Source organism: Pinus tabuliformis, chromosome 9 (assembly GCF_031772625.1).
Source record: "Pinus tabuliformis cultivar Carrire ecotype Pingquan chromosome 9, CPIR1, whole genome shotgun sequence".
Taxonomy (NCBI): Eukaryota; Viridiplantae; Streptophyta; class Pinopsida; order Pinales; family Pinaceae; genus Pinus; species Pinus tabuliformis.
In genome coordinates this window covers 1,095,280,036-1,095,567,901 of record NC_142307.1, presented here as the reverse complement: position 1 = coordinate 1,095,567,901, position 287,866 = coordinate 1,095,280,036, and the positions used below count along the sequence as shown (strand labels likewise).

Sequence of the window (287,866 nt, the reverse complement as noted above, 5' to 3'; positions counted from 1 at the left end):
TATTTTGCCTTAGTCCTTTTATCAAAAGTCTTCTTGATCCTTTCCTGCACAACTTGAGATCTGATGTACACTTCTTCCTTGGTCTGCTGTAAATGAATTGTTTGGTTGATTCTTCTTTGGATGTCATTTGGTTCAAACTGCAACTCTTGGAGCAGCTTCATCACTGGTGTTCCCAAGGAAGATGGGAAAATAGCTTCCATTCCATAAAGTAATTGATAAGGACTAGTACCAATGGATTTCTTTCTGGTTAGTCTATCTTCCCATAAGGCATTTACTAGCTTCTTGTTCCATTTTTTCTTGTTATCTTCTAACAATTTTTTGATGATATTTACTAGACTTTTGTTTGAGGACTCTGCTAGTCCATTTCCTTGAGGGTAATAATATATGGAATGGCCCAAATTTATATGGTACTTATTACAGAAATCAATCATTCTTCTGGATTTGAAAGCTGCTGCATTGTCAGTGATGATCTTGGTTGGGCACCCAAATCTAGATAGGATGTTGGCCTCAAGGAAGCTTATTATAATAGTGTCAGTGGCTTTCCTTGATGGTATAGCTTCTATCCATTCAGTAAAATAATATAGCAGTGAGGATCCATTTGTGTTGGGCAGAGGAAGGTGAGTGGATTTCACCAATGAAGTGAAGACCCTATTGATGAAAGGGTGCTTCAACAGAGATTGGCTTTAAGGGCAGCGTTACACAAAAATATCATCACCATGATTATTTGCAGTCAGTATGGGTCTATCATCACTTGTACTGTCCTCCTAAGAAAGTCTCAGACCTCAGCTCTTCAAGTCAAGCTTTGAAAATAAGAGAAAGACATTAAAAATCAATGAAACTCTGGTTCCACACTTTCTCTCACTGTTACCTGTGGTCCCGCACCTTCTGTTTACAAAAGCTGCGGACCTGCCTGCTTTGTCCCTAAAGGTGTGGGTGCGGACCCCTGTGAAAGTCAAAAAGGCGCAAGTTTATTCTAAAAAACTCACTTTGGGTTAATTCTAGATTATTCTAGAAGGAATTTTGACGTGGATTTGCCGCTCTTAGGTGGTTCATGCATCCCAAAAGAGAAGGAGCTAATCCCTTGATGAGAGGAGCTATCCCTTTGAAGGAGGGCTTTATCCCTTTGAAGGAGGAACTAGTAACTTCCCTCCGTTGCACTATAAATTCAGGCATTGGGCTGGTTGCTGGGGAGGTTAGAAGCTGAACATTTTTTAGGGTAAATGCTGGTGAAATTAAGACTTCCTAGTTGAGCTTAAGAGGAGAGATCACATACCTTTTTGGCTTCATTGGGAAGTGAGTGAAACTTGTCAAAGTAGAGGAGACTTCTTGCTGGACCCTGGGAGGAGCTTGTACAGCATCAAGGCACAGGTTGTAAAGTTCTTCTTCTTTTGAATTAATACAATCAAACTCATTTTTCTCAACAAGTATCTCATGTTAAATATGTTTTATGATATTGGCTTTTCAGGTGTTATTTAATTTGTTTGCTTGTTTGTGTTTGCAGATTCACGACAAAGGAGCTCATTTGGATCGAAGGAGCGAGGGCATCCACAAACTTGCGTTGGACCTAAAGTAGGTCCTAAAACACTTGTTTGCCTTTATTTATAAAAGCATATTTAGAGAAAGATAGTGTCTGGTTGGTTTGCTTGTCATTAGGTCTTCTTTAGATTCTAGGAAGGTCTATCTTGTCCGCAAGATCGACTTATTCCCTGTGACAAAATGGAAACTCCGCTGGGGACTTGATTTTTTCCTTGTTTTTACTTTGACCTAAGAAACTGTGTTTTTGTTTCTGTTTTTGGCTTGTTATGTGTAAAATTGGGTAGAGTTTGTAGATCCAGGGTTATTTTTCATTTTTCATAGCTTTGGGAGAGGACCGTACCCTAGCCTTTTGACACAGTGTGTACCTATCCACACCTTTGCTTTTAGCACGGAGCGGGACCACACCTGTGTTAACTGTGGGCCTACGGACCTTGTCAAATTTTTGAAAAACCTAAGATTTCCTCTGTTAGTCAGCTTAGTTTTTGTTTAGAAGTTATTATCTACTGCCCAGACCTGCATATAACCTGTCAGAAGCTTTCCTTAGGCTGATTTCATTAGTGTTAGGGTTTTAGGTGAAATTCCTAGGAGTTTTGCTTGTTGGGCTTGTTTTTCATTTTGGTCTTGTATTGGCTCTGAGCTTAGAAGCTGTAGGGACCTCAGATCACCTTGGTGTCTACCAGTCTTCTTATGAGTCTGACCATTTATGAAATCTCCCCTTGTTGAGGAATCCACTTTGTGTTTTCTCTTTACAAAACTTCGAAAAGCTTGTGTTTAAAAGTTCGGATTTTCATTTTTTTAAAAAGAAAACAAAATTGGTTGTTCTTGACTGATTTGTGATTCTGCATAAATTGGTCCTTAGCTTACATCTAGCTAAGTAAAAAATCCTTAAAAAATACATCTTGTAGGCTTCGACTTCAAATAGGTTTTTATAATTTATAGATCTCAAAGTTAGTCATTTTCGTAGTTTTGAGTGTTTTATAAAAATAAAAAAAATCTCTTTTGGAAAAAGTTTTCTTTTTGTAGTGGTTGAGTGCTTTGAAACGAAAAAGGGAAATTTTTTTGAAATAACTAGTTGTCTCGTTTTGAGTGCATTGGAAAGGACAAAAGCTCTTCTTTTAATTTGTTTGGTTAAGAAGGATTTGTGTTTATAAAGTATTTGCATTCTCAAACTCTTTCTTAGCTAGAAGTTCATCGAAGAGCAAAGATTGTTTAAATCATCTTAGGTGCATTTTTGGTGATTTTGAGTCGAGTTTCATACCACAAGTTTCATCTCCGCACCTTTTGACTTAAACAGAAACCAATAAAAAATAACGCTTAAAGTAAAATTCATCTAGCAACATTTTTATTTCTAGGGCTCTGATACACCAACTTAGCTTAGGCTAGTGTCTTGGAGTAGGAGAGTAATTAACTCTCCAAGGCAGTAAAAACAAACAAGTAGTTGTATCTTGTGGTAGGGAAGAAATCCAATTGTTGCATTTATGCTCTGGGAAAGCTCCTCTTAAAGGAGAAGCACGAGACCGTGTCCGAACCAGTGTGGGAATCAATCCTTCCTCATTGGGAACGACACCAGATATTCACGTATTAAAAATGGTAAACCTTGGATTAACCATTGTCGAGGAGCCTGGGGTCACTTGTTGGTAAACCTTGGATTATGTCAAGGAGCCTTCAAGGGGATTGAGCTTCCTACTCTGCCCTTGCATGCGTATCAGATCGTAGACTGTTCCCCTAGGTATATTTGTTTCAGTTGGTAACTTTAGTGGCCATATTCTTTAGGATTCTTCCTGAGGTGACAGTGGTGGGAAGATCCCACTGTACCTGGAGCAGACGTCGGCTAGACTCACTTGGATTTTCTGGGGGGTTCTCTTCACTCGAGATGGTTAAGTGGAGGAAATTGTGCCAGTCTATTCATTAAGCAGGTTGCCGGGGTAACTGTTCCAACCGCCATTTCTGTATTGAACTCTGCGACGTTGGATTTCATCACCAACTAGTGTTTTCAGTACGGAAAGTTACTGTTTTTGTGTGTTTGATCTCCTAGATTCTTTAGGCGTGTGATTCAAATTTGTTTGGTTATTTAGAGGCTTTAGGTGGTTTCCATTGAGATTTTACTTTATTTGCGTGTGAAGTAGTTAAAAAATTTTAACCGTGGCTGAATTACCGAGGAAGTCCCGTAGACTTCGGGGCCAACCTCCTGAGTTTTCACCGAGCCAGCTTGAAGGCTCGAAAGCCCTCGTAACTCCTAGAGATAGTAGAGTTGGGTCACCTAAAGAAGGAGAATCTTCTTTGGTGGTACGTCCTGATTTTCAAGCATTAGTAGCAGATTATAATCCGCAGTCAGTGTCTGTTTCTGAAGTTACTGGTAGCTTTTCATCTACTAGTGATATAGGTGAGGAACCTGAAATATCCGAACCTGAAAGTGAATTTGCTGCTACTCCGACATCGGGGTTTGCTTCTCCAGCTTCTAGTGGTCCTGGTTCACCTAGGGTAGAAAGAGTAATCACCCAAGATCTTCCTTCTGGACTTATAGCTATTGAAGAACTTGCTACTCCGGAAGAAGAAGTAGGCATCCCTATCCCTGAAAATCAACCTGTTATTGAGCTAAGGGAGCGTGAATCAATTTTTTACTGTCCGCCTAGGAGCAGTACTTGGTATCTTTCTTTGACTAATTTCTTAGAAAACCTAGGGTTAAGTTTTTCACCACCTCGCGTTCCTTATCACCCAACACCTAGAGGTTATTATCCTCCATTAAATATGTCAAGACAGTCGTCCATGTTTACTCAATCGCCTGAATCCTTATTGTACGGTGGTCCTTCTGTTCCCTCTGGGTATCAGTCACTTTCTGGTACTTTTTCGAGAGCATCTCCTCAACCCATTGAGCAAGAGTTATTAACTGGAAGCAATGGTACTAAGCCGTTGAGCGTAGAAGACATTCTCATGATGTCAGGTTCTATTCCCAATCCTCAACCTCAAGGTGGCCAATTACCGCTTGGGGGGCAGCCTCAATTATCGCCTGGGGGGCAACCTCAAGGTACCCAATTTTCATCTGGGGGACAACCTCAAGGACAGTACATACCTACGGGACAGTACATTCCTCAAGGTCAACAACCCCAGACTCAATATGTACCCCAAGGTCAACCCCAATATCAATTTATACCTCAAGGTCAACCCCAGTATCAATACGTGCCTCAAGGGTATCAACCCCAAGGTTAGTACTCGAACCAAGTTTTCCAACCACCCTCTAGTCAAGCGTATGTTCAAGGAACGGGAAATGTACCTTTAAATTATCAATCCTACCCTCAACCCAATTATGGTCCTCAATATTCTCAACCTGTTATGGGTCTGTACCCCGGAATGAATATAGTGTGGGATCCATCGCAAACTCAACAGGTGTTGCAGCCAAATGTACAGTTGTCATCTCAAACTAGACAACCCTTAGTTTCTGGTACACCCCAGCAACCAATCCAGTCTAACATTCAAACTTTTGTACCTTCGGTAGTTTCTTAGCCTGGGCCTAGTACGCTTCGTACTCCGCCTCAAATGACTGCTACAACTGCCGCAACATCTGTTCAAACTACCCCACCTTCTTCCGGAGTATCGACAGCTCCAGTTTCTACTGTTCTTGTATCTACTCCTCAGACATCTTTACCACTGTCTGGATCTACGATTCAAACTTCGGTTTAGATGCCTGTAGGACAACCAGGTTCAAGTACGGTTGTCACAAGTTAACCACAATTTACTTATCAACCGTACCAAGGACAGTACCAACTCGGTCCTGCTGTGCAGTAGCCAGTCTATCAGTATCAGCCGTACCCTGGGTACACTTATCAACAACCTCAACAACCCCAGTATAGTCCGGTTAATCCTGGTTTTCCGAGAGGATACAATATCCCAAATGTAATTCCTATTCCTAGTTATCCTGGATATCCTCCTCCTGGGGCTGGTATCATGACCCAGAGTTTTAGGGACCCTAATCGTCAGTTACCATTTATCGCAACTTTGGACTTGCCTGACTTGTCGTGCCTAACGAACGATCCCATTAATTATCTTCCGTTTTGGCCACCAATGTTGAATAAGTTGCCTAGTGACATTCCTAAGTTCGAAGGTAAATCAGGAGAGGACCTGTCGAACCATGTGATGACTTACCACCTTTGGTGTGCGTCTAACTCCATTTCAGATGATTCAATTCGTCTAAGACTTTTCCAGCACACTCTAATTGGTCTTGCGGCCAAGTGGTACATTGAGTTACCACGAGGCACTTTTTATAATTTTAGTCAGTTAGCTACCTCATTTTTAACTCATTTTCAGTTGCCAGTCCGATATGACAATGGCACGGAATTGTTAACTTCATTAAAAAAATCGACGTCCACTTACATTTCATATCATATTCATGAGTGGAGACGTCGACGACGTTTAGTGAAGGTTTTTATTCCGGATCAAATGTTGGCTGAGTGGTTTGTAAAATCTTTGTTGCCAAAGATCACTAAAGATGTAGCGAAAGCCGGAGTTGTTACTGAGGAGCAAGTAATTGCTCAGGCACAGTACCTTGACTTGGTCTATACTCATTCAGGTACGTTACACGAGAAAATCCCCGATCTTCCCAAGAAAAATCAAATCGCTGCAGCTCCTTCAGGATCTCATGCCGCCGATGGTATGATTGGTACAGTTAACACTAAAAGTAAGAAGAAGTCTTCCAAGAATTCTTCTCCTATCATAACCTTGCCTAATTCCCCGACAGGAGATTCTTCTACAGAGATTTCTGCCAATATCCACATTGTAGAGTCATCTACAGCCAAATCAAAGTCTGGTGGGAAGAAGAAAGGAAAGAAGAAGAATAAAACGGAAAAAAATTCAAACGAGAAACCTAAAAAATCGGAATCCAATGATGAAAAATGCAAACCTCGTTATCCTTGTCTCATTTGTGACGATGAACATTTTACAAGAGACTGCCCTCACCGTGCAGAGGTTGCGAAGATTGTCAAAGGTTCCCAAACGCCTGCTGTTTTAAAGGATCCTTTTCTAGCTCAAGACAGTAAGATGATAGGTTCTTCCTCAAGTGCCAATGAAGAACCCATACTGATGATGTCCCATGTCAGGATTGCGACTCGATCGCAAGATTATGGTATTAAAAGTCCTATTGATGGTAAAGAAGCAGAATCTTCTCATTCTAATCCATCAACCTCAGCTCCTAGTTTCGATCCACTACAGATTGAGAAACCTAATCCAGACTTGGTAATCAAACCGCTCGCCAAGGGTATACTTCGAAAGTCAGCTTTCAATCCACATGCGAGAGCGGCTCAGAACTATAACATTGTTGAGGATTTAGCTGTTTCACCCTCAGCAATGTCGGCTTTGGAGGTGCTGCAATCATGTCTAGCACAGCGTAAATTACTTTTGTCGGCTATAGGAGCTGTTGACGTTCAGGACTCGAACCTAATAATTTTCGATCTAGAAAATAGTACAGTGCGTTTGCCTCATCAAATGGCTTTCCAGATTCCAGTGATAGTAAAAAACAGGCCTATTCATCGAACTGTGATTGATGAGGGAGCCTCAACGTGTATTATGTCGATACAGTGTTGGAGATCGCTTGGTTCTCCTTTGCTAAATCAATCCTCGACGATTCTAAAGGCCTTTGATGGCCGTGGGTTTCATCCTTTTGGCATTCTATAGGATTTGCCTATAGGGGTTGAAGGAAAAACCGTTAATCTAGATGTGGAGGTGGTTGATGCCCCTCTAGATTACAACCTTCTCTTAGGTCGAAGTTGGTCTTACGCTATGACAGCAGTCGTTTCATCGGTCTTTCAGGTTATAAAGTTTCCTCATAATGGAAAGATCGTAACAATAGACCAGCTGGCTTACTTTTCATCCGACCCAGCCTCTTCTGAAAGTATTCAGCATGTCGGTAAAACGACTATCCCGTATAAGGATGTTGGAGTAGGACTAGTTAAAGATGCCAGTTTACTGGGAACTTTTCCTTTTCCTCCAATCAACGCATCGTCTTCATTTGCAACCATTCATATGATTACGTCAGACACCATTGTTTATGATGATCCTTGGATCATTCCTTCTGAATCTAAGATAGACTCATTTGGTGATGTCATGCCTTTGAGTCCGTATGAAATTGCGTATGAGGCCGTGCAATCGTTTACCAACCCATTTTCAACCGAAATTGACTTCGTGAATGTGGTCCGTGAAGAATCACTTTTCACATCAAGCTCAGATTTAATCACATTTTCTGAACTTGTTCACTCTGATGAGAAAATTCATGAAATCGTATGTGTAGATGATTTACAATGGGAATATCTCCATCACAGATCTTCGTTTTTACCCGAGAATGATCGTTTTGAAAATGATTTCTCATCAATTTTTACGACTGAATATGTCAAGGAACCTCGGAATCCAATGAAACATCCTAATTCAGAGTTAAATTTGGGAAACATTTCTCGAACTATTCCTATTGACATTTCGGTTAAGCCTAGAATTGTTGAGAACATTCATATAGGTGCCTCGTGTACAGATGACGAAATTCAAATATATAAGGCCCTATTTCAAGAATTCCACGACGTGTTTTCCTGGTCCTATGAGGAAATTCCAGGAATTGATCCCGCGATTGTTGTTCATGAGATCAAGACTTACCTGGATGCTAAACCCGTCTGGCAACGTTTGCGTCAGCTTCACCCAAGAAAAGTTGCTGCAATTAAAGCAGAAGTTGAAAAATTACTCAAATCAGGTTTCATTTATCCAATCCCGTTAACGGATTAGGTATTGAATATTGTTCCGGTTAACAAAAAGCAGGGAACAATAAGAATATGTATCGATTATAGAGACATCAATCGAGCCTGTCCAAAGGACAATTACCCAACTCCCTATATCGATCAAATAATTGATGATTGTGCTGGCAGCGAAATATTCTCCTTCATGGATGGTTTTTCCAGATACAATCAAATCAACATTCTACCTGCTGATCAACCAAAAACGGCTTTCGTTTTTCCATGGGGGACATTTTCTTATTGCAAGTTACCTTTTGGGCTCAAGAATGCCGGAGCAACTTTTCAAAGGGCCATGTCTTATGCGTTTCATGACATCAAGCACATTGTGCAACCCTATCTCGATGACTTGCCTGCTCATTCATTACATCAAGCTGATCACCTTGTCCATTTACGAGCAATCTTTATGAGGTGTAGGCATTATCGGATTCGGTTGAACCCACACAAATGTGTCTTTTGTATAGAAATGGGTCGATTGCTGGGGTTTATAGTTTCAAAAGTCGACAATCGCGTCGATCCCTCGAAGGTCGAAGCAATTGTCAAATTGCCTCCTCCTTCGAGTCTTCTCCAACTCCAAAGTTTGCAAGGGAAAGCAAACTTTTTACGACGATTCATTCCTAACTACGCCGAGGTTACAAAGGGTTTTACCCGGTCGTTGAAATAGAATACTCCATTCTATTGGGATAAGATAGCTCAGAAATCTTTTGATGCACTCAAACACGCGTTGATCCATGCACCGTTATTGCATCCTCCCAACTACAACCAGGATTACTTCTTGTATCTCGCCGCCTCTCATTCCACCATTGGAATGGTCTTAGTTCAGGAAGATGAATTTGGTACTGAACATGTGATATATTACCTTAGTTGAACTTTAAATCCCACTGAGATAAAATAATCACATGTGGATAAATTGGCATTGGCAGCTCTTCAAGCTGTCCAACGTTTTCATCACTACATTTTACTATGTAAAACTACAGTAATTTCGGATTGCAACCCTATGATATACATTTTTACCAAGAAATTGCTATGGGGCGAGTACTCTAAATGGATTGTTATCCTACAGGAGTTCGACTTAGAATTTGAGAAATCCAAGTCTAAGAAATCTTTTGTTTTTGCGGAGTTAATGTGTGACTTCCCGCGTGATGACACGGAAACTGTGGTGGAGCCCATTGCAGACGAATCCTTGTTTCTAATCAGCACTTTAGATCCATGGTATGGGGATATCATTGTTTATCTCCAGACCCAATCCTTTCGGCCAGAAATTTCAAGGTCAGAAAGTCGAAAAATACGATTCCAGTCCCAACAATACAGGATTATTGGAGATACTCTTTATCACCGTGGGGCAGACTCTGTTTTTCAACATTGCTTAACTCACGAGGAAGCTGAAAGGGTTCTAAATGACTGTCACTCTGGAGCGTGTGGCGGTCATATGTCTGGGTATGCCACAACCCAAAAGATATTGCGCGCTGGCTACTTCTGGCCGTCTTTGTTTAAAGATTATATTACTGCGGTCCGAAAATGCCACAACTATCAAATTTTTGATCAAAAGATGTGCGCTCCACCTGCTCCTCTCCACCCTATAATTGTCGTTGGTCCTTTTTCCAAATGGGGTATCGATTTTATTACATGTAACCCTCACTCGGCCGGGGGGCATGCGTATATCATCCTTGTAGTAGATTATTTTACCAAGTGGGCCGAGGCGATGGCTACATTTGAGGCAGACGGCAAGACAGCTGCAATTTTCGTGTTCAATCATATAATTGCTAGGTTTGGTGTCCCACAAGCGATAATCACTGATCATGGGCGTCATTTTTGAAACGTTATGATGACCGAACTTACAGGCCAGCTTGGTTTGCGTCACGATAGTTCAACCCCTTATTATCCACAAGCTAATGGTCTAGTTGAATCCATCAACAAAGTTTTAGTCATCATGATCTGATGAATCATTGGGATTCATCGGTCGAATTGGCATAACATCCTATTGTCAACGCTTTGGGCATACCGAACTTCAGTAAAAACATCAACAGGGTTCACTCCTTTCCAACTAGTCTATGGTCTGGAAGTTGTGTTACCCATTGAATGTGAAATCCCGTCACTGCAAATGGCCATTGAGTTACTTCCAGCCACTTCCAAAGAGGAAAAGATTTTCTTATACTTGGCTCAATTAGATGAGAATCGACGTGATGCTGCATTGGCGATCGAAACTCACACAAAACGTATGAAAGCTCAGTATGATCGAAATGTGACCCCTCGAAATTTTTCGGAAGGAGATCTAGTCTTAGTTTACGATCAAGCTAATGATAAATTAGGTGCTGGAAAATTCGTTCCTATGTGGCATGGTCCCTATGAATTGGTAGACTTTGACGGGGACTCTTTAGGTAAACCCAGAAATGGTCTTTACTTGAAGAGGTATTATGCTTAAAGAATGGGTATGGAGATTTTTAGTTAGGATAGCTTTTATTTCTAGCTGGTGTGTTTTAGTTTAAAAAGTGTGTTTAGCTTAGAGAGTGTTTTTTCGTTATTATTCATGCTTATCTTGGTTTTACTCTTGATATTGCAGATGTCGATGCCTCTCCAAACATACATGGTTTCGCTAATTGTGCTTGTCGTAATACACGGAACATTTCTTCCGTAGCTTGGGTTATCTATTTGCCCTTTGACAAGTTAGTATCTATGCATGGGGTAAGCCTCGGTCAAACAATGAACAACATTGCTGAGTATAGTGTAGTGATTGAGTTATTATCTGAATCTATTTCATTTGGGATTCGGAGTTTGATAGTGAGGTTAGATTCTGAACTCGTTGTATTACAGCTCAATAGAGTGTATGCCATTAGAAATCCAGTATTATTAAGATTATTTTTTAGAGTGCGTCTCTTGGAACGTGAATTTGATTATATTGAATATCAGCATATTCCAAGATCTTTAAATACATTAGCAGATGTGATTGCTTCTCGAATGTTAAGTAGACATTTGCAATAATCATGCATGTAAATTCAAAACCATTCCATAACATGATTTACAAGATAAGCCAGTAATAGTGATATATATATATATATATATATAGGAGTGTGTCAAAAAATACATCGTCCTCGATCATAGGTTGAAAAACACCTTATGATCAGTAAAAATGATAAGTACAAAAAACAAAAATGTCATATCTGCCCACAATAGGAGATCATCCTATCACTTGTGATGATCTCCATAAGAAACCACTGCACGGGCCACCTTGCAAAGGAACCTCCTAAAAGGTCTCGGGACATCAATCACATAGCGCTGAAGTCAACGAGGAATGTCATCTATAGTGGTCTCCGGAATATCTCCTATCAAGCGCTCGAGATGACCCTCCAACCAAAACCTCTGTTGATTCGTCTTGTGGGGCTGGCGCGGCTGCAACTGGTTGTTTCCTCTCGTAAGGCAGGAGAGCAGCTGGTCACTGTGGACCCACATCTGCATTTGAAACTTTTGCTATCAGTTTTGGGACGATGGAAAAATAATAAAAAAATTTAAATAGGAAAATTGTTGAAAATGATTTTACCTGAGTCATCCCACTGCTCTCCTGGTGGAAGAGCCATGTCTGGGTCACCACGAAAATCTACCCCAGCGTAAGGGAAGTCCTGAATAGAAAAGACCTGGTTTTCCAACCATTGGAAATACTCAGGTTTGAATCGAGCAACCTCTGTCCTCTCGTCCAGGTGACAGGCGATAAATGCGACCCATCGCATCAGTTTGGGTTCTCGAGGAAGCCCAGCTCCAACAGTAAGGTGTTGCGGGATCAACATGGGAACCCTCTCCAGACCAAAACACATAACCAAAGCCCCATAACCAAAAGTCTTTAGCTGTCCGTTCTTGGCCCTGGTCAGTTGGCCTTTCACATTGGCCAACACAGCATCACACCAGTTGAAGATGGTGCCTCGAAAGCAATCAACTGCCATACGCATCTGGGATCCAGTGGCAATATGTAATGCAGCACTCCCTCAAAGTCTGATGACAGTAAACGCAATCACCATGAGTTTAGGATGGGATATGGTTTTTATGTCTATCCCTTTGTCTCTAGCCTGGCTGTTGCAGAACTCTAGCCGAAGGCTATCGACAGACTGGCCACCTGGCCTAGCCCCGAATAGAGTCAAGTCTTCGCCTCTCTTAGGCAAACCAGTCAATAAATATATGTCCGTCGGCTCGATTTCAAGCTGGCGGCCACCAATGAAGAAGCACTGGTCCTGTATGCTCCATCTGTCAACTAGCCACTGTAAGAAATCCACCTGAGCCCTCATGCCAGGAATGGCCCAGAATCTGTACAGGCCGCATGCCTTCAAAGCATCAAGCGAAGGCTGATGATTCCATGCGGCAGCATCCACATCCTCATGCTCTCGTTCATGCCAATCTAGCATGATGTACTCTCTACATCAAGTAAAAAGATAAATTAAAATGCTAGAAATTATTTTGTTTGGTCCAATTTTGAGAAATTTTGGGTTAAAAACCCTTGCGGCGGGGACCACACCCTCCGTGTTAGACACAGTGTGTGGGACCGCACCTTTTCTACATGGAAGGTGCGGACCCCTAACTTTTTCCCAATGGAGAAAAAGTCGGGGTCTGCAGGCCAGCAGTGGTACACCTGCGGGCCCCTGTGCGCGGGTTTTAAGCCTAAAAACCCTCCAAAAAATGAAATGAACGCCTAAAACAAGAAATGAAATAGTTAAAAATGAAGAGTAGGATGATGTGGATTACCTGGAGAAGACGGCGTTTGATTCCGATGGTTGGATTTTCCGTAATCTTCACAGGAAGTTTTCTGAACAAAAGCACTATTTTCTCACCCAAAACTCAAACGGTAAAAATGAATTGACAAAGGCCCTGTTTATAAGTTTTTTGAGTAAATAAATTGCAAATTTGTTTATGTTTCACTTTGGAAAGGTATTTTTGCGACATTTTTTCCATTTCAAACAGGTATGAGTAATGTTTGCGTTTTTGTTCAGGATAACGGATTATTCAGGCGAGATCTATCATTTTCGACGAAAAAACATTTAGAGTCACCTTTAAGCTCTTCTCTGACTCCTAAAACATGAAAAGATCGCCAAGTTTTTCTTTTAAACTCGTTAAAACGGAATTAAAAGACGGTCCACTTACAACTCTTTTCTGACCGTAAAAACATGAAAAGATTGCCGGATTTTTGTCGTTTCAAATTTGATATTGGTTATAAAACGACGTGTTATTGATCGATTTTTTACTTTTTTCGGATCAAGGGCACTAATTATGAAAAGTACTCCTTGGTCGTAAAAGATCAAGCGGTTCTCTCAAGTATTATTTTATGTTTTTTTGCGCTTGGGAGACACAAATTTACGAAAAAGGTCAACCCTGGAGTTTTCTTAAGTTTTTTCAGACTCTCTAAAATTGAAAAACGCTGAGTTTCTCCTATACTGGACTCGTTAAAATTTCATATTAAAGGACCTGCTCAACTACAAACAGGAATGAACCACTCCTTCTTAGGGTTCGAATTTAAACTAAGTTGGACTCATCCAAAGGATGAGCTTATAATCAAGCAAATGTTATCCTCCTCAAGCTTGTCAAAAATAAAGAGGTACTTGCCAGAAATGGTGGAGGAAAAGAGAGAAAAATGAGCCTGTTTGTCATACTTTGTAACCACTCTTGAACACGACACTTTTATTCACCTTGGTTGGGAAATCCTTTGCCTAACAGTTGATCAAACCACATTGAAAGTTTTCAGCCGGTTTCTAGGTATTAACTTTGGGTTTATTGTCACCAAGCCCTCTGTCATGTTGTTATGTGTTCAAGAGGTCACTGCCAATAAGCCATTCATCTGCAAAATATTTGTCATCCATCTGGACCATCCCTGAGTCAGTCCTTGCAACTAAATTTCTTCAACTTGATCTATGATTTCGTGTTGTGGGCTTGCCTTCAACGGATCGCTTTCTATCGATTTCAGCTCATTATCTAGAAAGATGATCTAGAAATCGTCAATACCTTGAGATCTTCATGCCTTAATGGCAGGTTTCTTGCCTTTGACGATAGTTTGCATCATTGACCTTCGATCAAAGGATTCCGTGACATGTTCGACATCAACACATTTATTCACATTTCATGGACTGTACTGGGTACTTTGAGATCCATTGACATCACTGGTGGTTTTTCTCACACTTGTTAATAGTTTACATCATTGACTGGTAATCAAGTGGTTTCTACCATGTTCGACATCAACACATTCATTCGCATGGATAGAATCGTACTGTTTTGGGAAGTAGAAATGAAGACCCTGGATCTAGTTTCCACAATCCGGGCTGCAAAGAATTTTGTATTCATTATATAATGGACTATTCATAAACAGATGGCTGCGCCCATACTGTGTCCACATGAGTCTATGCTTGTGATGTATTACAAGATTATTCCTGTATCAGAGCAATAGTTAGTTTTTAAGTCAGTTTTGATCTAAGTATGGGAATGCCTACCTCAATGATGATATGATCTCATATATATATCTTGCGTTGAATGTTTTTACAAGTTCCAACCAGGCTCTCCACAAGACGATCCTCAAAACGATAAAGTACTTAACTCTTCCTAAATGATAAATGAAATCCTCATCTACTACAGACTTCACACTTTAGGGGGAAATCTGTTACACAAAAATATCGTCACCATGATTATTTGCAGTCAGTATGGGTCTATCATCACTTGTACTGTCCTCCTAAGCAAGTCTCAGACCGCGGCTCTTCAAGTCAAGCTTTGAAAATAAGAGAAAGACATTAAAAATCAATGAAACTTTGGTTCCGCACTTTCTCTCACTGTTACCTGCGGTCCCACACCTTCTATTTACAAAAGGTGCGAACCTTCCCGCTCTGTCCCTAAAGGTGTGGGTGTGGACCCCTATGAAAGTCAAAAAGGCGCAAGTTTATTCTAAAAAACTCACTTTGGGTTAATTCTAGATGATTCTAGAAGGAATCTTGACGTGGATTTGCCGCTCTTAGGTGGTTCATGCATCCCAAAAGAGAAGGAGCTAATCCCTTGATGAGAGGAGTTATCCCTTTGAAGGAGGGCTTTATCCCTTTGAAGGAGGACCTAGTAACTTCCCTCCATTGCACTATAAATTCAGGCATTGGGCTGGTTGCTGGGGAGGTTAGAAGCTGAACATTTTTTAGGGTAAATGCTGGTGAAATTAAGACTTCCTAGTTGAGCTGAAGAGGAGAGATCACATACCTTTTTGGCTTCATTGGGAAGTGAGTGAAACTTGTCAAAGTAGAGGAGACTTCTTGCTGGACCCTGGGAGGAGCTTGTACAACGTCAAGGCACAGGTTGTAAAGTTCTTCTTCTTTTGAATTAATACAATCAAACTCATTTTTCTCAACAAGTATCTCATGTTATTTGTTTCATGAACTCCTTGACTTTCATGTTAAATATGTTTTATGATATTGGCTTTTCAGGTGCTATTTAATTTGTTTGCTTGTTTTTGTTTGCATATTCGCGACAAAGGAGCTCATTTGGATCGAAGGAGCGAGGGAATCCACAAACTTGTGTTGGACCTAAGGTAGGCCCTAAAACACTTGTTTGCCTTTGTTTATAAAAGCATATTTAGAGAAAGATAGAATCTGGTTGGTTTGCTTGTCATTAGGTCTTCTTTAGATTCTAGGAAGGTCTATCTTGTCCACAAGATCAAATTATTCCGTGTGACAGGCAGGGGTAAAAGCTTTTTCTTTCCTTCAAAAATTTGACATTTTTGACATGAGGTTACAAATTTCTTTACATCAGAAAACAAGTAGGCCTATAGAAATTGGCTCTAAGAATCTTGTCAACAGTGGTTTTCCAGTAAAGATGTCCTCCACAACCACCAGCATGAAACTTTTGTAACACCTTGTCATATTCTTCTTTCAATAAACAACTAAGAAGGATACCTTCATGATTCCTCCAAAACAAAGCATTGTCAATTATGCAAAATTTTAAATATTTCATTTTTAAAAATCTGCTTTTAGTCTTGGATAATTTTGGAGGAGCTTGTAGATTTTGTAAAACATATATGATGTCAGCATACCATGGTGATTCAAAAAAGGCCTGGTTGATTGCTGGAGTCACCCTATCCTCTCCATTATCCATTTCTTCAATAAAATTTATATCTAAGGCCTAACATTTCAATTCATCAATGAGCTTGGCTAAACCTTGGCCTTTGATTAACTTTGTTGGTTTGATTTCTAGGTCATATTCTAATATAGTAGCAATCCATTTCCCTCTCTTTCCATCTGGACCATCCTGAGTTAGGATATCCTTGACTACTGAATTGGGGACATAGGCTATTATATGAGAATATAAAATGTAAACTCTAAAATCTTTGATAGCTTTGACCAAAGCAAAGGCTTGTTTTTCCATTATATTGTATTTTAAAGGGGCATCTCTCAAGGCTTTGCTAAAAAAGGAAATAGGTTGTTCATAAACCTGATCATTCTTTTGCAATAAAACTATAGCAATTGTATGTTCTGAGGCAAAGGAAAATAAAATGAAGTCACTGTCAAATTTTGGACTGATCAAAACTAGTGTTTTAGTTAAGGATAGCTTAATGTCTTCAAAGGATTTCTTAGCCTCAATATTCCATTTTATGGTCGAATATTTTTTCAGCATATTGTTTAATGACCTAATTAATTCTACTAAGTTAGTTATAAATCTCCTAAGAAATTTGATTTTCCCTAAAAGGGCTTGTAATTCCCTAATGCTCCTAGTATGTTGTATCTGTAAGATGCCTTCAATTCTTGTAGGACCTATTTGGGTACCATCTTTAGAAATTATATGGCCCAATAACTTTCCCTCTTCTAACCCAAATAAAGATTTTTTAGGATTCAAAGAAATTCCATACTTCCTACATTTGATGAAAACCTGCCTTAGATGATCTAAGTGTTGTTTATCAGATTTTGAGAATATAGTAATGTCATCTAAGTATATTACTAGGAAGTCATGAATTTCCTTATCAAAATCTATGTCCATGGATCTTTGGAAAGTGGACCTTGCATTATTTAATCCAAAAGGCATCTTCACATACATGAATGTGCTCCAAGGAGTAGTAAACACAGTTTTAGCCTGGTCATCTGGGTGAACTAAAATCTGATTGTAACCAGAAAACCCATCCAATAATGAGACTCTGGCTGACCCTACCACCCTTTGTAATATATGATCCATTTTAGGGAGAGGGTAATTATCTTTGAGTGAAACTTTATTAAGGTTCCTGAGATCAACACAGAGTCTGATCTCACCAGTTTTCTTCCTTGTTGGCACCAAATTTGAAACCCAATTAGAGAATCTAATTGGTGCTATTATCTTGGCCTCGTACATCCTTCGGATTTCTTTTTCAATATAAGGCAATAGAATGGGATTGATCCTCCTAAGCTTCTGCCTGAAAGATTTTTGATTTTCTTTTATGGGGATAGTGTGTTGTATAATGCTGGTGTCATAGGATTTGAGGTCCTCATAACTCCAAGCAAAGACATCTTGGAATTCCTTTAATAGTTCAATGTATTTCACTTTTTCGGTAGGAGGTAAGGACCTTGAAAGTTTGATCAATTTTGGATTTCCCTTAGTGCCTATATTACACTCCTCTATATCAAATTTTAAGGGTTCCATCTTTGGTTTTCTAGGGACATCATTTGAATCAAACAAGTCTTCTAAAGGGGTTAATCCTTTGGGCAAAAAGTTGTCTTTGAGATTAATGATTTCAACATCTTCGTTAATTATCTCATCAATTTCAACTTGCTTTAGGTTTTGTAAATCTAATCTTGTAAATTTAGTGGGATGGAATCTATCTATCTCTTCATCTTCTATTTTATTATTTTCTATTTCATTTTTGAAATCAGGATCTAATGTTATGTCAGTATCTATATTACTATTTACAAGTTCCTCCTCTAAGGTTAAAAAATTGTTTATCTGTTGGTCATTAGAAAATACTTGCCAATTTTTCAAGTTATCTGGGATAGTAAGTCTGTGCCTGACCTTAGCAGTGTACTGATAATTAGGTTGAAATGGTAACTTACAAGTGTTGGCAAACATTGCTAAACTATGAGCGTGCATATTATGTTTCCTAGGAATTACAACAACCTAGGTTTCTAGGAAAGTGTTTAGTATTTCTATAATGGTTCCTCTGTAACAACTTAATCTAGGGTCTTTGGTCATATATATAGCTTTAATCTAATTTATCACTAATTGAGAGTCTCCCATAATAGAAACTCTTATAGCTCCTAACTTTATAACTAATTTAAGACATAAAATAAGTGCTTCATACTCAGCCATGTTTTTGTGCATTTGAAATTCAGTCTGTAATCATGGCCCTCTGAGTGATCATTCTCCATATTATATATCCACACTCCTGCTCCTACTCCTAACCTATTCACTAATCCATCAAATTCAAGGTGCCATAATATCTCATGTTCATAATTTTCACAGTCAAGGGGAAGAAAATTTTCCTTATTTGAGGTGCTTTGATCATCTTGTTTATTGGAGATCTCTTGGGTTTAGACAAATTATTTTTTAGTTGTAACTGTAAATTCTTTTGGTTCTGAAATAATATTGTTTGAAGTGGTTTTTTGTGTTTGTTCAGCATTATACGAAATAAAAGAATCAATGTCTGAATTCAGGGAGTAGATAGGGAAGTTTTGAGGCCTATCCCGGCTACTCACCACATATTTCATTAGGGTCTCTCTATATAGCTTTTTAGGTTGTCCAAAGACTGAGATTGTGGCATATGACATGTCAAGTTGCAAAGATCCTTGGAGTTTAGCCCCCCATGATCTAGACAACAACATGCCATATTTAGGTGGAATGTCAGCCACTACTATATCCATGAGAATAGTCTTAGCAGGATATTGTACTAAGGAAACACACAGGTCCTTGATTAGCCCTAGACACTTTACTTGACTTGAATCAAATGAAAATAAGTCCTTCTAAGGTCTAGTAATGTCCAAGTTTAATTTTCCTAAATTTATTTAGGCATTAAATTGTGTGAATCTCCCGAATATAACATTTCATTATGTAAGATTTTATCATGAATGCTAAGGCTAATATAAAACGGTGGTATCCCTCCTTCTACTAGTTTGCCATTAACATCAAGACCGAATATAAGCTTAGGTTGATCATCAAACAAATTGACAGAGTCTTCATTCTCAACAAAGTTCAAGGTTTTGCTTATTTGAGACTTATAGGTTTCAATGTTAATCAACTCTGTTAAGGGAACTGAAATTTTCAGTTTAGCCACCTCTGCTCCCAAATTGAAAGGCAAAGGGGCTTTCTCTATTTGAGTGCTTGGAATTTTCATAGTAGGAATTGGAGTTGGTTACTCTTCTTTTTCTGCATTTGAAGTCTTTTTCTGTGGGTTTTCTAATATGGTGTCTGGAGATTTCTCCACTATCTCCTTGGAGGGGATTGAAGTGGATGGTTGATCATCAAGGGGTTGGTCATGGGTTATATCTACAATGGTGGGGCCAAAAGGGTTGCGATTTGGTATAGGGAGAATTTGGAGAGTTTTAATAACTGGAGCTATTTGATTTTCTTAGGTTGATTTGACACTGTTTTCTTGGCCTGGTCAGGAGTATCAGAATTATTTTTACTCCTCAAGTTGTATTGTTTGTGTACTTCAAAAATGGCAGAATCATACCCTTTCTTATAATCAAATTAATCTCCAAATTGGGTTTGCAATTGCTGCAGCATATGTAGTTCCTGATCATCTGGAGTCAAAAAGACAGTTTCCTCATCATCCAATCCCATCAAGTTAATGTGTGTGTCTTGTTCATGGTCATCTGAATGGGATGTTTTAGCATAGTTTTCTTGAAAGGGAGGCCTAATATTCTAATCAGGTCCATTATTTACAGTATTTTAATTTTGATTCTTTCTAAAGTTTGGATTTCTCACTCGAGGTGCTTGTTGATTATCCCATTAGGGCTTCCTTTCAATGTTCTCTATCCTATCCATTATCTTTTCCATATCCTTGGTTAGAACATCTATTTTAAGGTCAGAGGGTGAAGCTTCATATTTCAAGGGTCCCCTCCTTTCATTCCTAACCCTAGATCTTTTTGCTAGCAAGCTAGCTTCTACACTAACTGCTACACTCTTCATATCTTCTAAAGTTGGAGGATTTCTCTCTCTGAATTGGAAGGCCATATCAATATCAAACCCACCAGGAAACTTTATCAGATCTAAGCCAGGTGGGGGTCTAAGATTGACTGGTATTGCGTTGTATATATTGTTAAATCTGGTACAGTAATCCTATACTGTTTCATTTGGTCCTCTCTTGATGTTTTCATATTCTAAAAGGATCTGCAGAGGGTTCTTTTTCTTTTCCCATCTATTTTCCATGGCTTTAAGTTGAGCAGGGTTAAGAAGTGGGGTTGGGGTACCAGGAGATGATACAGTAGTTGATGGAGAACTAGAAGTAATTGGTGATTAATGGGTAATGATAGGTTGGTAGGGAAGTAAGGGTATAAATGGAGGAGAGGAGTGAACTTCAGAAGTGGAAGGGAATAATGGTGAACTAAGGGTAGTTGATACTGGTTCATAAAGCTCAGGGATCTTAGCAGTAATAAGGGATGACTGAGGGGAATTTAGAATATACTCATCAATTGATTGATTTGCCATTTGCACTTCGAGGTCTGAAATAAACTCTGGATCTAGAACTATGTCATCAAGTGCACTTTCAGACCTAGTTCTGAATAGGGAAAGGTTAAATGACTCATCAAAGGGGGGGTATTCTAAAAAAGACCACTCATCAGGGCATGAATATGCTTTGATTGAAGGTGTTGGACTAACTGAACTTTCTTGTTTTTTGGATCTTCTCGAAATCAGGTTGGGATTATCCACTACTGGGGCAGGGTTTCGATCTGTATTAGCCCTAGTATAGTGAGTTCTTCTTGAAGCTAGAGTTTCGAGCTTTTCTAATTAATTTCTTTTTATGAAATTTTGTAAATAACTTCTAATAAACCCTTCAAGAGGCTTGAAATAAAGATTTGAAATTTTCTCAAAGGTTTAGTAAGACTGAGGATTTGAGCCCCAAGTGGAGTCGCCACTATGTTATCACTCAGAAGTTTTCCCTAGAAGTTATTAAAATAAAGAATCATCTGAGGTAACCACAAACCAATATTTTAGACTTAGGTTCTAGCCAACCTAAATCCAGGGGGCTCTCCCTTTATAATTTAGCTATGTTTTATGAGATTTTAGGCTAGTTCTTAGTGTTCATGGGGTTTTGATTTTAGATTGAATGTTGGGTGGTGGAATTCTTTATTTCCTAGATTAAATCTCAAACTATTATGAGATATTTTGTAATTATTTTTTGTATAAATTCTTCATATTTTGAAGTATGTAGGGTGGATTCCATGACATTTCTATAGACTCTTTCTTTCAACTCAAAATTCTATTGTGTTAATGACTAGATTGGCTTGCTGGATCAAGGAATAAAGATCAGATATTTTAAAAGATTCTTGTGTAAATCGAAATACAAATAAGTATTCTCTCATGTTTATTGTTGTTTCTCTTATGTTTCTTAATAATCTTTTTTGTTTCTCTAAAATCTAAATGTATAACATGGAATGATATTTCAAAAATTGCTTGAATGCACTTTGTCTTGACTGTTTTACATTCTAAATGTTTTCTGCTAAACTATCTTAGTTAGGGAATTCTTAACTGCTCCTTAGCTTCCGTAGTTTCCCTCTTGGTCTATAGCAAAGGATTCTCAATTTCCTTTTGTTCATGATCACCCTATGTTCTCTATTCTGATCCCGGTCCAAGGATTCTTCATTGCCCTTTCACCCTGGTTAGAATCATTTCATCCATTAGACCTGAAGATTTGCCTTTTTCTTTGCTAGCCTGCCCTGTGAACATTCCCTTTAATGATCTAGTCCAGTTCTGCTATCCATTGATTGAATCCATAGCCCAATGGCTTGAAGACCTAGCTCTATCCATCTGCTCTAATAATTCCACCACCCAACCTTAAATCTAAAATCAAAACCCCATGAACACTAAGAACTAGCCTAAAATCTCATAAGACAAAGCTAAATTATAAAGGGAGAGCCCTCTCTGGATTTAGGTTGGCCAGAACCTAAGTCTAAAAGATTGGTTTGTGGTTACCTCGGATGATTCCTTCTTTTAATAACTTCTAGGGAAAGCTTCTGAGTGATAACACCGCTATCTACTTGAGTAATAAAAAAAACATTAAAATTAACACATTAATAAAATTCACTAAACTTGTATTTTATTTGACTGGTAGTACACCAACACTAGCTTAGGCTGGGGTAAGATTATGAAGAAACATAAGAGAAACAACAATAAACATGAGAGAATACTTATTTGTATTTTGCTTTACACAAGAATCCTGTAAAATATCTGATCTTTATTCCTTGATCCAGCAAGCCAATCCAGTCATTGATACAATAGAATTTTGAGTTGAGAGAAAAAGTCTATAGAAATGTCATGGAATCCACCCTACATACTTCGAAATATGAAGTATTTATACAAAAACTAATTACAAAATATCTCATAACAATTTGAGATTTAATCTAGGAAACAAAATATCTTCATGCATGAAGATAGAGACAGATGTGAAACTGCTTCTTGCTATCCCATTTATTGTGGTGTTGCTGGTTGTTTCTGTTGAGTTTTAAGCCCTTTAAGTTGGCTGATGGTTGTGGTATTTTCACGCTAGAGCCTTCTCTACTTTTTATCTTTCACTGATACTCTTTGACTCTATTACTCTTTGACCCTGCTTATCTATCTTTCACCTGTTTCACCTGGCTGCCTTCAGATTTACTGTGGTAAATTTTTGCTGTAAAACCTTTTCAAAGTAAATCTATCATTTTGTCCCACCATTCTGCTTCAGAAAATCTCACCTTTAACATTCTCCTGTAAATTTCATCTACCTCTGTGTACATTGCAAAATTGGGCTTGTTGAGAAACAGATGTTTCACCTCATGTTCTAAGAAAAAGAGGTTCTCTAATGTATCATATAGTACTTTTCTAGTAGGCAAAGCTTTAATGCCTGAAGTGCTAGCTTGTTCCTTTGCCAGCTTCCTTAGTCTATCACTATAGTCCAATTGGGTCATGAGTTTATCATTGATGACCATAGAACTGGGAAGGCTTTTGTCCCTTAAAATTTGAAATTTGGCCATAAACCTGTCAATGGCCACCTACATGTTGTGGCACTTTTCTTCCAAGTTGAGCATAAGATTTATTTTGGAAAGAACCTTTTTGATTTATAGGATGGCTTCAGTCCTATCCTCTACACCAAGATCATGGAGCTCATAACTATTCTTACTGTTTAGGAGGTGGATGAGTCGATTTTCATCCTCAACTTGGTCTCCTAATTCTTCCCTTACTTTTTGGATAGCCTCAATGGCTACCTTCACCAATTCAGTTTGCTCTAATATAACTTGAATTGATGGCCAAATATCATTGACAGAGTCAATGATATTGGCCCAAAGCATTTCTTTAGTCTGTCCTAGCGGCTTCTGCAATGTCAAATCTTTCTCTGGGACTTTGATTTTTTCACCCATCCTTAGGGCTTTCTGTGTTTCCTCTCTTTGCTAAATTTGGGAAAGTTTACAGTTAGTTTCTAAACTTGCCACTTTCTCCATGGCTTTCACCAGTTTTGCTATTTTTCATTTGAAGTGCTTGCTGTTGTATTGGATTCAGTTGTAATTGGCAGTGTTGTGGCAGGTTGGGCTATTGGTGCCAATGGTGCTACCAATGTGGAAGGAACTGTTGTTGTCACTGTGGGAATGGAGGTTGTGGAATTTGTTGCCAGGTCACTTTGCTTGGACTGAATCAAAATTTCCAACTCCTTCTATTTTTCTTTAATATGATCATTGAGATTTAGGACTAGGTCCATAAGCTCTTCCTATCCTTTTTGTGCTTTTAGGACTTCCATGGTTTCAGGGTGATGCAGCTGAGGAATTTTGAGCTACTTCTTCAGTGCAAGAATGTCATCATTCTTCTTTTTGTCCAACTGCTCTATTGCTTTTACATCCTTGGGATCATGTCCCAATCCTATCACTAAGTATTCTAACTACTTGATTCTTGTGTCTTTGGCCTGTGAAGAGGCCTTCTCCAATTGAAACTGAGCTGACATATTATTTAGAGAGTTTTGCAATTGGTGGGGTGCAATGGATTTCCCTGTCAGTGTAGAATAAATCATCTCACCAGTTTTCTTATGTAGCTCAATCTGGTCAATGGGATGAATATCCCTTGCTAGTACTTTAAAATCCACTCTTTTGAAATCTGTTGCTGCCCTTGGCTACTAAGTGGTCAGCTTAATGAAGGTCATCTGTATCTTCCCCTCTTTGACATCATAAGCTGACATGAGCCTTGTTTGATTGGTAGGGGTCATTTTTAGGTACTGTGCATATGTCTGGGCTTTTAGCCTCTCATTTCCGACCTTTATCTCTTTGTATCTTTCTTTGAACTCTTAGTCTTTGTCTATTGGCATTCTAAAAGAGGATATCTCAACAACCTGCTGCCTTTCCAACATCTGAGTGTGTGATGTGGAAGGTTCTAGGATGCCTCCAGATGGAGTGGCCTACCTGCTCCTATCTCTTTCTGTGTTGGTAACCTCAACTGTCTCCTCTGTATATTCCTGTTCAGAGACAGGATTCATTCTTTGTCTCTTTACCTAGCTTGTCTCTGCATAGGCTTGAGATGTTGTTCTTCCTTGAAGGAGTGGCCCCTTCCCTATTTCTCTTGAGGTTTTTCTCCTCATTTAGAGGATTCTGTAAGACTGGGGGGTACCCATAGTGGCCTCTGGCCTGTATGTTTCTCTAATTGTTCTAGTGCTTCTTATTCTTCTTGTGCCTGTAACTCCTCTTGTACCAGTGACTCTTCCTGTACCTGTGACTCTTCCTGTATCTGGGATTCTCCTGGCACCTACAGGAAAGAACCCTCATCAAGCCATTTATCTAGATCAATTAAAGTGTTTTCCATAGCAACTTCAGTGCTATCCCTGTCTTCTAAAGTGTTTTCCACCCATTCTAGTTGGTTGGCATACTTTTCTATTTCAGGGATTCGGTGATGAATGTAGGGAGACATCTTGTTTTTCTATATTCTGTTGCAAATGAAGTCCAAGGGATCATACCTCCATATGAAGCTCTGTTTTAGTTTTAACCTTTGAAGGATTTCATCTGCCTCCTTTCCAGCTTCTCGGTTGTTACAAATAAAGGGACCTAATTGGTCTTTGATCCTGAGCTGGGCCTTCTTTTTGGCTTTGAAAAAATGTACCTCATCTGAATTGATTATCTGCCTGTAGTACTCCAGAGAAAATAAACTCATTGGGAGGTATTTGAGCAGTTTATAAGGGGCCAACTCACAGCCATAAATTCTAATCTCTATGTGGTTTTGGTACAAGTACCAATCCCCCACATTGAATTGTTTTGAGAGTTGTAGGATCCTCCTTATAACTGAATTGATTCTTGGAGGAGAGCTACCTATCAACATTGTCACAATGGGATGCACAAATAGGTCTATGAAATCTGTTTATGAATATGGAGAGTCATATTTGTGGATCAACGGGGTCCAGAAGATTACTGACCTAGGGTGACCTTTTGTGTCAAGCTTCTAAAGAGTAAATGGAAACTTATCAGCTTGGTAGAATAAAAAGAGGTGGTACAAAATAGAGGAGTACTTGAAGACTCTCTCATTGCTCATTCTAAGAAACTGGTCATGCATCCTATCATCTATAAACTTGGCATAATCATAAATAATAGGAGGAGGTTGTCCTAGAGTGTATATGGACATGAAAGCCAAAATGATCTCATATATATACTCACTGGTGGTATAACCTAGGACACTGGATATCGTTGCCACAATGTCTTGGCCAAATGGGGAAAATATGGTAGACACATATGGAGGAGGTTCTTTGGGGTGTACCTCTCTTCTACGATGTAGGTTTGGATTATTTGGGCCAATATTACAGGGCTAAGCTTGGAAAGCAAGTCCAAAAGATCTCCAATGGAGAGGGGAGTCAAGTTTTGGACAGGTTGAAGTTGCAGCATCTCATTTATTGATTCAGTAGTGATGGTGAAAAGTACAGTCTGATTGGGGGACATCACTATTCTTTAGCTAGGGATATAGTTTGCATCGCAGTAATGGAAAATTTCTGGGAAAATGTGAACTTCAAGGAATTGGTACTTGGGCAAATTAGACTCCCAAAAACCAATTTTATCAGCATGGTTCAAGTATTGGTCTCTGTATTGATAGTATAGTTTGAGAGACGATTCAAGAATAGAGGTGTCCTTTATCTGGAAATCCTTGTCTTCCAGGGGGAGATGGTCTAAGTCTAGATAAGGAGTGGAAATAGGTCTCACATGCATGGAAGTTGGGGTAGCCATTCTTAGTTCTTGTGGATTTGAGAATGGGGGAGGTGATTTTCAACTTTTTTTGGCAATGGTGGTTCAATTCAGTGTAAGCTTATGTTACTTGAGTTTATTTAATTAATTTTTTTCTTTAACTAACAAACTCAGTAACCGGTCCTAAAATTGAGAGGTTTTCCAGTGAATTTTGGTTTAAATACCTGGAATTAGGGAGAACTAGCTCTGAATAGGTCAATTGGCAACTGTGAACAATTGAAAATGTTCTGAGTAGGCTGGAGAGCAAACTAGGTGCTTTGTGGTGTCTTTATGGTGCAATTGGATGTAGGTTGACAACTTCAATGTTCGCAGGTGCGTGCATGGAGCTTTTTCAGTTGAAAAAATGATAAAACAAATGATTTGGGGCTTTTTTTGATTTATGTGCAAAAATTCAATTTTGGCAGGTACGGGTGAATAGTGGTTGTTTGTCATGTAGCGGGGTGAACAGTGCCTTTTTGCCATGTAGCATGCAAGCAGTAAGTGCTTTCCATCACACCGCTTTTGGGCGCTTGGTGGTATTGGGGGGAGGTCGCCCAATTCCATTCATTGAGTGACACATAACCTCAAGGGCCCAGCGGAAAACAACCCATTTCAGGTGGGTAATGTTCAAACGTCGGGGCCTGGGCGAAATGGATGTGGTCGTCTGATGTGAAGGGGAGCAATCGTGCGGTGATCAGGCAGTGAATTTGCACAGAGGGTAGTGGAGGGGCCCAACGGGTAATTAAGTGTGGCAATTTAGGTTAATGAGAGATTAAGGCGGGGTTAAGGCATCAGAGTTATTAGGGGAGGGTTTAATTGGGTTTTGACAAACTTAATCACGGATCGATTAGTTAGTGGGTATGGGTAGAAAATCATAGTTTATATAATTAAACTATGGTAGGGCTAATTAATATTTGCGGGAGTTAAATATATATGGAAAATAGGTTTTTGTTTGGGATTTAATAAATAAATTAGTAATTAGTCAAATGAGTGGAAAGGGGCACAATACTCTAAGTATATGATATTTCATGTTTTAATGCTTTTCCGATAATAACACAAAAACTTAGGATATACTGTTTTGGTGAGTTTTTGATATGAAAATGAGTTATGTGGGTGGCATAAACACTTTTCCTAGGTAAAAGTAATTTAACCTTAGGAAAAGAGAATTATTAGGAAAATGAATGGTATGAAGTGGGGGATGAATTTTTATGATGGGGTTTTAGTACTTATTGCTTATAAGTCATTGAGTTGAGGGTCCGGTCCCTCCAAAAGTCAGAGAAATGCTCTGAGCCTCTTTGTCTTAGGTTTTTTAAGTACTTTGATCTTTATTGTGGGAAATTAGTTAAGTGAAAGGTGAAATGAATGAGGGAGGTCAATTAATTGACTTTGATATCCATCTGCATGCTTGAGTGCTCATTCACATTTGGAGCTTTTATGATGAAAATAATAAATATGTTTTTGTCTCATTAGTCATCACATTTCTGCAACCTTTCTACTACTTACCCATCTACTCCTCCTACCATTTTCACTTATCTTTATTAAGATGCATTTGAGCTAGCAAACCCTTATCAAACATTTTTCTTTCTTTTTACAATAGTAAACTAACTAAATCTAACCTTATTACATCCAAGGGCTCAGATTAAATAGTTGAGCTCCTTTTATTTACTGTACCTATCTAATTATCTGCCAAGGTTACACTATTTGGCTAGATTTTTATTCTCTATCTATAGAAATGAAATTGAAACATGAAATAGCCAAGTTTAAACATTTTGACTATCATGGATTGTGGCCAAGATTACAAATTGCACACAATCATTTATTATGCACAAAAAGTAAATAGGAGTAGCATTTTGGCTTGCTCACTTTCATGGTCTTTTTTCTTTTCATGGGTTTCATATTTTTCATCTTTTTTGACCTTTTTGTTCTTGTTGTCCTTTGATTATTCTTTTAGGACATGCCCTCTTTACATTTTTTAATTTCTTAAATATGGAAAATATTTTCAGAAAGCAAAGGTATGTACATATTACATGTTTAATCTCAGTGGCATGAAACAAAATGGTGTGATGGACTCTTGTTAGTAACACCTTAAAGCAGCTATATGCAAATTTATCTTTTCAATTCAATGAATGTTAACTATAGTAGGGTAAGATTGTTTTCACTTTCCAAAAATCACATTAAATGTATACCAAATTCACCTCTCACTAATATTGAAACAAAATCCCCAAATTTCTAAAAATTAAGACACCAAAATCTAAAAAACCGAAAAGAGGCCAAAAAAGTCCCCAATCTAGATGCAAAGCACTTAAAAAATTTCAAATCAAGGAATCAAACCTAAAAAATACTCTCAAGAAATCAACAAGAAATCCAAAAATGAAAAGAGGAGGGTAATGTCAACAAGCTAGGGATGTAGTACAATGTCTCAATGAGAGGAAATGTTGTACACGGTCAAGACCAAACCGTAACTCAAGTACAAGCTAGTAAGGTACGAGAGAATTTCAAATGTAAAGCCAAGAGCATATCAAAAACATTCTAACAGAACTTTTCAATAGTCATTTGCACATCCACAACAAATTTAGAACAAAAACATCACCAAATGCAAGCAAAAGAAGGAAAAACAATCACTTGAATTGGATGAAAACTCAAAGATGAGAAAGCAACCAAAAAAATCAAAATACACCAATAAAGTACAAATTTGAAATAGGATCTGAACCATAGACCAAGCAACAATGATAGATATGAAAAGAGAGATCCAAAACTTGAGGAAAAAATCCCCAAATACAAGCATAAGAAGGCGTCAAAAAGACCCTATAATTTGGCTAATAAATGGACCAAACTCACAAATGAGAGATCAAAGTCAAATATGATGTAATCAACAACTACTAATGACCATGAAAAACATATCCAAAATTCTCAAGTGAAATCAAAGTGATCAAAGTTCAAATTCAAGCACAAACAACTCTATTAGGAACCCTAGAATTCAATCAAAGCCAAATCCAAACCAAAAACAAGATATGAATCAAACCAACTATAGATATGGACTCTGAAAAATAGATGAAAAATAGATCTGAAATATCAAATCAAAATCAAATGAATAAAAACTAAAAATAGAAGGAAACAAAGTAAAATTTGTGCTTTGTCAGTTGTTACAAGCACGTGAAGATGGAGGAAAAACAAACTAGTTGATCTTCAATTGGCCATAAATTCCTTATCCAGAGTCTATTTTCAATGTTTTTGCTTTAGTTTTTGGGAAAAATTTTAAGAGGAATTCAGATTTGTGGTTAATTCAATCAAATTATGTATATAAAAATCCAAAATTTCATTTTAGTACCCATATTTGTTATTCTCTCGTATAAAAGACAAAAACAAAAAAATTAGACTTAAAATCTCTTTAGATCTGAACAAAATAGAACTAATAGAGATCCAAATGAATCCATACATCCATAGAGAAATCAACGGTAGCAAGAAAAAACCAAATCCAAAGCGAAAGAGAATAGATCTAAAGACAAATAAGGCAAACTCTCATTGAAAGCACTAGTTTTGTTGTGGCTATTTTGGCACAGCCACTAGGAGCTATTGCTCTGTAGTTGTATGGCCCTGATCAAGACTACCAGATCAAAAAAAATGACAAAAATAAATCAAAGATATGAATCCCAAACCATGAAATCAACAACTAATTATGCATGCAATCCCTAAACTAGGGTTTGAGCTAGAACCTAAAGCCCTTGAAGATCGGTGATAGATCTTGAGTCTAATGCAGAGTTTCCTTGCTCTAACTAAGAGATCTTGTCCTCCACAATAGACCTAGAACCTGCACACAAGAACCACCAAACAAGGACCATTAATAGTCTTCTACATAATACTTCCAGCTTAAACAAATAAAACAGACATGAATAATTGATTATAAACTCAGACCTACAAGAAAGAGAACATTCATTTTTATTGATCATAAATAAAATGATACAAATATACCTTCACAAGTGAGAGCCTCTCCTCAAACTTTTAGTATGTTATCCTCCTCCCAATACAACACAGCTCTCATGCTATATGGATACTCTCCCTTACCCCTTTCCTGTTGGTGATATTATATAGGCTCATTCTATCCTCCGAGAGAATGTATCTAGACACCTAGGGGATTTAGAAGTTAGGAAACTTCTATAATAATGGACCCCTAGCCAACTCACCCACAAGTGGGTCAAGTTGATCTACTTGGGAATGTGAAACTCTAGAAACCTTTTTCACAATTATGAGCTTTTTCTCAATTATCTCAATAATGAAATAATTATTATCTCATAATTATAATATTTTGGAAAAAATATAATGAGAAATTGATCAATTATGTAATTTCACCCTTTTAACATGGAATAAATCTCACATAAGTAAAAGAAAAGGTGAAAAGGTTTGCATTCTAACCAGCAACTAAGGTAAGATGAACTTGGGTCTCTCTTACTACAATGGAGTGGCAAATAGGGTTTTAACAATTTGTACATCCCTTTCAGAGATCAAGTGACAATTTAGCATTTTCACAATTGGATCTCATAGCTAATTTATGTAATGGTGCATTGGATATTTCAACTTAATTTTGAGAAGATTTGTTGGGTTAAGGAAAGAAATTCACTCATGTGTTGTTGATCATTGAAATACTATTCTTGTGGTGATTTAATGGTATGTGATTGTTTTTTATGTGTTCGGAATTAATGAACTACTTCATTAATTTAAAACTTACATCTTATTAGAATTCATTTGTTGATTTATGTTGTCATGTTCTTTATTAGTTGCTAACTAATTCATAATTGATAACGAATATATTCCTTTACCCATGCATCTTAATTGAAGTTTGCTAACAATATTTCTTTAAGATTCATGTCCATTTATTTAGATACTGGTATATTATTTGTATTCTACACTTAAAGTATTGCATAAAGTTGTTTTAACTTGTAGCCTGTCAAAAGTCTCATAAGGGTTTTCTTTTTATTGCTCACTCCATCCAAAACCAATTCTCAAACAAACATTGAGGAAGTCAGGCCCACATACCGAATCAGTCTCCCATATCAAATGGTGTAAATTCTAATTGAAAAATTATATTTAGGATACCCCCTACTGTTGTTAGTGCATTTTTGATCCATCAACAATTTTTGGTGCTAGAAGGAGAGCAACCATTGTATCGTTGGTAGGTTCTCTTAAGCTCATCATCCAAAAATATTTGAGCAATGTAGAAATCAACCTAGTTACCCTCAACCAACCCCTAAATTGCTTAAAAATATTGATTTTTAACATCATCCCTCTCCCAAGATTCTTGACCATTTGTACAAGGTAACTCAAGAGGATTTGAGAGCTCTTAAACCATTCACTCGAGAATACGTGAAGAAAATTGGAATATTTTTTTGCTTCTGGTATGTTGCCTCATAAGCATGTGAATAGGAGACAAACAACTAATAGTGGGGTATTATTTGATTCTGTTGAATATTGGGTTGATGCTTCATTGGTTAATTTGGCATAATTTCTGGAAGGACCTCATTTGTTTGGACCTTCTGACAAAGAGGACGAAGGGCCACCAACTGGTGAAATTCCTAAAGTTGAGGAATAACATACTAATACCAAAAGTGAAGAGGAGTAGTTAAAAAAAATTTATTTTCATGGATGGTCCAAGGGGAATTAAACATTCTAGGTCCTATACATGACCTACCCCACCATCCAGAGAAGTTTATTCAAAAATTCAACCCAGAAAATTACATCCGTAGAAGATCATATTCAAGATTTCTATATGGTTATAAGGCTAATGAATGTTCAATACAAGGATGTGGCATGTAGAATTTTCCATTACACCTTTTAGAATAAATTCACCACTTGGTACTACAATCTCCAACCTAATTCTGTCATGAATTGGAAACAATTTCAAAAGGAATTTATGGATAAATTTGGAGAAGAGAAAATGCATACAACCCTATTAAGAGAACTTGGTGCCTTAAATATGAGGAAGAAAGATAATTTGAAAGATTTCTACCAATGCTTTATTAGAATTTTTAATAAATTTCCTATTGATGTACCTCCTCATGATTTGGTAACAATTGATTATTATACACCAACCCTGCATTCCAACATAGCATTGTTTGTGGAAAGGGCCAAGAAAGATACATTGGCAAAAAGATTCACTTAAGCCTTGGAAGTTGAGAAAAATGTGATTTATATCGGTGTACAACACTCAATATGATTCAAAGGATAGTGGAAAAGTTCCTTGAGAAACCTAAAGTAAACCTTTATAGAAAGAGGCATTTGATCCGAAGAGTGTGGTAAATATAATGAATAAACTAACCACTAAGGTTACTAATTTGAAGATGAGTATCGAAGAGAGCTCTTCAAGTAATTAGTCTCACAAGCCATTCTTCAAATGCAACAACAATCCCCTAGCCAAATCAGTACAAAGATCTAGTTTGAATTAGACTGTTGAGGAATTGAGCATGGAAAACTTATGTTCATATCATCAATCAAATAATTCATAAAAGACCTTCCCATAGTGTATTAACACTATGAATCTTATGATTAACCAACTTTCAAACCAATGATCTATTGAAGATTAATCTGAAGAGTCGAAAGAAAAATAACCCCCTCTAGAAAATGATGAGTCCCCTACGGGGTCATCAATGTTATTGTTAGATATAGTGGTTGACAAAGATACCCAACCAAGTGGAGAAGTGTCTATTAGAGAAATGCAACCAACTAAGGCCACCAAATATTCTAATTTATGACAAAAGGGCCACTAGTTGAGTCAAGTCCTCGAGATAAAGGTAAAGCTTTGTTGAGACAGATACTTTCCCCAAGTGTCAATAATCAAAGTTAAAATTCTCCAGCCAAGAATAATAAACCAACAAAAGACACATCAGGGAATGTTATAACCAAAGAAAACATTGTCAAAGAAAACAATAAGCCTTCATCAGCCACTCCTTCAAACCATCCAACTAAGGGTAAACATGAAGGTGGATCAATGGAATATAATATTTTTGATGACATGACGAAGATAAAGGTTTATGTGTCAATGTATGATATGTGTCAACCTCCTCAATAGGGAGAGCTTATACTCCAAAAATTTGAGTATCCTGCTACTCAGAGTCATTCTAGTCCTACCCCTTCTAGTTTTGAGAATATTACATCACTAGCTTAGGTAAAGGCCATAGTAAGTGAGAAGGATATAAACAACTTTTCTACTAATGTAATATTGCAAACTCCACACTCTCTACTTACCTTTGAAATTTTTAATTACAATGTGCATAATTGTTTGGTAGATTCTAGTGCATCGACTAACATCATTCCTTTGTCAATTTTCAAAAATCTCAATAACGTTCTAGAGAAAACTAATTATAAGATCATACAACTAGATACAAGCAAAGTACAAGTATTTGGTGAGCTCAACAATGTGCTCATTATATTATCATCAAACCTAAGAGTTCATCAATTCATTGACATATTGGTAGTTGATATTCCGGAAGCTTGTGGATTGTTGTTGAGTAGATATTGGTCTTAAAAACTTCAAGGATACTTCACTATCAATTGGTCTCATCTGTGGCTACCCTATAAAGGTAAGAACAATTATATATGGGTAAACAATGAGCCATATGCGAAATATATTGTGATGGAATTGGAAGGGCACAATGAGCCCATTAGTTTCACTCAAGATATACTTGGAAATTGCTTTTTAAAATCAGATTATGGTTACTATATCACACAACCATATTTGATACCGTTAGATAGATAATCAGAACTCCTTCCCTATGATATTACTAGTATGGAAATTGTATTATAGATTAAGTAGTCTTAGCTTAATTAATAATATTGTAAATACTAACATTTGAATTCTTTATTACGATGGATCTAAAACTCAAGATGGAGTTGGTGCAGGTTGCATCCTGGTGGACCAAAATAGGAATAAAATTCTCATATCTTGTCACTTGGAGTTTGAAAGTAAAAATAAATCAGAAAAATATGAGGCATTGATATTTGGTCTAAATTAAGCCATTGACTTGCAGGTAGAGTGCATCAAAGTTACTGATGATTCATAAATAATCACCAGGAAGGTACGAAATACAATCCATTATTATCACCTCATCTAAATAATTACCATCAATAGGTATGGTGCCTCATTTCATCTTTCAAAGTTTTTAATATTACATCAATGCCTATAATTAATAATGTTGTAGCCAACACCTTAGTAAATGCAGCAAAAACATTGCACACCTTTGAGAGATGCTTTTTCTATTGAGATAGTTTATAAGCCTACAATCCTTGACAATGTCACTAATTTCCATGTTTTCAATTATGATCAATAGATACTAGAATTTTTAACCAACTCATGTATGTTCAAGGATGGGCGATCGAAGAAGAAGAACATAAGTACCTAGAGGAAAGAGCTAAGATACTAGAAGTAAATCCCATGCCTATTTAAGGTGTTGTGTTGTTGGAAAAATTGTATGATCTACATAATCATTTCAAAGGCCCTTTGAATACCAATACATAGGGCTTGATGTTGATGCATGAAAAAATAAACCTAAGTATTGAAAAAGATCCCAAGTTCATAAATTCGGGTACTTATTGTACTCCATATGAACGTCAATCATTTATACAACTATTTAAGCAGTATGGATATGTGTTTGCCTGGATGTATGATGATATCAAGACCTACAACACCATAATAATCCAAAAAATGATCCCTATAAAAGAGAGTGTCAAGCCATTTCCACAAAAGCTATGAAAGGTGCATCCAACATTGGAACCACTAATACAAAAATAATTAAAGAAGTTGTTGGATGCAAGGATCATTTTTAAAGTCTAGCATTCTACTTTGGTTTTGAATTTGGTCCCTATTAGGAATAAGTTGGGTGAAATATGAATATGTGTAGACTTTCATAACCAAAATCATGCATCAAATAAAGACAACTAACCCATCCTAGCCATGGAATGAATGTTTTAAACAGTATCGGGTTCTGAAATGTTTTCTTTACTTGACAGATTTTCTGATTATAACCAAGTTTTAGTAGTTGAATCAGACTCAATAAAAACAACATTTATAACCAAGTAGGGTACTTTTGCATTCAAACAGATGCCTTTTGGGTTCATCAAAACTGAGGATTTTGAACCTTTGAACGAGCCATGGATATCGCATTCAAGAGATTAATTGGATAAAGTGTGGTTGTATACCTAGATTATGTAACATTTTGTTTTAAAAGACAATCAGATCATTTTTGTTATCTCAAACAAATTTTTGAATGTTGTATAAAGTATGAGATCTCACTTAATCCCAATAAGAGTATTTTTGTCGTATCTATCTTAGGAAAAAAGATAGCTAAAAGTGGGACAATTGTTGATACAGAGTGATTCAAAGAATTCATACAAACCCCATTCCTAAATGGAAAGAAGGAAATGAATCTCTCTTAGGTAAGATCGATTTTGTCTTAAAATTCATATATCATTTTTCCCGAATTGTAAACCCATTGCAAGATATGATTAAGAAAGATGCTACCTTCAAATGGAATCAAAAGGAAAATAAGGTCGTTGCTAAAATTAAAGAAGTTATCATTGAGGCCCCTGCCCTATTTAGTCTTAATTGCGATAAGGAATTCATGCTTTACACATTCAAATCAGACTCTTATCTTGCAGTCATTCTTATGAAAAATGATGATCAAGGAGATGAGTAGTCCATATCATTCAAGAGTATAGGTATGCAAGGGTATGAGCTTAATTACCCTAATATTAATAAACAAGATTATGTAGTATATAAAGTTGTGAAGCACTTCAGGCCTTACATCCTAAAGATCCATGTAAAGGTGATTGTTCCCGACCCTGCAGCCAGATATTTGTCCATACTAAAGGAGTTAGGGGAATGAAGAGGTCATTGGATGACATATTTACAAGAGTATGAGCTCGATTTTAAGAAAAATCACACTATCAAATGTCATGGATTGTGCAAATTAGCTACAATAGTTGAGGATCCTCAAATAGAAGAAACGATATGTTGAGAAGAAGAAATAGAAATATATAATTATGATTATCTATACACACCCACTTCAAAACCATCTTGTAAAAGTGAATTGAGACAATATTTAGAACATGGTACCTTGCCTTCAGAATTGAAAACTAAACAAAACAAGCAATCAGGCTCAAGTCTGCTCAATGTCAGTTTATCCATGAATTTATGTTTAGAAAACATAATAACGAGGTTGTACTACGGTGCTTAGAGTCTTCTAAGGTGTATAAATTCCTTAAGTAACTTCTTGATGGGAAGTTTGGGGGCCACTATGTTAGTGAGACTAAAAAGACAAAATTATTCGAGGAAGATACTATTGGCCCACATTATTTAGAGATACTCAAGCAATTATGCCAGAAAGTGCCTTGTTTTCCAAACGTGTGCTTTAAGGAGGGGCAAAAGGTCAGCATCCCCACTATAACCAATTGAAGTAGGAGAACCAATCCAATAGTGGGGATTTGATATCATCCTTGAAATACTTCCACACTCATCTAAGTAGGATCACTATATTCATACAGCGACAAGTTGAGGTCATTCCTTTGAAGCAAGGAAATGATCAAATGGTGATGCAGTTCATTAAACAAAATATTATCACAAAGTTTGACATTTTCAATTCTCTTGTCTGTGACAATACCACATAGTTTTCATCATTGAAGTTACATGATTTTACTTTGGATAAATGAATTGAACTTAAGCATTCTTCTAACTCTTATCCACAAGGAAATAGATTAGAAGAATAAAGCAATAAAAATATGATCTGCATTATTGAGAAAATCATGTTTGCCCTATATTGAAATCAACATAACACCTTATCAAGTGATATGGGATGATCGAGTAATGCAAAAATCCTCCCTTAGTACCTCATCTTATTTCCTAGTATACGAGAAGGGATCCATCCCGACTCCTCACCTTTACCTACCTTCCTTACAACTCTCCCAAGAATATCATGGTAGGTTATTTCTGATCATGAAAAGTAGGATCAATACCCTCCTAAAGCTCAAAGAAGAAAGGAAAAAATATCTTGCCAAATTTTTTCCTCATTAACAAAGAATCAATTGATTGTTTGAAAAAAGGTATGCAGGTGACAAAAGGTTTGGTGTGGGTGACTTTGTCTTAAAATGTGATAAATCTCATGAGGACAATAGAAAACATACTAAAGTATAGTCCTTTTGGCTCATTTTGTTCCATATCTATTAAAAACTTGGTCTGCACACATATCAGTTACAAGCCTTAAGTGGGGAGATAGAGTCCTTTCATGTGAATCGCCAATATCTCAAATTATATTCCCAATAACAACTCTTTAAGATATTTACCCTTCTATACATATTTTACTTATGTCCCTTTCCCTATGTTGTATTTGTTTTATTTTGTTTTTCACATTTGTTTCTTCATTTTATTTATTCGCTTTACATTTCAATTTCATTGTTTGGTCTTTCCATATAAATAAAAATCCTTGTCTATGAATAACTTGCCACTCCAAGGACCCATGGTTTTAATGTTAGATGTTATAAATGGGATTGTGGTCTCCAGTTGGCTAACGTTAGATCTCCCTCATCTAATTCAGTCCTAAATATCTTATGAGTCAGTATAATCCAAACAAAAAATAAGAATTGGATCTTGTGGGGAACAGTCCCAAGATGTGAATCTTTAATAGGATGTCCATGATTTAATTAGACTCAAAATAAAAATATGTTTTTGAATGTGTTGACCCATTTGTTAGAGAAGGGATGGAGAGAAAACTACATAGCGAGCATACCCATTTTAGAAAATATTAAAGTATTTGAAATATAAGGAATAACCTATATGGTCTTCAAACAACTTGGGATACCTCATCCACCATGGCTCAATGAACACATAACAATGAAAAATTGCATGAAAAATAAAATAAATAAAAGGGTGAAGGCATGATAAAGTCTTCTTGCACAGAGAGGTGATGCAAGCAACTTCATCGAGGCTATGAATGCTCCCTGGCAGCAAAGCAATGGTTTTGATTTCTTAAGTGACTTCATCAGGGTTATGAACAATCATTGGTAGTCGAGAAAATCTAGAGACTCGTATCTCATTCTGAAAATTTCAAACTCACGTACTTAATATCTTCATCCCTTCTCAAAATTTTTGGCATTTGACTCATATCTTGATTGATGTGTCATGAACCAAGACCAAAGAAAGACACTAGAGGGACTAAAATACTAATCAAGGCTAAATAATTGAACTAGTGGTACCCACAAATTCAGATCAAAAGTTCCAAATGATTAGAATCCACCATTAAAAGGGGCTAAACTAGAGATGTTAAGGTCCTACATGTGAATCACCAATTGTTGTAGCAGCTACAATAGCCCAAATTTTGGCATATTTCTAAATTTAGAGTCCCCCCTCTTATTGTGTTTCAATCAATAAACATATTCTAAAGTCCCCAAGTCAATAAACGAAGGAATTTAAATTACTATCACCCATAGCACATTTTTCTGCAACTTGGTGCATTGTACTTCTCCTTATTGCATGGTAGAGTTATTGAGCAGTGTCGTGTGGTCCTAATACTTAGTGATGTGTTACACAAATATTTTCTCACCTAACACAACATTTCCAACACATCACAACGTCCTATCGCATTGCCTTTAGACTTCCTTCTAGTATTCCAGCATCACTACATTTATTGCACACAATGACCCTCGCACCTGCAACAATATTATATAAGGGCAAGCTTCACAACCCCCCCCCCCCCCCCCCATTTGTATCCTACTCTTTTATCACCAAGACCTTCTGCTCTTTCTCCACTTCTCATTCAAGCAAAAATAGATATGAGAACTATGCTATCTGATTCTTTTGAATGTAAAAGCATATTTGAAAGGCTAGTTTCCAACAAAGTTAGATCCATTGTGGTCGATTACAAGGCATGGCATGCCCACCTGACTCAAGAGATACAAGTTGAAGCATCTCCCTTTTCTATTATGAGATTGGTACCATGAAGGGATATTACTTTTATTACTTTTAATTCTCATGTAATTTGTAAATAAAATTTGAAGTAATATTAAAAATGAAATATAAATTAGAATATGGAGAGAAAATGGAATTCATATGGACAATCAAAAGTCATGAGGGAAGTTGAAAAGTCATGTGACGTGAAGAGTCACCCCACTTTGTATAAATCTACTCTAATGGCTATTTCTAAAGGACTTTTAGTTATGGACTCCGTTGAGCACCTTAGAAGAGGAAATCTTGTACATCTCTTTTGGAGATCAAGTGACAGTTTAGAATTTCCACTATTGGATCTCATGGATGCTTTATGTAATGGTGCATTCAATATTTCAACTCAATTTTGAGAAGCTCTATTGGGCTAAGGAAAGTAATTCACTCACTTGATGTTGAGCATCGTAAGACTATTCTTGTGGTGATTTAATGATATGTGATTGTTGTTTATGTGTTGAGAATTAATGAACTATTTCGTTGATTTGAAACTTACATTTTATTTGAATTTTTCTATTGATTTATGTTTTCTGGATTGTTATTAATTGAGAAATAATTCATAATTGATAACAAATATATTCATTTATCCATGCATCTTAATTGAATTTTGTTAACAATATTTCTTTAAGACACATGTCCATTTCTTTATTTGTTGGTATATTATTTCTATTTTTCACTTAAAGTATTTCATAAAGCTATTCTAACTTGTAGTATGTTGGAAGTCTCATTAGGGATTTTATTTTCTCGCTCAAACCGTCCTAAACCAATTCTTAAACAAACATGGTGGAAGTTAGTCCTATTAGGGTCCTATAATTTATAGGATCAATGATCATTGAGTATTTTCTTTCAGTATTTTAGATCGTAAATAATATAGCTTTCTGCAAATGATTTCCAAAAAAAAGATAGAAAAATGAAAATAAAAAATGAAAAGAGGGTATAAATACAAAAAATAGAAGAAAAATAAAAGGAAAAGAAATAATAAGTGAACCCCACAAAAAAATGAATGAAAATGAAAGTGATGCTAGCTTAAGTGCCACTATTAGCCTTTTGGCTTTGTAAAATAATAAATTTGTGAAATTGTGTGCAGCTTGTTTAAGATGCTATAATCCATGTCGGCTTGAGACATACAGTTTAATCATGCTCAAGATGTTTTCAATTTTTGTTAAGTTAGGTTAGAGTGAATAACTTAACCAAACAACTTAATCTTGTTTAAGATTAGATAGGTATAAATAAGTGAATAATTTTAATCCAACTATTTAATCTGGATTAATTTAGTTTATTAGATTAGTCTAGTGTTTGAAATAAATAGTTTTTATCTCTTAGAATAAAAATTGAAGGGGTTTTCATACTCAAATGCACCCACATTTACTTTCAGATAACATTAGAATAGGTAAATGAAGATTTTTATATAATAAGTCTGCAGTATTCCCATATCCAAATTTTTGGACCTTGGGTTATGTTTTATGCACCCGCAACATTTGTTGGGTCCCTCTGGTGTTAACATCCCCACATTTCATGACCACCTAATCATGCACCACATAGATCCGACAGTACACGATTTTTTTCAGACCACCCCCCCCCCCCGACTCCATAAACTGAATACCACTATACCCCCCTCCAAAAGTAGTTTCACCAACCTACCTTCCCACCATTATTGGACACACAATGATTTCCTGCTGTTACAGTCTTCAATTCTCCATTCTGCAACCACCATGGCACCTAAAACTGCCCTCGTAATCAATCCAATGCTTACTCCCCCTATCGATTTAGACCATACCCCACTTGCAGACTGAGATTACAAAATCGCCGAAACACAGTGTGAATTTGACTTGTTTGAATTGTGTTGTTGGTTTCGGGATAATTTCCTTGACCAATCTAATGAGATACACCTCTGGCAATCCAGACTCCCTCTATTTGTTGTTCCCCAATCCTATCATTTTCTTGAATTATTTCTAAGATGCCAAGCCTCTTACCTTGCAATAAAGAGGGAAATTATCTCCCCAAATGGTGAAATTATCTTCACCATCACAACTGACAGCATTAATCAAATGTTACAAGTTCCCCACAATGATTCACTCTCCCCTTTATCCATTGAAACTCTCAGAGAAATTTACTAGAAGTTAACTTTCCTCCAGAGAGTTTTCATCCTTGAAATCTTCTTCCTTGAAGACTCTCAACTCCCTAAGAAAAATACCCCATATCCCTCTTCTATGTTCCCTCAAAGGACAAGACAGATTATTTATGTTTTATCTTCCATCTTGGTTACTATTCAAATGACTGGGTCAATAAGCCTATTATAGGTTTTTTTTCCACCCTTTCTTCAGAAGAAGGACCATCAATCACTTTTGACTATGGTCACTTCTTATCAAATGTAATTCATGAACAATTCCTTCAGTTTTTAATTGAAGGAATGTTCAGATATTCATCAATTCTTATGTATATGTTTATGTTTTTCCAAATAGATAAGTTTCCATTCTCAGTGCAGAAACTTGATCAGCAAGGAGAGCCACAGTCAATTGTTTTCTGGACTTCCTTAGTCAGAAAAAAATCACAGGAATATAGCTTCTCAGAGTTCATAGACCAATTTGTATATCCAGCCACTTGTTTGTTAAGTGGCCAACAGGTTCCAAGGATCAATGAAGAAATTCATAAGGTTCTACAGCTCAGTGAACAGGTCAAAATATGGGATTGGTACCTTTACCAATCATTCACAAAGATTAGAGTGTATGGTTTAGAGCTGCCACCATACAAACTGCCCAAATATTTTCCAATGAGAATATTTGACTTGGAATACATCAGGAAAATAATTCATTCAGATAACATCCATTTTGTGGTAGCCAAGAAGAAATCGCAATTCCAGATCAAGACACAAGTAGGACCCTTCATCTACAATAGTAGAGCAGCAGGAGAGGAAGCAGACCTCCTGCTGAAATAAATGAATTTCCCTCTCAATTTTACTTGGTCTTATGACCATTTTGGGGTAATTTCCAAGTTCAGAGTGGAACAAAAGGCTACACCATATGTGCACACTCAAAGGCCTGAAATAGAAAAGTATATGAACCAGCACACTTGGGTGGAAAATACATTGCAGGAGGCTGAGGAGTAGGTACTTTCTAGGACAGCTTCAGAGACTCCCATACCCAAAGAGAAAACAGATAAGAGAGCAAGAGAGGATGATTCTCCAGTCACCGAAGTCTCAGCCAAGGAATTTAAAATATATACTAAGAAGCTTAAAGCAGGCTCCGGTTCTAAAATAGAATTTCCATCATTGGAGGACACACAAGGCACTATTGTGCTCTCAGGTTTGAAGACTTTCAAGTTGGACAGTGGTACTACAGAATCTCCATCATCTTCCTCAATTACAAAAGATATTCCAACTACTGTCCCTCAGACACCAGAAACATCTACAGAGTAGAGACAGTTGGACATTTTCAGAGATACAAGGAAATTAAGTAGACGAACGAGGCCATTCATGATAAAATATCAGCTCAGTTTAGAAATAAATCCTCCTCCTTTTAGCACAAACTCATCTCAGCATATGATACAGAGAAAGGAAGAATACATATGGCATTCTTGCAGGGCCAAGTCACTCACCCAAAGTTAGCAGAATATTTCAAACAAACCACTTTTGAATTTGAGGCAAAGCATGTCCATCCTTTGAATCAAATAGATATGCATAGGAAGGCAGGAGAGATGGTGTATTGTACTTTCACATAGGCTGCTATCACTGCCTCAAAAATACAACTTACTCTAAATATTATGCAGTCTCAACTCAAATTGGACAAAATATCCTCACTTTCCAAAGATACCGGAATTAAATACTTGGAGGAAATGGTGGTCAAAGTTAGCCTTGATCTAGACAATTCCAAATCTATAGAAGAGATAATTAGAAAGAAGAATGATGACATTGCAACATCAATAAGAAATTGAAGAAACCAGCTACAAAAGATCCCCATGCCAAAGAACTTGGAGAGACAAAGCTACAAAAGGAAGAGATGCTCAAGCTTCTAATAGAACAAGGTGCCCGGATCAAAGAAATGGAAGCAGAAATGTACAAGCTAATAAAGGAAAAGGAACAGAATTCACAACTTACAGTTTTTCCCCTTGATTCAGTTCTTATTGCGTCTCTACTACATACAGGTGTCCCTACAGCAACCAATACGGCAGGAACATCATCTTCAACAATGCTTCCTACATCAGTTGTGGATGACTCAGTTAAGTTAGCTCAATCTATGGAAAATATGTCAATACAGGAAGAAGAGCTAAAGAAACTGAAGCTGGAGATAAAGGTTTTACAGGAGCAGAGTACAAGGTTTGAAAATTCCTACTTAACAAAAACACAGAAGTCCCAGACATTGTCCCAAAGATTACAGAAAATGGAAAAAGACTGTGCCATGGGCAATACATTGGCACAGGTGAAGGAAAATATCTGGAAAAGGATTAATGAAGACATGGGAGAAATTTGGACTTCAATCCAAATAATTTTTGAACAGCGGGAGCTTATTGAAATATCAAAAGAAGCCATTGAGTAGGTCAAAAAGAAACTAGGAGATAAACCAAATGAATCCACTGAGCTTATTAAATTTCTAAATTCCAAGAACAATCAAGAGTTGGAAGAATTAGAAATTGAAGGTAGGACTAAAACAATTTTAGAAGTCAGGAAAGTGCTAACTAAAAAGAACTTGATGAGATGGCTTGAAGAGAAGGATCAAAACATGAACACAGGAATACAAAGATTCTTTGCCAAGCTGGAGCCTCTCTACAAGAAAGGACTTCCAAACCTGTTAGTAATTAATGACAAGCTCAGCACGTGGCCAGATTACAATGAGAAGATTATGAAAAGGGCAAGAGACAGTTCAAAGGTTATAGTTGGAAGACTCAGCATGACTGAAAAGGCATTCCTGGAAGCGCTATCATATGATCTTGAAATTTAGTATGCAATTCCGAATTTGTTAATAACCCGGCCAACATTTTCCAAGTATATTGAAGTTGACGAAGTATATAGGAAGTTAATGAAGATGAATATCCCAAGTGAACATTGTTGGGATAAACTTTGTGAATTACTAGAGTAAAAGGTGATTTCAATGGCATAGCTTAGCGTTACAACACATACAGTATTTTAGCGCCAGACAACTAGTTGTTGCCCCATTCCAGTTCCACCACTTCAGACAGTTTGATTTTCCTAATTTTATTATAATAGGTTAGCTTAATTCAGTCCTATTATTTTGTAGATACATCCTTGTCATCCTGACATGATATTTTTTGTAAATTAGTTATAAATACTTCAATTGTTAATGTAGTACATGATGGTTTTTGTACGAAGAAACATTATTGTATATATTTTTTCTGAAGCATTAGCAAATTTTCCAAAGTAATAGAGAAGCTCTTTCACAGGATTCATGTGTCAAGTTGTTGGTGAAGTGCATCTATCGTCTTATGTGTTAATATTTACTTGTTTATAGCACATATTGTTTTCCAAATCTAAATTATTGAATAGATAAATAAAGGGCAGAATTTGTTTAAATCTACACTATGCACCCAGATACAAAGAATTTCAATGTTTTCTTTTGATCTTTAAATATAGAATTCAGGTAATAATGCTCTATATTTGAAGTGAACCTTAAATCTGTTCTTCTCCTCCATTTCACAGAACTTAAAGAGTCAAGTTAGTTTGGCTACCCTGCCCTATGAGATCTATCTGTAGATATTGTTGTCAATATGTATTTTATGTAACAGACTCCATAGCCCAATGGAAATCTAAGTTATCAACCATCCATTCAAATACAAATCAAACCCCAAACTTCATAACTAGCCTAATGTTGGCTAGTTGAATTGTTTATTGATTAACAATCAAGTACCACATTAAATTGTCAACCTGGGAAAGTCTTTTATTTCAAAGGCTACCGCATACTGTATGTACTTAACTCTAAAAGCATCAAAAAGCTATAGTATACATAATTCTCACACTATGTTATAACAATGCTTTGCAAAGTTAAAATGAAAGCAGTTAATTAAGATTATAAATATGAAAAGAAAAGTGATGGATGCTCTATTAGCAGAGGATCAGGACCCTATCCTCTAAGCAAGGACGTTCAACACCTACCCCTGTAACCAGATTGCTAATACACACTGCAATTCTAATTCACCGGTGAAGTACAGTTTCAAACGATTAACAAAACAGAGTGCCAGCAAAAAGGAAATTATCAGAGGTAATGCTACAGAATCCAAAACAGAGTATCAGCAGAAAGAAATTACCAAACACACTTACACACTTGACAGAAAAGTAAATGGGTGAATCTTGTGAGGAAGGTGGGCCCGGTCCCTCTCACGAGATTCCCCAGAACACAATTGCTAGATTAGGTACTCAGAACAATCTTCTATTCATCTGCCAAAAGATCCAGTTACAATAAAAGTTCAGACTTTGCTGTTGTCTTTCAGAATTCCCCTTACAAAACTATTTTTCTCCCCCCTTCTCTAATGTAGATGTCTCCTCTTTATAGAGGAGACATCTATTACAATAGATTATCACAGTTCATTCAGTTAGACCTTTCTGTCAAAAATAAGAGTTACAGGATGCTGTTACAACAGTGTGACAATGTATTCTTTCTTGGGTTTCTTGCTGTTACACAGCTGGTAACCGCACTTCGACCGTCTTCTTGGGATCCTCGCACTATCCTTTGTCGTTTCCCCATGGTTGCTGATTTAGTAAACCCGTGCTGTTCCTGATATTTTAGCAACTGTAACTGTGTTTTGCCCTTTTTGGACAGTTGCTGATCATGCCGCGTCAGCGTGGAATTCTGGCGATCTCCAGATAGTTGTCGTTTGTTATTTCCAGTTGTTGCAAAAATAGCATTCCCTTGCTTTAGATGGTTGTCGTTGCTGGCTGTAGCAACTGCGTAGTTGCTGCTTCCGGTGTTGCAGCAACTGTGTAGTTGTTGTTTCTGGTGTTACAGCAACTATGAATTATAATTCCTGCAGACTTTAGACAGTCCAGCGATTACTTGGCAACTTAATTAGCTTTTCCAAAGATAAATATAAAGATATTCATGAATATGCAATGAACAATTAAACATATAGATATGCGGAGAGTTACTTCGTACCTTGGGGTGATTAAGTCATTATGTAATCAAAGCTTTCAACCTATGACTGAAAAAGGATAATATTATGGCAAAAATATAAGGTCAAAATTGGTCAATTCTGAGTCCTAACATCCCCCCCAACTGAAGAGATTGCATGTCCTCATGCAATGCTTACTCTGAGTCTGAGTCGGAGTACTGGGATGAACAGTGTAGATTACTGAGACAATAGTTATAGGAAGTGGCATCAAACTTCTTTCTAAACCCACAGACAGTCTGTATTTGCCTCCATGATGCTGCTTCTTCCTTGTTGGATAATCCAAACTGGCCCTTGTATTGTTCACCAGATAACCACAGAAGTGGAAATTTAAATCTGTAGCCAATCCAATTTTCAGCACAGTGTTGCATGCATCTAACATAGTAAGGTACCCTTGAGAGTGCTACTTGTAAATTAGGTGGATTATAAGGGTGATATTCCTGCCTCTCCTTGGGGCAGTTTTCCCAAAACAAGTTATTTTCCTTGACAGCCAAGGGTGCCTTAGTTCTCACATAGTGTTGACAGTCTCTCAGGACCACTGCTTGTAGTTGCCTGACGTGGTCCTTCATTTCAGGATCACTTATCATTCTTTGATGTTGTGCGATGAAGGTGGCTGCATTCTGAGGTTCAGCCCTAATCCACAGAAGGAAATTTTGTTCATTATGTTGAGCTGAGGTAAAGGCGTTCTGCCATGTAAGTTGGTTAGCTAAAAAGGAGATGAAAGCTCTCAGCTGTATGTCGCCAACAACAGGTATCATATTCATGTTTCTTTCTTCGGACATGGCTTCATTATGGAGATAAAGCTCGCATAACAAATTTTGATCATTTTTAGGTGCCTCTGCAAAGGTTTGCATAAATTGCTCTGATGTAACCACCTGATGAGGTCTACCTTCTCTAACAGCCTTTATCTGTAAGAATGTGAGTCTTTCCCTCAAAAATGTTGCATAATTGAAAGATGGTTTCCTTGTGGCAAGTATTCTTTGGAATAACTCAAACATCTGGGACAATCTGGCTTTTAGTTCCTTAATTTCTTTGTACTGAGCTCTGCACTGCTCAAGTGCTTCCCATTTCTTATATGCATAATTGAACCAGGTTCCCTTTTGCTGTTGGAATGCTTTGCCTTGTGACAGCTCATATTCTCTCCACCATTTTCCTTTTAATTCTTGAAAACTATCTGTTTCTATGCATGCATCACTAACAGAAGGAAGTTCTGTTTGTGTAAAGGCATCAACAAGGATAATCTGCTCTGTGATAATTGGAGTAGGCCGGAATGATCCAATATCTTCCTTTTCATTTCCAGCTATTGTTTCTTCTTCATGTTCTATATTCTGTACTGATTCCTGTGTATCTGCTTCCTTTTCTTGTTCCATGGCGATTTGGGTAGGCCGGGGTGAGTCTATGCCTTTTTCCTCATTTCCTCTTATTTCCTATGTAACTGCTTCCTCTTCTCGTTCCATGGCAATTTGAGTAGGCCTGGGTGAGTCTATGTCTTCTTCTTCATTTCCTTCTTTTTCTTCTCGTTCCATGGCAATTTGAATAGGCCTGGGTGAGTCTATATTTTCTTCATTTCCTCCTGTAACTATTTCTTCCTCTCGTTCCATAGCAATTTGGGTAGGTCGGGGTGACTTTATATCTTCCTCTTCTTCATTCCCTGTTACTTTCTGCATAGTTTCTGGAGAACTTGTTGGTTCTTGTGTTTCAGCGAGTTCTTCTGTTTGCTCCTGTGCAGTTTCTGGAGAACTTACTGGTTCTTGTGTGTCAGCAAGTTCTTCTGTTTTCTCTTGTGCAGTTTCCAGAGAACTTACTGGTTCTTGTGTGTCAGCAAGTTCTTCTGTTTGCTCCTGAACCGTTTCTGGAGAGCCTGTTGGTTCTTGTGTGACAACAAGTTCTTCTGTCTGTTCTTGCACCATTTCTGCAGAGCCTATTGGTTCTTGTGTGACAACAGGTTCTTCCGTCTGTTCCTGCACCTTTTCTGGAGAGCCTACTGGTTCTTGTCTGTCAGCAAGTTCTTCTGTATGCTCATGCACCTTTTCTGGAGAGCCTACTGGTTCTTGTGTGTCAGCAGGTTCTTCTGTCTGAGCAGAGGGTTGTGGTGTTTCCGTCTGTGTAACAACAGGTTCTTTTGTTTCAACCACAACAGCAGGGACTTCATTCATTGGTTCTCCCACTACCTTGTATCCTGTTTGAGTATATATCTCACCACAATTGGCACACACATATTCATTGTCCTTACTCTTCTCTGCTGCAGATGCTACTTGTGCTAGAATATGCAGGCTAAATTCATTTTGAGAGGCTTCCTTGACCCTTATTATTTCCTCCTGGTAGTCCTGAATCTGGGACTTCAGAAATTCAATTTATTCCTGCAGAGCAGATATGGTAGGCTAAGCTTGTGGAGTAGCAGGTTCCAGTGGAGGCAAAGGTTGTGCTTCATCATTGATTTGATCCCTTATACCCTCGACACGTGGTTCTTGTGTGTCACCTGGGGTAGTGGCTGTTTCTTATGTTGCAGCTTCTTGGCCAATATTACCTTGGGTGTCGGCAGCTGGTTCTTGTGTGTCAGCTGCGTTAAAATATGATGTCACGAAACTGTGAACACTCTGCATCTCAGCCTCCAAGGGTGAGGGAGAGGAGTTTCCAGGGCTGGTGGGAATGCGGGTTTTTAAGGTGATGGGTGGTGAGCTAGGGAGGGTATGGCTAGGAATTTCAGCTATTACAGACGATCGAGTCCTTTGCTTTGGTAGAGAAGTAGGGAATTCAGACATTTTTATTTTCCGGCTGGCTTTCTTTAAGATAGGGATGGTGGCAGAAATAGCAGCTGCTTTAGCCGAAGCCCTAGTTCTTCTTCTTTTTGGTGGGGTTCCCTTTTTCTGCTGTATTTTCCATTTGAGGAGAGTAATAGGGATGTTATCCTCAGAGTCCTCGGTAGAAATACCAAGTATGGGAATGGAAGGATTGGTTCTATTGGGGGATGGGATTGTTTCCGTGGGTATTTCTACTGCTGATTGTTCATTTTCAGCAACTTGTGGGGGTGTTTGCTGGAGGACTTCTTTGGACATTTGTTCTGGAATGTCGTCTGCTTGCTGAGGGATTTCTACGGGTATTTGCTCAGGAATGTCCTCTGTTTGCTGAGGGATTTCTTCATCTTGCTGAGGTGTGTCTTCAGCTTGGTGAAGAATTTCCTCTTCTTGATGAGGAATTTCATGTTCCGGCTGTGGAATTTCTGCCTCTTGATGGGGATTAATGGGGGGTGGAGGGTTATTTAAGGCGAGGCCTCTATTTATCAGCAATTAGGCTAAACGGTGGTGTTTCAGGGAAAGAAGCGGACTCTTTGCGTTGACAGTATAACATGACATATTTTTGAGACATCCCAATAAATAATATGGCATATTTATCAACTGACCATTCCTCAAATGATTCAACAAGACAAAATAGTGCTGGTAAATTACCTGGTACCGGCCTTTGCACATCAGGTATTGCTTCACGAATTCAGCAACTTTTGGCCATGGTTGAGGTAATGACTGAAGTGCTATGCCTCTGCCCTTGGGTTCTACCTGCTCGCCTGGTTGAAGAAAATCCTGCTGCGCATTAAGGATCAAGTGCTTCCTACTGAACCACCGTATGCCATTAGCTGGTAGCCCAGTAACTTGGGCTATGACTTCCTCTGTGACTGGAATTTGAACTCCTTGAATGACAGAAAATCCCTCTGTTAAATTGCATGCAAACTCGAGGACTTGTTGCGCGTCGAAGTCTGGAAGTCTCCTGAAATAATCTAGCCATCCCGCTTGCAAAAAGATTTGATAAACTTCGGGATAGAGCTCAAGAAGTGCTGTTGTGCCAGGTTCATATGTAATGAGGTTTCCTCCCATAGCTGTTGTTTCAGTGAATTTCACAGTTCAGAGCCGAGCTTCCGAATTCAGTTCAGTATAAACCGTTGCAAATGGTAACATGCCGTGATAAGGTGACTTTTACATATTACCGGGAGAGTTAAGGGCGGCGACAGTTGGCGTAGTATGTAATTATGAGAGGGCTTTGGTAATCCCCCCCCCTACGCGTAAGTGATATGATTGGAAGTACAATTATTTGGTAGTCCTATCAGCTTCTCCGCATTAACTATTATTTAATGTCCATACATAATCATGCGTACCTTTATGTTTTACCTTTTTGGTTGCTGCGTCGAAAAGTCTTGGCTTATCTTTTGCTGGATCATAATGATTACAGCGGGTCTAAGAGCATGGGAATACCGGCGATTTTTAATAATAATGACGGGAAGTGATAGTGGAGTATTGTAATCATCACAAGAAGTGGTGTATTTTATAAAAATTCGTTTCTTGGGGGCTGAAGTGGTAAGACTGGTGTTCTTGTAAATGAGAGAATTGCTAAAAAGGTATTACGGGATCGGGAAGTGGTGTTGCAGCAACGAGATTGGTGTTGCAGCCACTGGAAGTGATGTTACATCATCGGGAAAAGATGTTGTAGTAACGTGAAAAGGTGTTCCAGCAACGGGGATTGGTGTTGCAGCAACGTGAAATGGTGTTGCAGCAACAGGAAGTGGTGTTGCAGCAACGGGAATTGGTGTTGCAGTAACGGGAATTCCAAGTCCGCAAAGTGATTCCTTTGAAGCTTTCGTTCTCAGCTATTTTCCACATCTCAAATCTGCAAAATACTGAAATATAATATGGTAGCCCTTGGCAGGGATTATTAGTAGTTAAAAAAAAGAATATCTACTCTAAAAAAATGCATAAATAAATAGAAATTTAAGTGCTTTGAGGGACAGCAAGTTCCCCTGGAAAAGAATATTGTTTAATTGCCATGCAAGTGGCTTTAAAATATTCTTTAGAAACAGGCCTCTGATATAAACAGAGTCGATAGCCATTCACTAGTAGTGGTGTTCTGCTTCCATCAATTGTTAAAAGTCTAACTGTCCCATTTGGAAAAACAACATCCACTTCATAAGGCCCTAACCACCTTGTTCTTAACTTACCTTGGAAATTCTCGAAACGGGAATCATAAAGTAGAGCCCAGTTACCTTTCTGGAACTGCTTTTGCTTGATGGTTCTATCATGCCACCTACTTCTTTGTTGCTGTATCATGGTTGTTTGATGGATGGCATCCAATATTTTCTCGTCCAATTCTTGAAGTTGCTGTAACCTGGCTATCTGTGCATCAGTCAAATCAAGGTTAACAGCTAAAGCAGTTCTTAAATTTTTGATCTCAAACTCTACAGGGAAAATAGCATTCTTTCCAAAAACTAATTCATAGGGTGAAAAACCTGTGGTATTCCTCCAAGTAGCTCTATAGGCCCATAATGCCTCGGGCAACCTTTGAAACCAGTCCCTTCTATTCTCCTTTATTGTTTTTGTTAGAATGGCTTCTATGACTTTATTGGTGCTTTCTACCTGCCCATTTGCTTGGGGGTGGTAAGGTGTAGTCATTTTGTGCTTAATATGATATTTCTGAAGCGTATTTTTGAAGCCATGAGAGTTGAAAGGAGGTCCTCCATCTGTGACTAATTCTCTAGGCAATCCAAATCTAACAAAGATTTCTTCAAAATAAAAATGTTAGTACTGCTTCTTCATTAGCTTTCAGGAGTGCCTTAGCTTCTACCCATTTAGTCATGTAATCTGTGCATACTAATATGTACACTTTTTGATTGGATGGAGGATTAATGGGACCTATAAAATCTAATGCCCATTTCTCAAAAGTTTCAAGAATTACCTGGGGATTGAGTGGCATTTCATCCCTGTGATTAGGCTGGCCCATTCTTTGACAGCTATCACAGGCCTTGACATATTTTCTAGCATCTTTGAAGAGTGATGACCAATAATAACCCATTCTGAGTACCTTGTGTGCTGTTCTTTTATCTGCAAAATGTCCTCCACAAGGGCCATCATGACAAGCTTTTAGTACATCATAAATTTCATCTTCACTAATGCACCTTCGGATTTGTTGATCGATTCCTGTATGAAAAAGACACCCTCTTATCCAGCTGTACCTAGCACTTTGCTGGATGATCTTTCTTCTTTCCTTGTGTGATAGGTGTGATGGTAATTTTCCTGCAACTAGATAATTGGCAATGTCTGCATACCAAGGTGAGTGAGCAGATACTGCAAATAAATACTCATCAGGAAAAGAATCATCTACTGGAGCATTTTCATCAGTTTTTAATCGAGAAAGGAAATCAGCAACTACATTTTCTTTTCCTGGCCTATCTACAATTGTGATGTCAAATTCTTGCAATAATAACAACCATCTGGTGACTCGGGCATTTGTAACTGATTTATTCATCAAATATTTAATGGCCGAGTGATCAGTATGCACAAAAGTAGTGTAGCCAGTAATATAATGTCGAAATTTATTTATTGCATAAATAACTGCTAGGAATTCCTTCTCAGTGACTGTATAATTCAATTCAGCTGGTGTCATATTCTTACTGATAAAATAAATGGCATAGGGAAGGCTATTTTCTTCCTGACCCAAGACAGCTCCAATTGCAATGTCTGAGGCATCAGAGGATATATGAAAGGGTAGTGCCCAATCAGGTCCTCTCAAAATGGGAGCTGCAGACAACTGATGTTTAAGTTCATTAAATGTTTTTTCACAATCATCAGTCCACTTAAATTCAGCATTCTTTGTTAATAACACAAATAAAGGAGAAGCTATTTTGGAAAAATTCTTAATAAATCTTCTATAATATCCAGCATGTCCTAAAAAGCTTCTTACATCAGTTTGTGTTTTGGGGATAGGGAGGGTCTGAATTACCTGTATTTTAGCTGGATCGACTTGAATTCCTAGGAATGAGACAAAGTGACCCAACACAATACCTTGATTCATCATCATATGGCACTTTTCAGTGCTTAAGGCAAGGTGTGCTTCTATACACCGCTTAAGTACTTTTTCAAGATTCTGCAGTGCATCCTCAAAAGTCACTCCATAAGGAGTAAAGTCATCCATAAATATTTCTAATGAATCATTTAGCATATCAGAAAAAATCCCTATCACTGCTCTTTGAAATGTTGCTGGAGTATTACATGGCCCAAATGGAAGTACCCTGTAAGCCAAGGTCCCCCATGGGCTGGTAAACGTGGTCTTGTCCTGGTCTTGGGGTGCAATCTTAATCTGATTATATCCACTAAACCCGTCCAAGAATGAAAAGAATTTCTTACCTGCCAAATTATCCAATACCTGATCAATGAATGGTAAAGGGAAATGGTCTTTCTGGGTGGCTTTATTCAGTGCTCTGTAATCCACACATACTCTCCATTTGCCATTTTTCTTGGGTACAATTACAAGTGGGGAAACCCACTCACTATCAGATATAGGATATATAAATCCTGCATTCAAGAGTTTTTGAAGTTCCTCCTTCACAATTTCCCTTAGGTTGGGATTCATTCACCGCTGGGGTTGACAGACTGGCCGGGATCCCTCTTTAATATAAATCCGGTGAGTGCATAGCTCAGGGGAGATCCCTTTCATGTCTGTATAGTCCCATGCAAATGCTTCTTTATTTTCCTAGAGTAACTTTATTAATTGTTGTTTTTCATTGTCAGTTAAATTAGGATTTATATTTAATGTTTTGCCCGGCTCAATTTCTATTGTTGTACTTTTGGAGGGGCTGCCTACTGTTGTCTGAAATAAATTTTTATCTTCCAAGTTCTGCTGAGATTCAAATTCCAAGATTGCAGTAAAGTGACTGTACATTTCTGGGTTGACTGAAGAAGGTTCAGAAATGAAGCTGCTGATTAATTCATCTTCGGTAGAGTCTTTGAAAGTTAAGGCTTGTCCGATAGTCAATATAGGTTGGGTTTCTTCATCCTCATAATCTACCCATACAGAGCTGTCATTATTAATCATGGGTGTAGCATGAGGATAAAGGGTAAGCTGTTTTGTTTCCTGTCCATTAAAGATGGTCATTGATCCCGATCTACAGGTAATGAAAGCATCTGCTGTAGCCAGCCAAGGTCTTCCTAGAATCAGCGGATGACCCCCCAACTTTTTTTTAGTTTGTAACACAAAAAAGTCAGCTAGGTAATTCTAGGATTCTATAGAAATTATTAAATCTTCAATGACCCCTTCAGGTTTAATTGTAGAGTGATCAGCCAATTCTAGGATAGTTGGTGTTTCCCTAATAAAGTTTTTTAACTGAAGCAATTGTGTTGTTTCAAGTGTCATAATATTTATTGCAGCTCCTAAATCTACTAGAACTTTAGAGACAAAGGTTTTTCCAACCTGAACTGTTACTGTAGGGTGACCAGGGTCACCATATTTCACAGGAGGATCTTTTTCTGTCATTAAAGCAGTCATTTCTCCCATCACATGAACTGTGAGGGGGTCCTTAGCTTTTCTTCCAAGTTTTTTTATGCAGATATCTCTAACAGTCTTAGCATAAATGGGAACATCTATTAGCACTTGCAACAATGGGATTTTAACATATAAATTCTGTAGTTCAACTAAAAGGTTAAAAGCAGGTTGCTCCAGTGTTTTAGTGAGAGCCAGATGTTCAGGGAATGGCGGATATGTTGTTTGATCATTGTTGTTAGATGTTGATTCAATTGTTTCAGCATTATTGTTAGCTGGTTTTTCCTTTCTAACTTCCTCTTTATCAGACTCAGTGATGTCATCCATGATGGGTTCAACAATTCTCCCTGAACGAAGATGGATATCGTTACATTGCATGGGGGAGACAGGCTGATTTTGAATATCAATTACTTGCAAGGCTTTATTATTATTTGGGTTAGGATTGGGTTGCACAGGTAGCTGCGGTCTAATTGCCTGGTTATTTGGAGGAGTATTGGATGGTAAGGAAAGAGACTGTTGATGTTGAGGAAATGGCATCTGTTGGGCTGCCCAGCCTGGGTTCCATTGATTGAAATACGGTTGTTGGGGAGCCCAAGGATTCCATATCGTAGGATCATGAAAAGGAAGATTTGGTTGTTGCATAGGTGGAAAATTCATTGTGTTAAAGGGTGGGTACTGCATTTGGTTCATGGGTGGGTAATTTGTTTGAAAAGGAGAATGATTATTCCAACAATTAAATGCTGTGTTAGAATTCATGCCTTGTCTTTATGGCCATTGCCTCCTCTGTGTCATCAGGTACACTGCTTCAGCCTCTTCTTCAGTTGACTGCAATGCTGCTTTAATTACAGGCAGAGAGGGGCATTGTTGGGTCTCATGGTCCTTTTCGCAGATCGTGCAGATTAGTACCTTATCTAGTGGGCATTCCCTGAGTGGGTGTTTTTCTCTGCATTTGGAACAAAAAATGGCTAGGACAACTTCTGCTTCTGCCTGTTTCTTCTTTACCTGCAAAGCATCAATTTGTGAAGCAAAAGAGCTTAACATCTCAGTTTTAAATTCTTCTAACAAATTACCTATTTCAGCCCTTGTTGCTCCTCCACTTGCTGACTTCTGAACTCTTGAATATACATTGTCCCTACTTTTTGATCTACTCACTGCTCCTCTTGAACATCTCATGCAGAGATTGATAATTTCATCAAATGGTTCCTTGGAAATGTCCCCTTTTCCCAACATGTTTAACATGTCCAAGCAGTCATCTTGTACCCCTTTCAGCAATATAGTTTTCAGAATATCTTTACTCATATTAGGGTGGTCAGACCGCTGCAGATTATACTGCAATCTTTCCACAAAATCTTCCAGATTCTCGTCCTCCTTCTGAACCATTTTAAACAATTATTCCTTCCTTTCTCTTGTCTGGCAGTAATCTTGATACTTGGCTAGAAAGCTTTCTTTCATCTGATCCCAGGTAGTGATTGCCTGAGCTCCTAAGCTCATAAACCACCTTAACGCATTCCCTTTCAGTGTTGCTGGAAACAGTTTTAGTTTCTGATTAGGGCTCACATAATCATAACTCCTACATAGTATGTCGAATTCAAAGAGGAATTGATCCGGGTCTTCAGAGGATAACCCATGAAAGTTGGGTAATGCTGAGAGTGGAATGTTTTTCATGGGGGTTGCCCCTCTCGGGAGCTCCCCAATAGGGAATTCCAGGGTAGAGAGCGAATTTTCCCCTCTTCCTTCTGTTCTGTTATCCTCCATTGGTCTTTTTCCTGAATCACTTTCTTTATCTTCTGTATCTTCTGTTTCTTCAAGTTCTTCTACCGGTTCCTCAGTGTATTCTGGTACTTCCAGCTTCCTTTCAGGTCCCAGTACTTCCTCCGTCTGTCGATCTGTTTGTGAGGAATACTGGATCTGAGGTCTCCGGGAACTTGTCCTCTGTGATGTTTCGGCCTTTGAGATGATTTCGTCAATAAAGGTTTTTCTTCCTCCTCTGCCTTTGCCGCCTGTAAAATTAGGTTTCCTGCGTCCTCTCATGCACCTGTTATTCTCAAAAAGAAATCATTAATGCTTTTAGAAATCTTTAGTCGCCTTCCCCGGCAACGGCGCCAAAATGTTGGCTAGTTGAATTGTTTATTGATTAACAATCAAGTACCACATTAAATTGTCAACCTGGGAAAGTCTTTTATTTCAAAGGCTACCGCGTACTGTATGTACTTAACTCTAAAAGCATCAAAAAGTTGTAGTATACATAATTCTCACGCTATGTTATAACAGTGCTTTGCAAAGTTAAAATGAAAGCAGTTAATTAAGATTATAAATCTGAAAAGAAAAGTGATGGATGCTCTGTTAGCAGAGGATAAGGACCCTATCCTCTAAGCAAGGACGTTCAACACCAGCCCCTGTAACCAGATTGCTAATACACACTAAAATTCTAATTCACCGGTGAAGTACAGTTTCAAACGATTAACAAAACAGAGTGCCAGCAAAAAGGAAATTATCAGAGGTAATGCTACAGAATCCAAAACAGAGTATCAGCAGAAAGAAATTACCAAACACACTTACACACTTGACAGAAAAGTAAATGGGTGAATCTTGTGAGGAAGGTGGGCCCGGTCCCTCTCACAAGATTCCCCAGAACACAATTGCTAGATTAGGTACTCAGAACAATCTTCTATTCATCTGCCAAAAGATCCAGTTACAATAAAAGTTCAGACTTTGTTGTTGTCTTTCAGAATTCCCCTTACAAAACTATTTTTCTCCCCCCTTCTCTAATGTAGATGTCTCCTCTTTATAGAGGAGACATCTATTACAATAGATTATCACAGTTCATTCAGTTAGACCTTTCTATCAAAAATAAGAGTTACAGGATGTTGTTACAACAGTGTGACAATGTATTCTTTCTTGGGTTTCTTGCTGTTTCACAACTGGTAACCGCACTTCGACCATCTTCTTGGGATCCTCGCACTATCCTTTGCCGTTTCCTCATGGTTCCTGATTTAGTAAACCCGTATTGTTCCTGATATTTTAGCAACTGTAACTGTGTTTTTCCCTTTTTGGACAGTTGTTGATCATGCCGCGTCAACGTGGAATTCTGGCGATCTCCAGATAGTTGTCGTTTGTTATTTCCAGTTGTTGCAAAAATAGCATTCCCCTGCTTTAGATGGTTGCCGTTGCTGGCTGTAGCAACTGCGTAGTTGCTGCTTCCGGTGTTGCAGCAACTGCATAGTTGCTGTTTCTGGTGTTACAACAACTATGAATTATAATTCCTGCAGACTTTAGACAGTCCAGCGATTACTTGGCAACTTAATTAGCTTTTCCAAAGATAAATATAAAGATATTCATGAATATGCAATGAACAATTAAACATATAGATATGCGGAGAGTTACTTCGTACCTTGGGGTGATTAAGTCATTATGTAATCAAAGCTTTCAACCTATGACTGAAAAAGGATAATATTATGGCAAAAATATAAGGTCAAAATTGGTCAATTCTGAGTCCTAACACCTAATATTCAATCAAACAAAGTTAAATATTATAGAGAGAGCCCTCTCTAAAGCTGGAAGGGCTAGATCCCAGCTTCCAAAGTTGGTTTGTGGTTACCTTGGTGATTTTCTTCTACAACCTCAGAAAATCACTGAGTGCTAACATTTTGGCGACCATACTAGGGAACTTAAAAATAATCCTTTATTCATCATCATAAGATTATTTGCCTAGTTTTTGTATCCTTATTTCAAGAAATTTAATGATTAAGACATTCGAAATAAAGGATTAAAGGTTGTTTTTCTTTACTTTTAAAAAAATTGACTCCAAAAAGAGTTTATATTCGAGCCAATCCTCAACTAGACCCACCTGAAATTCTAGATAATCCTAAAAGAATACTCAGAATTATAAGTTTATTTGAAAGCTGGGGAAGGAATAGCCCCATTTCAAGGACCAATTCTCTTCTTGAGAACCTTGATACCATTCAAGATATTTAGTTCGACCTACCTTTCTAACAAAGTCTTTTTAGGACTAAGTCTAAATCTTTTGTTGATCAGACAGTGGTTGATGAAGACATTCTTCAACCATATAAACCAATAATACCATCTATTGAAGTTGATTTAGATTAGCAAGCCCTTCAGAAGTTTAAAAAACTGCAAGATCTTGTTTCAACCCTTGATTAGGTTGTACATCAAGCTTACATACAACAGTCTGTTGAGCTCTCTGCTCTTACTATTGCAACATCTACTTCATCTTCCCAACTGGTTCATCCAACATTAGTTGTCCCTTCCTCTTCGGTAATTTCAACTACTCATCCAGTAGTATCACAAGTAGTCACTCAATCAGTTTCCATAAATCCTATATCTACTCCTCCCTTAATACTAAGTATCATGCTTCTCTTTATGCAACCCTAGTTTTACCTGCACAGTTGCAAAATATGCCCCAAGACTATCAAACTAGGATACCCCAGTTTGATGGTACTATTCCTATTACTGTACAACATCACATTGATAAGATGAATGACTTCTTTGATCTTCACAAAGTAGATTAGAATGATGTAAAACTGAGGATTTTTGCCCAGAGCTTAGGTGTAGAAGTTAGAAAGTGTTTCAAAGACCTAGCAGCATGTGGTATAACTAACCTTGCTACTTTTCACCAATATTTCCTAACTAGGTGGGAAATCAAAAATATTCCTCTTCGGATCCTTAATGATTATAAAAACCTTAAGAGAGGCCCAAATGAAACTATAGAAGAGTACTGTGATAGATTCAATAGGGTTTACAATGAAATTCCCATTGCCATTAAACCACCCCCGAGCTTGGCCTTCATACATTTCCCAGAAGGATTCGATGTTGATATGGCCTATCAACTGAGAGAAAGAGATCCCTCAACCTTAGAGGAGATGCAAGAAAACACACTTAAAGTAGAGGCTAATTTATTAGCCAAGAAAGCTAAGTTAAAGGCTGAAAAAAGAGTAACGATAAAAGAGGAACCTTCATCTTCTATTTATGCTGATTATAAATTAGCTAGTCTACTGAGAAAAACAAAGAAAATGATGAATAGAATCAATATAGTTGATAGGACTCCTCAGAGAGAAAATCAAACTGGGAAAATAAGAAATCCAGACTATTGAAGAAATCAACCCTTGAATAATCAAAGAGATCAGAAAGGTCCAGACCAACAGGTAATACCTCCATTCCAAGAAAATAATAGATATGAGGAGGTAGAACTAGTTGATGATATAGAGAATACTCAAATAAATTTATTAGGAGTAAATGATAATGACTATATTTTTCATACTAAGGAAGATCAAGACCTTTTCCTGTTATCCTAAAATGAAATAGAACACGAACAAATAGAGGATTACAAGAAAGGATTTGAGAATGCCATTATGGAAGTTCATAAACAATACAACCTCAGGAGTAGAAAAACACCTGATACTCCTCCAAAGAAACCAACTGAAACACCTGCCAAAAAGAATGTTGAGATTCTTACTAGAAAGAATCCTGATGTTATAATCCAGAAAAAACCTGACACTACATCCAAAACAATTCAAACAAATGATCCTTCTACCATCCAACCAAGAGATATACCCAAAATAGATGTGGTTGATAAACTAGAAGCTATCATTTCAAACAAAACACAGATATCATTTAATATCGAAAACGAATTGGAAAAGCTCAAAATCCATATTCCTTTGACAGAATTGATGAATAAAACTCCTTACAGATACTAGGTAATGAAAGCATTGAGCATAGGAGAAACCAATGATACAGTTAATGTATCATATGTTCAACTATAATTACTATTTGGCCCAGAAATTGATGGCAAACTTCAAGAGGGAGATGTCCCTCCCTTTTATTTTAGCCTAACTATTCATGATAAAATATTACACAACATTATGCTTGACTCAAGGGCCTCCCACAATCTTATGCTGAAAGTAATTATGGAGAGGTTGGGATTAGATATTACCATAAGGTATAAAGACCTGTATTCATTTGATTCTATTCAAGTTAAGTGCCTTGGACTTATAAAATATTTATGTGTAAATTTAGCCCAAATCCTTGCCAAAAGTGTACTTATGGATATAGTTGTTGCCGATATCCCACCCAAATATGGAATGTTGCTTTCTCGTTCATGGGGAGTCAAACTCCAAGGAACTTTACATATGGGTATGTCCTACACAACAATCCCTACCTTTGGTTAGAACAGAAGACTCTATAGATAGAAACTCATGAAATTCATTATCACCACTCAGGATAGGCCTAACAATTATCCTATTTGTTATGTTCATTCTTATTTGGACTCATTTATCCTTTACAATGATGTTAGCACAAAAGAAAAAATTCAAACCATAATACTACCTTATGTCTCAATGTTGATGGTCAAACATTAATCACTAAGAAGGATAATTCAGATGAAGTTTTGTGGAATTTGGGTTTTGATGGATCAGTGAGTAAAGAAGGAGATGGTACTGGTGTATGGGTGTCTAATTCATATACTCATCACTCAGGGGTCACTCCTGCAAATTGAATTTTCAGTGTATTAATAATGTTTTAGAGTATGAAGCCTTACTCTTACATTTAGAACTCTTGAAGAAACTTGGTGCCAAACAAATTGTCATTCATGGAGATTTTAAGTTAGTTATAAAACAAATCAAAGGAGAAAACTATGCAAAGAATCCTAGGATGAGAGCCTATAGAAATATTGTGTTAGACTTTCTAGATTCTTTTACTGAATATAGTTTTTCTACAGTTTCAAGAGATCAAAATATATTGTCTGATGGTCTTGCTACTTCGGCAAGTACTTGTAAATTACCGTTTCGTCCTACTCGTCCATATACAGTCGAAGTGAAGAATAGACCTACTGTACCTAATAACATTACATACTAGTAGGTTTTGGAGATGATGCTCAGATTGAAAACTTTTTGCAATCTAAAGATGAATTTGAAGATACTAATATAGATGTAGAATTTGATATAGAATATAATGTACATACTAGTGTAAATAAATTAGAATTGCATGAAATAAATGAAGAAAAACAAGAAACATATATTTTACAACTGAAAGACAACATCATGCCTAGAGGGCTTGTTCCATTAGAAGATTTATTTGATTTCAATGATGTAGGGAAGAAACCCAAAATTTAACCCACTGGAGCTGGCATTGAGGAACATAACATTGGGACTGAACTTCAACCCAAAATGATCGAACTGTCTAAATCCTTACCCGCAACTGAAAGTTGAAGTACATTAAATGTTCAAAGAATACATTGATTTTTTTCCTGAAGTTATGAGGACCTAAAATCCTATGAAACTAGTATCATACAACATAAAATTCCATTGAAAGAAGATCATAAGCCCTTTAAACAAAAATTGAGGATTAATCTAATGCTTATGCCTCTAGTTGAAAAAGAGGTAAAGATAATGTATGATGAAAAAATCAAAGTACCTCTGAGATATTCAAAATGGGTGTCCAATTTGGTTCCCACTCGGAAAAATACTGGTGAAATCAGACTCTGTATTGATTTCTGGAATTTAAATAAAGCCTCTCTAAAAGACAATTACCCTCTACCTAAGATGGACCACATCCTACAGAAGGTAGTTGGATCCAACAATATTTCCTTGTTGGATGGATTTTTTTTTATAACCAGGACTTAGTTCACCTAGACGATCAAGAGAAAACAACATTTACTACACCTTGGGGCACTTTCATGTATGTGAAAATGCCTTTTGGTCTAATGAATGTTGGAGCAATGTTTCAGAGAGCCATGGATTTCACTTTTGCTGATGAAATGGGTCATTTCATAGTTATATATCTGGATGACATCACCATTTTTTTGGAAACAAATGAGGAACACTTAAATCACCTGAGAAGAGTTTTTTTAAATGTCAAAAATTTGGCATTTCCCTCAATCCCAAGATAACATTATTCAGTTTGCAAGAAGGAAAATTGTTGGGAAACATAATTTCAAAAGGAGGAATCAAGATAGATCCAAGTAGAATCGAAGCTATACTCAAAATTATTATCCCTAGGAATATAAAGGAAGTTCAATCTTTTATTGGACAGATAAATTTTCTAAGATTCATTTTGAATTTAGATGAACTATTAAAGAATATTACCAATATTCTAAAGAAGGATACTGAGGTGAAATGGAACATGGAAGAAAGACAATTGTTTAACAGTGTAAATCAAGCTTTAACTTAGGAACCTGTGTTGATTAGTCCAGATTTTACTAAAGATTTTCTACTTTTTTCAATTTCTTCATAACACACCATTGCTACAATTCTCCTACAAAAGAACGATGAGGTCCATGAATTTGCTTTCTTTAGAAAAGCTTTGAGAGATTCAGTGTTGAAGTATGACATTATGGAAAAACAAGATTTTTCCCTGGTAAAGGCTATAAAAGACTTTAGAGTGTATATTCTCCATTCACACATCATTTCTTTTGTTCCAAGTGCAGTAGTTAAAGATATACTGACTCAAAATGACCCAAATTGGAAAAGGGGTAAGTGGATTGTTGTTATATTAGAATATGATATTGAGATCCGACCCACTAAACTCATCAAAGGTAAAGGGTTAGCAAAATTTATGGCAGAATCTAACTTACGTGCTTTAAATATAAATTTTTTGGCAATATTGAATGAACTAGATGTGCTGACGACTCCAATGGTAGTAGAAGATTTTGCTACCTCTCCCTGGTATGCAAGCATTATTTATGTCCTACATAATTTACAAGCTCCTCCTGGTTTAACTAAAACAAAGGCTAGATTTATCAAACTTAAAGCTATTAAGTTTTGTATTTTGAATGAAAATATGTACTAGAAAGATTCTCGTGTTGTTTTACTAAACTATTCCATGAAGGAGACTATGGTGAACACTTGTATTGGAAGACTACTGCAAATAAGATTATGAGGGCATACTTTTACTGGCCCACCTGATTTTTTGATATCCAAAAGAAGGTTACTTCATGCCATGAGTCGCCAATATTCAAAGGTAAAAAGAAGCTTTTTCCTTTACCCTTGAGGCCTATATCTGTTGAAACCCCTTTACAACAATGGGGCCTTGACTTCATAGGATAAATCCACCCCACCTCATCTCCCCAACATAAGTGGATTCTGACGGCCATTGATTACTTTACAAAATGGATAGAAGCCATACATACTAGACAAGATTCTGATGCAATCATCTAAAGTTCCTAGAAAACAATATCCTTGCTAGATTTGGTTGCCCTAGGAAGATTATTATTGACAATGCTGCAGCTTTCAGGTCAAAAAGGATGATAGGTTTCTGCAACAAATATCAGATAAAATTGGGACATTCTACAGCCTATTACCCTCAGGGAAATGGACTGGCAGAATCCTCCAATAAAATCTTGGTTAACATTATTAAAAAGTTGTTGCAGGACAATAAAAAATCATGGCACATCAAGCTGGTTAATGCATTATGGGTAGACAGGCTTACTACCAAAAAGTCAATACGCATGTCTCCATATCAGCTAGTTTATGCGATAGATGTTGTTTTTTCAACCCTGTTGGGAATTCCTATTTTAAAGGTGATGCAAGAGTTGGAGGTGGAACCAAATGATTTACAGAGGCAAATAAGCCATACCATCCATTTGCATCAGACCAGAGAAGTAGTTCATAACAAAACTCAATTGATCTAAGATAGCATCAAGAAAACATTTGACCGAAGGACAAAAGCTGATTGCTTTCAGATTGGTAATCATGTTATGAAATGGGATTCCAAAAGGGAAGAAAAATGAAAGCATGGTAAGTTTGACAACTTGTGGATGGGACTTTAAATTATCGATTATTACCAAGGTAACAGTGCATTTTTTCTTAAGAACACAGATGGAACAGGAATACCTGGAGAACCTGTCAATGGCAGGATGGTCAAACATTATGTTTTTTAGGACTAAAAAAGTGTTTTTTTTCACAATCATTGTTGATACCATTTAATTTTGTACTACCATGAGTGGGTAGCTTATATCTCAAAGTTGAAGCCCGTGGAGAATGCCCTAAACTTTGAGATATTTTGCCACCATAACTATAGAAAACAGAGAAGAATCATATGCAGCAAATATTGAAGATAATGATTCAAGGCTACTGGTCTATGGTGTTATTGACACTTCATCAGGAAGTTCCATCTCCAGCTGGAGCCACTATTAGGGTCCTATAATTTATAAGATCAATTATCATTGAGTATTTGCTTTCAGTATTTCAAATTGTAAATAATATTTCTTTCTGCAAATGATTTTCAAAAAAAAGATATAGAAATGAAAATACAAAATGAAAAGAGGGTATAAACACAAAAATAGAAGAAAAAGAAAATAAATAATAAATGAACCCTGAAAAAAATGAATAAACATGAAAGTGATGCTAAATTAAGTGCCACTAATAGCCTTCTAGCTTTGTAAAAGAATAAATTTGTGAAATTGTGTGCAGCTTGTTTAAAATGCCACGATCTCCATCAGCTTGAGACATATAGTTTAACCATGCTCAAGTTGTTTTTAATTTATGTTAATTAGCTTAGAGTGAATAACTTAACCAAACAATTTATTCTTGGTTAAGATTAGATAGGTAAAAATAGGTGAATAATGTTAATCCAACTGTTTAACCTGGATTAATTTAGTTGATTATATTAGTCTAGTTTTTTAAATAAATAGTTTTTATCTCTTAGAATAAAAATTGAAGGGGTTTTCATACTCAAATGCACCCACATTTGCTTTCAGATAGCATTAGAATAGGTAAATGAATATTTTTATGTAATAAGTCTGAAGTATTCCCTTATCCAAAGTTTTGGACCTTGGGTTATGTTTTATGCGCCTGAAACATTTGGCAGGGCCCTCTAGTGTTAACATCCCCACATTTCACGACCACCCAATCATGAACCACATAGATCTGATGACACACGATTGTTTTCGCCCCCCCCCCCCCCCCCCCCCCTGAAGTGACAATGCTTAATGACAGGGGGGTCCTAAAATTGATTTACCACCCCCCGAGTGTCACCACCAGGTGATTTTGGACCCCCTTGCCACTCCATAAATTGAATACCATCGCCCCCCCCCCCCCCCCCACCCCGAAAGAAATATCACTAACCTATCTTCCAATCATTACTGAACACACAGTGATTTCCTACTATTACAATCTTTGATTCTCCATTCTGCAACCACCATGGCACCTAAAATTGCCCCCATAATCAATCCAATGCTTACTCCCCCTATCAATTTAAAACATACCGCACTTGCAGACTAAGATTACAAAATCGTCGAAACATGGTGTGAATTTGACTTGTTCGAATTGCATTGTTGGTTTCAGGATAATTTCTTGGACCAATCAGATGAGATACACCTCTGGTGATCCAGACTCCCTCTGTTTGTTGTTCCCCAATCCTATCATTTTTCCTGAATTATTTCTAAGATGCTAAGCCTCTTACCTTGCAATAAATATGGCAATTATCTCCCCAAATGGTGAAATTCTCTTCACCATCATAGCTGACAACATTAATCAAATGATGCAGGTTCCCCACTATGATTCCTGTTATCACTCAAAACTTTTCCTTAGAATTTTTGGAAGAAGGGAAGGCTTCGAGGTAACCACAAACCAACTTTTAAGCATAGTATCTAGCCAACCTATGGCTCAAAGAGGGCTCCCTCTATATACTTTAGCTATGCTTGGTTAGATATTAGGCTAGTTCTAGAGTTCATGGGGGTTTTTGATTTGTATGAATATTTGGTGGTGGAAACCTTAAAACGGGCTGATAGGTTGATGCCTTTAGGCCATTGGGCAATGGAGTCAAAGAAGGGGTAGCCAAGCTAGAGTTAAATCACTAAAGGGAATGTTCAAGGGGCAAGATAGCAGAGTGAAGTACAAATCCTTAGACTAAATGGTGAGATGAGTCTTAATGGAGGTGAGAGGGAAATCAAGAATCCTCAGACCGAGGCTAAGATGGGGGAACAACAATGAATCATGAGTAAAAGGCAACTAAGAATCCTTTACTATAGACCAGAGGAGAAACTACAGAAGCTAAGGAGCAGTTAAGAATTCCCTAGCTAAGATAGTTTAAGAGAAAAAATTAAGAATGTATAACAATAAGACAGAGTGCAGTCAAGCAAATTCTGAAATAATATTCAAGTTCGACATTCAAACTTTTGAAACATTTAAGATTTTGAAACAACTTTAAGAGAGGTAAAACAACACATGAGAATTACTCATTTGTACTCCGCTTTACACATGAATCCCTTGAAATATCTGATCTTTATTCATCAATCTAGTAGGCTGGCCCAGTGAGTGATACAAATGCTTTTACAGTCTTTGAACAAAATTCTATTGAAAGTATAAGAATCCACCCTACATAATTTGATTTATGAAGTATTTATACAAAATGCTTTTACAAAATATCCCAAACTAACTTGGGAACTAATCTAGGAAATTCAACATATCTTCTCGCAAGAAGATAGTGACAGCTATTGAACTATTTTCTTGCTGTCCCTTTTATTGTGGTTTAGCTGGAAGTTTATGGTTGCTATGCTCCATGCTGGCCAAAGGCTGCTGTCTTTTATACTGATACTCTTTGACACAGATACTCTTTGACCCGGTAACTGTTATGCTCTTAACCTGCAAAAAGATACCCAATTACAGAATATGCGAAGAAAGATACCCAGAACATAGAATAGTGAGAGACAACAACAAATATTTTATTATTCAGAAAGCAATGTTCACTAGCCTCTTCAAGGGGGCAACCTCCAATAGAGAAGAGTTCGATACAAAAATAAGACACGATGCTCCTCGCAGGGAGTCTCTATCCTTTATATATGACTCATACATGCAATACCATGGATCAATACCATGGGTTTTATTAATACCATCTATCTAATACCATGGCCCATTTGCAACTAACTGTGGTCCCTTCATTAATTATGGGTTAACCACTTACAATTATTAATATGGGCTTTATTGACTCTTTACTATGACTTGATCCCACTACATAAATAAGGGGGTTAGGGTGGGACCCTAACATGCCCTCCCCCTTAAGAATAGCCTTGTCCTCAAGGCTGAAGCTATGGAAACTGCTGAAGGATAGTGGCTGGTTCCCAAGTTGCATCTTCCGGAGAGGTGTCTTTCCACTTGACGAGAACTTCCCTAATCATGCGGCCACGCAGGTGCCTTTCTCGTGTGTTTAGGACTTGTTCAGGTTGGAGGCAGATTGACCCTTCCTCGTCCAATTCAAGTATACTGGTTTGAATTTTGCAATTGTTCCCAATCACTTTCTTGAGGCATGAGACATGGAAAACTGGATGGATTTTTGCAGTAGGTGGCAAAGCCAGCTTGTAGGCTACTTCTCCAATGCGTTAAAGTACTTGATATGGTCCGTAGAATTTTGGAGATAGTTTCTGACAACCCTTGTCTTTGAGTGATGTTTTCTTATATGGTTGCAGCCTCAAAAAGACTTGATCCCCTTCTTGAAATTGGCGCTCTAAGCGATGTTGGTCTACCTATTGCTTCATGCGGGGTTGCGCGGTTTTGTAGGAGTTGACCCACTGCTTGTACCTTTGAGCACCCCTTGATATAAGAAGTAGGAGAAGGAGGGACTTGACCATATACTGCTTCATAGGGAGTCATTTTGGTGGTGGCATGATAGTTGGTGTTATACCACCATTCAGCCAGAGGTAACCACTGTACCCAAAGATGTTTCTTTTCTGAAGTGAAACACCTAAGGTAGGTTTCCAGACATTTTTTGATGGCTTCAGTTTGACCATCTGTTTGTGGATGATAAGAAGTACTGAGTTTTAGTTGGGTGCCTTGTATCCTAAAGAGTTCCTGCCAAAAATTACTAGTGAAGATCGGGTCGCGATCGGACACAATAGAAGTGGGCATGCCATGCAATTTGAAGATCTGATCCATGAAAGATTGAGCGACCAAAGTCGGTGTAAAAGGGTGGGGTAGGGCGCAGAAATGAGAATACTTCGAAAGTCTGTCCATAACCACTATGATGACTAACTTGTTTCCTGACTTTGGAAGACCTGTAATGAAATCCATAGAAACCTCCGTCCATATTGCTGCCTGGATAGGCAATGGTTGTAATGTGCCTGGTGCTTTGACGGTCTCCCCTTTGTGGCGTTGATAGACATCACATTCTGCTACAAAAGTAAGGATGTCCTTTTTCATGCCTGTCCAAAAAAATGATCTTCTGGTGCAAGCATACGTCTTCTGAAAGCCTGAATGTCTTGCAATGGTGGATGAGTGCAATTCTGCCAAAATGCGACTTTTGAGGGTGGATGTTGGTGATATTATGACTCTGTCCCTGTAGCGAAGAATCTCATCCTACCACGAGTAGCCCTTGGTGGAATTTGGATCTGCCTACAATTGAGAAATGAGTTGGGAGAGCCCGGGATGTGAAAACCATTCTCTGCGAGCCTCTTCAATCCATTCTAGAATGGGAAGGGAAATTTCTAACAGGGTACTTCCCTCCTCAAATTGGCGAGATAATGCATCTGCTACACTATTTTCTTGTCCTTTCTTGTAAATGATCTCATAATCATATCCCAGCATTTTGGCGAGCCATTTATTTTGTTGTGGGGAGGATAGGTGTTGCTCCAAAAAATATTTAAGACTGTGATGGTCTGTGCGGATTTGGAAATGTCACCCCAATAAGTAAGGTCGCCAGGTCTCTACTGCATATAAAATGGCCATCATTTCTTTCTCATAGGTAGATTGGCCCAGATTTTTCCCACTTAGTTGTTGGCTTGTGAAGGCCAAAGGTCGCCCTTCCTATATTAAGACCACCCCAATACCCGTACCCGAAGCATCACATTCAATGACAAACAATTTGGTGAAGTCAGGGAGTGCTAAGACTGGAGTGGAACACATGGCATTTTTTAGAGCTGTAATGCCTGTTGTGCATCCTCATTCCAGAAGAATGAATTTTTCTTCAGGAATTGAATGAGGAGCTTCACTATGCAACCATAATTAAGGACAAATTTGCGATAATAGCCTGTGAGACCCAAAAATCCTCTCAGGCTCTTCAAGGTCTTAGGTTGAGGCCAATCTTGCATTGCCTGGATCTTTTTGGGGTCCACCTTGACACCTTCACGCCCCACAATGTGGCCCAAATACTCAACTTCTTCCATTCCAAATGAAAACTTGGACATCTTAACAAATAATTTATGCTTGCAGAGCAGTTGCAAGAGTAGATCTACATGCTGAAGATGTGCGGCCCAAGTGCAACTATAGATGAGGATGTCATCGAAGAAGACAAGGACAAATTTCCTGAGATATGGTTTGATAAGGTGGTTCATAAGGCTCTGAAAGGTATATGGGGCATTACAAAGACCGAATGGCATGACCAGGAACTCATAATGGCCTTCATGAGTCTGGAAAGCAGTCTTTGGAATGTCGACTTCCTTCATGCGAAATTGGTGGTAGCCTGAGCGAAGATTCAGCTTAGTGAATAATTGAGCTCCATTGAGTTCATCCAGCAAATCATCAACCACCGGGATGGGAACTTTATCTTTGACTGTCAACTTATTGAGGGCCCTGAAGTCTGGACACATCCGCCACTCCCCATCTTTCTTGAGCACCATGACCATCGGTGATGAATAAGGACTAATGCTGGGACAAATGACACTGGCTTCCAAAAGTTCCTTGATTATTTTTTCTATTTCATTCTTTTGGGTGAACGGATATCTGTATGGGTGCACATTTGGGGTTTGGGCCCCTGGAACCAAGGTGATGCTATGATCATGTTCCCCTCTCGAGGGTGGAAGCTCAGGAGACTTGTCAAAGACCAACAGATGGTTATTTAAAATCTGTTGCATCTCAGGATGAATCAACAGAGACTTGGTTTCGACTGCCTGGATGGCATTAAATTGAGTTATAACTCCATGATGGCCCTTTTTTAGCGATTTTTCCATCCTATGCAAGCTGATGATAGAGGGGGCTCCTGCCTGGAGTCCACGGAGGGTATGTGTGGAGTTGTTCTGCTTAAAACTCATATATAACTCCTGGAAATCCATTGTGATTGGCCCAAGGGTGCGAAGCCATTCAGCACCGAGGACAATGTCGCACCCTCCCATGTGGGTCTTCAACTGATAATCCCCCATTTGAAGTTTGACATTTTCACAACGGCCTTCACATTTCATTGTGCCCCCATCCACAATTTGGACTTGGAAGTTAGAAACTGCTCATACAAAACAATGGACTACTTCTGTGACTTTTTGATGGATGAAATTATGTGTACTTCCACTAGCAATCAGGACTACTACTGGGCGATGTTTAATAAAACCTCTGATTTTGAGAGTTTGAGGTGAAGAAATCCCGACCAAAGCATGCAGTGAAATAATGGGTTCGTCAGGGACATTTCCCTTTTGGTTGTCCTCTTCTACCACCTCCTGTTCCTCCAGTGGTGGATCTTCCTCTGATGAGCTATAATCAGTGGCATCAATTTGAAAAAATTTGGGCTCCTTGCATTTATGACCTGGGGAGTATTTTTCATCACAGTAGTAACATAATCCTTGCTTTCTTCTTTCGGCCATTTCTGCAGGTGACACCTTTTGAACCTTAAGTGTTTGAGTCGTGCTGTGAGCCTGTGGGGGGTGACCCTTAGCTGTGAAATTCGGGTGACTGTACTGGGCTGCTAATGCACGTTCCACATTACGAGCTACCTTGCAAGCCTCCGTCCATGTGGGAGGGTGGTGCAGTAGGATGTGGGCTTTTATGGCTTCTTTAAGACCACTGATAAAAAATTCCGTGTAGAACACATCTGAGAGACCCCTAGTGCGGAAGGCTAAGGCTTCAAAGGTTGTAACTTATTCATCCACTGTGCCAGTCTATCAGAGCTTAGTAAGATGACCCAGAAAAAAAGATTCCTAGTCAAAGCGGTCTGTAAGAGCTTTTTTGAAGGTGGTCCAAGTCACAAAAGGTCCATTGCAACGTTGATGCCATTCCCACCATTGCCACCTTTTAGTGTCCAAGTACATGCTCCCCACCATAAGCTGAGTCTCATTATCTAAGATGTTATTCAGATTGAAATACTGCTCCATTTGTGCTATCCATGCTGCCAGGTGAGAACCATCAAATTTATGCATATCCAACTTGGGAGGTCGCGGACGGGATTGTTGGTGGGGGCCCTAGAGGTGAAGAGAGTGGCTAGACTCACCCTCACTGTGTCCATTGCCAATATACACCTCCTCGTGGGCTTCCTCCTTGCCTGCGGAATTATGCTAGTTAGTCTGTCAGGTTGAAGTTGGAGGGATTGCAAGGTTTGTTCTAGTTTGTCCATCCTCTCATTGGCCATAGCTTGAGCTCTAGTTTCTACCATGCACCGACCTGATGTTCTTGAAATTTGGGACCGCCTAAAAAAAAATTTCACTAAGAATTGAATGGTACCACCGTGCTCAGCTCGTCGTCCTGTGATTCTGATGGGCTAGATCACCAATAAGCGCCCTGGAAGATCTCAGACTCTTTTTTGCTCAACTCATCGTCCTATGATTCTGATGGGCTGGATCACCAATAAGCGCCCCGGAATATCTCAGACTCTTTTTTTTTTTTTCTGAAAACTCCTAACGGAGTTTTACTCCTTCCTTAAGAATACTGCAGTAACTGAATCCTCAAAATGTCAATGCTGCCAAAAGTCCTGCGAAAATCATGCCCCGGTATAGGAACCCCACACAACTACTCAAATTCGGTGGAGCTGAGAGATCTGAATGGCGGATCGGATAGCTTCTATGGATCTGCTGGATCTAATAGATTGGAATGGCTGGTCGGAACTACGGGACTGATGTCTATTGCTGCTGCACCCCTTTGCGTGAGCGAATCTAGCAGAGATGATGCGTGAACCCAAGATAGAAAAGGGAACTATGGTCTCGAGGAGTGTCAAGTGCTACAGATCGCAATATACATAAGGGTCTGACAGTAGTACTCGACCCAATGTTTTAGGGCTCTAACTAAGGAGGATCAACCATACCCTTAGCCATATAACCCAACTACCCTATCGTACGAGCGAGTAATCTCTCTGAGTGCTGTTCTTGGTGTACTGTAGCAGCAAGATGGCCGACGGTTTATCTATGTCGAGGTTGCAGAGGAGCTAAGGGGCTTTCGATATACCTAGAAGGTACTTGGAAGACAGTCCATACGCGGTCCTATCTAATGTGCTACTACTTGAAGGGGTACCCACAGGGGTTACAAGGGAGTCCAGCAAGCGTGACCACCTCTTGTATTTCCTGCGTGCATGCCTCCCCAAATCCGCAGGTTTATGCGCTTAACAACAGATCCCATGGTTTAAAGACGCCGAAACACGTCTCTAGCCAAAAAACAAATTGCTAAGAAATGGAGATCCCACTGGCCCTAGAAAGTGCTCTGATACCACTTGTTATGCTCTTAACCTGCAAAAAGATACCCAATTACAGAATATGCGAAGAAAGATACCCAGAACATAGAATAGTGAGAGACAACAACAAATATTTTATTATTCAAAAAGCAATGTTCACTGGCCTCTTTGAGGGGGCAACCTCCAATAGAGCAGAGCTCAATACAAAAATAAGACACGATGCTCCTCGCAGGAAGTCTCTATCCTTTATATATGACTCATACATGCAATACCATGGATCAATACCATGGGTTTTATTAATACCATCTATCTAATACCATGGCCCATTTGCAACTAACTGTGGTCCCATCATTAATTGCAGGTTAACCACTTACAATTATTAATATGGGCTTTATTGACTCTTTACTATGACTCGATCCCACTACATAAATAAGGGGGTTAGGGTGGGACCCTAACAGTAACCACTTGACTCTGATGATCTTTTACCTAGTTGACTGTGTGCTTGACATTTAAGTGTGTTCTGCTATAGAAATTCAGTCAACTTTTCCCATTCTTGATATGTTGGTAACCGGATACTCAGCATTCTCCAGTAAGTTTCATCTGCCTCAGTGTATTTTGCAAATGAAGGCTTATTTACAAACAAATGTTTTACCTCATTTTGGAGGTAAAATATATTTTCAAAGGCACTGTACAGTACCTTTCCTATTGGCATTCCTGAAACCTGTGAAGTAGCCACTTGTTGTCTTGCTACATCCATGAGTTTGTCATTGTAATCTCCTTGTTCCATAAGTTTATCATGAATGACTAAGGGATTAGCTAATCCCTTTTATTTTAGCTTATCAAACTTAACCATGAACCTGTCAACGGCTACTTGCATTTCTTTGTTGTTTTCCTTTAACTTTTGCATAAGGTCCCTCTTGGTGAGGACTCTCCTTACCTCCAGAATAGTAGCAGTCCTGCATTCAATTTCCAGTTCTTGTAATTGGTACCTTTTCTTTGAATTCAAGAACTGGATGAGCCTGGTAGCCTCTCTAGGCCTATTGCCTAATTATATATTCACTTTCTCAATAGCCTCTGTTATTAATGCTATGAGATCAATCTGCTCAAATATGACCTGTATGGATGGCCAAATATCATTGACAGAGTCAATTGATATTGGCCCACAGTTTTCTCTTGTCTTCTCCAAGAGGCTCCTTTAGTGTCAAGTCTCTTTCCATTGACTTGAGCTTTTCCTTTATCCTTGCAGCCTTCTGTTCCTCCTCTTCCTGCATCATCTTGGCAAGCTTACAACCTGTTTCTAAGCTTGCCACCTATTCCTTTAGCTTGTTTATCTCATTTTTCTGAATAGACATTTCTTCCATGGCATGAGCAAGCTTGCCTACTTCATCTGTTGTTGTCCTTGCTGCTATTGTCGAAGTTGTTGATGTAGATGATGCAGTGGTGATTGGCAAGGCAATGCCTAAATGAGTTTTTGGAGCCAATGTAGCTGCTAATGTAGATGGTATTGCAGTAGTCACTGTAGGGATTATAGTCACTGTTGTGGTCCCTACTTCACCTTGCTTCAATTGGATTAAGGCATCCATTTCCTTCTATGCGCTCCTCAACTGATCATTCAGCTTGAGGACTAAATTCATTAAGTCCTCATGTTGATTTTGAGACTATAACACCTCCTGTGTTTGTGGATGATGCAAGGAGGGTATCTTTAGTTGCTTCTTCAGTGAAGCAATTTCCTTGTCTTTTGTTTTATTAACTCATCTGTTGCTTTGATATCTTTGGGATCATGTCCCATCTCTATGATCAAGTCTTCCAAAGACTTGATTTTGTTGTCCTTGGCTTGTGATGAAGCCTGTTCAAGCTGATATTGAGCTGAGATGTTGTTTAGGGAACCTTGCAGTTGATGAATACCTATAGACTTCCCTGTCAAGGTGGAGTAGATCATTTCTCCAGCTTGCTTGTGAAACTCTATTTGCTCCACAGGGCGAATATCCCTGGACAACACCTCAAAATCAAATTTATTATATTCAATGGGTGCCCTAGGTTGCTGTACAGTTGGTTGAATGAAGGACACCTACATCTTCCCCTCTTTGATGTCAAAAGTTGTCATCAATCTATTCTGACCTAGAGTAGAAAGTTTGAAAAGCTAAGCATATGTCTCAACTTTCAACCTTTCATTCCTCATTTTTATCTCTTTGAACCTGTCTTTGACACTTTTATCCTGGTCTGTTGGCTTGCTAAAAGACGAGGCCTCTACACTCATCTGTCTCTATATCATCTGGGTCCCTAAGGATGATGGGGGCTGGTACCTTTACTCCTTTTTGGCTTAGAATCAGTGATTTCAACTTAGCCATTGGTGTCTTCCTATTCTCATACAGGATTGATTCTAGGCCTTTTACTTTGGCCTCTTTCATATTGAACATTGAAGGCATGTATCCCTAAACTTGATCCTTCCTCCCTACCCCTTTTGAGATTTTTCTCCTCATTCAAAGGAGTCTGCATGATAGGGGGAGTGCTCATTGTCCCTTCCTGAGGTGGTACCTGCAAAAATGAATTTTCATCAAGTTGATTTTCCATATCTAATAATGTGTTTTCCACAACAACTTCAGTATTATCCTTGTCCTCTAAAGTGTTTTCCACCCATCGCAATTGGTTGGCATACTTTTCTATCTCAGGAATGTAGTGATGGATATAGGGATCCATCCTGTTTTTCTGCCTTCTTTTGCAGATGAAATCCAATGGATCATGTCTCCATATAAATCTTTATTTTAATTTTAATCTTTGAAGGATCAGGTCTGCCTCCTTTCCAGCTTCTCTGCTATTACAAATAAAAGGACCCAATTGGTCTTTGATCTTGAGATGGGCTTTCTTTTTGGCTTTAAAAAAGTTTACCTCATCTGAATTTATTATCTACCTATAGTACTCCAAGGAAAATAACCTCATTAAGAGATATGTAGGTAGTTTGTATGGGGTAAGTTGGTAGCCATAAATCTTGATTTCAGTGTTGTTTTGGTACAAGTAGCAATCTCCTGCCTGATGATTGATGTTTAAATGAAGGACTCTCCTAATCTCAAGACTGATTCTTGGTGTAGGGGTTCCACTAAGCATGGTCATCACAGGGTGGACAAAGGAATCTATGAATTCATTGTATGAAAAGGGGGAGGAATATTGATGAATCAATGGGGCCCAGAAGATGGCTGATCTTGGTTGGCCCTTGGTGTCCAACTTTTGCAAGGTAAGTGGGAATTTATCTACTTGGAAGTAGAGGAACATGTGGTATAGTACTGAGGAGTACTTGAAAACCCTTTCATTTCCCATCCTTATGAACTTCTCATGCATTCTATCAGCTATGAATGTGGAAACTTCATAAATGGTTGCAGGAGGTTGTCATGGGGTACAAATGGACATGAAAGCTAAGATGATTTCATCAATGTATTCACTTGTGGAGTAACCCAAAACACAAGATATCATGGATTAAATATTTCTGCCCCAAGGGTAAAATATATTTGCTACATATGGAGGGGGGTATTTTGGGTATACTTCTCTTCTATGATGAAGGTTTGAATCAATTAGGCTAATCTTGTAGAGCTGAGTTTGGCATATAAGTCCAACAAGTCTCCAATTGAGAGGGGAGTCAGGTTTGGCCCTGGTTGGAGCTGTAACATCTCATTGATGGACTCAGGAGTGATGACAAGAAGGACTTTCTGGTCATGGGACGTGATGTTTCTATCACTGGGGACGTAGCAAGCATAGCACATATGTACAATTTTAGGAAAAATGTGGACTTGGGGGAACTAGTACTTGGGCAAATTTGACTCCCAAAGGCCAATTTCATCAGCATGGTTCAAGAACTTGTCCCTACTTTGGCAGCGTATTTTCAGCAGGAGCTCTATGATAAAGGTATCTTTTATCTGTAAATCTCTATCAGCTAAGGGAAGGTGGTCTAGGTCCAAATGGGGAGTGGAGATGGGTCTCACATTCAATGCAGTAGGGGCAGCGATAATTTGGTTCTTGTGGATTCGAATTAGTCTTGCTCAAAGTTGAATTGGGGTTTTCAAGGGTAGCTAGGCAGTTTTGGGGTTTGAGTATTCAACAAGGTGCAGTATGGAGTCTTTTAGAGTAATTTTAATTAAGTTTTATGTTTAAAAAAATACTCAATGACTGGTCTAACTTGAAATTGACAGGGCACTTGGTGAATTCAAGTTTAAATACCTGAAACTGAGGCAAATTGACTCTGAGCAGGGTAATTGGTAGCTGCAATTGGTCGAAGGGTGCTCATGGAAGCTGTATAGTTGACTGGGTGGTTTGTGGCATTCTCTGGAGCGAAATTTTCACGTAGGTTGATGGCTTCAATGTTTTGCAGGTGTTGTGCATGCGTATAGAAGCTTGCAAGCGAAAATTCAACGAAAAAGACATTTTGGGGCTTTTTGGTTTTTTTATATGCAAAAATGTTTTTTGGCAATTACGGGTGAATAACGACTGATTTTCGTGTAGCAGGGAGGTGGTAAGCGATTAATTTCGCACCGCTTATGGGTGTCGGGTGGTTTTTAGGAGGGGCCACCCAATTCCACTCAGCGACTGACATGTCACCAAGGTAGTCTCATGGAAAACAACTTTTTTGGGTGTGTATCGTCTGGCGGAGGATCCTGCCCGAAATGGTTTCAGGGCATTGGATCTGGGCCTTTAGATCAGATGGTGGTCAGGGCACAATTGCGCGCAGAGGTTAATGGTGGATTAAGGCGGGATTAGCAGAGGGCCTAATCATGTTTTTGCCTAACTTAATCGCAGATCGATTAGTTAGTGGGTTTTTGTCAAGTTTGATGTATCTTATAGTTTATATTTAAACTAGGGTATAAGGATAGGTTTATATAGGAAATTAATATATATGGGAAAAGGGTTATTAATGGGAATTAATATATATTAGTTAGAAGTTAATATGAAAAACATTGGAAATAAATAGCACCAAACATAATGTATTTTCTGTGATTTGTTTGTTTTTCGCATATATGCATTATAACTTAGGCTAAAGTGTTTTTGTGGGTTTTTTATATGAAAGGGGAATTTACATGGGGGTGATTACTTTCCCTAGGAAAATAATTTTTTAACCTTAGGAAAAGGGGTTTTATTAGGGAAAATGAGGGGAATTTGGCACTTGGTATCTATAATTCATTGAGCTGAGGGTCCGGTCACTCCAAAAGTTAGAGAAATGCTCTGAGCCCCTTTGACTTAGAGTTTTTTAGTACTTAGAACTTTATTATGGGAAATTAGTTAAGTAAATAGGTAAAATGAATGGGGTAAGTTAATCAATTGACCTTGAAATATGTCTTCACATTTGATTGACCATTTACAATTGAAACCTATGATGAGAGATGATAAATATGCTTTTTTCCCTATCATCATATTTCTACAACCTTTCTTCTACTTACCCATCTACATGTACTACAATTTTTTCTCCACTTTATTAAGGTGCATTTTGTCTAGAAAACCCTTATTAAAACATTTTCTTTTCTTTTCACAAAGCAAACTATCTAATTCTATCACTATATCATCCAAGGGCTCAGATTAAACTGATGAGCTCCTTTTATTTTACTCTACCTAATCTAATGATCTGCCAAGATTAAACAGTTTGGTCATATTTTATTCTCTAACTATCAACATGAAATTTAAAGCATGGTATAATCAAGATTAAATAGTTTGATTACCCTGGATTGTGGCATGAATCACAATCTGCACAAAATCATCATTTTGCATAAAGCAAATAGTAGTGGCATTTAGACTTGCACACTTTCATGGTCTCTTTTTGTCTTTTGGGGTTCATATTTTTCACTTTTTTGGACCTTTTTCTTTATTTTTTTGTCCTTTAATTTTCTTTTAGGACATACCCTCTTTTCATCTTTTATTTTTCAATATGGAAAACATTTCCAGGAAGCAAAGGTATGTACATATTACAAGGCTTAACCTTAGCCATTCAAAATTATGACTCCTATTGGTATAGGAACCTAACAGTGGCTCCACTTGGGGATGGCATTTCCTTGTGATATGTCAAGAACTTTGAGATCAGTAGCGTTGGAATTTTGACTTCAGTTACCCTGTGATTTGTCACCTTTCAACCTGATTTATTCATACTTATGATAATAAACCCTTAAAAGATTAGGGCCTTCTCTCCGGGCTTCAATTCTAAAGGTTTAACATCCAATCCAAACTAGACTTTTTCAAAATAAAATATACACACATGGGAAATAAAAATCAGTAACTAGGTTCTATGTTATGTTTGGGCATTCAACCATTCACTGGTCCTCCTCCTTCTTCAATACCATCTAGTCCTTTAAGGAAGAAAGCGTTGTTCCCTCTATAAGCATAGATGATATAGGGGCCCTTCCATAGGAAATCAAATTTACCATGCTTACCCTTATCTACCCTTCTCGAGTCCCACTTGAGTACTTTATCACCTAAGTAGAAATCATCTGCCTTGGTCCTTCTATCAAAAATCTTTTTGATCTTTTCCTGCACAACTTGAGATCTGATGTAGACCTCTTCTCTGGTTTTCTAGAGATGAATAGTCTGGTTTATTCTCCTCTGGATATCATTTGGTTCATATTGCAGTTCTTGGAGCATCTTCATCACTGGTACTCCCAAAGAGGATGGAAAAACAGCTTCCATGCCATACACTAGCTGATAGGGGGATGTACCAATTGACTTCTTGGTGGTCAGTCTGTCAGCCCATAAGGCTTTGACTAACTTCTTGTTCCATGTTTTCTTATTATCTTCTAGTAACTTCTTAATAATGTTCACCAGGGTCTTATTTGAAGATTCAGCCAGCCCATTTCCTTGAGGGTAATAGGTTGTAGAATGATCAAGGGTAATCAAACCTTCTTCCAATCCAAATAAAGATTTCTTGGGGTTCAAGGAGATGCCATAATTTCTACATTTTATAAAGACCTGCCTTATCTAGATGTTGATTGTCTGATTTTGAGAAAACAGTAATATCATTAATATATATCACAAGGAAATCATGGATTTCTTTAGAAAAGGCCATATCCTGAGCCCTCTGGAAAGTGGCTCCTGCATGCATTAGCCTGAAAGGAATTTTGACATACATAAAGGTGCCCCAAGGAGTGGTGAAAGTAGTCTTGGGTTGGTCGTAAGGGTGAGCCAAAATTTGATTGTAACTAGAAAACCCATCCAGTAATAAGATTCTGGTTGACCCAACTACCCTTTGTAATATGTCGTCCATTTTGGGAAGAGGGTAATTGTCTTTAAGTGATGCTTTATTCAGGTTTCTGAGATCTACACAGAGTCTTATCTCAGTATTTTTCTTCCTGGTTGGGACCAAGTTTGAGACCCATTCAAAAAACCTTATTGTTGCAATTATCTTGGCATCATACATTTTCCTAATTTCTTTTTCTATTGAAGGTAATAAGACAGGATTAATCTCCTAAGATTTTGTTTGAAAGGGTTTTTATTCTCTTTGACAGGAATTGTGTGTTGGATGATGCTGGTGTCATAAGATTTAAGGTCCTCATAGCTCCAAGTAAAGACATCCTGAAATTCTTTCAATAACTCAATGTATTTCACCTTTTCTGTTAAAGGGAGTGACTTTGACAGTTTGATTAGCTTGGGATTGTCTTAAGTGCCTATGTTACACTCTTCAATATCATATTTTAATGGTTCCATTTTAGGCTTCCTAGGAACATCGTTTGAATCAATAAGTCTTCTAGAGGGGTTAAACCTTTTGGTAAGAAATTATCCTTGAGATTAATTACTTCGTTTTCATCATTAATTGTTTCATCAATCTCAACCTATTCTAGTTTATCTATATCTGACCTTGTGAATTTAGTGGGATTAAAACTATCTACTTCATTACCTTCTAGCTCATCTATTATTACTTCATCCCTAGAGTTAAGATATATGGATGTATCAATGTCTATGTTACTATTTGAAAATTCTTCTACTAAAGTTAAGAAGTTGTTTATCTGCCTATCATTTGAGAATACTTGTCAGTTCTGCACATTATCTGGGATTTAAGGTTTGTGTCTGACCTCAGCAATGTACTGATGGTTAAGTTGGAAGGGTAACCTACAGGTACTGGCAAACATTGCTAAAATATGGGCTTGCATTTTGTGCTTCCTAGGAACTACTGCAAGTTGTATTTCTAGGAAGGTATTGAGTATTTCTACAATGGTTCCTCTATAATAACCTAATCTAGTGTCTTTGGTCATATATACACCCTTAATCTGATTTACAACTAGCTCTGAGTCTCCTATGACTGAAACTCTTTAAGCACCTAAATTCCTAACTACCTTGAGACCTCGAATCAAAGCCTCATACTCAGCCATATTATTGGTACATCTGAAATTTAACCTATAGGAATGGCCCTCTGAGTGATTGTTTTCTAAATTATAAATCCATACTCCTGCTCCTGCTCCTAACTTATTTACAGAGCCATCGAATTCTAAATGCCATAAGATTTCATGTACATAGTTCTCATCATCAGTATCCCATTTATTTTTATTTATAGCAACCTGATTACTTTCTTTATTGCACAATTATGAAGTTTCTTTAGATTCATTAGCAGTGGAAACAACAATTTTTTTTGGTTCTGCAACAACACTGTTAGGAGTTTCGTTTGGTGTTTTATTAGTGTTGAACATGATAAAAGAGTCTACATCTGAATGCATGGAGTAGATGGGATAGTTTTGAGGTCGATCTTTGCTTCATACCATGTATTTCATGAAATTTTCTTTGTACAGTTTCTTGGGTTGTCCAAAAACAGAAATTGTGGCATATGACATATCCAGTTGGAGGGATCCTTGAAGCTTGGCTCCCCAATATCTAGAGAATAGCATGCCATATTTTGGTGGGATATCAGCCACTACAATGTCCATGAGGATGCTCTTGGCAGGATATTGGACTAAAGTAATACACAAATATTTGATTAACCCTAGACATTCTACTTGACTTGAATCAAAGGAGAACAAGTCTTTGTAAGGTCTAGTAATGTCTAGTTTCAATTTTTCCATTACTGATTTTGGCATTAGGTTCTGAGAATCACCAGAATCTAACATGGCGTTGTGTAGTATTTTGTCTTGAATATTAAGGCTAATGTAAAAAGGTGGAATTCCTCCTTCTTGCGGTTTTCCATTAACATCTGGTCCAAATATTAATTCTGGTTTATCATCAAACAAGTTAACTGAGTCTTCATTTTCAGTAATGTTCAGGGTCTGATTTACCTGTGATTTGTAAGTTTTGTTTTTAACTAGTTCATTCAAAGGGACTACAATTTTCAGCTTGGATATCTCTGCTCCCAAATTGAATGATGAGGAAGGGTTGTAGACCTTTGAAACAGGGTTTTGAGTGGAATTGTCCTCCTTTTGTTTACCTTGGATTTCCTTATGAGGAATTTCAGATCTGGCATTATAGGTGTTTTTCTATGGTTCTTTAAGTGGGACTGATGTGGATGGTGGCTCAAGAGAGGGTTGGTTGGCAGTTATTTCTTCAATGATGGGACTAGGGGGATTTTGGTTTAGTGTAGGGAGGATTTGAAGTACCTCCAAAACAGGAACTTTATTTGTTATTTTGGGTTGATTTTCCATTGCTTTCTTAGTTTGGTCAGGAGGACCAACATTATTTTTACTTCTCAAATTATATTGTTTATGCACTTCAATTATGGCAGAGTCATATCCCTATTATAGTCAAATGACTCTCTAGACTGGGTTTGAAGTTGTTGTAACATATGCAATTCTTCCTCATCCTCAGAGAGGAATACAGGGTTTTTATCATCTAATCCCATTAGATCGATTTGGGTATCTTATTCTGGATCATCGGGATTAGATGATTCTACATAGTTTGCTTGAAAAGGGGGTCTAATGTTTTGATCAAGTCCATTCTTTCCTGTGTTTTGGTTTTGATTTTGGTTTTTTCTGAAATTAGCATTCCTAACTGGGGGTACTTGTTGATTATCCCATGTTTTTCTATCTAGGTTGTCAAGTCTATCCATGATTCTTTCTACAGTTTTGGCCAAAAGATCTACTTTACCATCAGACATTGAAGCTTTATCAACAAATCCTACTCTACTTTCTATCTTTGCTCGAGATTTTTTGCCTAAAATATTAGCCTCTACTTTTACTACATTGGTTTGGCTTTAATCTAGGGTTGCAGACTCTCTTTCCCTAAGTTGGTAGGCCATATCTAGATCAAAACCATCAGGGAACTTCATCATTGCGAGATCAGGAGGAGGCTTAAGGTTGGAAGGAATGGAATTGTAAGTGCTATTAAACCTAGTGTAGTAGTCTTGAACTAATTCTTTAGGACATCTCCTAATGTTATCATACTCATAAAGTATATGCAATGGGTTTTTCTTCCTCTCCCATCTCTCGATGAACATCCTATGAAAGTTTGTCATATCTGCAATACTACCAGCAACTAAGTTTCTAATCCAGGTTCTAATTCCCCAGCTAATGTTTGGGCAAAAAGCCTCATTCTTACATCTACATCATCTATCTCATGTAACTCAAAATAATCGTTCGTTCTGTTAACATGTCGTTGAGTAGTGTATAGGCCTGTAGCATCAAATAATTGAATTTTTCTTTGATACTCTTGAGGTAGGTCATGTAACTGACCAGGCAACACTAAAGGAGCATATCTATTGGCCATGGCTAAAGCCTTGGCTTGGCTCAAAGATAAGGGAAGATTAGTTTGCGTTGATGTGGAGATTGATGAGCTAGCAGTGCTTACAGTTGAAAATTAAAGATTGCCAATTCAAATTGGAGTGTTAATAGTGGAATTTGGAATATTAACAGCTGAAGTTGGAATATCTACAAATGAAGCTGAAACAATAACAGTGGATGAAGGGGTTTCTATAATGGAAATTGGGATAAAAGGGACAGTTGTGTGTATAGGGGAGATGGAAGTATCTATAAGTGAACTTGAAGGGCTAATAGGTGAAGTGGGAGTGTCTATAGGTGGAAACGAGATTCTAGGTTGTATAGGGAGCGGTGGAATGAATGGGCCAGTGGAATGAACTATAGTAGAAATAATGGATGGTGTGGTAGTGATGGAAGAGTTATTAATAACGTTGGAGGATTGAGAAGAAAGTTCAGTAGTTAGAGCAGTGTTAATGGATGATAGTGGATTAATCAAAATATATTCGCCAATTGATCTATTAGCTCTTTGAACTTCAAGGTCTGCAATAAAATTAGGATCTAGAATAGTTTCATTAGCATACTTTTAGATTTTATTCTAAACAATGAGACATCAAATTGCACATCAAAATGTAAATCTTCTAAAACCAAGCACTCATCGGGACAAGAATTACCTTTAATTAATGGTGTTTTATCAGTTGAACTCTCTTCTTTTTTGGATTTTCTTATAATTCTGTCTGGATCATCCACAATAACTGCAGGGTTTGGATCCAGGTTGGCCCTGGTCTAATGAGTTTTCCTAGTAGCAAGAATTATAACTTTTTAAATTTTTTTTAGTGTAAATTTTAAAACTTCTGTAAAAGTTGACTTTAAGGGGCTCAAGATGATGATTAAGATTTCCTTAAAGTTTTAGGAGACTGAGGTTTGCGTTCCCCAGAGGAGTCGCCTCTATGTTATCACTGAAAACTTGTCCTTAGAAGTTTTGGAAGAAGGGAAGGCTTCGAGGTAAACAAAAACCAAATTTTAAGCATAGGCTCTAGCCAACCTATGGCTTAGAGAGGGCTCTCTATATAATTTAGCTATGTTTGTTTAGATATTAGGCTAGTTCTAGAGTTGAGGGAGGTTTTTGATTTGTATGAATATTTGGTGGTGGAATCCTTAAAACGGGCTGATAGGTTGATGCCTTTAGGCCATTGGGCAATGGAGTCAAAGAAGGGGTAGCCAAGCTGGAGTTAAATCACTAAAGGGAATCTTCAAGGGGCAAGATAGCAGAGTGAAGTACAAATCCTTGGACTAAATGGTGAGATGAATCTTAACAGAGGTGAGAGGGAAATCAAGAATCCTCAGACCGAGGCTAAGATGGGGGAACAACAATGAATCATGAGTAAATGGTAACTACGAATCCTTTACTATAGACCAGAGGAGAAACTATGGAAGCTAAGGAGCAGTTAAGAATTCCCTAGCTAAGATAGTTTAAGAGAAAACAGTAAGAATGTATAACAGTAAGACAAAGTGCAGTCAAGCAAATTCTGAAATAATATTCAAGTTAGACATTCAGACTTCTGAAAAATTTAAGATTTTTAAACAACCTTAGGAGAGGTAAAATAGCACAAGAGAATTACTCAATTGTACTCCACTTTACACATGAATCCCTTAAAATATCTGATCTTTGTTCATCAATCTAGCATGCTGGCCTAGTCAGTAATACAAAAGCTTTTACAATCTTTGAAAAAAATTCTATTGAAAGTATAAGAATCCACCCTACATACTTTGATTTGTGAAGTATTTATACAAAATGTTTTTACAAAATATCCCAAACTAACTTGGGAATTAATATAGGAAATTCAACATATCTTCTCTCAGGAAGATAGTGACAGCTATTGAATTGTTTTCTTGTTGTCCCTTTTATTGTGGTTTAGCTAGAAGTTTATGGTTGCTATGCTCTATGCTGGCCAAAGGTTGTTGTCTTTTATGCTGATACTCTTTGACACAGATACTCTTTGACCCTGTAACCACTTGACTCTGATGCTCTTTTACCTTGTTGACTGTGTGTTTGACCTTTAACTGTGTTCTACTATAGTAAGTCAGTCAACTTTTCCCATTCTTCATCTATTGGTAACTGGATACTCAACATTCTCCAGTAAGTTTCATCTACCTCAGCATATTTGGAAAATGAAGGCTTATTTACAAACAAATGTTTTACCTCATGCTCAAGGTAAAATAGATTTTTAAAGGCATTGTACAATACCTTTCCTGTTGGCATTCTTGAAACCTGTGAAGTAGCCACTTGTTGTCTTGCTACATCCCTGAGTTTGTCATTGTAATCTCCTTGTTCCATAAGTTTATCACGAATGAATAAGGGATTAGGTAATCCATTTTCTTTTAGCTTATCAAACTTTGCCATGAACCTGTAAACGGCTACTTGCATTTCTTTGCTCTTTTCCTTTAACTTTTGAATAAGGTCCCTCTTGGTGAGGAATTTCTTTACCTCCAGAATAGTAGCAGTCTTGTATTCAATTTCCAGTTCCTGTAATTGGTACTTGTTTTTTGAATTTAAAAATTGGATGAGCCTACTAGCCTCTCTAGGCCTGTTGCCTAATTCTATCTTCACTTTCTCAATATCCTCTGTTATTAATGCCATGAGATCAATCTACTTGAATATGACCTCTATGGATGGCCACATATCATTGACAGAGTCAATGATATTGGCCCACAGTTTTTCCTTGGCTTCTCTAAGAGGCTCCTTTAGTTTCAAGTCCCTTTCCATTGACTTGAGCTTTTCCTCTATCCTAGCAGCCTTTTGTCCCTCCTCTTTCTACATAATCTTGGCGAGATTAGAGTCTGTTTCTAAGCTTGCCACCTGTTCCTTTAGCCTGTTTATCTCGTCTGTCTGAATAGACATTTCTTCCATGGAATGAACAAGCTTGGCTGCTTCATTTTTTGCTATACCTACTGCTGTTGTAGAAGTTGCTGATGTAGATGTTGCAATGGTGATGGGCAAGGCAGTGCCTACAGGATTTTTTGGAGCCAATGTAGCTGCTAATGTAGATGGTACTATAGTATTCACTGTAGGGATTATAGTTTCTTGTGTGGTCCCTACTTCACCTTTCTTCAATTGGATTAAGGTATCCAATTCCTTCTTTGTGCTCCTCAACTGATCATTCAGCTTGAGGACTAAATCCATTAAGTCCACATGTTGAGTTTGAGACTGTAACACCTCTTGTGTTTGTGGATGATACAAGGAGGGTATCTTTAGTTGCTTCTTCAGTGAAGCAATGTCCTTGTTCTTCTGTTTTATTAACTCCTCTATTGCTTTGATATATTTGGGATCATGCCCCATCTCTATGATCAAGTCTTCCAAAGACTTGATTCTGTTGTCCTTGGCTTGTGATGAATCTTGTTCAAGCTGATATTGAGCTGAGATGTTGTTTAGGGAACTTTGCAGTTGGTGAACAACTATGGACATCCCTGTTAGGGTGGAGTAGATCATTTCTCCAGCCTGCTTGTGAAACTCTATTTGGTCCACAAGGTGAATATCCCTGGCCAACACCTCATAATCAAATTTCTTATAGTCATTGGGTGCCCTAGGTTGTTGCACAGTTGGTTGAATGAAGGACACCTGCATCTTCCCCTCTTTGATGTCAAAAGCTGACATCAATCAATTCTAACCTGGAGTAGAAATTTTGAAAAGCTGAGCATATGTCTCAGGTTTCAACCTTTCATTCCTCATTTTTATCTCTTTGAACCTGTCTTTGACACTTTTATCCTATTCTGGTGGCCTACTAAAAGACGAGGCCTCTACACTCATCTGTCTCTATATCATCTGGGTCACTGAGGATGATGGGTTTTTGTTTCCTCTGAAGGAGCAGTACCTTTCCTCCTTTCTGGCTTAGAATTAGTTATTTCAACTGAGCCAATGGTGTCTTCCTGTTATGACATAGGATTGAGTCTAGGCCTTTTGCTTTGGCCTCTTTCATATTGAACATTGAAGGAATGTGTCCCTGAACTTGATCCTTCTGCCCTACCCTTTTGGGATTTTTCTCCTCATTCAAAGGAGTCTGCATGATAGGGGGAGTGCTCATTGTCCCTTCTTGAGGTGGTACTTGCAGAAATGAATTTTCATCAAGTTGATTTTCCAGATCTAATAATGTATTTTCCACAATAACTTTAGTATTATCCCTATCCTTTAAAGTGTTTTCCACCCATTGCAATTGGTTGGCATACTTTTCTATCTCAGGGATGCGGTGATGGATATAGGGAGCCATCTTGTTTTTTTTTCCTTCTTTTGCAGATGAAATCCAAGGGATCATATCTCCATATGAAGCTCTGTTTTAATTTTAATCTTTGAAAGATCAGGTCTGCCTCCTCTCCAGCTTCTCTGCTATTACAAATAAAAGGACCCAATTGGTCTTTGATCTTGAGTTGGGCTTTCTTTTTGGCTTTAACAAAGTTTACCTCATCTAAATTTATTATCTCCTTGTAGTACTCTAGGAAAAATAACCTCATTGGGAGGTATTTAGGTAGTTTGTATGGGGCAAGCTGGAAACCATAAATCCTGATTTCAGTGTGGTTTTGGTACAAGTAGCAATCCCCACCTGATGATTGATGTTTAAATGAAGGACTCTCCTAATCTTAGGACTGATTCTTGGTGGAGGGGTTCCACTGAGCATGGTCATCACAAGGTGGACAAAGGAATCTATGAATTCATTGTATGAATAGGGGAAGGAATGTTGTTGAATCAATGGGGTCCAGAAGATGACTGACTTGGTTTGCCCTTGGTGTCCAACTTTTGAAAGGTAAGTGGGAATTTATCTGCTTGGAAGTAGAGGAACATGTGGTATAGTACTTAGGAGTACCTGAAAACCCTTTCATTTCCCATCCTTATGAAATGCTCATCCATTCTATCAGCTATGAATGTGGCAAAGTCATAAATGGTTGCAGGAGGTTGTCCTAGGGCATAGATGGACATGAAAGCTAGGATGATTTCATCAATGTATTCACTTGTGGAGTAACCTAAAACACAAGATATCATGGATACAATATTTTTGCCCCAAGGAGAAAATATAGTTGCTACATATGAAGGGGGTGTCTTTGGGGGTATACTTCTCTTCTATGATGAAGGTTTGAATCAATTGCGCCAATCTTGCAGAGCTGAGTTTGGGATATAAGTCCAACAGATCTCCAATTGAGAGGGGAGTTAGGTTTGGCCCTGGTTGGAGCTGTAACATATCATTGATGGACTTAGGAGTATTGGTGAAAAGGACTTTCTGGTCATGGGACATGATGGTTTTTTGACTGGGGATGTAGCAAGCATAGCACATATGTACAATTTCAAGAGAAATTTGGACTTGGGGGAACTAGTACTTGGGCAAATTTGACTCCCAAAGGCCAATTTCATCAACATGGTTCAGGAACTTGTCCCTACTTTGGTAGTGTATTTTCAGCAGGAGCTCTATGACAGAGGTATCGGGAAATCTGGAAATCTCTACCAACGAAGGGAAGGTGGTTCAGGTCCAAATGGGGCATGGAGATAGGTCTCACGTTCATTGCAGTAGGGGCAACCATAATTCAGTTCTTGTGGATTTGAATTCGGCTTGCTCAAAGTTGAATTGGGGTTTTTAAGGGGTAGCTAGGCAATTTCAGGGTTTGAATATTCAGCAAGGTGTAGTATGGAGTCTATTAGAGTAATTTTAATTAAGTTTTATGTTTAACAAAATAATAAATTATTGTTCTAACTTGAAATTGATAGGGCACTTTGTGAATTCAGGTTTAAATACCTGAAACTGAGTCAAAATGACTCTGAGCAGGGTAATTGGTAGCTACAATTGGTCGAAGGGTGCTCGTGGAAGCTATACAATTGACTGGGTGGTCTGTGGCATTCTCTGGAGCGAAATTTTCACATAGGTTGATGGATTCAATGTTTTGCAGGTGTCGTGAATGTGTACAGAAGCTCGCAGGTGAAAATTCAGCGAAAAGGACATTCTGAGGCTTTTTGGTTTTTTATGTGGAAAAATGTTTTTTGGTGGGTACGGGTGAATAGCGACTGATTTGTCACGTAGCGGGGAGGTGGTAAGCGGTTAATTTCACACTGCTTATGGGCGTTGGGTGGTTTTTAGGAGGGGCCACCCGATTCCACTCAGCAACTGACACATCGCTAGGGTAGTCTTGTGGAAAACAACATTTTCAGGTGTGTATCGTCCAGTGGAGGATCCCGCCCAAAATGGTTTCGGGGCATTGGATCTGGGCCTTCAGATCGGACGGTGGTTGGGGCGCAATTTCGTGTGGAGGTTAATGGTGGATTTAGGCGGGATTAGTGGAGGGCTTAATCATGGTTTTTCCTAACTTAATCGCAGATCAATTAGTTAGTGGGTTTTTGTAGGGTTTGATGTATCGTATAGTTTATATTTAAACTAGGGTATAAGGATAGGTTTATATAGGAAATTAATATATACGGGAAAAGGGTTAATAATGGGAATTAATATATATTAGTTAGAAGTTAATATGAAAAACATTGGAAATAAATAGCGCCAAGCATAATGTATTTTCTGTGATTTGTTTTTTTTTTCATATATGCATTATAACTTAGGCTAAAGTGTTTTTGTGGGTTTTTTATATGAAAGGGGAATTTACATGGGGGTGATTACTTTCCCTAGGTAAATAATGTTTTAACCTTAGGAAAAGGGGTTTTATTAGGGAAAATGAGGGGAATTTAGCACTTGGTATCTTTAAGTCATTGAGCCGAGGGTCCGGTCCCTCCAGAAGTCAGAGAAATGATCTAAGCCCCTTTGACTTAGAGTTTTTTAGTACTTAGAACTTTATTATGGGAAATTAGTTAAGTAAATACGTAAAATGAATGGGGGAAGTTAATCAAATGACCTTGAAATCTGTCTTCACACTTGATTGACCATTTACATTTCAAACCTATGATGGGAGATGATAAATATGCTTTTTGCCCTATCATCATATTTCTGCAACATTTCTTCTACTTACCCATCTACTTGTCCTACCTTTTTTTCTCCACTTTATTAGGGTGCATTTACACTAGCAAACCCTTATTAAAAAATTTTCTTTTCTTTTCACAAAGTAAACTATCTAATTCTATCACTATATCATCCAAGGGCTCAGATTAAATTGATGAGCTCCTTTTATTTTACTCTACCTAATCTAATGATATGCCAAGATTAAATAGTTTGGTCAGATTTTATTTTCTAACTATCAACATGAAATTTAAAGCATAGTATAATCAAGATTAAATAGTTTGATTACCCTGCATTGTGGCATGAATCACAAGTTGCACACAATCATCATTTTGCATAAAGTAAATAGTAGTGGCATTTAGACTTGCACACTTTCATGGTCTCTTTTTGTTTTTTGGGGTTCATATTTTTCACTTTTTTTGGACCTTTTTCTTTATTCTTTTTTTCCTTTAATTTTTTTTAGGACATACCCTCTTTTCATTTTTTATTTTTCGATATGGAAAACATTTGCAGGAAGCAAAGGTATGTACATATTACAAGGCTTAATCTTAGCCATTCAAAATTATGACTCCTATTGGTATAGGAAGCTAACAATTCCCTCTCCCCTTTCTCCATTGAATCTCTCAAAGAAATTTACTAGAAGTGAACTTTCCCCCAAAGAGTTGCCATATTTGAAATCTTCCTCCCTGAAGACTCTCAACTCCCTAAGAAAAATCCCCTATATCCCTCTTCTATTTTCACTCAAAGGACAAGATAGATTATTTTTGTTTTGTCTTCCGTTCTTGGTTACTATTTAGATGAGTGGGTCAATGAGCCTATTCTAGGTTTTTTGTCAACCCTTTCCTTAGAAGAAGGACCATGAGTCACTTAGACTATGGTAACTTCTTATCAAATATAATTCATGAATATTTCCTTCAATTTTTAACTTAAGGATTGTTCAAATATTCATCAATTCTTATATATATGTTTATGTTTTTCCAAACAGATAAGTTTCCATTCTCAGTGAAGAAACTTGATCAGCAAGGAGAGCCACAGTCAATTGTTTTATGGACTTCCTTAGTCAGAAAAAAATCACAGGAATATAGCTTCTTAGAGTTCATAGACCAATTTTTATATCCATCCACTTGTTTGTTAAGTGGCCAGCAGGTTCCAAGGATCTGTCAAGAAATTCAAAAGGTTATGTAGCTCAGTTAACATGTCAAAATAGGGGATTGGTACCATACCAATCATTCACATAGATTAGAGTGTATGGTTCAGAGCTGCCACCATACAAACTGCCCAAATATTTTCCAATGAGAATATTTTCCTTGGAATACATTAGGCAAATAATACATTTAGATAACATCCATTTTGTAACAGCGAAGAAGAAATCACAGTTCCAGATCAGGACACAAGTAGGACCCTTCATCTGCAATAGTAGAGCAACAGGAGAGGAGGTAGACCTCCTGCTAAAACAAATGAACTTCCCTCTCAATTTCACTTGGTATTATGACCCCTTTGGGGTAATTTCCAAGTTGAGAGTGGAACAAAAGGCTACACCATATGTTCACACTCAAAGGCCTAAAATAGAAAAGTATATGAACCAACAAACTTGGGTGGAAAATACATTGTAGGAGGCCGAGGAGCAAGTACTTTCGAGGACATCATCAGAAACTCCCATACTCGAAGAGAAAACATATAAGAGAGAAAGAGAGGATGATTCTCCAGTCACCAAAGTCTCAGCCAAGGAATTTAAAATATATACTAAGAAGCTTAAAGCAAGCTCTGGTTCTATAATAGAATTTCCATTATTGGAGGACACACAGGGCACTATTGTTCTCTCAGGGTTGAATACTTTCAACTTGGACAGTGGTACTACAGAATCTTCATCATCTTCCTTAGTTACAAAAGATATTCTAGCTATTGTCCCTTAGACACCATAAACATCTACAGAGAAGAGACAGTTGGATATTTTTCATAGATACAAGGAAATTAAGAAGAGGAACGAGGTCATTCATGATAACATATTAGCTCAGTTCATAAATAAATCCTCCTCCATTTAGCACAAACTCATCTCACCATATGATACATAGAAAGGAAGAATTCATATGGCATTCTTGCAAGCCCATGTCTCTCACCCTGTTGGGATTGGGGTCCCTAGGGGTAGAGTTGAATTAACTTAGTCAATTTTTGTAAAGAATTTTGTAAAGATGTAAAGTCTCCACAAAATGTGGATGTGAAGCGCATGGATAGATAGGAGTCAAAGGGGTCTTAACCCCACATTTTGGTCAGTTTTGAAGACTCTCCCATGAGCGGGGGGCCATGGTATTGTATTAGAAAAGCTATAAATAGTTGATTCATAATGAGTCTTAGAGATAACTTTTGGATAGATAAGAATTGAGAGGTGAATGAATGATATGGTAAGGGGTTAGTAGACAGGAAGGTATGTTCCTATCAGTAGCGAAGGAAAGGCCCTATAGCTGAGTGCGTGGACCCCTGTAGCTGAGTGTGCAAGGTAGTTTGAAGTCTGTACTGAAAGATTCTGATTAATAAAGACTGATTTTGGGTTGGAAATACTTGCATCTATGATTTATCTTTTTATCTGTTTATCTCATTCTGAATACTATTTTCTTGAATCAATGTATCTTATCTATGCAAATTGTGTTAATTGAATATGATTATGCCTAATAAGATGAGTGAATGATGTACTTGAAGTTATAGATCTAAACTAAGTTAGTTGTTAATAGAAAGATCTGCGCGACGGTAGACCTAGGCCATAGAAACCCTAGAAATCATGCTTATGTGCATGAAAGTAGAAGGGTTATATTATTAATATTTAAATAACAATATTGAATGGTTTCCTGAGGAATCGAGGGTCTTTAAGGCCGGTTCCAGAGTTAAGATCTATCGAAGGAGTAGATCTATGAAAAGGCATATATGGGCTACAAAAACTCATCACATCATCTCTAGATGCGGAGACTTGGTTCTTGCATCCCCCAATACTGCTTCAGGTGAGACTGCAACCTGCATTATGCAGGTTGTTCTTAAAAGGGCAAGAAATGTAGGGTTTTATTGGTTCACACAACTAACTCCAAACCTAGGTTAGGACCCCCTAAGCCAACAAATGGTTCTGTTGCCACGACCGACATATGCTTAAGGATATGTGTGATGTCTCATCATTGGAATCTGACTAAGAAAGAGATTGAAAAGTTATTAGATCAGAAGATTCATGAGTTTGCGGCTCAAGAAAATAAGAATCTGTGCCACTCAAGGGAGGATTAGTTGAATAGGTATCTGTATACAGAGTTACACGAAATCTTCTTTTGCACTTTCCCAATTGAACTATATGAGTGGTTAGCTAAATTGACAGATAGTCAAGTATGGTGGAAACTCAATAGTCCTATATTGTGGACTCTAGAATTGGTACGACGACTAGAGGCATCTGAAAACAAGATCACATGGGTTGTCGATCATTGGCTTGATCAAATTCGAGGAGGATTTGTTAGATAATTTGCAGTTGATACCTCAGTTAGCTATAGCGAGGCAGAGCGAATATTCTTCAAAGGACCACAAGGTAAGTATTTAAGGTCATTGAATACTTGGATTAAAACTCTATTATTTGAAAAGAGGGTAATTCCATTACCTTAATGTTCGAAGCTATGCAAAGTGGTAGACTCTTTAGAAATCATGGATCAGGTCCAAAGTATAGTGCATTGATTGAACCTCCTTCAAGCAACGACGAAGGGGTGGTGCTGACTACACCATGAAGTGTTGTTCAGTTAATAACTCAGGGTATTCCAAGAATATCTCATCCATCCACCCCACCTCCAAGGGAATATGAAGTGAAGATCCAAAGAAATTATGGTTTGCTGCAAATGTTGTATGGACAGTGCAACAAATCACTGATGATAATATAAATAAGGCATAGTTAGTTACTGCCTTACAGGATCGCATGCTAACCTGGTACATTAAGTATTGCATTGATAATCCTCAAGCATCATTAGCAGAAACTCAGACATCTTTGAACAAATAATTTAGCAAGCCTAAATCTAAGACACAGTCGGTAATTGAATTTAAGGATATCCTAATGAGAATCGATGAGACACCTTGGGACTTTGATAAGAGGTTGAAGTGCTAGATCAGATAGGCTAACATGAAAATCTAATATACCCAACATCACAACTGGTTTATCGTATGGCTTTTGCCACATTTAAGAATCCCTCTTGTTAGCACTTGAAATTTCACCTCAGGCTGAGAGGCAAACCTCAAAGCTACATCAAACCATTCAGCCTCGTAGCTAGCCCTACGGGGCAGGAGAAGGCTCTCTCCGGTCAATCTCGGTAGATCTTCAATGGGATGAGATGACCAACACGGTAACACTGATATTATGCTAGTAAACTGATTTGAAGGTTGATTTGGGGGTTTTTGGGGTTTTTGGTGGCAAATTGAGGAATTGCAATTTTGGGTGCGGGGATTGGACACAGTTTCTGCAGGGGGTTCCTTGGGGCGAGGTAGGAGACAGCGTTGATGCCTTTAACTGAAATGAATGGTCAAGAATGAAAGATGAGGAGCTAAAGAGAGCAAACAATCACTTTGAATTCTCTTTAGACAGAAGAAAACATTGAAATTAAACAAATTTAAAAGCAGAGCATGGCTAGCATGAATTCATACTTTAACACTTCATTTGTTTAATATGCAGCAGTAAAGAAAGGAAATGAATCACATAACAAAGCTTAAAAGAACATTGAGAAACACACCATAAACACATGAGTCCACAAGAATCCCAAAGATTACTGCAAAACCCTGGTCTTCCTTAGCCAAAAATTGCAGAGATACAGTGAAAATATACAATGATAGCTTCTCCCTCAAGAGTCCAACCATGAAAATGAGCAAGAAAGTACATAATATAGATGATCTAACCTCTTTCCCTGCCTCCATGGGTCGAGCTCACTATCCTAGGAGCTGTTTGAACCACTTCTAAACTAAGCACTAGAAAATAGGCAGTCAAAACAACTTGCCTCTATAAACTTGGAAACCAGTTCATACATTCAATTTTTACCCTTTACATGCAAGAATCTTCTAGAAGAGTTAAACAAGAGTAAAAATATCCAAAAACTATCACAATTACATCCAAGAGGACCACCATCCACCTCAAAAAGTCAAACTGGAGCCAAACTGCGTTTTCTGGGCTGAACTGGTCAAACCTGGCAAAGTTTCCTCAACGGGTCGCGCACATTTCCTCAACGGATTGCGCACTTTGGAGCTCTGTTTGGAGGCCTTCCCAGTGTCAGAATTAGGTGCAGGATAGCTCATTGGAAAGGTCTCTGAGTCTACTTTCCAACCCAACTTGAACTTTTGGATTTAGAGGTCATTTTCCCAGTCAAAAGTCAATTCTCCCAAGACTTCTTCTGCAACTCAAAAAAGGGGCAGAAAGTCAAATTTTGCATGTATTTTGACCTTTTGGAGGCCCAAAACTCCATAAAAACTCAAGTCCATCCATAGGCATATGTAAATTTGCATGAAAAATCTAGAAATGTTGAGTTTTTGCAAAACGGAGCTACGATGACAAAGGGTCTCACCGGGGGTGAGACCCGTTGAGAAGCCAAAACCTGTAAATTTCCCAAAAATACCAAAATTACCCAAAATTCTTAAAATTTTTTGGGATTTGTGCTGTAGCTGATGCTAGTGAGTGCCATGATCTTTGAGGGATGCCTCAGCCAAGATACGGAGTGGATTGGTCTTCTTCCTTCGCCTAAGAGCCTCGGACAACCTCCTTTGGAACATTTTCATCTTGGCTTTGCATACATGCATTCTTGCCCAATAGTGATTCTTCATGTTTCTTAAGAGCTTTTTCTCTTGGTTGGCCTTAGCCAACAGCCTCTCCAAGTGAGCATTCTTTTGAATGAGCAGTGACTCTCGGTCAGCAGGCAATGGATCACCGGGCCTCCTACGGTTCAAGACTCGGTCGCTACGAATCCTCCATAGCTCATCAAGTGCCTTCTCCTCCTCTAGCTATGTGTTCCGCTGCTCCAGGTAGGTGATGGTCCATTGGGCACCCTCAAGTCTCCTCTGTAAAACATCATTTTCAGCCATAAGATGCTGAATGATCTCCTTCGCCTCTTGGCTAGGAGAACTGGCCTCGAGATCAATCACCGGATCCTCATGAATCATGGGCTCTTTGCCCCTCTGCAGTACCTGTGCTGGTGAAGAAAGCGAGGCCCCTTCCACCTGATGTGGAGATAACACTCGCTGAGCTGAAGATGAAGGCGAGACCCCTTCCACCTGCTGTGGAGATAGTACTCGCCTAGCTGCTGCAAATAAGGCCCTTGGGCCTTTCTGATAAGTGACCAAAGGAGTGGAGCTGACATGTCAGGTGACGGGAGCATCAGGCTGCTGAGATGGTCCTCCCTCCTCATGAATGACCTCCTGATGTGGCTGAGGTGGCACTGTGAAAAAATCACGGGAGATGAACTCCTCCCATGAGATGCCCTGCTGTGTCAACTGATGCAATACTACTAGCTGAATCAAACCATAATGGCAAAGGCTCCTGTACTGCTGGGCTGGGGTCTTCCTCTGCAACATGGGCACCATCCTCTGAATGTTATGAAACAAGAAGACCGGGATGTTCATCATCCTCACTCGGGTGAAATGCATCAAAAGGCGAATGTGATATGAATACACCTGTGAAAATCTACCCTCACAGGTAAAATAATGCATAATAAGCCTCATGAGGGGAGCATACTCGCTCCGGAGAAATCTGAATGGGAAAACACCCGTCAAAAGTCTCACAAATGATGGCCGGACATAGGGCTCAAAGTGAACAAAATCAAGCAACCTGCGCTTAGGCCACACCTCACCCACATTTGGTATCCCTGTAGCCTGTGAGATCACCTCAGGTGTCAATGTGAAGTTCACCCCTGCCAGAGTGACATGTCCATCATGGAGGTGTAAGAAAAACAAGCGGGCCAACTCTCTATGATGTTGAATCCGAGAGATCCTCTCACAAAACTGATAGCAAGACATGTACTGGAAGCAATTCACTACCAAAGGACAGGCCTGTAATTCTGCCAAAGAAGTAGGCTCCTCCCGCTTATGATGTCCTCCCTTACCCCCTCTACGAGGCCTCCTCTGTTCCTCAACCTCTGTAGATGATGAATGGTCATCACTTTGCTCATAATTTTCGGTTTCTGACATGGTTTTGGAGCAAAGTGGACAAACTAAACTGCTGTCTCTGCCTGCAAAAAGTGTTGAAATCTATGTTGTTTCAAGGGGAACCAAACATGAGGGAAATGTTAGGGGAGGGAACTTTTAACCAGGAATGGGAATATATAAAAATAACAGGGAGTTTTTAAGGGAAATTTTGCAAATCATATTCATATAGGAACACATATTTGTAATAGGGAAATCATTTGCAAAGAGTATTGCATATGGGAAAAACATGCATAAAAGTGAACATGGGAACATATGCATACATGTTTAATAGGGAAAAACAAAAGGGAAACCATACACCACACATGTTGACATTTTACCAACAGTTTTTGTTATCTTGCATATGTATATGGTAGAGGGTAATTAGGGTTTTCACTTTGTTTTGTTTTTTGATGCTTTGGGAGAGGGGTAGGGTTTTCAGTTTTAGTGATTTAGGTATGGGAAGGGGATTTTTATTTCGTTTATAAAATAATCATGGGGAAAAGAAATGTGCATATGAGGGTGGGCAAAAGGGAAGAGAAGGAAACCAATCAAAGGGAAAAACAGCTTGAAACACCATAAACCCTAGCACAATTTGCACATGAATATTGCAGCCATATAAGTCTTTTCATTTGCATGATTTGAGGTTAAAATCATAGCATGAGGGCTTACATCCATCATTAACCTCCAAGAGAATGTGTAAAGAGCCTACCTCGAACAATTTGGATGATTTGAAGGGAGATTGAGGAATTTTGTTGAAGTCTGCAGGCAAACGATTCAACGGGTCGCGCAGGCCTCCCAACGGGTCGCGCACCTCTCAACGGGTCGCGCCCGTAGTATTTCTGCACTGCTGAGGGGTTCTGGACGGGTCGCGCACCGCCCAACAGGTCGCGCACCTCCTTCAACGAGTCGCGCACCACTCAGCTGCCCGAAATCACTGCAATTTCGCTCCTCTCTCCAATCACTCTCTCAAACTTCTCTTCCAAGCGTTGGGATGCATAATGAGAGTAAAAGGAGGGAAGTAGAACCTTTATAGACTCCATTTGAAAAGATTTCATCCATAAACCCACTTTATAAAGTTTATTTTTGACACTTTTTAAAACACTGATTTTTTGGTTTCCTTTATCCTGAATTTGACTTTTTGAGTGCTTTGACTTGATTCTTTTTGTAGGTAGATCATCTGAGGGACTTTGGCAAGGGGACCAGGGTTATTTCTGCCTTTTTGAAGACTTTTTGGAATTTCATTCTTTTTACAAAAATTTAACATGACCTTGGCTTTAAAAACAGAGTTTTTAAATCCAAGGTTAAAAATGAACTGTACATGATGAAAATATCAAAGAAACATGTTTACAATCCTCCCTCCGGCTTGCTGGGCACTCAAGGACTTTCAAATACATGACCTTGCTGAGATAAATGACCAAAACCCTAGACCTAGGACCTTTGACCTTAAGACAAAACAAGACAAGCTTGAAAAACTCAATGACTGATATGACCTGATCCAGCAAAGCCAAGAGGGGTATAAATAGACTAGCTCCTCCATCAGGGTTATGGCATGCCTAACGGGATGAAAAATTTGACACTAATGAGACACCTACTAATGCAAATGCAAAGAGCTTTGATCACTGATGGAGGGCTTTCAAGACCGACACTAACACCTCTGTCACATCAGAAGATAGTAACACAAGTAGAAGCATTGGAGATGGCGATGAGGCTGCATGCATCACCTATTCAGGATACGAACCTAGGGGTACAACATATTCACTCACAGTTAGCGAGCTTGCACCTAGAATTACAGAGTCTAAAGAAAGAAAAGGAGACTAAGCTAGATGTATGCCCAGAGGTTTGGTGCTTGAAGTGCAAGGACCATGGACATGATAAAGATCATTATATAGTATATGTGAATTATCTTATGGGGGGGCGGTGCCAGCCCCCCTAAAGCCAGAAGCCACAGCCGGGCCAAGCACAGGAGTTGTGTTATGGTGCACCATTTGTCAAGTTACTGGAAAACATGTGATGGATAACTACCACTTACTTCAAAAGTTCATTCAGACACCCCAACAATTGTTCTGTAATTTTTGTAAATCTATGGGCCATGATGAGCGACATTGTCAAATTTATGAGATGATGATGGAAAGAACCCCTACACCGTATGAAAGCAAAAACTTGACCTCCAGATCAAGGAATAGGAGGAGTGCATGGGGGTTTTCAAGGTCGAGGACGAGGATGAGGACGAGGACCTGGTAGAGGTTGTGGTTAGAATGCCTAAATCCTACACACCCTTCATGTCGATACTGTAGATAATTTGACTATGCAATAAAAGAATGTCCGATGCTAATAGATAAAATGCAAGAGAAGAAAAAAACCTCAGTAACCTACACAAAATTTACAAATGATGAGGGTTGAGCCCCGCGAGGAGGATCAAAGCATTAATATTGTACTACGAAGTGATATGACGACTAGTACAGATAAGGGTAAGCAATGTGAAGAAGACAGATGGGTCTGCAAAGCTCCTAAGAAAGAAGTTTCCTTTGACCTTAATCACGCTAAGGAAACATTAATGGAAGCAAAGAATAGCTTCGCTGAGGCCTCCACCTCAGGAATCCAGGAAAAGACACCAAAAACCATTGTGACATAAGAGGTTGATCCTTCCGTACTCACTACATTTTTGGAGACCTGCATGAAGTTACTGTGCGATAGAAAGGTTGTGGAAGGATTGCAGGACTTAATAGAAGAGTGCACCAAAAAGGAAAAGACTCCTACAGAGTAGCACACGGTTAGAAAGATCGGTAAGCATAAGGCATGAACAGGACGTGAGATGCGGTTAACAATGCAAATAGGTGAATATGAAATGGACCAGGTCATTTTGGATCTGGGGTCCAATGCGAATGTTCTACCGAAACAAACATGGGAAAGGATGGGGAGACCTACAAAGTTTTGGTCTCCGATTCAGATCCGAATGGTGAACCAGCAGAAAATCATCCCCATGGGATGATTATATGGAGTAATGGTTGATATTGAAGGTGTGAGTGCACTAGCGGACTTTGAAGTTATAGAAATTTTCAATGACAGTAATCCCTACCAAGCACTCCTAGGAAACGACTGGCTATTAACATGAATGGGGTCATTAATTTGAAGAATAAGACAATGTCGTTTGAAAGAAAATCACTAAATGTTATAGTGCCATTGGATCCTACAGAACGTGCACGCTATAATGAACCAGTCCACGATTAGGTAGAAAGTGATGATGAGCTAGATCAAATCTACAAGATAACAACGCGATATCAGGATTGGATCAATCCAATGATGGATGGATGGATCACATGGGACCGGGAGAGTTCTTTCACTTCTGACTGAGATGAGGAATTAGAGCATTGGAAAAATTGCTTACATGAAGTATTTACATTGCGATGCAATATGATGACGAAGTCACTATGCTCTGTTTCGTCAAAGGTAAGAAATCTACCTTATTATGATGTTTTGATTGACTTAGATATGTTTTTAGATGAATTTGAGCGTGAAGTCCCTGAAGACCACTGTTTTCAAGCATTGGAGTTGGCGTTGTGTGCTACACCTGCACGATGGTGGGGTACGCATAAGGATAATTTCGCTAGATGGCAAGATTACAGGTGAATGATGAAGTTACCATTTGGGCATGCTAATACAAGAATGACTCAGAAGTATAATGGGATGGATGATTTGCGTGATCACCTTGTGAAGTGGACTAAGGCGTGGGGGATGAAATCGTGGCCAGAATGGGTACATATATTTTTTCATACCTTCGATACAATCCCCATGAACTGGTACCTCGAAATAGAGCTTTGCCATGACATTGCAGAATGGAATGTATTGATGGAAGGGTTCTTATTGACTTTCAGCTTCAAGGATGGGTTTGAAATCATCGATGAAGTGCTTCAAGAAATTAAAGCAGTTATCTTCAGGACGCCGTAGGAACCGATGAAATGGACCCAACCAGATTGGAGCACCCAACTACGCCACATTTTGGAATGCTATAATGTGACCGATAAAGAGGAGGAAGAAGACATGAGGAATATCAATATTCTGGAGATAGAAGGGCATCGTGAAGTACAAGGACTACAAATAGAGAACCCAGACATCTCTGCACCTTTGAAAACAAGACAAGTAAACATTGTCACTGAAGAATAACCGAAGTTCGCGAATATTGGAGACTATTGGAATGACGTTGTAGTAGACAAAGTTGTTGAATTACTTTGCAAATACCAAGATCTCTTCCCCACTAAGTTTTTAGATTTAAAGGGCATACTTGGTGATTTGGGCATTATGAGGATCACATTGAAGTCGTACACAAATCCTATCAAGTAGAGGCCTTATCGCCTTAATCCTAAGTATAAGTGTTGTGGAGGTAAATCCCCTCTACGGACAGAGGCGATCCCTACTAGTCCAAATAGGGTCTAGCAACAATCAAACAACGCTAACACGCAGGTTCCTAATTGCAAATTAAAGACCAATGATGAAGGCCTACCTGGATTCCAACGCTAGTACTTGTAGAAGAGTCGATGCTCCCGTTCCTTTGCCCCGGCTGGTCACAATCCTCATGATCCTCGTGCACGGACACCTGCACATGTAAAGAACGATACAAACACAAGCATAAAATCCAATAGATGAAACTATATATCAGTCAGAAAGGATATAACTCAAACACCATCATAAAGACAATAAGAGTGGAACCATAATGATAGTCGTCTATTATTGATAAACAAAGAAGAATACAACCATAGTTCTGACATCAAATCCTTCTCAAGAGGGTCCAGCCAGCAAGTTCCTCAAGCATTCACCCTTGAAGGTAGATCTCCCAAGACAAAACTCTCTCTCACACAAGTTTACACAAGATCAAAACACTTCACAACCTTCCTTAAGCTCTCTAACAATCCCACACTTGTCACACCAGCTACCTATCAAGCTCACACACTATCAGCAACACTCCAAACACTATGAATTCCAAACTAGCAGCTCATAGCAATGGTGGAGGCTTAAATAGGAGAAGGAGTCTCCATGAATGGTGGGAGGATGAGCTTATCTCCAAGGAAGGTGGCCCAAATGACGAAACAGACATGCCAGAGAAGGGAGGGTGACATATACAAGGCCAACAACCAGGTCTGGAGTCATCTGGAAGGCCGGCTATTAGAGCAAACTCACCCAGACTGGATCATCGCAGGTGCATAACTGCACTGGAGCGCTGACATCACAACTGCATAACGAAGAAAGTCATGTCAGCGCGATCAAATACAAGCAACAGTCGCGGTGTCTCATGAAATTCGGCCATCGCGGGAATCACGTGTACTTCCGCACTGGCAGTGCGTTCGGTCTGTTTTGGAGTGCTCATCAGCACGTTTATTTTTACAACAGTCGCGATGATGGAAAAAATTTGGAAAAGTGGGTCCTTTGGCAACATTAGAGAGCATGAGCATGGATGATTTGGACTCATGACACAGTAGGAAGACTGGTAGGAAGGCAGTGACAAATTACTGTGTAACAGATGCCCCATAAAGCATGAAACCCGAGAGAGTGGGAGGGGTGAAATGCTTTACGAAACTGCCTGAAATGGAACACCACTGTGAAGAACCTGCACGCAAGTACAACTAATATCTGATAATCAATTACATGTAGTCTAGGCATGGGCGCAGCCATCCAAAAGATATACGAAAGAGGTCTGTGGTATGGACGCAGCCACCCAGCTAATGAGACTGTGATGATAATAAAGGTATGGTCACAGCCATCCATGAAGACTCAGGTATGGGCGCAGCCATCCATCAATGAGTCATGTAATGATCATAAAAAGCCACAAAATAGAAACCTGGATCTCAATAGACAAAATCCAGGGTCTTGCGCTCCGTCTCGACCTCAACAAAGTACAAGTCCAAGCATGCAAATATAGGAGTTACGGTCGAACATGCAAGAACATTATCTGATTACCAATCAATGATGAAAACTGTTAACAGACGCGAGAGGTACCACCAATAATGACAATGGTCCTCAAGGTACTATAGGTACAATCTACGACGTGTGAATCAGTGAGCTGGCGTCGAACACCCGCAGAATTATTCGATCGGAGGTGAATGATGAAAACCTCGCGTCGAACACGAAGAACCTGCCATTGAGGCATGTAGGCTCCAAGGCACCTGAAGGGAGTCTCTAGGTCAACTTCCCGGCTAATGAGATGAAGTCGACAGGAAGTAACCTTGATCGAAGGTGGGCCATAATGTTTCCCACATCATCGACATGAGACAGAGAAGGATAAGATATTTTGCGTGAGGTATCAGAGGGAGGTTGAGTATTCTTGCAGAGGTCAACTTCTCTTGAACATATTGGCGGTACAATAGTGGACTTGGCAGTATTTGACATTAAATGATCAGGGGTCATGGCGACAAGGCAATGAGCAGATGAGAGGTCAAACAGGATAACCCAAACCCACGGAGGCAAGCGTAAAAACAAGATGACACGTTCCCACCCAGACACGAATGCAGAAAAGTGCCATGTTCAAGAGCGACATACTGCCGACACGACAATGATTGTGGTTCCATTTTCCCCACCATTACTGGCGAGTAACCCAGTTATTTTTTGATGACAAGCTTTACGGGGATAGCATATGCTTGAAAGGCGTCATTTCAACAGAATCCGATGTCATTAAGTTTTAGCGAGTCTGAAAAAGGAAGAACTCGGCATCTTTTCCTATTTAGAGAGTCTGAAAAGACAGCAGAAAAGTGAACTCCAAGGGGGTCCTTTTTCGTAAAGTTGTGTCTCTCGAGCTCGAAAAAGTATAAAACAATGCCCGAAAGAACCGCCTGACCAGTATGATCGAGGAGTACTTTTCACAAGTAGTGACTTCGACCTGAAAAAGTAAAAAAGCAGTCAGAAGTACGTCATTTTGTAACCAATAACGAGTTCGAAACGACAAAAACCCGGCGATCTTTTTTTTTTTAAGTTTAAACGGTCGAAAAAAGATCTTAAAGGCGACCATCTCTCGCTTCTTTTAATGATTTGAGAGGGAGACTCGGCTATCTTTTCTTATTTTACGTCGAAAAAGAGCTTAAAGACGACGTTTTGGGACCAAGTGCGTATAGAACTGTCGTAATTCCACCAGCTGAGATCCTGCAAAAGGAACACTACACACGTAAACCCATTTGAGATAATATAGACAATGTGCATAAAAACATAGTAAAACTATATTGGAACCAAGCATATGGTAAAAACCATCAGAAAAACCCATATTTATGAAAAATAATATTTAATTTTTTAAAAATTACCATAAATAGGGGGGGTAAACAAATTTTTTTACCATTGTTACCATTGGAGCTTTGCGGAGCGACTTGGAGCTTTGAGGTTGATGAGCGAAATTCCACCTCGTACGTGCATCATCCATTCTAAAGTCAATTCCAGGTAGATACATCTTGCCTTACGCTCCATTTTGAAGTCTTTCTTCTGCATTTTAACGGTGGGAAGTGGTTGTTTGAGCGGATTTTTTGAAACGCATTCCGCTCTCGGTCAGCGCGGATTTCCCTATCGGGTCCGCGATGACCGAGAAAAACTTCCACAGGCCACTCCAGGATCAGCGCGGAAGAGTGATGTACTTCCGCGCTGACCTGGAAAAAATATCAAAGGCGCCCATTATCAGTGCGACTGTTTTAAAAACAGTCGCGCTGACGTCTCACAACAAGTTTTTTGATAAAATTAACGTGTGAAACTTTGTAAGCAGGGCCCTAATGAAATTTTTTGATTATGCAGGGTATAATGGCATTCGTTTGGCAGGAACGCGCTCACGATAACGAGGACATAGCGGCTTTTGCTGATGTCGGGTGCCGAAATGCATTGCGGGGGTGCGGGTTGCTTAAATTTTTCTTAACTCCACGCCTGCGAGCACAGCCTGACCTTCTGGAACTCTTGATCAGGGCCTGGAATCCCACTGATGGGAAGTTCGTTATCCGAGGCTGAGACATTGAGTTTGATTACACAGACATCTATTTTTTGACCGGGTTGTCACGTCGAGGTGAGAGGCCTATTCTGGAGGGGCAGCGACCCGATGGTGATACTTTAGACATGCTGATGGCTCAGGTGTGCCCACGAGCACACAAGTCGCGGAGCAGAAAGATAGCAATTCCTATGGTGGAGGACATCATCCTTTGAACTATGCTCTTCATGGTGACACGGGCAGTGGGCTCTTAGGCCCAACATGAGGCCTCGAAGACCCATCTCAGACTAGCTCTCGAATGCTTGAATCCTACCATATTTAACTGGGCAGAGGTAGTAGCGGCAAACATGAAGAGACAACTGACCAACTGCCGTCGTGGTGAGTCGAAGCAGTTTGGTTATGGATCGATCTTACTCCCACTCATGCTGGAGCGGGTGCCGGCATTGCAACTGCAGGATATGGTCTTGGACCCACCTAGGCCTCACGAGACGAGGGCCACACGATGGGGCCATGTCATGCCACGAGGAGGTGGCGGTCGACCAGTGGCATGGGGGGTATACTTCCGAGAGTGGTTGGAGCGGCAGACTATCTTTGTGGAGGACTGGCCGTATGCCGGCCTAGACTTCCGTGGAGACCCAGACATGCCGCTGCCTGCTGGAGAGCAGTGGGATGACGGTGGTAAGACACTTGATCTCATTTTTTGATTTTTTAATTTTATGATGTTTTTTATTTTTTCATGTACATGTCCTAATGACGAATGCTATGGTATGCAGATGTAGGACCGGCGAGACCCCTCAGCCTGGCCCCAGAGGCGCGGAGGGATGCGCAGGGCATTGGAGCTCTAGCCCTGGCTCCTCCAGGAGATGACGCGATGGAGACCGTGATACGAAACCTCGAGGGCTTGCTGATAGGGATTCCAGATTACCTGGGGATAGAGGAGGTCCCCATAGCATCCCAGATTCATATAGTGGGAGTAGAACCTAGGATGCACTGCCTTTTGAGGCGGGTGGCACGAGCGGCTGTGCAGTATAGGGAGCACAACCCGCCACAGTAGATATCTAGGTCTTTATTTCCTACTTATGACTTTTTGAGAGACATGTGTCTCAGATGTACAGAGAACATAGGCCCTATTTAGACATGTACACTTATTTTTGAGCTTCCTTGCTGCGCCACATGATATATATATATACATATTCCTAACGCCGTTCAGTCCACCACTTTGGATAAATCCTCGAAAGGAAAGAAGAAGGGGAAAGCTAAGAATAAATCTGAGCAGCCCAGACAGGACTCCCCTAAACCTCCACCCGAGGAAGGAGCCAAACGTAAACCCAAGTATCCTTGTCTTATCTGTGACGAGGATCACTATACTAAAGACTACCCCAGGCGGTCTGAAGTTAGTCGATTGTTGGAAGGTGCTCCCGAGACTCCTGTTGTGCTCAAAGAACCTTTCCCCTCACAGCAAACTCAGATGGTGGCTGACCCATCACAACCCTCTTCTTCATTTGGCTCTCAAGTATTTATGGCTGGGACGATTCCCGTCCACATCAGTACTCAGGCAAAAGAATATCCGTCGCATGCCAGGAAAGAGCCTTAGGTCCCCTCCAGTGCTCCTCCATCCAGTTCTGGTCCACTCCATATCGAGATACCTAGCACTGAGATGCCCATCCGACCCCCTCCAAAAGGTGTACTCCGGAAGTCTTCTTACAACCGGGCCTAATGATCGTGTTGCCCAGCACTATAGCATCATTGAGGACTTAGCTCAGGCTCCGTCTGCTATGTCTGCCTTAGAAGTGCTCCAGAGCTACCCCTCCCAGAGGAAGTCCTTGCTATCGGCCATCAGTGGCATAGACCCGGCTGACTCGGATCTGATTTCTTTTGACCTCGAAGGCCATACGCTGAGACTGCCTCACCAAATCGCCTTCCTCATACAGGTCATTATCAACACTAAAACGATTCATTGTACAGTCATTGATGAAGGTGCTTCGACTTGCATCATGTCTGTTTCCTGTTGGAAAGCTATTGGTTCCCCGACGCTGAGCCAGTCTCCTACAACATTGGAAGCCTTTGACGGAAGAGAGTCTCATCCTTATGGTATAATCCAACGGTTGCCCATCTCTTTGGAAGGGAAGACGGTTGAAGTGGAGGTCAAAGTTTTCGATGCTAATCTTACCTACAACCTCCTCCTCGAACGTAGCTGGACATACGCCATGTAAGCCATGGCTTTGTCTCTTTTCCATGTCATTCATTTCCCTCATTCAGGGAAGATTGTCACCGTGGACCAGCTCTCCTTCTTCGCCTCCTCTTCCGAAGGCAACGTGCCTTTCGTGGAGCATACCTCCAAATCATGTGAGAGTGTGGGAGCCGAACTTTTTAAAGATCCTGCCCTGATGGGTGTCTTTTCCCTCCCGCCTCCTAATCTCACTCCTATTAATATGATTTCCATGCGCTCTGATCTGTGGGTCCTTCCTCCCGCTAATCAAATAGAATCTTGGGGCAATATGATGCCGTTGAGTCCTGTCGAGCTCAACTACGTTGAAATCGTTGCTGCATCAGCTCCCCCTCTCGAACCTGCTCCTCTGAGCAGGGTTCCCGACTCGTATGTTCATTCCCCTTGGCTTGGAGATGACACTACTTCGGATCTGTTAAAGGAAATATTTCCTTCCGATGAACCATTATCGAGACCATGTCTCTCGAGGAACCTCCTTGGTCTGATCATCACCACCGTTCCTCATTTCTCCCTGCCCATCAGGAAATGATCACCTGTCTCTAGCGGTTTGCTTCTTGTCTCCCATCTCAGCCCCTTCAAACACCTATCCAAGTTTATCAAGTGTCCTCTGAAGGAAATATGGGAAACATCACACAGACCCAACCCATCGACATCTCTGCGTAACCAGCGACTGTCGAGCACATTCACATTGGAGTCACTTGTACTCCGGAGGAAATTCAGCTCTACATCGATCTTTTTTGCGAATTTCGTGATGTCTTCGCTTGGTCCTACAAAGAAATTCCTGACATTGACCCTAGCATAGTGGTGCATGAGATACTTACGTATCCGGGTGCTAAGCCTGTTCGCCAACGTCTGCGCCCCGTGCACCCCTGAAAGGTTGTAGCCATTAAAGCAGAAGTTGAAAAGCTTCTCAAGGCTGGTTTCATTTACCCCATTCCACTTACGGATTGGGTTTCTAATATCGTCCCTGTGAAAAAAAAACAGGGTACCATTCGAGTCTGTGTTAATTACCGTGACATCAACCGGGCCTGTCCTAAGGATAACTTCCCCACACCCTTCATCGATCAGCTCATTGATGAGTGTGCAGGGAGCGAAATCTATTCATTTATCGATGTTTTTTTTGGGTATAACCAGATCAATATTGCACCCGCTGATCAGCATAAGACTGCCTTTATCTGTCCTTGGGGCACTTTTGCTTACAAAAAGCTCCCTTTCGGTTTGAAGAACGCCGGTGCTACCTTCCAACGTGCAATTTCCTATGCTTTTCATGACATCCGTCACATTGTACAACTGTACCTGGATGATCTACCAGCTCATTTAGTCAAACGCCAAGACCACCCTTCCCATCTTCGTGAAATCTTTCTCCACTGTCGACACTACCGCATCAGGCTTAATCCTCATAAATGTGTCTTCTGCGTTGAATCAGGCAGACTGCTTGGGTTTATCGTCTCCCGAGAGGGCATCCATCTGGATCCCCTCAAAGTCGAAGCTATTCTAAATCTTCCTCCCCCTGCTTCTTTGCAGCAGTTGCAGAGCTTGCAGGGCAAAGCAAATTTCTTAAGACGATTCATTCCGAACTATGCTGAAGTGGCTAAAGGCTTCACACGGTTATTGAAGCGAGATACCCTTTTTCATTGGGATTCTATCGCTTAGGAGTCTTTCGAGCGTCTCAAGGGTCTCCTTGTTTATGCTCCATTATTGCGTCCTCCGAATTACCATCGCGATTATACTCTGTATTTGGCCGCCGCCGATACCACTATCGGCATGGTTCTCGTGCAAGACGACGATGATGACACTGAGCATGTCATATATTACCTCAGCCGCAACCTTTTAGACACGGAAACTCGATACGCTTACATCGAGAAGTTGGCATTGGCCGCCGTTTGTGCCGTCCAACGTTTCCGGCATTATATCTTGTTGCGTACCACAACCGTGATTTCTGATTGCAACTCGATGATGTACATTTTGTCACGTCAGTTGCTGGGGGGAAAATACTCAAAGTGGATCGTCATCCTCCAAGAGTTTGACTTGGAATTCACTGCTGCCAAGTCTAAGAAGTCCCTGGTCTTTGCTGAGTTACTTTGCTCTTTGCCATCTCCTTCCGCACCCTCTCACTCAGAGGACCATATCCCAGACGAAACTCTATTCCTAATCAACACCCTCGATCCCTGGTATGGGGATATCATTGTATATCTGCAGACGTCCTCTTTCCATCCCGCTGTGTCCAAGGATGCTCGGCGACGGATCCGTCATCAGTCTCAACCCTACCATATTATCGGGGACACCCTGTACCGTCTCGGCGTTGACTCCGTCCTCTGCCGATGTCTAACTCTCGAGGAAGCTGAGCGAGTCCTGAATGACTGCCACTCTGGCGCCTGTGGTGGTCACATGTCCGGATATGCCACAGCTCAAAAAATCCTTCGCGCCAGTTATTTCTGGCCCTCCATTTTTAAGGATTGCATTCTTGCCATCCGTTCGTGTCATGCATGCCAGATATACCAGCGGAAGCTACGTGCGCCACCAGCTCCGCTGCACCCTGTTGTCACCGTTGGCCCTTTTGCAAAATGGGGCATTGATTATACGACCTGTAACCCTCGCTCGGCCAGGGGGCATGGGTATATTATCGTTGCCGTCGTTTACTTTACAAAATGGGCCGAGCCGATGCCCACATTAACTGAAGACGGTCACACAGCGGCGCAGTTTTTGTTCAACCATGTTATTTTATGGTTCGGAGTTCCCTAGCGGAGTCGCCAAATTGTTGTGGAGGTAAATCCCCTCTACGGACAGAGGCGATCCCTACTAGTCCAAATAGGGTCTAGCAACAATCAAACAACGCTAACACGCAGGTTCCTAATTGCAAATTAAAGACCAATGATGAAGGCCTACCTGGATTCCAATGCTAGTACTTGTAGAAGAGTCGATGCTCCCGTTCCTTTGCCCCGGCTGGTCACAATCCTCATGATCCTCGTGCACGGACACCTGCACATGCAAAGAATGATACAAACACAAGCATAAAATCTAATAGATGCAACTATATATCAGTCAGAAAGGATATAACTCAAACACCATCATAAAGACAATAAGAGTGGAACCATAATGATAGTCGTCTATTATTGATAAACAAAGAAGAATACAACCATAGTTCTAACGTCAAATCCTTCTCAAGGGGGTCCAGCTAGAAAGTTCCTCAAGCATTCACCCTTGAAGGTAGATCTCCCAAGATAAAACTCTCTCTCACACAAGTTTACACAAGATCAAAACACTTCACAACCTTCCTTAAGCTCTCTAACAACCCCACACTTGTCACACCAACTACTTATCAAGCTCACACACTATCAGCAACACTCCAAACACTATGAATTCCAAACTAGCAGCTCATAGCAATGGTGGAGGCTTAAATAGGAGAAGGAGTCTCCATGAATGGTGGGAGGATGAGCTTATCTCCAAGGAAGGTGGCCCAAATGACGAAACAGACATGCCAGAGAAGGGAGGGCGACATATACAAGGCCAAAAACCAGGTCTGGAGTCATCTGGAAGGCCGGCTGTTAGAGCAAACTCGCCCAGACTGGATCATCGTGGGTGCATAACTGCACTAGAGCGCTGACATCGCAACTGCATAACGAAGAAAGTCATGTCAGCGCAATCAAATACAAGCAACAGTCGCGTTGTCTCATGAAATTCGGCCATCGCAGGAATCACATGTACTTCCACGCTGGCAGCGCGTTCAGTCTGTTTTGGAGTGCTCATCAGTGCGTTTATTTTTACAATAGTCGCGATGATGGAAAAACTTTGGCAAAGTGGGTCATTTGGAAACATTAGAGAGCATGAGCATGGATGATTTGGACTCATGACACAGTAGGAAGACTGGTAGGAAGGCAATGACAAATTAATGTGTAACAATAAGCAGAAGGTTTTCCAAGAGATAGATAAAATTTTGGATGTCGGCATTATAGAACCTGTTGAAAAATCCGATTGGGTGAGCCCGATGGTAGTCCAAGAAAAGAGACAAAAGGGTGAAATAAGGATCTGCATAGATCTGCTTGAGTTGAATGATGTGTGTGTTCATGATCCATTTCCAACGTCATTTATAGATGAAGTGTTAGACAATGTCGAAGGGCAAGAGGCCTATTCCTTTACTGATGGGTTTTCCAGTTATCATCAAATTAAGATTGCACCAGAGGATAGAAGCAAAACCACCTTTGCAACATAATGGGGGTGCTTTTAGTACACTGTTATGCCTTTCGAATTAAAGAATGTGCCTACAATATTTTCTCGTGTAGTCATAGCAGTGTTCAAAGAATTCATTCATAAGTTTCTGGAAGTATACTTCGATGAATGAACTGTGTTTGGATTGGTAAAACACCATGTAGCAAGTTTGTGCCTTATGTTTGATACATGTCAAAGATACCAAATCGCGTTGAATTTGAAAAAATGTATATTATGTGTTCCTTTTGGGATCTTGTTGGGTCATGTCATGTGTAAGAAAGTATTGATGGTGGACCCTGCAAATATAGTGGTGATTGTGATCATGGAGGCCCCTAGGAACATCAAGCAGTTGCGCGCGACATTGGGACACATGGGATACTATAGAAAATTCATTAAAGATTATGCTCAAATTACCGCACCCATGGCAAAATTGCTAAAGAAGGATGGGACATTCTATTGGGATGAGGAATGACAATGCAACTTGGATGTGTTAAAGGAAAAGATGGTGACTGCACCAATCCCGGTATTTCTCGATTGGAAAAAGGAGTTTCATGTACATGTGGATAATTCTTGCATTGTGTTTGGTGCAGTACTAACATAGGTAGGCCAAGGAGAATTGGACCATCATATAGCCTTTGCAAGTAGGAAGTTATCAAAGGCCGAGAAAAATTATTCAACGATAGAGCATGAAGGGTTGGCTATGGTCTACGTGCTGCAAAAATTCAGGAATTCTCTGTTAGGAGGACATTTCAAGAAGTTTACAGATCATTTTTCCTTAAAGTACCTGGTCAACAAGCCAGTGTTGGTAGGAAATATTTTCAAGTGGTTGTTATTACTTCAGGAGTATGATTTTGAAGTGATTGTGAAGTCAGGGAAGTTAAATGTTGGACCTGACCATCTATCATGAATTGAAATAGGTGAAGAACCTAGAAATTCAGAGGAAGGGTTTCCAGATGCATAGCTCTTTGCGGTGCATGTGGTTGATGACCATTTTGCTGAAATTATTCACTTCTTAACTATAGGGATGGCACCTAAAGGATATACAAATCAGTAGAAGAAAGAACCAGTAGTTTGCGCAGTCAATTTTTTGTTCATTGCAGGACATTTGTATAAAATGGGGGTAGATGAAATATTGCAAAGATATGTGCCAGATTTTGAGCATGATAATATTCTCACTTAAGCTCATGGGGGAGTTACAATAGGCCATTATGCATGGAAAGAATCTGCACAAAATATTTTGCGTGCAGGATTATGGTGGCCAACATTGCACAAGGATTCCAAATTATACTGTAAGGCATGTGATGCATGTCAAAGGACTGGTAGACTATCGTGAAGGGACGAACTACCACTCCATCCTTAGGTCTATTTACATGAATTTGAGAAGTGGGTGATCAATTTTACTGGGCCAATTCATCCATCTGGAAAGAAGACGGGCGTGCGCTACATTATCACTGTGACAAAATATTTAACCAAATGGGTGGAAGCACATCTGGTAAAGTATTATACAAGGGCTACAACAGAAAAATTCTTGTTTGAACATGTCTTAACACCATTCAGATACCTGAAAGTATTAATAAGTGATAGGGGAACACACTTTCTAAATTAAACTATTAGTGCGTTGACAGATGAATTCTAGGTCTACCATCAGAAGAGTACACCATATCACCCACAGGAAAATGGGACAGTCGAAGCTTTTAACAAAATTTTGGAGAATGCGTTGAAAAATATCTGTAATGCACAACGAAATGATTGGGATGTGCATGTACCTATAGTACTATGGACCGATATGACATCCTGTAAGAAGTTAATAGGGCAAACATCATTCAGATTAGTCTATGGGGTCGAAGCAGTGATGCCTATGGAGTACATTGTGCCTAGTTTGTGCATAGCAGCTTTGACGGATATGGTGGATCGCAAGGCCTTAGAGGAATGACTTGCACAACTAATGGAATTAGAGGAGGACTGATTTCTAGCGGGATTCCACCAACAAGTGCAGAAGGAACACGAAAAATCATGGCATGACATTGATCGCCATATCAAGCTTTCCACCTTTAAGATAAATGATCTTATGTTGTTATATGATAGTTGTTGTAGTGTTTTCTTCTCAAATATGTATGAAAAGAACCCACTTAAGATTGTGGATGAAAAACAATCTCAACAATATAAATGGCTGCTAAACATTGTAGATCTACAGCAACTGATAGAAACAAAACCTGCCAAAGTCCATATCTATGCCATAATCATAGTTAAACAACAAAAGGAAAGAGTAATAAATCCAATCATCCGATGGAAACCAAATATAAAAAGAATAGTTTTATTATAACACTTGTGAAGGGAACAAATAAATGTTACCAGTCCCCCTATATGGGATGGGTTCTTGGCTATTCTCAAATGTCTTCAGCTTATGTATAGTATCTCTCCTCTATAATGTGTAAACCTAGCAAAAATATGGTGTGCGACAATGAAAATAATCAGAGTTACAACAGTGAGTGCAACAATGAAAATAATCGAAAGTAAATAATGAATGGAAAACCCTTCTATTTATAACAAAATATTGAGTTATCCTCGACTAATGAGCAATAATAAAATATTATTGATCCCATTCTTGGAATAACCACCTGGAATATTTTATTATATTTGTTTAGGAGGGAAAAAATATTTAAACTTTTATTTAGAAATAATAAATAAATAAATGATTTATTTATCATCTCAAGGAATTAGTTAAGGAATAATAAATAAATAAGGATTTATTTAATTATTCCTAAAGGATTTAGTCAAATTTGACAAAGAATAATAATTAATTAGTGATTAATTAATTATTCTTGGAGAAAAATAAGATAATTATTTGTTTATTTGTTTATTTTTCATGATTGGGCCAAATATGACAAGGAATAATAATTAAACAATGGTTTAATTAATTATTCCTAGAAAAAAATCAAAGAAATAGTGATTTATTTAATTATTCTTCATGGGTTTAACTATAAATTACTTAACAAAGGTGGTTTATTAAGTAATTTCTCACAGTTAAAGAAATTTTACTATGGTAAAATTGGCTTTACATTGTGTACTTCGATCCATCTATTAAATTAGGCTAGATGATCAATGTTTTGGTGATAACATATTGCCCCCCAATGTACAAGTGTTATGAGAAAAACGTATGACCGAAGTACGTTGTAAAGACACAATCACTAGACAACACAGGGGAGTTAGAGAGAGAGAGAGAGACCAATGAAGCTGAATTTGAAAGAGGATAGGGACAAAGGGGGAAAGACTAATGCAAGTCTCCCTTTATGTTGTGGTACCGGACCTCAATGAGGCGGGGGAGTCATAACCATACCTATCAAGATAACTTAGTACAAAAATAATGGTTCGCCCAGAAATATAAAATTGAGCAATGAAGTACATGCTAAATGGTACATGACATGCTAGCATAACAAAGCCAGAAAATAATACAATGTGTCCCATATACATAATGCACATGGAAAAAACATGAGCCAGGACTGAATACAATAATATCTGAGTACATGAGATATAAAGGCCCTTCCCTCAAAAAATGGGTGGGAGGGAGGGTAGAAAACCTGGAGAAGAGATACTAAACAAGGAAGGGCTCTGAAAAACTAAATGGATCATTTGGAGGAGACATGCATGCTATGAACATTGTGATCAGGAGGAACCGAAGCCATCAAATCTATGGATCTGCATCTGAGGCTGTAGCATAGTATGTGTGAATCTGGGCATGTGGGGGGCTACCTGAAGGGCCACCCCCTCATGAGGTCTGAAAAATCTCACATACATCCAGGAATCATGGGTACAATCTACTACAACACTAGACCATCAAGTGTATGGATCATGAACATGAAATGACCAAGTCAAAGGGAACTTATGAGACTCTCTGCTCGATCCAAGGCGCCAAACAAGAATGGAAGTTGGAACCTAGATACACTGCCCTCTAGGCCATTCTTCTAGAATAAATGAGTTGATGTTGACAGAATAAGGCTCATGATAGATGAGGCAATAAGGATCCTCAAATAAAGCATGAGGGAAAATAGTAATGTGATTGATGGACTAACACCAGGGATAATGGGGAAATGTGGGACTAAGGGACAAAAAGACAACTACCCTTGTCAGAGTATAAAGTGCATGGTTTGACTGGCAATAACTGACTCAACTCCGGAGGGGATGTTGACAGTATGACTAGAGGCCAAAATGGGCAATACAAGATGAACGATATGCAAATATGGATGGAATACTGTGACATGATATGATGGGACATGAAATAGACTCAAAGAATGCAAGCGTTACTCATCACAGATGCTGTGAACAAGGGTGACTCGATGACGCTGCCACATAGACTAGGCCCAGTGGGGACCATCAAAACATGAGTAAATGAGGGTTACTCATGACGAAAATTGACATATGGTACAACACATGTTAAGAGGAGGTGGACCTCAAAGTACATGTGTCGCTTTATGATGAAATTCAATTTTTAGAGGCAATGAAGTGACCTTTCATGGAAAAGTGGTTTCCTAGTGAAGTTTCAAATCGTCAAAAACTGAGGAAGACCTATTTTAGAGCTTGGTGAGAGCTTTCCAATGGTGCTGACCGTCAAACTAAGCTATGGTCTAGTTGCAATGGGTGATAGAAAAATTGGGAATTTTTCTATGAAAGGACCTTTTCCCTCCAACTTGGATTCATTTTCTAAGTGAGTTGTGGTGAATTTGGAGAGGAGGAAAAGGCCCTAAATCTTATGGAGATCCTAGCAGACAAACAGAATGTCAAAATCAGGATCTGTGACTTTCAGGTATGTGGTCTTACTCATCTCTTCAATTTCATTGGTTTATTTCCTGATTTTTGGCACCTCACAGCTCCCTGAGAGACCCCTGCTCATGCTCACAATTGCATCACACTTTCTGGGTCCAGAAATGTGATTTGGATTGCAGGAAACAACTGGAAACCTGCGAGCTCCCACTTTCTGGGCTGAAAACCACGATTTGCTATTGGAGAGAGGATTGGTCTGCTAGACTAGTGGGGATTGTAGGTGTGTCAGTGTATCCCATTGTTTTCTTCTCTGAACTGACAATACGTGTGGTGTTTTACATGCATGGCAGAGCTGAAAATCAACTGGTGTGAATGAAACTTGGATACTCTTTGATTCAATATCCAAGGGATCAGGTGGTTTGAGGAGCATTGGCTCATTATGGGGTTCTCAAGTTGCTAGAGAACCCACTAATGACGGCAGGTGAGCCCTTGCTATCAAGAATTGTGAGCTATTGGGATCCAAACTAGGAGGTCTTTATCATGCAGGGGCACAAGCTTGAGCTCACATTATAGGATATTTACTTCTTGACCAGACTGCCTCCCCTTGGAGTGGTGGGGGATATTCATCCGATGTTACCTCATGGGAGGAACATTACTGAGTTATGGAGTGCCATTGTCGATGGGGTGTTCATGTGAAGGGCACGACCATCTCGCTTGTTCATCTAGAGACACTAAAGACACAAGTTGTTGTCGCAGTTATGCTACAATTCTTTGGCAGTCGGTGTTCCACCACATCACTAGTGGGAATATGATGTTGGTTGAGAGTGTTTTGGTCGGGACCTACTATGGGTGGGCCCAGATGATGTTATCGGTGATGAAATGACATTTGATTCTTTTCAAGAGGTAGGTGAACCGTGACTGCACTTTTGGTAAAGTACTATGTGTGTTCTTCTTTGAGAATATACACACTATCTGTCCTCATGTGTAGATCCGGGATGGGGGCCCACAGGAGCCTAGGATGTGTCGTTGGCGGCAGCTACTACAGAGAGGAGGAGGAGGGGGAATCGGATGGGTGTTCTAACCTGAGTTTTTCACACATTGGGATCAAATTCCCCTTTACATTGATGATTACCCTTATAGTGGGATGAACTATCAGGGAGATCCTGACTTGCCACTTCCACCTGAGCGAGCATGGGGACCAGAAGGTAAGTATTAAGTTGTTATTTTTTATGGTGCATTTTATATTTCTATCGCATGTATATGGTAATGAGTGTGAAGCATGTTGTATGTAGACATAGCACCAATAAAGCCGCAGGATATGCAAGTTTTGAGCCGCAACGCCTGGGACTGCAGATCGGGGGACATCATCATCACAACAGGGTCCTGAGGATAGTACGCTACTTGCTGATTTGCATCGTAGGTTTGATGCACTCTTCACTAGAGCATTAGAGTGCAGATGCCATGACTTAGATGATCAACACCTAGATGAGTGCACCTGTCTTCCCTCAGAGTGGCGAGGTAGCGTGCGACACGTGGTGATGGCTGGTCAGGCAGTATGTGATCTATGTGCAGGTGGAGCAGAGCCTTTGGCACGAGATCCGTCGAACAATGACTAGATGCAGGGACATGTGGGTCCCATTGATTGTGACTTTTGTAACATGTTGTGGGCATGTCATATGTATTTAGAGCTATGGCTCCAAACACTTTTATGAGACATAATATGATTATTCATTTTATATGATGATGATGGTTCACCATTTGTTTTTCTTATGGTTATCTTCTATGGTATACATGTGATAAATTCCAATCTATAATGTTGTTTGTGATGGTATCTACATAGTGATTTTCGGCTCTATGCACATGACTGGATGTAATGGTTTCAAATTCATGTACCAATAGCTTAACTCATAGATATTTTCTAAATACAACTTGGTTATGCACATGATACACACCATTCAATTGCATGACAAGTAGCAAGGAATCTAAATGAACATGAAGATGAAGGATGCGATGAGCGAGGGATTCAACTAACAAACCTATCACTGCATCATATTTGGCCTAATTATTGGTGGCAGATCCAATTCATGTTAGAAAATTATATATTACGGAGCAATGGAACACATAAAATATTGCAGAAATATAAACATAGAAAACACATAAAACAAGAGAGACACAAATATACGTGGTTCACCTCGTTTGGGCTATGTCCATGGAGAAACAACCAGTCCTTCCTTTTATATTATCCAGCAAACTGAAGAGATACAGCCTACCGTAGATCCATTGTAACACCCTCTTTGCTCTCAATCTCCTCTCTCTTTCTCACTCAGAACACAGATCTACATAGATGCAATACAATTCCATCATATATAGTGAGGGGTTGCCTTCTAGGGCCAAAAAACCCTAAATTAAACATAACTTCTACCGTCAGATCTCTGCCTAATGAATGGCCTAGATTGACTAGAAATTACTATACTTTTACAAGGCAATTTTACATCTATTCTTAGCTTCAGGGGCGCTGCCCCTGAAACCCCCCGCCAAGGGGGGGGGGGCTCCCCATAGGTCGCAGCCACCCCCACCCTGGACCCCCCCTACAACGAATATTTTATGGGCGGGGTTGCTGCCCCATTTCGAACTGGGGTCCAATGCGGCGATACCTTTGAATACAGAAGATAATCAAGCTTCACACCCAACAATCTCCCACTTGGAGATTGATTATAGCAACTCCACTGCTGCTTCATTTGCTAGACAATGACTCCTCTTTGGACATGGTTGTTTCTCATCTTCTTCATCATACTTGAAGACCAATTGAAACTGAGCATATTCTTAGTTCTCCCTGGTTACAACTTTTGTTAGCATATCTACAGGATTCTGGCTAGTGTGTATCTTTTCCAGCTTCAACTCTCCATCTTCCAACACTGATTGTATGAAATGGTTCTTGAGCTATATGTGTTTAGTCCTGGAATGAAATGTTGAGTTCTTTGCAAGATGAATGGAACTTTGGCTATCACTGTATAATGTGCCCATATCATGCTTCTTACCCAATTCACCCATAAACCTTTGTAACCAAATCATTTCTTTACTAGCCTCTGTTATGAAACCAGCTCAAGAAAAGATAGAAAAGATAGATCAACGCCTTAGAATTCAGCCTCTTTGAGGGGGAAACCTCATTTACATTACATAAATGAACAATTCTTGGATGAAAAAACCTCCTTTCTATATATAGGAGTCCAAGGGGTCATAACATAATCACAACCGACATAACAATGATAATGTAAGGGCACAATAATAACAATAGTGGGCTTCTATGGGGCACAATAGTAACAATATGGGCACTACATGGGTACATCAATATAATAAGTGGGTTGTACTAATAACAATAAGGGGTTACACTAGTAGTATATGGGCCTAACATGCCCCTCTCCTTCAAAAAGTGTTGTCCTCAACGCTTGAGTAGTTCTTGATGCTTCTGTATAAAATTCTTGTCCTCCCATGTGGAATCTTCAGCGGGTAAGTTCTTCCACTTGATGAGATACTCTGAAATTGATTGATTTCGTAGCTATCGGGTTCTTGTTTCTGTGACTTCTCCAGGTTCCAATATGATTTTTCCTTCCTCTTAAATTTCTAGCAATATTGTTTGAATTGGGATCTTTTGCAACTTTTGAATAAGTGGCCATACTTCTTCGCCCTTCTTCCATTCATCCATTGCTTCATTTATCCAATCTGGTTGGATAATAGAAATAGCACAAAACAATGCTTCCACATCCTCATCCTTGAAGAGTCTTCCCATTTGGTAAGGTCGCATTTTTTAAGTGCATGTAGTATTGCCAACATTTCCTTCTCATAAATAGCTTGCTTCAGTTGTAGCAATAAAAATACCCAATCACCTACATCAAAACATTTTTCACTACGATGTTGATCTACCTGTTGTTTCGTTTGATTTTGCACCGAAGTGGCGTTATCCTTTAAAATTTGGAGAACTTGTTGTTGATGCTCAATGTGATCTTTCTTTGCTTGAACCTTTTTCTTCTTGATATGTCCTTCTATCTCTGGAGTTTGAGGAGTGGTAATTTCTTCCAATCCTTTACAAGATATGGTCAAATTCATTTCTTGATGCTCGATGTGATCTTTCACTTCTTGAACATTTTTCTTCTTGATATGTCCTTCTATCTTGAAAGTTTGAGGAGTGGTAATTTCGACCAATGAATTACAAGATATGGTTGGATTCATTTCTTCTTTCTCGATTTGATATTTCACTTCTTTCACATTTTTCTTCTTGATGTGTCCTTCTATCTTGAGAGTTTGAGGAGTGGTAGTTCTTGCTAATGCTTTACAAGATATGGTCTGATTCATTTCTTCTTTCTCTGGGGTGGGGTCCCGGCGTATATCTTCTTCCTTTGATGTTTCTTGATCCTTTTCTTCCTCCTCTTCATATTCTATATAAAATAATTTCTTATCAGCACACTTATGACCTTTATTGCATTTGCTATCACAATTGTAACAAAGCCCTTTTTCTCTTTTTTCTTCCAATTGTTGTGGTGTAACCCTTGTAGGTTGTGGAAGGCTAGGAGAAACAACACTTCCATCTTTATAGTTGTGAGGGGTATGCTTCCTGGTTTCCATAATTTTTCTTTCCAATATGTCACAAATCCATTTTACTCTTTCCAATTTTTGTGGAGTTTCTCTAAAGAAGGCGCTGCTCTTTGTATCCTCATAATGTGTTATCATTTCCTCTGTGAAAATTGACCACGTAACAAGTTGTTTACGAGAACAAAGCCCTTCATACCATAAAAATTGATCTGGTTCTAAATATGAAGATGAAATGCATACCTTTTGTAACAGTGGTACACCATGTAGATCAAAATATTGCTCCATCTGAAGTATCCAATTTACCGGATCCTTGCCATCAAACTTCCTCATCTTACGTTTTCTTGATTTTAGGAGCTCGATCTTGAAACGACTGTAACTCTGTACTTTTGGATCTTTAAGTTCTAAAATTGCGACCTGTGGTAGCCCTCTTTGTTCTCTTTCTAATGCCACCAGTCTGATCCAAATTGGATTCTCCAAGAAAGAGTTATGCACAATCTCCCAAGATGACCTAATTATAGACCTTTCTAGAAGAGATAACTTGTATGAAGTGCCACATGTCACTGTTTCAACCTTTGGCTCTAAAATATATCCACAAGAAACTATAGTCTGTCCTCTTTCTGTACCTTCTTACGAAATTTCAATCTGATCCCCAGAGAGAAAGTTATGACTATTTTTCCCAGGTCACCTGTTTGGAATGTAATTCAGGAGTCTGAAAAAAGACCAACTTCCTCAGATCATATCTCCGCAAATATAGAGCTAAAAGCTCTGAAATTCAGATATGAGGTTCAGCGCAATTTCTTCTCAAATGGGTTTTTTTTGCAACTTCTGAAACGTCGCAGAAAAAACGTTATAGCGAAAATGCCACGATGACCTATTTGGAGCAGCGAAACCCTAGAATCCAAAGCTCTGATACCAAATGTTATGAAACCAGCTCAAGAAAAGATAGAAAAGATAGATCAACGCCTTAGAATTCAACCTCTTCGAGGGGGAAACCTCCTTTACATTACATAAATGAACAATTCTTGGATGATACAAATGAAAAGACCTCCTTTCTATATATAGGAGTCCAAGGGGTCATAACATAATCAGAGCCGACATAACAATAATAATGTAAGGGCACAATAATAACAATAGTGGGCTTTTATGGGGCACAATAGTAACAATATGGGCACTACATGGGTACATCAATATAATAAGTAGGTTGTACTAATAACAATAAGGGGTTACACTAGTAGTATAGGGGCCTAACAACCTCTGTAGCAGCAACATACTATGCTTCTATTGTTGAAAGTGTAACAACACTTTGGATTTTTGAAACCCAACTGACAATTGTTCCACCTACAGTAAATACATATCCTATAGTGCTCCTCCTGTTATCTTTGTCATCTGCCATATCTGCATCAACATATCCCTGTAGAGAAATGTTTGAACCACCAAAGTGTAATGCTTGAATTGTGGTACCTTTCAAATATCTAAGAATCCATTTCACTGCCATCCAATGTTCTTTTCCTGGATTGTTCATGTACCTGCTTACAACTCCCACTGCATGTGCAATATCAGGCCTTGTGCAGACCATTGCATACATTAAGCTTCAAACATTTGATGCATATGGAACTTTAGACATATAATCCATGTCTTCTTGGGTCTTTGGGCACATTTCCTTACTAAGTTTAAAATGGCTAGCAAAAGGTGTACTGATCGGTTTTGTATTGTGCATATTAAATCTTTTCAACACCTTTTGTATGTACTCATTTTGAGACAATGTTAATTTTTGATTTTTTCTGTCTCTAGTTATTCTCATACCAAGGATTTGTTTTGCAGCTCCCAAATCCTTCATTGCAAATGAATTTGCCAATTTTCTTTTGAGCACATTTATTTCCTGCATGTTAGACCCTGCAACAAGCATGTCATTCACATGCAATAACAATATAATATAGCTACCATCATTTTTCTTTTTTAGATAAACACAATGATCAGAGTGACATCTAGTATAACCTTGTTTAGACATAAACTTGTCAAATTTTAGATACCACTACCTTGGAGCCTGTTTTAATCCATACAAGCTCTTCTTCAACATGTACACTAGTTTCTCCTTCCCTTTTACCTCATATCCTTGTGGTTTCTGCATATATATCTCTTCCTCCAAATCCCCATGGAGAAAGGCTATCTTTACATCTAATTGCTCAAGATGCAAATCTTCAGCTGCTACTAGACTTAGAATAGTTCTGATTGAAGTCATTTTAACAACAAGAGAAAATATTTCATCAAAATCAATACCTTTCTTCTGTACAAAACCCTTCACCACAAGTCTAGCTTTGTACCTCTGTTTTCATCCATCTTCTTCCTTCAGCGTATAAACCCATTTATTCTGCAATGTAGTTTTACTTGTAGGAAACTTGACTAAGTCCCAAGTCTGGTTATGCATTAAGGAGTCCATCTCTTCTTCCATGGCTAGCTCCCACTTCTTCCTGCTTTCAACTTGCATTGCTTCTTCATAACATTCGGGTTCACCAGAATCAGTCAACAATAAACAATATAATGAAGGAGAGTATCGTTCAGGGAGTCTACTTATCCTGGTAGATATTCTAACATCACTTTCAGGTGTTTGGGGTGCCAGTTGTTGTTGTGGTGGTTGTTGTTGTTGTGGTTGTTGATTATTATTGTTTTCAGGCACCTTTACTTTTTCAGTGATTTCATCAAGAACTGTGTATTCCTTGTTTTCGTTTTCTTGTTTCTTTTCCTACAACTGATTCTTATACAAGACCTTTTCATTGAATATTACATCTCTGCTCCCAATGATTTTGTGATTTTCATAATCATATAAGCAATAACCAAAATCATTAACACCATATCCAGTAAAGGTACATTTATTTGATTTTGCCTCAAGCTTTGTTCTATTTTCTTTATTAATATGGACAAAGACCTCACAACCAAAAGGCTTTAAAAATGAGCAGTTTACCTTTTACCTGTCCATGCTTCCTCTGGAACACCACCATCCAAGGAACTTGAAGGCCCTCTGTTTATTAGATAAAAAATAGTATATACAGCATTTGTCCAAAATTGTAAAGGCAATCCTTCATGCAATCTCATGCACCTTGCACGCTCCATGATTGTTCTGTTTATCCTTTCTGACACACCATTTTCTTGTGGTGTTCCTAGAACTGTCTTCTCTCTATGGATTCCATGCTCTGAATAGTACCTATCAAACTCATTGCTGCAATATTCACCTACATTTTCTAATCTAAGACACTTCAATTTCTTTCTTGTCTCAATCTCAACCAAAGCTTTCCATTTCTTGAAAGTATAAAATACATCAGATTTATTCTTAATACAATAAATCCAAGTTTTTCTAGTTGCATCATCAATAAAAGTAACATAATAATGAGAGCCACCAAGAGATGATACCCGAGCAGGTCTCCATACATCTGTATGTGCAAGCTCTAATTTTTTGCTCTTCTTTTCTTTCCCAACTCTGAGAAATCTGACTCTCTTCTATTTTCCATAAATGCAATTCTCACAGAAGTCCAAATCAACATTCTTCAAACCCGGAAACAAATTCCTTGAGTGAAGGATCTTCATCCCCTTCTCACTCATGTGTCCGAGCCTATGATGCCATAATGCTACATCTTCTCCTTTAAAAGTTAAAGCATTAACAGAGTTAGAAATACCATTGCATAAATACAATGTACCAACCTTTTCGCCTTTTGCTATTACCAAGGCTCCTTTGGCGACCTTCCAAGCTTTATCTGTGAAAGTTGTCACACAACATTCACCACCTAACTGCCCTATTGAAATCAGATTTTTCTTCAGATTTGGAACATGCCTTACCTCCTTTAGTAGCCATTGGTTTCCATTCTGCTGTTTTACAAGAACCTTACCCATTCCAACAATTTTACAGGGTTTATCATCACCCAAATGAACTTGTCCAAAATCTCCTTGAACATAGTCATGAAAGTATTTCTTATCAGGTGTGGCATGGAATAAGGCCCCTGAATCTATCACCCAGGAATCAGTAATAGTTTCGAAAAAAAGAATCAAATCATCTTGTAACACCTCACCTGTCACATTTTCTTCATGATTTTTTCTTGTTGTGCATCTCCTTATTTTCCCTTTCGAGATCTACAATCCTTCTTTAGGTGTCTTTTCTTTCCACATTTCCAGTAGACTATCCCCAATCTAGACTTGGATCTGCCTTTCCTTGATTTACTATGATATCCTAAGCTCTTTCCTCTTTCCATTTTCTTCCCCTAGACTCTACACTCAAAGCATTACCCGATGTCTCACCGGAGCTTTTCTGTTGCATCTCCTCGCTAAGGATAGCACCGACAACATCATCAAACTTTAAAGTACTAGATCTAGAAATAGAGTTACTAATGGCCATTACTAAACCATTCCAACTTTTTGGGAATGAGCACAAGAATAACAGAGCTCTAACTTCATCATCAAAGTTTACCCTGGTGGGCTCCAGTATTGTAGCAATAATGCTACAACTCCTGGAACTCCCTTCTTTAATTTTATCAACCCGGCAGTTCGTAACAAACTTGGAAGCGACGGTGCTGTATGCACAAGTACTAGCTCTTGCCGCAACTGTCACTTGGTCAGCTGGCACAAGTCCACTAGGAGCTTAAGCCAACTTCTATGAGCTCTTAGAAGAAGCTTTTTAATTGATGGATGAAAGCTAACTCGAAGGAAGCTAATCTAATTGCAAAAAGAAACTGAAAGCCAAAAAGAAACGCAAACCCTAGCAAACCCTAATTCTACCAGCTAGTCCTATTGACGTAAAGGAGAGCATGCAAACTACTAAAAGAGATGCCATTACTTCTATGAAGGTAAAATACATGTGTCTAGACTACCTCTATCTGAAGAAAACATCTTTTTGTATTTTTGTTTAAGTTGTTGGAATTATCATGCATGTGCTTCTAACTATTTTTGACTGTGCAGAGGTGGATCAAGGAGGAGAAATGCTTGGGAAAGGTTGGGAAGGTTCAGAGAGGGTCTAAGGGGTCCCTAACACCCTTCCAGAGAGTCTCACAAATTTTGGCTGCCAAGAAACCGTGTTTATGAGCTTATACAGGAAATCTGCAGGGGTTCTACAGGATGTTCAGGATTTCTACAGGATGTTCTGTAATTCTTCTACAAGATGTTTCGAAATGGGATTTTGGAGCATGGATGGAGGGAAAAAGATGGAGGAATGAGTATGGAGGTGAAATAGGGGTGTGAAGAGGTCTAGGACTTGGTGGATGAGGCTAAGGAGCGATTGGATTTGTTCAAGGATGGAGGAAGCGATGATGCACAAGAATGTAGGAATTAGGGCAAGGTGGGGAAAGTATGGCAAATGAAGGGTACAAATCATGGACTAAGGGTTGGAGCAGATTATCTGATGGATTATGGGTAGATAGAGAAGGATAATAGGTGCTCTGCAAGTTATTTTTTGAATTTAACAAATGAAGACTTGGAAAATCAAGAACCTAATTAGCTTAACCTAATCTGACCTAGCTAATAGCAAAAGAAATGGAACAGAAGTTTATGTGCACAAAATCAGATGAACTAACTATGCAACTAAGCAATCATAACCCTAAGCATGCAGTCAAAACTGATATCAAGTTTGATAACTAAGAATCCAACACTAATACTTGCATGGTGAAGCAAAACAGCGTTTTTGTGGGCAGCAAGGTCACCTTTGTCCCAACTCACGATCCCACTGAGGGAGAGGTAAGATAAGAGGTGCTTGAGACCCTTTTTCCAAGGATCCTTTATGTTATTAATCTATCCAAATCAATATGAACATGAAAATCTACTTTAATCATCAAAAGCAACCTAAATAACACAACAAGTTTTAAATCTAAATGGCAGATTTTACTCTAAGAATGCAGCAAAGACACATGAAAGTAAACAAAAGAGGTATTGGGCGCTTGAGATGGGCCCAACCCCAAGAGCTACAGCCTCCTAAGAGAGATTTAGAGCTGGTGCAAAGCTGGATTCATCTTTATTGATCAAGAAATGAAGAGTTACATCAAAACTGTCCACAAGGGGAACTTGAAAATGAGCTGACAGCAAAACTAATCTATTGCCTAAAAATCGAACTACAAAATGACTACAACAAGACTATGAAATGACTAACTACTAGCTACAGAAGTGACTAACCACTAGCTAACCAAAATGAGGCCCTAAGCCTTCTTATTTATACAAATTGAGGACCCCAACAGTCCTCCTAAACTTTAGGGACTCGGCTGCCCAAGACTTGTAGTTAACAACAGTCCTACTTGACTTGCTTGGCTGCCCTTGTGCTGATTGATTTGGTGGCCCTTGAACTCCGAGCTTATGGTGGAGAATTCGAGGTAAGGGCCCATAAATGAAGGGAATACCTTCCTAAAAATTCTCTCCACGAATTTGGCTGCCAAGTGCTCATTTCAACCATTGACTTTGTCTCCAAATTGACCAAAAAGGCTACACAAAGCACACATTAGACTTGTTGGCATAATGACTAACCCAATTCACTCTATTAGCATAAATATAATCAAAAACATGCAATAAACTAATGAGAATGGTGGATTAAGTCGAATTAGGAGGTTGAATGAGCCCAAATAATTATCCATTTTTGGGGCTCATCATCACCCCCCTACTGAAAGTCTTGCTCATCCTCTGAGCAACCAATCTATCTCCTCATCTTTGATGGCCCTGGTGGCCTCCCTGTCATGCCAAGCTTCTGAAGTGATTTCCTCTTCTCTGTCATGAAACCATGCTTCTTTGCTTCTTCCCACTACTTGCTCCTTTTCCTAAAGAATTCTCAGCTTTGGTATGATTGTGCAAGTATATTCAATTTGATGGCAGCAATGGTGGCGAAAGGAGATGAAACCAGTGGAGGATGGAAGAAAAGAGTGGTTGCATGTCTCCTCAACAGTCTTCAAGCTTCAAATCCCTCTCCATAATTGATTCTAGCCTACCCAAAGGCTTCTACAGGATGTTTCTGGTAAAAATACAGAACTTCCTGTAGAAAGTCCTGTAGCTGAGTTCTGGCTTCCTGTAGAAACAGACAGCACCACTGTATCCTGCTTGGTTGTGGGTGATTTTCCTTTCAGCTTGCCTGTGGCTACCTTAGAGGTGCCCTCACTGACGTGGACTTTTTCAGTCCTTTCCATTCTACTCTGTAGTCTTTTCTCCCTGGGTGTTAGTGTGGTTTTGTCCCCCTCTGTTTTGGCAGCTTGGTTTAATGCCAATGTTCCAATCACTGATGTTGTTGGATACATCTGCAGGGTTGTGCTTTCTGGGCTTGTCACCAACTTGTCATCATTTGCCTTGCCCCATAGTACAATATACAGTCCTGTTATTACTAGAATAGCTCCCAGCAGACTTCCCAGATAATATTTCACATGAAGGATTAGCTGTTCCAACACTGCAACAATTATGGTTGAAGTTGGATTGAACATTGCAGCAAAGACAGGTCCCTTCAGACGGATACAGTAAGTCTTTAAAAAGAAGGCAAATGCAAAGCATAATACTCCCTGCATATTATGGGCCAATATGATCAATGACGATGTTAAGAATTCTGCACATTATTAAAACGAAGATGCGGTGCTCACAGAGTATATGATGCTGAGAAGTTGAATGTCCCACTTTAGCCTCCAAGCAGAGGCCTTTGGCTCAAAAATTAAAGCCACCACAGTGCACTGTAGAGTTCCTTGCAGCATCGTGAGAGCTGTTAATGAAATTTCTGCTGGATATTTCTTAACAACTGGAGCCTGAAAGGTAAGCCATCCAGACAAAAATAAACAGCCGATAAACAGCATCAGTGCTCCAAGCAGCCATGTGTTATGAAGAACCCTATTGAGCCTAATGAGAACAGGCCCTTGTAGAAGGTCATAATCATTACACCACCCACACATATAATGGTTCCTACATCTTTTGCTTGGCCATATTTACTCCTGATATCAACTTTCTCCAGTCTGAAAGCTGTGGCCATCCCAAATGTGACAACAGGAACCAGGTTTGACATTGCAGAAGCAAATGTAGCGGAGGTGTAATCTAGGCCAGCAAAGTAGAAATTCTGAAATAGAGTGGTCTTACCCAGCCAGTGCAAGCACAAAGATCTGCCAGAAGATGGCACAGGTCTTTGCAGGGCGTTGGTTTCTTTCAAAAAAAAAACAAAAGGAGAAATAACTACTGTAGCAACAGCCAGGGTGTAAGCTACGAAAACAAAATGACTCGTTCCTTCATCCAGAGCAATTCTGGTAATGATATTCATGCCAGCCAAGCAGACTTGAACTGCAATCTCAGCTAAGAATTTTGCAAATGCAAATTAATCAGCGAATGGTGAGAGCATTTCAAGGATGAGTTCGATTGGCTGTTTATGGAGGCTTCAACTGATGGAGGGTGAGCTGGCTAAGTGCACGTTGGCCCCATGCAAACCATTGGTCCCCACTGTAGTGTAATTATGAACTGTAGTTCTCTACCTGTATTCACTTCCATCAATTACATTGGATTTTAAACAACCACCACTACCTGTTTTCAAATTTCTTCTTGAGATGGCTGAGCACACATGTTGATTTCCCCCACCGAGCGTTGTTCGAACTGGACGAGGGTGGCCAGTTAGCTGGCCACCGATTTTTTTAATCCCAACCATCTCATTGCTCATGCTGTTTACGAGTTACATTCATGCAAATAGAGGAACGAGTTTAGTCACGTACCTGCAAGTCGTGTGTGGTTGTTGTGAAGTGCTGAGATCCTTCATTTGCTGCATGCATTTGTTTTTGTGATTGCATGTGGCTTGGCTGCTGATTTTTTGGTTGTTTTTTTCTTGTGCAGGTGTCCTCTGGCCAGATCTAAGCTCCAGGCATTTGTTTCCACGTTCAAATCTGCACGTTCAAGCTGCTGTTGCTGAATTTTCACAAGATCAGAACTTGTTTTCGCCATTGCTCCAAAACGGTAAACCGGATCAGTCTGAAACTTGCTGAGCACGTTCCTATCATCATTATGCATCTCCCATAGTAAAATCGTGATCAATGGATGCACAGATTTCGAGAAAATTAGAAAATGGCTGAAGATTTCAGAGATCAATTTCTCGGAAATCGTGCATCGGAATTCGCTGAAACTGCTTCGGTAGGTTACCATCACTCATATGCATATCCCCATGAAACAGGTTTTGAAACGGATGCACGGATATGGAGAAAATGCAAAAATGGCTGATGGTGATGGAGGCTGATTTCTTGGAAACCGTGCACCGGAATTGGCTGAAACTGCTCGAGCATGTTGCCATCATCCCTATACAACTCTCTGTAAAACGGTTTTTCAAATGGATGCATGGTTTTCAAGTTATGGCAAAAACAAATTTTGTTCTATGTATTTTCTCTTCAAAGCATTTTGCAAGTTTTTGCATGGAAAGAAAAACTGAGCTTGGGTTGTGATGCAGGTATGGAAATGATGGAGGAGGAGTTTGAAGATTGCAGGAGGACTTCTGAACCCTTGAGGAAGCTACCATGTTCGCCAAACCACCTTTTTGAAATCCATTTCTAGCTTCCTACAATTTCTACAGGAACTTCCTGTAGAAGCACAATGAAGAAGCACAAGGAGGTGGAAAAGATGATGGAAAAGGGTGAGGAATGGGAACATGGATGCTCGCAGGCATAACCAATGGATTCCAAGCTTTAGATCCCCTTCCAAAATTGAACTTGGCTCGCTTGAAGGTTCTACAGGATGTTTCCTGTAGAAATATAGAACCTCCTCTAGAAAGCACAAAAACTCCTTTGTCTTTGTTTTGAGTGATCCTCCTGACCTGCAATGTCATTGCTGCAACCTGAAATTATTCAATGGGAATTAGATTTCTTTTTCTTTTTCTTTTTCTCTTTTTTTTGAAAAACAACTAGGGCGCCTCATGGAGGTTTTCACCCTAATTGCCTGCCCTGGGCGCCTCCAAGGGAGGTTTTCACCCAGAGATCTTATTCTCTTTTCTCTTTTTTCCCAACCCATTGACCGCCTCATGGAGGTTTTCAATCAATGAGCTAATTTAAGGCGCCTCCGAGGAGGTTTTCAGCTTAGATTTTTATTTTTTCTTCTTATTTTCATTTTTTCTTTTTTCTTTTTTTTTCTACCCTACCCTACTTGAAAAACAAAATCATTTTCAAGTGTAAGAATACTTCCAATGGAGCCATGTGCACATCAAGATGAGAGACAAGATGATGTGGAGGCTTGAAATGCATGCTTGGACAGCTATCAGGATTTCAGAGACCAAATGATCTGACTTTGAAGGGATCAAACATAGCTGAGGAAGAGAGTACCGCTGCAACTTAGTGACCGTCTGAAACCATATCTCAATATAGCTCTGATATCCTTGGTTCTTTTGCTGATCTGGGTCATGTTTCATGTCACTTTCTACTATGACTTCCTCATCTTCCTATTTTTGCTGATCTTTCTCTTGAATACATGGAAGATTTGATGGTAACCATGAGGGAACTCTCTCGATCTCTGATTTTGATGCCTTCTCTTCCTCAAGTGCGGCCCATGGTTCCCTGATCTTTTCTTTTGAATCTTCTTCTGTTGGATGTGGTCCTTCAATGCTTGCAATATAGTCTCTTTTTTGCAATACTCTTCCTGAGCTATGGTGAAGATCATTGAGCTCAAGAGGAGTTGTTTGGACATGTTGTGCCTCAGCTTTGCAATTACGTTGAGCTATTCCAATGTACGGGTTTGGAAATGGTGGTATGGGTAGCTGAGTGGGGGTGTATAGTTGAGATGGATGTGGATGGGGTTGTGGTTGGGCAGGCATTTGGGGTTGCCTTGGTGGAGGAGGAGGTGATGGTTGCGGTTGAGCAGGTGGTGGAGGAAAAGAAGTGGGAGGAGTGTTGTACTGGGGCCTCCACCCCTGATGAGGTGCATTCCACTGAGGTTGTGGCTGAGCATAAGAGTGAAACAAATGAGCAGCTGGTTGGGCATAATATGGATCTATGAAGGAACAAGGAGGAGGTGTGAACCAGGAAGGATGAGCAGGGGGACCCCAAGAAGGCATGAAAGTGGCTTGATAGGGGTCATAATAGGTCTCGGATGTCCCTTGCAGTTCCTGCTGGTAAGATCTAGGTTCATGTGGCCTCCTTTGGTTCATATAATAGAGTGATTCAGTGGCTCCTTTGGCTCTCTGATATGCAGCTTTGATTCTGGGTAAGGAAGGGCACTGATCTGTAGGATGGTATTCTTCACAGATGAAACACACTTCTAGGGAGTGCATTGGACATTCATTCCTAGGATGATTTCTAGTGCACCTGGGACAAAAGATGACCAAAGCCCTCTTGGCTTCCTCTTGCTTCTTTTGGATCCACAAGGTATCCAATTGCATGGCAAGAAACTGCCTCATATCACTCTTGAAATCTTCCAGCTGATTTACAAATTCGTGTTGGGACAAGGTACTGCTCCCAACATTCCTGCTTGTAGCCATTTGCTCCAGAGGAATGTTTTCTTCTTCTTCTCCCCTAGAGGTTCTTTAAATATGTCTTTTTGGCCACTTAGGGGTTCTTCTCTCACAGCCATCGAAGAAGAAATAAGGTTGGCTGTGTGAAGCAGTGGGGGTGTTGTCCAATCATTTGTCTAACTTATCTCTACTCCTACAAGGCATGAAAAGAAATCTTTTTGGTTGATTTTTGTATTTTTCTTCTTGTACGTGCAAAACTAAAATAGATTGAACTGCAACTAACTATCTTGCTGAAATGAAAATGCGGAATTGAAATGAAAGCAGGAAAGGACTAATCTATTTTGCTCAAATGAAATTGCAAGAATGAAATGCTAGGCTACGCTTGCGGAATTGAATTGCTAATCTACGTTTGCAGAAATGAAATTGTGGAATTGAAATGCTAATCTATGAAAGCGGGAAATGCTAATCTACTTTTGCATAAACGAAATTGCATAATGGAAATGAAATAAACTACTTAGCAGAAGATTGTAGTGGAAAATAGAAGAAAAGCGGCAATCACCAATACTCTGACGCTTCCCCGGCAACGGCGCCAAAAATATGGTGGGCTCCAGTATTGTAGCAATAATGCTACAACTCCTGGAACTCCCTTCTTTAATTTTATCAACCCGGCAGTTCGTAACAAACTTGGAAGCGACGGTGCTATATGCACAAGTACTAGCTCTTGCCGCAGCTATCACTTGGTCAGCTGGCACAAGTCCACTAGGAGCTTAAGCCAACTTCTATGAGCTCTTAGAAGAAGCTTTTTAATTGATGGATGAAAGCTAACTCGAAGGAAGCTAATCTAATTGCAAAAAGAAACTTAAAGCCAAAAAGAAACGCAAACCCTAGCAAACCCTAATTCTACCAGCTAGTCCTACTGACGCAAAGGAGAGCATGCAAACTACTAAAAGAGATGCCATTACTTCTATGAAGGTAAAATACATGTGTCTAGACTACCTCTATCTAAAGAAAACATCTTTTTGTATTTTTTTTTAAGTTGTTGGAATTATCATGCATGTGATTCTAACTATTTTTTACTGTGCAGAGGTGGATCAAGGAGGAGAAATGCTTGGGAAAGGTTGGGAAGGTTCAGAGAGGGTCTAAGGGGTCCCTAACACTCTTCCAGAGAGTCTCACAAAGTTTGGCTGCCAAGAAACCGTGTTTATGAGCTTCTACAGGAAGTCTGCAGGGGTTCTACAGGATGTTCAGGATTTCTACAGGATGTTTCGTAATTCTTCTACAAGATGTTTCGAAATGGGATTTTGGAGCATGGATGGAGGGAAAAAGATGGAGGAATGAGTATGGAGCTGAAATAGGGGTGTGAAGAGGTCTAGGACTTGGTGTATGAGGCTAAGGAGCGATTGGATTTGTTCAAGGATGGAGGAAGCGATGATGCACAAGAATGTAGGAATTAGGGCAAGGTGGGGAAAGTATGGCAAATGAAGGGTACGAATCATGGACTAAGGGTTGGAGCAGATTATTTGATGGATTATGGGTAGATAGAGAAGGATAACAGGTGCTCTGCAAGTTATTTTTCGAATTTAACAAATGAAGACTTGGAAAATCAAGAACCTAATTACCTTTGACCTAATCTGACCTAGCTAATAGCAAAAGAAATGGAACATAAGTTTATGTGCACAAAATCAGATGAACTAACTATGCAACTAAGCAATCATAACCCTAAGCATGCAGTCAAAACTGATATCAAGTTTGACAACTAAGAATCCAACACTAATACTTGCATGGTGAAGCAAAACAACGTTTTTGTGGGCAGCAAGGTCACCTTTGTCCCAACTCACGATCCCACTGAGGGAGAGGTAAGATCAGAGGTGCTTGAGCCCCTTTTTCCAAGGATCCTTTATGTTATTAATCTATCCAAATCAATCTGAACATGAAAATCTACTTTAATCATCAAAAGCAACCTAAATAACACAACAAGTTTTAAATCTAAATAGCAGATTTTACTCTAAGAATGCAGCAAAGACACATGAAAGTAAACAAAGTAGGTACTGGGCACTTGAGATGGGCCCAACCCCAAGAGCTACAGCCTCCTAAGAGAGATTTAGAGCTGGTGCAAAACTGGATTCATCTTTATTGATCAAGAAATGAAGAGTTACATCAAAACTATCCACAAGGGGAACTTGAAAATGAGCTGACAGCAAAACTAATCTATTGCCTAAAAATCGAACTACAAAATGACTACAACAAGACTATGAAATGACTAACTGCCAGCTACAAAAGTGACTAGCCACTAGCTAACCAAAATGAGGCCCTAAGCCTTCTTATTTATACAAAATTGAGGACCCCAACAGTCCTCCTAAACTTTAGGGACTCGGCTGCCCAAGACTTGTAGTTAACAACAGTCCTACTTGACTTGCTTGGCTGCCCTTGTGCTGATTGATTTGCTGGCCCTTGAACTCCGAGATGATGGTGGAGAATTCGAGGTAAGGGCCCATAAATGAAGGGAATACCTTCCTAAAAATTCTCTCCACGAATTTGGCTGCCAAGTGCTCATTTCAACCATTGACTTTGTCTCCAAATTGACCAAAAAGGCTACACAAAGCACACATTAGACTTGTTGGCATAATGACTAACCCAATTCACTCTATTAGCATAAATATAATCAAAAACATGCAATAAACTAATGAGAATGGTGGATTAAGTCAAATTAGGAGGTTGAATGAGCCCAAATAATTATCCATTTTTGGGGCTCATCATACCCCTACAGAACTTAACTGACTTGTAACAATATTAAAATCATTTAAATGGTCTGCAACAGATCCACCTTCCGACATCTTCATATTAAATAAACGCTTCATAAGAAATACCTTATTTGAGGCTGAGAGTTTTTCATATAGTTTCGCCAACGCCTTAATCAAACCCTCTGTTGTTGTTTCCTTCGAAATTTTGAAGGTGAGCGATGCTGTGAGGCACAACTGTACTATTCTAAGTGCCTTTCTATCGAGAAGGTTCCATTTTTCATCTGTCATACCCATCGGCATCTTTGTTTTTCCCCCCAATGGTAGGTACAGATCTTTCTGATACAAATAATCTTCCATCTGCATCTTCCATAGCGAGAAGTTTTGGCCGTTAAATTTCTCGACCCTAAACTTACCATCTTCCACCATTGCGAGTTTATCATCCAAATAGACCTTCGGCTCTGATACCAATTGTTAGAAAATTATATATTACGGAGAAACGGAACACATAAAATATTGCAGAAATATAAACATAGAAAATGCATAAAACAAGAGAGACACAGATATACATGGTTCACCCAGTTTGGGCTACATCCACAGAGAAACAACCAGTCCTTCCTTTTATATTATCCAGCAAACTGAAGAGATACAACCTACAGCAGATCTGTTGTAATACCCTCTTCACTCTCAATCTCCTCTCTCTTTCTCACTCAGAACACAAATCTACATAGACACAATACAATTCCTTCATATATAGTGAGGGGTTTCCTTCTAGGGAAAAAAAACCTAAATTAAACATAACTTCTACTGTCAGATCTCCGCCTAATGAACGGCCCAGATTGACTAGAAATTACTATACTTTTACAAGGCAATTTTACATCTATTCTTAGCTTCAAGGGCGCTGCCCCCGAAACCCCCTGCCAAGGGGGGGCTCCCTAAAATTCGCAGCCGCCCCCCCAGGCCCCCCCTGCAGCGAATATTTTATGGGCAGCAACTGAGGGGTTGCCTTCTAGGGCAAAAAACCCTAAATTAAACATAACTTCTACCGTCAGATCTCCGTCTAATGAACGGCCTAGATTGACTAGGAATTATTATACTTTTACAAGGAAATTTTACATCTATTCTTAGCTTCAAGGGCGCTGCCCCCAAAACCCCCCACCGGGGGGGGGCTCCCTAAAGGTCGTAGCTGCCCCCCCAGACCCCCCTGTAGCGAATATTTTACGGGCGTCGTTGCCGCCCCATTTCGAACAGGGGTCCAATGCGGCGATACCTTTGAATACATAAGATAATCAGGCTTCACACCCAACAATTCACACGCCGTTTGAAAGGACTAACATATGCAAGGGGGTAAAAATGGCCGAGGCTGCCAAGGCTAAATTCCAGGAGAAGTGACTCACACCATCGGCATGGCTGATATACGGTGTGGATGATGGATCCATTTGAAAGGCACAAAAGACAACGAATGAGATGATGCAATCTACCTAACTCCATGGTAGAAATAAAGACACACAAATCAAAGGGATGTGCTATGAGAAAAATTTCTTGAGGTAGAGCACATTGGGAGAATTAGGAAGGAAATGGCCTTCAAAATCCTTTGAAGAAATTCCCCCTTGCTTAAGTGCAGGATTAAGTAAGGGTAGACATAGCTTCCATGGTGTCCTTATGAGGGTGGGAGAAGGTGTATGGGAGGAAGACTAACTACATGATGTAGTGACATTACCTCGTGCATAAACCTAAGAAAGAAGGTTCACGTACGCATCATTTGGAATGGTAGATGACGAGCTAGTAGATGGAGGATATACAGATGTTGAGACCTGGGATTCTATCGAAAGAGGTTCGATAGAAGTGTGCACAGAAACCTCAGAAAGATTTTCCTGCGAGGAACTCAAGGATGATAACAGGTAAAGGATGTGGCCTGTGGTGTCCGTCATCTCAACATAGGGGGGAGGGATCACAATAGTGGGGCCAGAGTCTTCCTGTTCTGGTTGACTAGTGGTACCAGAATCCATAGGTAAAGGAGTAGATGATCCACTATGAGTGGCCTCATATTCGCAAATCAGCCCAAGGAAATCGTTTTTCAACGAGATGAGGGCAACTATGGGAATAGTGACCATGATGATCACGTAGGGCACAAGGGTGGTTTTTGCGCAACATTTTGAGTTTCTTAGTTGGGACCAGTAAGTTAACATGGACATCTGGGATATTTGACTCAGGGAACGCTTCATGAACCAAAGGTTTAAGTTGAGGAAGCTCAAGACAATTATTGGTGGCGTCCCCAACAACTTTACACAAAGCGCACAGAGGTGACAGATTTGGGGCCTTAGGGGCTGGAGGAGCTTGGGGAGCCTTGTCTTTTGATTCTTTCCTTTTAGCTTTTCCCCCTTGGCTAGATGCTTTCGCAACCAGAGCTGGTTCCTGTTGAGGTTGTGATGGAACTTAAGAAATGGTAGGGGTCATGGGGACCGGCTGTACCGGGGTCAAAGCATCATAAGATCTTGGTTGACTAGGTGAAATGTTCGCAGGGGGATCGATGTACCATACTGGGATCCCCATAGTCATGCTAGGAAGGACCAGCAAAGGCATGACAGGGATAGGAAAAACTTCCGGAGGAGGGAATAAGAAAGGATTCTGCCCTGCAGGGTGATTTCTGGGAGGAATAGTTCCTAGATGGTTGAGACCAGGAGGAACAGTTTCTCGTGGAAACATAGGAGAGGAACCCACAAACGGAGGAGGTTCTGGGGGGCTAGGTCCATAGGGCTCAGCTGGAAGAGCAACACTAGGGCGTTGAGGAGCTGGTTGTTGATCAAGTGTATCAGACTACTTAAGGGCAACTCGTCATGCTTGTAACATGCAAACACCCATAGAGTTAGGATCTGAGATGGGAGGGGGAGGACCATGGAAAGCACCTAATAATGAGGAATCTTTGTATACTCCAGGTGAAACACTGGTGGGAGGAGTAAGAGACTGTTTTTCATAAATTTACGAGATAATGGACTTGAGGGAGGTCACGGATGCTGTTAAATCAAGTTATAACATTATTATTTGATTAAACATAAATCATCAACTCGAGCAAGTAAGCTTGTGAGATGCATGCAAAGTATATGTAGGCCTAATAATGTAAGTGGTGATTAATCTAATTAACCAGTCATACAAAACCAATGACTCTTTCCTACATCAATCACTTAGCAGCAAAGACGATAGAGTGGATCGAACTTCCCTCTACAGCTCTTAAGATTGCTGATGATGATTAGGAAAAGATATAAAAATCACTTACATCAAATTAAGAAATTCAATCAACATGAGAAATCAAATCTTCATTACTTGAATCCCACACATAAACAAAAACTAATTCATTTCATCCAGTGTTACTGATATATTAGAAAGAGTACATTAGTTGTAAAAATGAATTATTACTACATAACAGAAATAAAATGCATGAAAACTAAACTATGGGAGTTGTGAGCAAAGGGGGCCCTCCCTTACTCACAACCCCTTCAAATTAGACGAGCTTTCTCACTGCAATGGACAGAACATATATCTTTATGTTAATCTAAAAATACAGCCGAGTATAATCTGATAAAAAGTTAGTGCTGAAACCAACCCAACACTCTAACAAACCCCTATCATTGAAACTAGGACAAAATTTATACATTGACAAAGCCCATATATGGCTTGAAATAAAGGAGACTACTAATCTAAGCCTTAGGCTAACAGATCTGTTATAATTTATCATTTTTAGCCATACTGGGTCTAATCCATGACTGAAAGCATGGATTAGACGAAAACTCATTACATGGCTGTAGTTGTTCCTCCAAAAGGCCAACGAGATAAGACTTCTAAATCTAGGTGATGTTGTTTGCATATCTGAGAAGGCCAATAGCATAGCACCCATATGTGATATATTCCTTGCAAAACCCATGTTCCCATTGGACTAGATATCCATGGAATATGGCTAACCATCGATGTTGCTGTAGGAAATCTGCACGGTTACAGGAAATCCATGACTATAGTAAATCTGGAGTGTATGTAGGAAATAAGATGGCACATTTGTTCTGCAAGAATCATGGGTTTGTTTCTGAATCAAAGAAAATCTACACAGGAACTCGAGATTAGTTGGCATGGTAATAAAATAATGAACAACTAGCTAAGGAATACTCAAAGTTAAGGTAAAAGACACTTTTTAATATTAATTTTCATACCTTCAGCCTATGACACCCTTTTGGAAAAAACACAAGTATTATAACCGAGATATGCATAGTAGGGGTTAAATATAGTCAAAATGTGAGAGGGAAAGTATAGAAAAAGGTGTCAAAATTGGGAAAAACCAAGCCCCAACATCTCTCCCACACCCCTAAGTCCTTGCATGCCCCTTAAGCAAGAAAAACTGTTGCATCTCCCCAAAAGGAAAAAAGGAAAATAATTCCTTATCCTAAGTTGCATCTACTGTAGCTAACTGATCTGCTACCTCCACCAACTGGTTCAACTGGTTACCACTCGGTTCTGTAGGAATTTGACCCTTGTACATTTCGTTCTTTTTTTCAGATGAACAATATTAGCCTGCTTCTTTTTCATAATTCAATCCATTTTCTAGATCCACTCTTCATATTGCTTCTAGATACGCATGTTGTTCCCCTTTGGGGTGTTGTTTTCCTTTCTCAAATCTCTCTCCGAAATCGTGAGCTCTCTGATGATTTCTTCCAATTCCTACAAAGACCATCTCTTCTTAGGGGTTACTTCCCCTCCTTGATGTCCTTGGAGATATTTAAAGGACCTGAGGTCCTCCTCTGCTTGTTGTTCCTCTTCTGTGTTATTCCCACTTCCATGCAGTGGGGAGTCCTGAACGGACATCGCTTCCTCACCAATAAACTCAGCTGACTCAATCTTCTCTTTATCTTTGGGTGGGTCGTGGTCTTTCTCTTTCTTCTTATCCGGTGTCTTGAGCAATACTTTTGCATCCACGGTATCTTTTATTGCTGGCCGAACAGCCTGGCTTCTGGTAAATCATTTTTCCGAAGTGGAAGTACCATTCTTCGACTTGGGCTTTTGGCCCAAAATCTCCCCTGTCACCACCACCTCCTCATCTTTTTCTGCTTCCTTCGTCTGTATCCTGAGGGTATGATGCTTCTTATTCTTCTTCTTTTTCTTCGAGTTTCTTCTCAGTGGGCTTTGAAGATCTGAGGTCATCCTTCTTTTCCTTCTTTACCAGTGGCTTCTGAGTCTATGACTTTTTCTTTGCTTTTTCTACTCGTTTTTCTGCTGTAGACTCTGAAGGGTCATAGTTTTTCTCCTCTTATTTCCCTTTTATTTGTAGCCCATGTGTCCGCGGATTTTTCTTTGGTTTATCTACTGGTGCTTCCTCTATATAATTTGAGGAATCATAATTCTCATTCTCTGCAAAATAGTTTTTGGCCAAGAACTCCTCCAATGTCTGCTTTTTATCTTTCAAAACCTCCACCAAGATTATTTTCACCAACTCATGGTGGTAGAGGTTTTCCTTTAAGTTGACCCCCCTTTCCTTGGCAGTTGTCGACATCTTCATCAACGACATCCTCAAGTAATAGGGAAACGTTAATGACTTGTCATGGAAATGGGCGAGGAGCTAAACATGAAAGAGGAATGCAAGCCCGAAGTAACCTTCACACGTGATTTATTTCTACAGGAAAAATAACAAGTTCTGGTACTTACTCTTCAATAAATCCTACGATATTCCCTTAGTCCAGTCAGGATTCGAATGCTCTTTTCCGAGGAAGGGTGTGCATAAATTCTTGTTGAAACATTGGTTCTTGAACCAACATTCTCCCAATTGGGAAATATCGCATTCTCGTGCTACCAAACCCTCGGTCAACCTGAATTGAACATCCCCAACTTGAGCCTTATCACCATTCAAGTTCACGGAAAAATATTTTGTCACCTTGGAGTTGTGGCCACTGAATCACTGGAAAAATGGCAGCCACCTTACTCTTTCCAATCTTGCCTTGTTGCAGGGGTCAACCTCTAGCAATTCAGGCCCTTGTGGCTCAAAGCAGACAGGGGCATGTAGTTTCGACATGGTGAAAGACTGGTGGATAGGGCGTATGCAATTCTTTGGAAACATTGGCTTAAACTTGTAACAAACTCGCACAACAAGGGAGGGCTTATTATAGAAGGTGATCACAAACCACGAGAATTTCAAAAGACGGGTCGTGATCATGATTGTCATCATGATCTGACCTGCAGGAAGATATGGGGAGTACGTATAATGGTCATGTCGAAAACATGGTGATCATGCGAGGAGATGGACTCATAATATATCGAATTACTGTTGCATTTTCTGCAAGGGCGACCATAGCCAAAAAACCATACAAATAATTAAAAATAAAAGTGTTAATTACCCTTTACCTCAAGTGTCTCGTCGTTAGCTATACTTTACGTTATACCTTCCAATGGTCTCGTACTTCGAATGATGTGTGCATTTCCTTGAGATGATAACCCACCTAATAATTAAATCAAATATATGATTTTACAATTCATGACCTCAACTAGTATTAAAAATATGTCAGTACTTTTAAATAATTTTAAATTAATGCTTTGTCTATGCTTTTTCTTTTGTGTTTTAGGAAACCAGGGTGCCACTACAAGAAATGGAACCGGGACTGCTAGACCTTTTCTATAGGAAATGGAACCACACTGTTGAATCTTCCAGAAAATCAAGCCACGACTTTCGAAACTTCTGCAAGAATTCAGACCATGACTTGTGGAGCTTCTGTAGGAAATCAGACCATGACTTGTGGAGCTTCTGTAGGAAATCGGACCATGACTTGCGGAGCTTCTGCAGGAAATTGAACCACCAACTAACACTTCTCCCTCGCTTGTGTATAGTCCACTGCACATGAATAAAAGGTGTTAATGTCGAATGTGCAATGAGCTCATTGGATTACCAGCCATTGAGGTCAACTGTTAACCAATGCGAGGCCCTTCACCTTTAATGAGAGCAAGGACCAAGGTACCCTGTTGCATCCCATTGGGTGTTAATTAATGTGTTGATGTTGAACCCCACTGTAGGATCCAGCAGTCAGGGAGCCATAGTGATTCCCCATTGCTGCTAGCGAGATAGCCTGTCATTGGGGCATAAAAGCTTCAAGGCATCATAAGGCTCCGATCTTGCACCCAGATAACTTGCTGATGTCGATGGGCCAAGATTGTTGGAAGGAGGGCCTTAAGAAATCCCACATCATTCCAACACGAGAAATCCAGATTTATCTAAAAACAAACTTTTATTAAGAGGATCTACTGACCTATAATTTTAATGAGCCTAGGGTAGTCCATGCTCACCAGATTTCATTTTTAGAGAGTCTGAAATACTTGGAAAAGAAGACTCCAGGGGGGTTCCTTTTCTGTAATTAGTCCATTGGGCCCAGAAAAAGGGATAAACCTATACCCAATAGATATTCCTCTCATATTTTACCGATCATGAGGAGGAACAAAGTGAGCTCATTGTGTTAGTAGGAAATCAAGAAGATATAGTGGAAGGAATGATCCCTTATCTCACCATCTCCAACTCTCTTTTCTTCACAATTTCTTCCACAAATTACTCCTTGGATTGGGGTTTCTAATATAACTTGAGTTTGTGCCCATTCACCAAGAAGGTAACATTCCCATCATCAATGGTTTTAACCTGAACAGATCCATTATCAAAGACTTTCTCAATTTCATAGGGGCCCAGCCAATGTGTGTTAAATTTTCCTTTAAAGTTCTTAAATTTAGAATCATACAACAATGCCCAGTCTCCCTCTTTGAACTTCTTATTTTTAATGTATCTGTCATGCCATTTAGCCCATTGTTGTTGAATCAAGTCAGTATGTTGAAAAGCATCCTGCCTAATTTCATCCAACTCATTGAGCTGCAGGATTCTTTGTTGTTAAGCTTCATCAAGGTTTATTCCCAAATCTGTTGCCATTTTAAAAGTTTTGATCTGAAATTCAATGGGCAATAAAAATTTCTTTCCATACACCAATTCATACAGAGAAAATCTAGTGGTATTTCTCCATGTAATCCGGTAGGCCCACAATGCTTCAAGAAGTCGATCAGACCAATCCTTCTTATGTAATTGCACTGTCTTGGTAAGGATTGTCTCCAACACTTTATTTGTTGATTGCACCTGCCCATTAGCCTGTGGATGATAAGGGGTGGGCTTCCAGTGAGTAATATGATATTTTTGTACAATTCCATGCATAAGCTTTGATACAAACTGAGTACCTTGATTAGTCGCTATTTCTCTAGGTACGCCAAATCTTACAAAAATATCAAAAAAAAATCTACCATTGTTTTCTCTGTTGCTCTAGACAATTCTCTTTCCTCCACCCACTTCGTAACATAATCAGTACAAACTAAAATATACCTTTGGACATAGGGTTGATGGCACCTACAAAATCAAGAGCCCACCTCTCAAAAGGTTCTATAAGAACCTGTGGCTACTATTATCACTCTGATAATTCCTTTGAAGTAATAAGAAGGAAAAACCAAAGGTAACCACAATCCGCTTTTTGAGATCAGGACGTAGCCTTCCTGATGCTTAGAGAGGGCTCTCTCTTTAAAATTTAACTTTGTTTTAGTTAAAATGTTTTTAGGCTAGCTATGATTGTTCAAGGGGTTTTGATTTGTATTTGAGATTGGGTGGTGGGATCTGCTTAGATAGATGGATAAATTCATGTGTTTTAGAGCATTGGGCTATGGAGTCAACTAATACGGAAGCAAAACTAGATTAACTCACTAAAGGGGATGTTCCAGGGGAAAGATAGTAGAGTGTGTTTCAAATGTTTGAGAGATAGGGGTGAAAGGGTTTCACTCGGGGTGAGAAAGCAGTTAAGGGTTCTCAGAAAACGGATAATCAATGAGGAAGGAAGGGGTAATCGAAATCAAATCACAGTTAAGAATCCTTTAACCTGGATTATTCATGAAATCAATCTAAACCAAAGAGAAATTAAGAATTCTTTAATTTAAATATCAGAAGAAAACATTCAAATGCTTAACTATTAAGACAAAGTGTGATTTAAACAAGTTCTGAAATATTATTCCAGTTATAACATTTAGATTGAAACACATATAAGATTATGAATAAATTTGAGAAAAATGGCAATAACACATGAAAGTACTTGTCTGAAATTCACTCAACACATGAATCCTTGGAAAATTCTAATATTTATTAATCAATCCAACTTTCTGGCTCATCAACTGATACAATAACCTTTTGGGTCTTCTTGATCAAAAATTCTATAGAAATGTCTAATAGAATCCACCCCACATACTTCGAATTGTGAAGTATTTATACAAAAGTTTATTACAAAATATCTCAAACGGATTTGAGATTTAATCTAGGAAATAAAATATCTTCTTGCAAGAAGATAGAGACAACTATTGAACTGCTTCATGCTGTCCCTATTATTTTGGTACTGCTGGCTTTTACGGTTTGATTTTTAGCCCTTTATGTTGCTTTGTTGTTTGATCTTTCATGTTGGAAGCTTCATTTACTTTAGCCTTTCATCTGATACACTTTGACATCAATACACTTTGATTCTACTAATTTGACTTCATCCTTTTACCATGTTGTTTTACTTTCACTATACATTAACCTTTTTACTGCATATTTCTACAGTAAATCAGTTAATTTCTCCCACGTTTCAGCATCATGTAATTGGATTTTTAGCATCCTCCTATATATTTCATCTGCCTTGGTTTATTTGGAAAAAGTAGGCTTATTGATAAACAATCATTTTACCTCATGCTGCAGGTAAAACAAGTTTTCAAATGTCTGGTTGAGTGCTTTGCCTATTGGCAATGCCTTCACTGATGATGTATTCACCTGATCTTTTGCTACCTCTCTGATTTTCTTGTTGTAGTCCTCCTGTGTCATGAGCTTGTCATTTATCACTAAGGGATTGGGTAATCACTTCTCTATCAAAATTTGGAACTTAGCCATAAATATGTCGATGGCTATCTGCATATTCTGACACTTGTTAAGTTTCTCTTGGAGAGGACCTTTCTGACCTCCAAAATTGTCTCTGTTCTGCCCTCTATTTCCAATTCCTGAAGCTCATACTTATTCTTTCTGTTAAGGAACTAGATAATTCTGGTAGCCTCTTCTGGCATTTCTCCTAATTCTTCTTTTACTCTTTGGATGGCCTCTATAGCAATTTTTATTAAATCTATCTTCTCAAAAATCACCTGAATAGATGGCCAAATATCATTGACAGAGTCAATGATATTGGCCCATAGTAGTTCCTTAGCCTTCCCAAGGGGTTATTTTAGTGTTAGGTCCTTTTCCATGGCTTTCAATCTCTAACTCATCCTGGTGGCCTTCTGAACTTCTTCTTTGTGCATGATTTTGGCAAGCTTTTAATCAGTTTCCAAGCTTGTCACCTTCTCTTTGAGCTTATTCATCTCTATTGTTTGTATGGACATTTCTTCCATAGCTTTAACCAACTTTTCTACTTCTTCATCTGGTGTACTTGTTGTTGATGTAGATTCTTGGAAAATGGTTGTGTTGTGGCCATTGGATCTATGGGAGCCAATGAGGCTGCCAATGTGGAAGGAATAGTTGTGGTAACTACTGGGATGACATTCACTGTGCTAGTGCCAATATTAGTTTGCTTTAATTGGATTAGGTTGTCCAATTCCTTTTCTGTCTCCCTTAACTAATCATTTATTTTAAGGGCTAAGTCCATCAACTCTTCATGCCTTGTTTGGTTTTCCAAGACTTCCTATGTCTGGGGGTGTTATAGTTGAAGTATCTTCAACTGCTTTTTGAGCGCTGCAATGTCATCATTATTCCTTTTGATTAATTGTTCAGTGGCCTTGATGTCTTTGGGATCATGTCCCAACTCAATCACCAAGTCTTCCAAAGACTTGATTCTGGTGTCTTTGGCTTGTGAGGAATCCTTTTCCAACTGACACTGGGTTGAGATGTTGTTTAATGAATTCTGCAACTAATGGGCAGCTATGGATTTTCCTGTAAGGGTGGAGTAAATCATTTCTCCAGCCTATTTGTGAAATTCAATTTGGTTAATGGGATGAATATCCCTTGCCAATACCTCAAAATCGATCTTTTTGAAATCTGGTGATGTCCTTAGTTGTTGTACAGCTGGCTTTATGAAGGACATTTGCATATTTCCTTCCTTGATGTCAAAAGCTGGCATTAACCTAGTCTGATTGGTGGGTGTAAGTTTGAGACACTTTGCATAAGAATGCGCCTTCAGTTTCTCATTTCTCATTTTGATTTCTTTGAACCTATCCTTAATGTCTCTGTCTCTATTAGCAAGTTTATTAAATGAGGAGACTTCTACACTGAGCTACCTTTATAGCCTTTGAGTCTGTGATGTAGATGGCTCCTATGTTTATCCAAATGGAGTTGTGCCCTTGCTCATGTCTAACTCAATATTAGTTATTTCTATTGAGCCTTCTGTGTCTTCCTGTTCTGAAACAGGATTGAAACTTGGCCTTTTGCTCTAGTTGGCTTCATACTGCACATTCGAAGTGTCCATACCTGAACTAGAGGCTCCCTCTCTATTCCTCTTGGGATTCTTTTCCCCATTCTGAGGACTCTGCAAAACAGCAGGGGTACTCATGGTTCCTTCTTGCTCTGGTACCTGAAAGAATGAGCTTTCATCAAGCTATCTCTCTAGATCAAACAAGCTATTTTCAACATCTACCTTTGTACTATCCCTATCTATGAGAGTTTTTTTCAACCACTCAGATTGATTGGCATATCTCTCTATTTCTGGTATGAGGTGATGAATGTAAGGTCCAAATTTGACCTTTTGTCCTAGTTTGGTCATAAACCATTGAGGGTCATAAATCCACATGAAACTTTTCTGAAACCTCATTTGTTGTAGAATTTGATTTGCTTCCTCTCCTGATTCTTTAGAATTACAAATGAAAGGGCCTAACTAATTTTTGACCTTGAACTGAGTTATTTTCTTGGCTGAGACAAAAGTTGACATTATCAGAGTTCATTATCTGCCTATAATACTCTAGAGCAAATAACCTCAAGGGGAGGTATTTGGGCAGTTTTTATGGGGCAAGCTGGCAAACATAGATTCTTATTTCAGTGTGATTTTGGTAAAGGTACCAATCTCCCACCTTACTTTGTGTGGACAATTTGAGCACTCTTTTGATTTCTTGGCTTATCCTGGGTGGAGGGCTTCCTGTCAGCATGGTCATGACTTGATGGAGAAAAGATTCAATGAAGTCTGTATAGGTGTATGGTGATGAGTACTTGTGGAATAATGGTGTCCAAAATATGACAGACCTGGGCTAGCCTCTAGTATCCAGCTTCTGGTTGGTGAAGGGAAATCTATCTTACTCATAATACAAAAACATGTGGTAAAGTATAGATGAGTACTTGAATACTCTCTCTTTGTTCATTCTGGTAAATCGTTCATGCATCCTTTTAGCTATGAACTCAACATAATTGTACAAAGTAGTAGGAGGCTTTCTTGGGTTAAAAATGGACATGAATGCGAGCATGAGCTCATCAACAAATTCATATGTGGTATTGCCTAGAATACATTATATCATAGTTACAATTTTCTTGCCCCTTTCAGAGAAAATGGCAGAAACATATGGATGGGCATCTTTAGGAATGTGTTGCTCTTCTACATTGAAAGTTTGGAATATTTGGGCCAGTCTAGATGGACTCAATTTGGTGTACTGGTCTAACAAATCCCCAATGGAGAGTGGGGTCAGGTTTGGACCTAGTTGGACTTGCAACATTTCATTGATTGATTCAGCTGTGATAGTAAACAAGACTTTTTGGTCAGGGGACATTATAGCTCTCTAGCTGGGAATGTAACAGGCATGGCACATATGGACAATCTCAGGAAAGATATGTACTTGTGGAAACTGGTATTTGGGCAAATTGGAGTCCCAAAGGCCATTGTCACGAGTGTGTTTTAGATATATATCCTTACTCAAACAATAAATATTGAGCAAGACTTCATAGGCACTTGTGTCTTTGATTTGAAAATCCATGTCCGCTAGGGGAAGGTGGTCAAGGTCCAAATGGGGGGTAGTGACAGGTCTGACACCCATGGTGACAGGGGTAGCCATAATTTAGTTCTTGTGGATTTGAATTTGACCTTATAGGTCTAATCAGAGTTTTTGAAGGAAACTCAGAAGCTTTCAGAAGGGTTTGGGTATGTGATTTAAATTTAAAGTAATTTCAATTAATTTTACTTAATTAAAACACTTTAAAGACTGAACGTTTTCAAATTTGAAAGGGTGTCTGGTAATTTCTCTTCAAATACCTAGAATTCGGGTGAATTAGCTTCAAATTGGTGTTCTCGGTAACTGCAGAAGTTTGAATGGCTCTGGTACAGACTGAGAGGTTGATTGGGGTCTCTGCAACTTCTTCAGGAGTGAAATTTGAGGTCAATTGGTGAGTTCAGCGTTTGCATGTGTCGTAATGGTTTGCAGAGGTTTACAAATAAAATGAGTGAAAAAGGTCAAATAGGGCTTCTTGGCCTTTTTATTAAACAACAGTCACTTTTTGGTGGGCAAATTACAAATGAATAGTAGGTGGTTTTTTGGGTTGGGCGGGGAGGTGGTTTCTCAAGCCACTGCACCGTTTTTATGGAGGAAGTGGTATTTTGGAGGGGCCACCCAATTTATCTTAGCGATTGACACATGGCAGATGGGAGGCTGGGCAAAACCACTTTATTGGGAGGGTAAAGGTCAGACATTAGGTGAACCCGATATGGTTGTGGACCATTAGATGTGGGGCTGACGATCAGATGGCAATTGGGTGATAGATGTGCGTGGATGAAATGGGCATAGGTTTTGGGGGGGACCAGGGCTTTAATCCTTGGCGGTTTGGGATTATTTAGGATTTAATCATGGAATTAAATGATCAGGCGGGGTTTAATGACTGGATTATATTAACTTTACCAAAAATTGGTGAGTTAAGAGGGTTTTGTCAAGAATATGGGGTAAAAGTATAGTTTATAGCTAAACTAAGAGTTGGGGTATTATATACGGGAAAAGGTATGTCGGGAGCTATAGTATTATGTTAAAAATTAATATGAAATGAAATGAGCGGAGTGACCATACCACCAAACATAATGTAATATTTGAGCATTTTATTCACATACACTTTATACTTAGGATAAAAAAAAATTGTGGGTATTTTGAATGAAATGGAATTTTAATTTGGGGTTGTTTACTTTTCATAGGCAAATTGAGTTTAACCTTAGAAAAAGGGGTTTTATTAGGGTTATGAGGGGAAATGAATTTTATGATGGGAATTCTAACAGTTGATGTCCATAAGTCATTAAGCCGAGGGTCTGGTCCCACCAAAAGTTAGAGAAATGCTCTGAGCCTTTATGACTTGAAGGATTTCTAGTACTAGAAATTACTTGTGGATGGGGAAATTAGTAAGTAAAAGGATGAAATGAATGAGGGGGAGTTAATTAAATCAACTCATAAACCATTTTTTTGCTTTCTTAATTGCTCATGCACATTGAAAGATATGATTAAGCATGATAAATGTGCTTTTATCCAATCAAGTTTATACTTCAGCAACCTTTCTTCTACTTACCCATTACTTACCCTAACATTTTTTTCTTCATTTATTTGGGTGCATTTAGACTAGCAGACCCTTATCATTCATTTTTCTTTTGAAAAGTAAACTATCTAATTCTAACTTTATATCTTCCAAGGGCTCAGATTAAACTGATGAGCTCCTTTTATTTTCTCTACCTATCTAATGATCTACCAAGATTAAGCTGTTTGGTCAGATTTTATTCTCTAACTATAAACATAAAATTCAAAGCATGAAATAGTCAAGATTAAGCAGTTTGACTACCATGGGTTGTGGCATGTATGACAAGCTGCACACAACCATTATTTAAGACAGTAAAGCAGTAAAATAGTAGTGGCATTTAGACTTTCACACTTTCATGATCTGTTTTTGTTTTTGGGGTTCATATATTTTCATTTTTTTATCTTTTCTTATTATTTTTGTCCTTTGATATTTCTTTTAGGACATACCCTCTTTACATTTTTTAATTTTTAATATGGAAAACATTTGCAGAAAGCAAAGGTATGTACAATATTACAAGGCTTAACCTTAGCCAATTCAAAATTATGAATCCTATCACTATAGGACTCTAACAGTGGCTCCACATGGGGATGGCATTTCCTAGTGAAATGTCAAGAACTCTAAAGATCAGTAGCCTTTGAATTGTGGCTGAAGTTACCTTGCAAAGTGTCCTTTTGTGAATCTGCATTATTGATACTTATGACAGTAAATATTTCAAAGCCTAGGGTCTTCTCTCTGGGCTTCAACTTCAAAGGATTACCATCCAATCCAATCTACACTCAGCAATGTTTTGTACAATGATGCAAAGTAAAATTAACTATTGTAAGTTAGTGGAAAATTAGTGCTTCAACATCCTACCATTAACAGGTCCTCCTAGTAGATCTGATCCATCTATGTTTCTCAAGAAAAACGCATTATTGCCTCTGTAGCCACAAAAGACATAAGGTCCCTGCCATAGAAGATCAAATTTTCCATGCTTGCCTTTATCTTCTCTCCTTGAATCCCACTTAAGGACTTTGTCTCCTATGTGAAAATCATCTACTTTAGTCTTTTTATCAAAGATTTTCTTGATTTTTTCCTGGATTACCTGTGATTTTACATATACCTCTTCTCTGGTCTGCTGCAGGTGTATAGTTTGGTTTATTCTTATTTGAATGTCATTCGGTTCCACCTGTAATTCCTGAAGGATCTTCATGACTGGCACTCCCAGGGATGATGGGAAAATTGCATCCATCCCATAAACCAGCTGATGGGGTGATGTTCCAATGGACTTCCTAGTAGTCAATCTATCTGCCCATAAGGCATTGACCAACTTCTTGTTCCATGTCTTTTTATTATAATCCAGCAACTTTTTGATAATATTGATCGGGCTTTTGTTGGATAACTCTGCTATTCCATTACCTTGAGGTTAATAGGACGTGGAATGGCCAAGGGTGATATGGTATTTGTTACAAAAATCTATCATTCTTTTAGACTTAAATGTTGCTGCATTATCAGTAATGAGCTTCTAGGGAAATCCAAATCTTGAAAGGATATTACTCTCTAGGAAGGTGATTATGATAGTGTCTGTGGCTTTCCTAGAAGGTATGGCCTCTATCCATTTGGTAAAATAGTTTGTGGCTGTTAGAATCCACTAATGCTGAGCTGAGGATGGGGGGTGTATTTCTCCAATTAATTCTAACCCCCATTGTTGAAATGGCATCTTAGTGGAAATTGGTTTAAGAGGCAAGGGTAACAGTTTCCTCTTTCTCTAAAAAATCTGGCATTTATGATAGGAGGCCACATGTTTTTTGACATCTGCAAACGAAGAAGGCCAGTAGAAACCAGCCCTTAGAATCTTGTCAGGAGTACTCTTCCAGTACAAGTGTCCCCCACAGTCCCCTGCATGAAACTCTTGCAAAATCTTGTCAACTTCATGTTTTAATAAACATGTTAAGAGAATACCACTACTGTCCTTCCAAAACAATGCATTATCTATAACACAATATCTTAATTTAAGAATCTAGCTTTAGTTCTTGTCAATCCGGGAGGAGCTTGTAAGTTAAGTAATACAAATGTAATATCTATATACCATGGTGAATCGGTAAAAGGTTCACTGATGTGTGGAGTCGCCATCTCCTCTTGATCATTAAGAGCACTAATGAAGTTGATATCAAGGGCTTGATAGTTCGATTCAGCCATGAGTTTGGCTAAACCTTGGCCTTTGATGAGCTTAGTGGGTTTTATCTCTATGTCATATTCCAATATTGTGGCAATCCATTTTCCTCCTTTTCCTTCAGGCCCATTTTGAGTCAAAATGTCCTTAACTACAGATTTTGGAACATAAGTAATAATGTGAGAGTACATAATGTATACTCTGAAATCTTTGATATCCTTAACCAAAGCTAAAGCCTGTTTTTCCATGATATTGTATTTAAGTGTGGCATCTCTTAAGGATTTACTAAAGAATGCTATTAGTTGTTCATATCCTTGATTGTTCTTTTGCAGAAAGAATGTTGCAATGGTGTGTTCTGAAGCAAAAGAAAAAATAATAAAATCTTTGCTAAATTTAGGACTAATCAGGACTGGAGTCTTGGTTAATGATTCCTTAATAGATTAAAGGATTGTTTGGCCTCCAATGTCCATTTGTGAGTACTTTCTTAGCATGTTATTTAACTCCCTAATTAATTCTACTAGATTTGAGATGAATCTCCTAAGAAAATTAATTTTACCTAGAAATGATTGTAGCTCTTTAATGTTTCGGGGATGGGAAATGGTCAAAATGGCTTATATTCTAGCAGGGTCTATACTAATCCCATCTTTAGATATGATGTGTCTTAACAGCTTTCCCTCTTCTAGCTCGAAAAGTGTCTTTTTAGGATTTAAAGAAATCCCAAATTTCCTGCATTTGATAAATACTCTTCTAAGGTGGTCTAAGTGTTCATTATCAAATTTAGAGAAGACTGTGATGTCATCCTGGTATACTACTAAGAAATCGTGGATTTCTTTGGCAAAAGTTATATCCATATCTCTTTGAAATGTGACACTTGCATTCATTAATCCAAAGGGAATCTTCAAATACATAAAGGTACCCCAAGGAGTACTAAACGCAGTTTTGGCTTGGTCCTCAGGTTGGACTAATATCTAGTTATAGCCAAAGAATCCATCTAATAGTGAAATCCTAGATGAGCCCACTACCCTTTACAATATATGGTCCATTTTTGGTAAAGGGTAGTTGTCTATTAAAGAGACCTTGTTTAAGTTTCTAAAATCTACAAAAAGTCTAATTTCACCTGTCTTTTCCTAGTTGTAACTAAGTTTGAAATCCAGTCTGAGTATCTAATGGGTGCTATTATTTGGGCATCAAACATTATTTTAACCTCTTTTCTATGGACGGCATAAGAACTGGGTTTATCCTTCTAATTTTCTGTTTGAAAGGTTTATGATCTTCTTTTAGAGGTATTTTGTGTTGGATTACGTGTTGGCATTATGAGACAAGTGTTGTCCTTGATGGCAAATCATCTCAAATGATAAATTATAGTGCAACAAAGTTCACGCACTTTCATGAAGATAAAAGTTTCTTTCATGTAGAGAAAATTTCACGCACTTTCATGAAGATAAAAGTTTCTTTCATGTAGAGAAAAGTTCACGCACTTTCATGAAGATAAAAGTTTCTTTCATGTAGAGAAAAGTCCACGCACTTTCATGCAGAGAAAACTTTCTTTCATGTAGAGAAAATTTCACGCATTTTCATGCAGAGAAAAGTTTCTTTCATGTAGAGAAAAGTTCACGCACTTTCATGCAGAGAAAAGTTCCCTTCATGCAAGAGAAAAGTTCACGCACTTTCATGATTGGTTCATGGTATTAGTCTGACAGCTTTTGATCCTATGGTTTTGGTCTGTGGTATTAGTGTTGATCTCACGCACTTTCATGGTTGGTTCATGGTATTAGTCCGACATTTTTTGATCCTATGGTTTTGGTCCGTGGTATAGCATCCAAAATTGTTGATCCCAAGTATTGGGTCCGTGGTATTGTGTTATTATGGTTTTGGACCATGGTATTGTGAAAGGCCTAAGACTATAAAAGAGGAAGGAGATCATTTGGCAAAGCATCATCTGAATTATTGAATATTTGATAAAGTGCTAGATATGGAATACTGTGATTGGGTTATGGTGCATATCTGGATCTGAGCTAAAGAGGGATCTCACCGGTTGATGGAGAACAAGATCTAAGGATAGATCAGGATCAAATGGTTTGAAATGAACTATCTCTATATAGTTGATTATGCTTATTCTAGATTTGTATACTGACGCTTGTAATGATTTGAACTGGGTATAACATAAGTTTTAAATCGCTGCAAGTCATGATTGAATATTTATAGATCACATGGGTTGGCTTTGGTGAAAGCGTGTATGTATGCAGGTTTGGTTCATTGTAGTAGCATATACCATTTGAGTTATGATGTTTAAAGTTACAGGTGGTTCAGGTTGTTGATGTGTTCTGATGACTGTTTAATGGTGTCAGTATTCTACATATTCAGTTTGATTGATTGTGTTGATGGATGAGATCTAATAATGGATTAGGATCATAATGACTCATATTTATGTGATCTAATGGACTAGATCGGGTTGCTAACTCACATATTATCCTTGTATATGTATTGATCTGGTGATTGGGTGATTCAGAAGATTGATTGATTATGTGCTTCAATGATATTAATGGGTCCAATATGAAAATTGGATGAAACGTGGTCTTTCAAATTATGTGTTGTGCTTCAGAAGTATCCAGTATGAAAATGTATGAAACGTGGTACCTGGAGGAGAGAAGATTGTAGACCGGCGCCTACGTACTAGTATCTTAGCTAGTGTTGAGCCTCGAACCTGCACCTTCCCATACACCCTCTCAGCCTTCTTTTTCCACTCATTTCATCCACCAAGTTGATTAAATCATTGTATTTTAGTTTAAAAAAGAGCTTTTGACATGGTTTTCTAACTACGCTGATGACTGTTGTTTGGTTTAGAATTTTGTTCAGACAGTTGCGGAAGCTTCTCAGTTTCCGCAGCCGACACAGGTTTCCGCAGCCGACCCAGGTTTCTGTGGCCAGCACAGGATTCCGCAGCCGTTTTTTCAAACACCATGCTACAAGTGTCCTCTGAAGAAACGAGGCACAGGGGCAAGTTACAGGAGTCAAGGACATGGAACGTGTCCCTCCAGATCATCCAGCACGCCCATAAAAGCCCGCGGTCAAACAAGGGGCAAAGGATAGTCAACGGAAGTGTTCAATGGTGGCACGGCTCTGCGTAGCTCTGTTTTTGAGCACGTGAAGCTACGTGCGTGGCACAGTGCTTAGCCACGAAGACATCCTGGTAGTGTGAATCCAACAGCCATACCTCTCAGATTTAATAAACATGATGACAGTTACCTAGATCTGGGTTGAAGAGGATTTACGTGTCTCTGGAAGCGTGGTTAATAGCATAGATTTAGTTAATTTGTTTAGCTTTCTTTCCTTATAAATAACGCATCCATGAACGCTGTAAAATTTAATCTCTTGTAATGTAATTCGAAGTTGTTGTATTTCCCCACTGCACTTTTACGTTACTATTTAATATATGAGAAGACTAGTTTAAACTTAAGCTTGTAGCTGTTCATTGAATCGGCTGAAGTGGTAGAGGGCCCCTGCTCACTAAAGCCTTGTACAGTTGTCCTTTAACTCTTGCATTACTTTTTTCCTGTTCATGTATATTAGTTGTACAGTTGTCATTTAAATGCTGCATTTTATTTCATCATGTATATTAGCTGTACATAACAAAGCTTTTTGGTTTCTGTTGATTTACATTTTCATTGCTGCTCTTTTATGGTTACAACTGATCAGTGTTTTCTGCAGGTTTTCTTAGGCAGCCCAGGGCAATTTTTCACCTTTTCTTTTTATAACTATTGGCATACGAGATCATCTTGTCTTTGTCGCTGACTCTTGTTTTCTGAAGTTTGGTTTCCAGTACTGTCATTTCCTTAAGTTGTACATTTATTTTCTGCTCTTAGATATCATGTTATTCATCTGTTAACGGTTTCTTTCTATAATCAAATAACTTTATTAGGAACCAGAATATCACTCGTTATAGCTTGATTTAGTTTGCTTTAGATCTCACATTGCTTGACTTGTTCATGATTGTTTCTCACAGGGTAAATTAAGCTGAAAGGCAAAAGGTCAAGAGAGTTAAAGTAGTGTGATTAGTTTCTTTTATGCAGTTTAACTTCTTTTAGATTTCACATTGCTTAACATTTCATGATATATTTTCACAAGGAAGATTGATTTGAAGAGTTGAAATAGTGTGGATTAGTTGTTCTTACTTTTAATTGAATTTAGTGTAGATTTCACTTTCATTTTCATTCAGCAACAAAGATACTGGGCCGATGTCATTAGTTCATTGTTTGATGTCTTTATTTCTTTTTAAGAATTGATTTCATTGCAGTTATTTTAAAGCTTTCTTTCTTTTAAGTTTTGAAAAACCACTTAGAGATCACCATAATCATCCATATTTCACTTGCTTTATCACCTTTTCATCATCTCACATTAGGGAAAAATAAATCTAAAAACAAACTTAAAAAAACTAAAAACGACAAAAGACTAAGGAAATGGTTATCTAGTACATATAATACACTTCACTTCGTCAGTTTACGAACCCCGGGTTGACATTTTAAATAGCAATTTAGATCACACTAAATTGACCAAACATTTTGGCGCCGTTGCCGGGGAAGTGAAATTAGGTAGCCAATTTCTAAAAAAAAAACAAGAAAATTTCAAGGAAGGAAAATTAATAACCTCTCAAAGTATGCTCTCCTCTTGCACCTAGAGTGATCTGGAGGATCAGAAAAGAGAAAGTTATTGGTTTAATAGTTTCTTGAGTATGCTCTCTTCTTGCACCTAGAGTGACCTGGAAGATCAGAAAAGGAATTATTACCCCGACTTGAAGGAAAAATAAAAATGATATGCATAGAGCAAGAGATTCTAGGGGAAGGTTTTTAGCTAGAGCCAAGAGTTCGATTTTTACAACTCCATCTACTTCAAGGAATAGACAAGAGACACCTCCATCATCTCCAACTTACACTCCTAGCCCTAGGATTCCTGGAATTCAAGAGGCAGGAGTCGACTCTCCCACACCTTCCATCGAATCTGAATTAGAAAGAGATCCTTTCCTTCCTTCTATAGAGAGACAAATTGTAATTGAAGAAGTAGAATCATCTGAAGAAGAAGAGGGAGAAATTCCTTCTCGTTCACCCTTAGTAGAAGAACCAGAAGACTCAGAAGTCTCCAGGGAAACTACCATGACAAAGGAAGGAGCAACTGGATTTGGTAGGGGTAGAGGTAGAGGAGGAGGAGGAAACAATGGAGGAGGTAGAGGTAACATTAGCGGAAATAGGGATGGAGATAACTCATTCGGATTTCCTATAGTCGATGAGGACTCCCGAGCCACAATGAAAAACATCTCACCATCTGTCCTCCCAAACTTCCATGGGTTAAGGAATGAGGACCCTGAAACATTTCTATTTGAGTTTGAAGTCGTGTGTCGAACTTATGATTATCTGGAAGACTCTCAAAAACTCAAACTGTTTCCTTCAACATTGAAAGGAGCAGCCTTGAAATGGTTCATGGGATTACTCACTCAATCCATTAGGACTTGGAATGATATGAAACAAACATTTTTGGATAAGTACCTGGACTATTGTATGCCCACCAATCACAAGGATGAGGTATTCAAAATGGTGCAAAGAGAAGATGAAAACTTGGAGGATTTACTTGAAAGATTTCAATACAACCTGAAAAGAGCAAAAATGAGTAACTTAGATGAGGAGACCTTGAAAGCCCTTCTATTAAAATCCATTAGAGATGAATGGATAGATATTTTGAACATGATGGGAAAAGGAGACATATCTCAACTTCCACTTCATGATATAGCAGAGCTATGTGTCCATCTCTCAAGGGGGAAATCTAAAACTCAAAAAGGGCCTAGAGATCCTTCTCTCATCAGAGCAAACAAATCTGCAACTGGATCAGTAAGTAGGGCTGAGATTGGAAACATGCTTGATGAATTCAAAACTGACATCTTAGGGAGTCTTAGTGAGCAACTAGACACCCTTAAGATTCACAATAAGCAGAAAGCAGAAGCTGAGGCTTTGGCCATATTTTGCCCAAAGTGTAGGAAGAAACATGCTCTAAGGGAATGTCCCTTGGATGCAAAAGTTGTAGAAACATGTGTAATTTGTTCAGAGAATCATGAGACCAAGGATTGTCCTTCAATTCCTGGGCTCAAAGCTGTCTTTCAAGAAGATCCAAATACAATCGAATATCTCTGTTTTGTTGCAAGGAGACCTTGGCAGGGGCAACAAAATCAAGGGTTTAGCAACTCTATGAACTTTCAACCCCCACCAAATTGGAATCCTTGGCAACAACCTTGGTCCCAACCTCAAAATCCTTTTCAATCATGGGTACAAAGTATGAAAAATCCTTATGGGATATTTGCTCAATTTTATCAATATCCCCCATCTTTTCAAAACCAAAAAGCTCCACAATTTCCAAATCAAAATCCACAACTATCATTGCCATTTCCACAACAACAACAACCTTCTCAACAGAATCCAAATTCTCAACTCTTGCTTCCATTCCAACAAAAGTCAAATCAACTTCCTTCTCAGCCATTGCCAAACCCCAATAACAAAAACCCTCAAAATGCTTATATGATGGAAGGTCAACAATTTCCTGCCTATATGATTGTTCCTCTCAATGATGTACAACTCAGATCAGGTAGAGTCCTAGATAAGCCTTCTATAAATGCTCAAAAGCAAAGAATTTTTGAGGAAGATTCTCTTGAAGCCAATAAGGGTTCTGAAGCATCTCTTCAAAACCCAAGTACTCAAAAAGAAAAAGAAAAAGAGTTAACCCCCACAACTCCCATAGTTGAGCAACCTGCATCTTTATCCACACCTCCTTTTCCTGAAAGATTACAAATTGACAAAGGAGTGGAAAAACAAATTTGGTTGCCTGACTATAATTTTCTAGATGAATTGAAGAATGTCTGTATCAAGATTCCCTTGTTACAAGCCATTAAAGAGATTCCTATTCTAGCAAAAACAATAAAGGAGTTGAGTCTTAAAAGACCAGGAAGGAAACCAAGAGATACAAGAAGAATCCACCTGGTAGGGAAAATTGCAGATATCATGATGGGAAAAATTACTCTGCAGAAATATGTAGATCCCGGTAGTCCAATTGTCAAAACACATATCAATGGGGTAGAAATACCAAATACTTTGATTGATTTAGGGGCTGCTATCAACATTATGAGTAGACAGACTATGGAACAGCTAAAACTTCCTAATCTTCTCTTTACACCTACTTTACTGCAACTTGCAGATCGATCAATTATTAAACCAGATGGTGTATTAGAAGACATTCCAGTCTCCTTAGACTCTTGGGAATATCCAGCCGATTTCATGATTTTAACTCCCAAGAGTAATCTAGGAGGACATCCTCTTATTTTAGGAAGACCTTGGCTAGCGACAGCTGATGCTTTCATCAGTTGTAGGTCTGGGGATATGTATATTTCTGATGGTAATTCAACAAAGAAGTTCAATCTGTATCCTCCAGCAAAAGCAATTACAGAAATAGGAGATAATGAGTGGGTTGATGATGAAGATACTATACAACCTGTCTTTACCATTTCTGAGATCAGTGAAGATAGTCAAATTCTGAACACATTAGAAGACTTTGAACCATCTTCAGAATATGACCACACACAATTTTAGTTGGATTCTGACATTGAGTGTCTATCATCTAGACAAATGTCTCTTTTCTCTATGGAAGAGTTTGGTAGTTCTGCCATTGAGATTTTTCCAGGAAAAACATTGAATATCAACAAAAACTTGGAAAAATCACAACAGGAAGAGCTAACCAAAATCTTGCAAAAACATTCTACTGCATTTGCATGGGAGTATACCGATATGAAAGGTATTGACCCTAAGACTTGCATTCATCACATCTACATTGAGGAAAACAGTAGACCAATCAGACAACCTCAAAGAAGGATGAATCCAAAACTTAGGGAGATAGTGAAAGAAGAGCTCCAAAAGTTACTTAATGTAAACTTCATTTACCCCATTTCAGATAGCCGATGGGTTTCTCCTTTGGTTATAGTACCTAAAAAGAATGGTAAATGGAGGGTTTGCATTGATTACAGAGAATTAAACAAAGCAACTTTGAAGGATCACTTTTCTTTACCCTTTATTGATCAGGTATTAGATACTTTAGCAGGAAAAAAGTATTTCTCATTTTTGGATGGTTTTAGTGGTTACAATCAGATTCAGGTAGCACCTGAAGATCAGGACAAGACCACATTTACTTGTCCATGGGGAACTTTTGCCTACCGAGTACTTCCTTTTGGAATGCACCTGCCACATTTCAAAGGGCAGTACCAGGAATTTTTTCCGATCTAATCCATGATTGTGTAGAGGTCTATATGGATGATTTTACAGTTTATGGTAATTCATTTGAAGAGGCATTAGAAAATTTGGAAAAAGTCCTTATAAGATGTAAAGAAACAAACCTTTGATTAAGTCATGAGAAATGCTTTATGATGTTTACTGAAGGGATTGTTTTAGGACATCATATTTCGGGAGATGGGATTAAAGTTGATAGATCAAAAGTTGAAGTCATCTCCAAGTTACCTATTCCAAATTGTCAAAGAGATGTTAGAAGCTCTTCAAATTACTTACAAAAGACTGTGAATTCAAGTGGGATCCTGATTGTCAATCTGCATTTGAAACTTTGAAAACAAGAATATCTGAAGCACCCATTTTGAGAGGGCCAAATTGGAAACTTCCTTTCCATATTTCTACAGATGCTTCAGATACAGCTCTAGGAGTTGTGTTGGGTCAAAAGGATTTAGTTCCTTATGCCATTTACTACACCAGTAAAAATTTGACTCCTACTGAGTTAAATTATACTGTGACTGAAAAAGAGTTCTTAGTTGTTGTTCATGCAATCAACAAGTTTAGACATTATATAACAGGCTATGAAACTTTTGTCCATACTGATCATTCTGCAATTAGATATCTCATGAACAAACCTATTACTAATGGAAGAGTTACAAGATGGCTTTTACTTTTACAAGAATTCAATATTACTGTGTTATATAGACTAGGGAAACAAAATACAGTAGTTGATTTCTTGTCTAGAATCCAAAATACTAACGAAGATTCTCTTGTAGAGGATAAGTTTCCAGATGAATATGTGTTTGCAGTAACTACTAAAACTCCTTGGTATGCAGATATTGCTAACTATTTGGTTATAGGGAAGCTACCTCCACACTTATTTCCTAATGAGAAAAGGAAAATTATTCAGGAGAGTTCAAATTATTCATGGATTTCTAATGAATTGTTTAAAACAGGGCTAGATTGTGTGATCAGAAGATGTGTTCGGGAAGATGAAATTCCTGACATCCTCAAGGCATGTCATGATGAACCATGCGATGGACACTTCGCTGACAAGAGGACAGCTTATAAAATCCTTTCCTTAGGATATTATTGGCCTTCTCTCTTCAAAGATGCAAAACAATATGTTAGAAGATGTGACAGCTGCCAGAGAGTTGGGAGACCGACTCTTTCAAATGAAATGTCATTACAGCCACAGGTACTCATCGAACCCTTTGAAAAATGGGCTTTAGATTTCATTGGACCTGTTAATCCACCATCTAAACAAAAGAAGTATATATTGGTTTGCACTGATTATGTCACTAAATGGGTAGAAGCCAAGGCATTGCCTTCTGCCACTGAAAATTCAGTTGTTCAATTTCTTTTTGAGGATATTTTTACTCGTTTTGGTGTCCCAAGAGAAATTGTGACAGATCAGGGAAGTCAATTTACATCTAACTTGATGGAGAAGCTGATGGAAGAATATAAAATCAAGCATAGAAAATCTACTCCGTACCATCCGCAAGCAAATGGCCAAGTGGAGTCTACAAACAAAGTCCTTGAGAACATCATCACCAAAACTGTTCATCTACAACGAAGAGATTGGGCAGAAAGGCTTCCTGAAGCCTTATGGGCCTATAGAACTACATGGAGGAATACAACAGGACATTCTCCCTATGAACTTGTTTATGGGAAAGAAGTCCTGCTCCGCATTGAGTTTCAAGTCAAGACTTTCAAGATGGCAGTTCAGTTGGGGATGAATCTATCAGAAGCCCAAAAGCACAGAATGGAGCAGCTGAATGAGCTAGATGAAATAATACAAGATGCAATTTTAAGGACCGATCTAGTTCAGCACCAAAGAACTAAGTGGCATGACAGATATATCAAAGAGAAAAAGTTTCAAAAGGGAGATTGGGCGTTACTGTTTGATTCCAAGTTTAAAGACTTCAAAGGAAAATTTCAGACTCATTGGCTTGGACCATATGAGATTGACGAAGTCTTTAGCAATGGAGCAGTTCGAGTCAAGACCATTGATGAGTTTCAAACTCCTCTCATTGTGAATGGCCACCGATTGAAAATTTATCATAAGCCACTCTCAAAAGAGGAATTTGTCAAAATGTTTCAAGAAAATTCTGCAATGAGGCTGGTGGAGAGGAATCCTTCTCCTCCATCAGCCTAGTCTTTGTTTCTTTCAGTTGAAAAATAAATAAAAAATCTTTTGTATAAGCCTGAAAACCAATCATAGATTGGCAGTCTTATACAGAAAATGTAGAGTGAAAATCAGGGGCACCTGACACTCTATATTTTCCAAAAAAAAAATCTCTCTCTTTCCATCTTCACTCCACCTCATTTGCCATTTCAGTTCATCCATCTCATTTTCATCTCCATCTTCACTCCACTTCATTTCCATCTCATTCCACTCATTTCATTTCATTCCATCAATAAAAGTCCCTCTCAGGACTATTTTATTTAGTTAGTTCTTCTCTAACTATCTTTGTGCAGTTAAAGGGGTGTTGTTTTAGTTTCCGCAGCTGGAAACCGTTTCTGCAGCCAGAAACGATTTCCGCAGCCAGCATCACTCTGTCTTTACAACCGGCATCACTCTATTTTCAAAAAAAAAAAATCACAGTCAAAGGTTAGTGTCATCATTACCAAGTGCAGCAAAGACATGGGGCATCTTCAAGATCAAAGAACAACAATGGGACAGAAGCCTTAATCAAGAAATGATAAACTTCCAAAGGTATGATCAAAAATCTCTACCAAATAACAATTCAATGTCATTATTATGCATAGTTATTAAACCATGGTAAGTTCCACTAAATGCAATGATTTGATACGGCAAGCCCCATACCACTCCTCTTCTACGACGTCATTCCACACACACCTTATTCATTTCTAATGGTCCCATGATCATTCTCAATTTAAACTCGAGATGGACTGCTCTCCCATTTATTGGCTGTACTTTTGAGACATGACCTACTGTACTACGGCTCTCCTTCACCATAATTTCCGCAGCCGTCTGCTGAGACGTGTGCGCAAGTCATCCGATCCAAAAGGACTCAGCCGTTATTCTGCCCATTTATCACTTCACTCCCGCATGCATTCGATGTTGAACTCGTTACTGTTGCTTACCCTTTACTCCCTCGGTACTCATACCATTCCCTATTCTCCATTTCCGCTGCATCCACTACAGCTTGCTCCAAACCCTGGCTACAGTCACCACATACATCCTGAACTTTGATTACGGCCACTCCAGTTACCCTAAGAATCCCGTAATCAGCCCATTTTTTTTCCTGAACCTTCATACGCAGTAGAATTTTCAGTCAGAATTTAAAGCCAAGAATCGGAAAACTACTAAGAGCTGAACTGGAAGGACCAAAATACCTGGAGGGTTATCCTCAAACGAAGGAGTCGTTGAAGAAAGCAAGGTGGCTGAGATTCATTCAAAAGTTCAGGGGCTATAACAAAGAAGTGACTAAAGCCTTTGCACGGTCCTTTAATGGACACGCAGTGGAGATAGGAGACTTAAAATTTACATTGACCGAGGCCACAATAGCAGCTGCAACAAGTCTCCCACAAGAAGGTCAAAGGTGGTTCAAAAACAGAAGTGTGGACGATCAAGGATGGAGAATCATGCTCCAAAACCCAGGTATGGATACCTCTGTATTTACAAAAGGAATCCCTATGCATGCAATAAAAGAAGAATGGTCCACTCTGTTATTACTTATCCAGAAATTTATCACATGCGAGGGTTGTTTTGGTTCCATGTACATGTATCATGCCAGGCTAATGATGAATTTTATGGAAGGTTATACCCTTAATTTGCCTTATTTTCTGTTATCAAGCTTGAAGAAAATGAGCTCTACTGTTCAAAAACACGTAGGCAATATTGAACCCCATCTTTACCATCACGGGTTCATAAAAATCCTTACTGAAGATCAGTTGAAAAACACTAAGGATACTTGGGAAAAGTTTTTGACAAGAAACCACTTCCAAGAACTGACTGAACCCTCTGGAAGCAGTTCCCCAAAAATTCCAAAGAGAAGTAGGAGGAAAGAAAAGAATATTACAGCCCAAGACTCTCCTACAATAGACATTCAGGAAACTATTCAGAAAGAAGAAGAGGAGGGAGCTAAAAACAAGAAACAGAAGAAGGACAAAGGCAAAATAACCATTCAAGAAACCTATCCATCCCCTGAACCATCCATAGAGGAAGATTCTCAAACTTTGGTAGAAAGATTAGTACATCTTCAAGCTGCTGCCATAACAAAGAAACGAAAAGGAAAACAGAGTGCACAGGAAAAGAGCACTAGTCCACACGTGAGGAGGAGCAGTAGGCTAAAAGGAAAGAAGAGTGTAACCCAATAAAAACAGTCTCACTTTATTGATTTAGATAAAGAGACACTTGAGAAATCTCCAACTCAGCCAAGCATTGAGCCAAGTCCTCCACGTGAGGAAAGCCCTTTTCGGCCGGAAAGAGAAAGCAGTCCTCCTTCACCAGAATTTGAGTTCAGGCCGAGAAAGACACCTGAGGTAGATTCTAATCAGCAAGAAGCATATAACTACCTAGAGTCCTTGGAAAAATCAGCTGCAGGACCAAACACCACCTTGCCACTTGATGCACAAGTACAGTCTTTAAAACAGGAAGTGTTTGAATTGGAAGTCCTAAATAGGCACATCAAACAGGAAAACGAAGCACTCAAAGAGCAGAGTAAGGTAGACAAGATTGTCCATGATAACACTATGCTCCATTTAGGACTATGGCAAAAGAAGAACAGGAAGCTAAAGAAAAAGTTTAAAAAGTTGAGCAGGGCATTGATTAATCTTAAGTTCAAATGTCTAGTCAGGAAACCAAGGACCATTTTAGCATCAAAGAGAAAGAGAAGAGGGCTAGATGTCCTTGTAGAAGCCTCAGAGCATATGGATTAAGGGAAAATAACTAAGTTTTGGTTGCATGAGGACATGCAACACCTTCATAGTGGGGGTATGTTGAGCCTCGAACCTGCACCTTCCCATACACCCTCTCAGCCTTCTTTTTCCACTCATTTCATCCACCAAGTTGATTAAATCATTGTATTTTAGTTTTAAAAAGAGCTTTTGACATGGTTTTATAACTACACTGATGACTGTTGTTTGGTTTAGAATTTTGTTCAGACAACTGCGGAAGCTTCTCAGTTTCCGCAGCCGACACAGGTTTCTGCAGCCGACCCAAGTTTTTGCAGCCAGCACAGGATTTCGCAGTCGTTTTGTCAAACACCATGCTACAGGTGTCCTCTAAAGAAACGAGCCACATGGGCAAGTTACAGGAGTCAAAGACATGGAACGTGTCCCTCCAGATCATCCAGCACGCCCATAAAAGCCCGCGGTCAAACAAGGGGAAAAGGATAGTCAACAGAAGTGTTCAGCGGTGGCACGGCTCTGCGTAGCTCTGTTTTTGAGCACGTGAAGCTACGTGGCACAGTCCTTAGCCACGAAGACATCCTGGTAGCGTGAATCCAACAGCCATACCTCTCAGATTTAATAAACATGATGACAGTTACCTAGATCCGGGCTGAAGAGGATTTACGTGTCTCTCGAAGCGTGGTTAATAGCGTAGATTTAGTTAATTTGTTTAGCTTTCTTTCCTTATAAATAACGCGTCCATGAACGCTGTAAAAGTTAATCTCTTGTAATGTAATTCGAAGTTGTTGTATTTCCCCACTGCACTTTTACGTTGTTGTTTAATATATGAGAAGACTGGTTTAAACTTAAGCTTGTAGCTGTTCGTTGAATCGGCTGAAGTGGTAGAGGGCCCCTGCTCACTAAAGCCTTGTACAGTTGTCCTTTAACTCTTGCATTACTTTTTTCCTATTCATGTATATTAGCTGTACAGTTGTCATTTAAATGCTGTGTTTTATTTCATCATGTATATTAGCTGTACATAACAAAGCTTTTTGGTTTCTGTTGATTTACATTTTCATTGCTGCTCTTTTATGGTTACAACTGATCAGTGTTTTCTGCAGGTTTTCTTAGGCAACCCGGGGCAATTTTTCACCTTTTCTTTTTATAACTATTGGCATACGAGACCATCTTGTCTTTGTCGCTGACTCTTGTTTTCTGAAGTTTGGTTTCCAGCACCGTCATTTCCTTCAGTTGTACATTTATTTTCTGCTCTTAGATATCATGCTATTCATCTGTTAACGGTTTCTTTCTATAATCAAATAATTATTAGGAACCAGAATATCACTCGTTATAGCTTGATTTAGTTTGCTTTAGATCTCACATTGCTTGACTTGTTCATGATTGTTTCTCACAGGGTAAATTAAGCTGAAAGGCAAAAGGTCAAGAGAGTTAAAGTAGTGTGATTAGTTTCTTTTATGCAGTTTAACTTCTTTTAGATTTCATATTGCTTAACATTTCATGATATCTTTTCACAAGGAAGATTGAGTTGAAGAGTTGAAATAGTGTGGATTAGTTGTTCTTACTTTTAATTGAATTTAGTGTAGATTTCACTTTCATTTTCATTCAGCAACAAAGATACTGGGCCGATGTCATTAGTTCATTGTTTGATGTCTTTATTTCTTTTTAAGAATTGATTTCATTGCAGTTATTTTAAAGCTTTCTTTCTTTTAAGTTTTGAAAAACCACTTAGATATCACCATAATCATCCATATTTCACTTGCTTTATCACCTTTTCATCATCTCACATTAGGGAAAGATAAATCCAAAAACAAACTTAAAAAAACTAAAAACGACAAAAGACTAAGGAAATGGTTATCTAGTACATATAGTACACTTCACTTCGTCAATTTACGAACCCCGGGTTGACATTTTAAATAGAAATTTAGATCACACTAAATTGACCAAACAGCTAGTACAAGAGCTAAGGGGTGATAGCTCCCTTCCAGTAGCAGTTGAAAACTTTGGAGCATTGTAGCAAGTAGCAGCTTGCATACTAGTAAATGGATCGGCTAGTACAAGAAATATGGGGGTTGTAGCTCCCTTCCAGGAGAGACTGGAGAACGAGAGAGGGTTGTAGCTCTCTGCAGGTAGTAGCCTGCGTACTGGTAAAGGACTGCACTAGTACAGAACTTTTGTAAAAGGATTTTCTTATTAAGAAGAAGATTTAGATGACTTGTAGCAAGTGGTTTTCTCCCACATTGGGTTTCCACCTTATATCATGGTGTTCATGTGTGTGGCTTATGTGTGATGATCTGTTATATTTTACTGCACCTGTTTACTGTTAATATGGTTAATAATGTTCTAATGCACTCATTGAAGATCAATTAACTGAATCATAAGTTTACTGAATATACGCGGGTATTCTTACCTGAGGCACATATATGAATTAGAGTATGGAAATGAAAACGTTTTATTGACTTAATAATACTGATTCACCCCCCCTCTCAATATTATTTCCAACAATTAGTATCAGAGCAAGTCCTTTGGTAGAAGCTTGATCGCTTGAAGGAGATCCGTGGAATAATGGGAAAGAAGCTTAAGAAGAAAGTGCCTAAGCAGAAGAAGACATCTCAGAAGAACTATGACAGTGGGAGAATCAATTGGGGATTATGTGGAAGAATCACTTCAGATTCAAAATCATTTTAGAATGAAGATGAACTATCAGGTATGAATTTGTTATCCTCTGATGTTCCAACTATCTATCCATTTGGAAAAGATGAAAGTGATAGCGAAACAACTGAATTTTCTTTTATGGGTGAGCAAGAAAGATATCAAATAGAGGCAGAATTTAAAAGGCTTACAGACAAAATTAGAGATCAACAAGATCTATTGAACAAAAGGGAATGTGTCTTCAAAGAAGAAGCTGCCAAACTAAAAGCTCAACTAGAGGAAGGAAACAAGGTATGGAAGTTATTCAAGGACAAATATCAAAAGTTGCAGGATGAAGTAACATCACTAAGAGATGAAGTCAATGAAAGAAGCACAACCATCAAGAAACTCAGAGATAGATCCAGTTACTATGAAAGTCTTGAAGCCACGATCTGCTCGCTAAAAGAAGATCTTGAAGAATTAAAGAAGCAGAATAAAGAACTACTCCAAGCTCATGAAAATGAAGTTCTTGAACTAAGACGTCAGTTGGAAGAAGAAAGAAATGCTGAAGAAAACGTGAAGAAGCAGTATCTTGAAAAGGAAGAGCAACATCAAGGTGAGGTAAATATTCTAAAAGATAAATTAGAAGAAAAGGATAAACTGTTACGATTTCAAGATAGTACTAAAGTCTTGGATGATATTCTTAATAGTCAAAGGTCTCCTGCTATCAAAACTGGTCTTGGTTTTCATGAATCTATTGAAGGTGAATCTAGTTCACAAAGTAAGACAAGGGACTCTACTGCAAAATCTGAAATGCTCAATAAGGAGATGAAAGGTCAATCTCATCATCAACCAAGGAAAGAAATTCTTCAAAGAAAATCTTTTACTCCTCCTATGAATAATGTTGAATGTTATGTATGTCATAATCTTGGACATGTTTCAGCCAGATGTAGAAGAAGAAGGGTTCAAGACCATCATGCAGAAAGATCATCACATTCAAGCTAAGGAATGCAGGAAAAAAGTATGGGCACCATACCAAAATGAGAAAACATCATCATCACACTTGAAGATGTGGAAGAAGAAAGAAGTACAGTCAGAAAGAGGCGGCACAACACAACATACAGACATAACAAAATCAGAGGGAGCTGGAAGTGTAAAACTTCAGTGTCCTAAATCTCACACGCAAGTTTCTTAAAGAGAAGTCACGTATATACGCGAGTTGGTTATGGCATAGTCGCGTATATGATTGTTTGAGGAAAGGCAGTAGGGACAGGTTCAAGAAAAGGATCAGTTATGATTCGGTTTATTATTTGCATTGTTTGATAATGGTTACAATTTGCTGATGATGTGTGGAAGTGACTTGATGGTTAGAAGTGTTTTGTTTCTAACTTGATAATGATGATGTCTTGATACTTCTTGCTGATATGCATGATCAAATCTGACAGTAACCAAGATGGCACAGGTTTAGGGGGAGCATATGCTTTTAATGCATTGTTGGCATTATGGTTAATAGTCCTTGGTGATGATGCTTATATGGATAAATGATTCATCTTGTTATGATATGGTTATGAGTTGTCCAGATGATTCTTGGGGTTACATAGTTGATATTTAGATCAGATTTGTGGTTGATTCTCTAATGGTGCTTACATGGTGATCTTCATAAGGATAAGGAGAAGTACATAGCTTTAATTCACATCCTCTTTACTTGATGATGAGTCACTCATATGCTGTTGTCGTCATATGCATAAAGATCAGATATTACAGTTATGATGCAGGATTCCTATTGTTCTTGGCACATATATGGATGAGGATTGTTGGCTGGATACATGGATGATTATTCAAAGTTGCATTGTTGGAGACATGATGATGATGAGTTCTTACCTATATGATGATAGGTTGTTTCGTACATTTGTTGATTGATGCAGATATTCCCAATTGATGATACTTGGTTCATGCAGATCTGGATGGCTATGGTGTTTCTCACATATGATATAATGTGAATGATTCTATATATACAGAATTATGTTCAAAAGGATTAGTTGATATGGACATACCTTGATGATTCATTCACTAATACAAGTCGCTGGTCTAGTTGCTATTGACAGATGCTATGGAGCAGATCATACAGTGTTGTTGTTGATGTTTATCATGATCTTATTTAGGTGTTTGGTCTCTGTTATAAATGTCATGTAAAGGTCATATCAAGACTCATGATGTAATAGTGTGTCTCTATCTATTGTAGTCATTTGATGAGATCTCTTCAGGTCATGTAACGACCTATGTTGGTTTCCCCACTATGCCTGGGATGAATGATATTATTCTCTTATGTTATCATATGTAAACTTTTGGTATATCACCATTGTGATGGGAGATAGATGTATGTATGAGTCTTTGGTGATAGGAAGGTCATTTATGATGTATAGAGTCATGTTCTTCTTGTAGAACATCTTTTTGCAGACCTTGCTTACAGTCAGGGGGAGCATGAACAAGCATATTTCAGCAGAGCAGAGATTTCAGCATGTTCTCAGAAAGCGCATGGACAGATTGGTGCACCATGGCATATACAAAGGGGGAGCTCATGCAGAGATTTCAGCAAGTACTCAGGGGGAGTATGGACAACAAAGGAAGAGATTATCTTGGTCCGCCCTTTGCCCTTGATGTCAAAGGGGGAGAGTGATATGGTATTGTTGCCATCAAGTCCAAAGGGGGAGATTTTTGACATTATGATGCATGTGTTGTACTTGATGGCAACCAACTCGTAGAAGATCAACTCACTTATATATATCTAGATGAATCTACGGAAGAGATATCAGATGTGACAGAGTGCATGGGATGTCGAACAACTCAAAGGAATCAGATGACAGTTCTCAGGTTAGCTTTGCCATCAAGTCCAAAGGGGGACATTGTTGGCATTATGAGACAAGTGTTGTCCTTGATGGCAAATCATCTCAGATGATAAATTATAGTGCAACAAAGTTCATGCACTTTCATGAAGATAAAAGTTTCTTTTATGTAGAGAAAAGTTCATGCACTTTCATGAAGATAAAAGTTTCTTTCATGTAGAGAAAATTTCACGCACTTTCATGAAGATAAAAGTTTCTTTCATGTAGAGAAAAGTTCATGCACTTTCATGAAGATAAAATTTTCTTTCATGTAGAGAAAAGTTCACGCACTTTCATGCAGAGAAAAGTTTCTTTCATGTAGAGAAAAGTTCACGCACTTTCATATAGATAAAATTTTCTTTCATGTAGAGAAAAGTTCACGCACTTTCATGCAGAGAAAAGTTCCCTTCATGCAAGAGAAAATTTCACACACTTTCATGATTGGTTCATGGTATTAGTCTGACAGTTTTTGATCCTATGGTTTTGGTCTGTGGTATTAGTGTTGATCTCACGCACTTTCATGGTTGGTTCATGGTATTAGTCCGATAGTTTTTGATCCTATGGTTTTGGTCCGTGGTATTGCATCCAAAAGTGTTGATCCCAGGTATTGGGTCCGTGGTATTGTGAAAGGCCTAAGACTATAAAAGAGGAAGGAGATCATTTGGAAAAGCATCATTTGAATTATTGAATATCTGATAAAGTGCTAGATCTAGAATATATATATATATATATATATATATATATATATATATATATATATATATATATATATATATATATATATATATATATATAGATGAATCTACGGAAGAGATATCAGATGTGACAGAGTGCATGAGATGCCGAACAACTCGAAGGAATCAGATGACAGTTCTCAGGTTAGCTTTGCCATCAAGTCCAAAGGGGGAGATTGTTGGCATTATGAGACAATTGTTTTCCTTGATGACAAATCATCTCAGATGATAAATTATAGTGCAACAAAGTTCACGCACTTTCATGAAGATAAAAGTTTCTTTCATGTAAAGAAAAGTTCACACACTTTCTTGAAGATAAAAGTTTCTTTCATGTAGAGAAAATTTCACGCACTTTCATGAAGATAAAAATTTCTTTCATGTAGAGAAAACTTCACGCACTTTCATGCAGAGAAAAGTTTCTTTCTTGTAGAGAAAAGTTCACGCACTTTCATGCAGAGAAAAGTTTCTTTCATGTAGAGAAAAGTTCATGCACTTTCATGCAGAGAAAAGTTCCCTTCATGCAAGAGAAAAGTTCACGCACTTTCATGATCGGTTCATGGTATTAGTCCAACAGTTTTTGATCCTATGGTTTTGGTCCGTGGTATTAGTGTTGATCTCACGCACTTTCATGGTTGGTTCATGGTATTAGTCTGACAGTTTTTGATCATATGGTTTTGGTCCGTGGTATTGCATCCAAAAGTGTTGATCCCAAGTATTGGGTCTGTGGTATTGTGTTATTATGGTTTTGGACCGTGGTATTGTGAAAGGCCTAAGACTATAAAAGAGGAAGGAGATCATTTGGCAAAGCATCATCTGAATTATTGAATATCTGATAAAGTTCTAGATCTGGAATACTGTGATTGGGTTATGGTGCAGATTTGGATCTGAGCTAAAGAGGGATCTCACCGGTTGATGGAGAACAAGATCTAAGGATAGATCGAGATCAAATGGTTTGAAATGAACTATCTCTATATAGTTGATTATGCTTATTCTAGATCTGTATACTGACGCTTGTAATGATCTGACATGGGTATAACTTAAGTTTGAAATCGCTGCAAGTCATGATTGAATATTTATAGATCTGTACACGGGTTGGCTTTGGTTAAAGCGCGTATGTACGCAGGTTTGGTTCATTGTAGTAGCGTATACCATTTGAGCTATGATGTTTAAAGTTACAGGTGGTTCAGGTTGTTGATGTGTTCTGATGACTGTTTAATGGTGTCAGTATTCTACATATTCAGTTTGATTGATTGTGTTGATGGATGAGATCTAATAATGGATCAAAATCATCATGACTCATATTTATGTGATCTAATGGACTAGATCAGGTTGCTAACTCATATATTATCCTTATATATGTATTGATCTGGTGATTGGGTGATTCAGAAGATTGATTGATTATGTGCTTCAATGATATTAATGGGTCCAGTATGAAAATTGGATGAAACGTGGTCTTTCAGATTATGTGTTGTGCTTCAGGAGTATCCAGTATGAAAATGTATGAAACGTGGTACCTGGAGGAGAGAAGATTGTAGGTCGGAACCTACGTACTAGTATCTTATCTAGTACAAGAGCTAAGGGGGTGATAACTCCCTTCCAATAGCAGTTGAAAACTTTGGATCATTGTAGCAGGTAGCAGCCTACGTACTAGTAAATGGATCGGCTAGTACAAGAACTATGGGGGTTGTAGCTCCCTTCCAGGAGAGACTGCAGAACGAGAGAGGGTTGTATCTCTCTGCAGGTAGTAGCCTGCGTACTGGTAAAGGACTGCACTAGTACAGAACTTTTGTAAAACGATTTTCTTATTAAGAAGAAGATTCAGATGACTTGCAGCAGGTGGTTTTCTCCCACATTAGGTTTCCACCTTATATCATGGTGTTCATGTGTGTGACTTATGTGTGATGATCTGTTCTATTTTACTGCACCTGTTTACTATTAATATGGTTAATAATGTTCTAATGCACTCATTGAAGATCAATTAACTGAATCATAAATTTACTGAATATACGCGGGTATTCTTACCTGAGGCACATATATGAATCAGAGTAGGGAAATGAAAACGTTTTATTGACTTAATAATACTGATTCAGCCCCCCCCTCTCAGTGTTATTTCCAACATTACGTTGGTGTCTAATATTTAAGTCTTCATAGCTCGAGGCAAATACATCCTGGAACTCTTTAAACAGATTTATATATTTGACCTTTTCCTTTGGGGGTAAGGCTTTAGATATTTTGATGACTTTTGGTTTATCCTCAATTCCTATATTAACTTCTTCTATGTTAGCTCTTAGAGGTTCCATCTTAATTTTAGTAGCTACATCATTAGAGTCAAACAAATCCTCTAAAGGTACTAATCCTTTAGGCAAAAAATTATTTTTCAAATTAAGAACCTCTAGATCATCATCCATTATTTCATCTAGCTCTACATTCTCTAAACTATCTATTTCTATGTTAGTAAATTTAGTTGGTCCATGTACATCAAAAATATTTACATCTAAGGTACTTTCTATATTATTATCTATTGTACAGTCAATATCTATCTTGCAATTCTAAAATTCTCCTTCACTATTCATGAAATCGTAGATCTGAGAGTCTTGGGAGAAAATCTACCAATACTTAAGGTTGTATGGTATAACAGGCCTATATCTGACTTCTGCAGTGTACTAGTGGTTTGGTTGAAAAATAAATTTACAAGTACGAGCAAAGGTAGCCAAACTGTGGGCCTGCATGTTTTGTTTTCTAGGAATGGCAGCAAAGTTTGATTCCAAGAGGTCCTTGACCAAGTCTAAAACAGTGTCCCTATATCTACCAAGCCTAGGGTTGTTTACAGAATATTCACCACTGATCTGTTTCATAATCAGCTCTGAGTCTCCCATGACAGAAACTCTTTTGGCTCCCAAATTCCTAACCAATTGTAACCCTAGAATCAGGTTTTCATATTCGGCCATGTTATTGGTACATTTGAAGTTCAATTTGAAAGCATGTCCCTCAATACGGTTATTTTCCATATTATGGATCCACACTCCCGCACCAACCCCTAACCTATTTACAGACCCATCAAAGTCTAAATGCCAAAGTGATTCATGGAATATGTTCTCACTATCAGATGTCTTGTACTTAAGGTCTTTGGCTGTGATTTCCTTTTTATCAGTTTCTGCATTGTATAAGATGAAGGAGTCCATATATGAGTGCATGGAGTATGTGGGAAAGTTTTGGGGCTTTTCCTCACTACTAACCATGTACTTCATCAAGGTCTCCCTATATAATTTTCTTGGTTGGCCAAAAACATATATGGTGGCATAAGACATATCCAACTGAAAAGACCCCTGCAGTTTTGATCCCCATGAGCGAGATAGTAGCATTCCATATTTTGGTGGGATATCTGCAACTACAATGTCCATTAGAACGCTCTTTGCAAGGCACTAGACAACAGTCACACATAAGTATTTGATTAAACCAAAGAATTTAACTTGGCTGGAGTTAAAATAAAATAAATCCTTATAAGTCCTGGTAATGTCTATGTTCAGTCTTTCCATTATTGCTTTTGGTATGAGATTGTGGGATGCTCCTGAGTCCAACATAGCATTATGCAAAATTTTATCATGAATGTTTAGGCTGATGTAAAAAGGAGGAACTCCCCCTTGCTGATGAATTCCATTGGCCTTAGGGCCAAACAACAATTCAGGCTGGTCATCATTCAAATTAACAGAATCCTCTCCCTCTCCTATGTTCAAAGTCTCAGTTATCTATGACCTATAAGTTTCATTCTTTACTAGTTCGGTCAAAGGAACTAATAGCTTTAATTTATCTATTTCATTTTTAATATTGAAAGGGAGCTGAGGTTTTTTTGTTTGATTCAGATCTTCGTTATTGTGTGTAGTTTGAGTGTCTTTATCTTGTTTCTCAATGGTAGGTAGGTATTTCAGCTTGTGTTTCTACTGTTTTGCATTGATTTATTTTATACTGATTATTTTCAGTAATTTGCTCTGTTTGGGTTTGAGTGGAGGTTATATCTACAATCCTGGGGGTTGAAGTTTCAGGTGTTCCCCTAGGGAGAATTTTCAATACTTTTTTAACTGGAGCTTCTTTTATTATCTTAGTCTGGGTTTGGATGGATCTTTTAATGGGAGTCTCGTTATTCTTCTCACTTATCAAGCTATATTGTTTATGTACCTCATATATAGCTTATTCATATCCTTGCTTAAAATCAAAAGATTTACCAAATTCTAACGGTAACCGTTGAAGCATATATAACTCCTATTCTTCTTGAGTAAGAAAAACGGTGTCTTCCTTTGTGGTTTTCAGTAAGTTAATCTACGTATCATCCTTTGCTTCTTGGTTTTTCAATTCCTCAACATAGTTTTCTTGGAATGCAAGCCTAATCTGTTGGTTTGGTGTAGCACCTTTTGCAGTATTAGGGTTCTTCCTAAAATTTGGGTTTCTTATTGGGGATTGTTGTTGTTGATTCTCCTATTGGTTTTTCCTATCCATAATATCTAACATATCCATAATTCTTTCTAAAGTTTTAGCTAAAACATCTACTTTTCCATATGAAGTTGAAGCTTCTTCTTTAAATAAAACTTTCTTTTCATTCCTCATTCGTGCTTTCTTAGCTAACAGGTTGGCCTCTACACTGACAGCATTACTCTGCATTTTTTCAAGTGTTTCAGGATTTCTCTCCCTTATCTGGTATGACATGTCAGCATCAAAACCATCACGGAACCTAATTAATGCTAGGTCAGGTGGAGGCTTAATGTTTGTTGGAATTGCATTATAGATATTATTAAACCTAGTGCAATAGTCCTAAACTGACTCATTGGGAGCTCTCCTAATATTGTCATATTCAGACAGTATTTGCAATGGGTTCTTCTTTCTTTCCCACTTATCAATGAATAACCTTTGAAAATTTGCTAAGTCTGCAATATGGTTGGGAGGAAAGGTTTTGAACCATTTCTTGACATCACCAATTAAAGTTTGGGCAAACAGTCTCATTTTGACATCTACCTCATCTATTTCATGCAATTCAAAAAAGTCAGACATCTTGTTTACATGTTGTTGGGCAGTGTAATGACCAGTAGCATCAAACAAGAAAATCTCTCTGATAATCTGCAAGCATGGGATGGAGTTGGGCAGGTAAAACAAGAGGAGCATATATGTTTGCCATTGCTTTGATTCTGGTTTGAATTGGGGGTAAAGTTGTGGTGGTTGAAGAAGGGCTTGAAACCGATGGAGGTGAAGTAGATGATGATGAAGATGACTGATTAATAAGTGATTTAGGTGATTGAATTGTGGTAGATACAATTGATGAAGTTGTGGTAAAGGAAGGTGGATTTACAATGAATGAAGACTATGAAGAAATTTAATAGGCAGCAGTAGTAAGGGTAGCTAGCTCTACAGATTGCTGAAGATAAGAACCATCTATATTACTAATCAATGTAGAGGTCAAGGCTTCTAACTTATCAAAAGCATCTAAGACAAATTTATCCAAATTTTGATGAATAACCCTTTTTGATTCAATGAGTTGAGTAAACTCAGGGTCTAAAACTGTTTCATGGATATCATTCTCAGATTTTTTTCTAAATAGTGAGAGATCAAATGACAAATCAAAAGGGACTTCTTCTAAAGTTGAAAACTCCTTAGGAAGTGAATTGGCTTTGTCTAGCTGGCTACTACTTGCTTGAGTTTCTTGGTTTTTTGGCTTCCTTAGAATTATGTCTAGGTCATCCACTATAGTTGCAGGGTTTGGATCTGGGTTGGCCCTAGTGTAGTGAATCTTTTGAGGAGCTAGAATTTTAAATTTCTTAAATTGTTTTTATGAATTTTTTTGAAAACTTACTTCAAGTAATGACCTTAAGGGGCTCAACATTTGATTGAAGGTTTCCTTAAAGTTTTATCAGACTGAGGATCGAAGTCCCTAGTATGGTCGCCAAAAATGTTATCACTCTGATAATTCCTTTGAAGTAATAAGAAGGAAAAACCAAAGGTAACCACAATCCGATTTTGGAGATCAGGACCTAGCCTTCCTAATGCTCAGAGAGGGATCTCTCTTTAAAATTTAACTTTTTTTTAGTTAAAATGTTTTTAGGCTAGCTATGATTGTTCAAGGGGTTTTGATTTGTATTTGAGATTGGGTGGTGGGATTTGCTTAGACAGATGGATAAATTGATGTCTTTTAGACCATTGGGCTATGGAGTCAACTAATAAGGAAGAAAAACTGGATTAACTCACTAAATGGGATGTTCCAAGGGAAAGATAGCAGAGTGTATTTTATATGTTTGAGACAGAAGGGTGAAAGGGTTTCACTTGAGGTGAGAGAGCAGTTAAGGGTTCTCAGACCCGGATAATGAATGAGAAAGGAAGGGGTAATCGAAATCAAAGGGCAGTTTAGAATACTTTAACCTAGATTATTCATGAAATCAATCTAAACCAAAGAGAAATTAATAATTCTTTAATTTAAATATCAAAATAAAACATTCAAATGCTTAACTATTAATACAGAGTGTGATTTAAACAAGTTCTGAAATATTATCCCACTTATAACATTTAGATTGAAACACATATAAGATTATGAATATTTGATAAAAATGACAATAACACATGAAAATACTTGTCTGAAATTCACTCAACACATGAATCCTTGGAAAATTCTAATCTTTATTAATCAATCCATCTTGTTGGCTCATCAACTGATACAATAACCTTCTGGGTCTTCTTGATAAAAAAGTATATAGAAATTTCTAATAGAATCCACCCCACATACTTTGAATTGTGAAGTATTTATATAAAAGTTTATTCCAAAATATCTCAAACTGATTTGAGATTTAATCTAGGAAATAAAAATATCTTCTTGCAAGAAGATAGAGACAACTATTGAACTGCTTCATGGTGTCCCTTTTATTTTGGTATTTTTGGCTTATGGTTTGATTTTTAGCCCTTTATGTTGCTTTGTTGTTTGATCTTTCACGCTGGAAGCTTCATTTACTTTAGGATTTCAACTGATACACTTCGACTCTGTTGATCTGTCTTCGTCCTTTTACCATGATGTTTTACTTTCATTGTACATTAACCTTTTTATTGCATATTTCTACAATAATTTAGTTAATTTCTCCCAGGTTTCAGCATCAGGTAATTGGATTTTTAGCATCCTCCTATATATTTCATCTGCCTTGGTGTATTTGGCAAAAGTAGGCTTATTGATAAACAAGTTCTTTACCTCATGCTGGAGGTAAAACAAGTTTTCAAATGTCTGGTAGAGTACTTTGCCTATTCACAATGCCTTCATTGATGATGTATTCACCTGATCTTTTGCTACCTCTCTGATTTTCTTGTTGTAATCCTCCTGTGTCATGAGCTTGTCATTTATCACTAAGGGATTGGGTAATCCCTTCTCTCTCAAAATTTGGAACTTAGCCATAAATCTGTTGATGGCTATCTGCATATTCTAACACTTGTCCTCCAAGTTTTGCATTAAGTTTCTCTCGGAGAGGACCTTTATGACCTCCAAAATTGTCTTTGTTCTGTCCTCTATTTCCAATTCCTAAATCTCATACTTATTCTTGTTGTTAAGGAACTGGATAATTCTGGTAGCCTCTTCTGGCATTTCTCCTAATTCTTCTTTTACTCTTTGGATGGCCTTTGTAGCCATTTTTATTAAATCTATCTCCTCAAAAATCACCTGAATAGATGGCCAAATATCATTGACAGAGTCAATGATATTGGCCCATAGTAGTTCCTTAGCTTGCCCAAGGGGTTCTTTTAGTGTTAGGTCCTTTTCCATGGCTTTCATTCTCTCACTCATCCTGGTGGCCTTCTGCACTTCTTCTTTGTGAATGATTTTGGCAAGCTTGTAATCAATTTCCAAGCTTGTCACTTTCTCTTTGAGCTTATTCATCTTTGTTGTTTGTATGGACATTTCTTCCATAGCTTTACCCAACTTTGCTGCTTCTTCATCTGATATACCTACTGCTGATGTAGATCTGTGGAAACTAGTTGTGTTGTGGCCATTGTGTTGTTGGGAAAAGTATCCATTCGAAATGCCCCTATCCCACTCTAAGGTGTGATAGTGCCTTAGCAACAAACAAGGAAAACTAATTGAGTATTTCTTCTTTATGAAATGTAAATGAGGAGAAAGGATGTAACTAACCTGTGTCTTCCGCTAGTTTGTTGATCCAATCACTCCTCTCTTCAGTGGCTCTCAGCTCCTTGCTCCTTCACCGGCCCAGCTCCACCGAATTCCTGCAAGATCACAAGAGAGAGAAACTACACGAAAATATAGATATACATTCATAAAAAGCTCAAGATCAGATTAAACTAAACATGTAAGCATAACAAAACATCATTGGTACACAGCATGTAGGAGAAACTCAAATAGTTTATTGACAGAATAAGAAAGTCCAAGAGGAGATACAACCAAGTGAGTTCTGATCCAACATCTACCTCCCAGCAAAGGAATCCCTTCCTCTCCTCCAACAAAGCATAAATCACCCAATGTGCTAATCTCAATCTCAAACCAACAACAATTCTCTGCAAAGTACAAAATTCCAGCCTCCTGAACCTATGGGTGAGAGATCCATATATAGATGTAAGCAGAGAGGATGAGTCATCTTATGTTTTGACTTGTGGCTTCTCTCTATCAGTTCTTGCTTCCACTTGGAGGTTGAGAACCTCTTACTCATCACTAGTCGAATTCATTGAGGCAAGTGTCATTGGAGAAGATTCTGGAAGCTTCCATGGTCTTTCCACCTCATTGAATGAACTTGCCATTTGTCATTTCCCGCTCAGCGCACCCTGGTAGTGCTTCCACCTGCGTTGCAACGCACCTAGCCAGTGTAGCCTCTGCATTTCAACGCAGGCAGCTAGTGGAGCCTCTGAATTGATCCTGATTTGACTAGTTTTGGGCAGTTTCTGGTGGAGAACTTCTGGGAGAAGTTGTCATTTGTTGACCTTGTTCCTTTAGGGGTAGGAACAACTCTTTTAGGGACTTTGGATCCCTTGGATTATGGACATTTCATGCTCAATGCTGTAAGGCACAAAAATGTCTATAACAGTTGCCCCCTAAAGTATGAGGTCGTTTATCGGGTGAAATGCTTTATTAGGAGGATTCGAAGTTCTTTCAATGCCAGGAGGAGACCTGTAATAAGATACAATACAATACATTATTTTTCATATTGTTTTCATGATCTAGCTGAGGCGGGCATTCCCATGCTCAGCTTTATAAATTCATTTTCCTGTACATAGAACAGACAATCGTCTGATGGTAGACTGATGATTTTGATGAAATCATCATCCTTTTGGTAGGATGATTATCTGCTGTAATGCTATACATGTCAATGTCTTTATTTTTCCTGAATATATATCGCAACCCGGATGGATGAAACTAGATCCGGGGTCTTCAATCTCGTCCGATCTTCACTCTAAGTACAAGTCGATCCATGTGAGAATTGTTCTGAAGTCGATCATGGAAAGACATCGCTTGATTACCAGTCAATGATGTAAACCGTTAACAAGCGCGAGAGGAATCACCGATAATGATAATGACCCTCAAGGTACTGCAGTACAATTTACGTGGTGTGAATAAAGGACTTGGCGTCGAACACCACGCAAAATCTTTCGGTCGAAGGTCATTGATGTATACCTGTCGCCGGAAGTGAGAAACTTTCCATTGAGGCATGCAAGCTTCAAAGTACTGAAGGGGGTGTTCCTAGATCAACTTCCTGGATAACGAGCTGATGTCGACAAGAAGCGATCTATCAAAGGAGGGCATGGATGTATCCCACATCAGTGACATGGAACGGAGCAAATGATTTTGATGGAGGTGAAAACGATCTGATGATATATGGTTCAGGGTGGCGGTCATGAAAGAATGAAGGATAATGTATGGTAGTGGATGGGACACGGCTGACTTCTCTGGATGACTTCTCTTGAACATATCGGCGACACTTATGTGATGGATTGGTAGCATTTACCCCAAAGGTGGATGGTATGGCGAGACCATGGTGATGTGACCGGTGAATGAAACAACCCAACCCGACTCAGGCACGGAGCGGAAGTGTCATGTTCAAGAGCGACTTGCTACCAATAAAGTTCTTTGAGTTTCTTCCCAATTTTCCCCAGTCATTGCTGACCAGTACCTCTTTATTTTTCTCAAGCTTGAGGAGGATAACATATGCTTGTTCTATAATTTGCCCTTCGGGCAAACCATCGCTATGTTTTAACGAGCCTAGCGATAGTGAAACTCGTTCTCGTCTAGAGACAAGTTTGTCGCTATTAATGTATTTTAACGAGTTTAACGAGAAAGATAACTCAGTCCCTTTTCATTTTTAGAGAGTCTAAAAAGGTACGTAAAGATAACTCCAAAGTTCCTTTTTCATCATCTAATCCCTTAAGTCCGAAAAAGTATAAAACAATACAGAAGGGATGAGTTTTCGATAGTTTTAACGAGCCGAACAAAACAAGCGCTCGATCTTTTTGTGCAATAATCCCTCAGGTCCAAAAAGATTAAAATCTAGAGGAGGGATAACACTTCCGGTCGCTTTAACGAGCTGGAAGGCCAAAACTCGGCAATCTTTTCATATTTTATGAGTCAGATGAAAAGAGCTTAAAGAAGACTCGTCTTTTGAGGAACGAGTGATAAAACAGGTTAGCAGCTGATTCCAGGTAAGGGTTGGAATTTTCCAATCACGGCAGTGTCACAAGGATGGCTAGTGAAATCACTCTTCGCAGCTGTTCCTCAAAATGGGTAAACAATCATATGGAGGTGAATGATCGGCCAATGGAAAAGTGGAGGTGACGGTGCAAACACGACCAAGGCTTTAATGGCTGATAATGTTACATTCACGGTGGTTATTTACTGGAGGATAGTTCATTTTTTAACAAGCTTAAACGCGGGTTGAAACACTTGCTCGATCTTATGTTTATTTTTTAACGAGCATGAACTATGTGCTAAAACTGCTCGATGCGGGTTTATTTTTTAACGAGCTTGAACCCTGCAGTAACACTGCTCGTAATAAGTTTGTATGCCCCTAGCATAATAATGCAAATCGAGGTGCATGCCCCCCAAGCTTTATTGCATTCAACTTGGTGGTTGGAATGAAGGTTTACCTTTGAGATTTGGAAAGGGGATTGTTTCATTTTTTAATGAGGTTGACACAGTAAAAGAACTATCCTCATGACTCCTTGTTTCATTTTTTAATAAGGTTGACACGAGATAAGAACCGTCCTCGAAGCCCACTGTATTTACAGTATTTGATAGAAAATCGAAAACTGAAGGATGATAAAGGTCATCTTTAGTATCTTCTCCACAATCCGGGAGAAGGGAACGATAGTGGGAATCATTCCATGGCGCCCCGTCAATTACCATTGATTGAATGATTCCTTCGTTTGTAGAATGTACAAGTGATGAAGGATTTGAAGAGGTGCCATATTCCTTAGACCTATCTATCCAAACACTCGATGAGTGTTGATTTTGGTTTGCCCCCCAGGCCAAGAAAATTGATTGCTACAATATTTCTATTAGGGCGATGATCCATGCTGACAAAATGTTTAGGAATCTTCTGAATCCATTAGATATAGAATATTTCATATTGTAGGTTTCCACTGTGGCCACTTCTGCCAGATTACTTGGAGGCGGTAGGGCAAAAGTACCCATTAAGGCAGGGCCTTTTAGGAGGCCTACTCCAATATTTTGAAGCGAATGATCGCTTCCATGGATCATTGGAATGCTTCCCGTAACTTGTGAATTGTTGGGGAGAAATGTTTGTTGGTCGACGATTGTAATTCTTCCTTGAAAGGGAAATGCAATCTTCCTGAAGTAGGTCGACACAACTGCGGCCATGGCATATATCCATAGTCTTCCCAATAGGATGTTGTAATCGAGGTTTCCGTCGATTACTTCAACATCAACTTCTACTGTTTTGCCCCCTAGTTCAACTTGCAAGTTACTTAAAATCCCGTATGGAGTGTATGGTTGTCCATCAAATGCTTTTAACGTCGTTGACGATCTCGACAAGGGTGGTGAGCCTAAATTTTTCCAGCAACTCATCGACATAATACATGTAGATGCCCCCTCATCAATAATTGTTCGATGAACAGTTTTGTTGAGGGCTTTCACTTGAATAAGGAAAGCTAGTTGAGCTGGTAACTGAGGGTCATATCCTTTATGATCAAAGGCCACAAGATTGGAATCCATTGGGCCAATCCCACCTATTGCTGATAATAAAGCTTTCTCTTGGGAGGGGCAATTTTGCGGTACCTCAAGTGTCGACATAGCGGACGACGATTGGGCCAGGTCCTCTATTATATTATAATTCTGTGCTATCTTTGCACGAGGATTAAATGTCGATTTGTGTACTACTCCCTTTGGCGACTTTATCATTTGTTCAAGAATGATGGGTGGCACAACTTCGGTCAAAGTTGTCGTCGAACTACTAGGTTGTTCACTAGCCTTGTTATTCGACAGCTGTGGATTCCCGTAATCTTTATTCCTTGTCAAAGCATCATTTTGCTGCTTTGAGATAGACAACATAAGCACTTGGGATTGGGAAGCATTTTGATTAGCAACCAGTTTGGTTCCCGGGTTTGGAAACGGATCAGTAAATACTGCTAAGGTTTTCGAACTCTTAAAGAATTTCTTAACTTCAGCTTTATGTGGACAATCTCTCGTCTGATGATCCTCATCGCATATATGACACCCCGTAGGGGGTTTCCTTTGCCCATAAGGGTTTGCAGAAGGTTTTCCAGGAGATGACTCATCCTGCTTCCTTTTTCTCCCTTTCTTTTTCTTCTTGCCCCCTGGTTGCTTCAGTCGTTTGCCCTTGTCAGTCAAAACGGCATTTACTTCCGAGGCAAGAAGTTCCTCTTTTGCATTTTGATCTGAAATCTTACGGGCTTTCTTGGACGTAGCCTTTGTCGATTTCACGTTTTTCGTGCCAATCACGCCATCGCCGGCGTGAGAATCATTGTTTGATTTAGGAGGAGGAGGAATTGAGAATTCCGGTCTAGGGGCGTCAGGGATTTTGTCGTAGAGCGTGCCAGACTGAGTATAGACCAAGTCTAGATATTGTGCACGAGCGATAACTTGCTCTTCCGTTACGACTCCCCCCTTTGCCACATCTTCCGTTATAGCAGGAAGTAACGACTTGATAAACCATTCAGCTAATAGCTGATCGGGAACGTACGTTTTTACCATCCTACGACGACGTCGCCACTCATGTATATGATCAGATATGTGAGTGGCCGTTGTCTGTTTGAAGTTGGTTAAGATTTCCGTTCCCGTTTCATACCTTATCGGTAATTGAAAATGGGTTAAGAAAGTCGTGGCTAAGGTGCTGAAATTGTCGAACGAAGCTCTAGGCAATTCAATATACCATTTTGCCGCTGGACCCGTTAATGTCCTCTGAAAAAGGCGAAGCCTTATCGAATCATCGTTTAGGGTGTTTGATGAACACCATAGATGAAATTTCATCACGTGATTCGATGGGTCCTCACCTGGATTTCCATTAAATTTAGGAATATCTGAAGGAAGTTTGTGAGGAATCGCTGGCCACCAAGGGGCGTAAGCAATTGGATCGTTTGTTAACCGGTGTAAATCGGGTAACTCTAAAGTTGCCACGAATGGTAACTATTGATTCAGGTTGGGTGAAGCATACCCAGGATACGATGGAATTTCCTGAGCAGTCGGCCTTTTCAAACCAGCATAATGTAATTGATGCTGGTATGACTGATACGGTTGGTGGACATGACCACCGTAAAGCGGTTGATTTTGATTGTTTTCAATGTACGGTTGTCCACTGTTCGCAAAGATCTGCTGCTCAGAACCTTGGTATACTTGTTGGAATTGTGGTTGTTGATATTGCACCAGCCACGGTTGCGAAGCCATGTTCTGTTGCGCTATACTAACCGTTGGACCAAGGTGTGGGGTAATTGTACCCGTTTGGGCCTATGTCGCCCCACCAGTCGGCGATTGTGGTTGAGTCACAGGGTCAAGGGGCTGTTGCATTACAACCTGAGAAATCTGAGGTTGACATACAACAGGCAACATTTGAACTTGCGACACTGTCACAATAGCTGGTGTAGTCGGGATGTTCGACATAGGTACACATTGTTGCATAGAATACACAACCCTTGGTTGTTGGGGTAGTATAGGTACCCAACCACTTGATGTAACTCCAGTATAACCTGAATACTGTTGTGAACTCCCGTATGGATATCCTCCCGGAGGGGGTAATGAAAGGGCATACTGCCCCCCATACGGTGGCAATCCAGAACTCAAGGGGATTGTCTGCCCTTGGGGACTGGATTTCCCAAATTGACCTCCAAATGGATCAATTTGGCGAGTCTCAACATAAGAGTTACCGGATATTATTCCGGACGAACAAACAGGAACGGACCATACTGTCGAAATAGTCCCTGGATGGACTCCTTCTAGCGGTTGTGAGCTAGTCGGGACAGATGGTATGCCGGCAAACATTGTCGGAGTGACGGCAGGGAGTTCTGCTATCGCTGTATCAGTCGACACAGTCCTAGATGTTGACGGTTGTTCAGACATTTTGAGTCTATCCAAAATATTACCTAGCGATTCTACAGGAACTTCCACTGGTGGTAGACTAACTTCTGATGTCGAAGGAAATAGAGTGACCCCGACTCCAAAATGTGTCGGAGTACTTGCTTGCGGATCTTCTACAATTTCCTCTATCGCAATCAAACCAGGTGGAAGGGGAAGACCGTCAGGTCCGTAAAATATTTATGGTGCCGAAGAAGGGGTTGAATCAACAGCGACAGATGTTTGAGGAACAAGAATCTCTGAACCGATTACAGATGGAACTGGTTCAGTAACACAAGTGTTTGCTCTCAGACTAGGATCAGTATCACTGTCCCTCTGTGGCTGTTGAACTTCTTCTGTAGAGGCAGGGTTTCCAGAAATGTTTGGAGTAACCGGAATCTCAGATGTTGTTGGAACACTTGTTCTAACTTTGATAGGAGATTTCGAACCGGTTAAACGAGTCCGCTTTGTCCGTACTATTTTCGATTCCGGAGACAAAGACGGTTGACTCGTAAGCCTCCGCGAACGACGGGGTTTCAATTGACTTTCTTCCACGATTGCAGATTACTCGATCAACCAAAATACAAAAAGGGGAAAAATGTTTCCGAATTAAATGAATTTTAGACGCTTTAGACACAACTTGCTTTTTCAGTTTTAAAGAGTCGAGAAAAAGCAAAAGATGACTCTAGTCGCCTTCGATGTTTTAACGAGCCCGAAGTGACAAATGCTCGGATGGACTTTTTCCGTTATAGAGTCTGAAAAAGGCCAAAAGGAACAGCTCTGGAATTCTAGGTAGAGGGTGTGCCAAACTTTTCGCAAAACCGCAGAATACTTTTTAAGGTACGAGCGGTCAATCTTCCCGAATTCTCTGCTCAGTGCATTGCGATCAGTAGGGCGGCCGACATGGCTTCCTAAGGATAAAGGTTTTATGCCTATAGGGGTCTCCCAATATATACTCGACAGTACGTGGGAGCACAATCCGTACTGGCGCTTATCATCTCTCAGGAGGAATCACCCAACCATCAGTGAGATCGACAGTCACCAGGTTTTACGACGCCGGAACACGTCTCTAGCCTAGACCTCTATGTTGTGCGTTAAGTTACAAAGCGTTGTTAAGCTCATTCAAATTATTTTAGGTTGATCTTTCTTAGAAGTTTGCCTTTTTGGATCACCACGGGATGTATGATACAATTCCTAAATGCAGTCTAAAGATGATAAGCAAGCTTTTATATCTTTTCAACAATGAAAATCCTAGCTACAAGGGGAAAAGAAAGACACAATCTTTTCTCAAAGAGCATAGAGCACACTGTAAATGCACTTTTCCTAAATCAACATATAAACTGTCAGAATGCAAATGCACATATGCATGTATTTGTTTTCACTTTCTTAATATTGATGCCTAAAAAGAAAGCTGTTGTGCAAATTTGAATTCGATTTCAAGTGAAAACATAAACAAGTTCCTTTTTCGAAATCAAAAAGACGATTACGACACTTTATGATTTACTTGTTTCGACACTAGAAATGCATAAATTCAAACCAAACGACAAAAGTAAAAGCTTAATCAACTGTGAACAACAAACAAACTCACTCTTAAGATCAAAATGACACTTACGACAGGTCTAGATCTAAGGGCGACAGTATGACTAGTTTACTTTTGTAATGGGAAACTGCAAATGATGTAAAAAATACACAAAGAACAAAAACAGTTTCTTTATATAACTGAGGCGGAATTGAGGCAAAGAAAATGGGTTTCAGATAGGTACACACACTGATAGCAGGCTGCAAAAACAGAGACAAAACTGAGCAAAAGGAAGCGGGGAACCACAACTGCATAAGGCAAAGGCTGATCAACGCACCCTCAGCACAGAGAAACTGAACTTCAGCGCAGGTATCCTTTACGGGACCTGCGTTGAAATGCAGAACCTCTTCACAGAGTCTGCGCTGAAGCAGAAATGAGAATTGTTTCTGGGTTCTGGGTCACGGTTTGCAGTTCAATCTACAGTTTTTGGCCGGATAAAAGCTATCAATTAGGTACAATTAGGAGGATGATTTAAAGGAGGACTAAGATCTATCACAAAGGGCTGTTAGAGCACTTGTGAATCAGCTGTTCAGATCATAAAAACAGGCCCAGTGAGTGGACTAGAGTGGCAGATCTCTACTTTGCATTTGAAAATGGCAAATGCATTTCGATTCGGCACTCCTGAGTTTATGAGAAGAACAACAATAGAAACACAAATAAACTAACAAGATACGATCCCCAGTGGAGTCGCCAATTTGTTGTTGGGAAAAGTATCCATTCGGAATGCCCCTATCCCACTCTAAGGTGTGATAGTGCCTTAGCAACAAACAAGGAAAACTAATTGAGTATTTCTTCTTTATGAAATGTAAATGAGGAGAAAGGATGTAACTAACTTGTGTCTTCCGCTAGTTTGTTGATCCAATCACTCCTCTCTTCAGTGGCTCTCAGCTCCTTGCTCCTTCACCGGCCCAGCTCCACCGAATTCCTACAAGATCACAAGAGAGAGAAACTACACGAAGATATAGATATACATTCATAAAAAGCTCAAGATCAGATTAAACTAAACATGTAAGCATAACAAAACATCATTGGTACACAGCATGTAGGAGAAACTCAAATAGTTTATTGACAGAATAAGAAAGTCCAAGAGGAGATACAACCAAGTGAGTTCTGATCGAGCATCTACCTCCCAGCAAAGGAATCCCTTCCTCTCCTCCATCAAAGCATAAATCACCCAATGTGCTAATCTCAATCTCAAACCAACAACAATTCTCTGCAAAGTACAAAATTCCAGCCTCCTGAACCTCTGGGTGAGAGATCCATATATAGATGTAAGCAGAGAGGATGAGTCAGCTTATATTTTGACTTGTGGCTTCTCTCTGTCAGTTCTTGCTTCCACTTGGAGGTTGAGAACCTCTTACTCATCACTAGTCGAATTCATTGAGGCAAGTGTCATTGGAGAAGATTCTGGAAGCTTCCATGGTCTTTCCACCTCGTTGAATGAACTTGCCATTTGTCATTTCCCGCTCAGCGCACCCTGGTAGTGCTTCCACCTGCATTGCAACGCACCTAGCCAGTGTAGCCTCTGCATTTCAACGCAGGCAGCTAGTGGAGCCTCTGAATTGATCCTGATTTGACTAGTTTTGGGCAGTTTCTGGTGGAGAACTTCTGGGAGAAGCTGTCATTTGTTGACCTTGTTCCTTTAGGGGTAGGAACAACTTTTTTAGGGACTTTGGATCCCTTGGATTATGGACATTTCATGCTCAATGCTGTAAGGCACAAAAATGTCTATAACACATTGGAGCTATGGGAGCCAATGAGGCTGCCAATGTGGAAGGAATAGTTGTAGTAATTGCTAGGATGATATTCACCGTGCTAGTGCCAATATCAGTTTGCTTTAATTGGATTAGGTTGTCCAATTCCTTTTCTATCTCCCTCAACTAATCATTTAGTTTAAGGACTAAGTCCATCAACTCTTCATGCCTTGTTTGGTTTTCCAAGACTTCCTGTGTCTGGGGGTGTTGTAGTTGAGGTACCTTCAACTGCTTTTTGAGTGTTGCAATGTCATCATTCTTCCTTTTGATTAATTGTTTAGTGGCCTTGATGTCTTTGGGATCATGTACCAACTCAATCACCAAGTTTTCCAAAGACTTGATCCTGGTGTCTTGGGCCTATGAGGAGGCATTTTCCAACTGATATTAGGTTGAGGTGTTGTTCAATGAATTCTGCAACTGATGGGTAGCTATGGCTTTTCCTGTAAGAATGGAGTAAATCATTTCTCCAACCTGTTTGTGAAATGCAATTTGGTCAATGCGATGACTATCCCTTGCCAATACCTCAAAATCAATCTTTTTGAAATATGGTGATGTCCTTGGTTGTTGTACAGCTGAATTTATGGACATTTGCATCTTTCCTTCCTTGATGTCAAAAGCTAACATCAACCTATTTTGATTGCTGGCTGTAACTTTGAGATACTGTGCATAAGACTATGCCTTCAGTTTCTCATTTCTCATTTTGATTTCTTTGAACCTGTCCTTAATGTCTCTATCTCTATCAGTAGGTTTATTAAATGAGGAGACTTCTACACTAAGCTACATTTTAACATTTGAGTCTGTGATGTAGATGGCTCTTGTGTTTCTCTAGACGGAGTTGTGCCCTTGCTCATGTATAACTCAGTATTAGTTATTTCTACTGAGCCTTCTGTGTCTTCCCGTTCTGAAACAGGATTGAGCCTTGTCCTTTTGCTCTAGCTGGCTTCATACTGCACATTTGAATTGCCCATACCTGAACTGGAGGCTCCCTCTCTGTTCCTCTTGGGATTTGTTTCCTCATTCTAAGGAGTTTGCAAAACATAAGGGGTACTCATGGTTCCTTCTTTCTTTGGTACCTACAGGAATGAGCTTTCATCAAGTTGTCTCTCTAGATCAAGCACGATATTTTCAACATCTACCTTTGTACTATCCCTCTCTATGAGAGTGTTTTCCAACAACTTAGATTGATTGGCATATCTCTTTATTTCTAGTATGGGGTGATGAACGTAAGGTCCCAATTTGACCTTTTGTCTTAGTTTGGTCATAAATCCTTGAGGGTCATACCTCCACATGAAATTGTTTTGAAACTTCATTTCTTGCAGAATTTGATTTGCTTCCACTCCTACTTCTCTATAATTGCAAATGAAAGGGCCTAACTAATTTTTGACCTTGAACTGAGTTCTTTTCTTGGCTGAGACAAAGTTGACATTATTAGAGTTCAATATCTTCCTATAATACTCTAGAGAAAATAACCTCATGGGGAGGTATTTGGGCAGTTTGTATGGGGCAAGCTGGCAACCATAGATTCTTATTTCAGTGTGATTTTGGTAAAGTTACCAATCTCCCACCTTACGTTGCTTGGACAATTGGAGCACTATTTTGACTTCTTGGCTTATCCTGGGTGGAGGGCTTCCTTTCAGCATGGTCATGACTTGATGGATAAAAGAGTCAATGAAGTCTGTATAGGTGTACGGTGATGAATACTTGTGGAATAATGGTGTCCAAAATATGATAGACCTAGGTTGGCCTCTAGTATCCAACTTCTAGATGGTGAAGGGAAATCTATCTGACTCATAATACAAAAACATGTGGTAAAGTATAGATGAGTACTTGAATACTCTCTCATTGTGCATTCTAGTAAATTTTTTGTGCATCCTTTCAGCTATGAATTGGGAATAATTGTACAAAGTAGTAGGAGGCTTTCTTGGGGAAAAAATGGACATGAATGCGAGGATGAGCTCATCAAAAAATTCATCTATGGTATAGCCCAGAATACATGATATCATAGTTACAATTTGCTTGCCCCTTTCAGAGAAAATGGCAGAAACACATGGAGGGGCATCTTTAGGAATGTGTTGCTCTTCTACAATGAAAGTTTGGAATATTTGGGCTAGTCTAGATGGACTTAATTTGGTAACTGGTTTAACAAATCCCCAATGGAGATTCGGGTCATGTTTGGACCTGGTTGAACTTGCAACATTTCATTGATTGATTCAACTGTGATAGTAAACAAGACTTTTTGGTCAGGGGACATTATAGTTCTCTAGCTGGGAATGTAACAAGCATGGCACATATAGACAATCTCAGCAAAGATATGTACTTGTGGAAACTGGTATTTGGGAAAATTGGAGTCCCAAAGGCCAATGTCATCAGTGTGGTTTAGATATCTGTGCTTACTCAAACAATGAATTTTTATTAGGACTTCATAGGCACTTGTGTCTTTGATTTGAAAATCCCTGTCTGCCAGGGGAAGGTGGTCAATGTCCAAATGGGGGCTGGTGACAGGTCTGACATCCATGGTGATAGGGGTAGCTATAATTCAATTCTTGTGGATTTGAATTAGACCTTACATGTTTATTAAGAGGTTTTGAAGGAAACTCGAAAGCTTTCAGAAGGGTTTGGGTATGCGCTTTTGACATAAAGTAATTTCAATTAATTTTACTTAATTAAAACACTTTAAAGACTGAACATTTTCAAATTTGAAAGGGTTTTTGGTAATTTCTCTTCAAATACCTAGAATTTGGGTGAATTAGCTTCAAATTGGTGTTCTCAGAAACTGCAAAAGTTTGAATGGCTCTAGTACAGACTGAGAGGTTGATTGGGGTCTCTACAACTTCTTTAGGAGTGAAATTTGAGTTCAATTGGTGAGTTTATCGTTTGCAGGTGTCGCAGTGGTTTGTAGAGGTTTACAAAAGAAAATGAGTGAAAAAGGCGAAATAGGGCTTCTTGGCCTTTTTATTGAGCAACGTCACTTTTTTGTGGGTAAATTACAAATGAACAGTAGGCGTTTTATTGGGTTGGGCGGGGAGGTGGTTTCCAATCCATCACACCGCTTTTATGGAGGAATTGGTATTTTGGAGGGGCCACCCGATCTATCTTACCGATTGACACATAGCAGATGGGAGGTTGGGAAAAACCACTTTATCGGGCGGGTAAAGGTCGGACATCGGGTGAACTCGGTATGGTTGTGGACCATTGGATGTGGGTGTTTATGATCAAATGGCAATTGGGTGACAGATGTGCGTGCATGAAATGGGCATAGGTTTCAGGGGGGCTCGGGGATTTAATCCTTGGCGGTTTGGGATTATTTAGGATTTAATCATGGGATTAAATGATTGGGTGGGGTTTAATGACTGGATTATCTTAACTTTACCAAAAATTGGTCAATTAAGAGGGTTTTGTCAATAATATGGGGTAAAAGTATAGTCAATAGCTAAACTAAGGGTTGGGGTATTATATACGGGATTTAATTATATACAAGAAAAGGTATATCGGGAGCTATAGTGTTATGTTAAAAATTAATATGAAATGGAATGAGCGGAGTGACCATACCACTAAGCATAATGTAATATTTGTGCATTTTATTCACATACACTTTATACTTAGGCTAAAATATTTTTTTGGGTATTTTGAATGAAATGGAATTTCAACTTGGGGTTGTATACTTTTCATAGGAAAATTGAGTTTAACCTTAGGAAAAGGGGTTTTCTTAGGGTAATGAGGGGGAATTAATTTTATGATGGGAATTCTAACACTTGATGTCCATAAGTCATTAAGCCAAGGGTCTAGTCCCACCAAAAGTCAGAGAAATGCTCTGAGCCTTTATGACTTGAAGGATTTCTAGTACTAGAACTTACTTGTGGATGGGGAAATTAGTAAGTAAAAGGATGAAATGAATGAGGGGGAGTTAATTAAATCAACTTGTAAACCATTGTTTTTGCTTTCTTAATTGCTCATGCACATTGAAAGATATGATTAAGCATGATAAATGTGCTTTTATCCAATCAACTTTATACTTCAGCAACCTTTATTCTACTTACCCATTACTTAGCCTGACATTTTTTTCTTCATTTATTTGGGTGCATTTAGACTCGTAGACCCTTATCATTTATTTTTATTTTGAAAAGTAAACTATCTACTTCTAGCCTTATATCTTCCAAGGGCTCAGATTAAACTGATGAGCTCCTTTTATTTTCTCTACCTATCTAATGATCTGCCAAGATTAAGCTGTTTGTTCAGATTTTATTCTCTAACTATAAACATAAAATTCAAAGCATGAAATGGTCAAGATTAAGCAGTTTGACTACCATGGGTTGTGGCATGTATGACAAGCTACACACAACCATTATTTAAGATAGTAAAGCAGTAAAATAGTAGTGGCATTTAGTCTTGCACACTTTCATGATCTGTTTTTGTTTCTGGGGTTCATATATTTCCATTTTTTGGTCTTTTCTTATTTTATTTTATTTTTGTCCTTTGATATTTCTTTTAGGACTTACTCTCTTTACATTTTTTAATTTTTAATATGGAAAACATTTGCAGAAAGCAAAGGTATGTACAATATTACAAGGCTTAACCTTAGCCAATTCAAAATTATGAATCCTATCACTATAGGACTCTAACAGCTACAAAGGCATCTCATCTGATTGTACAAGCCGCCCCATTCTCTGGCAGCTGTCACACTTCCAGACATATTCCCTTGCATCTTTGGAAAGACGACCAATAATAACCTGAGCGAAAGATTCTATAAGTTGTTCGCTTGTCTACAAAATGTCCTCCACATGGTTCATTGTGACAAGCTCTCAAAATTTCATAGATCTCATCTTCCGGGTCACACCTGCGGATAATAAAATCAGGTCCAGTAAAAAAAATATCACCCCTAATCCAACAGTAATCAACACATTTTTCTAATAATTCTCTTTTTCTGATTAGATAAAAAATAAGGAGGCAACTTTCCTGCAGCAAGGTAATTGGCCATGTCTACATACCAAGGTCTTTTAACAGAAATAGCAAACAATTTTTTGTCAGGAAAGCTATCATTAACAGGAAAATCCTCACCTACATGCTTGAGTCTAGATGATAAATTAGCTACCTAATTTTCCTTCCCAGGCCTATCCAATATCGTGATGTCAAATTCCGGAAGCAACAAAAGCTACCTAGTAATCCTACCATTAGTAACTGGTTTATTCATGAGATGTCGAATGGCAGAGTGATTAGTGTGTACAAAAACTTCATAGCTCATGATGTAATGTCTAAACTTATTAATAGCATAAATCATAGCAAGGAATTCTTTTTCAGTTACTGTATAATTCAGTTCTACAGGAGTTAAGTTTTTACTAACATAATAAATAGTATGGGTTACAGTATCTTCCTTTTGTCCCAATACTGCTCCTATGGTTGAACCAAGGGAATCAGTGGAAATATGAAAAGGAAATTTCCAATCTAGGCCTCTTAGTACTAGTGCTAAAGAAATTTTTCCTTGAGTGTATCAAATGCAACTTGACACTTATCATCCCAATGAAATTCAACTTCTTTAGTCAACAATTTAAATAATGGAGAGGCTGCTTTTGTAAAATTTTCAATAAATCTTCTATAGTAGCCTGCATTCCCAAGAAAACTTCAAACTTCCTTCTAATTGGTTGGTGGGAATAGCTTTGCAATGACTTCAATCTTTGCCAGATCAACTTTAATTCTTGCAGCAGAAACATGATGACCCAAAACAATACCTTCATTCATAATCATAAAACATTTTTCATTACATAATGAGAGCTTAGTTTCTCCACATCTCTACAAAACTTTTTCAATATTATGTAAAGCTTCTTCAAAATTATCACCCATGACTATAAATTCATCCATATAAACTTCTACGCAATCATGCAAAAGATCAGAAAAAATACCAAGGACTGCCCGCTGGAATGTGGCTAGTGCATTGCATAGACCAAATGGTAGTACCCTATATGCATAGGTGCCCTGGGGACATGTGAATGTAGTCATTTTGTATTCTTCGGGAGCTATCCTAATCTGATTATAACCGCTAAACCCATCTAGGAAGGAAAAATATTTTTTTCCTCCCAAAGTGTCCAACACTTGGTCTATAAAAGGCAAGGGAAAGTGATCTTTCAATGTGGCCTTATTTAGTTACCTGTAATCTACACACACTCACCATTTACCATTCTTTTTGGGGTCAATAACCAATGGAGATACCCACTGGCTATCTGAGATAGGATATATTAACCCTACATTTAACAATTCATCTTTCATAATTTCCCTTAAAGCGAGGTTCATCCTCCTTTGTGGCTGTCTCACCGGCCTGGATTTCTCTTCTATATAAATATGATGAATGAATGTGTCTGGGTGAATGCCTCTCATATCTGTGTCTTCCTAATAAAAAGTGTCTGAAAATTTTTTCAATGCTTGAATTAACTTTTTTTCCTGTTCAAGGGTTAAGGCAGAGTTAATATTCAAAGGTTTTTTATAAAAAGTTTCAACCACCTTACTCCCCCATTCAGTCATGGAATATTGTGGTGAAGTAAAATTATAAGTGCAGACACGAACGAATTCCTCTAGCCCGATAATGAGTCTAGCCACAACAAATACATTATATGGAAGATTTCCTTGGGTTAGAATCAATCAAGAGGGCCTACCTCTTGGTTGTTTATCTTGCTTGATGATGTCCTCGCTTGCTTGCTCTAGCAATCTCTCACTTCCTTCTTCAAGCTCTTGAAACAAGTAAACAACAACAGCACACAAACATAATAATAGACAAATTGAAATTCAACCTACTTAATGAGTCAAGAAGCATCAAGACATGAATATGTAACATTAAAAAACATGTAGGAAATCAATTGATAGTTGCATATATTAATATCAAAGAGAGATTACAACCACTCATCTTGATGTCGCAGCCTTCCTCTGACAAGACCAGGTTCCCACACACTTCTGCTAGCACTTCATGATGGCTTCAAACAACAATAGTATAAAGACTCTTCCCTTTAGGCTTCACTCCAAACCAAACACACTTCTCCCTCACACAACTAGATGGCTACAACTAGTAATAGCTTGCTTTTCAAATCAAAATAGTATACTCACACTCAACCAACACTTTAACTAGCTTGTGCTTGGGAAGAAGGGAGGTTCATATAGGAAATATGAATGGGAGATGGATCCTCTTCTCATGGGAGAAGGATTTATCCCTTGAGGTAGTTCCATCACTATAGGGGAAAGGAGCCCAAACTATCATCCTCGACCCCATCCGGCCAAACCATTTACCAGACTTCCATTACAGAGCTTCTAGAGATGGAAGCTTCAGCTCTAATTTAAAAAACTGTCCATAATAGGACCGACACGACTAGAACATAGCTGAGTCGCACCGATCGACGTGGGGAATAGTGCTAATCTCTGCACATCAGCGTAGGGGAGACAAAGGCCATTAGCGTTGGTCTTGTAAATTGGGTAAAACAGAAGTTTTAGGGGAAATGGTGCAAAAGGGAAATGGTTTGGTCATGAAGAGGGACATAATGGGAGTTTCTCCATGAAGGCAAAGCATGCGGGGTTCACTGTAGAGGTCCTCCAGGATCAAGGAATTGGGAGTATAGGGACAGTGACAAAATTTGTGTAAAATATGCCCCCTAAAGTGTGAAGGCTGAACCGGAGTGAGGGATGAAATGATTTATAAATCAATGCGGGGAACTGGTCTGTCGTTGGAAAACCTACAAGCAAGTGTAGATACATATACATAGCCTTAGATATCTGTCAAATGATACATGAATCATGGCATGGACTCAGCCATCCATAGAATGATCATGTAAATGGATCCAGGTATGGGCGCAGCCATCCTTCAAAGAGGATCATAACAAAACCAAGGTATGGTCGCAGCCATCCAATAATGAGAAGGATCACATATGATAACTCATGGTCTGGTCGTAGCCAGCCATCTAAAAGAGACATGCATATCATCATAACCATGTCACACCACTTCGCAACTTGGACTTTTTGTAATCTGAGTCCAAGGTCTTGCACTCCAACACAACCTGATAAAAGTACAGATTCTAACATGCGAATAGATGTGTTGACATCAAACATGCCAAAAAGTCACTTGATTACCAGTCAATGATGTAAGTTGTTAACAAGTGCGAGAGAAACCACCAATAATGACAATGGCCCTCAAGGTACTATCAACACAATTCATGGAATGTGAATACAGGAATTGAAGTTGAACATCTGCGAAATCACTCAATTGAAAGCCAATGATGTGAACTTGTCGTTGAGTGCGAAGAACTTGCCATTAAGGCATGCAAGCTCTAAGGTACTGGAAGGTAGTCTCTCGGTCAACTTCTTGGAAAATGATTTGATATCGATGGAAAGTGATCGTGTCGAAGGAGGGCCATAATGAATCCCACATCATCGACACGAGATGAGAGGATGCAAAATGATTTTGGATGATACAAAGAATCAGAGGTAAGTGTAACCGCGGAAGGATAGCTCTTGAACATATCGGTGAGACAACTAGAAGTTTGGCAGCTTTTGGATCCATAGGATCGGTGGTCATGGCAACATAGCAGAGATCAGATGGAAGGCAAAAAATAAATGGCCCAAACCCAGGAAGGTCAATGATGTAAAGGAGGATGTCCCAACCCGACATGAAGTAGGGAGTCTCATGTTCAAGAGTGAGCTGCTGACACGACTCGATAGATTTCCAAATTTTTCCCCCACCATTTCTAGCGAGTACCCCAATTATTTTTTATCGCAAGATTGAAGGAGATAACATGTGCTTGCACTGTAAGTTCATCCTTCAGATGAATTCGACCTAGTAAGTTTAACGAGCCCTAGGAAGAAGAAGCCCGTGTACATCATGGTGATGAATATGATGTTGTTTAATAGTTTAATGAGTCCGACAAAGGTGTAACTCAGTATCTTTTTCATCTTTAGAGAGCTTGAAAAAGACGTAAAAGAAAACTCCACATGGTCCCTTTTTGTAAATTTATCTCTCTTGAGCCCGAAAAGGTAAAAATAAATACTTGAGAAAACCACTTGACCATTTCAGTCAAGGAGTACCTTTTTCGTAGATAGTGCCTCCCCGCCTGAAAAAGGGGTAAATGTATACTGGGTGCATGACATTTCACATCTGTTAACGAGTTCGAAACGACAAGGGCTCGGCCATCTTTTTATTTTTAAAGGGTTGGAAAAGAGCTAAAAGCAGACCCCCATTTTTATTCGCTTTAACAAGTCAAAAAGGGAAAAAATACTCGGCGATATTTTCATATGATTTTAACGAGTCGAGAAAAGATCTAAAATATGACTCATCGCCATCTTCGAACGTCCATCACATGTCGCTGCACAAGCAAGGCAAAGCTTATTATCAAGTCCTTGAGGCAAAATAGGTCAAAAATATTTACAAAACCTGATATTTTCACAAAAAAATGAATAAATAGGGTAAAACTAAATATATTTTTACCATTTACCTTTGCAGCGAAGACTTTTACCCACTTTTGCCCTAGTTTTTTCCAGAGCGGATTGCAGGAGACGCGAGTGGCCAATCGACGAGACGTCAGTTCCAGGTAACAACTAAAGCCCTGAGCTCCATTTTCATGCTATTCATTTAATCTTTTAACCACTTTTTTGGATTTTTAGGGAGGTTTTTGAGAAAAAATTTCACCCCCAGTCGGCACGATTTTTGGGCATGGGATCACGCTGGCCGAGCGTTATTTTCACAGCCATCCACACTGACTAGTGTGACTATTTCTAAAACAGGCGTGCTAGTACTGTGGATAGGGAAAAAAACAAGTTTTCTCAAGAACTAACCGTTGAAATTTGATTTTTATGTACCAAAATTGATGATTGACTCAAATAAATGGCTTTCGTAGGAGAGAAATCGCCGAAAATGGTGGATTGGAAGGAAAGAGAACATGAAGATGTGAAAACCCAGGAAATGAATGATCCAAATTTCCTGGAGGCTTTGAGGGCTTGCAGGCTCCTCAAATTTTTCCTTACACCAGGGATGCGGGCCCAGCCCGAATTGCTTCAGTATTTGATAAGCCTTTAGGACATCAATCATGAGATTTTTGTCATTGGGGACCAAGAGCTGGAGCTGAAAACTTCAGACATTTACTTCATCACTGGGCTGTCATGCAGAGGTGAGCCAGTGAATTTGTATGGGTCACATCCAGTCAGGCCAAGCATATCTTCCCTGCTTGTCGCGCATTGTCCTGAGGCCTTGAAATCAAAAAGCGGGAAGATTAAGATTTCCAGTGTACGGGATTTAACACTGTGGGTGCTTCTGTTGACCATAAATAGATTGGTAGGGTCCCAGGTAGAACATGAGACTAATAAGTCAAAGTTCCTTTATGCTATAGACTTCATAGCTCCCATGATCTTCAACTGGGCAGAGGCCATGAAGATGAATATCAAGCACCAGTTGTCTAAGGCGAAGGTGGGAAATCTAAAGCAATTTGGCTTCAGATCAGTACTTGTGACCTTCTTCCTAGAACGAGTGCCACTGTTTCAGTATCAATTGACTAAGGTTGATCCTCTTGCGCCACACAATCCGCGAATGGCTTGCTGGAGTCAGTTGATGCCCAAGATCATTGGGGGTCAGTAGATGTCCTACCGACCAACATTCTTTTCATGGTTACGAATAGAAAATCGTAGTGGAGGACTGGCCGTACAGCGGCACTGATTTCTGTGGAGACCCAGATATGCCTTTGCCAGATGGGGAGGACTTCAATGACGAAGGTAAAAAACCAAACCAAATTTTGATTTTGATGTTTTTAATTTTTTTTAGCATATGCATGCTTATAACATTTTTCTTGTGTATGCAAATGTTGGACCAGAGCGGCTAGCCAGGATGTCCCCGATAGCCAGGCGCTATCCCTGTCCTATTGATGTTGTTGGCCCTTATCAGGAAGGGAGCGATAACGAGGAACCTCAAGGGGTTGACTCATGGTATCCCTGAGTATGCTCGGATAGGAGACATGCCTCGCGGTACCAGAGGCACACAATGGGAGTCTTAGATTGGATCCACCGATTACTAAGTTGCATAGTATGAGCTATCTCGTGCTATCATGACCACCATGCTAAGTAGTTCCTAGGTCCAGTACTTACATATTTTTTGAGGTCTACGTGCCACAGATGTACGAGGCCTGCGAGCCGCTGATGTTATTGTGGACATATATATTATTTTTTTGGGGTTTTGATGTATCAAACATTCTCACATATGTATATATGTTATATTTTCCTGTCAATTATGGTATGAATGGTTTGTCTTATCTTTTACATGTTTCGCAAATGTCTACCCAACACGTAATTAGCTAATGCATCTATTAATGTATTCATGTGACTAGGAATATGATGATATGCAATATAATCAAAATGTCTTTCCAACAGATGGATACAGAGATACATTCATAATATTTGAGGGTTCCTGACAGAATATTTCCCGTTGAGTTGAAGGACGACAAGCTGTGAATTCGGGTAGACAACTAATTCTCTGATGCCCAGAGCGATGGCTTCTAATAACAGTTCGATGACCACACTGTATTCAACAATGTTGTTGGTTGTACGACCTAGGCAGATACCTTGAATATCAATCAACTCACCGTTAGTGTTGTAGATAGCCCATGCCGTGGATGATAGGTTCCAGTTACTTTGGCAATCACCATCGGTGAAACTGACGTGAGGAGTTGCAGTCATCTTCAAAGCAAGAAAAACATAGTAAACAAGAAATTTGTTTGAAAACTTCCACACTAAACCACACTGTACATAAATGAATCACACACTAATGTACATAAGTAACCATGCAAGAAGACCTAAGCATAGTACTTTTTTAGGCAAAGCCTGTTTCGGGGCTTATCAAGAGGATTTCCTTCATAACCAATAATTTAATAGGCTCCTTTCTGCAAAACATGTTTTACAATATAGGGCCCGTGCCACATAGGTTAGAACTTGCCTGCCCCTAGCTTATCATTAGCTTGGTCATATAGCAGGACCAAATCACCCTTAGAGAAAGTGCGAGGGGAGACCGACTGGTCGAAATGGGATTTGACCCGTTTCTTTTGTGCTTCAATGACCAAGGAAGCGAGACGACGAGTCTCGTCCAGTCGTTCCAAATATAAGAGGTGTTCCTCTTGAGGTGATGTTTTAGGGAGGAGTTCAACAGCTAACTTAAGTGAAGGAATCTCACATTTGATCGGCAATGTTGCTTCCAGACCATAGACTAGCTAGAATGGTGTGAAACCATTGGCGTCTTTGGTTGAAGTTCGGTAGGCCCACAGAGCTAAAAAAAGCATGAGATGCCAATTTGACTTGTGCATCCCAATAGTACATTGAAGCATGGTGACCAAAACTTTGTTCACGGCTTCAACTTGGCTGTTGGCCTAAGGGTAATATGGGGTCGAGCCATTGTGGTGCAAGCCCAATGCAGATGTCAGTTCTGCCATCATGTAATCTCTAAAATGGGAGCCATGATCTGTGACAATGGCTTGGGGTACGTCGAACCTGGAAATAACATGGTTAAAAAGGAATTGAGTTGTCGTCTTACCATCTGCCAAATATGTAGGCATCGCTTTGGCCCATTTGGTGAAGTAATCCACAACAACGATAATGTAGCCATGCCCCCTAGCCGAACGAGGGTTACATGTCATATAATCGATGCCCCATTTGGCAAAGGGACCAACGGTAATTATGGGGTGTAGGTGAGCGGGTGGGGTGCGCATCTTGCGTTGGTATATTTGGCACTTGTGGCACTTGAAAATAGCAAGAATGCAGTCTTTAAAGATGGATGGCTAGAAATAACTAGCAAAAAGGATTTTTTGATCTGTAGCATAACCATACATATGACCACCACATGCCCCATAGTGGCAATCATTGAGAACTCTTTCTGATTCCTCAATTGTGAGGCATCGGTGAAGAACAAATTCGACACCAACACGGTATAAAGTATCACCGATAATGCAGTAGGGTTGAGAATGATGCCGAATCCTTCAACGATCATCTTTGGTCAACGCAGACCAAAACGTGGAGGTTTGGAGATACATTATGATATCACCGTACCATGGATCAAGGGTGCTAATCAGGAAAAGGGTCTCATCTGGGAGCACCAGTAGGGAGAGCTTTGGAGGGGAGGGAACAAATCAATTCTACAAAAACAAATTACTTCTTAGATTTGGTCGTAGTGAAGACCAAATAAATTATTGCAGGATAACGATCCATCTAGAATACTTTTCCCCAAGCAATTGACGAGTTAGGATGTAGGTCATAGGGTTGCATTCAGAAATCACTGGAGTCATTCGTAAGAGAACATAATGCTGAAAATGTTGAACAACCTAGACAATGGCAAAAGCCAACTTCTCGACATGTGCATAACAAGTTTCAGTGTCGAGGAGATTTCGACTCAGGTAGTAGATCACGTGTTCAGCGATTTCGTCGTCATCTTGAACCAACACCATAGCTATGGTGCTAGAGGTTGTGGCTAGGTAAAGGAAGTAATCTCGATAGTAATCTAGCAGATGCAACAGAGGGGCATTTATAAGGACAACCTTAAGATCATTGAAAGATTTTTGGGCTATCTCATCCCATGCAAAGGGTGTTCCTTATTTGAGAAACCGGGTAAATCCCGTAGCTAGCCCGACATAGTTGGGTATAAAACGACAAAGAAAGTTGGCCTTTCCCTGGAGGCTCTAGAGTTGGTGCAGTGAATATGGAGGGTTAAGTTTACAATGGCCTCGACTTTTAGTGAATCCAGGCGAATCCCGTCCTTTGAAACAATGAAGCCGAGGAGTCACAGAAAACACATTTGTGTGGATTTAACCAGAGGTTGTAGTGCCTGCAATGTAGAAAACTCTGTCGAAGGTGGTTTGGGTGATATTTTCGCTTACAAGAATGGGCAGGAAGGTCAGCCAAGTAACGCTGGATAATGTCGCGAATGTCATGAAATGCATAGGACATTTCCCGCTGAAATGTGGCCCCAACATTTTTTAGGCCAAAAGGGAGCTTCATGCATGCGAACGTACCGCATGGGAAAATAAAGGCTATCTTCTCTTAGTCAGCCAGTGAGATATTGATCTGGTTGTAACCAAAAAAACCATCCATAAAGGAAAAGATCTTGCTCCCATCACATTCATCAATGATTTGATCAATGAAGGGAGTAAGATAGTTGTCTTTAGGACAGGCACAATTAAGATCTCGATAATCTACACAAACGTAGATCATGCCTTGTTTTTTATTCACTGGGGCAATGTTGGATACCCAGTCTGTAAGGGGAATGGGATAAATGAATCCAACTTTTAGAAGCTTTTCAACTTCACCCTTAATAGCAGCGGCCTTGCTAGGGTGCACCGGACGAAGCCATTAGCGAACAGGTTTCACATCCGGATACGTTGGTATTTCATGCACCACGATGCTCGGATCAATGCTAGGCATTTCTTCATAAGAGGACGCAAACACATCATAGAATTCCTGAAAAAGACGAGTATATGTCTTGACCTCATCTGGAGAACAAGATACCCCGATATGAACGTGTTTAACGACAGTGGGTTTGGTAGAAATGTCAATCGGAATCATTTGGGTAATATGACCCATATTTCCTTTCGACCATACTTCATGACTAATAGTCAGTGGTGGAAATGGAGAAGAGGAATCTTCGAAAGAAGTAGACATGACCATCGGGCGAGGCAGGAATGAGGAGCAACGGTGGGTATCGATCCATGGTGGTTCCTCGAGAGACATGATTTCCATGATACCTTCATCGGTGAGGATTCAAGAAGGTTTCGACTAAGGGATCGGATGATTCCAAAGTGCCAAGCCAAGGGGATTGAGAATACATATTGAGAGAGGTCTTTGAGATTTTAGAATCAAAGGATGCAAAGTTTGCAGCCGAAACAATTTCCACGTAATTGACTTCAGGGGGACTAAGTGGCATGACATCGCCCCAAGCATCAACTAGATCTGGCGCAGGTATGACCTAGGGATCATATTTGATCGAGATCATGTTGATGAAAGCAACATGAGGAGGTGGGAGTGGAAAAATCCCCATTAAGGCAGAATCTTTGAAGAGACCTGCCCCTACACTCTCAAAGGGAGAACCAGAGTGCTTGACATATGAAATGTTTCCATCATAGGAGGAAGAGGCAAAGAAAGACAGCTGATCAATGGTAACAATCCTCCCTTGATGGGGAAAACGAATCAAACAAAACAAAGAGGAGGCCACGACATGCATGGCATGAGTCCAACGCCGGTCGAGTAGAAGATTATAATTGAGATTAGTGTCAACAATATCTACTTCGACTTGCACTATATTGCCTTCCAGAGTGATGGCAAGGTTGGGTAAGACACCAAAGGGTCACGAATTGTGTCCATCGAAAGCTTCCAATGTGTTCAGAGACTGGTTTAGTGCAGGGGAACCAATAGCCTTCCAACACAAAGTTGACATGATGTAGGTAGAAGCGCTTTCATCGATGACAGTGCAGTGGATGGTCTTTTCATTAATGATTACCTGAATAAGAAAGGAAATCTAATGTGGAAGTCTCAGAACATGGTTCTCTAGATCGAAACAGATCAAATTAAAATCGGTGGGATCAATGCCACCAATAGCTGACAGCAAATACTTTCACTATGATGGGTAGCTTTGGAGTACCTCGAGAGCCAACATAGCTGATGGATCCTGAGCCAAATATTCAACAATATTGTAATGTTGAGTGGCTTAGGTGTTGGGATTATACGAGGATTTCCTTAGCACACCTCAAGAGGGTGGCCATGGAGCAGAATCAAGGTTAGGTCGCTCGATTAGCAGAGGGCCAAAACTTGGGGTAGAAGAAGAAGGTGGAATTTTTTTTTTTTCCCTGCCATGGGAGCCAGAGTTTGAAAATCCTTCGATCGGGTAGCCACATTAATGGGCGTGCTCATCATGAACACTTGAGATCCAAAGGAAGCAGATTGGGGTTGGTCTACCATTTGAGTCTACTGAGATGGAAAGGGCTCTTTGAGGACACCAGGGGTCCCCTTGAGAAATCGAATAACTTCAGATCATCGTGGACAATCCTTAGTATAGTAATCCTCCTCACAAATGAGGCAAGGATACTTAGGTTTTCGTTACAATGATTCACCGGCAGAAAATTTTGGAGGACCCTATTTCGGGGCATCAGCTTTAGCCTTTCCTTTGCCTTTCTTTTTCCTTTTGAGGATTTGTCCACTGTGGTACACTGAACAGCGTGGACCTCTAAGGTTTTACCAGGGCCTGGAGGGTTTTGAGATGAACTGTTGGGAGCAATATTCGAGACCAATTTCTGTTTGGAAGAAGTTTTGACAAGGGCCTAGGATACTAAACCAATAACTCCATCAACAAGAGGGACAACGGGTGACTTCGATGTCGTGGGATCGGATGATGGCCATAGAGCATTGGGTAATAATTCGTATAAGGTGTCGGTCTGAGAGTAGACTAGGTCCAAGTATTGGGCATGAGCAATGGCTTTCTCTTCAGTGACGCATCCACCCATGGCTATATCACGAGAAATTGGGGCTACGAATGATTTGGTAAACCATTTGGTGAGCAACTAATTAGCTATTTTGAACTTGATCAGTCGACGTCTACGTCTCCATTCATGGATATGATTAGAGATGTGTGTCACAGTGTCTTGCTTGAGAGATGTGAGCAGATAGGTTCCCATTTCATAACGAACCGGCAATTGAAAATGCGTGAGAAAGGCCATGGCTAATGAATTGGAGTCATGAAAAGTACTTCGAGGTAGCTCGATGTACCATTTTTCTACGGCATCCGTAAGGGTTCATTGGAAAATATGAAGATAAATGGAATCGTCCACGTATGAGTTTGATGAGCACCATAGGTGATATGTCATCACATGGGCCTGAGGATCTTCTTTAGGTTTCCCATCAAACTTAGGGCAATCACTTGGTATCTTAAATGGCACTAGAGGCTAGTACGACGAATGAAGAATCAGATCATTCGTGAGACGTGATACATCCGACAACTCAAGTGTAGCCAAGAAAGGTAATTGAGTGTTAAAAGGCATGGGAGGCTGATAAGTGGGCCCATAAGGAGGAGCCCATCCCCACTGGTAAGGATTTTGACCCCATAGTGGGAGATTTTGGCCATATGGCATCCTAAGATGCCCACATTGCGGGTTACCTTGACCAAAGGGAGGATTCGGACCAGGAATACCTTGAAATTGTCCATGCATAGGTTGCTGATATGCAATGTATGGATTAAAAGGCTATTGATCCTATTGACCTTGGACTTGTGGGTATGAGACCTGTTGTCTTAGAACATAAGGTTGTTGGGCTTGTTGTCCCTGAACAAGAGGGTTCTAGACCTATATTCCTTGGGCATAAGGTTGATACGCTTGTTGCCCTTGGATGTAGGGGTTTTGTACCTGGTGCCCCTGGCTCATAGGATTCTAAACCTGTTGGCCTCGTACAAGAGGATTCTGCACCTACTATTGCAGGACTTGACCTTGAACATGTCCCTACAAGGGTTGCCCTTGCTTATAGGTATACGAGGGTTACTGCTGCCTAGGTTTGTTTTGCTAACCTTGCAGTTGAAAATTTGTCCTTGGGTTTCAAGAGGTTGGCCCTGCGAGGGTATGGGTTGAGAGGTATGCAGAACATATTGCATCTGCTGCTGCGCGGTTTGCTACAACTATTGGAAGGACGGACCTTGCTGTTGTTGCAGGTGACCTTGCTGCGGGATAATCTTCCCTTTCTATTGTGCAGAAAACCCTTGTTGCAACAAAGGTTTCCCTTGCAGTAAACCTTGGTTGTTGCAAAATCTGTCCTTGTTGTTGCAAGGGTACTTGAACAGTGCCCGAGAAATTACCAAACTAAATCTGGCCGTAGCCAAGCTGGATGTACTGCCCAAACGGGATGGTGTAAGGCTGATTAACCAATCCTTGAGAACCGTATGGAATGTAATGATTTTGGTATTGGAACTAAACCCCATAAAGTTGTTAATACTGAACATTTTTCGATCCAGATGGACCACCAGGATTCTAAACCTGTTGTTACTGGACATTGCTTGATCCAGTAGGGTCAGCAGGGTTGTAAATAATACCAGAAGAGGGGTGGTTTATACCAAGGATGTGATCTTGTGAGCCACTCACATTAGTGGCACCTGACACCATAGAGACATTCAGATTATGCCCCCCAGGTAGTGGCACAATCTGGCCACTGACTAACGGGACAAAATAACTAGAAGAGACGATCTTTGAATCTACTGGTTTTGATTGACGCGTAACTGGGATTGATGGTACAAGAGTGTTCAGAACGGTGGACTTGACGTAGGTCTGACACCTGATGGAAAAACAAAGTTATGGTAGAGTGATGAGGCACTCGGTGTGCCCGAAACTAAGTGCCCTAAAGACACATAGCCAGGTGGCAAGCTGGTGGGAATACCTTTTAAATAAGGGAAACCCTTGTGATGGAACTGTAACTGTAATTCTTCCCCCTCCATAGTATGTGGAGTCAAGACTTTGGACTCATCCGGAGAAGTGACTGGAGCATCACCCTTAGGTTCCATGTCTGGAAACAAACGATGACGAACGACCAAACGTGTACTAGGGGATAGTTCCAAAGGAACACCTGGTTGATTGTACATACTGTAAGGGTGTTGTGGTAATATCTCAATAGCTTCAAATAGAGGGTTTGGAGGATAGATAACCAGTCCAAGCTGACCGTCAATGGTCAGCAAGTTCTTTGGAGTTCGAACAGGATTATCCGGAGATTCCGGATCAAGACCAGCAGATGATCTTGAATCGAAAGTAGGTGGAGGACAAGATGATAATGGTTGAACACTCAAAACAATTGCAAGTTCAACATTTTGGTCCTCAAATGGCTCTAATAACTCAAGAAGTGGCTACTTAAACAATCTTTCAGACGGAGGAGAGGAAGAGGAAATGGGTGAACCAGATTGTTCAACCACGATGACCTTGTCTTAGCCAACATAATAAATAACTTCAAGGCTTTAAAATTTCCTTTTAAGGGAACTCACAATTTGGTCAAAAATCTAACAGGATGTTTTGGATCGTGGGCAATCAATTATTTAAGATGCATAAAATACTTATGTTCTTTCATTTTTAAAGAGTCGAGAAAGAAACAAATATGACTCTATCATTTTCGATTGGAAACGAGCTCGAAAGGACAAGTGCTTGGATGATCTTTTAAGTTTAATGAGTCAAAAATATCAAATGACTACTCTGGATGATCTAGGTAAACAAGATTACCAAGCAACCGTGAACTACAGAATACCTCCTGGCGAACCAAGAAGTACGAGGACGCAATCTCCCCGAATGTTGTGTTCGGTGTATCGCGTTTGCAAGGTGGCTGGCTTGGCTTCCTAAGGATAAAAGGATTGTATCCTAGCAGGGTCTCCCGTTATATATGCGATCGTACGGGGAGCACAAATCCGTGCTAGCATAATCTAATGCCTAAGCTAACGATAGTTGCTAGGTTTACAGACACTGGAACACGTCTCTAGCCTAGACCTTCTAGATGTGATCGTTAATGTCAAATGTGCCTTAGGTAAATTGAATTAAGTTGATCTTGAGTTAAGTTTCAGTTTTCAGGTCTTAGTGATGCTACTTGAAAAACCTAAAATGCAACTAAATGGGATAAGACCCTTTCAATTTGATGAAATGCCTACACTAGAGAGGGTAGAAACTACTCAATCAAATGCAAACAATCAAGCAACTGAAAACGAAATGCTTTTTCACTACTTCACTTTTTGAATACATTAATGAAAAATGCATTCCAATTCCTAATTTACTGACAAGCACTTATCTATTAGTCCTTTCAAAATGAAAAAATTTCTCTTCCTTTTCAAATGCTGATGCAATTCTAGTTTCTAAGAAATGTGAATCATAATGAAATGACAAGCTAAAATTTCATATTTTCTAATGAAACAACGAGACAAACTTTCACATACAATCTTTCAATGAGAAAATTTTCGAGGCTATGAGCTCTTCAAGCAAATGAAAACATGAAAAGAGAATTTCATTCAGATTGTCGAAGCACCGAATTTGCCAAACACAAGACCAACAATGTAATCTATGCAGAAAAAAGACGTTCAAACTAGTAAACAAAACTTTTTCAAACTTGTGCGAAAAGAGGTCAAAGTCGTAAGAGGGACCAAAACCAAATGCAAGGAGCAAACACACCCACAACTAGACTCGATGATTCCATAAGCTGCTGAATGGACGACTAACTAGATATCCTAGTGTCGCTAGCCATTCAATGACTTGATCAATCAAACAACAAGATGACAAGCCTACAAGCAAGCAAAACCAAATGAAAAGTAGCTTTCTAATCAGGGAAAAACAGTGAAAAGGCTCATAGGGTGAAAAACAGAAGAGCAGAACACACTGGCCAAGATTGGGGTCTAGCCCTAATCTTCACTTACAGGAATCAGCGTGACTGCCTAACTGACAACAAGCACCAGAGGCGGGTCAGCGCAACTGTTCCTCTGCAATTCACACTAATCAGCGCGACTGTCGGCCGATTAAACACGTTGTCCAAGGAAACTAAGAAAAAATAAATAAAAAATTGAAAACAGGGACTAGATCTGCTACTATGATTTTTAGACTTAAGCCAGTAAACAGGAGAAAAGCAACAAAACAAAAGGGAAAACGCAAAACTAGCAAAGTTCTCATGAAATCATGAAATCCAAAACAAACAAAAAGTTGGGATCTCCCCAGTGGAGTTGCCAATTTGTGGTGAAGTAAAATTATAAGTGCAAACACAAATGAATTCGTCTAAGCCAATAATGGGTCTAGCCACAACAGATACATTCTATGGAAGATTTCCTTAGGTTAGAATCAATCAAGAGGGCCTACCTCTTGGTCACTTATCCTACTAGATGATGTCCTCGCTTGCTTGCTGCAACAATCTCTCGCTTCCTTCTTCAATCTCTTGAAACAAGTAAAAAACAATAGCACACAAACATAATAATAAACAAATTGTAGTTCAACCTACTTAGTGAGTCAAGAAGCATCAAGACATGAATATGTAATGTTACAAAACATGTAGGAAATCGATCGATAGTTGCATATATTAATATCAAAGAGAGATTACAATAATTCATCTTGACATCGCAGCCTTCCTTTGACAAGACCAGGTTCCCACACACTTCTTCTAGCACTTCATGATGGCTTCAAACAACAATAGTTTAAAGACTCTTCCCTTTAGGTTTCACTCCAAACCAATCACACTTCTCCCTCACACAACTAGATGGATACAACTAGTAACAGCTTGCTTGTCAAATCAAAATAGTATACTCACACTCAGCCAACACTCCAACTAGCTATTGCTTGGGAAGAAGGGAGGTTAATATAGGAAAGATGGATGGGAGATGGATCCTCTTCTCATGGGAGAAGGACTTATCCCTTGAGGTAGTTCCATCATTATAGGGGAAAGGAGCCCAAAATTTCATCCTCGACCCCATCCGGCCAAACCATTTACCAGACTTCTGTTACGGAGCTTCTAGAGATGGAAGCTTCAGCTATAATTTAAAAAAAAATCCATAACAGGACCGATGCAACTGGAACATAGCTTAGTCACACTGACTGGTACAGGGAATAGTGCTAATCTCTGCACATCGACGCAGGAGAGACAAAGGCCATTAGAATTGGTCTTGTAAATTGGGCAAAACAGAAGTTTCAGGGGAAATGGTGCAAAAGGGAAATGATTTTCTCATGAAGAGGGACATAATGGGAGTTTCTCCATGAAGGCAAAGCATGTTGGGTTCACTGTAGAGGTCCTCCAGGATCAAGGAACGAGGAGTACAGGGATAGTGACAAAATGTTGTGAAACAAATATGTAGGAAATGTAGATAATAAGGCTGAATGTAATTTGGTTATTGTACTCTTGAAAATTATTCAAATTAGTAATGAGATCTAAATTATGACTAGACTGCCTTCCTTCTTGTTGTAGAAAATCGGGATTGGAAATACAACAATTTATCAAATTTTCTTCTGAATTTTCTTTAAGGCTCATGGCTTGGGAAATTGTCAAAACTGGTTGGTCACATTCTGAATCATGCTCTTCTTCTACAACCCAATGTGTATTTTCTGATCTTAAGAGAGGTTGAGTGGGGGGATACACAAAAATGTGCTTTGTTTTAGTCCCATGAGTGATGGTCATATTTCCAGACCTACACCCTATAGAAGCATCTGTCGTGGCTAACCACGGTCTCCCCAAGATCAAAGGATGCCCTCCTAAGTTATTTTTGGGTTTAAGAACATAAAAATCTGCAGGGTACTTCCAGGAATCTAATGAGATGACAATGTCTTCTAATACCCCCTTTGGCTTTACCTTAGACCTGTCTACTAATTCTAGCATGGTAGGAGTAGGAAATAAGTCAAAGGTTCCTATTCTAGATAAGGTCTCCATAGTCATCACATTAATGGCTTCACCTAAATCAATTAAAATATTTTTTATAGGTTGTCCATTGATAAAGGTGGTAACCACAGGGATTCTAGAGTTTGCATATTTTTCAGTAACAAATCTCGTAGACATTAAACTTGCAAGATTTCCACCTACTTGAATTGTAGAGAGTTCTTTCTTTTGTCTTCTTGGTCTCTTGGTACATAGATCCCTTATTGTTTTAGCATAGATTGGTATATCTTTTATTGCTTGCAGCAAAGGGATCTTAATGCATACATTTCTCAATTCAGACATAAGAGCAAACTCGGGCTGCTTTAGTCTCATTTCCAACCTCTTTGGAAAAGGAGACTAGATTGTATGGGATGAGGAAGGTTCTTGCGGCCTTGAAGTAGGTTTTTCTAGTGGTTCAGGTGTGATTTCAACTTCAGGAATTTCTAGAAATTCTTCCTCCACAATCTCTTCAATTCTTCTGGGTTGATTCACCACTTTTTCTAACCTCAACTAGATTTCCTGCAATGACACAGGAAATTCCTATAAAGCAAGAACAGAAATTTCCTTCAACGACTGTGGTGCAATACAGTAGGTAGGAAAAGTGGGATAGGTGACCAATCCGATGTTTTGAGTGGATTGGATGGTTTTATTATTGGGGTTAGACTGGGCAGGAATTTGTGTAGGACGAGGTTTATTTGCTGGGGCAGGCAACTGAAGTTGTTGTTGTTGAGGTTGAATCATTTGTTGTTGTGTAGGCTGTAGAGGATAAAAGTTTTGAGAAGGAAAATTCTGAGTGGTAGGGTAAGAAAAGTTCCCCTGCCAAGGCTATTGTGGAGGCCAGGTCTACCAGGGCATTGGAATATTCCACATCTGATTTTGATTATAAGGAACTTGAAAATGTGACTGAGCCATACCTATAGCACATGGTTTCCATGGTCTTTGAGGTGCCATTGCATAAAGTGCGTTGACAGCTCCTTGATCAACTAGATATGCTGCTTTGATTTCAGGAAGTGACGGGCATTGATCAGTAGAGTGTTCTGCTTCACAGATTTGGCATATCTCTATGCTATCTGCAGGACATTCCCTCAAGGCATGCTTCTTGCATTTCGAACAGAACACGGCCAGGGCTTTTTCTAGTTCCTCTTGTTTTTCTTGTTTCTTCTTAACCTGCAAAACATCCAATTGAGAAGATAATGTGCTAAGAATATTAGTCTTAAAATTTTCAAATAAATTACCCATTTCATCTCTGGTTACTCCAGCTCAAACAACTGACTTGACAAGCCTGGAAGCAGTATCTCTTGCTCCTCCTCCAACTTTCGAATTTCCTCTTGAGTATCGACGACATATCTCAAATACTTCATCATGGCCCAACTTTGATATGTCACCTCCTCCCATCAGATTCAAAATCTCCAGATATTCTGGTCTGATCGCTCTAAGCAAAAAAATTTCTGTTAGTATCCTTGCTCAGTTGATTCATTTTAGACCTCTACAAATTGTACTGAAATCTCTCCACCAAGTCATCAAGGCTCTCACCCTCCTTCTAAGTCATGCCACATATTTTTTCTCTGAGGTCTCTAGTCTTGCAATAATCTTGATACTTTCTCAAGAATACCTTTTTCATTTCCTCCCAAGTTGTAATGGAGTTTGAAGTCAACCCCATGAACCACTTAAGAGACACATCCTTCAATGTTGCAGGAAACAACTTCAGCTTCTGAGCATTGGAAGAATAGTCATAGCTTTTGCATAACACATCGAATTCGAATAGAAAGGCATCTGTATCTTCACTGGGAAACCCACAAAAATTAGGAAAGACTGAAGGAGGAATATTCTTCATCTGAGTAGCTCCACCAGCCTCCCTGATAGGGCATTCAAATGTGACCAGTTCTTCTTCCTTCTCATCATATCCATCTGTGTGACTAGTCCCCTCTTCATGGGCCATTCTAGACCAAAAGAAAGTGGGGGCTTTGTAGATTACAGATCCTGCAGAATCGATGGTTTGGATTTCTGATTCTCGAACAAGATTGCCAAGGAATTCATTTTCAGGCTAACCACTAAGAAAAGATGTCGTTTTCCTTGTGACAGGAGATTTAAAATGGGCAGAAATAGAAGATTTTCCTACAGAAGTTGCTACATTATAAGCAGGAATATGTTCTGGGCTCTTTTTAGGACCACAGACCTCTTGACCGAATTCTTTTTCTCTTGTTGCCTTATTTGTTGCAGACTTCTTTTTCCTTGCCAGTGTACTAGTAAATGAATTGGTGCTCACACCACCACCAAATACATTTGTAGATGTTGGACCCAATCATCTACTATGAAAACAAATTCGAAAGAAACTACTTACCAAACAATCAGGACACGGCTTTGGCAAATTTTTGACCTCCTCCGATGCGTGGGCTTTGTCCTTCCTCTTACCACTTCGACTCCCCCAGTCCTAAAATTTCCAAACAATGCATGTAATAAAAACACTTCAGTATTATCCTTTTAGCACCTCCCAGAAATTGATCAAACATAAATCATCAACTCGGGCAGGTAAGCTTGTGAGATGCATGCAAATTATATGCAGGCCTAATACTATAAGTGGTGGTTAATCTAATTAACCAATCATACAAAACCAATGACTCTTTCCTGCATTAATCACTTAGCAGCAAAGACTATAGAGTGGATCAAACTAACCTCTATAGCTCTTAAGATTGCTTATGATGATTAGGAAAAGATATAAAAATCACTTACAACAAATTAAGAAATTCAATCAACATGAGACATCAAATCTTCATTACTTGAATCCCACAAATAAACATAAACTAATTCATTTCATCCAGTGCTGCTAATATATTAGAAAGAGTACATTAGCTGTAAAAATAAATTATTACTACATAACATAAATAAAATGCATGAAAACTAAACTATGGGAGTTGTGAGCAAAGGTGGCCCTCCCTTACTCACAACCCCTTCAAATTAGAGGAGCTTGCTCACTGCAATGGATAGAACATATATCTTTATATTAATCTGAAAATACAATTGAGTACAATCTGATACAAAGTTAGTGTTGAAACCAACCCAAGACTCTAACAGACCCCTATCATCGAAACTAGGACAGAATTTATACGTTGACAAAGCCCATATATGGCTCAAAATAAAGGAGACTGTTAATCTAAGCCTTAGGCTAACAGATCTATTACAATATATCATTTTTAACCATACTAGATCTAATCCATGACTAAAAGCATGGATTAGACGAAACTCGTTACATGGTTGTAGCTATTTCTCCAAACGACCAACAAGAGAAGACCTCTGAATTTGGGTGTTGTTGTTGGCATATCTGAGGAGGCAAATAGGATAGAAGCCATATGTGATATATTCCCCGCAAAACCCATGTTCCCATTGGACTTAGATATCCATGGAATATGGCTAACCACCGATGTTGCTGCAGGAAATCCACGTTGTTACCGGAAATCCACAACTGTAGGAAATCCGAAGTATCTGTAGGAAATAAGATCACACAGCTGTTTTGCAGGAATTATGCACCTAGTTCTGAATCAAAGCAAATCTACACAGGAACTCGAGATTAGTTAGCATGGTAATAAAATAACGAACAACCAGTTAACGAATACTCAAAGTTAAGGTAAAAGGCACTTTTTAATATTAATTTTCATACCTTCAGCCTACGACACCCTTTTGGAAAAAACACAAGTATTATAATCGAGATAGGCATAGTAGGGGTTAAAGATAGTCAAAATGTGAGAGGGAAAGTATAGAAAAAGGTGTCAAAATTGGTCAAAACCAAGCCCCAACAGATTTTGGCTCATATTAAGTCAATTGATCGATGGTAACAATCTTCCCTTCATAGGGGAAGCACGTCTTGTGGAATACCGCAGACACGACAGCTGACATGAAATATGTGTAACTACGACCTAAGAGAATGTTGTAATCCAAAGGGGCATCAATGACTTCAATGTCGACATGGACAATCTTGCCTGTAAGGGTCACTAGACAGTTGCGGTACATGCCAAGGGGTTGGGAGGAGTGTCCATCCCAAGCACGCAAAGTGATGGTGGAGGGGGACAACTCAAGTGACTTAAGTTGTTTCCAAACAACAGCAGACATCACACAGGTGGATGCACCTTCGTCAATAATGCATCAGGAGATGATGGCATTATGGACTCTAACTGGTATATGGAAAGCAATAGATGAAGGCAATGGGGGATGCTCTGATGTATCAATCGGGAAGACAATCAAGTGATCGTCAGAAGGATCCACTGCACCCAAGGCAATTAGTAGAGCTTTCTTTTGAGATGGGCATGACTAGAGGACTTCTAGCATCGACATGGTAGCAGGTGATTGTGCCAAGTCGTCTACTATACTATATGTATGAGCAGCTTTGTTAGAAGCCACATTACGACGTAATGGTCCCTTTGGGATATTAGGAATGGCATAAAATTTAGGTTGAGGTATCCGTAAAGGACCATTTGGTGTTGTAAGAGGCTTAGCAGACACTTTGGTTTTGGACTCAGTTGCAGACAAAGTCCAGGGTTTGTCATATTGACGTGACTGAGTTTGCAGGTTGATATTGGAGGGATTAACCACATCAGAGTTCATCATAAGGATCTAATAGTCACCAGGACCAGAAGGTTGGAGGGGATGGGCTACTTGACCTGGCTAAGGTTGAGTAGCAAAACATCCTTTCTGAGGGAAAGGATTTGTGAGCACTACCGTTTGAGATGGCTCAAGATGCTAAGGCAATTGTTGAACTCTAGAAGCTGCTTGAGCTTCCCACATTTGGCGCATCTAGGGTAAGAGAGGACACTCATGTGTATAATGGCCATGTACACCACAACATGCACAAGGCTTGTTCATACGAATAGCCTTGTTCTGCTTGGGTTGGTCACCCTGTTGCTGGTTGTTGGTGTTAGGCTAGTTCCCTTAGGGTTCACTAGGATGGTTACCTTGGTTACCCTGGCTACCCCTGTTACCCTTCCCTTTATTCTTTTTCTTCAAATTTTGGGGATTGGTCGCACTCTGCTGCACAAACACTTGACACTGAGGGGGTAGTGGTTTTTGGGGCTGAGGATGCATGGGAGGCTACGACGCTAATGCTTTATAGGCTGGAGCGCTAGGCTATGCATAAGGAGGAGCAACAATTTGGTTGACGAGTTGGGGCCCTAGAAACATGTTGCTAGCAGGAGGGGAATAAGTGTTGGAGGAACTGGTGCCCCCATGCGGGTAGCCATAACTTTGTTGAGTATATGTCGAAGAGTGTGAAAGAGATCCAATGATACATTGGCGATGTGAGATGCCCCCTGTGCACTGGCACTTCCAGGACGAGGGAGGTATGTAATGATGGTATAGACATAACCAAATTATGCATAAATTAGATGATATCTCAGAGCGGTTTGGAGAGCTTCTTCCTCGGTCTGAGGAAAATGGGATGTAACATCTTTTTCGATGGGAGATAAAAGGATCCTAAGGAACCAATCTAGATATAAATGGTCTTCGAAAGGCGGGGCACGACATGTGCTCCTCCTTCGATGCCACTCTTGAACATGGTCAGAAAGGCGAATGATGGAGGACTGACAGAATGTGGTCAATAGCTCCGTACCAGTGTCGTACCAGAGAGGTAACTAGAAATATGAGAGGAATTCTTTAGCAAGCGTCGTGAAAATGGAATGAGATGCAGAGGGTTGTTCTACATACCATTTTGCAGCGTATCTAGTGAGCATGCGTTGGAATAGCCAAAGGCGAATGGAGTCATCGGTTATGGAGTTGGACAAACACCACATGTGGAAGGATCAGACATGGTTGGTAGGATCCTCTCCAGCATTACCATCAAACTTTGGGATGTCTGAGGAAAGCTTAGTCAGTATAAAGGGCCAACCAACATCATGGTGTATCGGGTTGTATATCAACTGGTTAAAATCCAGTAGACTTAACCCAGCCATAAAGTGTAGCATGGGGCCTACCGGAACGGTTCCTGAGACTGTTCCACTTGATGTGACCACCGGGATAGAACCAGATCCAACACCAGGTTGAGTTCCTGCACCAGCTGTGGGTCCAGACATGGTGACGATATGTGGTGAAGGAGGCTCGAAATCAGAAGATCCAGGAGAAGAGTTGGTATGGGGACTCGAAGGGCTCTGAACTCAAACCTGATGGGAGGGGTAATATTCCCAAGCAGAAACTAGGGGTGAATGCCTAATAGTCTTCGCAAAAAATGCCTTGGTGGCACAATGGTGGTAGGACACATGCGACACGAAAATGGTGAAGGGAGATCAACAATATGCATTTGTCTCAATGAGGGAAGATAAATTTATTATGTTAAGTCTTGGCTTGGCGGTTTAAACCAAGCACCCTTCGCTTAAGGTGTGTTTGTGTGTGCAAGTGTATTAATTGATTAAGCCTAGATCGTGTTTGTAAAAAAGAAAAAATATTGATGAAAATAAAATGAAATTAATAATAGAAAATGAACAGCAAAATAATTAACTAAACCCCACCCAAACTAGGTTTGCAAACACTGTGTTGGTTGGTGGCTAAACTGATGGAAAATACACTAAAACAGTCAAGAGATCTAAATGTCAGTGTGACTAGGATCAAGTGACACTAAACTACTGGAAACTGGTGCAGCAAAAGCAAAAAACCAGAGAGGAAGATCGCTGCAAAAGATAGGGAGATGGGTGAAACACCTAGGGAAACTGATGGGACCCTAAGGCAAATGACCAAACAAGTTTAAATGTGAAACTATGGATGGTAACAACCTATCTTAATAGATATAAAACAAAAGGGTACAGATCTGGAAAATGTGGTTGAAAGCGTTGCAGAAACTCAAACTACTCACTCAGTTAAACTCCTCCTAGAAAGGTGGAAGCGTACTAGAAGCCCTAAGAAAGCTGAATTTGACTTCGATGAGTAAATTAGAGTGGATCAAAGCCTAAGCATGATGAGATAGAGGTCTGACAACCCAGCAGACAACTCTCTACAAAACCCAAAAACAGATATGAGAAAAACCTTAAAACCCAGAAATCGCAGTTACTGACCTGTTTCTCTGTAGGGATCGCACTTTTGCGCTGATAAGTGCGTTATGACCTCCAGATCACACTTTTTGGGCCAAAAAGTGTGATTTCTGCTCTATGGATCTCGGTCAACAAATCTCAGAAAAAAAGTGTCGCCTTTGTCGCAATTGGTTCTTGTGACCTGCGGAAATGGCCAAAAATCTTGCAAAAGTCAGAAATTTAACAGATCTAGGGTTAAAAAACTAGGAAACATTAAGAGAATTGAAAAAAAATAAACCCTAAGTTGAAAACTAAAGGTCACACAGGTTTCTGGATCTGAAGTATAAACCGAGTGGAGTTGCCAATTTTGTTGTAGTGTTTTCTTCTCAAAGATGTATAAAAAGAACCCACTTAAGATTGTGGATGACAAACAATCTCAACAATATAAATGACTTCTAAACATTGTAGATCTGCAACAACTGATAGAAAAAAAAAAATCTTCCAAAGTCCGGACCTATGCACAATCATAGTTAAATAGAAAAAAGAAAGAGTAATAACTCCAATCATCTAATGGAAACCAGATATACAAAGAATAGTTTTATTATAACACCTTTGAAGGGAATAAATAAATGTTACTAGTCCTCCATTATGGGATGGGCTCTTGGCTATCCTCAAACATCTTCAACTTGTGTATAGTCTCTCTCCTCTATAATGTGTAAACCCAGTGAAAATATGGTGTGCGACAATGAAAATAATCAGAGTTACAACAGTGAGTGCAGCAACGAAAATAATCAAAAGTACATAATTAATGGAAAACCCTTTTATTTATAACAAAATATTGAGTTATCCTCGAACAATGAGCAATAATAAAATATTATTAGTCCCATCCTTGGAATAACCACCTAGAATATTTTATTATATTTGTTTAGGAGGGAAAAATTATTTAAACTTTTATTTAGAAATAATAAATAAATAAATGATTTATTTATCATCTCAAGGAATTAGTTAAGGAATAATAAATAAGGATTTATTTAATTATTCCTAAAGGATTTAGTCAAATTTGACAAAGAATAATAATTAATTAGTGATTAATTAATTATTCTTGGAGAAAAATAAGACAATTAATTATTTATTTGTTTATTTTTCATGATTGGGTCAAATATGACAAGGAATAATAATTAAACAATGGCTTAATTAATTATTCCTAGAAGAAAATCAAATAAATAGTGATTTATTTAATTATTCTTCATGGGTTTAACTATAAATTACTTAACAAAGGTGGTTTATTAAGTAATTTCTCACAGTGAAAGCAATTTTACTATGGTAAAATTGGCTCTACATGGTGTACTTCGATCCATCTAGTAAATTAGGCTAGATGATCAATTTTTTGGTGATAACAATAGAAAGTTTACCAAATTTCTGGGTAAATTCCAGTTGCATTGGTTATAGGACACTATATTGTCAAGGAAATTATAAAGAGTGGCGCATTTCATCTCACAAAGCTGAATGGTGAACCATTCCCAGGAAAAGTGAATGGGAGTTGGTTGAAGCTATATATGGGGGATCCTACCCATGTGCAATGACTATATGACCGCATGACAGTATTAGTGCTCCAGGCAGTTGCAAGGGAGCGCAGGACTATAAACTACACTGCCCAACTGGGAGGACAAGGCAGTGAGCAGGCTGCACGAAGATTGATGAAGGTACACCCGATAGAGATGCGCTCAGGATTTTACACCATGAAGGAGGGTGTCACGCAACCTAGTCCAAAAATAGTTGATGGCGCTACTGTAGCTGATTTCACTGAGAAAATCCTGTTAGGAGGAGCGGGTAGGTGGTAATTAAGGTGAAAATCTTTGAAAATCTGTCACCAAAGGAGCATTTATGAAAAATTTATGGAGGGAATGGTCAGATTTGAATCCAAAAATAGCTAGTATGCCCTGTTGGTCTACAAAGAAACACTTTGTTTCCTACCGAGAAGAGTGGGAAGTTTATTCAAGCATCCTGGGCTAGTTCAGCATTATGATATGTTGTGCCAAGTTTTTGGGGAGAAGAGATCTGAGCCTATGAGTTCTGAGGCCGCGGTATCTTAGGCCCCAGCTCCGAAAGCTGCAGGCATAGAAGCTACACTAGTAGCACCTACGGTGCCAAGGTCGCCTAGGCCTAAACAGTCTGCTTCTAAGGCAAAGAAAAAGAAGTCAGTCGCTGAACCAGTGCGCCACTCACCAGGAAAACATCTGCAGGAGGTGCGACAGAAGGGAAAAATGGATAAGAAAAAGCAATTGTTTGTGCCCCTAGATCTAGATGAAGAGGAACTCCAACAAGGGATTGAGGAGTTGGATGTCAAGGATGCGGAACCAATTGTTATTCTTCCGGCATATGTGCCTCCATGAAGAGGACAGAAGAAGGTTACCAAAGACCCTGATTCCAACAAATTTTCAATTGCTACACCATTGCTCCCAGCTGAAGTTCAATTTGAGGGTACGATCTTAGTGCACATACCAACATTAAAGATGGAAGACTGGGACCTCGCTGACCAGGAGAAATTTCCACATTTAGCCCAAATCAGTATATGACCCGTAAATACTATGAAGATATAGGGGTCACGAAGTTGGAACCAATGAAATGGGTTCGCGAAGTTCAGCTAGATGTAGGGCTTTTCCACATGTTTTTCGTACCTCATTTTCACCACTCCAATATCAGTACGGTGTGTATGCGTTAGTTGTTGACTTTAGTGCATGATGGGTGTCTACGGCTAGGTGAGCCTATCCCCATCGTGGATATATCCACAAGATTACTAAGCTTCCCTATAAAGGAGCAGACCCAACAAAAGAGTTTGTTGGAAAATCCCTAGAAAAATAGCTTGCAGACTGCATAAAGACCAAGTACGGGGTGGTAAAGGGAAAGCGCAGATATCTATCCACTCCATAATAGACCAGGCAGTACAGTTTTCCATAGAGATCCTCACAGGCAAGATAATATCGAAGTGTCACATGGATGAAGTGCCTGCGCCGGTCATATCGTTAGTCACGTAGTGAGTGAACAGGGTCTAGTATAACTGGGCCCAATATCTCTGTAATGAATGCTTGGCCAACTGCCACGAGGCGCAAGAGAAGAGCCAGTTGTTACACTATGCTTGGCTCTTATTGCTAATTGTTTTGGTGGCATGGAAGCTTCCAGAGGATAGTCAGTTCCCTCCGCTGAATGAGACCCTCTTAGAGGCACCGAAGTTTCCTTCGCTGTGGTAGACAAAACATGTGGCAAGAAGTACAAAATCCAAGGTTTTTTGGGTTTTCATGGAGATGGACATCTGCATGGCTGTAAACCAAAGGCCAAGGTTATCTCCCACCTTATTCGAGCAGCTAAGGGCCTTCGCAGGCTTTAAAGCATACTTTCACAATGTCTGGATCCACGCGAGGAAATACCCTCAAAGTACAACTCATCCTGATCTCCTTTAATCAAGGGATAACTTCCTCAATCAATGGAGAAACTGTTGCATGTCTTCACATAGACTTCATGTTTTATTTATACAACTAATTAACTCAAGATGAATTAATTAATTATTTTACAAACAGTTGCTAAGATCAAATTCGAATTTTAATTCATAATTTTAGTTTAGGGACTAACTAAAATTGGAATGTATCCCGAAATGCTATTTATAGCAGTGCTAATTTTAGCACTTCTATTTTTAGCATTTCTTGTTGCTATTTTCAACACTCCCTCTCAACAACAAAGGGATTATCAGTAAGCCCAATCCTGTCTCTGTGGAACTCGAACTTGCATTTTGACAATGCCTTAGTCAAAATATCTGCATCATGTTCCTCGGTCGAAACATACAACAACAACATGATCCTCTTGACCACACAGTCTCGAATATGGTGATACCAGATATCAATGTGCTTGGACCTGTCATGAGAAACTGGATTCTCAGAGAGTTTTATACAACTCTGATTATCTCAGTAGATCACGGTTGGATCCATCCTCTGACCAAACAATCCCACTAGAATCTTCCGCATCCAAATGGCCTCGCATGCTGCCTGACTGGCAGCCATGTATTCGGCCTCTGCTAAGCTAAGTGCAACTGACCTCTGTTTCCTGCTGTACCAGGAAACTGCAGTTGAACCAAGGTTGACGATTCCTCCGGAAGTGCTCTTCCGATCTGATGGACTCCCTACCCAATCCGCATTTGTGAAGCCCTGAAGCTTCACTCCCTTTGTCCATCTGTACCACAATCCATACTGAGATGTGCCTCTGAGTTATCTCAGCACATGCTTCGCTGCCTTCCAAAACAGCTTGGTAGGTTGAACCATAGCTTGACTCAGTTGGTTCACCGCAAAGCATAAGTCTGGTCATGTGTCCACTAGATACATAAGTGAACCCACAAGCTGTCGATAAAAAGTAGTAGCTACTACCTCACCTGAAGTGGCATCCTCCTTCCTCTAGTTCCCAGCTAGAGGAGTCTGCATGGGCTCAATGCACTTTTCCATGTGGAAGCGCCTGAGTATTTCATTGGCATACTTGCCTTAAGACATAAATACTTCCCCATCTTTATGTCACACTTCCACGCCTAGAAAGTACTGCATAAGACCCATGTATTTTATCTTGAACTCTCTTACAATGTCCTCCTTACAAGACTTGATCAACTGATCATCACTTGTCAAAATTAGATCATCCACATAAAGAACACTAATCAATGGCTTACCTTCTACCATGATGTGGTAAATGTTTGCATCTGCTTCACTCTTGGTGAAGCCCAACTCGGTGAAATAGCTGTGGATCTTGGTGTACCAATCATAGGGTGCTTGCTTCAACCCATACAAAGCCCTCTTGAGTCGGCACACATGCAACTCACAATCGAAGGTCTCAAAACCTTCCGACTGCTCAATGTACACCTCTTCCTCAATCTTCTCATTGAGGAACGTTGTCTTCACACCCATCTGATGGATCTTCCAACCCATTTGAGCTGATAGTGCCAACATCGATCTGATAGATGAGTACCTTGCTACAGGAGGAAAGGTCTCATCATAGTTGATCCCCTCGATCTATGAGAAACCATGGGCAACAAACCTTGCCTTATGTTTCTCAACGCTGCCATCAGCTGCCTACTTTACCTTGTAAAGCCATTTGGAACTCACCATTGACTTGTCCTAAGGTATTGGGACAACATCCCACACACTGTTCCGAATGATAGAGTCATACTTCTCTACCATAGCATCAACCCAGACTGGTTGCTGCACTTCCTCCTCGAATGAAGAAGGTTCAAACTCTACACACTCCCCAACCAAGGCCATGTAACCAGTGTACCGCTCGGGTGACCTCCTCTGTCTGCGTTGAGAAGATGATTGTCTCACATTGTCTCGCACATCCAGCATCAACCTATCAGCTTCCCTTGAGCGTTTCCGCCCATCTCTGGAAAGCTCAGCATGAGTGGATGTCTCAAAATTTATTATTGTTTTTCTTATTTTTTATCTTCTTTATTACTCCAAACAAAGTTGTTTCCCATAAATTTATTATATGTAACATGTTTTTTTATTAAATATTTATTTATATCATTTTCTTATCTCTATTTGTATTTCCTAAAAATCATATTTTATATATATATATATAGATATATATAAATAATTCATATCACTTAAGGTTAGGATTATCATCTCCATTCAAAACAAATTCATACAATTCCTTCACCATTCTATTTATCTTTGAAATGGTTGATTATGAATTTTATTATCACATTGAAAGAATATGCAGAATTGTTTTCTACTTTCAATAAAAATGCTAATATAAAATATTGTTAAAGGTCTTGACATCTCATTGCATATTTTTTTCTTCTTTAACATCATCATACTATTTATTCTATATTTTGAACAACATTTACTAAAACATGTGAGGACATGCATATACACACTTTTCACTCAGAAATCTACATTTAATTTCACGTGTTCCATTATTTCTAATACAATCCTCACCAATTTTAAATATCGTTGTCAAGTTTCTATTGATCTACTTTGACTAGAATTTTTTATCCAAGTATATCGTTGTCAAGTTTCTAATGATCTACTCTGACTATAATTTTTTATCCAAGTAAAATGTTTTATGATAGATTTGTAATTATAGGGTATGTCTAATTATTTATTCAATTAAATGTTTCATTCCATCTCGTAATTAAAATAATTTATATTTCTATATTAAGAATTTTATTATTTTCTTGGCAAATATCGTATTTCTTTCGCAATTAAGATTTACAAAGATATTCTAGAAATATTAAGTCAATATTTTATTAGGGAGACTGGACCATAGTTAAAAGTTCACTCTTCACAGAGAGGCGTGGGATATCATGCTTTACAAAAATTAAGTATAATGTGTATATATTAAAAAATTGGATATACTAGCATGGAGGGAGAACTAGATAATCAGAAAACAAAATAGACTTAGGCATAATAGAGCTAAGCCTAAGGTTCAGGGTTAGTAGAGGCAACCTAAATAGGATCTTCAATGTTTTTGGAGGTGTTTCTTGTCGGTGGAGGAATGCCCAGATACTCCTCAATACAACCCATGCATTGATATATGTCCCTTGGATAACATTGAAGGTGCTCCAAAGAGTGTAAGATATCAACCTTATGCTCAAAATGATCCATCAGAATTCTGCCTAAGAGGAACTTCAAATTGCAATGCATATCAAAGGTGTACATGTATTGATTGAACTAGCTCAAGTGTGCCTAACATTTAGCACCCAGTTATCCAATTTCATAATGACTTCTGAATCTAGAATCTATTGTTGTTCCCCTTCCGTTACATGTGAGCTAGATCCTCCTGTATGGGTCTCGGAGTGAGGTCCCAAAACCTAGTGATGGATTCCTAAAGCCTGTGATGTGCATGTGTATGTCCTCAAAAACCTCTCTCCTGATAATAGGTAGCCCATTAATGGACTCGTGCTCATTGTCAGGGCATGACAAGGGACCCAGCGTGGATGCTGAGAGGGATGGTTGAGAAGATAGACAGTTGGGAATTGGTCTTGGGAAAGAGATCCACATAAGGAGAGGGGAAGACGATAGCAAGGATTCAGAGGGAAACAAAATTCGATAATACAATAAGTCACCAGCCAGTCATGAGAATACAAGGAGGGTGTGGGGATGGATTTGGAATGATGGAGAGCCTGCAAGGAAGGTTGGACATAAGAGGTGACAACACATTGGCTAAGGATGAGGCGAGGGATATGGAGTTATCGGTAAAGATAGAGGGGGGAATAAATCTTCAGGAGTGGATAGAGATAGATACTCATAACATCATAGAAGGAGCTAGCCAAAAAGGACTGAGCTTCAATTCTAAAATTAGAAGCAATAACTAAATAAGGAAACATACACAGACTATAAACCTTCAGACCAGAAGATGTTTCAGGAGTCCAACTACCATAAGAGTGGTGAAAAATGTGCAACTTATACCAATGAGAGACCTGGTGTTCTCACCTGCATGAAATTTTGATATGCTAAGAAAAGGAAAAAGCAAGTCCTATCCTGTAAACCAAGGAGTTAAATGGAAAGCTTCCATGTAATACCAAGAATGAAGGAGAATTTAAATAGGAATAAATATGTCGAGAGTGACATGGGTAAATGTGACAAGGCCTTGCCAAAGTTCATTAAGGTGGACTAGATAAAGACCCAATTGTTTATTTACCTAAGTTGAGGAAGGAGCTATAGGCCAAAGGAGAGTTTTCTTGTATCAACATCTAAATAGGCTTGCAGCAGAAGGAGGAATAGAATTATAAGAATGCTAACTACATTCACCTCACACACAAGGACAAGACAATCCTAACAAGGCAACGACTATTTAAAGCTTTTGTGGTGCATGGTCTTAGGATCAAGGATATGACATACAACTTGCCTCGAGTTAAGATTTATGAGCATGACTAACATTCATTTTGTTGTGGGGATGTACCACCACATCCCCCAACCACTTGGTCAAGAGGGGCAGTGGTAGCCCATCGCACTCACCCCCACCCCCCTCTTTTGCATTAAAATCACCCCATCGGAGAATTAAGAATCTTATTGTTTCCACCAATGTTGGTAAATTTTTTTGTATAAGTTAGCAATATTGTTATATAATACATGGAATCATTCAAATGGAAAAAAGTTATTTTTTAAAATTTCTTTTAAGATAGTTTGGATTGTTTTTTTTCCAAGGAAAAAAACGGTAACCTTTTATTAATGAATTAATGAAAAGTTACACTAGCAGATGCATTGAAGCATTCCGTAAGCTGCCACATGGGCTCGAGTGCTTTCGCACCCCACGCAACGTTAGAAAACTAACGTGCACAAAGAATAAGAAAAGAGAAGAGAGAAGAGAGAAGGAAAGAGGCAAAAAAACTGAATTCCGGCAGTGAGTAAAACTCACGCTTCGATAGTTTGGATTGTTTAAGAGACTCTTGATGTTAATTCATGGTTTTTTATTTTTCAAGTTTACAAGTGGCAATATTAAGAATTAACATCCTGTAATCATTTATATATATTTTTACTTTACACATAACCTCATACTTATCTTTTTTCTTGATGCTCAAAACAATAATTTTGGCATAAAGTAAGTTTCTATTGCATTTTAGTATTTAATTTAGAAATATGAGTAACATTAGGAAAAATATGTCTTTTGTATTTGTTTATGAATAATGGCTTATTTGTGGATATGTTGTGATAGGATATCAATTCAAGATATTATGTTAGTTCGGTGTCAAGTGTTTTATATGGAGAATTGGGTTCCCACTTTCGATATGTCGTGAGTTTCTCAGTTTTATGGGATGGGGTATTGTTGAATGGTACATTTGTGATGAACTTCTTGTCTTTAGATCTGGTCATTAGTGCCTCCCTCCTTGTCCTTCAGTTTCCTTCATTGGGTGTTGTTCCTTCTTTGGTTGTTCCTTCTGTCGAGCGTCCCAAGTTTTTATGGATCCTCACTAATGTATGCACATCTATCAAGGTGGTAGCTCTTTTGTTGGATTCAAGAGATCTCACCCCTTATGACCCTTCTCTTATCACTAATTTTCCTCTATTTTTGATTCGTTCCCTTTGGAGGTTCGTCATGAAATCTTATACTTGGAGGATTTGGAAAATGGTGATCGCCCATATACTTCGGATTCTGAACTGTTTGGTGCGATTGTTAAGTGGTTCCAAAATATGGGTCACTTTCGTAATAGGATACTGCATTTTCTAAGTTCTCTAGCTCTGAATAATCAAACCTCCACCTTCTTGTGTTTTCTATTCATGGAGAAGCAAATAGAGAATTATAATGTTTTCTCTTCCATGGAGGACCTCAAGCGTATGGCTCGAAATTTGTGTTTCCATCTCAACAATGTAGACTCTCATCTAGCAAAGGTTGAGTCTTGTTTGGTTTCAGATTCTAGTTTTGGTGACCTCGCTGATCCCCCTGCTCATAGTGCGCACACACATGTTCTATTTCCGTCGGATCATGACTCATCTGAAGTGAAAAATGAAGGTTGTAGCTTTCTGGTTCAGTTTTTGGTGAATGCAATTACAAGTCTGGTGGCCATTTTGGTTTCTTCATCATTTGGTTTTGGTCCATGCAACTAATTATGGTGTTTGCATTATCGCTCTTGTTGGGGAGTTTTTTTTTTTTGGAAATTCGTCTTTAATTCTCTTTGGATATCAGGTGCATGTTGGTTGGACGCTCTAGCTACTTCTGGTCTCAGCATTATCGTTATGCAAATGTGTAAGGTACTGGCAGAATTTCTCATGGTTTTGGGTTCTTTTGCCGCTAATATGATTTTATGACTCTCAAGAATTTCTTTGTTCAAGCTTAGCATGGGTATTGTGGGCTTCTATGTTGGCGAATGTATGTAGTTCATGTTTTGTTTTATGTTCTAGCAATAAATGCATGTGGTTTGTTGTTGTTTCTCCTAGCATAGTGTTTCTTTGATGTTCATGGTTAGCTTTCCTGGGACAATGTTTTTCTCATTGATTTTGGTCGAGTTGGGCCTGTCTCTTTGATGTAATCAACAATATAGTCCTCTTTTCATTAATGAAAATCATTGATACTTATTTACAAAAAAAAAGGATCTTATGTTAAGGGTCTGCAAGCTACAAATTAGAGAAAAAATGAGTTAATAGTGCATTATGCTTGTAGATCTATGTGTTGCAGATTTAACATGTTATTATTGAGGAAATAGACCATAACCAATCATGCAATGATTTAGAGAAGAGAATAAAACATACATTTTGTGGTTTTAATTATTAGGGGTAAATTTTTATGTGACCACATGTGCATATCCATTTTTATTATGTATTTTAAGATATATCATGAATATGCCATCAATCTAAATATCTCAATACCAATAAAAAAATATTTTATGCATATTTGGGGCAAATTGTAGCTAGTTTATTTCAAATTTAACAATAAAATATATTTAAAAAATCATTTTGAATTAGCATAAATGTTGGAAATCATTTTCCATATTTTATAGCTTAAATGGTTGTAACCACTTCAGATTTATTGATTCTCAAGTGAATCTATACTTAGGAATTTCTTTTTTTTAAAGATCAAGATTGAGATGCTTAGGAAGAGAGAAACATTAAGTGTGGATTGTAATCATTATTCTTATATATATATATATATATATATATATATATATATATATATATATATATATATATATATATATGTCTTAGTTTCATTTTTATTTATTTTGTATGTTGTAGAAGTAATGATAATATAAGCATTATGTTTTATGAAGTCAGTCCAATAGAACACTTAGTTTAAGTAATTTTGCATTTCTTTTTGTGTAATTTTAGTTATTTATGCAATTATTCATTTAGGAGTTGTCTAACGAGGCGGAGGAATTTCCCAGATGGTTAAAAGTGGCCGAAATCCGTGTAAAAAAGTTTCAAAAAATCTTGTAGATGCAGTGTTTGAATCATGTTTTTGATTGTGGAAATAGATTCATCACCATCAAAAACATCTAAGACACTTAAAATTTTGAAGTTTAACAACTATAACTTGGATTTACAAAAATCCTTGCTAGATTTTCTCTAAATATAACCAGAATTTCCATAACTTTTCGGGCAACTCCTTTGCCTCGTTAGACTACGTGATTTATTTATATAGGATTTCATTTATTTACTAGATTATATTTATTTTTTATTATATTTTGTAGGATTATATTTAAGATTGTTTTCATTTTTATTTTTATTTTTTTGCAAATTTTAATTATTCTATTAGTTATATTTAATTTAGTAAAATTGTATTTCATTTATAAATTTTATTACAATTGTACTTTGGATTTATCATATTTATTTCATTAGAATATATAGATTATATTTACAAATTATTGAAGTATTGTATTTATATTATCAATTACATTTATTCATGTGCATTGGGGACAATGATCACAATTGAGAACTGTTAATTTTTGCACTCTGCTTTCTTAGAATTTAATTTTTTTTGTTAATTTACTTTCATGCAATTTAGTTTCTTACCATGTGATTTACTTTCCTTGCAATTGTTTTTCTCTTGTGTGATTTACTTTCCTACAATTTAATTCTCTTCATGAAATTTACTTTCCTACAATTTAATTCTCTTCATGTAATTTACTTTCCTACAATTTACTTTTTTCAATGTTTGGTGTGATTTACTTTCTTGCCCATGTGTGGTGTGACTTACTTTCTTGCAATTTATTTTCTAGCACTTTACTTTCTAACACTGTGAAATTTATATTCATTGTTTGTAAACGTGATTGCTAAAATCGTAGAAAGTGTAGCTTGCACATATTCATTGTTTGTAAACGTGATTGCTAAAATCGTAGAAAGTGTAGCTTGCACATAGAGTACATGTTAGCTCACATATTTTGTACAAACCTTAGATTGATAATTGAATCTATAGATCCTTTAATTACCTCTCTGACTAATTAGAAAGGAAAATAAAATTCTCATCAACAAATTTTAATATGACCCTTGGGTAATGTACATGGGACTTATTAACTATATTCTTTATTCATATCATTTTTATATTATGTACTTGTATCTTGAGTTAGATTATAAAACTTCATTGATTTTTTATCTTCCATTTAAATATTTAGTTGATTCAAAACAAGGTTGTAATTACGTTAGAACCAAATGTTATTCCAAATATTTTGAACTTAGATTATAATTTCTTGATGACATCATTTGTCCCCATTGTCCATTGAGAATCAATCTTATTAGGGACAATATTTAATTGTAATTTGGTAATGACAATGGATTTCAATTGAAAGAATCCATCAACTTTCAAATATATTTGTATGTCAAAACATATCCTCGCATCTTGATTTTAGTCAATTTCCAATCATTTTTGCATTTATATCATTAGTTTTGCTTGCATGAGATTCATAATGGAGATCTAAATTTTGTAAAGGCTACAAAAAAAAACTTTGAAAATCTAGGTGAGGATATTAATTTTCTTTAAAATATTGATCAATTGTTCATTGAAGATTATGAAGTATCGTAACATTTTTATTAAGGCCATCATGGTGTGGTGATTCCTTCCCATTTAATTTTGATAACAATAACTCAAACTCATTATTTTAAGTGGAGGTGACATCAATACCAATTCATGTGTCATTGTAGGTGATAATATGTATGGAACCTAATTGTTTCACAATAAAATTATGTATAACTTGAAGCGTATTGTTTTTATTGTTTCTTACACATTCTATAGTAAAATGGGAATTCCTCCATAAATGGATTTCTAATGCCACATGTGCTCCACACGCCTTAACTTGGTATGGTCTTGATGAAATTCTTTCACTACACTTGGATTCTAGGTTGTAACCCTTCCTTTTAATATTTTTGAATCCCATCAATTTGTATAAAAAAATGAATTTTTGAGTTTCTTCAAAACTTATACCTTTATTTTAATGCTTTAAAAGTATTTGTCTCTAAGTTGTTTCATTAAACATGGAATTTCAACACTTAGGAAAATCAATGTTGGCTAGTAAAATGTTAACCTCACATGACTTTCTAAAAATGATAGGTGAAAGATATGCATCACAAACATTACGTAGATATTTCTCCCTTATTGTATGTATGTATGCTAATCATTCCTTGTACCTACTCCTTTGCAAACTCCTCTCAACCCCACCATTTTGCCAAATAGTTGCAGCAACAAATCTACAAGATCCACCAACTCCACTTTACTTATCAGCCCAGGGATAATGCAAACCCTTTCATTATGAGGTGTTGTGTGATGTTTGTGTAACCACAAGGTATTAACTTTCTTAGATATCCTATGAATGATCTAATCTACATTAACAAAGCAAATGCTTAGCTTTGAAAATACATCTCCTTTACCATTCATCTTATTGAGTTCATGTTCTTCACTCTTAACTCCCTTGAAAATGTGCAAGATAGAGAGAAGTATCAAATCATTATTCTTGGGTGAAGGGTTTAGGTGAATGCATAAGTGAAACTAGGATCCTAACTTTGCTACCATACCATTCCATCCTTACAACCATTGGAAATCATAATGCTTATGTTAAGTGTACTTTAAAGTACTTAAAATCATAAAATGAAAGTAGTAAAATAAATGCATGAGAGCAAATAAATGTTGAAAATGAAATTACCAAACTATAGGAAATAAATAGAAAGTAAAAGGATGGGAATGTAAAAGGAAACTCACAAATATTAAAAGAAATTGATACAGAATATTACCCATATAATCCATATGTAGAGGGTACTTCAAATAGGATTTGCTTTATACTAAGGGACATTATCCATGAACTTCCCTTTGATCTATAGTAAGAGGCCCAATGAATATGGAGCTCTAATGGACCAATGAATTTGTCATTAAATTTGAATCCTGTAGATCAAAAAACATCAAATATCTTGAGGTTTTTATTATTTCTTCTAAGTTATTGGAAGCCTTGAAGGTGATGAAGAGACATCCCTTAAAGATCTAAGATGTCTTCAATTTTGTCTAGAGCCATGAATGAGGGGTATCATTGCATAGGTATATCAAATTCATGTACTTAGTCTTTGGGGATCACATTTGTCTATATATTAAACATGTAAAAAAAAATCGTCAAAATCACTCTAAGATCAAAGATATGTAACATTTTAACCTTTTTTTCCCCGTGGAGAAAATTCGTAATTTTCATTAAAGAAGATTACATATTGTAGATGCTTGAAGCATATGCAGAAATGTGGACATAGCCACTTACAAAACAATACTCCAAATGAAGTATCCAGAAAAGCCCTCAGACAGGGCAGCAAACAAAAGGGTATGTAAACCCCAGCAAATCTGCATCAACAGTGCCCAAAAAATAACCCCAAAAGGCCAATATTGTGCCCCTAAAAACAGACCTGTAGAGGATACCCATGCCTATTACAAAAAAATAGCAAAATAGAGCAGAGGTGCAGCACCCAGAAAGAAAGATCCGGCACTGAGGCTCCACATGTAGATAAAGCTCCTGTGGAGGGACAAAGAGAACAAAAGGCTCTAGATCAGGTTGCCTAGACAAGAAGGAGAGGCACGAAATGAGGAAGAGAGCAGCTAGGGTAGCCACTCCTTCCCCGCCCCCTCAAAAACTCTCCTCCAGAAGCAGACGAAACCAAAGGTAGAACAACTGCCCCATACATCCACAGCAGCCAGCAGAAACTCCATGAAACCAGCCATTTGATGCGGCATGAAACAATGCAGATTCAGAACTTCCACACCCCTATTCCCTGAATGCTCCAAATGGATAAGCCCACGAGCAATCAAAAAAACACCAACTGCTACTGCAAAGGAACTGGAGCATAGGCGAGACTGGGGGTAGAGGCGGTAAGGGCGGCCACCTCACCCCCGCGCAGAGTAAAACCTAAAAACTAGAACCAAAAAATTTCAGCACCTACACCGCAGCCTAGCTAGTCCGTTGCCTGTGAGTTGTGGAAAATGGAAGCTCTGCGGCTGACGGTGGAAGCCCTAGCCTCTGCGGTGAGCTCAGCGGTCGACGATCTGTAACATTTTAACTTGATTGAAGTAAATAATAATTAATTAGACAAGCATAAGCCATAATATCTACATTTATTCATAAAGAGGACTAATATTAGTTAGGAAGGTCTTGTTTTAAGAGGAAATATGTACACAATTTAGATATAATGTGGGTCATGAAATAGAAAATTGGATCCCCATCATTACCTACCAATTGGACATTTTTCATGTCCTTGTGCAACAAACAATTTCCCCCAAAATATTGATCTTTCATCATGCTTAATACAACTATTATAAATGCTACTCTCTACAACAGTTTATAATTAAATTAATAAAGGTATTAAAACTCAATATTATTAGATGAAATTATTAGGAGAGATAGAGTTTGTCCTTTATACCATAGAACATACTCTAATTCCAAGGAATGTGTGGGAAATAATCGAAAAATTGGACTAGTCAATTTTGTTGACTATTATGGGCTACTCTTGTAGTGTCTTGTAATTAAATTATATTTGACCTACTTAAAATAAATATTATCTACTTAAACATTGAAGGATACATAGGAATATGTCATGTACACCTTATAAAAATTTTAGACTTGGACTATAAGGCAGGCATGGGTGAGTGTTGGTAAAAAGATCATATCATTATGAACTTGGTTCCCCAAGTTTCCTAGATTGATTTATTATGGTATGTAGTTGATTTTTCTAATCAACTTAAACCCAATATCTCTTAATCACATCTTGAGGGGATCTGGATAAATATGTCCTTTACTCCCTATAAAAAATTTAGAAATTGATTTAAAGGCATTCATGAGTACTAATAATACTAAGCTTAGAATTTTTTCTTAGGTGTGCCTGACAGTAGTCTTATAGTAGCATATTTCCTTTAACCTCATCCTGCACTCTTATTAGATTTTTTATCTTCATTCTTCAGTTACAAATTTGTCAAATTTAAGTGTTTGATATCTTTTTTGGTGGAGGATCATCTCTTCTTTCCTCTATCTTGAGTAGTAGTGACCTTGATACTCAATTTTTTTTAAAAGCATATTTTTTTTTCTAAAGATAATATTACAATTACTAGGATATTAATTATGTGCACCTATGTCCATTTCTTCACATAAACTAAAATAGTTCTTGGGTATATGCATTTAGGTAATTTTCTTCAAGATTGAGGCCTTTTGTATTCTTGAAACCTGCAAAAGGTATCTAGTAGCCTTATGACCTCAACTTATTTGCAAGAAAAAAAAATAGATGATTTCTAAATTCGACCTTTAATGTTAGAGCTTTATGATGGTGCTTCAATAGTGATCCACTTTGTTAAGTTCTTTGAAAAGTATAGGATGGTATATTTGTAATATCCCAAACGTGATATTTTGTAGAAATCTACCGAACCAAAATTACTCCATAAAAAATTCCATTTAATTTAATCTGACATTTCCATGTAAAAATATAACCAATAGCATACGGAAAAATATCAACTTTTATTATAAGAGAAACTGGGGTTTTCATGTTGATGCAACAAAATAGTTGAGAAATTGGCCTCAAGAATCTGCTCCAATGCTATGTTGGTCATCCAAACTGAACTGAACTGCACTACTAAGCTCCTCTGTGAATTCTGGATGAATTCACCAAAGGAAGGTGGGTACTCGCCCAACCTCACTGAATCACCTGAGGGTTTTTGTCCTGGGGTTACTGCTGAAGTAAAGAACTGGGTTCTCAACCTTTCATACAAGAAGAAATATCAAATCCAAGATGTCCCCTAATGGCCTCTTGCTCCTCTTTTTATAAATCTGATGGAGCCCTCTAGAACCTCCTATTTTATTATTATTTTAATCATGGAGCACTTTTCCCTCTTTTTATTTCAATTAAAATATTCTTTTTAATGTGGGAAAATGATCAATTGGCCACCATACTCTCTCCAACCACTGGAATCCACTTCTCAACATCCCGTATTGTAGATCTTATCGTTCTGTTTCCAACGAGCTATTACTCTAAGGTGTTCCATCAATTAATCGTCTTGGAATTCCACCTCAAGCATAATCAATTAAGTAGGCCCCAAAATAATGCAATCTTTTTAAAGTTGTCGGAATGCAATAGAATGAAAGGAAAATTGTGCGGGTTATGGAATTTATCAATTTAATGCCATCAAATCCCATAAAACAATTCAAAACTCCCTCGAAACCCCTGATGACGTAAACCTACTCTCATGAGCTGGCCACCCTGTGCCCTATAAATCCACCCTAGTTGTAGTATGGACGAAAATAAAAATGGGGATATGATAAATCATCCCACCCCAAGATTGCTTGCCCTCAAAAAATTTGCATCTGTTCACTGTAGAGGCATCTGCAAACTGATACCAAGATCCCATATGAACCACTAACCCCACGTCATGCCTTCAAGCAATCCAAACATGACTATATCCCTCAATACCTGGATCTCATTCCCATCTCTGCCTCAACCTGCTACCAGTAGACCCACCTGGATCCTAATACCACCATGGCCAATCATCACCCAAGTTCCATGGCTTGGACTATGCTATATCTCTGATTATCGTTGTTGCTCCATCAAGCAAATACCAACTCATCACCTCTCTCTAATCCAACCTTTGTCATAGGTTGAGTCCAACCCCACTCTATTGATGTTGTGTTGAAATACTGATGAATGGCCAACCTACATCCTGTTGCCAATTGGAGCATGTAGTATCCCTCACATCTAATGGCTCCTACGGTATAATTTTCCTGACTAAAAATGATACTCCATTAATAGGGTACCAACTCATGATCTCTCGCTAATCCATCCTATGGGAGGGATAGGATGCATAGGAACTTGTATCTAGGATAAGTCTCCTACGCTACACCATGCCCAACTCACGCAACTATGCCTAGTCAATCAACAATATCCATCGAGAAAATTTTACTTATCTCCCTGTAATGGGTACAAGTGGCCAAACTATGTTGCATGCCCTATCTATGTACTCCTGGAGAGGGTTGCTACCTAGAAATACTGCATCTTTTCTAGCTTCCACTGCATCTACCTACACCTTGTCAATGGGTAGACCCAAATATGGATGCACCACTATCTTCAAAAGAGCCTCCCTCATATGAACAGAAATTCCATGCTCCATTGGTCCGCTTGTCACCTGCAAGACTGTCCTGTCAAGTCCCAATGCCTCTTGATGACTAATATCTACAAATATTACCTCCCTGGTAGATGTCTGCACATATTCTTTCTCCTCACTAATGGTTGGCCCCAAGGGTGTTTGTTCATCCTCCATCATGGGCTCAACATGAGCCACTAGCTAACCCTCCAAAAATGGTCCATCCAACACATTGTGTGTATCATCTAACTCGTGGTCCTCTATCTTCTCTTGATGTTGAAACATCAATTGTTCATCTTCTCCCTGATCTTCCCTCATGGGAACAATAGTTTGCTCATCATACTCCTCTAGCACATATGGATGCATAACTGGGCTATTGTTATCAAATTCACATGACTGGTCATGCTCCTTAGAGGCATCACCATAATAACTTACGGACTCAACTAAAAAGGAGGAATCCTCAACCAAAAAGTGAGAGGGAACCTCCTCCTGATCTACCTCAATCATATCCTTTGTGTTAATCCTGCATGAGTGGTCAATGCCCCAAGGTTCATTTCAAGTGAAGAAAAGACCCTTCCTCCTTAACTCATTCTTGCTACATGGTCCATCAATCATGAGCAGTTCCTTCCTGGTCAACTGTCTCCAAAAGAATATAATATTCTACTCAACCATCCTTTAAACTAGCTCATAAACAGTGGGTGATACCATATGTTCCTCTCTCCAAATGGCCAACAACTTAGACTGTAACTTCTTGCAGATGGCATCATGATTTTCCATAACTGAAGATAAGATGGATTGTATGTGTTCTTTGACCATATCTAGATGATGTTTCTTAATGTTGAAAAAGGATTGGAACATTTGAAGAATGAGGTCATCACACTCTAGATCAAACATGATGTCATAGGTTCGTAGTTTGGCCATATCTTTCAAAATCTGGAGCTTTTTCCCAAAGGTGAGACCCACATTGTTATCCAAGTCCTGAAAGGTATCTACTATCAATCTGAAAACTCTCCTCATAACATCATCATTGTAAGGAGGTATAGGTGTAGTCAACCTTATAATGTTACTGTTGACAATAGCAACAAGAAATGCTAAAAATAGAAGTGTTAAAATTAGCACTGCTATAAATAGCATTTCAGGATACAATCCAATTTTAGTTGGTCCATAAACTAAAATTGTGAATTAAAATTCGAATTTGATCTTAGCAGCTGTTTGTAAAATAATTAATTAATTCATCTTGAGTTAATTAGTTGTATAAAATAAAACATGAAGTCTATGTGAAGACATACGATAGTTTCTCCATTGATTGAGGAAGTTATCCCTTGATTAAAGGAGATCAGGATGAGTTGTACTTTGAGTTGTAATTAGTTAACTCAGTTAATTGAGTTAAGTGCAGTTAGTTAATGCATGTATGCATGTCACTGCTGCACTTCAGATAACTGAATACTCTCTCATAAATAACTCATGCATGTCAGTTCAGACAGAGACCCAGTTGAGATAAGATGATGGGACAATGTACTATCAGTTGCAGGAATATTCCATGGAAGATATCTCTTGCATGCAGAAGGAATTCATTCCTTGGAGATTGCGCAGTTACTTTTGGGTTTGGTGAGTGTGTGATGAGGCCAATTCACATAGGTGGCAACATTGGACCCCAAGGAAAACTGCGCAAGGAAATAGGAGGCTTGTAGGGCTGAGGGAAGACATATCTTGTGTCTATTTAGTCGGTGAGCTGTATTGTTGGACTGTACTAAGAGCATGACAGCTTGTGAGCTAATGCTTTGTGTAATCTGAACATATTTCCACTTGTATGATAATACAGAGATCGGGGTTTTTAGTTGTGGCTTTCCTCAAAGTATTCTTCCGTGTCCATGTGTGATTGCTTTTTCATTCTCAATTATATGTGTTCTATTTGATCTTGCTCAAATTCGATTAAGCTTCCGCAAGTTTGTTGTAGAAGTAGATCTGGTATTTTTCTTTAGTATATTGCATAATCTGTTGATCTATACTCGGAAATTCTATAGTTACTAAAAGAGGATTCAACTGGAAATTTGCTCTTTTACAAAGTTTCTTAAATAACTTGTGTTGTATGAGAGCAAGCATCGTTGGTTTTAGAGCCCAAATTAGTTTATTCCCCTCTAATCGGTTCACTTCAGAAAGGAGTGCATCTAGATCATCTAATTTGAAAAATATTTTCCATGTGATTCAAATCTGTCCCAATTTTAAATTTTTTATGTCCCAACTCATGTTCTTTGCCTGCTCTTGTTGTACCAAAGTAAGTATCCATTTGAAAAATAATCGGTTGGTTGTTGTTGTTAGCGTATGAAGGGCTTTTGTGAATTTTTCATCCGTGTTTTAGTTGAAGAATGACATGTGCATCAAGTGGTTTTATAGATGATGTTGGCGGACAGACTCTCCCCATATTATGATGATGGATTTTCTACTGTGTAAGCTTTGGCAATATTTAGACCACCAATAACTCAGCACTTTGACTCAATGGCACCAGGCTTATGACTCAACTCTTTCTGACCGAAACCTAAAATAGTGCCTAGCAGAAATAAATCTTTGTTTACAAGGTCAGCATATAGAATTATACAAAGTTTTAGCATCAATATACAGCAACATATAGAATCTTGTACTCTGACCCGTAGGAAAGACTCTAATTTTACCACTTACTTTGACACCAAGGCGTCTTGCAATATAAGGTACTGTGTAATAAAGCCTTGCTCCATTTTCTGCAATAGGTGAATTCACTGACAATAGGATAATTGCCCAGAAATACTTTTAATAAACAGCATATGGTTCTGGATTTAATATAACATTGGGAAGTGATTATAAAGTTGAAATGAATGAGTTTTCCCCACAGTTTCATAACCCAGAAATATAGCTCAGCACATTAACTCATGGATTTGTAATTCTCATCTAGCAACAATGACAACAGGACAATCTATTCAACCATAAAAAATTATACCCTGCATAACATAACTTTGATTCATGAAACAATAACATCAACTCGATCATATGGTACCTTCGTCACTAATTTTTAGCCCTCTGCCATCGTAGCTACAGTTATGGCCACACGTCATTTCACACAGGTCACTGCAGCAACGGCTCTGTTCTTGGTCAGTTATGCATGCTTAACTGTCCATAGGATATGACTTCATTAAACCTTGCCACCCTTCAGAATTAACATGCTCAGGTTCCCTATGCAAGGTTTGAGGCTCCAAACTGATCGCACCACAGCACCATTACTCCAGCGCTCTGTTCACAACCTTTTGCTACAGGGATACCCATCAAAGAATTCTCGTTTACTTGGTCGGTGCAATAATGTGTCAACTTGTTTTCTGATCCATCTTCTGCACAAAATTTCTTGCGTTAGATATGGTTCGTGACTTCCTATTGTTTCGGCCTTACATGCCTCTTCTATGGATCACATCACTCCCACCAAATTCCATTGCGACAACAACTGGTGGTCAATTTGTCAAACCGCACTACAGGGATTACTTTATCTGCACAGGGGTTTCTTCGTCATCTATGCACTCCAAACTCACACAGGATTTCCATAGTTACACTAATTCTTCTTCTTCTTTTTTGAATTGTGTCGCTCTCCTTCCTTGACGAACTGGGCCAACCAATGCGGTTGGCTCTAATCAACCCAACCTCCCGTCGATTGGTGTAAATTTGGTTGCACGATAATAATGAAGCTCAGCGACACACACGCCATCAGCAAATTTAGCTTCGCACGATAATAATGAAGCACAATGACACACGCCGTCAACAAACTCAGCTTCTTGACAGTTTAGAGATGTCACGGAATCTAGAGAAATTTTCCCTGAGTGGTAGGGTCGCCCTGAATTTGACCTTGCATTGTGGCCCTTTTTTCAGCTTCCAACTTTGGCAAGTCGTCCAACGCAATTGACTCGGATTAATTCAGATATTTAAGGGTCAATCAATGTGCAGGAGCACTCCAATGATAGTGGTGTGCCAAAGGTATATTTGGCCCTTTACATGGTTGATTGCTCTGTCAATTCGGCATGCTAGACGCTACGACCCCTCCTTGTTCGGGTATCATGCTATGAATTAAAATTAAATAAGAGCTCAAAAACAACGATCCACTTCTAGCAATAACACTGCCACCAGTTAGGGAGACAATGTGGCTCCTACGGAAAACACGACCCCTCATGTTCTTTGTTCACGTTGAATCGGCTTTAGGGTCAAATTTCCAATCATTTGCTTGGCGTCTATGCCTCGTAAGAAATTGGATGCGGCTTTGTGCATGACCCAACTTGACCAATGTGGCCCACGATTTTGGCTTGAAAATTTTATATGTGGCCCTTCAAATATTTCACGGCTCCACTCTATTTGTCATAAATAAACATTGGCCCAAAAATAATTTATTTGTTATATGTCCACTTTAATAATCTTACCCTATTTAATAATTTGATGGACATGGCCAATTTTTCGAGCTCTTTTTAACTAAATTTCATTTTACTACAGTAACAGAGTTTTTGACTTCTCCAGCAAAACCTTCCAATAATAACTACAACTGGAAACTGAAAAACCCGCAAGTTAAGCCAAGACCAAGGTTTTGATACCACTGTAATACCCCAAACTGGATATTTTGCAGAAATCTACTGAACCAAAATTACTCCATAAAAATTTCCATTTAATTTAATAGAACATTTCCATGTAAAATATAACCAATAGCATACAGTAAAATAACAACCAAATGAACAGAAACAATCTCAGCTTTTATAATAATAGAAATTGGGGTTTATAGGTTGATGCAACAAAATAGTTGAGATGAGAAATTGGCCTCAAGAATATGCTCCAATGTTATGCTAGCCCTCCAAACTGAACTAAATTGGATTGTTAAGATCCCCTATGAATTCTGGATGAATTCACCAAGGGAAGGTGGGTACTCGCCCAACCTCACTTAATCACCCGAGGGTTTCTGTAAGAACCTCCGATTGCGGACGCGTTCGGGCGCCGGCCGAAGTCATCGTGCACGGGTGCACGGGCGAGCGCGGGCTGCACGACCGGCGGGCGGGTCTTCACGACGAGTGCGTGAGCGGGCAAACTTATGTGACAATAAGGAGCGTGTGCGAAAATGGCTAAGTGTTAGTACACTTGAGCGTATATGTTATGTGGACATATGGAGGTTCATGTGCGTGGACTAATAATCAATAAAATATAATATAATACATATACGTACATGTTATAAGGAAATATGAAGGCTTATACATGTTAAACATAAAATATAATATAATAATATAAGAGAGAGCCGACATGTAAAAGGAGCATACGACAAAGATTATGGGGTGTCGGCCATGGGTTAACACCCCATATAATCATCACATGTATACGTATAAAAACATGAGCATGAGAGCTCATTTCACCATCACTCATTCGCTCAAAAACCTTCGCATAAGGGGTAAAAGAAGGCGTAGTTCTCAGGGAGGTAAATGCGCATACCTCATGCGCATTAGGCTTGAAGGAAGTGCGTAGTTTACCTTAGTTGGAGGTTGGCAAAGAGTGCCATTGCGAGTGGAGTTTGTACACGGTTTTATGCAGGTTTTTGTAAGGAGGTTGAGTGGCTCGGGTGAGCACTCTCTCTTGGACAAGGATGCATGAAATATTGTAAAACGCAGGTGGCGTGTCTTTTGTAAGGATATTGGTTAAGTGTGAGGCTTGGCACACTTGTTGTAAAATCTAATATTCTTGATATAATATTATTGTTGGGCAGACTGTTCGGGGAGTTGCCCCTTATACTTGTATTGTTCTCGGTTTATTGTTGATGGATAATGAATGAGAATGTTCTTTGTTGAAGTATAAAGGATAACATTTTATTCGGTTATAAGAACACAAGTTAAGTAAGTTTATGTTGAAAGAGGCGTAGCCCATAAACGTTAGTATTGTTAAAAAGAAAGCGTTCGGTGGTGCCGCACCTCGCCGACACGGTTGGAAGACTACCGTAGGCTTGGGGGCGTGACAGTTGGTATCAGAGCTCGGTCGGAGCTGGTGAGCAAAGGTTGTTCATGACATGGCAGATATGGAACTCAGGGAACTTGATGATCTTCAAGAGCTCTTTGATGAAAGAGCCCGGTTGAAAGCTAAAATCAAGCAAGTTGAGGAAGAGATAAAGAAGAAGCTTCTTGGTAAGAAGGTTGAGCTTCTTCAACCCGGTTGGACAATGGAGCAAGGTGAAGTTGCAGATTGTGCCATCAAGGAAGAGGAAGCCGTGATGATTGAGGATGTTGCAGACATGACTACGATGAAGGATGAGCTTGAGGCTGATCAAGTTGAACCAGGATCGTGCAGTTTGTCAACATGTATGGATGAGGTCACTCACATGGAGGAACCTCATGATGATGAAGTGAGTGGTGATACTTATGTTTCATTTGGGCATTTGGGAGATGGACTATGTGCAGGAAAGGGCAAAGCCAGTTTGCCAAGGCAAGAGGACATCTTACAATGGATGACTATGATGGAACCTTGTATGGAGAAGCAAGGATTGTCAGCTATTGCAGGGCTTGTTGGGGCTACTTGTGACCTTATGGTTGAAGGTGCAAAGGCCCTTGACAAGGGTGGGACTTGATGATCGTTGCGGAGGATTGAGTCATGCTTTAGTCATATGGAGAATTGGCTAAGTGCCCGGCATGACTCATGGACAGATTAAGGAGGGCACACACTTGTGATGTTTTGGGTGGACTTCTCATGGCCGAGACCAAGAGCAAGTCTTGGTGGACACTTTGGTGGAGGAGCTATGGTGAAGGGACTCATGACATGATGATGAGATGGTTGAGTGACCGAGTTCACTAAACCGAAGATTGGAAGACTTGGATGGACTTGTGAGCAGCTATGAAGTATTCCTACTACATGGGGAGCTGAGGCATTTTGTATGCTTGTTGAGGTGTTGGTTGGGGATGGTTTATGGAGCTCATGATGACACGAGATTGTTGTGACTTTTAGGGACTTCATATGGTGGACTTGGAGGATCTAATGCATTAAGGAGCTGAGGTCAGGAGACTTTGATGCAGTATGGGATGCATACTTTCAAGGTACATGTATGGACATGGCTTGGAAGAGTGACTTGATGTAAAAGATCGGTATGAGGCACTTTGGGGTGATGAAGTTACAACGATGATGATGATGATGCTTTGGTGAGACAAGTGCATACTTGTTTCTATGGAGACTTGAGGGATGGCACATTGTAGATGACGAAGAGGTTTCATGAACCTGAATGGGGCACATCAAGAGTCGGTTTGATATGGACAACATGTTGCAGATGAGATGGATGGAGTTTCCATGGACCTGAGCATGGATTATGGATGGTGAGCTTGGTGGCAGTGGTCACTAGGCCGAGACATAGTGGAGAAAGAGTCTCTACATATGTTGCAAGGATGTTTGCCTTGTGTAGAAAGGTCGACATCCTGAATGGTGATGATCTTGGTGGAGAGCTACCGAGATGGTATGTTGTCGAGGACGACAACGATTTCAGGTGGAGGAGAATGTAAGAACCTCCGGCTGCGGACGCGTTCGGGCTGCGGACGTTCGCCCCGGCCGAAGTCATCGTGCACGGGTCCACGGGCGGGCACGGGTGCACGGGCGAGCGCGGGTGCACGGGCGGGCGCGGGCTGCACGACCGGCGGGCGGGTCTGCACGACGGGTGCGTGAGCGGGCAAACTTATGTGACAATAAGGAGCGTGTGCGAAAATGGCTAAGTGTTAGTACACTTAGCGTATATGTTATGTGGACATATGGAGGTTCATGTGCGTGGACTAATAATCAATAAAATATAATATAATACATATACGTACATGTTATAAGGAAATATGAAGGCTTATACATGTTAAACATAAAATATAATATAATAATATAAGAGAGAGCCGACATGTAAAAGGAGCATACGACAAAGATTATGGGGTGTCGGCCATGGGTTAACACCCCATATAATCATCACATGTATACGTATAAAAACATGAGCATGAGAGCTCATTTCACCATCACTCATTCGCTCAAAAACCTTTGCATAAGGGGTAAAAGAAGGCGTAGTTCTCAAGGAGGTAAATGCGCATACCTCATGCGCATTAGGCTTGAAGGAAGTGCGTAGTTTACCTTAGTTGGAGGTTGGCAAAGAGTGCCATTGCGAATGGAGTTTGTACACGGTTTTATGCAGGTTTTTGTAAGGAGGTTGAGTGGCTCGGGTGAGCACTCTCTCTTGGACAAGGATGCATGAAATATTGTAAAAGGCAGGTGGCCTGTCTTTTGTAAGGATATTGGTTAAGTGTGAGGCTTGGCACACTTGTTGTAAAATCTGATATTCTTGATATAATATTATTGTTGGGCAGACTGTTCGGGGAGTTGCCCCTCCCTTTATACTTGTATTGTTCTCGGTTTATTGTTGATGGATAATGAATGAGAATGTTCTTTGTTGAAGTATAAAGGATAACATTTTATTCGGTTATAAGAACACAAGTTAAGTAAGTTTATGTTGAAAGAGGCGTAGCGCATAAACGTTAGTATTGTTAAAAAGAAAGCGTTCGGTGGTGCCGCACCTCGCCGGCACGGTTGGAAGACTACCGTAGGTTTGGGGGCGTGACAATTTCTGTCTCGGGGACTCTACTGAAGTAGAGAATCAGGTTCTCAACCTCTCATACAAGAAGAAATATCAAATCGAATATGTCTCCTAATGGCCTCCTCCTCCTTTTTTTATAAATCTGATGGACCCCTCTAGAACCTCCTATTTTATTATTATTTTAATCATGGAGCACTTTCCCTTTTTTATTTCTATTAAAATATTCGTTTTAATGTGGGAAAATGGTAAATTGGTCAGCATACTCTCTCTGACCATTGAAATCCACTTCTCAGCATCTCATCTTAATATCTTCTCATTCTAGTTCCAATGAGCTATTACACTAACGTGTTCCATCAATTAATCCTCCTGGAATGCCACCTCAAGCATAATCGATTAAGTTAGGACCCAAAATAATGCAAGTTTTTGAAAGTTGTCGGAATGAAATAGAAAGAAAGGCAAATTGTGCGGGCGATGAAATAAGCCAAGCGATTTCCATCAGATCCCATAAAAACTCCTCAAAACTCCCTCAGAACCCCTAAAGACATAAACTTGTTTCCATGATTTGGCCACCCTGTGCCCTAGAAATCCTCCCTGGTTGTACTATGGAGGAAAATAAAAATGGGGATATGACAATATTCTTGAATTTTGAAAACATAAGTTCAATACTGCTCTCATGATCTGGCCACCCCGTGCCCTAGAAATGCACCCTCGCTATACTATGGAGGAAAATAAAAATGGTGATATGACAATATTCTTGAATTTTGAAAACATAAGTTAAATACTTTACTCTGGTGAAAATTTAGTTAACTCTACATAAAGATGAATATCCTTAACTTCATCATCACATGTGTGATATTAAGAAAGAGAGGAAACATGCATGGATGTTTGTAACCCAACATCTTAGATTTCAAAGAAATTAGTCTATCTTTAGGGATGCCTTATGGTGATTGAAATGAGAGGAACTAAGGATAATCGGGCTTTCTAAATATAGGGATGGTTGTTAATTTTTCTTAGTGCTTTATTATTCTTTGCTTTAGATAATTGCATTTCATCATTTACATATTGAATTCACCCCACAACATCATAACATCATTAATATTTACAACATTATTCAACAACATATACAATTATATAGAAATAACAATATCATTATCAATGCAGCGGAACATAAAGGAACAATAGAAGAAAAGCATTCACACATAGAGACACAAAGACTAGGGCAAAACCCACTATGGGGGAAACCCTTTCAAATTATTTTTCATATTAAATTGTCATGAAATGTTCAGCAAAGAGAGAGTACAATGATCCATATCTTCAACCACAAAACTATCCAGCAAAATCAACTAATGAACATCCAAGTGATGAGCCCAACAATACTAATAATCAAAACCCTGATTCAGAAGCCTACGTCAATTGCCAATATCTACGGTCAACTACCAAACTCTGCAGTCAACTATAAAACTCAAACCCTAGGTTCCAACTGCACAAACAAAGTGTGCATGCATGCAGCTAAAATCCTCCTACCGCATGCATGAGCCTATATGCATGTGATTGCAATCGAAATTTGTTTGTGTCAAGCATGCAGTTGGAAAACAAAACCCTAAACACACATGTGAGCTTAAGACCCTGCAATTTTGGACCTGTACGAACCAAAATCCGCGATGCAACCTCAGACCTATGTGAACCAATCAATGAAGAAGAGAAGAAGAAGATGCTTGGTGATGTGCAAATGAGCTTAAGGTCACTTGTACTTATAGGCTTCCAAGGGTGTCCATTTTCCTATTAGGGCCAACCTATCCTTTTGTGCACCTGTGGGCTTTTCTTGAAAAATACACTTTCCATTGTCCAAATTGAGCGCTTCAATAATCAAAATTGGTCCTCTCAAAAAGAGGAATCTAGTCCCATGGTTGGAATTTATCAATGAGTTGCAAAAAATTAACACTCTCTCTCAACTATGAAGAAATTCCAATCTTGTCATCATATCATGTCCCATCAGAAGTATCTCGTCATCAAATGTCATCACTACTCATCTTGGTTTATCTCTGCTTATCCCTTCTCATCTCTTGCTTGACTCCGCTAAGATGTTGAACACTCTTGAATCTAAAAGAAGAAGAATTTTACATCTGAGGGGAGCTCAATCTACCACCCTCTATCCATTGGGGAGCCACTTCTACCACCCGAAATCACTGTCAGCGAGAAGCCAATGTTGCTACCAAGGAATCTTTGCCAGCAAGGAGCCAATGTTATGACCCCGGGAACAATGCTAGCAGGGAGCCAATGCTATGACCCAAGAAACTCTTCTAACACTACGACCTGGGAAACTCTGTGAGCGGGGAGCCAATTCTATGACCCGGGAAACTAAAGACAATAGGAGGGATTTCACTTACTTTATGAGGTAAGGATTGCATCTATCCTACTGCCTGGCGATAATAGTACGGATACCATAAGTTACCATAAATGGTAAGGATTGCACCTATCCTATTATCTATTGATATTCCCAATAGGACCCTAAAGATTCAAGTGTTAGAACACTTACATCTCCAGCTTGAGCAGGGTTCCACTTACCATAAGTAATAAGGACCACGCATAACTCAAGCAGCCAGTGCCTATTGGCCAGATGGGTGGGAAAGACATATGTCAACTGGGGTATACTATGCATAGACCAAGATAGGAGAGCTCCATCTTCCACCTTGTGAGTAACAGATAAGGGTGATACGATATTGTCTTGAGATCCCTCAACCCCAGAAGTCCTACATCTCAATTCCTCACCCTAAGAGCTCAAACAAGGGTGAAGTGTCGTCTTAGTGTTCTTGATCAGCTTAGACCCTTACTCTGGAGGGTCACACCTATCAATCCATATTTCTCTCTGTTAATTAGAAACATATCAAATGTGCTAATATTTGGTATTAGCTTAAACAACTCACTAAATAGCTCAATCTCACAACCTCATATATTAGCAGTCCTCTGATTTCTTGTTCATGCAGGACATTACATCAGAATATTATGTTAGAATAAATACATGTCATAGAAAGATACCTTATTCATCCTCCCTCTCACGGAGGCAACAACTTATTATGGAAAAACAACAACCCCCATTTTTACTTTATTATCCTCCTAATAATAATGGGGACCCTCTATGTAAATGTTGGTTATTTCACTTCTTCAAATCTTTTAATCTTGTGCATTTTGTGGGATTTTCATTTTTCTTGGATTTACATTTTGATTGCTTCATTGAGTGTGGTTTCTTGCAGCGTCCCAATGAATCTGATTTTGCTAAATTTAGACTTATGGTTTGCAAATGGATTTTTTTCAAAATTTCAATAATTTTCACGAGCTAAATTATAAAATGTACAAAATGTATATTGCTTTTGTTTTTGTAAATTTAGTTAATTTCAATAGGTAAATAATACCATTATATTAATTTTTTAATTAATTAATTTAATTAATCCAAATTAATTAGATTAATTATAATTAATCTAAAAAACCACAAAATTGGAAAACTCATGTATATATACCATATAATAAAAACCAAATATATAATAAAATTATTTATAAATTATATACACTAAAAAACTATTTAAATAACACCAAAAAAAACCACGACGTTGAAAAACTCATGTATATATACCATATAATAAAAACCAAATATATAATAAAATTATTTAAAATATATACAATAAAAAACTATTTAAACAACACCAAAAACCCTCGTACCCGAAACAAAAAAAATTCAATTCAATTTTTATACCTTTGGGCCATTTATCCTAATATATATATCTCCTCTCCTCTCCTCACCTCACTATACTACCAGGCTCACATTTTAATTCCCCTGGGCTCCCTCCTCCCTTCACTCCCGTCCTTATCTCTCCCCTTATGGACTGGCCTACTCATTTCCTACCCCCTCCTCTCCATCCTTATAACTCCTCTCCTTTATTTGCTTCACGGGAAGCCCAAAAGAAAATCCACTTTTCTTTTTCTTTCTTTTTTTAATTAAATAATGTTTTTAAATTTATTTTAATTAAATTAATTAATTTTCCATATAATTTAATTAATTTAAATTTTGTTATATTTTAATTTGTAAATATTAATAATTAGATTTAATGATGATTTAATTTATTTATTTTATTAAAATTTAAATATTGTTTAAAATTAGAATTTTATTTTGTCAAATAAGGCTTAGGACGGTTGGTTAGAATACTAAAACAATGAAGAATATTTTGGAAGTGGTTGCATGACCAGATTTGGTCAATAATTGTCTCTAAAATTTAGCAAAAAATGGAGCTTCGAATTTACACCAAAAACCCAATTTTTAAATTTTTTTGGAATTTTTTTTGTTACAAATTCATTCTAAAACAACTTTCTTGGACCTTAGAAGTATTTACAGGGACCAATGGGAAGCTCAAATTTGTTTTATTTTTATTCATTTAATTGCATTTCAATTGGAGAGTTTGTTTTCTCAATTTTTGGCCCTTTGATTTTTATGTGCAAACTTAATTCTTATTGGTTTTTGGAGGAGATCTTTTGGAGAAGATGAAGCTAAAGCATCCCGGAGCATTGTTATTTCACCAGCAGTGGAAAGGAAGAGAATTTGCAGCTCCAAAATAAATGGATCCAAAACTTCTTTAACGACTCTCCATTTTTGGACTCTTTTTGTAAATTATAAAGAATACTTTGTAGAATGAACGGGGGGTTCCTCTTCTCTACAACTTAGAGGCACTAAGCATTTTTGTAAGGGGTTTTTAGATGTAGGAGCAGGGGAAATGCTCACATCTGAGGATATTGGGGGTTTTCTTTTCGAAATCTAGTCTTTGTCTTAGAGGTAGAGAGTATGCATTTTTGTAATTCTTCTTCCATATAGAAAAACTTATCATTTTGAAAGGATTGTTGGAGATTTATGGAGAAATAGAGCAAAGGAATCAAGTTTTATTGATTGTATTTTCAAATATTTTTATTTGTTAATGCAAATCACATTCTTTTAATTAAATATTTGTTCCCGTTATCTCATATTGTGCACTGTTGTTTGATATGAAAATATTTGTCTTTTGGATTAGCTATCTAATTCATTAGCCTCATGGATATGTTATTAATTTTCACTTTTTTCATGTGATTAAATCATATTTTTAAGTAATTATTTACTCAAAAATTTGTCATTTAAATCGATTTAATTGTCATTGGAATTAAATGAACTATTCCCTACTTTTGATGGCACATCCATTTTATTTTAAAATCTCCACACAAAGCATGTCATGCATTCGCTATATCAGTTGTTAGAACTTTTTCATAAAAGGGGTATGTTAAATCTTCATTCATTTAATCACCTTGCTTTTAGTTGGTACTAGATCTGCATCTTCCTAATTGAGATAGATTTATTTTTCTATCACTTGCATATTTGTTTTTAGATTTAGCTATTGCATTTTAGAATTCCTCTTACACAAGGGACAAATTATAGTGTTGCTTGGATGAGCCCTCAATTCAACTTGAGTATTGTTTTATCGCAAACATGCAGCAAGAAGATAAGTTTGATTTCTCTCTTTTTGTTGATTATTAATTAGAAACACCTCAAGTCAATAGAGAGAAAGAGGGGGTAATTAGACCCATTAGAACCAATCAGAACCACCATCTAAATGGATAAGGGTCTGATTTGAGACTTTGACTGGATGGCCTTCCCAAATGTTGATGAGGTCATTTTTGGCCATCAACATATTTTTGCGCTAGAAGGAGGGCATAAATTGATTGTGGAGTCTTGTTTTAAAAGTCTTTTTAACTAACCAATAACTCATTTCCACTTTCATCCTCACTTTTCCCTCCAACCTAGATCTTATTATCCCGACCATCTTTTTAGTGTGCACCCTTTGTCTTTTTGAGACACTCCTGAGCAACCACTATGTTAATGCAGCCAATTGGTAAGCACACTGAAAATATGCATAGGTAATTTTGATCATGGTCAATTTATATTTGATTTCCATTTATCTTGTGATATCGCTCCATTTTTAATGATTACACAATAATCAAGTCATCTCTCTGTATTTATATGAATCATTATATGGGTTGGGGCTTTAGCTTGATTTTGTGCAATTTTAGGAAAATTTGGGGCAGATATAAAATTAGAAAAGGAAAAGGGCATAAATGTCATTACAATTATAAAAAAACACATTTTCATTGCTAAAGATTTCTAATCCCTTGAACATGAGTCATGACTTTCCTAGCTTGACACTCGCTTTAGTCTAGATTTAATAAGTGACGATTGTTCGACAAATAAAAACTTTATAGGATGCGACTTCTTCATACTTTTAATCCCAATCAAAAGAAGAAGATACATTTTTCTAGAGAAAACTGGTATATTGCAGTAAATTTCAGCTAAATTCTTCAATGGTAAGTCTCATATGCTCATTTTCATTTGTTACCATTTTATTTTGTTTTTCGTTTCAGTGTGGTTTTTACTTTTCGCTGATCTAAAGCTCTGTTTTTGTAGATCTTCAAGGATCGCTTTGAAAACTTTGCACCCCTACTTAATCCAATTTGGAACTTGCTCTCCTCGTTTTGCTTGCTTTGAATCTTTGGAAAAAACAGTTATGATGTCGATCAAATTGCAAATTAGCTAAATCAGAGAGTCTTTGAACCTCTAATTTGTTTCACAAAGCCTTATTATTTTTATTAAAAGATCATTGTGATGTGTCCATGTAGACTTAGTTTCGAAACAAGAAAATTTTCAAATAAATAAACTTCGTATTTGACATCAATTTCTGTCATAATCATTATTCTAAAGTTAGAAATTTTATTTGAAGTAAAACCTAATCAATTACAACTTTGCAAGACAACTTAACAAGATTTCAACTTAAGAAAAAATAATGTTTAGTCCCTCTTGTTTATTCTTTTGTTGAGAAATTTTTCATAAATCCTTGTTGAAGTCTTCTTTCAATTTCGGTTTTTAGTTTGCATCTCCTTTCTTCTTTTTGGAAAGTTTTGGAGTGCTGATTTCACTTTCACTTCAGATTGGTTTTGGTGATGTCCCCAAAATTTATATGAAAGGAATTATCTTACCCAACATTGGTTAGCATGAGTGGGAAATTTTTACTCTGACAATTTCATGGGTTTTCATCTACCTTAAATGGACATATTTATAGAATTAGGAGTGCTATCACCTTAATTCATTTACCATTGAGGAACATACATCTTTTCCAAGTGATAGAGTTCATCTTTCTAAATAAAGAACTAGCTTGAGTCTAACTCTATGAATCTCTGCATTTCTGCCACTTCATATAAAGAGCCTCTAGATTGACAGTTGTAGGGAAAGATGTGGGAGTCAAACTTTTATGAGTATTATATCCATTCCCTTTAAAATCTCTTGTACCACCCAGTCTTCTTCACCCAATTGCAAAAAGAAATTCTCTAAATAAAATTTATCAAAAGGGTGGTAAAAGTGTTATCGGGAAAACTAGTGTCCATTTAGAGCTGCTAGTCCCACTAAGACGGGTAGCTATCTTAGAAACAAACAAACTAAAGTTACTTGTGTTTTCCTTTATGAGAGATAGATGAGAGAGAAGTAGAGAGTACCAACCTCAGTCTTTCGCTAATCTCCTTGCCTGTTTCCTCTCTCCCTTGATAGAGCTTTCGCCACTCCTTTCTCACTTGTCCCACTTCAAAGAACACTTGTAGAGTCAAAGAAGCAAAATACTATCAAAGCATACAGATCTATAACCATAAAAAATGTAGGATCAGATGTACATTAGCCATATAAATGCATATACAAATACAAGATTCATAGATATACAAGCATATGGAGGAAAACTCAAATAGATTTATTGATAGAAGTAGTAGAAGAGAGGATTACAACCAAGCTGTCTGATCCAGCATCATCCTCCCAGCATGAAAGCCCTCTCACCTCATACAAAGAAAGATCACCCAAAAATGTCTTCAAAGAGAAACCAACAACACTTCCTTGCAAATTACAAAATTCCAACCCCCTGGATCTCTAGGATGAGGGATCCATATATAGATGTTTGCAGGAGAGTGAGTCATCTTCTGGGATTTTGATTAGTGTCATTTCATTGATAGTTCTTGGTTCCACTTGGAGATTTCATGATATCTTACTCATCCCTGGGCGAATTCAGAGAGGCAAGTGTCATATGAGTAGTTTCTAGAAGATTCTTTGAGTTTCCTCCTAGCAAACTACTTATGCCATTTGTCTGCTCTCGCTCATCGCACCCTACAGAAGGGCTTTCTAGTATGCATTGCACCTTCTGTGTGTAACAGGTGATATGCATCACATCCTCAGCATGGAGCAGTCTGTATGGTCCAGTTTTGACCAGTTATGAGTAGTTTTTCAGAGAGAACTTCTGGGAAATGATGTAATCAGCTGACCTTGTTCCTTTAGTGTATGAAACAACACTTTTAGGGGTTTATAAGCCCTTGGTTTATAGACATATGTGATTGGGGTTGCAGTGCCCAAAGATGTCTATAACAGTTTCCCCCTAAAGCATGAGGTCGTAAATCTTCTGATATCGGGTGAAATGCTTTATTATGAGGATCCAAGGTTTCTCGAACTAGAAGGTGACCTGTAATAAGATACAATACATTATCTTCATAATATTTTCATGATCTAGCTAAGGAGGGAATTCCCATGCTCAGCTTTATAAATTCATTTTCATGTACATAGGACAGACAATCATCTGTGTGGCAGACTGATGATTCTGGTAGAGCCATCATCCCTTAGCTTGGATGATTATCTGTGCAACAATGATGTATATTTGATTTCTTTATTTTCCTGAATATATCGTAGCCCGGATGGATGAAACTAGATTCAGGGTCTTCAAACTCATTCAATCTTCGCCCGAAGTACAAGTTAATCCATGTGAAAAGATGTTCTGATGTCGAACATGGAAAGACATCACCTGATTACCAGCCAATGATGTAAGTTGTTAACAGGCGTGAGAGGAATCGCTGATAATGATAATGACCCTCAAGGTATTGCAGTACAATTCACATGGTGTGAATACATGAGTTGATGTCGAACACCATGCAAAATATTTCAGTCGAAGGCCATTGATGTAAACCTGTCGCCGGAAGTGAGAAACTTTCCATTGAGGCATGCAAGCTTCAAAGTACTGAAAGGGTTGTTCCTAAGTCAACTTCTTGGATAATGAGCTGATGTAGAAAAGAAGTGACCCATCGTAGGAGGTCCTTAATGAATCCCACATCTACGACATGGGACAGAGAAAATGATTTTGTGGAGGTGAAAACGATTTGATGATACAAGGTTCAGGGTGGCTGTCATGAAAAATGGAGAGTGAAGGTATTGCAGCGAATGAGGCGTTAGCTGGGTTGGTGAATTCTCTGAGCGACTTCTCTTGAACATATCGGAAACACTGAAATGGATTGGTAGCGTTTACCCCAAAATGGATGGTATGGCGGACCAATGGTGATATGAACGGTGAATGGAATAACCCAACCCGACTCGATCATGGTGATGGAGTGAAAGTGTCATGTTCTAGAGCGACTTGGTACCAATGAAGTTATTCAAGTTTTCTTCCCTTTTTCCTAGTCATTGCTGACCAGTACCTCTTTATTTTTGTCAAGCTTGAGGAGGATAACATATTCTTGTTCTATAATTTTCCCTTCAGGCAAACCTGTCGCTATGTTTTAACGAGCTTAGCGACAGTGAACCTCACTCTTGTCTGCATGGACAAGTTTGTCACTATTGTTTTAACGAGTTTAACGACAAAGATAACTCGGTCCTTTTCAATTTTAGAGAGTCCAAAAAGAGACGTAAATGCAACTCCAGTAGTCCTTTTTCATAATATAATCCCTTAAGTCTGAAAAAGTATAAAATAATACAAAAGGGATGACTTTTCGATAGTTTTAACGAGCCAAACAAGACAAGCACTCAATATTTTTGTGTAATGATCCCTTAGGTCCAAAAACATTAAAATCTATAGGAGGGATGGCACTTCCGATCGCTTTAATGAGCTGGAGAGGCCAATTGCTCGGCAATCTTTTCATATTTTACGAGTCAGATGAAAAGAGCTTAAGGAAGACTCGTTTTTTGAGGAACGAGTGATGTTTTTGGATAGCAGCCGGTTCTAGGTAAGGTTTGGAACTTTTCAATCATGGCAGTGTAAAGAAGGTGGCTAATAGAATCACTCATCGCAGTTGTTCTTCAAAAGGGTAAACAATCAAATGGAGGCGTATGATCGGCTAAAAAGAGTGGAGGTGATGGTAAGAACACGACCAAGGTTCAAAAGCTGCTAATTATGTGATCGCAATGGTTATTTACCGAAGGTGGGTTCATTTTTTAATGAGCTTGAACTATGGGGGAACATTTTTTCATTGCTAGGTTTATTTTTTAACGAGCTTGAACTTCGCTTAAAACTGCTCGTCCCAGTCGTATAATAAGGATGTCTCATCGATAGGTTCATTTTTTAGGGAGCTTGCCCCATTCGAAACTTTGCTCCAGAGCCTTTCGTATGCAAGCTAGGAATGACCAACCTACTAGTTTAAAGGGTTGAGAGCCTACAAACTAAGAAAATAAAAGGTCGCTTTTCACTTGCATGCAAAAGGTTTGCATGCCCCCACATATAAGTAGAGTTTCCAGGTTACCATACGGAAGTTCTTGCATTAGCAAGGTTCTTCCATCTGCGTAGCAGACAAAACACTTCCTTAGCGATGTCCATCGAAATGGACAAAGGTGACTGTTGTCAGTACCAATCACATAACCTTTGACGGGGGAATCCTTTTCCAGTATAAATCCATTTTCCTAAATGGGCAGGGGTATCAGACTAGTAATATATCCTACAAGGAAACCTATCTTATATCTAGGGTTTTCCTGTCGAAGCAGACCAGGGTGCATGCCTCCTAGGTTTCAGTCACAATCACCGAATCACTCGCACTCATCAGGTGGAAGGACTGAGATTGATGAAACATTCCTTGTGCAAAAAGACCAGTTAGGGATGGCATCTAAATATTAGCTGTATTTGAACAAGGGAATGAAAGTTGGTCAACTAGGTGGACCACTCTGCCTTCATGCGGAAAACACATCACTCAAAAGAGTGAGGAAACAATAGCTCCCATGCTATAAATGTAGTCACACCCAAGGAGAAGATTGTAATCTAGAGGCCCTTGGACTACCATCATGTTTAGATGAATGGTTTTCCTTCTCAAAGTTATAGGAAAATTTGGAAGGATCTCCAACGGTCGACTGGTTCCTTTGTTGAAGCCTGTCAGATTTCGAATCTCAGGCAGAAGCGATGGCGAACCAAGCGCTTTCCAAGAAGTTGAGGAAAGGATACTCACAGAAGCCCCTTCATCTATGATAATACTAACCGTGATCATTCTGTAAGCTTGTACTATGGTTCGGAATGGTACATTAGATGGTAGGCGGGGTCTCCCTAGTAGATTCCAATTGAAGGAATCGACTAGATTGCTTGGAGGAGGGACTGAATAAACGGCCGGCTGAATCGTTGACGAACTTCCTTCCTGCAGTAAAGGAACGAGTAGATTGCCCCCATGTTCATCGGATTCTGTGTTAACAAAAAGAATTTGAATAATGTCGTTCTCATTCTCTTTGGTGACTGTATCATCTGAAGATGGACCTTCTGAAGACAAGACTGGGTCAACTGTCGTCTCGACCTGTTGACTTTGGTCCGGTGTGGACTCAGAGGGTTTATCTTCAATGATAGATGCTTCAACCGACAACAAAGGTGTGTCAGTTAGATTTTCAACTAGCAATGTACTTGGCAAGAGTTTCTTGTATCTAGGAGGAAGTCGCTGCGGTGAAGCAGGACGGTTATCCAAGACTCTTTTAGCTTTGTCCAGGAAAGGACAACGGTGGAGGGCATGATCACCTTCACACGGTCTACAAGGAAATTTAGATCTTCCTTTCTGTCCATTGACTTTGTTTTCACTAGTTGATGTTGTGCTCTCAACACGATCGCCCGAGGTTGAAGACACCGGATTGTGCAAGCGGGGAGACCAGTCCCTTAGGACCCGTGGGATGCAGGGACAATCTCGATGATAGTGGTATCCGTTGCAAATGACACATTGAGATTTAGGTTTGGATGGTGCAATGTGTGGATTTTTGCCAGACGATGCATGGTTTCCCCCTTTCGCTGTTGGTTGTTTCTTCTTCTTCTCCTTCCCTTTCTTCTTCTTCTCAATTACTTGGTTCTTAGCATTACTAGCTTCACCAAGTGAAGAGGAAGAGGGAGAGGGAGAAACAAAAGAAGTAGAAGGTGGGGGAGCGACTTCAGGATCATCTGGTTGCTGATTCGATTGCTAAGGAATTGCGGTGTTTTGAACGACAGAGGTCGAGAAAAGCCATACTGGTAGACCAATTGTGAGTCCCAGAAGGGACAATGTAGCCATGTGTGGAGCACCAACATCTCCCCAAGAGGAGAAGGGACTAGGATTTCCCCCAAAGGAAAATCCTTGATTGGTAGACTCCATTTTCTCAACCTAAGACCAACGAAAGAATAGTGACGTTATTCCGAATTAAATGAATTTTATGACGCTTTGACACAACTTTCTTTTTCAATTTTTAAGAGTCGATAAAAAGCTAAAGATGACTCTAGTCGCCTTCAATTTTTAATGAGCCTGAAGTGACAAGTGCTCAGATGGACCTTTTCTTTTAAGGAGTCTAAAAAGGAACAAAAGTGACTACCCTGGAAATCTAGACAAAGGGATTACCAAACCAATCGCAAAACTGCAGAATACATTTTTACGGTAGGGTAGTCAATCTTCTTGAATGTTGTGTTAAGTGCATTGCGATCGATAGGGCGACAGACATGGCTTCCTAAGGATAAAGGATGTAGCCTATTGTGGTCTCCCAATATATACTCAATGGTACGTGGGATCACAAGTCCGTACTGGTACTTGTCGTCTCAAAGAGGAGGAATCACCCAACGTACGATGAAAACGATAGTTACCAGGCTTTACAATGCTAGAATATGTCTCTAGCCTAGACTTCTAGATGTGGTGCGTTAGGTTCGAAAGCGTTTTTATGTTCATTGAGGTTTCTTTTACAATTGATCTTTCTTAAGAAGTTTTCCTTTAAGGTTCACTACGTGATGTAGATATACAATTCCTAAATGTGCAATCTAAGATGATAAACAGTTGTTTACTTTCTTTTTGCAATGAAAATCCTAGCTACTAAGGAAAGAGAAATGAAATTCTTTCAACATAGAGCAAAGAGCACACACTAGATGCACTTTTCCTAAATCAATTTCAACATGCAGTCTAAATGCAAATGCACATGCATGTATTGTTTTTTAGTTTCCTTAATGTGAGAATGACAAAAATAAAACTAAGTGCAGATATGAATTATCTTTTTTCAAAGCAACACTACCAACAATTTTCTCTTCAAAAAATGAAAGGAAGGCGAAGACAACACTTTGTGATTTCGAATTTAAAACTGTTTTCGACACTTGAAATACTATTAATTCAAATAAAATACAATCACAAAAGTGTAATCGACTATCTAAAAGAGGAATGCTTCATGACACTCTTTTTCTTGACTGAAAAAGACACTTGCGACACTTTCAAATCAAAAGACGACAGTTCGATTAAGCTACTATTTGCAAAGGAGAACTATAAATGATGAAAAAAACATAAAAAACATTCACAATTCCTTATGATGGAGGATGAAATAATGCAAAGGAAGATGGTTTCAACAGTGACGTACTGATCATAGACAGCAAAACTACTGAATAAAGCTGAAGTCAATCATCGCACCTGTCACACAAGGAAACAGGGATGCATCTCACCTGCAACACACGGGAGGTGTGATGCATCCGGATTGTCAATGAGAGATAGAGCGATGGTCCAGGGACGAGACTGAGCTTGGTTTTCACTCACAGTTTGTAGCTAAGTTCAGGGATTTAGGCTGAGCTAATGATTGTTAGTAAACACAAAGTATAGGGGCTGATCTAGTGAGGTTATTTGAGCTACCACCAGGGCACTTAGGATGTTTGCAAGTCAGATGTTCAGTTCATAAACCAACCTGGAGATTGATTGAAGCAGTGTTGATCTATTTTGCAGTTGCATAGCAAAAGCAGTTCGAAGGCTAGCTGGCTTAACTTCAGGCTTCGTTTGTGGTTTATAAAGAAAACAACAGTAACAAAACAAACAAACTATTTGCTCCCCAGTGGAGTCGCCATTTTTTTTATCAGGAAAACTAGTGTCTATTCAGAGCTGCTAGTCCCACTAAGATGGGTAGCTATCTTAGAAACAAACAAACTAAAGTTACTTGTGTTTTCCTTTATGAGAGATAGATGAGAGAGAAGCAGAGAGTACCAACCTCAGCCTTTCGCTAGTCTCCTTGCTTGTTTCCTCTCTCCCGTGATAGAGCTTTCGCCATTGCTTTCTCACTTGTCCTACTTCAAAGAACACCTATAGAGTCAAAGCAGTAAAATACTATCAAAGCATAGATATCTATAACCATAAACAATGTAAGATCAGATGTACATTAACCATATAAATGCGTATACAAATACAAGATTCAGAGATATACAAGCATATGGAGGAAAAATCAAATAGCTTTATTGATAGAAGTAGTAGAAGAGAGGATTACAACCAAGCTATCTGATCCAGCATCATCTTCCTAGCATGAAAGCCCTCTTCACCTCATACAAAGCAAGATCACCCAAAAATGTCTTCAAAGAGAAACCAACAACACTTCCTTGAAAATTACAAAATTCCAGCCCCCTGGATCTCTAGGATGAGGAATCCATATATAGATGTTTGCAAGATAGTGAGTCAACACCTGGGATTTTGATTAGTGTCATTTCACTGATAGTTCTTGGTTCCACTTGGAGATTTCATGATCTCTTACTAATCCTTGGGCGAATTCAGAGAGGCAAGTGTTATAGACATTTTTGTGCCTTACAGCATTGAGCATGAAATGTCCATAATCTAAGGGATCCAAAGTCCCTAAACATGTTGTTCCTACCCCTAGAGGAACAAGGCTAACAAACCACAACAATTCACAGAAGTTCTCCACCAGAAACTGCTCAAAAACAAGTCAATTCAGGATCAATTCAATGGCTCCACTAGTTGTCTGCGTTGAATGTCAAAGCCAACACTGGCTACCTGCACTGCAACGCAGGTAGAAGCACTACCAGGGTGCGTTGAGCGAGAATTGCCAAATGGCAAGTTCATTCCAAGAGGTGTCAAGACCCAGGAAGCTTCCAGAATCTTCCTCAATGACACTTGCCTCAGTGAATTCGACTGGTGATGAGTAAGAGGTTCACAATCTCCAAGTGGAAGCAAGAACCTCCAAGTGGAATCAAGAACTGACAGAGGGAGAGGACACTAGTCAGATCTCAAGCTGACTCATCCTCTCTCCAAACATCTATATATGGATCTCTCCTCCATGAGATCTAGAGGCTGGAATTTTGTTATTGCAAAGAATTGTTGTTGGTTTGAGATTGGGATCATTGGGTGCTTAATGCTTTGAAGGGGGTGAAGATAGGAATTCCATTTGCTGGGAAGGAGATGCTGGATTGGAGCCCTTTGGGTTGTATCTCTTCCTGAACCTTGTTATTCATCAATAAAGCTATCTTGGTTTCTCCTATATACTGATGTATCTTTGATGTATGATTGCATTAGTATGTTTAGTTTATTCCTAATCCTGAACTAGTTATGAATATGAATCCATGTCTTGTGTAGTGTTCTCTTCTTGTGATCTTGCAGAAACCTCTTGAAGTTGGGCGAGCGAGAAGGCAAGTAGCTGGGAACTCACAAAGAGAAGAGAAACCGGATCGAGGGACAAATGGAAGACACCGGTTAGTCCATCCATCTCTCTTCATTCTTAATTCATAAAGGAAGAATATTAGAATAGTTGTCTCTGTTTGTTGCTAAGGCACTGTCACACCTTAGGTGGATAGGATCGTCCTGCATAGGCGTTTTTCCCCACAACAAATTGGCGAGTCCACTGGGGATATCTGTTTAGACATTTTATTTGTGTTTCCATCATTGTTTGTTTCATAGACTCGACAGCAACAATCGAACTGCATCTTTTATTCCCAGATGCAAAGTAGACAGTTGCTGCCTTGATCCAATCACTGGACTTATCTATGATCTGAACAATGGACTCACAAATGATTTGATGATCCTTTGCGATAGATCTTAGTACCCCCTCAAAGCATCCCTTTGATTACACCTTGCTTGTTGCTTTGATTTGGCCTGAAACTGTAGATTAATCAGCAATCTGTGACCCAGAACCCAGTGAGAAACTCTCGTTTCTCCTTCAGCGCGACCCCTGTGAAGAGGTTCTGCATTTCAACGCAGGTCCCGTGAAGGCTACCTGCGCTGAATGTCAAAACCCCTGTGTTGAGGTTGCGCTGATCCAGTTTGGCCTTGTGCATCTGGGGTTCTCTGCTCTGTTTTGCCTTGTTTTGATCTCTGATTTTTGCAGCCTGTAACCAGCATAGGTACCAGTCTGATAACTCCTTTTCTCTGCTTAAATTCCACCTCCTTTTGTACAAAAAGACTGTGAGTGTTTTTATGTGTTTTTGGCGTCATTTGCAGTTTTCCTTTGCAAGAGTGAAATAGTCATCCTGTAGCCCTTGATTCAGATCTGTTGATTGTGATCTTAGGAGAGAGTTCATTGGCTGTTTACAGTTGATTATACATTTACTTTTGCTCTTGGTTTGAGTTTGTCTCTTTTAAGTGTCAAAACAAGTATTCATTTCGGAAATCGTTAAGTGTTGTAATCTCTTCTACCCTCTCTGATTTCGAAAAAGTAAACTTGTTTGTATTTGTCATTTAAAAGCAAATTCAAAGTTGTACAAAAAGCTTTCTTTGTAGGCATCAATACTAAGAAAGCGGAAAACAAACTCCTGCATTGTGCATTTGCATTTTGATAGCTTGCATGTCTGATTTAGGAAAAGTGCATTAGAGTGTGCTGATTGCTCTTTGAGAAAAGATGGTATCTTTCTTTTCCCTTAGTAGCTAGGATTTTCAAAGTTGAAAAGATATAAAGCTTGCTTATCATCTTTAGACTGCATTTAGGAATTGTATCATACATCTCGTGGTGAACCTCAAAAGGAAAACTTCTAAAAAGATCAACCTAAAATAAATTGAATGAACTTAACAACACTTTGCAACATAACGCACAACATAGAGGTCTAGGCTAGAGACATGTTCCGGCGTCGTAAAGCCTGGTGACTGTCGATCTCGTTGATGGTGGGTGATTCCTCCTGAGGGACGATAGCACCAGTACGGACTGTGCTCCCACGTACTGTCACGTATATATTGGGAGACCCCTATAGGCATAAAACCTTTATCCTTAGGAAGCCGTGTCGGCCGCCCTACTGATCGCAATGCACTGAACACAGCATTCAGGAAGATCGACCGCCCGTACCCTAAAAAGTATTCTGCGGTTTTGCGAAAAGTTTGGCACACCCTCTGCCTAGAACTCCAGAGCAGTTCCTTTTGGCCTTTTTTAGACTCTATAACGGAAAAATTCCATCCGAGCATTTGTCACTTCGGGCTCGTTAAAACATCGAAGGAGACTAGAGTCATCTTTAGCTTTTTCTCGACTCTTTAAAAGTGAAAAAGCAAGTTGTGTCTAAAAGCGTCGTTAAAATTTATTTTAAAACGGAACAATCACCCTTTATTCCTGCGTTGATCTTTAGGTTGAAAAAATGGGGCACACCAACCAAGGAATTCCCCTTGCTGGAAATCCTAGTCCCTTCTCCTCTTGGGGAAATGTTGGTGTGCCCCATATGGCCACATTGTCGCTTGCAGGACTGAAAATCGGCTTGCTGGTCTGGCTCTTTTCAACCAATGTCGTTCAGAACACCACTATTCCTGAATAGTCGAGTCAACAGTTAGACCAGACCAGAGTTGCCCACCAGCCTTCTACTTCATCTAACTCTTCCTCTCCTCCTTCCTCTTCGCTTGACGGAACTGGTAAAACAAAAAACCAAGTTCCTAAGGAGAAGAAGGAAAAGAAGAAGAAAGAGAAGAAGAAGAAGGATCCAAAAGCGACTGGGGGCAAACAAGTGTCGTCTGACAGAAATCCACACACAGCACTGACTAGGCCTAAATCGCCATGTGTCATATGCAAGGGAGACCACTTCCACAGAGATTGTCCCTGCATCCCTCAGATACTAAGGGACTGGTCTCCCCGTCTGCACAATTCGGTAGCGTCGACCTTTGATAGCCATGTTGACAGCTCACCGTCAACTAGTGAAAGTGAAGTCCCAGGACAGAGAGGGAAAGCTAGATTTCCCTGCAAACTGTGTGAAGGCGATCACGCCATCCACCATTGTTCCTTCTTAGACGAGGCTAAAAGAGTTTTGGAAGATCGCCCGATTTTACGGGCACAACTTCCTCCTGGATATCAAAAACTCCTGCCAAGTCCTTCACTAGTTGAGAACCCGGCTGGCCCGCTCAGGTGGTCAGCCGAAGCACCTATCATTGAGGATGAACCGTCTGAATCCATACCTGACGAAAGTCAAAAGGTTGAGGTGGCAGTTGACCCGGTTTTGCCTTCAGAGGCTCTATCTTCGAATGATACCATCACAGAGGAGAATAAAGACGACACCGTCCAAATTCTCTTCATCAACACAGACTCCGACGAACAAGGGGGCAATTTGCCCATTCCTTTGTCGCAGGAAGGAACTTCGTCAGAGTCATATCCGGCCGTCTATTCGGTCCCACCACCAAGCAACCTGGTTGTGTCCTTCGACTGGAACCAACTAGGCAGACCCCGGTTGTGAGCAAGCATACCATTCAGAATTATCGTTCAAATATACAGAATGGTAATGGCTGGCACTATCATTGATGAGGGGGCATCTGTGAGTATCCTTTCCTCTATTGCTTGGAAAGCACTTGGTTCGCCAGCGCTTTTGCCTGAAATGAGAAATCTATCAGACTTTGATAAAGGAACCAGTCGACCTTTAGGGATCCTCCCCAATGTGCCCATAACATTGAAAGGGAAGACCGTTCAAATGAACGTGATGGTCGTTCAAGGACCTTTGGATTATAACCTACTCCTTGGACGAGACTATATATATTGCATGGGAGCCATCGTCTCCTCACTCTTTAGGGTAATGTGTTTTCCGCATGAAGGAAGAGTGGTCAAGCTCGTGGACCAACTTTCATTTCCCAGATCACGCATCGCAAATAGTCATATACCATCCCTAAATGGTCTCTTCACGCAAGAAATGTCTCAACCCACGGTCCGTACTCCTGATGAGCGCGAGTAATCCGGGAGGATATGACTGGAACCCAGGGGGCATGCGTCCTGGTCTGCTTCGGCAGGAAAACTTTGGGTATAAGGTAGGTTTCCACGGGAGAATATGACTAGTCTGTACCCCGCCCATGCTGGAAGAGGGTTATTCTAGAATAAGATTCTTTTGTCAAAGTTATGTGAGTTGACGAACTAAGTCTCTCACCTTTATCTATTTCGGTAGACATTGTCGAGGAAGTGTTTTGTTTGAAATATTAACGAGACAATCTTTGGGTAACCTGAAAGAGGTAGGCCTCTCTCGGTAAAACAATTGTTTTGCCGGACTAAAGTAGGGGTAACCTTGAAATTGTACTTTATGCCTGGGGGCATGCAAACCTTTTGGAGTGCAAGCAAGGGGCGGCTATTTATTTTTTTAAATTTTTAGGTCATTCCCTTTAAACCTATAGGTCTAACCCTTTAAACTCGTAGGATTAGTCGTTTCCGAACTTGCATAACGAAAGGATGCGGGGCATAGCTTTGTAAGATGAAGCTCCATAAAAAATAGAAACTTAATGAGACATTCTTATCATATGACTGGGTATTCGAGCAGTTTTAGCACACAGTTCATGCTCATTAAAAAATAAACGCAAGATCCGAGCAGTTTTATCGTATAGTTCATGCTCGTTAAAAAATAAACATCAAATCGAGCAAATGTTTCCACCTGCGTTTAAGCTCGTTAAAAAATGAACTATCCCGGTAAATAACCACAGTGAATGTAATATCATCAGCCATTAAAGCCTTGGTCGTGTTTGCACCGTCACCTCCACTTTTCCATTGGCCGATCGTTCACCTCCATATGTTTGTTTACCCATTTTGAGGAACAGCTGCGAAGAGTGATTTCACTAGCCATCCTTGTGACACTGCCGTGATTGGAAAATTCCAACCTGTACCTGGAATCAGCTGCTAACCTGTTTTATCACTCGTTCCTCAAAAGACGAGTCTTCTTTAAGCTCTTTTCATCTGACTTGTAAAATATGAAAATATTGCCGAGTCCTTGGCCTTCCAGCTCGTTAAAGGGACAGGAAGTGCTATCCCTCCTCTAGATTTTAATCTTTTTGGACCTGAGGGATTATTTCACAAAAAGATCGAGCGCTTGTTTTGTTCGGCTCGTTAAAACTATCGAAAACTCATCCCTTCTGTATTGTTTTATACTTTTTCGGAATTAAGGGATTAGATGACGAAAAAGGACTTTTGGAGTTAACTTTATGTATCTTTTCAGACTCTCTAAAAATGAAAAGAACCGAGTTATCTTTGTCGTTAGACTCGTTAAAATCATTAAATAGCGACAAACTTGTCTTTAGACGAGAATGAGTTTCACTATCTCTAGGCTCTTTAAAACATAGCGATGGGCTTGCCCGAAGGGCAGGTTATAGAACAAGCATATGTTATCCTCCTCAAGCTTGACAAAAATAAAGAGGTACTGGTCAGCAATGACTGGGGAAAAATTGGGAGAAACTCAAGAAACTTTGATGGTAGCAAGTCGCTCTTGAACATGACACTTTTCCTCCGTACCACAATCGGGTTGGGTTGTCTCATTCACCGGTCACATCCATGGTCTCGCCATACCATCCATATTTGGGGTAATGCTACCGATCCATCGCATCAGTGTCGCCATATGTTCAAGAGAAGTCGTTCAGAAAAGTCAACCGTGTCCCATCCACTGCCGTACATTATCCTTCATCCTTTCATGACCGCCACCCTGAATCATATTTCACAGATCGTTTTCACCTCCATCAAAATCATTAGCTCTGTTCCGTGTCATTGATGTGGGATTCATTAAGGCCCTCCTTTGACGGATCGCTTCTTGTAGACATCAGCTCATTATCCAAGAAGTTGATCTAGGAACAACCCCTTCAGTACTTTGAAGCTTGCATGCCTCAATGACAAGTTTCTCACTTCCGGCGACAGGTATACATCAATGACCTTCGACCGAAAGATTTTGCGTGGTGTTCGACGCCAAGTCCTTTATTCACACCACGTGAATTGTACTGCAGTACCTTGAGGGTCATTATCATTATCGGTGATTCCTCTCGCGCTTGTTAATGGTTTACCTCATTGACCGGTAATCAAGCGATGTCTTTCCATGTTCAACTTCAGAACATTTCTCACATGGATCGACTTGTACTTAGAGTGAAGATCGAACGAGTTTGAAGACCCCGGTTCTAGTTTCATCCTTCCGGGCTGCGATATATATTCAGGAAAAAATAAAGACATTGACATGTACATCATTGCAGCAGATAATCATCCTACCCAAAGGATGATAATTTCATCAAAATTATCAGTCTACCATCAGACGATTGTCTGTTCTATGTACAGAAAAATGAATTTAAAAAGCTGAGCATGGGAATGCCCGCCTCAGCTAGCTCATGAAAGCAGTATGAAAAATAATGTATTGTATTGTATCTTATTACAGGTCTCCTCCCAGCACTGGATGAACTTCGGATCCCCCTGATAAAGCATTTCACCCGATAAACGGCCTCATACTTTAGGGGGCAACTGTTATAGACATTTTTGTGCCTTATAGCATTGAGCATGAAATTTCCATAATCTAAGGGATCCAAAGTCCCTAAACATGTTGTTCCTACCCCTAGAGGAACAAGGCTAACAAACCACAGCAATTCGCAGAAGTTCTCCACTAGAAACTGCTAAAAAACAAGTCAATTCAGGATCAATTCAATGGCTCCACTAGATGTCTGCGCTGAATGTCAAAGCCAACACTGGCTACCTGCACTGCAATGCAGGTAGAAGCACTACCAGGGTGCGTTGAGCGAGAATTGCCAAATGGCAAGTTCATTCCAAGAGGTGTCAAGACCCAGGAAGCTTCCAGAATCTTCCTCAATGACACTTGCCTCAGTGAATTCGACTGGTGATGAGTAAGAGGTTCCCAATCTCCAAGTGGAAGCAAGAACCTCCAAGTGGAATCAAGAACTGACAGAGGGAGAGGACACTAGTCAGATCTCAAGCTGACTCATCCTCTCTCCAAACATCTATATATGGATCTCTCCTCCATGAGATCTAGAGGCTGGAATTTTGTTATTGCAAAGAATTGTTGTTGGTTTGAGATTGGGATCATTGGGTGCTTAATGCTTTGAAGGGGGTGAAGATAGGAATTCCATTTGCTGGGAAGGAGATGCTGGATTGGAGCCCTTTGGGTTGTATCTCTTCCTGAACCTTGTTATTCATCAATAAAGCTATCTTGGTTTCTCCTATATACTGATGTATCTTTGATGTATGATTGCATTAGTATGTTTAGTTTATTCCTAATCCTGAACTAGTTATGAATATGAATCCATGTCTTGTGTAGTGTTCTCTTCTTGTGATCTTGCAGAAACCTCTTGAAGCTGGGCGAGCGAGAAGGCAAGTAGCTAGGAACTCACAAAGAGAAGAGAAACCGGATCGAGGGACAAACGGAAGACACCGGTTAGTCCATCCATCTCTCTTCATTCTTAATTCATAAAGGAAGAATACTAGAATAGCTGTCTCTGTTTGTTGCTAAGGCACTGTCACACCTTAGGTGGATAGGATCGTCCTGCATAGGCATTTTTCCCCACAACAGCAAGTGTCATATGAACGGTTTCTAGAAGATTGTTTGAGTTTCCACCTAGCAAACTGCTTCTGCCATTTGTCTTCTCTCGCTCATCACACCCTACAAAAGGGTTTTCCAGTATGCAACGCACCCCCCATGTGTAATAGGTGAGATGCATCGCACCCTTAGCATGGAGCAGTTTGTATGGTCCAATTTTGACTAGTTCTGAGTAGTTTTTTAGGGAGAACTTCTGGGAAATGATGTAATCAACTAACCTTGTTCCTTTAGGGTATGAAACAACACTTTTAGGGGTTTAGAAGCCCTTGGTTTATAGACATATATGATTGGGGTTTCAGTGCCCAAATATGTCTATAACAAAAAGAATGTTGAAAGCACATATGCATGGGAAGAACAAGTAAACTCATTGGGGTACTAAACAGGGTCGCTAGTAGCGGGCTTATGCATGTGTGGTACTAAGACAACTTCATTGGGGCTATGGACGCTCACTAGCAGTGAATTAATCCCAGGTAAAGGAGGTTGTTTATATCAATGGTTGTACACTTTCTTTAAAACTTTTGATATGTATCCTTCTGTCACTCGCATGAGGTAATTTTCAAATCAAATATTTCCCTAAATTGCGGATTCATGGTTTTAGACTTGGTTTGTTCCAAGTACTTATCTATCATAACTTATATCGCTTGATCTATTAATGTTGGACCCATGAGAAATGTCTTAATGTTTGAAGGACTTGATAAAAATTATTTTTTCAACTTTTTGATAAATTTGAAGTCATAATTTTTTCAACCAAAGATAATTCTTTTGCCCAATGTGTCACGCATTATTGTGAAAAAACAATAACACCCTATTTTTACTTCATTATCTTCCTAATAATAATGGGGACCCTCTTTGTAAATGTTGGTCATTTCACTTCTTCTATCCTTTTAATCTTGTGCATTTTGTGGGATTTTTATTTTTCTTGGATTTGCGTTTTGATTTATGCATTGAGTGTGGTTTCTCGTTGGCGTCTCAACGACTCTGATTTTTTATTAAATAATAGATTTTAAATTATTTTATTTAAATAAGTTAATTTTTTATATAAGTTTATTAATTTAAATTTTGTTATATTTTAATTTATAAATATTAATAATTAGATTTAATATTTATTTTATTTAATTATGTTATTAGAATTACTAAAATTTAAATATAGTTTAAAAATAAAATTTTGTTTCATGTGTATATTAATTTTAATTTGTATATTAATAAAATGTTTAAGTTTTGTTTAAGCTTGCAATTTTTAGCAAAGTAGCAGTTTTAACATCTTGGCTTTGGAGAGTTCTATCTTGTGTTCTAATTGGCCAAATAAGTCCCAATATGGTTCGTTGAAAAGATAAAACAATGGAGAATATTTTGGGAGTTATTGCATGAATAGATTTGGTCATTAACTTTCGCTAAAATTTCGCAGAAAATGGAGCTCCAAATTTGCATGAAAAAACTAATTTCTAAATTTATTTTGGAAAATTTGGTTGGATGAAACTTTTGTTGTTGCAAATTCATACGAAGACAGCCTTCTTGGGCCATAGAAGTATTTATAAGGATCAATGAAAAGCTCAATTTTTTTTCCCTTTTATTTATTTAATTGCATTTTAGTTGGTGAATTTGTTTTCCCAATTTTTGGCCATTTGATTTTTATGTGCAAAATTAATTCATTTTATTTCATTTTTTATTGGTTTTTGCAAGAGATTGTTGGAGAAGATGAAGCTAAATCATCTTGGAGCATTGTTATTGCACCAACATAGGAAAAAAAGAGGATTTGCAGCTTCAAAATAGATGGATCCAAAACTTCTTTAACAACTCTCCAATTTTTGACTCTTTTTATAAATTATAGATAATGCTTTGTAGAATGAGGAGGGGGTTCCTCTTCTCTACAACTTAGAAGATCTAGGCACTTTTGTATGGGTTTTTTAGCTGTGGGAGCAGGGGAAATACTCAAATCTAAGGATATTGGGGGTTTTATTTTCGAAATCTAGTGTTTGTCTTGGAGGCAGAGAGTATGTACTTTTGTAATTCTTCTTCCTACTAATAGAGTTGATCGTTTTAAAACGATTGTTGGAGATATATGGAGAAATAGAGAAAATAAATCAAATTTTATTGATTTTGTTTTCAACTATTTTTATTTGTTAATGCAAATCACATTCTTTTAATTGCAAATCTGTGCAAATTATCTCATATTGTGCACTTTTGTTTGATATGAAGATGGTTGTATTTTGGATTAGCTATATAATTCATTAGTCTCATGGATATGTTGTTAATTTTCACTTTGTTCATGTGCTTAAATTAGATTTCTGAGTAACTATTTACTCAAAAATCTGTCATTTAAATCGATTTAATTGTCATTAGAATTAAACGAACTATTTCCTAATTTTTATGGCACATCAATTTTATTTTAAAATCTCTACACAAAGAATGTTATGAATTCACTATATCAATTGTTAGAACTTTTTCCATAGTCTCTTATTCATCATAAAACGGGCATGTTAAATCCTCATTCATTTAATCACCTTGCTCTTGATTGGGACTAGATCTACATCTTCATAATCGAGGTAGATTTATTTTTCTATCACTTGCATATTAAAGTATATTTTCATTTAGATTTAACTATTTCATTTTATATGTCCCCTTACACAAGGGGAAAATTATAGTGTGGCTTGATTGAGCCCTCAGTGTAACTTGAGGATTGATTTCTTGCAAGCATGCAACAAGAAGGTAAGTTTTATTTCTCTATTTTTGTTGATTATTAATTAGAAACACATCAAGTCAACATAGAGAGGGGGTAACTAAACCCATTAGAACCATTTAGAGCAATCATTTAAATGGATAAGGGTCTAATTTGTGACTCTGACCAGATGGCCTTCCCAAATGTTGATGATGTCATTTTTTACCATCAACACAACCATAAGCCTAAGCTTGTCTCATACAACAACATTGTCTCAATCTATGAATATATATCTATCTAGGCTATATACAAGATTATCTTCCAATCGAATTCCACTCTCATCATCGCAGTATGTCACTGTCATATCCAGGACCTGCTCACATAGTTCTCCAAAGATCTTTCTCAACCATATTTTCCAATAGCTCACCATGCTAGTAGTAACATACTCTACCTCAACCAAGCTTTGTATTTCTTACTCATCCAAGATATCATCACAAATCTCAAGTTGTGCTCTTTCTCTTTCCAACCCAATCATCAATGTATCCATGTAGACTCATACCTCTGGAAGTATATCTCATAATCATTCATTTTGAACTCAAAGGAAATATCCCTCTTACACTCAATCATTAGAGGCTCACTACCTGTCAAGAATATATCATCAACATACAAAACCAAAATAAAAGGAATACCTTGGACCACTTTGAAGTAGAGGTTTGGATCATAACTACTTCTAGGCATTATCAGGTAACTTGTCAATGCGGACCTGCCAGTCTTGGGGAGCTTTGCTTCAAACCATACATTGCTTTCTGAAAACTTAAGATTAGTCATGACATTCACAATCTCTATAATAAGTCAAACATTCAAACTTTCCTACTCATAGAACTTTCTATTATCTACTCCTTATCTATATGACTATCATATTCCTAGTGCACTCTTGATCTTGTGCATAAGGTTTTAGTTTATTTTTGGTCCTATAGGCTCAATCGCACCCATAGACCTTATTTTGTGTAGTGGGGAGGCTTATAACCACACCCTTGATCCTTTCTCCTAGTGGTTGGGGATTAAACTAGGAGAAACCATCTCTACTCATCTTAGAACTTGTCAAAACAACATCAAATTTTTATTCATGACCAAAATTATTTCCTTCAACAGTCAAGTGCCTCCTTTTCAAATAATGATAGGTGTTAGGATTTCATCAAGAGTCTATCCAAGCCTCTTCAATCATCATTATTCATGACATCAATCTTTCTATCACAATATTTCCATGCTACAACAAAATTGTTAGATCACAAACTATATTAGGTTCTCAAACATATCTCATAAAAAGTCATCATTAGTTGCTTCATCATTACTTATTAACATGTCATCAAACATTCATCAATGGTTAGTGCCATATAAATTTATCTTCATACTTCAAGGATCATAATCACTACATCACTTATTTATCACATTACGCAATCATCAAGTCATGTCATCCAGATTTACCACATTGGCAATTTTTACTAAGCTTATAAAAAACTATCCAATGAGAAGATCCTTAGTATCAGTCATATCATCACACTTTTATTATCATGAATATCATGCTTATCGCAAGGAATAGTTTCAAGTCACCATGTATTAAAACAATGTATCTAGCTTGCTTCATAAAATCAAGAAATCCATCATGTCTAAAATGTAAGATACATGCCAAATAGCAAGTGCACCAATATACCACATGAACCATAAATCAAACTTACTTTCATATGCATAAATGAGTCATTGATGAAGGTGATATTCTCATCATACCTTAGGGCTTAACTTTCCCTTCAATATTCTAGCTAATACTATACATACCTCGTAGTATTTGGATACCTTTGCAACTTGTAGCTCTTATTTGTTATTGGTAGTTGTAGTACTTGAATATTATAAATCTTAGTTTCTACTTTGAAAAGTTTATTCAGGCACTTCTTTCCCTTTCCAATACCAGTTCTTGTGTTCCTTCACTAGATTTCTTTTTATGTACCTTAGATGATCCCCAAGAAGGATGTGCTTATCACATCTCATTTAGAGGTTAGAAGTATTCACATACTCAAATATGCAGGAAGAAATAATCAAAACAATAAGTCAAAACAAATATAATCACAAAGAAGTAACATAAATATAAAAGATACTTATCTTTAATGAGAGGTGATCATATTCCTCTTGAACCGGCCTTTCCTTCAATATTTTCATCTACTTCATCAGCAACTAGGCCTAATTGAGACTAGCACCACTAGGGTTACACTAAATCTGACACAAGTACTAAAATAACTTATCATTGATCATGATGCAAAACTCCAGACATCATCTTATCCCAGGGTTTCTTCTAAATTGTAATCTCATCATATCCATCAAACCCTAATAACCAAATTACCTAGGGTTTCCTTTAAACCCTAAAATTCTTTTAGGTCTCCTCCATCTTATCTTTCTTCCATCAAAGGTGTCTTCCTAGGGGTGATCTTAATGAATTTAATTCAGCCCAACTGTGATACCATGTTAATCTTTCTTAGGGATTTATTGTTCTTTGCTTTAGATAATTGCATTTCATCATTTACATATTAAATTCACCCTACAACATCATAACATTATTCATATTTAAAACATTATTCGGCAACATATGCAATTATATAGAAATAAAAATATCATTACCAATGCAACAAAACATAAAGGAACAGTAGAAGAAAAACATCCATGCATAGAGACACCAAGATTGGTCAGAGACCAAGGAAAAACCCACTACGGGGAAAACCCTTTCAAATTATTCTTCTTATTAGATTGTCATGAAATGATCAACAAAGAGAGAGTACATTGATCCATATATTCAACCACAAAACTATCCAAAAAAATCAACTAATTAACATCCAAGAGATGAGCCCAACAATACTAATAATAAAAACCCTGATTCAGAAGCATGTAGTCAACTGTCAATATTGACAGTCAACTACCGAACTCTGTGGTCATCTTATGAACTTTGTGGTTAACTAATAACCCTAGGTTCCAACTACACAGAGTGTGTGTGTGTGTGTGTGCAACTGAAACCATCCAATCGCACACATGAACCTGCGTGCCTATGGTTGCAACTGAAATTTTTCTTTGTCAAGCCTACGATTGGAAACCAAAACCCTAAACATACGTGTGAGCTTCAAACCCTGCAATTTCATACCTATATGAACCAATATTTTTGACCCAGCCTCAAGCATGTGTGAACTAATCAATGAAGAAGAGAAGAAGAAGATGCTTGGTGATGTGAAAATGAGCTTCATGTCACTTGTATCTTTAAGCTTCCAAGGGTGTCCATTTTCCTATTAGGGTCGACCTGTCCTTTTGTACACATGTGGGGTTTTCTTTAAAAGTACACTTTCCCTTGTCCAAATTGAGCGCTTTAATAGTCAAAATTGGTCCTCTCGAAGAGAGGAATCTAGTCCCATTGTTGGAATTTTTAATTGAGATGCCCAAAACTAACAATGGTATGTTTTTTGGATAGAAGGGAAGTGGGCTTGGATCCCTTCCTTACATTGAAACACATAGACATAACCCTTGATTAATTAATGATATGTCATATTGAGTTTGCTATTGACAGGATTCCAAGTGTTTCCAAGTCATCGACCATCATCATTATTGAGGGTGTTAAGTTATCCCTCCTTTCAATTTCTATAGCCTCCCTTATTTTCTTTTTCATGTAGTGCTTTACCCTCATTAACAAGTGTGTATTGTTAATGCATATATGATGGGTAGTGTAGTGGGAGTTCTCTATGAGAGATTATTTATACATATGGTTTCTAGATATGTCTAATGGATGTTCGTTTAAGCACACACATAGAGATCACCTAGTTTCACCAATATAGATTTTCCACAAGAACATGGGATTTCGTAAACACCTTTTTGTTTCCTAAGATTAGAGAGTCATTCACTAAGTATGACAATCTTATGATGGTACTATCAAGACTTAAGTTTATCTTGTTGTTCCTCCTCATGATTTTTGCATTATGATCCATGGTACCCTTGATATATGGAAATGGAAGTTTTGGGATGTCCACTTCCTTAGGAAAATGACCTTTATTGAAAATCTTGTGGATTTTTTTACCAATCAACTCCTCTATGTAACCATTTATTTGAATGACCTTCTTGAGGTGATCCAATTCCTTAAGTGTTCTATATTTGATATTATTTTGGCCTCATGGTGAGGATGTGAATTAATTTTACCAAATGGGCCCATAATAAAGGGGATATTGAAGGCTTATTGGAACACATTAATAAAATCTTACAGCACATCAAATTATAATAGAGATTGAAAGGGACCACCAAATCATTTTTTAGATGCATCACTCAAGAAGAAGAGTTATGTGATGCTTGGGAATAAACTCCACAGAAACAAGACACACATGAAGACATAACTTCATGCAAATTATCATCACCACCTAGATAAAAAAGTAGGCACCATTCACACCCTTTCCATGAGGGCCAGAAGAATCTTGGATTTAGATAACTTGAATATGGAACTAGATCACCACAAGAAGGTCTTTCAAATGAATGGTTATAGGGAGGGGTAGATTGACAAACCAATCCATAAGGTTGTTAAATGAGAACACTCTCATAAGGAAGTGGAAATACCAAAACTAACATTAGCATATATCAAGGGTGACATGGATCAAATTACCAAAACCCAAGGAAGGAAGAGCATGAAGTTAGCCTTCACACCCACTAACACCATAAGAAGTTTGGTAGATACGAAAAGGTACTCTCTATATTTCAAGAAACAAAAGGGTTCTTATCAAATTACATGTTTTATTTCAAAGATTATAATGGTGAAACTAGGTTATCTCTACATACTTGCTTAAATGAACATGCATTAGACATAAATAGAGATCTCAATCCTTCAGACAAACCCATTGATAACCTTGTTTCATATATCATGGTCTTGATTAGTCAAGATTTTAGCATCAAGGTTGTCTACATTATTGGGAATTGTATTCATTGTCTTCCTTTCAAAGCAATTTTTCACTTTTCCTTCCATTTCAGAGACTGGTAAAATTGAATTTGATGAACCCTTTTCTATTCTAAACTTTTTCAAACAACATTCTTATCATATGATTAAAACAATTATAATGTTTTGGAAAGTTTACCTAGAAATTTGATATTTGATTGATGGGAGATTATGTAAACCCCTATATTCTTATCTAATAGGTAAATTAAAGCATGAATCTCCTAGCTCTTTTACACTGGTTTTTATAAAATTTGAAAAAAAAACATGATATCAAGTGCAAACAAAAGTGGTATCAAGTTGAGGTTTGAGCAATAAGGAAATGTAATATTTTGACTAGCTATCAATCAAAATGTGATGCATGGAAAATCTTGGTATGGGTTGAAACCATTGTATCAGACCCTTTTTTTATTTTATTAATTTCCCTACTAAGCTATTTCTTTGATTATGAACTGTTGGTTCAAATTATCGCATGCCATTAGATTTAGTCTATTAAAATTACAACCATTCCTTATTGGATAGATCTTAATAATGCACTTAAGCGTTGATAGGATTATATTAAACCGTTTTAAAAGCTTTAATGATTGCACATTGTTTTCTTTAATGTCGATAAGGGCTTACAAAATCCTATTGTACAATTATCCTTCTTTATAATTTTCTTTTTAAGAAGTAATGGAATAATTAAAACACTATGTGCACTCATGAATGTTTATACTTCTCCTCACAATTCAATTCCATTTGCTAATTTGTTAGTGTGAATAGTTACCTACTAGCCACTGTGTAATTAATCTAGTATGTTGAGTTTATGAATTTTTTTAAATGATATTGCTTGAAAACAAAATTCAGGGTAATATGACCATATCTTATTTTATTTGTTAACCCTCAATAAAAATGATAAAAGGATGGTGTACAACCTTGAATATAGGTTATAACTTACAAGTAGTGTAACTAAGTCATTCGCCTAAGTATATTTCAAACAACTTGTCATACTTGGATTCATGTTTGTTATAAATCATTGCATAGTAGCATCCTCATCTCATAATGGATTACCATTCATTTTCAATTTTCTACCCATGAAAACCATTCATATGACTAATCAAGAATCGATTAGGGTTTACATCATTATAGATTAGGATATTGTATCAAGGACATGCATTTTTATAATGCTTGCATGCACTTGTCCTTAGCTAGGTATGCATACTCTTCCTTAACATGTTCAAAAATAATTCCATGCATCCAAAATGTATTTTCACTTGAGGAAGTGCATTTCCCCTAACAATGTGCATTTTCCTCAATGCCCAATTTTCATGCAATTTCATAAGGATGATGTGCATATTGTGCATAATTCATATAAAGATATGAATTTTAATTGACATTATTATTTAAATAAGTTATCATGAAAATCCTAACACACGGCTTGTATTATTCACTCTAAGGCATGCATTTTACAACATGCCTATTTCCATGCAGAAAATACATCATTTTCATTATGAGCCTACATTTTCTTTGTAAGGAAGATATACCTCATCTGAGGGAATGCATTACTCAATAGCATATATCCATCATCTCAGCATACAAAATTCACCACTGGGAGTGCATTTCAATTAATTTATGCATTTTAAGAAGACAGATTTAAACAATTTTCCTTCTTTCTCCTACAACATAATTTATAGTCTTTTTTCACAAAAAAAACTTTAACTTTCCAATTGCACAAATAAAAGTACACACATATGTACAACATTTATACAACCCTGTAACTTGTAATATTTCATGTAGGTATGCAAACTGAAATATCAATCAACATTGTAGATTCACAAAGAAGTTTGTTCTTACATCCAAATATTCAACCTCAACTTTCTGCATGTTTGTACATGCAAGCAATATATATAACGTATGGGTAATATATCTATATATATATATATATATATATATATATATATATATATATATATATATATATATATATAGATATAGAGAGAGAGAGAGAGAGAGAGAGAGAGAGAGCAAGCAATATATATAACGTATGGGATATATATATATAAAGAGAGAGAGAGAGAGAGAGAGAGAGAGTGTACATGCAAGCAATAGATATAACGTATGGGTAATGTATATAGATAGATAGAGAGAGAGAGAGAGAGAGAGAGAGAGAGAGAGAGAGAGAGAGAGAGAGAGAGAAGCATACCTGCATATATACCTTTATTGTCATACTTTCAACACCACTTGCATTATATCACCATTGTGATGCCCTTGCATGGGTAAAAATTGCGCCCTAAGGTGGCACACTAAGCCCCCAATGAGCATATTAGGCACCTTAACAGGAAAAACGAGCCTCCCATGGGCATTTTTAGTCCTCCACAGTGGGCATAATTAAGCCCCTATGAGCCAGATGCACCCATGAGACAAGAACTTTGTTGAGATTTCACAATGGACCACCACGTGTCCCTAGTGGATTGGTAGATGTGTTTATTGCAAACTATCAAAAGGGCATCACAAGTTTGGCAATGATCACTCATAATAGATTATCCACTAAATGTTGGGGCACAAAGAGAAAAAAGTATAACAAAATTTTGATAAATACTGAGTAATATTCGACAATATGATCAATTTTATTTGTATCATCAAAACTCTCTGTCGAAAATAAACACCTGTTGTAGCGGCTACAAATACCCTCCAATATTTTGCCTTAGCTTCTTTTTCGAGCATCCATACCAACCATCCTTAGGAGAATGTCTTACACTATCTAGGTACATATGCTTCAGTTGAGTTTTCGTGGCTTATCAGCTTGTGTTTTCTAGCTTGTGTGCCTTCAATCCGCAAGATGACATCCCAGGACTTGGTCATTTTTTGGCTATTGTGATCACTTGGAAAATTGCGCAGACCATCAAGGCAACCTGCTACTCTCCATAAATGCGCTGAGAAAGCAAGCAGCCTTCCCTCTGAAAATTGAGTAGAGCAGCCCATCACTGGGCTTGTGCTCAAAATTTGCGAAGATTTGGCTGACAGCCTGGGCTTTAGTCCAAAAATTTCATAGAGCTTGAGGAGCAGCCAGACCCACTTAGCCCAAAAACTGCACAGAAGTCACTCCAGGGCTTGTTGTTTGTTGCATGTGCTCCCAACTTGAACGGTTCCCTCTAGGACTGACCAATATTTCCTTGCATGCATGGGCTACTTTTTCCTGAAAAACAAAAAGCATCCCTATATTTTAGGGATCCATTTTTAGCAGTTGGGGGTTACATGAAAAAGTTGTATTGGAAACCTACCTCAAAGTGTCGCTTTTTCCTAGATTTGTGGCATGTGCGTCATAAAACTTGATCTTATCAAAACTATTTATTCAACTCTTCGTAGCTCATTCTTCACTTCAATCTTGGAGCTCTTACATTCCCCATTGCATCTAGGAGCATTCGGCACACTCAGCTCAGCTTTTTCCGGATAGGTCTACTTTCCATGTCTTTTGTTGCTTTCTTGTCACCTTTTGTATTTCGGTTTGTGTGAGTTTTGTTTGCTTTGTTTTTTTGAATGATTATTGTTGTTTTAATGCATGCTAGCTTGTAGAAGCATTGTTTCAAGTTTTCCATTACATCTCACTGTTGTCGCATGCATGACACTATTTCTGCATTGACAGTCGCCGTTGCGGTGACTCGATTCACACACTTACATGTTTTCTCGTTTACTTAATACTACACTAACTACTTTCATGCATCGTCATTCACACTTTTATGCACTCAGCTTCACACATGCATTCAACCTTTCATGTTTTCAGTTGCCCATTGGTGCATCTAGGATACCTTGGCCCAGATCTTTCCATGTCTGGCTTGCACTACGCATTTATGAGAGTGAAGTCTCAGCCTTCCTCCTAGGAATTACACAAAGATAGCCTAACACAAGCCTCCCAGGCTTGCTTTGTGAAATTTTGAGAGGTATTGCTCCATTGGCACCCAGAATTACACAGATGTAGTTTGACCAAGTTGTAGTCAAGCCGACTAAAATTGCGCATTGCATAGTTTCAGTCCTCAACAGGGCAAGATGGACTGTTATATGTGTAGTTTCAACAGTCAGTCATCCCATTGACAGGCTAGACTGTGTTCTGCGTAGTTTTGGCAGTTAGTCTCCCAGCCTCCCAATGAAAATTGTGCATATCTTCCAGTCAGTCACCCAAATGTGCTACATGTCAGTCCTCAATTTGCTTTTGGTTTTCAACTAACAGATTGCTTGCCATGAGTGTTTCTCTGTCTCAAGGTATCATAGGTGTTCATTCGTCTCTCAGCAGTACAGGTACAATGGCTTCCAAGAGAGCAGGGTCAAAGGACACCATTGACAGTGAAACTGGAGATGCAATTGAACAAGTGTCTATGAGCTTGCCCATCTTTGAAGACACTAAGTTGTTCATAGACAATGAGATCAAGATTAAATGTCAGCACATCAACGACATATTTTCAGGCACATTTGAGGAGAATCTGGAAGACCCCAGGGTCTATGTCAACATACACAAGTCTGTCTTGTACCAGATTGCATGCAGGTATCCCATGTTTCCATGCGCGAACATGATCCATTGGATTGTCTCTCATACTGATCCAAAGGCAATGGTGTTGAGCAGTGCCAGTGGAATAAAACTTGCTACCTTCAGGGGAAAGGAATTTTAGGAGGTGTATCACCTGTCGCAGCTAGTGATCATAATGGATACACCCTTCACTAGATCCATCAATAGTGAAAACTCAAGAGACACCTTGAAGAGTTGGGTAAGAGAGATGTCTAAGTTTCAGACAACACCCAACCAAGTTTTGCAAGACAAGGATACTATGGAAGGCTTATCATCTCTTCATCCTCTTTTCATGCCTCTTATATGGCTAAGAGAGTATAGAGACCTTCCCACAGAGTTGGGTTATTGTGTTGGATCAGCTGGCGAATGAAGGGAGACCTTTTGACTGGTCCAACATGTTGGCTCTCTTGTTGATGGAACAAGTAACAGAAGCCTGGCATCCACCCAAGGGTCAACGAGCAAATCTTTTAATGTCCACTTACATACTTGATGCAATATGTGTCGTCAACAGTCCCTAGGCTTGGGTTGGGCATGGAAACCTTTAGAAACCTCTATGCACAGATATTGCAGGTTGTTCTCCGAATGCATATTCCGTGGAGTTATCATATAGCTATCAGACCACTTCATCACCCCAGTATACAGGATGATATTTGAGTAGGATCCACCTTCCATGACACAGGAAGCGATGGAGCCATTGGTTGACATATCATATCAGTATGACTCACCCCTTGGCACCTTCATCCGGATGCTCTACATGTTTTGCCGAAGTTTTCCATGGATAAATTGGTCATGCAAGAAGTTTCATATCACATCTCAACAGGGTTGTTAGCAAGACTACATAGGAATAAGAAGGCACCTTGGCCCTCTCTTCCTTTGTGGATCGAGTTGTGTGAGATCCAGAATCTCAAGCATGCTGAGGCCGAGATGGAGGAATCCAAGAGGTTCACCTTTGGTACTAGAAGTTTCAATCCATATGACCCACATTTCTTATTGAAGGACCATTGTGCGAGAGTGTATCATCCTTGGATCCATGGGGCATGTCATTGGCCTGAGGAAGACCCATGGAAATATTGCTACAACCTCTCCAGGCTCAAAGTAAAACAGACAAGAAGAAGCTGGAGGAAGAAAAAAAGGACTTGCAGGAATTGAAGCAACAATTCAGGGAAGAAAAAGAGTTGTGCAAAATAGAGAAGGAAGCGCAACAACAATAGGAAAAAAATGAGGCACAATATGCACATATTGACGAAACTATGCCCATACAGGTTATTGATTCATCCGAACAGCTGGAACATAACAAACAAAGTGAGAAGTCGCAGGAGAAGGACTTTGCTCAAGAGATTGAGCAGATGCTAGAGAGCATGGACACTGATATGGTTCAACCTAAGTTAGATCAAGACATTGACCTTATGCCTCAGAACCAAGAGGTCACCCCACCAGCTTCAACACATCTGAAAGAAGATAAAGTCCCAAGCGATCAGGGAGACCCTAAAATCCTTGAGGACAATCTGGAAGCGGATGTGCACAACATATCTTTCGATGAATCACAACACAGAGTTGTGCAGTCATGCAGAGTGCCAACTCCAGATATCCATGTATCTCTTGCACAGTTTGAAGAGCGAGTGATCGTGTCCAATGTGCGCAAACATCCATCTACATTGGATGATGCTACAAGAGCATATGTCGAAGCCACCATCCTAAGTGTTAGATTCTTGATAGTTGAGAATGAGTGCATGGCTAAGGAGTTACAAGTGTTCAAGTAGGGAGAAGAGCAGGTTACAACATCTGCCAGAGCAGAGTTGAAGAAAGTGATATTTGATGAAGTATCATCTCTCGAGATAGTGATGCAGAAGTTGTACTTAAGGTTCGTCATTGTGCATAAGTCAGTTTTCCATCTCAACAGTTGGCAACAACGTTGTGCTAGGAGAGCACGCATATTGTCAGATCTACACACTATTGTCAATCACATTCAAATATGGATAATGAGGTACAAGGGAGCCCCATTGCACTTGTCAAAGATGATGAAGCCAAAGGGAGTGGAGTTGAAGGCAAGCATCTAGAGTCAGATCTAGAACTATGAGGAACTCCCATGGATCATCACTAACTTACATGCTTCACATGCATGAGTGTTTAGGAGCATGGATTTCATTGTGCGCACACATGCAATCCCATTCATTGGCACACTCACTGAGGCAAAGACAAAGAACCAAGTCTGACTGGAGCTGGACATGTACTTTGATCGGTTGATGCGCATAGCCACCAACACAGACTTGTAGATGAGTGCAGACACTATGAACTAGTATGTTGTTGGTCTAGCTTCACTCAAGACTATGATGTGCATGCTATCCAACAAGTTGGATAGAGGTGCCAAATCAGTGTACCTAGATGCAACAGAGGCAAGAGTTCTCTTTCAGAAGGATGTCACCACAGATCACGCAGACACCGTAATAGACTACCATGCTTGCATCATTTTGCCACTATTGACCATTGAGAGGATGTCAAAGAGTTAGTCTTCCCACAGTTGTCTGAGTCTTAGTGATGTCTTGCATGGCTTATGCAAGCCTGGTTTTGTCTCACATGTGTAGATTGCAATGTAAACATGTTGTAAAAGTGAAAGACCAAGAGTCAATAGTAGAATGTAACAGTCATGTGTAAGTTGAATAGTCACAAAGGGGAATGTCAAGGGTCACCCCACCCTTTGCTATTTATAGAACCTCATAACTCATTGTAAAGGCTTTTGGGAGCCAAGATTCCTATAGGGATAACTTAGAGAAATCTTGGAGTGTATTGTAATGAGCCTTGGATTCTCCATAGTGCAGAGCTAGTACATATCTTTGGAGGAGCAGGTGGAAGTGATTAAATGTTTTGCTATCGGGGCTAGTGGTTGTCATGGTTGTATGTATGGTTGGATCTTTCACTCTTTAATATAACAAATCCAACACGTTTCATGAATATGTTGTTATTGTAGTTTGGCTATCCTAGTTACTCTAATGATGCATGTAGCTATAATTTATGCATGTATGTATGGATTATTCAGTACGTGTTTGTATGAATCTTATCAAAGCCTATTGTTGATATAATCCATCACTTTGAATCGTCAGCTATCCTACTTTCCATCTTATGATGTCTTTTTGCTCATGTGTTCCCTTTCAATCTGCGTGATATCATGGGTTTCTAAGGGGCGCACTTTCCCCCTTTCCGTGTGTTAGAGCCTTGCATGCACCTTCCTTGACTTGTTGTAAGGTCACACCCTTGCTACCAACAAGGACATTTTACTTACCTCTGTGTGCAACCGCAGTCAAGGTGATACCGTACTACCCACTGCTGGGACTCCTACTCCAAACGATCTAAGGTCTAGTTGGGACTTTTTACCGGGGAGATCCCCTGACATGTTGGTAGGTCCAGCATTGTCCACATTTCTAGTGCTAGAAGGAGGGCCAAATGACAAGCTGATTGCTCACATCCTTTAATGAATCTTCGCACACCTATTATGGATATTGTTGTATTGAACCTTCCGCGATGTTTGTCTAATGCAAATTGCTTCGAAGTCACAAAGGAGTTCTTTGATCACTTGTTGGAACTCACGTATGATGGTGAAGGCAAAGTGGACTAGCCTGAGCACTTAGGTGACTTCCTTGCATTCTTGGGGAATGAGGAAGAGTTTGATGACGTAGAGGTCAGCATGTTTCTTGCATACACACTTCACGAATCCCCGGAATGATGGTGCCACAACCTGCCTACCAATTGTGTGCACTCATTTAAGCACTTAAGTGATCTAATCAAACCATTTTCCATCATTTTGATCTTGAAGGTCTTGACAAGAAGATGTTAAAACAACGGAAGGCCCCTGCATGAACAACGTATGGATTTTTGGAAGCAATTCCGTCTACTCATGTTTGAAGCTCCGAAAAGTTAGATTAAATTCCAATATCTCATGGACAGATTTGAATATTTCCTTCACAAATCCATCCGTCCCCAAGTGAATATAAAGCTCAAATTTCGCTCAACATACTTCGATGATGGAGCTGCGCAATCACATGCGGACACCATTGTTTTCACAAGTGACTATCTGCCTTCCCCTCATCAAACAACTCCACCCTCGAAGAGTGATGTGGGAGAACATGCACACACCTTTTTTCAACTATCACATCCTCCCACCCTCACTACTCTCAATTTCTACACAGATTTGGTTGGGAAGCCCATGGGTTGTCATATGCACTTGTTACCTCAACCTTCATCTTCGCATTTTACTGGTTCTCCAAATTGCACTGTCTTGTGTTCTTTCATTCTAGACTCTACACCTGTTGTGAAAGAGGATCGAGCCATTGATGGAGTTGATGTTTCAAAACCAAATTGCGTTTTCATATACAATGAGTATGACTTGGAATCTAAACATCGACCCGCGGTGAAGGATGGCCTCCTTCTATCTGTTCCTCCTCCACTTTTTCCTGACATCTTTGGTCATTCTGCTATCTCTAATTTTCCTTGTGTAAATTCATCCATGGATGCATCTACTTCCGATCATTCGCAGAACACACCTGATGTCATTCCATCATTTGACAGCGAAGAGGACAAATTCTTCACTGAAAATCCACTTGATTTTTCATCTACCTTTTCTGGAAATGCAGAGGGTGAACATTCTTGCTTCTCATCTACCCCTCTATTTGATTTATCTGATCATGAGGATGTCGATGAACTCATTGATTTTTCTGATTGTAGCTATCATGATCTATTTACTCCCGTATTCGATCACGATGTTGATTCAATCATTGTTGATCTTTCAAAACCACATGTTTATGATGATCTATTTGTCGATGAAGTTGAAACCCCGTAGGTTATTGAGGCACTTTAGCCCAAGCTGATGGTTATGTTAGGCCCTCATTGTCCTGAGGTTAGTTTCACTCCCGATCAAGAAATTTTTGAACTACCCAAGGCTCCTCATCACTCATCTGTATGCATTGAAGATCTATCCAATGCACAAATTTCACTTCCTCCACCTGAATCACATGATCGTATTGCTCATGTGTTGGAGGAATTGTACAAAGAAGGCACACTTGCAAGACATAATTTTTCTATGTTTTTCATGTTTGCTTGCTTGTCACAACCAAGAGAGTGCATATTCTTAACATCTGCACACAATGTATCACAGCACCATGGTAAGTCCACAAAGTGCTTGTCTTGTGCTTTCACTTTTTTCTTTTATGTGGATGCATTTAAACTCGGACTGTCTTTGTCTTCATTGTTATATCTTTCATGTTTGTTGGTTCTCTTAATTGTGCTTTTCGCGAACCATGCCTTCACTAACATGGATCAACCAATGCGTTAGTGGATGCATTGGAAATATCACTTCACATGATTAGACCCATGCATGGTCAGCTTAGGAGTAGGGGTAGTGTTTGATTTATGTTTTGTTTTCTTGCATGCATGTTTTCTTTCTTGCTTTTCTTTATTTGTTTGTTTTCCTTCTTTCTTTTCTTACTTGTCATGCTTACGCATTTGCTTCTACTATTTGTTTTTTTGTTTGTTTGCTTGTTTACGTTCGTTGGTTAGTTTCACATGAAATCATGTTCGACTCTTGAAATAAGAAAGGTAAAGTACAAGAGGACTTGTGCAACTATCAATACTTGGTTATATGTTGTCTTCTCTCTTTATGCAAAACTTGTTGTCTTGATTTAATGATACACCAATGGAAAATACGTTATGGTCAAAGTGAATCTTCATGAAAACATGACGCTTGCACTCTAACTAGTACCATCTACTCTAGTTGGTTGTTTTTGGGTTAACCCTTGTCGGCTCGGTCAAGTAGAGTAAGGTGAGGGGGAAAACCTTAACAAGTATATTAGAGCTATATATAACATAATTCTATGAAGGAACAACCTCTTATGCTCTCAATAAGTCGAGATCCCTCTTTTGCCTTTGAAATAAATAAGTGCCTATGCATAGTTCTTGAAAAATGAAAAAAAAAATGAAAAAATGAAAATGTGAAAAATTTTGAATGAAAAAATGAATAAGGAGAAAGAAGAGAAATGCTTCTCGCACAGAGAGGTGATGCAAGTAACTTTGTTGGGGTACTGCCTAGGCTCACCGATAGTGGAGCGATGCTTGTGTTCCTGCATGACTCTGTCAAGGTATTGTCCATGCCTATTGGCAACGGAGAAAAACCAGAGATGAAACTTAAAATCACATTCATATTACTTGTGCACCAATATACCCCTCATCCCTAATCGAAAAAACTAAGTTGACTTGGCTTGGAATGTGTGTTGACTGATCAATAGCATGACAAGTGTTATATCTTTCAATCAAGATAGTGTGGAAACGATCATCTAAGAAACAAAAAATACTTTTGGAGGAGTTATACTTTCTTTTCATGAAGCAAGGTCCATTTAGAGAGCTAGAGTTCTACCACTGTGTCACCAAGTGTTGTAGCGGTTATAACCACCCTCCAAATTGTTTCCTTAGATTCATTTTAGAGCCTCCCTACCAGCCATCCTTAGCAACATGCATTGTGTCCAGGTACATATGCTTCAGTTGAGTTTCAGTGGCTTATCATCTTGTGTTTTCTAGCTTGTTTGCCTTCCACCCGCAAACTGACATCCTGGGACTTGGTCATTTTCTGGTTGTTGTGCTCACTTGGAAAATTGAGTAGAACTGGAGGGGAACCATCCTTCCTCTCCAGAATTGCATAGACCATCAAGGCAGCCTTCTGCTCTCCAGAAATGTGCAAAGCAAGCAGGAAGCCTTCCCTCTGAAAATTGCGCAGACCCTGAGGGGCATCCAGACCCACTCAGCCTAGAAACTACGCAGAAGTCACTCAAAGACTTGCAGTCTGTTGCATGTGCTCCCAAGTTTACCGGTTCCCTCTAGGAATGACCAATCTTGCCTTGCATACATGGGCTGATT

The 287,866-nt window shown here is 38.8% G+C and overlaps 1 pseudogene; it reads right to left on the bottom strand.

Moving 5' to 3' along the window:
- Nucleotides 1-103,663: 103,663 nt before the first annotated feature.
- Nucleotides 103,664-218,413, bottom strand: LOC149152493 (WAT1-related protein At2g39510-like; annotated as a pseudogene).
- Between the last annotated feature and the right edge of the window lie 69,453 nt (nt 218,414-287,866).